At 39.9% G+C, this 243,793-nt stretch overlaps 2 protein-coding genes and 1 pseudogene across 4 annotated transcripts; 1 reads left to right on the top strand and 2 right to left on the bottom strand.

The window, feature by feature from the left end:
• Nucleotides 1-31,675: 31,675 nt before the first annotated feature.
• Nucleotides 31,676-47,797, top strand: THBS1 (thrombospondin 1). 3 transcript variants are annotated; one of them, XM_057721623.1, is made up of 22 exons: nt 31,676-31,828; nt 32,414-32,509; nt 32,772-33,331; nt 34,230-34,305; nt 34,604-34,806; nt 34,912-35,034; nt 35,751-35,844; nt 37,298-37,471; nt 37,777-37,953; nt 38,262-38,435; nt 38,658-38,785; nt 38,892-39,044; nt 39,490-39,708; nt 40,240-40,347; nt 40,891-41,050; nt 41,199-41,317; nt 42,976-43,210; nt 43,399-43,626; nt 43,782-44,053; nt 44,463-44,560; nt 44,669-44,808; nt 45,683-47,797. In XM_057721623.1, exons 2-22 carry the CDS (start codon nt 32,443-32,445, stop codon nt 45,688-45,690), a joined length of 3,516 nt encoding a protein of 1,171 aa, XP_057577606.1. In that variant the 5' UTR covers nt 31,676-31,828; nt 32,414-32,442; the 3' UTR covers nt 45,691-47,797. The 3 variants fall into 3 exon arrangements, with proteins under 3 accessions (XP_057577606.1, XP_057577607.1, XP_057577605.1); XM_057721624.1 differs by having other exon boundaries at nt 34,607-34,806; XM_057721622.1 differs by lacking the exons at nt 44,669-44,808; nt 45,683-47,797 and having other exon boundaries at nt 31,700-31,828; nt 44,463-44,564.
• Nucleotides 47,798-47,888: 91 nt separating this feature from the next.
• FSIP1 (fibrous sheath interacting protein 1) lies at nt 47,889-235,352 on the bottom strand. The gene is made up of 12 exons (XM_057721625.1): nt 235,216-235,352; nt 226,804-226,935; nt 219,549-219,732; nt 215,044-215,198; nt 213,605-213,698; nt 198,868-198,966; nt 197,256-197,380; nt 195,295-195,405; nt 188,629-188,787; nt 178,658-178,798; nt 67,497-68,004; nt 47,889-48,126 (listed from the first exon to the last, which is right to left on the bottom strand). Exons 2-12 carry the CDS (start codon nt 226,927-226,929, stop codon nt 48,068-48,070), a joined length of 1,761 nt encoding a protein of 586 aa, XP_057577608.1. The 5' UTR covers nt 226,930-226,935; nt 235,216-235,352; the 3' UTR covers nt 47,889-48,067.
• Nucleotides 135,862-137,147, bottom strand: LOC130845044 (60S ribosomal protein L4-like; annotated as a pseudogene).
• Nucleotides 235,353-243,793: the final 8,441 nt, after the last annotated feature.

The following is a 243,793-nucleotide window of genomic DNA, read 5'->3' on the forward strand; positions in this document are numbered from 1 at the left end:
TCAACGATGGGGCCTTCCCAGCTCCCTCACTCCTGTTTGGAAATGGACACTAGAAATTTTTCCTGCTCGTGACTGAGGCTGCAGTCGTTTCCAATTACCCTGTTGTAGATCGCATGGTTACATCCCTTTTATAGGGGAAGGAAAATAATAGCTAATGCATTCCAACTCCAGTGGGGCTTCAGTCCCTCCGAGAGCTGCTGACATACATTCCAGCCTGAGATGGGTTCCCCCAGAGGGTGACTGAGGACAGAGTGGGACCAGAGACAGGGAGCAAACTGAAGAGGCATCCCATGGGGTTAGGAGCCTCCTTATAGGTGGGGAGCAGGCTGTCTGATATACCACGAGAAGGGCACTCTGAGGCCAGGCTCTGGGCAGCTGAAGAACAGGGTAAGCCAGGGGGGCAAAACCTAGGAGCTGTACAAAAGCAGCAGGACTAAACAGGTGGTGAGTGAAACCTTCAGCAGGATGAAAACCCACCTGGAGGCTCATTAAAATGAAGATTCCTGGGCTCAATCCCAGAGATTCTGATTCTGCAGGCCTAGGGTGGGGACCAGGCAGGAACATGCATTTGTCCGTTTTCCCAGCTGGTTCTAATGGAGATGGTCACTGGATCACCATTTGAGAAAAACAGATGAAGAGTAAGTGTGGTCAGACTGGAAACATTGGCCAAAGGAAATTGTGCAGAGAATATGTACTTACTCAAAGTCCTGAAGACAAATCTAAAGTCAGAGGCTGGAGAGATGGACAGGAATGCACTCCTAGCTTGAGGGTTACATCTGGGGGCCCAAAGGAAACATAGGTCCAGAGGCCCAAGGCCATCGTTGAGGTGAACAAGCCTCAGAGGAGCTTCTGGAAACCAGTGGTATAGCAAATGGCACATGGCAGGTGAACCCTACAGGCACAGCATTCAAGGCACATCCAAGAAAATCAGGTGGGTCCCAAGCAAGTGGCCTGGCTCCTCCACATCCAGAATTACTGGGCAGTTCTCTAGAAGCATGGGTCCTGTGAGGGATTTTACCTTCCCTCGGCAGGAATGTGCACAGGTAAGCGTAGGTTTTTGCGAGGAAGCCATAGTTCAGCTGCTCTGTATCTATTATCTGTATCTGTTATTTGAGCATGGATGATGCGAGGTTCTGGGAGAGATTCCAAAGGAGATGGCATAGCTCCATTGTCACCGTTAGGGAGACACACCTACACATAAAGCACTTTAGAAAAACCCAGCTATTTAAGTAGACCCCTATATTGGATGAGACTGAAGTTATTGATCGCAATCTAGAGTACAAAGGGGGTCCAATGAGGCCAGGAAGAAGCTCGCAGAGCAGGCAACGGGTCAAGGCTAAGCAATTTAAAGTCATGATCCTGCCTGCTGGGCCCCTTCTTCCAGAGGCCTGACCCTGTTCTATACAGTGCAGATTATATGAAATTCGACCTTGAAGCATCAGTTGTCACCTACGTGCACCTTTTGGGACCCACATTTGGTTTCTTGTCCCCTTCCCAGCTTCTGACAGTCCATCTTCTCTGTGAGGTATTGCCATACCCTCGAACCTGCATTAGATACCGCTCCAGTTTTGACTTTTGCTATCCTTTCTCCTCACTCTCCACACAATGATTTGCAGATTCCCTCTAGTCACCCTGCTGTTTGCCACCCCGGTTATCAACACGCACCCTGATCCAACCAAGCCCAAGATTTTGAGTTGGCAGAGGCAGAAACTCTACAGGGTTTTTCCAGATCCAGAGGAGAAATCACACACTTGCAAAAGGAGAGAGCAAGTGGGCTGGTATGGAGAGGTAAGTGAGAGAGGGCAGGCAAGAAGCAGTAGTCAGAGAGGAGAGGCCACGTTTTGAGATCAGTGATCTCAGTCTTCTCTTTCAATCAGAATGTCTCCTAATCTCAACTACTCTGTTGGGAAGGGAGAGATGGATTGTTTCTGGAGGCACATAAAGGCAATCTTTGGCTTGAAGCACTAGCCAAGCATAGTCTTCTCCATCTTGCTGGAACCACACGGAAAGATGCAGTCAGAAGCACAACTGAAATATAAAAGGAATTCTGATGAAATTAATCATTAGTGGAAGAACTTCAGTTCCCTGGCCTGACCTGGACCAGAGCTGGACTGTGGGAGGCTTGTTCTTGCTGAGCTTCACCTGCAGCCCCAACGTCTTTGGGCATTTAGAACCAATGGGTTCTAAACCCATCAATCGGTAGTCATGGCCATGGTCCAGTCCTTGCAGGTTTAGGGATTGGTAGCCCAGACCTATACCTTGATCAGAGAGGATGCAGTAGCTAGGCAAATGAGGATAGTAGTTAGGAAATAAAATAGATAGAATTATCTATTTTACCCACTCTATAAAACTGTAGAAATGACATTCTTTATTTCCCCCAAGTACATCTCATTGATAAAGACTTGCAGAGAGTGTTGGTTTGGGCTCCCCCACCTTTTCCTTCACATTTCAGAATGAATCAGCCACAGCAGGGCCCCTCCTCACTGGATATCAGCAAAGCCTTCAGGAGAAAGCCCATAGGTCTATGGCTCTGCATCCTTTACACGAGGATTACAGGTCCCTGGAGACATTTTTCACCAGGGCTTGCCCAGGATTTGGGCCAATCCCACTGCATTCCAGCTAAGGCTTAGCTGAAAACCTTATGGGAATAGAAAACTGTCTAAGCAGGAGAGAACCAACATCCTCACTCTAAAATGGTATTCCCTTTCCTGGTCAAATAGTCTCTGATATGTCTTTTGTGAATAGGGCAACATGTTACTTCTCCCAGAAAAATACTGATTCAAAGTGTGCCAGGGTGAAAAGAGTTGCAGGGTAAAGCTGGTCTTCTGATTCTTTCATTTTGTGTCTGTAAACACAAAATTTGAGGAAACCAAATACTAACTTTTCTCAAAGAGAAAAATGTCTGCCATTTTGGCAAACCAGGTGTGATATGATCTCAGAGAGAGGAGAAAGTTGCCTTGTCTTGGGTTAAAGGCCATAGGGTCAAGTATAAAGAAAAAAGAAATAAATACGCTGCATTGTTGAACTGAATGGCCACCCAAATATCCCAAAGAATGAACTTTAACTTTCTCATCAGAAAGGCAACCACAAGCAGTTTGGCAGCTCATTGAAAACGCTCCTTCATGAATGTGTGACCTTTACAGCATTTCATCTTCACACAGAATTAACACAGGGCCTGAAAGATGTGTGTCTTTTCCTGTTTTGTTTTAATGGCAGACCCAGAACACAGGGTACAGTTTTGCTTCTGTCTTGAGAGCTGTCCTCGCCTTGCCCTCCACAGCCTACAGCCAGCTCAGTATTTTTGGCCAGACAGAAACATTCTCCAATCCCAAGAATGCCCAGGAACCAACAGATCTAGGTGTTTCCTAAGCTTATTTCCTGTATTCAGATTCTGGAGTGCAATCCCAGTTTGGCCTTGCTACAGAGACTGGAAGGTAGAAAAGGTGAGAAATTCTCTAAAATGTTTCCAAGTTTTCTATTTACTGGATAGACAACAAACCAATAACTGTTTGGAGGAACTAGCCTGCTGGCAGCAATTTTCCAAGAATTTCCAAATAGCTGTGCATGCCCTAAGGGAAGGAGGTACCAGGAATGGAGTAAGAATGGAGGAAAGTTTAAAAAAAATGATTTATTGGTGCCCTTGGCAATTTAAGGTTGGAATGGATGGCACAGCTAAAATGTAGCTTGCTGCTGCAGAAGGGAAATTAGCCAAGGGTGGTACCACTGGAGTTACAAAGGATGCTAATTTCACAGAATAAAAAAACTTTGCTTTCCTAGAGATACACAATTGACCTGATACACAATTCCTGTTAAAGACTAATGCTCCTTCCTTACTTGAAGACAATACAGGGGCCTCTGCCTGGCAAGGTGACATGGTGTCCCTCAGGATCTAGCCCCGTCTCTCTACTTCTGGCCACCAGAAAGTCATGTTGTAACTGAAGCTAGCCAGGAAAGTGCTAGGTCTACAAGGAGAGGAAAGAGACCGTACCCCAAAGGGACCATGGGTCCCAGACAACATGCAATAGTGGGAGTGGAATATAAATTTGAATAAGGGAGAGATCATTGCTACGAAAGCACTCTCTCTGTTGAGCACCCAGGCAGATGGTATTAACATTCTGCTAGGATGGCCCTTGGAAACCAGGAAAAAGCAATGGCTCACAGGAAGTAAAATTAAAAAGCCAGACCACCAGGATATGGAAGAAGAAATCAAAGGCTCAAAGGGGTGGGTATGAGGAGGCGCGGACAAGGCAAGCTGGAATGTACCAGCAGATTATGTTCTGCAGGAGGCCAGGAGCACCTGCCTCCACCAGGGGTAAGGGATGTGCTGGCAGAGCAGCAGCAGCAAGGAGAAGCTCCGTGGCGACTGTCCTCTGTAGACTGGGCCACAGCAGATGCTGTCACTCCCCGAGAGCTGGGCTCCCCGAGAGCAATGGAAATGAAAGGAAATAATAAACACAACAGAGGCCCAGTGGCAGCACTTAAGTGTCAGGAACGAGATGAATGCAATAATTGTATTGAGCAGCAAAACCTGAGTGGCAGCCAGGGCCGCCTGAGATGGAATGGTTGATAGAACATAGCATCCCTAAGAGCAAGAAAGATGGGCTGTCAACAAGAGTATTTCTCAATCTGAATAGCCCAACCAAGACTGGATGATCAGGAGGCTAAGGGCAACCATCCAACAAAAAGTTGTGATCCCTTGCCCAGTTTCCATAACTAACCCGGTTCTCAGATCTTCCACCTTCTGACTGAAGGAGAGGCCAAATCCCCAGAAGGAACAACCCTGCAACGCCTCAGCAGGTGTGTAAGGCAGTGATGGCCTTAGTCTTCTCCAAAAGGTTCATGGCCATGTACCCAAGTAACCATCCACTGAGGAAAATGGAACATCGCAGCACTCTGAAGACTAATGGATACAGGGTCATTCACCATTGTTGCACCACCTATGGCTGCACAGAGGTCCCTGATGTCCAGCTGATGGAGGAGGAAAAAAGTCAAGCTTTCTTCACAGCTGTGTCAGCTTGATGTATGGATAAAAACCAGAAACAGACTTTAGTGTTCTCAGTCCCACTCAAGAGTGACCCTGAGAGAGAACAATGAGGGGTTATCCTCCCAATGAACTCGTCACTCTCTTTGTGAAATACATATAGACTTATGGTCAGTGGTCAATAACTTGGCTGGTTGTTTAGTGGCCTAAAAGATGAGGGACAGGGAGGTCTGGGAGAGAGGAATATGGAACTGGACATGAAGTGTGACGATCTCTGGGTCCATTGTTAATGTCCACCAAAGACCACTCACCATGGAAGAGGCACTTTACAGTCAAGTAGACAGAACGACTTGGCCAGTTGACATCTGACAGCATCTCTCATTCACCAACCCAGTGCTGGTCAAACAGGCATTTGAAAAAAGTGGTCATATGGGAATATGTGTATAAATATAGATGATTGAACTTGGTGTATCTCAAAAAATATAATTAATTAATTAATTAATTTAAAAAGAAAGAAAGAAAGAAAAAAGTGGTCATGGTGGCAGGGATGGAGGCGATGCAGGAATCCTTTTCACAAAAAGGCTGATCTATCTACTGCTGCTGCCAAATTTCCAGACTACCAGGAACAGAGATTACTGTCAAGTCCCTGGTACAGAACCATTCTTCAAAGAGGCCAACCAGCTACTTTGAGGTACACTAATTACTTTAAACCCCTTTCTCTGTGGAAGGGCCAGCTATCCATCTTCAATGAAATCTACACATACTCAGGGCATGGGTTTGCCTTTCTTGCCCATAGAGCCTCGTCTAGCATCACGCATGTGTAGTTCACCAACACAGAATCCCACAAAGCAATTCATCTTCCCAAAGGACTCACTTAAAACAAAGGAGAAATGGTAGTAAGTACAGGACCATGGGATCCACTGTCTTGTCACATATTATACCATGTGGAAGCTCTTGACTTTACAGGGTGAAGGAATAGCCTTTTGAAGGTGCTGCTGAAGCACCGTGTTAGAGATGATACTTAAGGATGGGGTGTCATCCTGCAGGATGCAGTGAACACCCTAATCAATGTGAACTGTATGGTACTGTGTCCTCTCTAGATAGAACACATGGTGGGGGACAGAAGTAGGGGTAATTCCACTTACCATCCCACCCCATTACCTACCCAGGTAATTTATTTCTTTCATCCCCACAACTCTGGGATCTACAGAGCTAGAGATTCTGGTTCTAAGAACAGAAATACTTCCACCAGGGGCACAGCAAGAATCCATTAAGCTACAGTGGCTACCCACGCACTTCAGGGCTCTTGTGCCAAGAGTTCAACAGGCAAAGAAAGGCATCACCATCCTTGCAACTGACTCTGGTCATCAGAAGAAGGTTGGGCTGTTGTTACACCCTGGGGACAGAGAGGACTAGGTTTGGCACCAAGAAAGACCTCTGGGGCACCGTTTGCTAACCCCTCTAACCAATTATAATGGTAAATGGGTAAGAGCAATAGTCATGTTGAGAAGAGCAGGATGACCAGGGGCTCAGACCCTTCAAGGATAAGGATCTGGGTCACCCAACGGGTAAGCCCCCTGAACCAGCAGAACTGCTAGCCAAGGGGGAGGCCAATCTACAGTGGGCCGTCGAGGAAGGATCTGATGAATGTCAGGTGTCCCTGAGAACAGCTGTATCAAGGAGAGCTATAGTTTGACCCATTAAACTTCCTCTTGTACATTTCCCGAGAAAAAAGAGGCTGACCAGAATTCTAAAGGATCTGTTCCCAGATAGGATGAATTGTTTATAAGAAACAAATGTTTCTTGTCCAGGCGGTGCAAGGGGTGACTTCAGTGGGTGCTGTGCTATACCACTAGATTCTCCCCTTCCATTCGGAGGACTCATCCCCCAGCTGCCAGGACTGTTAGCAGCCCACAGCTAGCGGTTGAGTCCTTCTCCAGGAATTGCCCTTGGCTAAAGGGAGAGGCCCCACCTGAGGACATGCCTACTCCCAAAAGCAACTTGCAAACAATGAGTGGTCAACATAAAGGCACAAAGGCTCAGCCCTTTGTCGCAGTTTGGGACAATTCTAAAGAGACCTCCAAATTCTAGAGCTCTCCAGGATCAATTGAGGTCTTTATCGTAGTACATTATAGTTCAGCTTCTTCCTCTGCCCAGTCCTTTCCCTCGCCCTCCCACAGATGTTGAGGGCGCTCCCTAGTAAACCTCTACACACAAATTTCTATGTCCTTGAGGCAAGATCTGAAACACAATATACATTAAAACCCTAAAAAACATTCATATACTTTGACCCAGTAGTCTCAAGTATAGGATAGTCTAAGGAAATAATGAGATATGAAATCAGAGTTTTGAGTCTGCTGTTGTGACATTATAATTTTAAAAACTATAAAGAACCTAAATGTTCAATAAGAGGGCAATACGTAAAATAATGATATCAAACTCTTGCAGCCATTACAATTCATATTTTTGAAAAATATATTGTGACGTAGGAAAGTGTTCACAAATATAAGCTAAAAACAGCAGAATACAGAACTAGAAAAATATACATGGTTCGCAAACATATTACTTAAAGAACTATTAAGTGTAAAAGAAATTAGATAACCAAATGGTAAATCCAAGGAAAATCCAAGAAAACAGTCAAATTTTGTTTGAGTAAAATTCTATCTCACAGCCGTACTGACTTTTAGATAAAACAATGATAGAGAGTTTCCCAGCACTGGATATTTCAAGAATAGTGTCAATGACCACTTGGCAAGCTTGATATAGAGTGGAATTTAGTATTAGTTGAAATTTTTAAGGTACTGTGTGGCCCTCTGGAATTCCATTCCACAGTGGGTAAGAGTCTTAGAGTTGTGTGGTTTGGGTCTGCTTTCCTTTGCTTTGCTTTGGTTGGTTTTCCTGAGTTAACAACTTAACTCTCGAAGACCTCTGATTTCTTTGGCTGACTTTGACAATTCAGTGAGAAGGAATTTGCTTAACCATTCCCACCTCAAAACCCAACAATCCTCAGACCTTTATCATAAGCATTAGATGCAAAGAATCCCAATAAAAGAAACTCACGTAAGATGATACCACCAAGAATCGCCAGGCAACGAGAAGGAGTAGCCCAGCCCTACTACTGAGGACGGGGGAGTGCTGTTTTAAAAGTAAGGTGTTACGTGTGGGTAAACTAACCGTGATGCTAAGTTATGTTTCATGCTTAAATAATCCTCTGTGCATTTTCTTTCACTTTGAGCAGAGCTCAACCGCCCCAAAGCAGGTCAGAGAACCTGACCCCCTCCACCACCAGGTCCCTGACATTGTCTAGGTCTAAATAAAGATGAAACATTCTCATTTTCCCAGGTTTTGGCTGCTACCCCCAAATAGTTTAAACACCTAGAGTGGATAATTTGAAGGTTTTAAAGAGTGAAATTTAAGGCCAACACATGGTTCCCCACCACTACTTAAACAAACTCCAAGGAGAGATGAGCCCTGTCTTTGTCTTCTTTGTGCCCGGCCTTCAGTGAGGAGGGTCAGTCCCTGCCCTGCCCCTTCCAACCAAGGATGCCCTAGCCTGGCCATGAATAAGGAGTTCCTCAAAGCAGATGGGGCCCGTGTCTTTGTATTCTCAGTAACTCACTGAGGGACGCTGACCACCTCTCCTTCCCTCTTCACCTCAGTTTTCTCCATAAGGTGATTAAAATGCAGATTATACCAAGGGAAATTGGTTGGAGAACTAAAAGAGACAAAGGCCACCCTCCAGTGACCTCATCGTAAAACAAGAAAACTAGCAGTGGAAAAGAAGGGTAGTATAATGGATGTAGTTCCTCTCCATTCTGTCTATAGAACTGGAGAAATCTCTTTGATGTACAACCACTGATTTAAGAAAAGCCCACGTGGAACTAGAACACTTGTGTTTATTCAACAAATATGTTAAAAGCACTTGCTCTGTGTCAGGCATTATACTAGATGCTGGAGATCCATATACCTAGACCTCACCCACATGGAAATCCTATTCCAGCAGCTCAGAGATTTATTAAAATATTGTTTCACAACACCTGGTAGACCAAACAACACTGTCAGACACAGCAGTGCTATGAACTCATCCATCCCTTAGATGTTCCCAGGAGTGCTGAGAAAGGGAAGGACCAGCCAGAAAAATCCCAAGAGAAGGATTACCTGGAACAACTCAAGAATCTTCAGAGCTGCACCTGCTTCCCTCTCCCCTCTGCCAAGCAGGAAGACAAGATGGGATTGGAGAGAGCAGATGTCAAGAACTCCAAAGAAGCACTGTTATCTTGGCTTGAGTAACAGCCCTGGGTGCTACCATGGCCCTTGGCAGAACTGCAAAGCCCATGAAGTTGGTCTTGCAACCGTCCCAGCTTCTGCCTCGTTATCAATCTCTCAGACACTATGTGCACTTAAGCTGCTTTAAATCTGCCCCCAATCCTCCAATAAGCCTAGACATGCCATTAGACTACTGGCTGACTAAAACTGCAAATGAGGTTTAACCTCACCAGGGATGCCTCCACAGCCCCTGGCCAATCCTCCACCGAGACAGGCAGAAGTGATATAATGGAAAAAGTATGGGTTTGAAGCCAGAGAGACTTGGTTTCTCCACCCTAGTTCCACCACTTACTATTTTGTGACTGCAGGCAAGTTACTTAACCTCTTTCAAGTCTCAATGTTCTTGGTCATAAAACGTAGATAGTAATGTCTGTTCAAGTTTCTGCCAATGGGAAAGATTTGGGAAAAAGATTAAAATACAAACAAACTCTTCATTTCTTATCTTATCCTCCTCATCTTGTAAAGGGAACCTATAAAGCTCAGCAAAAATAAAATAGGCATTGGCAGAAACCCCGTCCTGAGTAGGGACCCCGCCCGTAGTTTGCTATTGTTGGTTGCCTTGGCCGGGAAGTGGGAGAGGGGTCCTGGTGCAAAGTGCAGTGACCCAGGGGAGCACCTTAGCAGAAGCCAGGACCCCAGGCAAAATATCTGAAAGAAGCCATTAGTATTTTAATCCCCCTAAAGGAAAGTGCATTCTTAGTGGCTTCAGAAAGCTCTGGGTTCTAAATAATGTGTCCTGGAAATAATGACAAGAAGGAAGATTGGACTCGGCTCTATTTATGGAGGTGACATCATCAGGATTCACAGCCTCTTTCCTGGCAGTAAGGCAGGGCTGGCTTCCACCACTGCTTCCTGCATAAAGTCAAGGCCCTGACCCACCTCCAGCCTGGACTCACCCACTGCTCCTCATCAGGAGGCCCTGCTCAGTTCAGTCTCAGCCAGTGCTTCCCTGCACCACCCGCAAGCTTCTGCTCTCCTGCCTCCATGCTATTCATCCTGTTCTTCTCTCCACCTAGAAAGCCCTCCTTTCATGTCTGCCCTTCACCTTCCCCACATACCCAAGGTTCAGCTCAAATGGACCCTCCTCTAGTCAGGGAGAGGTAATAGAAGCCAGAGCCCAGGATCTGTGCCTGAGGACCAGGGCCTGGTCTGGACACTGCCGACCTGGGACTCACTCCAGAATGTGGCTCTCAACCAGGGCACCCTTAAAATCAATTCAGGAGTTTTTATAAACAGGTTCCCAACTTGGAATACCTTGTGGGGAGTAGGTAGGTGGGCCTTCGTATTTTCAAAAGTCTTCACCCTGGAGTCTAACGTGCAGCCCTGGCTAAAAACCACTGCTCTCAGATAAGGACTTTCCTAAATAAAAGAAATTGGATACCGTGGTATTACCTCAAAGACTCTACAAATAGAGCTGATGGAAAATAACACAAAAAGCAATGGTTGGACAACCTGAACATCTACGAATCAAAGGGGCCAAGTAATAAGCAGTTTGGGATGTTCAAAGACCTGGGTAAGAAACCAGTGAAAAGTTTCATTATTCCTCAGAATTTATTGGTGCGCAGAGGGGTGGCAGGAGTGGAAACTGAAATGTCTGGACATTTGTCCTGAAATTAAGCAGCACCTGAAGGTCTGCAATTAACAAAGTAAGGACACAATTTGGAGGTTCCTTAAAAAACTACAAATAGAACTACCATATGATCCAGTAATCCCACTACTGGGCATATACCCAAAGAAAACCATAATCCCAAAAGAAACTTGTACCATAATGTTTATTGCAGCACTCTTTACAATAGCCAGGACATGGAAGCAACCTAAATGCCCATCAACAAATGAATGGATAAAGAAGATGTGGCATATATATACAATGGAATATTACTCAGCTATAAAAAGGGATGAGATGGAGCTATATGTAATGAGGTGGATAGAACTACAGTCTGTCATACAGAGTGAAGTAAGTCAGAAAGAGAAAGACAAATATTGTATGCTAACTCACATATACGGAATCTAAAAATGGTACTGATGAACTCAGTGACAAGAACAAGGAAGCAGATACAGAGAATGGACTGGAGAACTCGAGGTTTGGGAGGGGGCGGGGGGTGAAGGGGAAGCTGAGACGAAGCGAGAGAGTAGCACAGACATATATATACTACCAACTGTAAAATAGACAGCCAGTGGGAAGTTGTTGTATAACAAAGGGAGTCCAACTCGAGGATGGAAGATGCCTTAGAGGACTGGGGCAGGGAGGGTGGGGGGGACTCTAGGGTGGGGGGAGTCAAGGGAGGGAGGGAATACGGGGATATGTGTATAAAAACAGTTGATTGAACTTGGTGTACCCCCCAAAAAATAATAAATAAATAAATAAAATTAAAAAACAAAAAACAAAAACAAAGTAAGGACAGTGATACTTTAAAATATGACTTGTAGATATATCTAGGACAGTGGAATTCTCAAGAAATAACCAAAAAGGCTTGCTTAAGGACAAAGAATGCAAAACAACATGATATCTTGGTTTTTGTTTTGGAACGAGTAACCATACAATAGGAAAAAAGAAACACAGCAGATGTTGCATTTTTGGACTCGAGCTGCAGTATTTCGTACAGCGACTCATGAAATTTTAATTGCTAACATGGTTCAGTTGGCAGGGAGAGCAAGTCACATGGATTGAATATGAACAAAAGATTATGAAGAAAAGGTGAGGCTCTCTGACAAGTCTCCAGCAAGAGGTGCTTAGCAGGATGCCCTGGGGTCAGTGCTTGCTCAATTTATATTTCCTTGTGCATTCTAATCAGCAATGTGGGAGAGAGAATGAGAGACCCCTGAAAGTGATCTGAAGAGGACTTGCAAAGGGGGATGCTGACTAATCTAAAGAGAAGTCCAGATTGAGACGGATGAGCTCACAAGGTTTAACCTGTGGATGAAATAACCGAAGGCTGAGATTACTTATAAAAAGGCAAACTAGGACTTCCTAGGTGGCGCAGTGGTAAAGAATCTGCCTGCCAATGCAGGGGACACGAGTTTGAGCCCTACCCTGGGAAGATTCCACATGCCACGGAGCAACTAAGCCTGTGAGCCTAAAAAAGAAACAACAACAACAAAAAAAAAGGTAAACTAGCTCATTGGAGGGATGCTAATCGGAGCCCCTTATACTGCAGAAACAAAAGGACCCAGGCCACGAAAATGCCTCAACTAACAGGGATAAGAGTGGAGAGCACCCTTGTGAGGAGGTCAGGCTATACTGGACCCAGCAAGCCTGCCCCTCCTGCCCCATCCTACTCAGCTTTCCCACCAGTATCAGCCAGAATGTGGACAGAGGCAAAGTCTGTCAGTATATTGATGACCAGTGTATTGATGGTTTCTTTCTAGGAAAATAAAATGTTAAATGAAATGTCTATTAGCCAAATAACCTGCTTCAAGATCTTTTCCCCAACCACTGCCATTCTTTGATCAGCATGTGCAAACAGCCAAAATTTATAAAGCCTCCACACTTCTACAGCAGCCTGATCTAAAAAGAAAAAGAAAAAAAAAAAAAAAAAGAGGTTGGGTTGCTGGTCAAGGGGAGAGGGGGATTATCATTGGCCCCTATACTGAATGCCTGCTATGGGTCCAGCATTGCATTAGTCACACAATTCCTATCAGTCCACTTAACTACAATGGCAGAATTGTGAAGCAGCCGTTATGCACAGGGCCTAGAGAAGTTAAGCAACCTGCTTGAGTGTATACGTCTAGTGAGTGCAATCATCTAGATTTGAATCTGTGTCCCTCGGGCTCCATACTCTATGCAAGGTGTTCCCCTCCACCACACAGGTACCTACTGTTCTAAGAGGGCCCCTCCCCCATTTTCTTCCTGGCCTCAGTTCTATCTCTCTGTCTTTGCTTCTGAAGCCGTGAGAGCATCATTGGCTGGTGCTAGCACACAGATCCTTTCATGTGGCCCAGCCAATGAGCAAGCCTCTCCCTTATATACAGATACTGATAGTTTCCACCAATCACAGTGCCCCTCTGGCTCACTACTCAGCCAGGGAGGGCAAAGATCCCCTTCTCCTGGGAGTCTCCCTACTCCTTGGAAATGCTTCCTGCAGAATTCTCTGGTTCTGGCTTTTAATGAGTCAGCCTCAGGCCCAGAGGGTCCAGAATCAGGCAGAAGGAATCGAAAAGGTAAAATACAATAGTCAGGCATTTAAAAGGACATAGAGGGAAATGCAGGATCCCTTGAGAAGGGCAGATAACAGAGCAGTTAAGAGTGCAGATACGGGAGCTGCAGTGTCTGGGTGTAAGTCCTGGCTCCAGCACCTTCTATGTGAATTTGAACAACTCTCTCTGCCTCTGTTTCCTCATCAGTAGAATGGGTTGCAGTGAGCATTCAGAGTGAAGTGCTCAGAAATGCTTGATGGATGCTAGAAAAAACAAAATGGAACACAGATAAAGAGTCCAAGAAGCCTCAAAAGGCAGCCTCAACATCCCTAGATGGAGAGGTTTCATATACACACTTCCCTTGTTTACTTCTCCAGGGACTATTCCTCATTTCTCCTAGACTAATATACCTCTGAAGTTGTCCCTACAATTCTTTATCCCAAGGAAGGTGGAGACTAACAAACAAGCGCGGTGTGTGCTGGAGTCAGTTGGCTGCCAGCAGTGGGCCTTTGGGGGCAAAAGGGAAGGAAGGGGCTTTGGGTGAGGATGAGGAAGAGATACTCATGAAATGAGATTCCAAAAGGACCAATCAATATTTCCAGGAATAACAGATGCTTCTTTCTGACTTTAGATAAGTCTTTTTTGTTTTGGACCTCCTGGACAAACTGAGAAGCTATTTAAAAATTAAATCTGAATACAGGGTGCCTGAACCTAAGCAAAAAACACAGATGAGCAAGTGCAAACTGGCCTGCTGGTCCCTCTTCCCATCACAGCTCACCATCTATCAAACACCCTCTGCCGTGACAGCTGTCACTGTTGCCAAAATACAAACTGGTTGTGACCCAACCCTTCTTCTGCCACAAAGGAGAGAGGATTGGATGAGGGTCCTGTTACTCAGTGGGGTGGGGTCCACATACAAGGGTTTCCTAGCACAAAGCCTCCAACAGGAGAAGAGGAAAAGGCAGGGAACCTTTCAATGATAATATAAACTGTTGTACTGCAATTGCTGGCCCCAAAGGCCGCTTTGGATGCCATCCACAGATTTCTTGAGATTTTCCAATATCTAGAACATAGGAGGTTCTCAAAACATATCTGCGAAATGAAAAAAAAAAAGGAACGAGGGACTTCCTAGGTGGCGCAGTGAGTAAGAATCTGCCTACCAATGCAGGGGACACGGTTCGATCCCTGCCCCAGGAAAATACCACATGCCGCGGAGCAACTAAGCCCATGCACCACAATTATTGAGCCTGCACTCTAGAGCCTGTGAGCACAACGACTGAGCCCATATGCTGCAACTAGTGAAGCCCATGCACCTAGAGCACGTGCTCCGCAACAAGAGAGGCCACTGCAATGAGAAGCCCACGCACCACAATGAAGAGTAACCCCTGCTCACGGCAACTAGAGAAAGCCCATGTGCAGCAACGAAGACCCAACACAGCCAATAAAATAAATAAATAAATAAATAAATAAATAAATAAATAAATAAATTTATATTAAAAAAAAAAAAGAACGAATGCATTTCAGGTGGTGGCTGGGTCACCGTAACCTCCTCCTGGAGAAGACGGACAAAACATTTTGCTAAACAAGGCACAGAATGATTAGAAGCATCCCGTGTGGTAAAAAAGGGAAATAGACTTGGAATAGAGCCTTGAGACCAGATTTCCCAAGGCTGGAAAAACATAGACCCTAGAGCTCCACTCCCCAGAAACTGGGATTCTGGGGCCAGACCCAGGGGTTTGCCATTTTAACAAGTTCCATAGGTGATTTCAGTGCAGGTGGTCTGTGGTTCACACTTTAAGGAACAACTCCTCTAGGTCCCACTCAGCTAGTAGCCTTACCCTGAGCTTCAGAGATGATCAGAGTGCTGGCTACCTTTTCCCTCAGGGGAACCCCTCAGCCTCTCCAAAATTAATGGATGCCACAGCCTCCAAGACCTAAACGCAGACAGAAACGTCCTGGAGGGGATGGCAGGTGGGCCCGCTCACCAGCAAACAAGCCCTAGGTCAGCCCGAAGAGGAGTTTCTGGTTTGGCTGAGCAGTAAGAAAAGAAGAATAACATTATCTGAACCACAGCCCCGCCCCACTAAAATTCTTGTCACATGAAGTAAGAGCCTTCTGTGTAAAAGCCTGTGTCCCTTGGAGAGAAAATTCCTGGAAGACGTAGAGGTGTTTATGGCTTAGTTTCAGAAAGAAGACAGGGTCAATCTCCCTACCATAAAATATAGGTAAATTGAGAGCTGAGTATCCGGTAAAACATCATAAAATTTTAATTTTATGTCGTTGCCGCCGGCTTAACTCTAATGGTGGGTTTTTAGGAAGAACAAAGCAATAGGGGCATTCCTCAGAGTACGCTGACACACAGAGAGAGAAGGGGCTTTGGAATGGAGGGATGTTCCATCCGAAAGCCAACTGACCTTGGGAGGGGTATGTCCTTGAAGGCTCAAGCCTGAGACACAAAACTCAGAGTTCAGGAAGCAGCCCCTCCCTGGATCAGGAATTCAGTGTCTCAACAGGTGTGGGCAAGCGACAGAAACCAAACAGGACTAAGGGGAAACTGGCAAGCTTAGCTCCCACCCTTTCTCCACTGCAGTGAAATGCAATCTGCTGGCTGTGTCCAGGCAAAGGGACAAGAAAGATAATGCCTGGTCCTCACATGGAAACTGTGGGAATGCAGTCTGTCAGCATCAGGCTCTCCTCTCTGCAGCAACCTGATGCCCTACCTTCCTCCGCACCCAGAGTCTTTCCTATTCTGTTCTGCCAGATTTGTTGAGTGCCTAGTGGATACTCTCGAAAGTGCAGGAAATGATCCAGTCTGCCTAGCGTGTGTACACCTGTCCCTCCAGGGCAGTGTCCAGTCTCATGCTGGAGACAAGAAGACACCCTTAAAGTCCCCTATGGAATTTTAAAGAACAATAAATGATCAGAAATTTAAATTACAAGATCTAGAAGTACTAGCTACTTACAAATGGGTTGTATCCCAAAAGTTTCTTTTTAAATTCATTGTTTAGAGGCCCAAACATATTTGTCCAAAGGACAGGGTTATGAACCATCTTCAGGGACACAGTCTGAACTAATGAATTCATAATGCAGCTAAAGCCATGCTCTGCAATAAAAACAAGGGAAACACTTCTGTTCCATTATTATAATTAACTTAAAATAATTTTAAATAAACATTTTAAAAACTAAAAATTATTCAAACAAAAATATTTTAAAAAGTTATCTTTCATGATGACAGCCCCAGGAAATAAAGTTTAATTCGAATTTGATGAAAAGGAGGAGGTCGTTATAGAAAGTATGAGGAAATCTGGACTCAGGGGACTTTAGATTCTTATCTCACATTCTTTTAAAAAAATGACATTTTCTCTTTATAAAAATGGTACATGTTCGGCACAGAAATTATGAAAAATACATTAAAAATTAACAGCAAAAAATATGTAGATTATGCATGGCCAAAAGGATGTAACTATTGTTAACATTTTAGTGTATTTCTGCCCAGGTTTTTTACTTCAAACATACATGCCTGTATTTTTAATTGGAAAACAGAAACATTTTGGTCATCTGCTTTTTCACTTTTTTACTATAAAATTGTCCATTTTACCACAATACCATCAACACTGTATATTAGCTTTCTTCTTAATCCTTACCAAATTGATAAAAATTATCTCATCTTAATTTTTATTTATTTGATCATTAGTGAGATTGGTCTTTGCTTTCCTTTGATTAGACAGACACTTGTATTATTTTATATGTAAATTATCTTTTGTATCTTGTGTCTACTTTTCTGATGGAGTACCCATAGTTTTCTTTGAGTTGAAAAGATTATGAATATATATTAATATCTCCCTGGTCATATATATATTACAAATATTTTCATGGTTTTTCATTTAATTTTGACTTAATTCATGTTGTTTAACACACAGAAATTTTGGTTTGTATATAGTCAAATCTAATGATGTTTTCCTCTTAAGTTTCTTCCTGTTTTTAAGTACTCAAACTCTTCTCCACATGATCCAATATCCATGTTTGTTTTCTCCAAATTGGTATATTATTGAATTTTTATGTTTTGAAAAGATGATGCATTGACATGATTGTAAGACCAAATCTGTAGAGTTAGATGTATACAGAGAAATCTTGCTTCTACCCCTACCTTCCTCACCGAATCACCCCCACTCCCTGTAGATAACCAGTTTTATTTGTGTCTTAATTGTCCTTTCTAGTACTTCTTTTTGCAAGCTTTAAAACAATTATTTATTGATCTTTCTGGAATTTGTACAGGGTATTGCACTTTGAAAAGGACTGGTTTTTTCCAGTAAATTTTCTAATTGGCTATGGTTGATATCAAAGAAAAAAATGTTGATTTCTGAACATTTACTTTGAATACATCCACCTTGTTGAATTTCTAATAATTTTTTCCGTTGATTGTCTTGGGTTTTTAGATTGACAATCACATCGTCTTTTCTATTTACACTGATAATTTCCTCCTCTACTTCCAAAGAGTGTATTCTTATTCTAGTTCTTATTTTATTACATCTAAATAAACCATTTTTCTTTGTGACTGATTTATAATTCCACTACTTAAGCTTTTTAATCATAAGAATCTTTTCCAGCTCTTAAAGAGAAGGACCAATGCAACCTCTGGAGTAGCGGTTATCATTTACATTGGTTAGGATGGGCTAAGTTATGTGGCTTTAGTAAACAACCATAAAATCTGGAAAGCTTGGAACAATGAAGGCTTATTTCTCACTTAGGCTGCAAGTTTATCGTGGGTCATGGGAGGCTCAGTTCCATGTCATCCAGACTCAAGAGCCCATTCCACTAGTGGTTACACAATCAGATATTGTTTGTTGTTGTTGCTCAGGCTAGGGGAAGGAAAGGTGGAAAATTATGCACTGGGTCTCACAGCCTCTGTCTGGAAGGGACACACGTCATTTCCAATCACATTTTACTGGCCACATCAAGTCACGCAGCCATGCCTTCCTTCAAAAGGACAAAGAAATTCTATCCTACATTTGCCTAAAAGGAAAACAACCTGGAAGTACGGATGGACAGCACTGACGAACGACGGTGTCAGTCCGAAGCACGCACATCCACACACACCCCCACAAGCATACACGAATCGATTTGCACTGCTGATGATAGCTTTTTAAACACCTCTAGGGTCTTCGGAAGAGACAGAAGTGAGTCAAGTTAATTGCACTAACTAGATGATTTTCAAATAGACTCCCTAATCCAATAATCCTCACCTTCCAATAAGATTAGAATCCATGCAAAGGTCAAAATTTTTTAATTTATCAATTATTAGGACTTTTACTTACTTCTTCCCTTCCCCTTTGAGAGTCTAAATTAATTAAATGTTACTATGACTTGCCGGTGGTTGATTTCCAGATTTAGATTCACAATCATATACACTATAGCCAGTATATTAATTATAAATGCAAGTAATCCCTAAAAGGCCATAGTTTACTTTCAAATCTTACTCATTTCAGAAAATTTGGGTAATCCAAGCTAGGACTACCATTGAAAAGTTACCACCAACTGGGAGGCTTAAGCAACAGAAATTTATTTCTCCCAGTTCTGGAGGCTGGAAGTCCAAGGTCAAGGTGTCAGTAGAGTTGGTTTCTCCCAAGGCCTCTCTCCTAGGCACGCAGATGGCTGCCTTCTCACCACATCCTCCTCAAATGGTCTCTCCTCTGTGCTTGCACACCCCTCATCTCTCGCTGTGTGTCCAAATATCCTCTTCTTATAAGGAACCCAGTCAAAGTGGATTAGGGCCCACCCTAATGGCCTCATTTTAACTTAATTATCTCTTTAAGGCCCTATCTCCAAATACAGCCACATTCTGGGGTTCTAGGGTTACACTTCAACATATAAATTTGGGGGGAACACAATTCAGTCCTTAATAATATCCTAATGCTATCTTATATTTAATATTTATCTTGCTAATTCATATCATTATTTTCATATTAAAACCCATCTGATTTTTACTATGCTTATTAATAAAGTTTTTAATAAAGTTTCACCTGCTTCTTTGTATCACTAACTTCATAGTCAGGTGCAAGGGCACCCAACTGACAGCCTGGTAGCAAGGGAGGCTGCTGAAGTGAGTTTCTGTCTTTTATACTGAGAGTGGGGACTCATATAATTGGGCTCTTTTTTGGCAGTATTTGTATTCTCCGTATCTCAGCACGCATGGTGTGATATGTGTATGCCGGCTTCAACTCTGGGGGCAGTCAATCACCCCAATAGAGAATCTACACACAAGCTATCTGGCAACATTCAGGAGGCTAAAACAAATGCTCCAGCTATCCAAAAGCTAAGCAGTGTCCTTACCAGAGCAACCTTGGGTAGGGTTTGGCCATATTTCATTATTTCAAATGGTTCTCTGCTTCCCAGGGATTCTGTGAGTTACCTTACAGATCATTCTTGTAATAAATTCCTTTCTGCTTAAACTAGCCAGAAACTGTTTCTTTGCAGTCAAGTCATCTGACTGATACTGTTACCAAACCTTGGATATCCAGAAATCTTATATAGGATAGTGTATATAGCATAGTATTTTTAGAAATCATATATAGTATAGCTATCTCCTCTCACACAGCTAAATCACAGGTTGATCAGCTGATCTGTCTACACTTGGGCATATGAGACCTAAAGCAGGAAGGGGAAGAGTTTGAGAATGATATCACGTCAGAGCTAGAAAGGACTGTAGCAATTATCTAATGCAGATGAAGAAACAGAGCCCTAGAGAGAAAAGATTGCTCAAGGTCACACCTGTTTTCTTCTCTACCACCAAAAGGATGTTTTAAAGTAACTCTTGTAACTCTTGTAACTATAATTCTCAGCCTAAGGGTTCTTTTTATTTAAATCTAATCTCTAAACCTATCCATGTGAGCCTAGAAGATGAATACAGTAGATGTTCCTAGTTGTTAGGGCTATAACTTAGGCGAGAACAATTTTCTAATTCTGTTTAGACTCATAACCCAAGGTGATGGAGAGAGACATGGAGAAAAGGAAACACAGCTGGGTTTTTACTAGAGACATACCAGAGTCAAGGTGTGTTACCTGTACAACCCTTCACTTTGGCAAGGACCCCCAGCCTCAGTAGTGATTCATTACAGGGTCATGGGCATGTCTTGCTCTGTTCTGTCTCTGTACCAGACAACAACTCAGAGAGGCTTTAGGTCAGCATCTGATTAGGTGGCCGTGGAAACTTCCCTGGCTGGGGGGCCTAAAGGGGAACAGGATCCTGGTGCCTGAACCTGGACTGTGTGTCTTCCTTAACCAGGCCAGGCTAGCCAGAGGGAGCCCTGCTATTTCTTATGGATACCATCTGGGGCCGTTCACCCCTCTGCATTTGCCATTCAGCCATAACTGTGGTTGGAGGGGGTTTTTTTTGTTTGTTTGTTTCTTTGTTTTTTCTCTTTGAGTTTTGTGTGTGTGTTTTAAACCTAAACTGTTCAAAGAAAATACATTTTTCTTGGACCGCAACATAGCATGTTTTCTGAATTAGATGCATTTTCACAAAGAATTAGTCTTTAAACTCCTGTGAGCTTAAAAATAGACTGAAAACTATTTCCTAAGTCTCCTCTTTTTGGAATTCAAAGTGTTTCTGTGAGTGTGTGTTATTTTTGTGGGGGTAGGGGGATTAAAGGAAGGTTAGCATAATTTAAAAAAAAAAGCCCCCCACCCCCCACCCCGCAAAAAAGAAAAGAATTTAACTATTTCCCACATTATCCCATGCTCTGAGACTTACTCCTGGTTTTTTTGGTTTTTTTTTTTTTTAAGGTATTTTAAATGAATACGTTTATTTAACTGAAGGTATTTTAAAAACGAAAGAAAATAGAGCTTATTATCTAGTTTCTGTCTGGGAAAGGTCTTTCTAGGCAACTTGAAAATTCCTATAGCATTTCTTTTTTAATTTAGAGAAAAATTCACCCTTTTTTGGTGTACACATTACTAAATGAACCATGAGTCAAAGAGGAAAGTTCAAGGAAAATGAGAAAATATTTTGAATTGATGTTTGTAATTTGTGTCTTCTCATATTTTTCCTAATCAGTCTTTGCAGAGTTTTACTAATTTTCTGAGACTTACTCCTGTTGATAACAAAGTTTACCCTAGATACACACTCTTTCATTCTCAAAAGTTGACTGCGTACCTATCAAGTTCAAGACTGTGCTGAGAGGAATATACAGGAAGGAGCCTGGAGCATTTAAGAGCAGGATATTGATACACATACAAACTGAACTTACCAGGATTTGAGCTTCTGAGATTTTGGACTCATTAAAGCTCAGGAAATGTGGCATCTATGTTGCTGACAAAACTGCCAACAGACCAGATACCAGGCAGAACAATCCACAGTAAATTTCATCAGCCAAGAAACCTCCATTCATCATGCCCATGTGAGGAGAAAGTTAATTACTGGCTTGGTTAATCACTTTCCTGTCTCTGCAGTAGTATCAACACAGAAGGCAAGAGAAGCCCAGAAGGAGGTGAAAGAACTGTTCTTTCAAAATACACTGGGAAGAATCAAAAACACAGATGTTCCTTTCTGGGGCCTTTGGTCAGAGCTCCTGCCCGGATTCTAAAGGGGCTTAGTGGAAGCAAAAATGGTGGCTGTGAATGTCAACACGTTAGTTAGTCCTTCTTCTATATCCAAAGGTCCAAGCCTTCCTGAACAGTCTTCTAAGACCCCGCTCAGCTACCACGTCTTCAAGAAAACCTTCTGGGACAGCTCCACCCCCAATCCCAAGCACACGATGGGGCGGGGGTGGGGTGCTTCTCACCCCCACACACCCACGCTTACCCCTCGCAGGCCATCCCTCAGTGTCACGGGCCTGTGGGTCCTCCTCCCTCACGGGCCTGGTGGCTACAGAGCAGGTATTTGGCACACGGTAGGCATTTAATAAGTGATACATAATACGTAGATGATGAAATTTTCAGAGTGTGCATTTAAGGGAAAACATAAAAAGAAAATACTCGTGAATGTTTAAATAATAAAGATTACACTAAGGGCAGTTTACCTTTATAAACAGAAAAAAATCTGGCACCTAGTAGGAGATAAACAATGACATATTCCACAGGGTGTAAGTAACCCATCCCATCTTCCAAATTGCTAAAAGGGAGGTAATTAGCTTAAAGGCAACTCTAACCACTAAAGATGCAGGGTCTATTTATCGCTAATAGTGGGGAGCATTTCAGAACAGGATGCTGACACACAGACACACTGAGGGCACCGTGATTCGAACTACTGAAATCTTGGCACAGTGAAAGCTTTCACTGTGAGAGCTCAGTCTTCAAACTTGGCAAGATTATTGCACGTAGAGAATATGTGAGATTACAATCAAATAAAGTTACATCGCAACATGAATTGGTTACGTAATTATTATTCTGCCCTACAGTAATTAGACATTGGTGGTAAGTGATTCATGTAGATTATTATAAGAATTAGCAGAGCTAAATTACACTTTCCTTTCCCCCTCTGGCATAATTTATTCTCTGCTACATGGAGAAGCATCGGTGTCTACAGCAGTCCTGATATCATGCACTGATCACTGCCTACCACACCTACACATGGGCGCAGTCACCAAAACACAGATACTGGTGCACCTGGCCTTGAGCATCTTTCACACACCAGCTGGGTATTGTCTGGGGTGGTGCTCCCACGTTTTCTCCCCGTCCAGTCTCCCTCTTGGTGCTCCTCCACAGAGAGGACTCAGCTTAGGTGGGCCTGAAAAGTATACAGTTTAGAGGGTCTTATTTAATTAAAATAATAAAAAATTACATATTCCAAATTAGGTAAAAATGAATGCTTATTTAAAACAAGAAAAGTCGCAACAAACTAGAAAATACTTAGAGTAACAAATGCCACAAACATCACAAAGTCAAAAAAAAAAATTGTATCACACACTTCTGTAACATTTTCCCACAGACTACCTCTGGCTCCATACATTTCAAATTCTGTTTCTCCTCCGTGACACACATGCATCCAGCGTCAGATGCCACAGGGCACGTATGTCATGATACAACCTCTAACCCTACACCCCACCATCGACACTGGGCAGGGGGTGGGGGGCAATAGGAATACCCAGAAGCCATCCCAAGGCAAGGATGGCTAGTCATTTCTTCACTGTATGTAAAAGGGACGGCAAACCATATGAATAGATCTTTCTACTACATCCCCTTAGTCAGATCCAAAAAAATGCCTGTAGTCACTCTAACGTTCCATTATAAGGGAGAGTGTGAATGAAGCAATTTATAACAGAAAAGTCAGTGGATTTAACCAGCTGCAGTTAAAATATCTTATTTTCATAAATGCTACCATGCATATGACCACATGAAGACATCCCTAGGGCCCCTCTAGGGCCTTGGAAGGAGCCCAGGCACATGAGGAGCCATGAAACTTAAGCTCCATCAACTTGTTGGTAAAAAAAACCTCTGCCCTCCTTCCACACCCGCCCCCCATGGAATCCAACCCCCAACCTACCAGGTTCAACAAGGCCACGAGGCTCAAGACACAGACCACCACACCTCCGGGAAGGATGGACAGACTGACAAGGGAATCAGGGAGGGTGACGTCACACAGGTGCCCTCTGCCTTCAAGTCTTGGGACAACAGGGGGCAGAGGGAGTGGTTAGAGTTCTGAGATAAGTCAAGATTTTGAATCCAAGCAAGTAGACTCCAGGTCACTGAATAATGATGAGCTAAGTGCTTGCCATGCGTTTCTGCAGTTCATCCTCACTAAAGCCAGGGGGAGGGGAGGAGGAGGGGGAGGAGGAAGTGGAGGAAAAGGAGGAGGAAGGAGATGAAGGAGAAGGAGGAGGGGAAAAGAAGGAGATAAAAGAGGAAAATGGAAGGGGAAGAAAATAGAGAAAGAAGAAAGGAGGTGGCGGGGAGAGAGAGAAAGAAAAGGTTTCCTCCCTATACACCTCTTCCCTGGGAAGCAGCAGTGTTTATCTTTGGTGTCATAATAAAATTAAAAGCTTTTTTTCAGACTATACTCTCATCCTCTTAAATTAGAAAGAGTGACAATTCCCTTGACTCAGTTGTGCAAAATGCAAGTGGTCATGACCTCACTATTAAAAAAGGGATAAGGGGAAAAAAACCACCTCCCAAGAGTTGGGTATCACTTAAATGCCCAGTAACTCAGCCATTCGGCTGCTGGCCACATTTCCCAGGAGGATGTGAGTCTTTCATCCAGACTGAAATTAGATGCCAATCTCCATGGCATATTCAATCTTCAAAATTCTTTGCACGATAGTTGGGGTTTTCTTTGTGTGTGTCTGTCTTACCCTTTTAACTGACACTCAGAATTTTCTTCCAGGGGGGAAAAAAACATAACAGAAAACTTGGAAATATCACTTAATCTGGACTGCACATGGGAAGACTGTTCAGAAAATCTGAAGAATTATAATTTATAAGTGGGTGGTGTGGAGCAGCAAGTCGAACCTCAGAAAAGTTAAATTCTCTAGGAGGAATGTGTTTCATCAGCACTAGAAGCCAACTCCCTCATAGAAGTCCTGGAAACTCCACTCTTTCCCAGCCTTGCAGACTCACAGACTTCCTTAGTGACAGGACCTCTGGAGGTCACTCGAGTCCAGATTAACTACCAAATCCATACTATTGGTGAAGACATCCAGAAAACATTTCACAACTTATCTCAGGAACATTTCAATGTGTTATCATCCTCACTTTTAGGAAATCCTTCATTATTTCCAAAGATATTGGTATTGCTCCACATTCTTTGTGAAAATAATGAGATCAACACCTCTACAACTTCAATACCAAAAAAAAAGTACAGCATTAAGGTGCATTCTACTCTTCTGCAAGCTAACTTGTCTGTACTTTTTTCCATTTTTAACCATCTCTCTGCTCCTATACATAACCTAGGTGCTCCCTGGGCCTTTCACTTGTAGGCAGAACAACTAAACATCTCATCCTACAAAAGATTTGGTTGCTACTGGGCCTAAAGACTATTTCACAATTCCTAGAAACCCCGGGAGGCCAGATTGCCTCAAATTCCATAAAACTTGCTTAGGAATCTAAGTGATTCTCCATTGTGTCCTAGGCTGGGTAAATTTGAAGTATCACGTTTCTAAAGCAATTGACAATCTCGACCTCAAACCAAAGTGTAGCACCCTCCCAGAGGCAGCAGTAAGCATTTCAGTAAACCCAAAAGAGGGGTCCAGGAGGGTTGGGCCTCTGTTTGAGGGGGAGAGGAGGGAGTGTGTAGTGCAGGTGGGCCTTTGGTTAACAAGCTATGTTCCTGCCGGGATCAACTCGGCGACTCGAGGTGAGTGACGGGTGCCGCAAGCTTGAAGAAGACACAGACACAGACTGAAGAGAAAGATGGGACCGGGGGACTCAAGACCTCTAGGATCAAGAGCCTTGATGATTGATCCCACGTTGCTTTTATTGAGTTCTCGGCATAGCCTAAGGGTCTAACACTCCCAGGATAATCCCATAAACAATCAAAGGCCTCACATGACTGGGGGCAATGATCTTTGTTTGCCCCCTGGGTCCTGATTTGAGCTGGGCGTGGAGAGCAAAGCAGCCCTGGGGGCAGGAGACCTCTCTCAAAAGGATTAAGGGTCTGTGCCCCACCCGTGTTGGCCCCTCTGCGACTGTGCCTGTCTTAGGTTGTTCCTCCTCTGAGGAATCTTACCCGTCTTTGGCTAACCAGCCATCCCTCAGGACCAAACAGGGTGATATTAGTCTCCACGCCCCGCACCCTCAGCTCCTCCACTGCTCAAGCAGGACATTCTGAATCCCATCGCTCGGCCCACATACTTCAACATTTTCAATGTTTCAAAAAGGTTCCAGAATGTCTTCCCACATGTTCCATCCCTTCCGTTCTGTCTGTCCTTCCTCCCTCTTCCCTAGCCCTCCTGATCCTCCCACCTCTCTCGGTCTCCCTCTCTTGGGCACATACCTCGTTGTTAACTGGCAAACTGGAAAGCATTTCTGCTGATTTTGATACTGAGACATTTTTGAAACCATAGAAATGAATCTTGAAGAGCAGAGCCATACAAAGGGCAGGGCTTTAGGCTGGAGGTATGGGCACCTGCGTGGTTTTCTGGACTCCCCCACCAACACGCTCAAAGTCACTGCACCTCTTTGAACCAGCCTCTTCGCCTGTTAACTGAGTGTTTGGATCAGATGGCTCTTTCTGGCTTGAAAAGTCCCATGGTTTTATTTTTGGAGGAATTTCAAGCCCTGGTGGAAAGCGAAGAAACTGGCAGGCAGGAGGCATGATTTGGACTCATTACCTCAAGTCCCAGAGATGATTATGCTTTCCCCTCCCCTTATTTGTAAAGTGCCTCTGGATGGATGGCCTCCTTGTGGGGTGACAAACATCGAAAAGAAAAAGTTTCCACAATGAAACCCAGACCAGCCCATACTTACTGATACCCCAGAGGGCACTGAGATGATAAAGCATACAAGTTGAATAAAGTCTGAGGAGCTAATGATCACATGGTGATTACAGTTGATAGCACCATACTGTATAACTGATGTCTGCTAGGAGAGTAGAACTTAAATGTTCTCACACACACACACACACAGGTAGGTATGCGAGGTGAGGCATGTGTTAATTAGCTCAATGAGGGGAATCCTTTCTCTCTCTATATATATATCATATCATCATGTAGTCTACAATTCTGTCAATTATGCCTCAACGAAGCTGGAAAAAAAAGTTGAGTAGAGAGAAGAGTGTGAAAGGGGAGTCAGAGAGGCTGCTCTCAAACACAGGGCTTTCCATCACCCACCCTGGGTAGCCCTGCACCCCTCACCCAGAGCATTAACAGACCTTTAACCAAAGACAGCACTGAGGTTTTTTCGTTATTACACATTAAGAGGCTGTTCTCCTTGTCCTCACTTTCCTTTCTTGTTGATCTTCCCCGCTTCCATCTCCAGAGTCAGGTCGAAATCTCACCATTTCCTTTGTCCATCTTCTTGCCCTATATCTTCAACTTCCCAGCAGATCAATTTCCCAACTCCTTCATTCCAGATAAGCTTATTCTGGATACTCTTTCCTTGGTGAACCCACTGGACAGTTCCTCACAGTTCCCCAAAGAAGGGATGCAAAGACACAGTAACATCAGAAGTAACACTCTTTCTCTCCAGTCAGCCATGAGTCATGTTTAGGACTAGACTGGCCTGTCGGCAAAGGGACAAGAAGAGAGAGAACAACGCAACTTTTCTGGAAAGCATTTTAATAATATATGTGAAGAGTCTTTAAAACATTTTTATCCTGTGACCTGTTCTTATTTCTTACACTAAAAAATTCAGAAGAGGTTCAAGCAAAGTGTGTGTGAAAAGACAGTCCAAGCAGAGGGAATTTAAAAACTAAGTGAGTTAAGATGTTTGTGGCTCTAAGTAATGAAAAACAACAAACTGGCTTAACTAACAAGCACATATCCAGAGAAATCTGCAGGTACATGGCCTTTAAGGTTGGCAGATTTAGCAGCTCAAAAATGTGCTCTGACTTACAGTTTCTGTCCATCTCTCTGCTCTTCCCTCTCCAGCGCTGGTCTCAAGTTATGTCTGGCTGTCTTCTTAATAACAGCCCCCAACAGCACCCAACAGCATTCTAGTTCACATCCAAGTGAAGACGGAGAAAACCTGATTTCAGATGGCTCTTTCTTCAAAGTAAAAACCTTTCCCAGAAGCCTTCAGCAAAACACTCATTGGCCAGAATTGGGTCTCATGCTAATTCCCAAATCAGTCACTGGCTGGGAAGAGGAGATGGTGGCGGGAAACGTAAGTACCCTTAAAACAATAGTCCTACCCCTTTCCCACTGAGATTGATTCTCCAAGGGTATTGCTTCAGTTCTGTGTGGGAAAGGTACAATGTTCAGGGGTCGATCACCCTGGGAGCTCAGGCACGACTGCAGAAGATGCTGGAGGGTCAGGGAGCTGGTGAGCATGCAGTCCTTCTGGGCCATAGACTGACTTGAGTATAAAGGGGTTTGGAAATTCAAATATTAGAGCTCTTCCCAGGCCCAAGCTTTAGATCCTTACATTCTAGTCCTTACCCATAAGAAAATAAAACTGATTTTGAAAAACTAAATAATAAAGAATGGAGAGTGATGAGTAATGTGGCAGAACGCATATTTCTAAATTTCACAGAAAGAAGAAACGAGGCAACTTAAAGCCACTGGAAAACATCTCGTGAAGAAGGGAGCATGAGTTGGTGTTTGACTGAAAGATAAGAAATCTGTTGGTAACTTTCCTCTGGCTCTGACCACTGAGGCAGCTGAACTAACACAACTTTGAACCACGATCTAGGAAAAATGTTCAGAGGGGATGAATTTCTGACATCCTCACTTTAGAGACGCTATGATTTTGGTCTGTTCTAGACTACAACAACACTAGGAAATTACTAAGAAAAATGCTGAACATTTCCAGCATTTTTTAAAAATTCCTATACAAAATACACCCCACCTTGCTTCTCTTTGCTAGATAAACAAATTTTTTTTCTGAATTCTTACTCTCCTTAATCACATGCAATTTTTAAACTAGCTATTACCTGACAGTCCTTTCCTCCTATTTAATGGCAATGTTTTTAGGTCAATCCCACATCCAATTAGGGGGAAATTGGAAAAAGGAAACCCTATAGCAAAATGCCATATAACTTGTAATTTTATTTTAAATACATAATCCTCAAGGATGGCAATTTAGCAAAGAAAGAACCAGACCCTCTCCCTGGAAGGCCCACCCCTTGGATCCATGTCAGGTTACTGGCCTGAAATCCCAACACTTGCAGGTCAAGGATACACACACACAAGAGGGACAATATCCCCCACGTTAAAGGTACAGGTTTTCTTTCCCCTTTTCCCATCCTGCTTCTCTCCTAAAGCTTCTCAGAAGTATTTAGGTTTCTGGAAAATATTTTCAGCACACATTCACCAGCAGGAGTGGGTGAGTTCCTATCAGCGACCCAGACACACCTTCCACTGTGATCCTTCCTTTCCACCAGAAAAACTGGAGTACCACAGCTTGGGCAAGGCCTTTGTGTTTGAGATAAGTAACTCCTATACCTCTGTCAGCTTTCTCTGACTTGAAAGCTCTTCCCTACCACCATACAGGTCGCCTTCCAATCTGCAAGGCATATAAAAGGTTATAGATTTCTTCTCCTTGTTTTGTTGAAAGAAGCCAAGTTCCAAGAAAACTCCAGAGGGATTCCTACCGTTCCTCAGTCCCGGAAGTGGCTAGCCTGAAGGGGCATTCCATTGAGCTTCTGCTCTGTCCTTGCAGCTAAGCCTAGGGGAGATGATGTTTTTATAAAAGGAGAGAAGTATCCTGCTTTTGCGGGCCTCTTGTGGCCCTCAAGCCCTCCGCTCATCTGTATAAAATTACCAAGTGGGCCAGAGGAGCAGAGAGCCATCAGCTAGCCATTCTCTGAAAACTGTTTCTAAGTACCTGGTATTATTAGCAGCTAGTGAAAAAAAAAAATTCACCTCACAAGGAGCAAACAGGATGTTAGGGAAGGAGAAGGGGAGGGACATACGGCTGCTGACTCTGGAATCTTCAGATCTGTTTGGATGAATCATTACCTATGACTTGCACGACAGGAATCTGATTTGACTAATCATCCAATAGAGACTTTCATTTCTCTCTCTCCCAGCAGGCGAAGTCTGTCAGGTTTAGTTATTACTTAAGCAACTAACAAGCAACTGTCTTAGGAACACAGTTGTCATCTTCTAGAGGTGCTTGCTGTGTATTGAGTAAGGAGAGAACACTCACTCCGTCACCCACATGCCCCCTGTCACACAACACTCCCACACAAGAAAAGTGAAGTCGCTGCTGGATGAATGTTTACACGCGTGGCGTTTCCAGCAGTCAGGAGTCGGGCCAGGTGTGAGTGCTAAGGAGGGAAGTGAACCCCAGGGCTTTCCCTGGCCTCTGGCTGAGATCCTTATTTGGTGAAGCTACTACCTGCGCCCTGGATGCCAGGGCCAGCCTGACTGTGCGGGACACAGCAGGGGAAGTGTGGCTGCTGACGTCCCAGCCCGGAGAGATGAATGGAATTCCAGGCAGCTGGAGTCATGCTGGCTTGGGACGGTGGCTTGGACACCAGACTTCCAATGACAGCAGCATTGAGCGGCAGCACTCACGGCAGCTGGTGCACCCACAGAAATGTAACCCACACCTCGGTTTCGGGAGCCGAAAAATGAAAAGAACGTTTGGGGAGGGGAAAGAAAAAGGGAAATAAAACGATGGGCAGAGGGTAATTTATTACTCTATGGGTCTGTTCTGTAAATAGTTCGAGACCCTGCAGCCAGATGGTGCTGCAAATCCTCCAACCAGGAGTCACGTTAAGAAGCACGAGCGGGCACAAAAACTGTTTTTCAAGACACAAGCTCAATTTTGGCTTGAGGGAAGGGGATAAGAGTGCAAGTTTCCTTAACATTCCTGACTAGAAAGCTGTCCGCTCGCGTCCTCTCGATCAGAATTCGCACATCGCCCCCAAGCGGCCAGCCGTGGAAGCGCCGCAGCAATCGGGAGATGGGACGTGCGCGGGGACTCGGGGGCCGGCAGCTGCAGAAAGGATGCCCCGACGCGCCTTGGGAAGCCGACCCCCGTACCCACCCTGCTGGCCGGCGCGACACCGCACCCACGTCCCTTGGGAGGCAGGCGTGGGGCGAGGGCAGGAGCCCAAAGAGGGCCCCATTGTCCCCACCCCATCTGGATGGATGGACGAGGGTCAACAGGTACCCAAGAGGGCACTCTTTCAATGACAGGATGCACGAGGGTCAACAAATACCCAGGAGGGCACTCTTTCAATGACTGATTCCCTCTTGGTCCCATCTACCCCGTCGGGCTCATTTATTTCCGTACAAACGGGCTGGGTCCCCAAGCGTCCCACCCTTCAGCCGTGGCGCGGGCATTCAAGGGGACGGTTTGCCTGCAAGCCCCCCTAAGGGTCTTGGGTTGGTGATGAGATGCGCACACAGCGCACGGAGCCGCGCGGTGCCACAAAGTGCTGAGCCCAGGAGCGCCAAGGCTGCGTGGGCGGGCACCTATTTTTCTGAGAAGTTCCAGTGCTCCTCGGCCCGCCCCCCGCCGCCCCCCTTCACCTTCTAGCTGGAGAGTTGTGCGCCAGGCGGCGGGGGGCGGAGAGAGGAACCCAGACGGGCCCCCCTCCCGCTTCCTGCCCGGCGGCCTCCCATTGGCCAGAGGAAACCCCAGGAATGCGAGCGCCCCTTTAAAAGCGCGGGACTCCTCCGCCTCGCCAGCCACTGCACTCGGGCCGGCTGCCGAGCGCCCACCCCGGCGAGCTCTCTCCGCGCAGCCTGCGATCCCTCGGCCTCCGGGCGCACCGCCCTCCCCGCGCCTCTCCAGCGCTCGGTCTCGTCGCCGGCCCCGGCCGCTGCACCCGTGTCCACGCAGGTAAGGAGTCCCCGGGCGGCCGCCGAGGTCCACTGCTGCCCTGGCCATCCACCTGGAGCTCCCAGGTTTCAGCGCCTCAGGGACCCCCAATCTCATACTTTTTGCCTTCCCCATCCTGTCCCTCCCAGCCGCTGGGGGACTCTTCTCGTGCAAGGGCTCTAAAGCCATTCTCTCTAGCCTTAGGGTTCACACACCAACTCGCCAGGACACCCCAACTTTCTTCTGTTCTCCACGTCTTTCCTAAACCTTTCTATCGGTCCTCTAGAAGAGAAGTCTGACTCCCCTGTGCCCTTCCAGGGCCCCCAGACTACACCTCCTGAGGCTGCTGTTTACCCTCAGCTTCTCAAGGAAAAGCCCCCCGACTGTTGGTCTTGCCCCCACCACCACCTGAAAGCCACAGTCTCCTCCCCTCAACTCTCATTTTCTTCCTGATGCCCTCTCCGAAGGAAATACTGCTGCCCCCCATCCCCGCAAACGTGGGGCCAGAGGGGCATCCCTGGGACCCCAGCCCCAAGCCCAGGGAGGTCCTGCCCGCCTGCCCTGCTTGGCTGCCTCTGACCGTGGGCTCTGTGCTTCCTGCTGCAGGCTCCCTGCTGGGCACGAACAGTTCCACCATGGGGCTGGCCTGGGCACTCAGTGTCCTGTTCCTGCTGCGTGTGTGCGCCTCCAACCGCATTCCAGGTGAGTCTGTATAATACCTTTCGAGGGGGGAGGGAAGAGGAGGAGGTTCGGTTACTCCAGGTGTGCCTCCCTCCCAACTGCTTCTCCCCGGAGCCCTGACCCAACGTCAGGATGCAGGTTCCCTCTGACCCTGGTGTTTGTTCAGCTCTTTCAGTGGCTGCCAGGAGCTTTCACCCTGTTCTTCTGCCCCACACCCCCGAACTGAGCCCCCACCCCAGGCCCAGCCCAGAGAGCTCACCGTGTGTCCTGCTCTTATTAACAGAGTCTGGGGGAGACAACGGCGTGTTCGACATCTTTGAACTCACGGGGGCTGCCCGCAAGGGCTCTGGGCGCCGACTGGTGAAGGGTCCTGACCCTTCCAGCCCAGCTTTCCGCATCGAGGATGCCAACCTGATCCCCCCTGTGCCTGATGACAAGTTCCAAGACCTAGTGGATGCTGTGCGGGCAGAGAAAGGATTCCTCCTCCTGGCCTCCCTGAGGCAAATGAAGAAGACCCGAGGCACGCTGCTGGCCGTGGAGCGGAAAGACCACTCTGGCCAGGTCTTCAGCGTGGTCTCCAATGGCAAGGCGGGCACCCTGGACCTGAGCCTGACTGTGCAGGGGAAGCAGCATGTGGTGTCGGTAGAAGAAGCACTCCTGGCGACCGGCCAGTGGAAGAGCATCACCCTGTTTGTGCAGGAGGACAGGGCCCAGCTGTACATCGACTGTGAGAAGATGGAAAATGCTGAGCTGGACGTTCCCATCCAAAGCATCTTCACCAGGGACTTGGCCAGCATTGCCAGACTTCGCATCGCCAAAGGAGGTGTCAATGACAATTTCCAGGTGAGGCCTCTTTGATTCCTGGTCCATGGGGTTGACTGCTAGGCAGCTGATCTGCCAGGAGGGCGATAACAGGAGAGGCAGGGGTTCTAGTCCAGGAATACTGCCTGTGCACTAAAGCAGTAGTTCTCACACTTCTGGGAGCATCAGAATCACCTAGAGGGCCTGTTAAAATGTGTGCTGCTGCCCACCGCCCCCAGAGTTTCACATTCAGCAGGTCTGGGATGGGGCCTGATCCCTGGCATTTCTAACCAGTTCCAAGGTGAGGCTGGTGCTGGTATTCTGGGGTCCAGCATTTGAAAACCACTAAAGGAAACAAAAACACTTTTCCTATAACATCCTGTTCGAAACCTTACTCTTTATGCTCAAGAAAATAACTTATTTCAAATGCATTCCACCAATTACAATATTGCTTAAAGTGGATACTTTTATGAACAGAATAAATATGACTTTGTTATTTGACTCCTCCTGGGGATATAACCGGTCTCAAAGAAAAGGTTAAAATAGTGCCTGTTTGCTGCTGCAGCTTCTTCCTTGCTTGAATGTCTAGATCTTTGTATCTGTGGCTTTGAAACGCCCACATTTAACTCTTTGACACTGGAGAGTGTCATTATATCCTCCGGTCTCAGTATCAGATTCCACTTCCTGTGTCCCCAGGTAGGCTGATAACTGAATTCTTTGTAAATCACTGAAGACTTGGCACAAGATACAATTAAGATTTTTGAAGTTGTTTGGCAGTTCATGTTGGTGTGTTACAAGACACGGTGATGTTAAAAGGGAGTTCTTTGAAACTTTCAGAACATCTGTTGTGTGCTTTTCCTAGCATAAACAGTCTCCCCACCCACTGACCCCCTGCCCTCCACCAACCCTCTGCAAATAACGTGTGTCCCTCTGCCCACAGGGGGTGCTGCAGAACGTGAGGTTTGTCTTTGGAACCACACCAGAGGACATCCTCAGGAATAAAGGCTGCTCCAGCTGTAAGTATCCTTATATTTTTAGGTCATATGGGGAAACTGGGGGCAATTCCACCCAAAACAAGCTGAAAAACTTATGCAGTGGTCGTTGTGCGTAAATCCCCCCCCCCCCCCCTCCCCGCCCCGGGTAACATAATTAAGAGATATACAAAGGTGACATTCCACAGACACACATCCCCTCCTGCATCTCTCACCCAAAATGAAATGTCTTTTACAGTTAGGACTCCTAGGGCCTGGCTGGTGAGAGCATCTACTCAAAGATCTTCTGTAACCTTCCTCCTTGTGCTCCTTTGTTCCCTAGCAGCTACCAGTGTCCTTCTCACCCTTGACAACAACGTGGTGAACGGTTCCAGCCCTGCTATCCGCACCGACTACATCGGCCACAAGACAAAGGATCTGCAAGCCATCTGCGGCATCTCGTGTGACGAGCTGTCCAACATGGTCCTGGAGCTCAGGGGCCTGCGCACCATCGTGACCACGCTGCAGGACAGCATCCGCAAAGTGGTCAGTGGCCCCTGCCCCCAGCTTGTTAGCATAAGCCCGCAAACACGCATCACGCATGATGCCAAGGATGAGGCTGGACGCTAATGACCTTTCTCCCCCTTTTAGACTGAAGAGAACAAAGAGCTGGTCAACGAGCTGAGGAGGCCCCCACTCTGCTACCACAATGGAGTCCAGTACAGGAATAACGAGGAGTGGACAGTGGACAGCTGCACTGAGTGTCGCTGCCAGGTGAGGGGCTTGAGAGCCTGCAACACGAATCAGGGGTGCATCTGAAGCCACAGTCTGGGGAAAGGGCCAGATGGCCACACAGGCTCTTTTTATGTTCCATGGCCTGACACCCAAGTGGTGTCTTTTTTTTAAGATGTAGCTATGACATCTATAAAATCTTTAAATGCTCAGAGTTTTTCAAAGTCTTAATTATACCCCAGGCTAAGTATCTAAAAGAACATATCTACTTAAACATCTCAGTAACTTACCTGCTTTAGTTCAAGGGGTAAGTGGTGAGTGTTGGGTACGTAAGACCTAGTTGGACCTTTTTTCCCCTCAACCCTGATTCATATTCAGCTATGACCTGGAGACTTTTTTAAAGTCCTGGCTGAGTTTCATGAGTTTGATTTTAGATGCAGAGTAACAGATCTGACCCATGACGTTCAGTGCTTCCCGTTGGATAAACTCTTCATGCTGTCCTATGTGTGAAGAAGTGACTAAGTGGCAATTAAGAAAGAACTCTCCAAGGGATGGAGTGACAAGTGACTAGCACTAGAACTGTCTCTGCAGTACTGGTGGCTGCCAATACGACAGAGGCAGATCTATTATTAAAATCATTCCACTAGAGCATTTACAGCCCTGGCCACGTTTCAGCTTGTAATTGAAATGTTTCAATATGTAAACTTCTGCTTGCAATATGCCTAGTAACCCATTTCTCCCTCACTCTTGCCCTGCAGAACTCAGTTACCATCTGCAAAAAAGTCTCCTGCCCCATCATGCCCTGCTCCAATGCCACAGTTCCTGATGGAGAATGCTGCCCGCGGTGTTGGCGTAAGTTCCTAGAACTGCATAACCATGCTTCAGCAACTGGTTCAGTTGTACATAATGCTGGAACCCCACCCCCATCTCCATCAGATGTTTTCATTCAGTTTCTTGCTGCAGCATCTGGTTAACTGATAGCTTGTCTGCTGCATAGAGCCAACAACGCCATTATGACTACACTTAATTACCCCCCTGGATCACGGTACAGACAATAGTCTTGGTATAGCTTATTGAGTGATTCTATGCTTTGAGGAAAGGAGAGATGAATTGGTAGCAGCAATAGCTCTAGGTTGACTCCTTTTAGAATTTGACCTTATGGTCTAAAGTTAAGAAAAATCTGCTCACTAGAAAATATAGATGGGCTTTGATGTGAGCATTGGACTTAACTGGACCTGAAAGTTCTACCTATTTTACCTACAGACATAAGAGACCTAAGAGAAAACCTTAGTTTGAGATTCAGGGCCATAAAAGAAACAGGACACTGCATTGTTGCATGGCACCCAGTCCCTGGGTTTTGTTGCCAGTATGAATTAATCACTTTGCTGAGACAGTGTAGTAGGTGCAAGTCATAAAAATGAGTCATCACAACTAAGATAAATAACACAGGAAAGTAGCACTCACCATTCACACCCACACCTCCCAAGCACCCCTACCCCAACACACACTGATCACCGCTCAGAATAACCAGTCCCCTCCGGAGATGTTAGTGATATTGGCACTGGCACAATCATTTGTATATCACTTTCTGTTCAGCATTTGCTTCAGGTGTGAGTTAAAGGGAACAAAGCTAGCTGGGGCCTAGCGGGGCTCTGAACTTGAATCAGGGATTGCTAGGAAAACTTCCAACTGATGGCAAGAGGAAACAGGTCCTCTGTCTCATGTCGGATACAGCCAGACGTGATTGTCGTCATGGTGCCTGGGCAGATGGTAAACAAACGCACTTTCCTCTTGTGAAAATATGTGCAGAAAAGGCCCCAAATGTCTGGGTGAGAGAAGCAATGCAGTGACTAACCTCATGACCGAGCCAGAGCCACAGCCAACAGCAGCTCTGCTGCCTCCAAGTTCATCTGCCAAACACATGGTCTCTGGCTCCCCTGAAAGTCAGAATGGACTCCTAAAAGTTGCTTAAAACTCAAGTATTTTTGGAAGCCTGGGACTGGAAATGCCTACCAAGATATCTGAAGTCGGAAAGGGGAAACTCATTTGAAATGCAGACAGGAGGAGGGAGGCAGCAGTGAATAGGAACACACACTGGGAAAAGGCTCAGCTGTGCCAACCCAGGCAAAGCACGCAGCTACCTGGAGGCTGTGCACAGAATGACCTGGGATAAACCCCTTGGCCACTGGCCTAGCAAATATATTGCTTTTCACCCTCTGGCAAGGGAAGAAAGTCCTAAGCAAAGCAGTCTAAAGAATACCTTGTTTTAACGACTGCACACCAAATGCACCCGTTTCCTCTACAGCCAGCGACTCTGCGGACGATGGCTGGTCCCCGTGGTCTGAGTGGACCTCTTGCTCTGTAACCTGTGGCAATGGAATCCAGCAGCGCGGCCGCTCCTGTGACAGCCTCAACAACAGATGCGAGGGCTCCTCCGTGCAGACGCGGACCTGCCACATTCAGGAGTGTGACAAGAGATGTAAGCATCTTGGCCACTTGGGGATGTGGAGAACTGACCTGTCCTTGTCGTCACCAACAGCAACTCCATAGTATAGCAGTTAAGAGCACAGGTTCTAGGCTCTGGACCTAATCCCAGTTCTCCTCTTTATCTGTGTACCCTTGAGCACAGCTTACCCTTTCTGAGGCTCTTTCCTCATCTGCAGATTGGGGGTAAGAATAGTTCTTGATAGGCTAGTTTGAAGATTTTTAGATAATGCATTTAAAGCTGCAGCACAGAGCTTGGCTCATGGGAAGCACCGTGTAACTGTCAGCTCTGTACTTCAGTTAAACAGGATGGCGGCTGGAGCCACTGGTCCCCGTGGTCCTCTTGTTCTGTAACATGTGGAGACGGTGTGATCACAAGGATCCGGCTCTGCAACTCCCCCAGCCCCCAGATGAATGGGAAGCCATGTGAGGGTGAAGCTCGGGAGACCAAGGCCTGCCAGAAAGACGCCTGCCCCAGTAAGTGCGCACGTCCCCCTGCGGCAGCTCTGCGCAGCTGGCTGCCTGGGATCTGCAGCCTCCAGCTCGGTGGGTCACGGAGGGGGAAAGGTTTCTTCCTAGAGAAACAAACAGAAGCACAATCCTGCCCAGCGCAGCAGCTCCTTTTAATGAAAAACAGAATCATTTCAGGCTCACGCTCTTCCCAAGCATTCTTTCCATGGGTCAGGGTAGCGGGGGTTTCTTGAACAAACTCAGGGGAGTCTCCTGTGAAGGTAAGGTGTTTGAAAATTGCCCTTAACTTTGGCCTGTGGTTCGTTTTCTTACAGTCAATGGAGGCTGGGGACCCTGGTCACCATGGGATATCTGTTCCGTCACCTGTGGAGGAGGGGTGCAGAAACGTAGCCGGCTCTGCAACAACCCTGCACCCCAGTTTGGAGGCAAGGACTGCATTGGTGATCTGACAGAAAACCAGATCTGCAATAAGCAGGACTGTCCCATTGGTAAGCCACACAGCCCAGGATAAAACCACTGAATGCCACAGTCAGCATTCACAGGGGTTCAGCTTTGAATGGTCCTGAGTGGTTTGATTACTCTAAAATGCCAGACAGACAACATAATCCCAACAAGTTATCAGTTATATAGACCTTACAATATTTTACACCCTGGTTTAAGTGACCAGAATGGCACTGAGACCCACCCTTTGCCTGTCTCTCTTGTCTCAGATGGATGCCTGTCCAATCCCTGCTTTGCTGGTGTCAACTGTACCAGCTACCCTGATGGCAGCTGGAAGTGTGGTGCTTGTCCCCCAGGCTACAGCGGAAATGGCATCGTGTGCAAAGATGTTGATGAGGTGAGGAGCTGGGAGTTACCAGACCTAGGAAAGCAGCTCACCTGTCCTAGTCATTTCCTGTGTTAGTGTTCTATAAACACAAAGCAAACTGTTGTTTCTTCCATAGTGCAAAGAAGTCCCTGATGCCTGCTTCAACCACAACGGAGAGCACAGGTGTGAGAACACAGACCCCGGCTACAACTGCCTTCCCTGCCCGCCACGCTTTACTGGCTCACAGCCCTTCGGCCAGGGCGTGGAACACGCCACTGCCAACAAACAGGTAGATCAGAGGGGGCTAGTAGACAGGAGGGAAGGAGGGGTGTCCTTGACCGAAACAGCCACGACAGGGGGGAATGTCATCTCATACCCTTCACAAAACACAGGGGAGAGAGTGCATGTACAAACTAGCCTTTAGAAACAGAACTAGAAAATCCACAGTACATTCAGCAAGGAAAACAGGTCCATCAGATTTGACACTGCTACTCTGGAATAAGTTGTGAGCGGACGGACTTGTAAGTGGCTAGGTGCTGAGCAATTTTAAGGAAAACACAGATAAAGCCATGTTAGCCTGTAATTTGGACATCCCCAGGGGAGAATGGGGAGGACCCACATTCTTCCCATGGAGCTCTGTCTGCTCGGAGACGACAGAGATCTGGGTTCTTGGTTCTGCATTGTCTAGGGAGTCTTGAAGGCTCTGCCTTAACTTCAGGATATTATCCCTTCAGGTGTGCAAACCCCGCAACCCCTGCACGGACGGCACACACGACTGCAACAAGAATGCCAAGTGCAACTACCTGGGCCACTACAGCGACCCCATGTACCGCTGCGAGTGCAAGCCCGGCTATGCCGGCAACGGCATCATCTGTGGGGAGGACACGGACCTGGATGGCTGGCCCAATGAGGACCTGGTGTGCGTGGCCAATGCGACCTACCACTGCAAAAAGGTAGCCCCCTGTCCTCACCACCTCCGGGAAGCCCTTATCAAGGGAGCAGGCTGAGGAATTTCAAATGCTTACAGTTTGAAAATGAGACGGCAAGAGTAAATCATCCAAAAGCAGAGCAGCCCTAATTCTTATTAATATGAAATCACTTGGTGCCAAGAACATGAATGGGGCAGGCCCTTTGGGTAATTGTGTTTCACAGTTGATTATGCGGTCCAAAAAAGGGTTCCCTTCTCTACCAAATACCTGCAGAGCATGACTGTGCTCCCAGCATGTACAAAGTCTAGAGCATTCATACAGATCATGTATTATTTATACATATATACAGGCATATATACATGAGTGTGTGTGTGTGTGTGTGTGTGTGTGTGTATCCCCCAAGAAAACTTTTTTTTTGTCTTCCCGTTAAAAATACACGCTGTCACGGAGCAGCGTTCAGTTCTGTCTGTACCTGCAGTGTTGGGTGCACTCTGTCATGTGTGAGCTGAGCAAAAGGCACCCAGGCTGCAGCTGTAATGTGTCCTCTCTTTCCAGGATAATTGCCCCAACCTTCCCAACTCAGGGCAGGAAGACTATGACAAGGACGGGATCGGCGACGCCTGCGACGATGATGACGACAATGACAAAGTCCCAGATGACAGGGTAAAAACGCTCTCTGACCCCTCTCGGCTTTGGCATTCAGCAACAGCCCATAACTCCTTAGGATTCGGTGAAATTGCTGATATCTGGGATCATCAGAAATTATTCATTCTGTTTCAGTAGTTTGAGGACAAGGATGTTGCCAAGAGAATTTTTAAATGAGGGTTTTGTTTTTCATCGTAACCTTCCCTTCCCCCCACTGGAGCAAAAGTTACAAAGTGTGAACAAATGACACTTTGCTCCCCAGATTGGTTTCAGATGTCCTCTCTGAGTCATATTAAGATTTTCTTTGAAGGCACTGAGAGCAGAGATGTTGAGTTTCTCTTTACATCTCGCTGACTTGTAACCAACAGGAATTCATTTTTCATTCATTATGTCCCTGCTTTTAACTTTTGCAGTGTTCATTTTACAGAGGACTCAATTAGTATAATCACTAAGTAGAAAATAACTGTTGTAGATTCTCACAGTTTTATACATATTATGCGTGTGGTTTGAAGCTGGTTTCATGGACCACGTTGTAAAATGCTCCACTTCTTCTCTTTGCAGGACAACTGTCCGTTCCATTACAACCCAGCCCAGTATGACTATGACAGAGATGATGTGGGAGACCGCTGTGACAACTGCCCCTACAACCACAACCCAGACCAGGCGGACACAGACAACAATGGGGAAGGAGACGCCTGCGCGGCTGACATTGACGGGGATGGTAAGGCGCTCCCTGACTCCAGTGGGGCCCGCAGGCCGTGACTGCACTCAGCTCTCAACCTTGAGCAGCCCTGGCTGCTAGCGTGCGACCTGGTTGAAATACCCGAGGCTGGCGATTCCAGCTCTTACCTGTCCTCTCTTCTCTGCAGGCATCCTCAATGAACGGGACAACTGCCAGTATGTCTACAATGTGGACCAGAGAGACACCGACATGGATGGGGTTGGCGATCAGTGTGACAACTGCCCCCTGGAACACAATCCAGACCAGGTAGGTGCATTCCTTTCATAATCTTTCAGTCAAGTGTTAGAACATCCCTTTCTAGGCCTTGAAAAATAGAGGAGGTAAATAGAGTTCAAACACTTTCATTACCATGGCCCTCGGTGGTCTCTTACCCAACTGCTATATTTTCACGTGAAGAGTTTGCCTGACGTGAGCTCCTTGCAGAGTCCCATAGGTTGTTCGCATGACAGTCTTGTAATTTCAATCTTGTCTTCTACAAGAAGGTCCACGAGACGTGCTCAGTGGAATCTACCATTGTTAAGATAAATTATACAAAGCAGAAATCTGTGACGGACAACTCTACAGGAATATTAATCAGATTCAAAACTAAGACATGGAAGAAAATATCCCTAAGCAAAATATATAGCGTGTTCATGGCTAATGATATCATCTGGCTGCAAGAAATTCAAACTAAAAATACTTCCCCCAAACTGGACAAATCTCCGTTTCATTGTCATTCTTTAGGTGTTTGGCATTGCAAACAGATCATTCTGTACCTGTGCTAGGGAGTGCTGCAAAGAGACATCAGCCGGAACAAGTTCCTTTTCTTGTTTCTTTTCTCGTGTAACTGCTCATCATTATCTTCTGGCTGTGAAAGTGAAGGCATTTTTGTAAGGCCTTGTTCTGGACACTTAGAAACCAACTTTTTAAAAACGGGACTATTTTTAAAAGACGCAAGAAATGAGAAGTCCTGCTGATTTCTGGAGAAATCCAGGAACCCTCCTAGTATTTGCTCTTAGGAGTTCCTATAAAACAAAAAGCAACAGGATGAATGGCTTTGGGGGCATGATGGGAAAGTATGAATGATCTGGGATAGCTTTTCTGATCAAATGGCATTGACGATCATCTATTTTGAGTTTGGATCTTACTATAAATTAAACCTCAATGCCATTTAACCTCCCTGGATGAGTTTTTGGTTCTTCAGATAATAATAAAGCTTATCACAATTAATGAATCATATAAAAATGTTAATGGCAAAGTGCATAAATACTGGCAAGAAAAATTTCAACTTGTGTATAAATAAGCATCCCATATGTAGTGAATAATGTAAAAAAAAAAAAAAAAAAACACTCTAAGAAATACAGTTTTGAAAAAATTTAGAATTTTAAGAACTTTACCTGAGCCAGCAGTAGACAGTCCTTATGGACTAGGTGTATAAAACTGAATACCTAAAAAAAGAAGAAAAGAACTGATCCCAGCATATGGGCTACCCAGTATGTATAAAAAGCAGTGCCATGTTGCCATGATTTAATGACCTAGAGTAGAAGTTGATGTGTCAACAATTTCCTAATTGAAAATTTAAATGGAAAATAACAAATTGTACCCAGAGAATTTCATTTATCATTAAGATATAAGCAGTTAACATGGCATTCCATCCTTAGTGATTAGATAATGCTTTCTATTTAATTTTATTTAGAAAGTTTTCTATTTTTTAAAAAAACTCAAATATCCCTGTTAAAATTGTCATATGAAAACAAGGGTCATGAAGAAAAACACTTAAAATCTGTTAATATGACTAGTTCTTGGCAGTAGCACATAGAGGTCAAACCTTACTGGTAGAATCAAACACTGGAGAATCTTCCATAACTTCTCTTTAGCGTCAATGATTCATACTCCAATTCACCCTCCATTTCTGTCTCTTTCAGCTTGACTCGGACTCAGACCGCATTGGAGATACCTGTGACAGCAATCAGGACATTGATGAAGACGGCCACCAGAACAACCTGGACAACTGTCCCTACGTGCCCAATGCCAACCAGGCAGACCATGACAAGGATGGCAAGGGTGACGCCTGCGACCATGACGATGACAACGACGGCATTCCTGATGACAGGGACAACTGCAGGCTCGTGCCCAATCCTGACCAGAAGGATTCTGATGGTGAGTCAGTGGAGCCACTTGTAAAGAGAGTCACTGAAACCATGGCTGTCTGGATTGAGGAAATAAAAACAAAGCTGAATGCATCTGAGGATGAAGAGACTAAATGTCAGCTTTGAAAAGGCAGCGAATTTCTGGCACCAATAATGGTATTTCAGACTTTCACTGAACTCTTGCCTCTTTGGCCTTAGGTGACGGTCGAGGTGATGCTTGCAAAGATGATTTTGACCAGGACAATGTGCCAGACATTGATGACATCTGTCCCGAAAACGTTGATATCAGTGAGACCGATTTCCGCCGCTTCCAGATGATTCCTCTAGATCCCAAAGGAACATCCCAAAATGACCCTAACTGGGTTGTACGCCATCAGGGTAAAGAACTCGTCCAGACTGTCAACTGTGATCCTGGACTTGCTGTAGGTGAGTAGTGAGCTCTTCTAAAGGCCAATGCGTACAGGGGAACGAAGCAAATATAAAAGCAGACAGTTGCGTGTGTCACCATGGGTGCTAAAAATGCTGAGGAATGTAACAGAGAAGGCTATAGGTTTTAACCTGGGTCTGGCCTTCTCTTCCAGGTTATGATGAGTTTAACGCTGTGGACTTCAGCGGCACCTTCTTCATCAACACCGAAAGAGATGATGACTACGCTGGGTTTGTCTTTGGCTACCAGTCCAGCAGCCGCTTCTACGTTGTGATGTGGAAGCAAGTCACCCAGTCCTACTGGGACACCAACCCCACGAGGGCTCAGGGATACTCCGGCCTTTCTGTGAAGGTTGTGAACTCCACCACGGGGCCTGGCGAGCACCTGCGGAATGCCCTGTGGCACACTGGAAACACCCCCGGCCAGGTGAGAGCAATGCCCTGCAGAAAGGGGAGGGGTGCTGGACCAGCAAGAGGGATGCTGTGTTTTGGCCAAGCCTCCTACAGGGAATCTTAGATATCAAGTTCCCCGCACCACCAACTGCAGCATTAAGTTCTGCTTTGCAAAAACATCCTAGGGTCTGAGAGGGGAGCTTGCTTCACATCCAAAGGCAGTTTTAGCCTCTTCAAACAAACAAACAAAAATTTCCTTTCTGTCTGCTTTATATGTACATTCAAGGCTACACATCCAATGAAAAGAACCTTGGGAAAAAAATCCTACCTTGCAGCCCTCTAATTTAGGTCAACTCCATACCTTTCAAGCACCATTTCTCATGGAGTGAACTATAAATCTCATAATGAGGCTGTTTCAACCTTTTCTTTTTCTTTTCCTCCAGGTGCGCACACTGTGGCATGACCCTCGTCACATAGGCTGGAAAGATTTCACCGCCTACAGATGGCGTCTGAGCCACAGGCCAAAGACGGGTTTCATTAGGTAAGATTGCCCTGATTAAATTTCACTTAAGTCACACTGATGGGTGAGGAGCAGAGGACCAAAAAAAAAAGCAAGGGTGTCACTAACGCAGTTTCCTTTTACCTGCAGAGTGGTGATGTATGAAGGGAAGAAAATCATGGCTGACTCGGGACCCATCTATGACAAAAGCTATGCTGGCGGTCGGCTAGGGTTGTTCGTCTTCTCTCAAGAAATGGTGTTTTTCTCCGACCTGAAATACGAGTGCAGAGGTAGGAGCAAAATGATGGAGAATATACAGTTGACGTCCCTAGTTCACACCAATACCAGGAATGCCAGTCATGGGAGAGGCTGATTTAAAGGCTCTTTTAGAGATAGGGTTATTTACATTTTCTGTTTAAGACAAATGATAAAAAATGACATAATGCCTATGAACTGTGGCTTATGAAGTCCTGAGTCCATATGAACCATGTTAATTTAGCAATCTCTATCTTTTTCATACACAGTGCAAAGTAAACTGCAGACAAGCTCCTGTACAGTTCAGACCCCAGCAATAGTACTTAAAATTTTTTTAATTTTACATTTCCATGTCTTGCACACCATTTAGTTTTATTCATGCCATTATGGCCCAAGGTGTCTCTCAGAACCTTTCCCTCTTGGAAAGGAAGGGAAAGGAGTATTGCCTTCGTGTTGGCATGTTAAGTTACTTTTCACTACTAACCTTTGCTTTCTTTTTTCTCCATTCTTTTTCACTCAGTGGTTACTTAAGCTCTCACTGAGTCTAGCACAGAGTCTCCTACAAAATAGGTGCTCAGTAAACATTTACTGGGCCAAGGCTTGGTGCAAAAAGATCAAGATGATGATGTAATCTGTGAGTCTGAATTTTTAAAATAAGACTCCCTAGACTTTTAACACTGAAAGCCTTAGAAAGCACGGCATAAGTTCTGGAAGGTCATGCAGTGTCAACCTCCTAGCAACCATGTTCAAACATATTAACGTGTAATTTTATAAGCTGACAATCTTAGAATATGCTTTTGACATTATAAAAGTAGAGCTGTGCCTAGGTTGTTAATGTATTAAAGGATATTAAGATGACAGTGCCTTGATGAATTTGTTTATGTATTTATGTGTTTATTTATTGAACAGATTCCTAATCATCAAACTGTTGATCAAAAGACTGATCATAACCATTGCTGGTATTGCACCTTCTGGAACCATGGGCTTAAGAAAATCCCCAGGATCACTCCTCCCTGCCTGCCTTTGCTCTCTGCTTGCATCCGTGTGGACTCCTAGAACATGTGACTTGCCTCAAGAAAATGCAGTTTTCCAAATCAGACTCAGCATTCAGCCTCTGAATGAGAAGAATCTTCCAAGGATATAAACAATGACTTTGGTTGGCTTTTGAAAAAGCAGAAGCATCCACTTGCTTCAGTTGGAAGTGCCTGTCCCACTCTGCTTTTGTCAGAGTGCGATTGTGGGGCCGGCTCTGAGCAGTGGACTCCAAAGCGCTTTCAGGCGTGTGAGAGAAGGGAGGACTCACTAGAACTGACAAACAAAACCAGCCCTGACCTACTCCCTCGGGAATGGGGTGGGGGGGTGGGTGGGGGCCAAAGCCCTAAGGGGAGGGCGCGTACCCAAGAGACGACTGTATGAAGAAACATGGAGGAACTGTTACATTTTCGGTACTAAATCATTTTCAGGGGATTGAAAGACTATCGCTGGATTTCATGATGCTGACCCGTGTTAGCTGATTAACCCACATAAATAGGCACTTAAATAGAAGCAGGGAAGGAAGGAAAAGACTGGCTTCTGGACTTCCTCCCGGATTTCCACCCCTTACACATCACCTGTAGCGACCAGAACAGGGAGTCAGAATTAAAACAGCACAAGGCAGTGCTGGCTGCCACTGCTTGGTTATACTGAAATTGTCAGTTGTATCCAGATGTAGCTTGTGCAGATGTAGCAGGAAAATAAGAAAACCTACCATCTCAGTGAGCACTGGGCTGCCTCCCAAGGGAAAGGTACCTGTGCTTGTATTTTTATGGTTAGAAAGGCACAAAATTATCAACTAAGACATTCCTTTTCTCTCTTTTTTTCCTGAATATCATGGAGTTTTCCAATTTTCTCTTTTGGACTGTAGTTTGGTGGTGTTTTGTTTTTTTTTTTAACAAACATTTTACAATGTAAAATATTTATTTTTTACTTATTCTGGAGGATCTGTCTGAAAGACTATTCATGGAACAGGAAGAAGCGTAGGACTATCCATATCATCCTTGCTACAAGTCTTCATGACTGTAAGATTGTAAATACAGATTATTTATTAACTCTGTTCTACCTGGAATCTAGGTTTCATATGGAAAGTGTCTGAGAGCAGGTAGTTGAGATGGGTCACCAAAACTTTCACAGGAATGGCACAAGGAAATCAGCACAGCAAGCTGCTCTTCATTTTGTGCTTAGACTGAATGATTTGGGATTCTTCTTTTTTCCTTTTTTTTTCAAGTAGAATTATTTGGTTGTCCATTTGCAAGTGTTTTTAGTTTGCAAAGAAAGTCAGGAGGCTTTAATACTGTTTTACTCCATCCCTTGTGCCTATTTCCAGGGAGATGAAAAGCATCTACATTTATTATTTTTGCCTTTTTCCAAAAGAAAAAAATAACAAAGGTGAAACTTGTATACAAATATTACCTCATTTGTTGTGTGACTGAGTAAAGAATTTTTGGATCAAGCAGAAAGAGTTTAAGTGTCTAACAAACTTAAAGCTACTGTAGTACCTAAAAAAAAGTCAATGTTGTACATAGTATAAAAATTTTTCACAGAAAAGTATTCCCAATAAGGAAATAGCATTGAAATGTTAAATACATTTTCTGAAAGTTGTTTTTTTCTATCATCTTGTATACCATTGCTTTATTTTTATAAATTATTTTCTCATTGCCATTGGAATAGATATCTCAGATTGTGTAGATATGCTATTTAAATAATTTATCAGGAAATACTGCCTGTAGAGTTAGTATTTCTATTTTTATAAAATGTTTGCACACTGAATTGAAGAACTGTTCGTTTTTCTTTCTGTTTTTGTTGATTTGTTTTTTGCTTGTTACCCTCCCTCCTCCCCATTTTTACTATTTGCCAATACTTTTCTAGGAATGTGCTTTTTTTGTACACATTTTTATCCATTTTACATTCTAAAGCAGTGTAAGTTGTATATTACTGTTTCTTATGTACAAGGAACAACAATAAATCATATGGAAATTTATATTTATACTTACTGTATCCATGTTTATTTGTTTTCTGGCTTTGCCTTATGAGGTATGGGTAAATTCCATCCTTAAACCAATAGAGTATATACAAAAAGCAATCACCGTAAGTAACAGTAACATTCATAGTTCCTATATGATTTAGGAAGTCAGTTGCTTAGATGACATATTTGTTGGATTTGTGGAATAAAAGAACAAAACAACAAATGAGTCATATTAAAAACACAGCAATGAGATATGACCCCCCCCCAAATGTGGGACCCAAAAGGATACAAATTCATATTTTACTAACGTCACTGTCATTTATTGAATCCTTTTCAATGTCCAGTTCTGTTTCTAAAAACAATGAAAAAGGAAGACAGGAGTGAAGCACATACAATTCACAGCTACATCTTCTGACCCATAAATAAGGGCACTGGGTAAGCAACATGATTGCATGTTGCGGAGAAGCTTTAGAAACGTTAATGGAGTAAGAATTGTCTTTGAAAAGTTGGGTCAAACTCTATAGGTAACACCTTTTGGAGAGTGATTGTACCTTTGGTCAAAAACAGATGACTAAAGAGACAGATCAAATTTGGAAGAAATCCTAAAAAAAATATACATATAAATTATCAAATTATTTTGTGAAGAGAAGGCCAACGCCTTATAATAAGCAGGACTTGAGTTTCACGTGGGCTAACCATGAATGTAGATACTGGCCAATTTTAGTTTTAATATGAACAAGTAGAATAAAAAAAATTATGAGTAGGTTAAAGGTCTGGCTTTGAGGTCCATTAAAACAAAAGGGACTGGCTGAGTGAGATAGAATCTTTTTCCTTTGTTGATCTTTCTCTCTCATTCTAGAAACATCTATCTAGGGTATCATAGTCATATATAAGTATAAACGGCCAAATCATTTTATGGTATCTAGGTGAAGAATCAGGAACTAGAAGGTGTTAGTAACAGTTATAAAATTTCAAAAACTGATCTGAAAGAATTCTTTGAAACATACCATTCATTCTCAGAGCAGCTCAACGTGTGAAGCTTTGGGAGGGAATTCTAATTCACTTTTAACTAACAGAACAAATGTAATTGAAAATATCTGAGAACAGGAGCTTTTTTTCCAGGCACGCTCCATATTCATTCCAAGACTGACCTTCGAATCAGGCTGTACTAAAATACAGGAGTTAAAATTGTGCCATCAGGGTGATAGTTTTTTCCTTCTATAGGAGTTTACTGTCATGCGCTTCAGAGAACTGGATTGAATGGCAATAAACTTTAGGTCCTCTGGGAATTTACAATAAAGGTGGTGCCAGTAGTTTTCCTGGGGAGTCATAAGTAGAAAAATCTCAAATTTTAAGGTCCTAAATTCATTCTTGAAATGAATTAGCTCTTGCTCTTTTACGCTATTTATTCTCTATGTTGTTCTGGGGCAAACACTCAGGTCTAGAAGGAACTTTAAAATAAAAACACTTATTATTTTTTAATAACATTTCTTTCCCTATCAGGGCAACCTTTCTTTTTTTTATCCGGAGCTTTCATGTTGAATATATTATACAAATTCAGCTTGCCAGTTCTTTTGTTTGTTTATTTATTTATTGGCTGTGTTGGGTCTTCATTGCTGCCCACAGGCTTTCTCTAGTTGTGGCGACTGGGGGCTACTCTCCATTGTGGTGCACGGGCTCCTCACTGTGGTGGCTTCTCTTGTTGCAGAGCACGGGCTCTAGGTGCGTGGGCTTCCGTAATTGCAGCACATGGGCTCAATAGTTGTGGCTCACGGGCTCCAGAGTGCAGGCTCAATAGTTGTGGCACACAGGCTTAGCTGCTCTGTGACATGTGGTATCTTCCTGGGGCAGGGATTGAACCCATGTCCCCTGCATTGGCAGGAGGATTCTTAACCACTGCACCACCTAGGAAGTCCCCAGCTTGCCACTTCTTATTAGAGGTAACTTCAGTTGACTTGCTATGGAATGGTGTCACCTCTTTCAATGGTAAAATTCATTACTTAAGATCATTCTGTTTTCCTTCCCTTCTTTTAAACTCTTGTAACATAAAGGTTCACTATGCCCCAAATACCATTTGCAGAAACACTTTATAAAGCCATGAGCTTTCTCTCCACCATCTCTCTCCCTCTCCCCTTCTCTCCATCTTTCCCTCTCTCCCTCCCTCTCCCTCTCTCACACACACGTACACATACATGTCAAATACCAGAAGCACATGGGTTTAGACAGCCCAACTCCTCTGAAAGGCTTTTGGCAAAAATGGCTCCCCTCCATCACCACTGCAAATCTCTATCCATATCACCTCTCTCCTCTGACTGTTCTAACCCAAACCCTACAACACACACATCATTCCTACGGGAGTCCAAAATCATGACTTTTAACCTCTGCTGGCACCCCACAGAAAAACTCTTTGCCTAGAGACAACTACCCTGTAGCACATTAACATCAGCAAGAACCATGGCTATTTTAATACAAATAAAAAGAAGGCTAGAAAAGGAAATTAACTATCGATTCTTCTGAAAACAATAGCTATAGAAGTCTTCACTTTAAAACGTCAAGGAAATTTGATGTAAGCATCACTAATATTATCCAATATCAGTAGATGAGAACACTAAAACAAAAAATAATAATGCTACATATGTTATTACAAATTTCATTAAATGTAGCACAATAGTCAGCTCATCTTTTTTGAATGAGAAATAAATTGGCTGAGAAACAAAAAAAAAAAAAGAAGAAGGAAACTGGACTTCTAGATGTAATGCCAATTCATCCTATGGAGAATTGACATAAAATGTTCTCATGAATCCAGGTTACTGACTTGTAACTAACAAACCCCCTTTCTTAAAATAGTACCAGGGTTGTTGTTTTTTTTTTAAGTAGCTGATCTTTATTTGCTGCATTCTAAAAGGCAAACTCTGAAAGAAGATAACAAACTAAACGTAATATATGAAATAATTCAAACGTCTGCTTATGAAAAGTATCATTACTAATAAGATAGTAAGGATAGCCTAACAGCGCTTTGTTTAGAAAATTCATTTCTCTTCACGGCAAGTTGTACTTACTTAGCAGGCATTAGAGAGGAGGAAAGAAGGGAAATCAGGAGCAAAACTACAATTCCCGGTGGTCAAATCTGTCTAAATCACGATAAAGCAGTAACGTATAAAATCAAATACGAAATAATCATAGCGCTTCAACTAATTTTACCATAGCACACATACATAAAATGTTGGTTTCTATAATGTATCCCTGATGTTGCAAATTTAGCAATAAAAAACAATTTTCCCAGGAATTTCAGTGAAGAAAAACCATTGAACAATTATGCTCCAAGTCTCAAAAATATCAAGGAAATGTGATACAGAAAGAGAGAATGCTCTATAATGCATTCATTGAATTCAGAGAATTTGGGGAAAAAATGTGATTTAACTTAATTTACCAACTTTCTTAAAAGTACACCCCAGCAAGTCTTTGCTTAAGATTCTTTACATTCTTCTGCCATATCTTCAGTTTCCTGTTCATCTGCACATTAAAAAGAATAACCAAATTTGTCAGAAATCTGTGCATAATTAAGAAAAAGTATCAGCCAATAAAACATTAAATCATTTTACACATAAGACAGCAATCACATTCTCATTTAACATTTATTGGACAGTCACCACAAGCTGCATACAAAATTTACAAGAAAAAGTGAAAGATAAGGTGCTTGCTTTCACTGAGCTTATAGCTGAGGGAGAGCTTTTTTGGGTTTTGAGCTAAAATTGTTATGAATTTGGAGACAAGCATCAAAATTAATTTTTTATTTTTAATTAAAAAAAATTTTTTTTCATTTATTTATTTTTGCTTTGTACTAAGTTTCCAGGAAGCAGGGTGAAACCAAAAGTAAATGTAAATGTTACAGTTAGGGTAGATAAGAACTGATCATCTTTTATTTCTTTAATGTGAGAAACAAATTGTGACACTAACAGAAATGGAATGAAAATATTCTTCTAAGTGAGAAGGTTATCAGAAAAGGCAGAATTGACAACAGCACCAAATAAAAGAAGAAAATAAAAGAGAACCAGGAGAAACTGGAACTCTCCCACACTGCTGGTGGGAATGTAAATGGTGCGCCTGCTTGGGGAAAGTCTGGCAATTCCTCAAAAGGTTACCACAGACCCAGCAACTCTACTCTGCGGTACATGCCCAAGAGAAATGAGAATACACATCCACCCAAAACCCTGCAAACCAAGATTCATAGCAGAATTACATATAACAGCCAAAAAGTAGGAACAATGCAAATGTTCATCAACTGATGAATAAAGAAAATGTGGTAAATCCACACAAAAGAATATTATTCAACAATAAAAAAGTACTGATACATGCTACAACACAGATGAATCTTGAAAACATTATACTAAGAAGCCAGACGCAAAAGGCCACATGTAGTATGATTTCATTTATATGAAGTGTCAGACTAGGCAACCTCCTAGGGCTGGGAGTTTGGGGGAAAGTGGGGAGTGACTGCGAGGGGGTACAGTGTTTTTCTCTGGGGTAAGGACACTGACATAAAATTGATAGTGGTGACGGATGCACAATCCTGTGAATATAGGAAAACCCACTGAACTGTATGGTATTGTTGAATCACAGTGGCCCCAAAAAGGTTATGTCCACATCCTAACCCCTGTACCTATGAAACTTATCTTACTTGGGAAAAGGGACTTTGAGATGTAATTAATTAAGGATCTTGAGATAAGAGCATCCTGGATTATCCAGGTGGGCCCTGTATTTATTAACAAATGTCCTTATGCGAGAAAAGCAGAGGGAGATTTGAGACACACGCAGAGAGAGAAAAAAGGCCATATGAAGACAGGGTCAGAGACTGCAGTGATGCGCCACAAAGCAACAAAGCCAAAGAATGTCAACATCCTGAGAAAGTGGAAGAAACAAGGACGCATCCTTCCCTAGAGGTTCCAAGCAGAATGTGGCCTTGCTGACACTTGATTTCAGACTTCAGGCCTCCACAACTATGAGATGATAAACTTCTGTTGTGATCATTTGTTGTGGCAACCATAGGAAACTTTATCACAGGTATTTAAAATAGATGTCAATACAATAAAGCTGTTATTTTAAAAGTCAACCTTGGGACTTCCCTTGTGGCGCAGTGGTTAAGAATCCACCTGCCAATGCAGGGGACACGGGTTCAATCCATGATCCGGGAAGATCTCACTGGAGCAACTAAGCCCATGTGCCACAACTACTGAGCCTGTGTGCTGCAACTACTGAAGCCTGCACGCCTAGAGCCTGTGCTCACAACAAGAGAAGCCACCACAATAAGCCTGTGCACTGCAGCAAAGAGTAGCCCCCTCTTACCATAACTGGAGAAAAACCTGCGCACAGCAACAAAGACTCAACGCAGCCAAAAAAAAAATCAACCTAATAATTAAGGGTAAATGATTTGGAGTTTCAGAGAGTAAAGTGAGAAATGTAGTGATAGTGTCAACGCATGGAGAGGAAACATTAAACAGGATGTGGAGGAAGGTGGGATGGGTGAGAAGTGCACCTCAGTATCCCACACATGAGGTGAGGAATAAGACCACAGCCCCATGCCGTCATAAGTGCTAGTCCTTCTGTCTAGAGTGTTTTCCCTCTTGCCCACCCAGTAAATGACCACTCATCCTTGGAGGCTCAATTCAAATGCTACCTCCCCATCTCTCCAGTGTTCATCATTCCCTCCAGTGTTGCCAAATACTTTGTCCAGAAGCTCTTATATTCTACTTGTCCCACTATGCTGCTTAAGTGCCTGCCTTCATCAACAGCCTATGAAATAATTCAGAGCAGTGATCACATCCTACTCACCTGATAACCTAGGAACAGCTTAATGAATGAATACAATGGAGCCGTGGAGCAGTGGTTTTAATCACAGCTACATAACAGAATCACCCAGACCCCATCCTCAGAAACGGACTTTAAAAAATACAGATGCCCAGAGCCAACCCCCTAGAAATCCATTTAATTCTGGAATGTAACTAAGGCATTAATTTGTTTTTAAATCTCACCAGGTGAATCTAATGTGCAGTCAGAGGTAAGAAGCACTAAGGGATGGACTCAGTATAGCTTAACATGCCAGGTGGGGCTGAGGCAGATGCCAAGGAGAGAAGTCTGAAAATCAAAAGTACACAAGCACAGATGACCCCACACTGGCTGTGTGTCTCCAAATAAAATATTTAGCATGAAAGAATAGAGAACTTAAGCTAGGACATGCTTACTCTCAGTGGCTAAGAGGAAGGTTACCCACAAGAAAGACAACAGGGATGGCTGGGGAGATAGGAAGACAATCTAGAGAAGGTAGTTACCTTCATTAAAATGAAATTCAAGAAGATAAAGCAGGGGCTGAGTAGATGGGAAAGAAGATACTTTCTGACATTATTTTCACCACCACCACCACGTATGCTAGTATTTTTTATAATCCTAAAATAGAGAGACTAGTAAACCTAATTCAGATCTTCTCGCACTTTACTGTGCATACAAATCACCTGCGGGGGGCATCCTGTTAACATGCAGACTCTGATACAGTAGGTCTGGGACTCTGCAGCTCCAACAAGCTCCCAGGTGATGCCAATACTGCTGGTCCATGGATATAGTCCACAGTCATGATCTTCAGTAATCTTTTCATTTTACTCAATTTGAATGAAACAATGGAATCAAAAGTTCCCAATATCTGATAAAGTGATAAGTTCATTACAATTAAATAACAAAACTCTCCAACATGACATTGTTCATTTTATACTACTAAACAAAATAGTAGAGAAAGTGGTATTTTATAGTAGAGAAGATAATCAGATGCAAATATTCATATGAAAAGTCCACCCCAAGAAGAAGCGAATTAAAGAAAATTAGTTGAAAGTAACCTGAAAAGATAAATTCTTCAAATATAAATTTACTATATACTAAGCTCTTATATAAAACAGGAATTAGCACTGGGAATTTCTAATATGGCAGCTCTGATATTTTGATCAAAGAAACTTTGGAGGATTGACTAAGTTACTAAGAGCACCTGAGAAGCAATCAGTAGCCTTGGAAAAGTAATTTAACAAATAATAACTAGGAGGCCTGAAGGCACACACTGCTTGAAAGAGAACTCCATCAAAGCAATGATAAGTTAAACATTTCCATAAGAGCAGGACAAAATATTTTTTAGTGGGAAAAAAAAAATCAGCTAGTAGTAGTATTATTTTCAGAATCTCATTGTTCCACTGCAAACCTGTATGACTACAGTACAACAGTGAAAACTTTCTCAAATCAATAGTTCCCTTCAAACTGTTCAGGTGGTATAAGTAATGATATACCGTAACACACACCTCCTTCAAACCACTGCAGCATCTGCCCAAAAGTCAGTCTACCTGCAACCATGCTTCATCGAGCAAGTTATAATCAGATCCTTTGATGGACAGAATTTCAACATGAAATACATTTGGATTGTAAAGTTGTCAATGTTTAGAACTTGTTCTATCTGAGGACACAATTAGCTTTCTTATATCTAAACCGAATGCCATATTTCTCAAATATGCATAGCAAAATCTTGTGGTTTGTATTAACTTGACAGACTGAACACTCTATAAACACTCTGATTTCAGTAAGTCTGGCTAGTGCCTTGGACATAGGTATAAAACAGACAAGCAAATAATTTCCCAGAATCTCTATATTCACCCTGGTTAGGAATATGCTATGGTGGTTTACAACAGTGCTTCTCAAACATCACTGTAAGTATCACGCATCTCATTAAAGAGGAAAATTCTGATTCAGGAGATTTGAGGTGGGACCTTAGGCCCTGTATTTCTAACGAGCTCCCCGTGATTGGACAACATTCTAAGCAGCAAAGCTTTATAACACAGGATGGAAATCATATGGTCCCAAAGGACCAAGCACATGAAGTAGAGAGGGCAAGATGGGGGCCATGTTTTCCAGGACAGTACATGCTCCTTCTAAAGGGAACATCTGCTATTCAGCTCTCCTCCCCAGTGGAAGACTTTCTGATTTGTTAAGAAAAGTCAGAAATCCAGGCTTTTATGAGAAATCTCCTGTTGAAATGTTAAATACTACATAGGCCAACCAAGTCCAGTCACTGAGCTAATCATTCTATGTGGATTTTCTCATTTGATCCTTATCACAAACCTAGAGGGTAAGTGCTAAAGCCATCTTACCTTACAGATAAGGGCACCCAGATGGCAAGGAGAGAGCGATTAAGTACTTGCATAAGATCATCTGCTAAAAGCCAAGCAAGAATTCAAACCCAGGTCTGTCTCACCCACAGCCCACGCTCCTAACACTAGGCCAGGTCATGCTGGTGGGTGGGTGAACAAGACATCTCTGCCCATCTAGGTTCTAGCCTCGAATCCTGCTGCTTAACTGGATTTTGTTAACTTTGTCCTTTGGGCAATTAATTTGCTCCTTGGTTTTATGTTCTCAGTTTCGATTTAGAGTGGCTAACCATCTCAGTTTGCCAGGGACTGAGGGTTTTAGAAGACAAGGGACATTCAGTATAAAACCAGGACGCTCCTGAGCAAACCAAGACAGTTGATCACCCTAATTTTCATTTAGGGATGTTATTTTAAAGACAAACTTATCTGACTTATTGTTGCATCTGTTATAGAAATTTTTAAGAATATTATTCACTAAATGGGTCCTACGGGAAATTCTACTTTGTTTTCCTTGAAGAATTAGGAAATACATTCCTATCCCCCATCTTTACTATGTGACTGACTTTGTGTCCCTTTTTGACTTACTCTATTTTTGTTATTTGTTAATCATATTTTCCTCTTTGTTATATGAACTTCTCTTGATAAGCAGCTCAAATGCTTGTTGGGAAAAAAAGAATACTGTAAATGCATAGATGCCTTTTTGATTATCTCGAAAGCAATTCAGCATAAGATACTAAGATACTAGACTAACCACAGTCCTGAAGCACCAGGGTACTTGGCAGTGTCTCCCAGGTTGATGGGACCAAAGACCACTTACTCTCCTCACATTTCCATGTGGAGGAACTTACACTGGGAACACATTCAGCTTCACTCCCCCCACCCCCTCTCTTTCCATGGGAAGAACAGTTCTCTGATTGGTGAGTTCAGGGGAAGAAATATTATGCTCAGCTCACTTCTCCCTCCTAGGGGGTCAGCATCCCCTGCCCAGGGTGTTCCTTTGCTCCTCTGTACTACGGCTCCACGTGGACACGTCTCCATGGGTGAGGCCTGAGTATTTTCACCTCTGCCAGTGACTGGGTGTGTAAGTTTATTTTGAGGGTGTAGCGTTAGGAAGACCATTTGGCTGCCTACCCAGGTAACAACAGTCCCCTACATTTCATCAACAATAAAGTCAACCTCCCTGATCTCCTTTTGTCAGAATCCATCCATCTCTCAATTGGTTTGATAGGGTGGGGCAGAGAAGGTTACTATTTACTGATCTCCTGAAACCCCAACAGTGAGTACAGCACTGAATTTACTGGACCTTGTATCCAGAAAGTCAAATAACAGTAGTTAGCACTGAGCTTAAAGCACAAATATGAAAAAAAGTACTTCAGCGGGAGGGATCAAGGTGACAGAGTAAAAGGACATGAAGCTCACCTTCTCCCACAAACACATCAAAAACACATCTACATGTGAAACATTTCTCTCTGAAAACTGGCAGAAGGACTCCTACACAACCAAGGATGTAAGAAGGATACACACAGAATCAGGTAGGAAAGGAAGAAAAGCAATCAGGTTGGGATCTGTGCCCCTGGAAGAGGACTTGGAGGAAAAGGGCGGTTACATGGGCGGACACCTGCCCTGGGGAGTGAGCAGTTCAAGCCACAAATTGGGCACCCCAGTCTGGGGTCCTACACAGGGGAGACAAGCCCCCTTGGCTGGCTGGAGGACCACTGGGACAAACAGAAGGGCTGTGGGAAGCCTGGACTCTGCCCCTGAGGAGTGTATGTGCACCGGCGAGCCCCTAGGCAGGGTGGAGAGACATCTGCTCAGAGCAGCCAGATTTCCCACCACTGCCTCGCCATGTGCCCCAGCCCAGTCTCCAGCCCTGCTCACTCCACACCACAGCATGGCACGGGATCTGAGGCACCCATGACCAAAAAACACTCGAACGTGGGACACAGAGGCAACGCAGCCCCAAGGTGGAGCCTGGGTGTGGCGGTGGTGGCCATTGCTGGCATTTACTCAAGTGGCACCTCAGAAGCCACTCAGATCTCGACAGCAGTCGCTCCACCACAGCACACCTCCTGATACACATCAAAAGGCCACATGACTCCTGCTAGCTTTGCAGAGTGGTAGGGGCTGGGAGCAATGATCAACTGTGAAGGACAAAGGGGACTTGCACCTGAGGCTGCATCTGAGCAAAGATGTGGGTGGCTCCACAAGCATCACATCAGACCTCTGTCTGTGCATTGGCCCCACTTACTTCAGCACTCCCCTCCTCCGGGGCAAGGGTTCCAGTACAGGGAGAGGGAAAAACACACACTTAAAGGGAGCAGAGCCAGCTCAGGCCAGATCCCCAGGGCTTCTGCTCCAGCAACTTGAGATCAGACCCCACCCCTAACAGGTCAGTGAGAGCCACTGAGCAGAGAGGAAATCCTACTTCACATCCAGCACCAGTTCTAGCCCCTATATCTACAGCCCTACCCCTACCAAGGGGATAGCTGCCAGAAAGCCCTAAGGAAAAATATGACTTGGGTGACCTCAAATCCAGCTCTCCCATCCAAGGCAATGATACATGCAGGCTGTATAGGGATGCTCCCACATAATAACACCTCTTTAAGACCACAATCAGTAACTGTTGTACCTAAATTCACAGAATCAGAGAAAGTCAAGCAAAATGAAAAAGCAGAGGAACTACTCTCAATTGGAAGACAAGACAAAAACCCTGAGAAAATAAATAATAAAATAGAAATAAACAATTTACCAGATAAAGAATTCAAGACATTGGTAATAATAATGTTAACTGAATTAGGGGAAAGGATTGAGATAAACAGTGAACATTTTAGCAAGGAACTAGAAAATATTAAAAAGACCCAATCAGAAATGAATGATTCAATAGCTGAAATAAAAAGCACACTAGAAGGAATGAACAGCAGATTGATTAAGTGATACAGAAGAATGGATAAGTGATCTGGAAGATAAAATAATGGAAATCAACCAATCAAAACAGCAGAAAGAAAAATTAATTTTAAAAAATAAAAGGAATTTAAGAGATCCCTGAGATAACATTAAGTATACCTACATTCACATTATAGGAGTCCCAAAAGGAGAAGAGAGAGAGAAGGGGATTGAAAATGGATTTAAGGAACTTACGGCCAAAAACTTCCCAAAACTGAAGGAGGAAACAGATATCCAAGTAGAGGAAGCTCAGAGAGTCCCAAACAAGATGAACCCAAACAGACTCACATCAAGACATATCATAATTAAAATGACAGAAGTTAAAGAAAGAATTCTAAAGGCAGCAAGAGAAAAACAAAGAGCTATATACAAGGGAATTCCCATAAGGCCATCAGCTGATTTCTCTGCAGAAGCTTTGCAGGCCAGAAGGGAGTGGCATGATATATTCAAAGTGCTGAAAGGGAAAAACCTGCAACCTAGGATACTCTACTCAGCAAGATTACCATTTAGAATAGGAGAGATAAAGAACTTCTCAGATAAGCAAAAACTAAAAGAACTCAGCAATAACCTACCCTAAAAAATGTTCAAGGGTCTCCTGTAAGTGGAAAAGAAGAAAGAATCTATAGGAAAGGGAAAATCCCACTAGGAAAGGCAAATATACAGCAAGGATTGAGGATCAACCACTTCAAAAAACTATATATATTAAAAGAAAAAATATTGTAAAAGCAACAATAACTACAATAAACAGACAAGGGATGCATGAAGATATAAAATATGACATCAAAGACACAAAATGTGACAGAGGGAGTGAAAAATGTAGATCTTTTAGAATGTGTTTGAACTTAAATGACAACCAGTTTCAAACAAGTAGATATAATTATTCATCAACATATATGAACCCCCATGGTAACCACAAATCAAAAACTTACAATAGATACACAAAAACTAAAAAGAGAATTCTAAAGGCAGCAAGAAAAAAAAAAAAAAAAGAGCTGTATACAAAGGCCATCAGCTGATTTCTCTGCAGAAGCATTGCAGGACAGAAGGGAGTGGTATAATACATGTGGCACATATGATACAATAGACCAGTTGGATTTAATAGGTGTCTACAGGACAGTACATCCCAAAACAGCAGAATACACATTCTTTTCAAGTGCACATGAAACATTCTCCAGGATAGGTCACATGCTAGGCCACAGAGCAAGTCTCAACAAATTTAAGATCATAGAAATTATATCAAGCATTTTCCCAACCACAACAGTATGAAACTAGAAATTGATTACAAAAAGGAAAATGGGAAAAGAACAAACACATGACTACTAAACACCATGCTATTAAAAAAATCAATGAGGCAATAAAGAAATCAAAGAGGAAATCAGAAAATACCTCAAGACAAATGAACATGGAAACACAACATTCCAAAATCTATGAGATGCAGCAAAAGTAGTTCCAAGAGGGAATTTCATAGAGATACAGGCCTTCATCAAAAAACAAGAAAAATCTCAAATAAACAACATAACCTACCACCTAAAAGAATTAGAAAAAAGAGAACAAACAAGCCCAAAGTCAGCAGAAGGAAGGATACAATAAAGATCAAAGAGAAAATAAATAGACACAACAGAAAATATCAATGAAAACAGGAGCTGTGTTTTTTTAATAATATTTATTTACTTATTTTTAAATTATTGGCTGTGTTGGGTCTTTGTTGCTGCATGTGGGCTTTCTGTAGTTGCGGAGAGTGGGTGCTTCTCTTGTTGAGAAGTGTGGGGTCTAGGCTCACAGGCTTCAGTAGTTGTGGAGCATGGGCTCAGTAGTTGTTGCTTGCAGGCTCTAGAGTGCAGGCTCAGTAGTTGTGGTGCATGGGCTTAGCTGCTCGGCAGCATGTGGGATCTTCCTGGACCAGGGCTCAAACCCATGTTCCCTGCATTGCCAGGCAGATTCTTAACCACCATGCCACCAGGGAAGCCAAAGAGCTGTTTTTTTAGTAAAGGTAAACAAAATTGATAAACCTTTATCCACACTCACTAAAAAAAGAAGAGAGGACCCAAATAAAATAAGAAATGAAAAAGAGGAAAAGCACCTGATACCACAGAGAAACAAAAAATCAGAAGAGAATACAATGAACAATTATATGCCAACAAATTGGACTATCTAAAAGAAATGGACAAATTTCTAGAAACATACAGCCTGCAAAGACTGACTCACAAAGAAACACACAATTTGAACAGATGTATCACTAGTAGTGAAATTGAATGTGTAATTTAAAAAAAAGTCCCAGTAAACAAAAGTCCAGGACCAAACAGCTTCATGGGTAGATTCTACCAAACATATAAAGAAGAACTAATACTTGTTCTTATCAAACTATTCCAAAAAAATTGAAGAGGATAAAACACTTTCAAATTCATTCTACAAGGTCCCCATTACCCTGATACCAAAACCAGACAAAGACACTACAAAAAAAGAAAATTATAGGCCAATATCTTTGATAAACATAGATGTAAAATATCTTCAGTGAAATATTATCAAACCAAATCCAACAATGTACAAAAAAGATTAAACACCATGATCAAGTAGGATTTATCCCAGGGATTCAAGGATGGTTCAATATCTGCAAATCACCACACTAGTGGTGAAACACCACACTAACAAAAGATAAAATTACATGATTATATTGAGACACAGAAAAAGCATGTGACAAAAATTCATCATTCACTCATGGAAAAACTCATCCAAATGGCTCTAGAGGGAACATATCTCAACATAATAAAGGCCATTTATAACAAACCCACAGCTAACATCATACTCAACAGAGAAAAGTTGAAAGCCTTTCCTCTAAATTCAAGAACAAGGCAAGGATGCCCACTCTTGACACCTCTATTTAACCCAGTACTGGAAGTACTAGCCACAGCAAACAGACAATAAAAAGAAATAAAAGGCACCCAAATTGAAAGGGAAGAAATAAAAACTGTCACTATTTGCAGATAACATGATACTTTAATATAGAAAACCCTAAAGTCTCTAACCCAAAACCATTAGAACCAATAAATGAATTCAGCAAGGTAGCAGGATACAAGATTAATAAACAGAAATCTGTTGCTTTTCCATACACTAATAATGCACTATCAGAAAAAGGAAGTTTTCCCTTTTTAAAGCAACCTCTTTTAAAATCACGTCAAAAAGAATAAAATACCTAGAAATAAACTTAACCAAGGAGGCTGAAGACGTATACTCTGAAAACAATAAAACATTGATAAGTGATATTGAAGATGATACAAAGAAATGGAAAAATATCCTGTGCTCTTGGATTAGAAGAATTAATATTGTTAAAAGGTCCATACTACCCAGAGCAATCTACAGATTTGATGTAATCCATATCAGAATACCCATGACATTTCATAGAACCAGAACAAATAATCCTAAAATTCACATGGTACCACAAAAGACCCCAAATTGCCAAAGAAATCTTGAGAAAAAAGAACAAAGCAGGAGGCACCACCCGCCCAGACTTCAACCTATACTACAAAACTACAGTAATCAAAACAGCATGGTACTGGCCCCAAAACAGGCACATAGATCAAAGGAACAGAACAGGGAGCCCAGAAATAAAACCACGTGCTTATGTTCAATTAATCTACGACCTAGGAAGCAAGAATATACAATGGAGAAAAGACAGTCCCTTCAATAAGTGGTGCTGGAGAAACTGGGCAGTTACACAAACATGAAAAATGAGATTACAACATTTCCTCACACCATATACAAAATTAAACTCAAAATAGATTAAAGACCTAAATTTGAGACCCGAAACCATAAAACTCCTAGAAGACAGCATAGGCATAACATTCTTTGACATAAATTGTAGCAAAAAAATTTTTGGACCTGTCTCCTAAGGCAAAAGAAACAAAAGCAAAAATAAACAAATGGGAGCTAATTAAACCTAAAAGCTTTTGCACAACAAAGGAAACCATCAACAGAACAAAAAGACAACCTACAGAATGGGAGAAAATATTTGCAAATGATACGACTGACAAAAGGTTAATATCCAAAATACATAAACAGTTCATACAACTCAATATCAAAAAACAATCCAATCAAAAAATGAGTGGAAGATCTGAATAGACATTTTTCCAAACCTCTTTGCAGATGTCTTACAGGCACATGAAAAGATGTTCAACATCACTAATTAGCAGAGAAATGCAAATTAAAACAAAATGGGATATCACCTTACACCTGTCAGAGTGGCTATCATCAAAAAGTCTACAAATAACAAATGTTGGAGAGGATGTGGAGAAAAGGAAACCCTTATACTCTGTTGGTGCTAATGTAAATTGGTGCAGTCACCATTGAAAATAGTATGGCGGTTCCTCAAAAAAGTAAAAATAGGGACTTCCCGGGTGGTCCAGAGATAAAGAATCTGCCTTCCAATGCAGGGGATGTGGGTTTGATCCCTGGTCAGGGAACTAAGATACCACATGCCGAGGGGTAACTAAGCCTGTGCACCACAACTACTGAACTCGCGTGCCTGAACTAGAGAGCCTGCATGCTGCAAACTACAGAGCCCATGCACTCTGGAACCTACACGCCACAACTACAGAGCCCACATGCTCTGGAGCCTGTGTGCCGCAACTAAAGAAGAGAAAACCCACATGCCACAACTACAGAGAAGCCTGCATACCAAATGAAGAGCTCTCGTGCCTCAACAAAGATCTCACATGCCACAACTAAGACCCATTGTAGCCAAAAACAAATAATAAAATATAAATAAATAAATAAAAATAAATAAATAATAAATAAAATAAATACCTTTCTTTAAAAAAACTAAAAATAGAACTACCAAATGACCCAGCAATTCCACTCCTGGGTCTATACCTAGAAAAAATGAAAACACTAATTCAAAGATACATGTACCCCAATGTTCATAACAGCACTATTTACAATAGCCAAAATATGGAAGCCACCCAAGTGTCTATCAACAGACAAATGGATAAGAAGTGGTATAAATATACATGCAATGGAATATTACTCAACCATAAAAAAGAATGAAATTCTGCCATTTGCAGCAGTGTGGATGGACCTAGAGACTATTATGCTTAGTGAAATAAGTCAGACAAAGAAAGACAAATAGTGGGTGATATCACTTATATGTGGAATCTAAAAAATAATACAAATGAATGTATACAGCAAAACAGAAAGTGACTCACAGATACAGAAAACAAACTAGTGGTTACCAGAGGGGAAAGGGAAACAGGGAGGGGCAAGTTAGAGCTATGGGATTAATAAATACAAACTGTAATGTATAAAATAGATAAGCTACAAGGATATATTGTGTAGCACAGGGAATTACAGCTATTATTTTGTAATAACTAGTAATGAAGTATGATCTGTAAAAATTCTCAATCACTATGCTGTACACCTGAAACCAATATAATGCTGTAAATCAACTATACTTTCCAAAAAAATGAGGTACCTCACACTAGATACTTTTAAAACAAATCCTTATTTTCAATACTGCAAATGAAACTGGTCCCCAATGTTATTAGGTTTGGTTCCTTTTGAAGTTTTACCTGACTCTGCCTTTTAGAAGCAGAATTTTGATATTCGTAACAGACCTCACTCAGTTCATCAAGGAAAAGAAAACAACATATCAATAATATTTGCTATTTAAAGATAAAATGATAAATGGTTCTTCTTATTTTCTTCCTGTCTGCTTACAGAAATCTCATCTGAATCATATTCACACATATCTGTTTCCTGAGAAAGAGAGGGAATACAATGTAACAGCTGAACACACTGTAATTTCTCATTACAATTACATCTTTAAAGGGCTTTTTGCTAAGAAAACTGGTTTAGCATTTGGTTCTGGTATTCACTTCTGCATAAAGTACATAATGTCCAATTTAGTATTTTAGAATAAACTTATTAGCAAGTTATTTTAATAACTGTAAATGCTGAGGTTAGCAAAAGAAAAACTCTAGCTTCAGATAGGCTGATGTGCACTCAATAATGTAGGACCTATTTCTTAAGGTTAATTATGTAATAAACAGAAAGTAAAATATGGTTCATATATTCACATCTATGCCATCTTAACCCTCCATACTCACAGGGTCATTTTAATCAAACATTAGAATTATCTAGTGCCTTCAGAGGCATGTTTTCTGAAATTATAGGTAAGCCACCATAGTGTCCTTCCATTAAGTCACATTAAGTTCTAGTTCATTCCATCTTCCCATGTTCTACTCAGTGACAAATATACATCAGTGACTACCATTCACACTGAAGTAAAGTCATATCTTAGCAAAATGCTGTTCTAAACCCCTCCACACTGATTCCATGGGAATAAGACCCCATATACAATAAATCATTACACCCAACTGAGTAAGTTTGATTACAGAAGACAAAGAGGAAATACAGCTACTTTGTTTCTAATAAAAACCTTTGTCCAAAAAGAAAGAAAATACACTGCAATTTTAAAGTAGAACAAAGTTCTCACAGTGTATTTATTAAATGAAGATCTTGGTAGGAGAAGACAGACCACACCCATTTACTTGAATTGCATGTTGTAAGTGAACTCTGCTGCTAGGTAAAAACCATATAGCTTGTGGAATTTCACTAAAAGAAAAAAAAAGTTTCAAATCTTTATACAGAATGTGAGGCTTGCATTATTCCTAAGCGATATCACCTGCTTTCATTTGTAATGCAAAGAATAAATGCGAACCATATTTTCAGTGCATTATTCTAAAACTGGATAATTTAAATTCTTTCATTTATTAAACAGACACTTGATTTAAGGCAGCACTTTCAACACCATAGATGTAACAATGAATCAGAAGATAGGTCCCCTGTCCTCAAAAAGGTTACATAATTCTAAGGAAGAGAAGGTGTGGGTGTGTGCATAGCGATGTCAGGACAGTGTCTGTAAACGATGTGCTAGGGGACCAATATCCTGGGACATTCAGAAGTGAAGTAAAACTTTTAAAAGAGAGGACCAGGGAAGGTTACATTCAGGGAGGATGGGGTTAGAATTCAGCTACTGTTGGAGGGATGCCTGCACGGGCCTGAGAAGAAAGGGGCCTGAGCAACATGGGGAAGCAATGAGAATCCTGGGCCCAGGTTAGCTATAACCTGAACAGCATGCAGGGCACTAGATATTGATTTCGAAGAAAACTGCCAGTCAGATTGTGGAGGCCTTGAACAGCAAGTGAAGGAATTCAGATTTCATTCAATAGGCACAGGAGAGCCATAGAAGCTTTTTGAGCTGGGTGTACATTTCTCAAAGTTGTACTCTGGGGGAATTAGTTTAGGTGGTTGCCAATGGCAGGAGGAGAGGAGAGACCAGAAGCAGGGAGGCCTGATCAGGTTACTGCATTGGTCCAGCTGAGGTGGTAGGAAGAGCAAGGGAGGGATGGACATAGGAGACATGGCAGGAGCCAAAAAAAAACAAGATTTGAAGATTGGAAGTGGGAAGCAAAGGAGAGGGAAGATTCAATAATGACACAGATTTTAAGCCTGGAAACAGAAGTCAAGAGGAAACTCTGAGTTGACAGGAAAGGATGAGGAAATCAGTTTGAGGCCATATCCAGACGGCAGTTAGAATACAGAGGTGAGGAGTTAGCTCAGAATTAACAGATTATAGATTTAACAGGTAATAGATATAGATTTAATGGACAATATATTTTAGAGTAATCTACACGAGAGGAAAAGCTATTTAAACAGACTCATCAGGGCTTCCCTGGTGGCACAGTCGTAAAGAATCCACCTGCCAATGCAGGGGACACGGGTTCGAGCCCTGGTCTGGAAAATCCCACATGCTGTGGAGCAACTAAGCCTGTACACCACAACTACTGAGCCTGCACTCGAGAACCCTTGAGCCACAACTACTGAGCCCGCATGCTGCAACTACGAAGTCTGCACACCTAGAGCCCATGCTCTGCATCAAGAGAAGGCACCAAACTGAGAAGCCCACACACCGCAACGAAGAGTAGCCCCCACTTGTCACAACTAGAGAAAGCCTGAACACAGCAGTGAAGACCCAACGCAGCCAAATAAAATAAAATAAAATAAAAATAAAATAGACTCAACAAATACAACACAGACTATGCTAGACTTCTAACCTAAATAAATAATTGAATATTTATTTATATCAAAAAACTGCCCACAGTATTTGAATTCTGTACCATTGTACCACTGCAAGATGCAACACTGGGTCAAAGTTAAAAAAAAAAAAAAAAAACCTGACAACATACAAGCAGCTGGGATGGGAAGTCTGCATATAGAAACAAATTTTTGTCACTGTAGTTTGGAAGTTAAAATACTAAGCAAATCTGCTCAAATTATTTGTATTTATTCAAACCAACCTCTCTCTTCCTCCGAAATCAACACTGCTTTCTGGATAACCAAATTAGTTACCACTGAGAATAACGCACTTCACAAGAGTGCTAATCTCAGCCTTGATCGCATATGAACATTAATAAATATGCTCTTATGTTAACATGCTCTGAATTGACCCCATCTGTGACTTTCAAGCATCCCTCCTTATCCTACTCTACTTTATACTACCTTTATATTAATGTGTTCAGTAAGAATTATTTTCAGTGTATTCTCCAAGCCTCACCTGGTTTGGGTTTCTCTGGAGGGCTGAGTTTCAGATGTTGGTCTTCAGATGAAAGCCTCACATTGATGCCATATAGTGGATCATCCAAGAAAGAGGGCCTTTTCAGTCTCCCAATGCCAAGAGTCTTTGACATAAAATAGTCTTTTGCGTCACTAATAACCTTGTCCTCAGAAAACTGGAGGCATTTCAAATTCTCTGCTTCAACGAGAGCTTGTGACATATAATGCCCAGTCAAGGCTTTGGTGAGATAGTAGCCTCTAGATGTTTCACTTTCAGCATTCTCAGGCGTATTTATGTCTTCCACCTCAGTGCTTTTGACCTTTGATTTTGACCTATCTAGTGACTCAGAGAGAGTAGATCTGGAAAGCTGCGCCAACTCAGGTGCCATATCCTCAATGTCTTTCTTTTCCCTTTCTGAAGGCAGTCTAATCACGGATTTTTGTTTAAGTGTGCATTCATCCAGGAGACACCTTAACTGTTCCTCAGAAAGAAGTGATGTTGAGTCTAACTGGTGAAACAAATGAAAAGTTTTCATAGTCAATTGATTAAGTAAACACATTTAATTTTGCTAAGCTTCCAGTAGCACAATATAAATACAAGTACCAGGAAATCTTTTACTCAAAACACCCAAATAACAAAACCATTTATTTTAAAGTATCCAAATTGCAGGGGAAATGTACAACATGCCTAGAGAATAAGTTTGAAATCAATCACACACACTAAAATCCAGGGGAAAGTCCCACAACACTGATGGAAATGAACTGCTACACGAAATTTACCACTGACACGCTCTCTACACATACAAGTACCTTGAGCTGAAATGAAGATATTAGAAAAGCACCTTCGATTTTATCAGTCTTGGGGTATCAAGCAGGGTAGTAAGTAACCACCTCTTTGATGAATAGCCAGGAATCCTACCATTATCTCCAGTAGCCGTTTCTTTGGTCCCACTACTCCTTGGTATGAACCCTATCACCACCCAATTCTTACATCAGGCAAATAGGAAAGATTCACCTGCCCCTAGGGATTCACCACTCCTATGTCTGTTTACAACTTTCAGCAGACAATACTACCGAAGACGGAAAAGGAAGAGTGAAGGGGTGGTGCATCCTGAGATGTGTAGTTGCTTCAATGGTACAGGTCTAGACAGAGGCCAGGGACATTCCAATAGCAGTGCATTCTGGGAGGAGGATTTGATTACACGCATTTAATCTCTGCTTGTAAATGTTATCAGGGCTGATTGTTTCAATCAAGATCTTCAGGATTTAAAAACATTTCTTCTCTTCCAATGATGCTCTCAGGAAATAAAATAAATCAAACAAAAGTATAGAACTATGTTTTACAAGAATTCAACTGAAGAGCATGCCACCTGAATTGCAAAAATAGGAATGTGATTGAAATATACTGAAAGACACTGAAAAAAATTTCTCCTTCTTTAAAGAATGAGCACTGTCCCTGATTTACATAGTGGATTATCTAGGACAACACTAATCCTCCTTTACAGGGGAATGAATTATCTGAAAGCAAGGAATACCCATAAGAAAATCTAATCATGAACTGTAATGCCCTTAATTTCTACTTCAGTAAAGTAAAACAATGGTGTTGGCCCAGTTTGTAGTACACAGTAAGAATGAACCAAATAGTTTGCATTTATAATGTATTGGGATGTAGAGCTGTTATCGGAACTAGCATAGTTAATTCCCCCATTACTGTGCAGTGCTTCTAATGCAGCTAGCAAAAAGTAGTTTGTTAAATTTTGTATCATGCTTTTTAAAAATATCATGTGTTTTAAAATTACATTTACTTCCATAAACTAAAAACCTGTTTTCATAGTGGCAAGTGCCATTATGAATTTGAGAGTAACAAGAAACTGTCTGGGAATATATTCTTAATAATCACCTGGGATTCAAAATTCAGGTAATTCACCCTGAGGTTAATATGTATGTCAAAAAAAATAGGAGTTAAATTACATATTAACAAATCCTACTTTTAATCACTAGACGTTTCAGGCATCCAGATGCAGTTTATTATTAGGAGCATTCCCTTCACTCTACTATGCAAGCCTAGTCATCTAGAAAATGAAGGCAGTCCTTACAATGGTACTAGATAACTAAAATATACTTTCAAAATCTGTGTATATAAAATTGTGTATATAAAATTCCTTATAATGAATAAACAATTCCCTAGGATTTAGAAAGTGTCTACTGAGTGTCATCCTCAGCAAATATCCAAACCAGGGGCTTAACGTGAAATTTCCACTCCCTAGAAAAAAAAAATCAGTCCACACTGCAGCAAGAGAGTGACGGATTATGGAAGGGGGGGGTGTGGAATAAAAGAGAGGGGAGGTGGAAGATAAGTAGATTATCTGATATGTTTTATCACATCCCCAAGTAATATTGATAGAGTAGTTCTGAGGATGTATTTAGCTAGATACACAGAAAATTAAGTAAAAGGAAAAATAAAGCAATTATGAACTCTGGGAAAAACAAAAAGCTATATGAAAAGAAAGGAAAGGTAGTTTTTCAGATAGGCAACAGAAAATTAAGCAAAAGAAAATAAGATAATTATTAACTCTAGGACAAACAAAAAAGTTGTACAAGAAAGGATACTATAGCATACCACTTGCTTTCACTGTAAATAATGTTTTCACAGTCATCATAATATAAATAGTGATGACTGGGGTAACCAAAAATTGTGATTTAGCTATTTTGGAGAAGTGGTAGGAGAGAGAAGGAATGTTTGGAGTAACAAAGTTAAATCCTTGGCTACCATTATAGAAAGTCAATATATAATTGATATAACAATACAGTACCATCATATTATTGATATGAAACATTAGGTCATTGTAAATTGATATAAAACTGATCAATTAGGAAGGCAAGCTATTAAGAAATAATATAGAGTTAAAGCAGGAGAAAACTTCTAAAGGAATTAAAAGGGGTTGACTCTAGAGAGCAAAACTAGGAAATGGGGAAGAAAAGGGCAAGGAACTACCATTTTTGTTTAAAACATTTTAACACAACTATTTATTTTATTACTATAAGAAAAATTAAAATTAACTTAAAATAAAATGTAAAAATAAAAGTGATTTAAATACATTCAAGTTTTAAATAAAATTAATTTTAAATATTAAATTTAAATATTAAAATGAAATTCCCAACTGGCTATATCTTTGGGCATCAGAAGCAGATCCAGGTTTCATGGAACCTGAAGTTTATATAATATTGGAGCAGGGGGAGGGTACTTCTTTAAGGAAAAGAATACAAAATTACAAATAGAAAATAGGTACAAAAGTGAGCTTTTCTTCCTTGGAATCTGAAAAAGATCACAACAAATTAATGGAGCCTTGGAAAATCAGGTCCATCTCTTACATCATCTCTTTAGGTCATTTACCAGAAATGCTTATACAGAAACGTCTTCTGCTTGCAACCTAGCTTCCTCTCCCCACTCAAGGTGCATACAAGAGAGGGGCCCTGAAGTTTAAGCTTCACTGGTTTCATAGCAAATCTGCTTCTGGGTGCTCCAAGAGAAAGATACACACTTGAGTCTGCGTGTACACAGAGATAAGCTCAACTACAATCACCCTGATCCTCTGGGAGAAGCAGCCGGACGGGAAAGAAAACATAGAAGACTAGAACCTGGGCTTCAGTTCAAGCTTTGCCACCTTGTGCATGTCACCTAAGGGACGCATTTCCTGCAGCTGTGAAATAGGAAATTGAAGAAGATCTCTACATTAACGTGCAGCTCTAGAATTGCTTTTTATGAATAACTACTCTAAAAATAAATATAAGAATAAGCTGTTCTATCACCCCTCAGAATGTCACCTGGGTAGAATTTATGAAAACAAAACAATAACAAAAAGGGAACTTTTATTTCTTTAATTTCTTCACAATACCATCTTGAATTCAAAAAATAACTAAAAATTCTCTGGTCTCAAAACATTATAAGTAAAACTGAACCAAGTATATTAAGCCCTCAAATTAAATTAATTTCATTACACTGTTTCTGGGTCGTAATACATCACAATCTTTAACACAAGCCATCTTTCTCATCTTTTGATTCTCTGCAGAGCCTTGCCCACAGTACAAGCTCAGTAAATCAGTATTGTGGGAGTCAAATGAATTAAGGTTGCTGAGTGCTTTGAAATGGCTAAGTACTACATCGATATAAGTTATTTACAGATGCGGAACTGGACTAAAAGGGGCTTATCACACACGTCCCTAATGACCCTTGATAGTTCAGAGGCCATAACTCACACCCTTCATCCAGATTGCTTTGAAACTCTGAGCTAATAAGCTCCGTAGCTGAACGACTCACTGTGCAAGCACAGTCAAGCAACCATCTGTTCAAGTCTTCACCTCAAAGTATTCATCTTTCATGCCAGCTCTAAGTTTCCAGTATTTCATAAACAAGTTATTCTTCATGCTATTCCTGTCCTTCATGAAATTCATCACAGTGCATCTCAGTCTTCATTTTTCCAGACCAGAGCCCAATCTATTTTCTCTCCTTCCATGAAAGCCCCTCTTTTGCCATCCTCATTTTAGTAGCCTTTTTATGGATCTTCTTTCTTGTTTTAGCTAAAACACACATACTCTGTAGTCAAAGAGTCAACGTATTGCATTTTCTCATCAGGAAAAAACTACAGAACACTTGTGGTATTAGTTCTCATGCGTGTTGCTGGTCTTGTGGGCACCCCAGGTAATGTACTGCAGAATAATAACTAGCATTCACTAAGCACCTACTTTGGGCCACATATTGCCCTATGCATCTCACATGTATCAATTCCTTTAATCTTCATAACAAACCTATGCAGGAGATACTGTTGTTACTCCCACTTTATAGATGAAGAAACAAGGCAAAGAGAAATTAAGTCTTCGTCACACAACTACTAGGTGGTGCGACTTGAATCCAGGTAGTCTGGGTCCAGAGCCTACGTGCCTAACTACTCAGCTACATAGCCTCTCATTGTAAATGAGTCCCCTCTATCATTCTCTAAGTATCCTTTTCCCAACTCACATTCATTTTTCTGTCCATTCTCTCCAATACTAAAAACTCTTCCTGTACCTTACTTCACTTAACTTTGGATTTTATTACCCCAACTACCTTAGTATCTTACACAGATTTCCACAGTGTCCTCACCTTCAGCTCATTTCAGAAATTTAAAAAAAAAAAAAAAAAGACAACCCCAGCTCCATTCCCAGGGTGTCCACTGTTTACACTTCTCCACCTAGATAAATACCAGTTTGGTGTAGGAGCTAAATCTGATGGGGAATGCAACTTGTAATTGCTGGAGAGGGATCACAGGCTGTGGTGGATTACCTCACCCTCATCCCTGCCTCCCCTCCTATGCTATGTATCTGGAGTTTCCCCAGCCATAAAAATCTCCACTCATTTGACACTGGATTTGTTGACAAGGCAATCAAGATTATGTCTCTGCAGATAACCAGAAAGTCAAGCATTATAAACTAGCAGAGGCAATTTTGTCCTTTGATGTAAGCTTAGGTCTGATGTTGGGTTCCCCCCCCCCACAAATGCTAAGTTCCTAAAGACCCACCCTATAAAGCAATACAATTATCACAAATGAGAAAAGGGTGGAAAGCCGGAATGTCCTAAATGATTAACAGCAAGAGTATGGATGTAAACAGATTTCAATGACATCAAGTTCTACTTTAAAATAAGCAACTAGAAAACATTCCACCCTTTGCTTAATTACCAATATATAAGTTTACAACTCTCTGTTGCAGCCACTGCGGGCAACACCTAAGTAGTAGTTTAGTCAAGGTTTTTTAGCTATAAGAAACAGAAATCCTTATCTCAAAAAAACAAACCAAAAAAACCTAAACAACAACAACAAAACAGAAAACAGGGTAGGCTATGATGAACTCCTTCAGCTTTTGCTTGTCTAGAAAACTCTTCATCTCAGGCAGTAGAGGTGAATGTTGATGTAGGATCTAAGAAGTCACCTCATGGACATGAATAAGCAGGAAATGAAATATCAACAGGCCTGTTGGGGTCTGGAACTGACAAGCCCCAGGAACCAAAGTCACGTGCTTCCTCATTCTCTTACTGAGCCCCTGTGGTCTCTTAGCTCACTGCCTGTCCGATGCATGCTCCTCTCTGCAAACCAGCTTTCTCTGCTTATTAATGGTCTCTGCTCTCACAATCTCAGCTTGCCCAGGTAGCATGAATTAACTCTGGTCTACACTCAGGGTGACATTAAGAGTCTGGCACCCACCAATGACTGACAATGGCCTTTATGTCTATTAGCTCAAATTTTCAAGCAAGATAACCTAGTTGGTAACTGACCAGATGACGGACTGAAATGTCAGTTTCAAGTGTGCACCACTTATCCAGTCACCTGTGGTGAGGGTCGCATGGTATGAACTTGGCCACTCAAGTCCATGCTTTTGAGTAAGGGGGATTCCCCAAAAAAGAGGGCACGAGCAGAGCAGGGACCCCAAAATAAACTGACCACACTGCTAAACTACAATTACTATTAAGCAAATAACCAACAGAAGGGACCTGACACTGAAGTTTTGTAGCCAACTAAAGGATTAAGAATCAAGGTGTTGCCAAACTTCACCAATTTCATTCAATCTGAGTGCTCATTGAATAGATAATTGAGATATAAAAGTAGAATTACTTGTCAGAAAGTACCTGTGGATAGATGGTAAGACCTCTAGTTGGACTACAGAACGGCACTTTCAAGTCAATATGCTCCCAATTGGCTCATATAGGCTCAACAGAGTCATATCATTTGTTGTGGTTCTTAAGAGTAAACAAGTCTGAAAATGAGAAGGGTAAGTGATTAGTATTCCTTTTAATGTCTGCATCAACACAGATGCAGTGCCAGGGATTCACAGAAGGAATGGGCTTATTCATCCCCTCCCCCGTCGCTCCTTCCCTCCCTATCCCACTCTTCCCCGTTCCTCTCTTACTCTGAGGCTACCCCAATTGCACAGAGGCAAATCTGGCAGGTACAGGAGGCCACAAAGGTCCTGGTGGCCAGGCAAGATCTGGCATGGTTTTACCTAGAATAGTCAGAGGTTGTCCGGCCAGAGGAGGATCTGAACTCTAGTCAAAAGGAAAGCAAAGGTCATTGCCAGAGAAACTATGTAAAACGTTAGGAATGAGGGCTGAGGCAAGGTTGTAAACAGGAAAATGAGTCACCCCCAGGTCAGAAGCTGGAGGATCTGTGGATAGAATAATACAGAGTGTGAAACAGGTCAAGATGAGAGGCTCTGAAGTGAGTTCACAAATGTGCTAATGGTATTGGAAGTCTGCTTTTATGCGGGGCCTGCCATGTCAAAGTAACCATGTAGCATAGGACACCCCCCCTTGCCCAGGTCACCTATCTTCCCCAAATGACTGAACGAGGCAGGGCCTGTAAGGGTTTGCCTGATGTGTTTGCTGCATGAAAGCCTGCTGTGCTCGTGAGCACTCAGTGATGGTTCTTCCCAGCCTAGGGGCCAGAACTGGTCTCCATGACATCAGGCTTTCTGTTTCTAAGAGGATGACAAGGGTGGGAAGCCAGCAGGATCCCAGTGTACAAAGGAAGGGTGGGCATGGATGGGAGGAGCTGGAAGCAGGGTATGGAATTCTCCTTTCCTCTCACTGGAGAAGGAGCCAGGAACTCAGCTTTAGTTGGTGACACAGTCAGAAGGGTACAGATGAGCTCAGAGGAGAGAGCGAGATCGACTTGATGACTTTGGTTTCTAAAAGAATGATGGGGGAAAGCGAGCTCTCATTTTTCTATTCTGGGGGGAAGTTATCATTTGAGGGTTGCCAGCAGTTGCTGTTTTCTAGCAGTAGAGATAGCAGATCCACTTCAATCAGATTCCCCTTGTTCTGAGCAAGTCACTGGAATGGCCCTTCTGTAACACATCTGTCACTTCCTTTCCAGAAACAAGGCTTAGGTTCCAGTTCTGTAGCTGGAAGGAGCCTGGCACCCCCTGACCCACATTCTACCAGCAAAACAAAGCTTAACCAGGAGATTGTTGGAAATGAGGTGAGCAAGTTTGTACATAGAGTATTTTTTTTTTTTTTTTTTGGTCACAGGGGGCTGGACCACCCACCCACTCCCTCACTCCCAGGGGAAATATTTCCTGTATGTTACTTTTAGAACAACTGAGTCTCACTGCTATGCAAAATTGCTGGTTTACTGGATAGTAACAGTCATGAAAATCATCTGCATGGTCTTCTCTACTCTCAGTTTAAAGTTTATTTTCACTATGTAGAGATAAGCTGGGTCAGAGGAGGTCACGATGGGGTCAGAAGTCAGGATGGCCATTAGCTATTTAAATGCTTAAACGTGGGCCAGAGTCCAGATCAAGCTTCATCCTTTCGTTGGAGGTCAGCTGGGAGATGAGTCAGGTTAGAGCAATTTGGTATCATCAAAATAGATAACGAGCAAGGACCTACTGTATAGCACAGGGAACTCTGCTCAGTTGTCTGTAATAACCTAAACGGGAAAAGAATTTGAAAAAGAATAGATACATGTATATGTATAACTGAATCACTTCGCTGTACGCCTGAAACTAACACAACACTGTTAATCAACTCTACTCCAATATTAAAACACACACACACACACACACACACACACCTCTGTATGCCCACAGGGCTGCCTCTCTAGAACTTTAAATACTTCTCTTGACATCATCTAAACTTCCCATTAAGGAGAAGGTGACCTTAGAACTCTGCCTCCAGGATCTTGAACGTATACTTTCTGGGATAGCCTGGAAGCAGTGGTGCTGTGGTTACTACAGGACCATCCCCAACAAGGACTCATTTAAAGTCAGGTCAGAGGAGTATATCCAACAGGTATTAAGGAGGATAACTGATTACCACTCATACCTAGTCTAGGAGGCACAGAGAAGGCCATCTATACGTGCTGAAACAAAGTGGAGATGCAGCATGGCCTAAAAGGTAGTACCCTGGCCACATACAGCCTGTCAATGGATTGAGCAAAGCCTCCAGGCTCTGACCAAGAGGACTTTTGCTTTGCAGAACGATGGGCCCTCGATTTGTAATCAATGCCGCATTCATCAAGAGCTCTGAGGACAGCTCTTCTGCCTTTCACTGTGAAGTATCTCACTATGGTAGCATTATCTAGACAGCCTCAATCACAGAGAACCCTCAGTTGGACCCCACCTGTCACCCCACAGGACGCTATGGGGCCTTCCCAGAACCGGACTCCCCACCCCCATGTCCTCTGCCTGCCTTTTGTCTGTAGAAAAACTTTAGTCAAAGAATAAGCTTAATCAGAGAAATGAAAAAGTGCAGAAGCAAAGGAAAACAGTCAAACAGGACGAAATAATGATAGTTGAGCCATTAAACAAAGTCAAGGACCTTTATTTCCTCCTCAGGTGCTTTAGATAATATTCTCAGCCACGTCCTTTGAGCTGTTTTGCAGGTACTGACGCCCCCACCAGGTGAAAGAGGTAAACTGTGTGCCGCCACAAGTGCACAGATCCCAGACTGACTGGAACCAGAAGGCTGACGATGTTGACTTCCTATTACCTCACCTCCAACCAATCAGAAGCATGACCACGAGCGGATCACACACCCCAAAACCCCCTCCTTCACTCTGTCTTCAAGAAATCTTTCCCTGAAAGCTGTTGGGGAGTTCAGGTCTTTTAAGCACTAGCTGCACTGGGCTCCTTGCTTGGTGCCCTGCAATAAACACTGCCCATTTTCCTTCACCACACCCCAGTATCAACAGATTCGCTTCACTGGGCATGGGCAAGCAGAGCCAAGTTTGGTTTGGTCATACATCCACACAAACAAGACCTCTCAGAGAGATGCCCAACCCTGGGAACTGGAAAGGGAGACTGAATATTTCCTTGAATGGACAAGAAGTTTCCTAGCAGCACACACAAGCCCAGGGGCCAAGCTGCACCGGCATTAAAATGCTCCACTGTGACCGTATCTGGTTTACCCATCATCCAGAACGGCGCACCTGCCTACGGCTGGGCTGCGCGGATCTAACAAGGCTTGTGCTGCCCCCACAGCTGTGGATCCAGGTGTAGCTACTGATGCCACTGCCACGCCCTTCTGTCACCCTCAGACACATCATGCCCCTCTTGCCTCTCATCCAGGACTTCCCTATTTCTGCTGAGTTTTGACTTGCTAATGAGGTGTGAGATGCAAAGCTGGCCACTTCTAGGCGTGTGCAAATTTGTCAGCCCTTGGAGTAGACTTTGATCAAGAGAGGAGAGGAACCAGTGAATAAAATCCTTCCCCTTCCTCCCCCTGGAAGGACTGCCCTGAAATGTAGTCCCCTATATGGGTTCTCTCTGAAGGTGTCCCCCAGGATGAAACAATCAGCTATACTTACTGGCAAGCAGTGGCCAGCTTTACTTCTCTCTCATATTTATTCTCTCTCCTTTGTTTCACTCCCCGCCCCCATCCCCACCCCACCCCCCATTTCTGCTATTCTGGTGTTGCTTTAGCCAATGAAGTGGCCACTTGTAAGTTTCAGGCTCTGCTCTTCCAGACTGAGCCAGTCACAATAAGCAACAGCCTTCAAGTCTGGGCAGGGCTCTGGAAGTGGCAGCTTGAGCTGCACAGGGTGAGCCTGGGAGCCCTGGGCCAGCAGCTCCACCCCAGCCTCTATAAACTGGTCAAAGGCTCGCAGGTGGAGCTGGCTGGGTACAGACACTGCAGAGCTATGCCCAGCACTGTCCAGGCTGTAGGAGGCAAAGTAATGCTTTAGGATCCTTGGGGCTCATGGCTCAATAGCTGGTTCCTTTTACTGCCACTGCTAGACAGGAGCAGCAGAGCACCCCCCAAGGGATTGGCTCTAAGGAGAAAAGCTCTTGAAGTCCTGGGAGGACATTTCCCCAGGGCAGCCAGAGGCAGCAGAGCTGGAGGGAGACTATGAATTGCAGCCAAGGGGAGACAGCCCTGGTCATAGCTAAGATTTGAGTGTCAAGATAAACAGAAAAAAAAAAAAAAAATGACAAACACGAGGTGTAAAAGTGGCCATGGTATGGTGTTCCATACTAAGTCACACCCACTGCAAAGACAGAGGAGGTCTGCCTTCATTCTGGGCAGGCAGAGTTCAAGATCAGGCCCGAGCTCTGAAGAGAGTTAAGCAGGAACAGACCCTACCATGTCAGCAGCCACTAATGGATCAAAACGAAGGGCTGGGCGAGCTGTGCAAATACGTGACATTCCTCCACATCTTACAAGCATCTCCAGCATCCTTCCTCCATGCTGTTTTCCCACAGCCACTGATATTCCACTTGGTAAAGTGCCCCAAGTTAAGTGTTCCTTAGGCTGCACGCTATCTTTTTGAGAAAAACAAAAACAACAAAAAAAAGAAACTCCCAGGTGGAGAGGAAACGCCCTTAACAACAGCAAAGAGTAGGAGATGGAGGCTGCTCTCTCACTCCCAGCTGTTTCATTCCATATTGGGCAGAGTACTTGATCTCTCAAAACCTCAAATGTCTAAACTGTAAAAGTGAAACACTAACAACCTGCTGACTCCAACAACTGGTTGTGAGGAGTACTAACAACTAATAATATGCAATGAGCACGAGATACACATGTGAGGCTGCTGGCACTGCGCCTGACGCACAGTAGCTAGGACTTCAATCCACGCCAGGACCCTGGGAGGAACACGAAGCTTGATTTGAGAAGCAGCAGTGGCTAGATGACCCACTTAGGAAGTTATCGACTGCAGTTTGTACATTCCAAGTTCCTGTGGCCCCTACCCTTGAGGGTCTCTCTGAGGTACCAGGAATAGAGCTTTGCAGATCATCTCACAACTAACAATTTGCAATGAGTGAACTGTCCTGTATGCTCTAATGGATTCATATGGAGCTACAGGAACCATCAGATGCCAGGAGAGGACACACACGAGGAAAAGGCTGGAACGTGAATCTCCGTCATCCCTGCAGGAAGTTTACACTTCAGGGCGGATGCTATCAAGTCTTCAGTACCAGAAAGTACCGCAGTAACCGAAAAGGACCAGAAAGCGGCTGGTTTCAAGACACTTTTATCATTGCTGAAAATAATCAATGTCAGGACTCAAGATGAATTTTGTGAAGCAGAGGAACGTAGGTGAAACGGCTTTATTTCATGCACAGGACACTTTTACCTTTCACCAGTGTCCCTCCTTGCTCTGTTCCCTTCCCTAAGGCATCTGAAGACCCCATGCTGCCTCCGTAGCCCTCTCCCCTTGAGCACACACTCTTCAAAAAGTATACTCAATTCCGAACATTTTTAAACGCCCCACTGCCCTCACATCAGAACTTACCTGTCCTGAGGTGTGTTTCCTCATTACTCTCCCTCAGACAAAGCCATCTAGGTCCATGTATAATCCTCCCAAGGAACAGCTCCAATGTTACAGAAGCCTTTTCAAATCAGAATGACTTAGTCCAAAGAGGTGATTCTAAGAATGGGAATCCAGGTCCCACAGCTGGATGATAGAAGATATCTGAGAGACACCATTTTTAGCAGCCTCAAAGAAGCCACACAGTGAGACCTAGTCTAGCTCCACAAATGATGGGTCCTGTCAAATCTCATCAGATCTGATTTTCCCCTTTGGTGTAAATCTAGCGCCAGAGAATTAACTCCACATTTAAATTGTTAATCAAGGAGCACTTTTTCTGGTCACAGACAGATGACCTGTAGCTTTTCCCAGGGTTGAACAAGTGCTCCTGAAGCTTTACCCTGTCTAGACATGTATCTGAAACATCTAATTACCCCTGTACATTCTGTATGGCACACAAAGCCCGACGTCATTACATAAACACGAAGCTCCCTATTAATATCGCTGCTCAGTGAACTGTCCTTTTACATTTGCCAGTCTGAAAGCGAAATCATGCTACCACTGAGAATAAGAATAATATGCTGTGAACAATAACTGCCAAGTTTTGCTATGACCCAAATTGTGGGAGTTAAATTCTCGAGAAATTAAACAAAAAATCCACGTAGTGAATTGGATCCAAATTCATAAGGATCTAAATTGCTTGACGTATATTCTCTCTGAATTCAATTTTCCCTTCCACATAGAGCAAGAGGCTATATGAAGGGGATAACTCTCTCCACCTTCCTGGTAGACGGGTCCTACATTACGCAGGTGACCAAACCAGCCCTGGTCATTAGTTAGTTGCACTGGGGTAGGTGTGTGGAGTTGGGGTATGGATAGGGTTTATATAAAGCCAAGGACTACCCACCATGTACCAAGAATGCTGACATACGTTATTCCATTCCATTCTCCCAACTACCCAATGAGGGGAACTGGGAAATCATTCTCCACATTGAACAGATAAGGAAATTAAGGCTCAGAGAAATTAAGTATCTTGGCCCAAGCCCAGAAATAATAAAAAATGAAGCCGGAATATAAATCCAGAGGTTTTCATACTCTTATTATCGTCACACAGATGCTCAGAAGAGTTGGTTAAGCTCCATTTTCCAGGGGAGGCACTCTGGCAGCAGCATGGTACCATGACATGCCTCCTCCACACTCTATTTTACATCTGAACAGCCTAATAGAGCCCCTTCCGCTTCATAAACCTGAAGCAGAAGTATGAACAAGAGGCCCCTTTCAGTGGCTGACAGCTGCCCCCTGCATCCCCTAAACCTGGACTGCCAGGTTATATTAGCATACCACCCCCTTCGTCTGCCTTCCCTGATAAATGCTAAGTTTCTCAAGACTGGGACCAGCTCCTCCTCTTCTCTGTGCCCCCATGTCTGTGGCATAAGATAGACACAAGGCAAAGTTTTGCTGGCTATATGAAAATATTTTGGGTGCTCCTCCACCTTCTACAGTGGCACCCACTCCATAAACTAAACTCAGTGGTCTTAATCTGTCCCCCCAGGATACAGCTCAGCCCTTCCTCTCCCCGGGGTCCTGTTCCCTCTGGACTCTGCTCTTCCCATATGGCTTTGGGAGGTAATGGTTTAATGGATCAATGAAGCTTCACTTATTATTTGGGAAGACCAGATAACAATGCTTTAACCCTTAAAGAATTCCCAAACAGTTCAGATGCCAGTAACGGTAGACAGAGAGACAAATTGGTTGAAGGAAGAGGATATGTCTGGTACTCTCTATACCACCCTCCACAGGCAATAAGTCACCATACCTGTGGATGCCCCCTCATCCCCACCAACTTCATACCCATTGACCGAGGAAAAATGCTTCAGATTCACAAAAATTCCCGAGTGCAATAAAAAGCCTATATTCTGGACCTATCACTGTGACATTCACTACGTGTTTGACATAGAGGTTTCATTTGGTCTGCCATGAAAACAGAATGAATAATAATCACAGTCTTTCATTGTGGTTAGGTTTAATTATGGAAATCTACTCATATACTTATATAGAAAGCCTCACAAGCACAGCAGAAAACCATTTCTTTTCATAAATATTTATAGGGAAAGAGCCTTCTGAAAGTGTTCTTTATTAGTAAATAAATACTTCAAATAAATAAGGCAAAATAGGGTCCCCACCTCTCATAGGATATATTTTCTAATCATGTCATGTTAATATTCTCTCTTGATTTTCCAGTGATAGGCTAGGACGAGCTCCAGCCTCTGCTCCAGGTTGGGGTGCTGAGTCACTTATTTAGAATGGAATATGCAGGGTATCAGGATGGACAAGTACAATTCATATTCAATGTGGTGGTGTTGGAAATATCACCATATTGAATATGTTAAAATATCTTGGCTGAAGAAACAGAAAAGAAAAAAAACAGCAGTAGAAGCTTTAAATCTTTGTACTTTCTGAGTTTATGATATAGAAAATACTGTCTCTGGAAGTCAGACAAAATAATGAACAGCCTTTATCTGCTTTTAATCAAATTTCAAATTAATGTTTTAACTCTTTAATGTGTAAAAACACAACTTCCCCTAAAGCAGTTAATGATAATTAATTTAAAGATGACAAGCTGAAATATAAAATGCATTTGGAAAAAATGGAAACACAGGGAAGTAGATTCAGATAAGTGCGTCCATTTGTTGGATGTAAATTCCCTTACTGTAATTATCATTTTTTAATGTCTAAAATCTTCCCCACATAGATTATCTTTGTAAAATGCCAAAACAACTTAATGAACCTAGTTTTTTAATTATTAAAATGCATTTTTGACTGCATTTACTAGTTAATTAAGCCATTGACTTTTTCATGACTAACTTGTTAAAATTAATTTTGTACTTATAAATTACGAGTCTATCAATCCATAGTATTAATATAATTATCATGTCATAACGTACCATTTTAAATTAAAAATATATAACTGTGAAGCCAGTGGAAATGAAAACCTTTAGATGTAGTTAATTACTTTAATAAATACATGAAATTGAAGACTCATTAGGGATTTTAATACTGTTTCAAAACTGAAACCACCGCACATCATCAATCTAATTTATTTCAAATACGTTTCATATTTAAGAGCTAGATATTAAAAGATTAGATGCTTGTTAGCATCGTCTGCATGTAAGCTGACACGCTACTGTTGGTTGCCACACATATTGAAAAAACTGTAACAGCAGAATAGACCACTGACATCCCTAAAGGATCTAACCTGAGACTCTCATGACCCCCAAATTTATAAACACAGAAATATATGTATGGGTTCCTGACTTTCCTTTCAGTTCACCTACAACCTCCATCACCCCATCTACCAGAGTCTATACCACATGCCCTGCTGCCCCTCATCACTGGATGAACTCTCCATGCTTCTCTCTTTGGCCAACCCCTCCACTTGTACATGAGAGAATAAACCCTTCTTGCCTACTCAAGGTCATTACTTTGTCAATTCTCCCCACTCTCTTCTGCATCACCATGTTCCCTTCTCTCTCCTGAATTATTCCTATGAGTACACAAAAAGTTTGTTCTTCTTCCATCTTAAGAAAACACCCACCTTTGACCCCATACCTCTCTCCACCCACCACTCCGTTTCTCTCATTTTCTTTACAATAAAAGTTCTTTAAATGGTTTTACTGTCATCAAATCCCTCTCCTTCTAACGTCTCTTAAGCCCACTCCAAATAGGATTTAGTCCACTACTCCATCCAAGTTGCTCTTGTCCATGATACCAATGTCCTCCACATTTCTAAAGTAGTGGTCAATTCTCAGTCCCCATCTTACCAGACCTCTCAGCAGTGTACAAGAGCTGATGACTCTTCACTTGGCTCTCTCCTGATTGTCCATCTTCTTCACTGGATGCTCTACCTCACGGGCTCCTTGGCCAGTTTTTCCTCATTTCCTCATCCTCTTTACCTTGGGGAATGCCCCAGGGCTCGGTCCTTGGATCAATTCTCTTTTCTACTAATCTCACCTTAGTGATCTTGTGCATCGATACAGGGCTAACCCCCAAATATGTACCTCTTGCTTGGACCACTCCTCTAACTTTAAATTCATTTGTCCCACTTCCTATTTTAACACCTACACTTAGATATGCAATATGCACTTGAAATTTAACACATCAAAAAGCCAAATTCTTGATCTGACCCTTATGACCCTTAACCTTGCACCTCCCGCAGTCTTCATGTCAGTTAATAGCAACTCCAGCTTTCCAGCTGCTCAAGTGAGAAACCTTGGAGTCATCCCTGGTTCCATCCTTTCTCTTACACCATGTCTACAATATACCTGGAAATCTTTTGGGTTCTACCACATATCCAGAATCTAACTTATTCTCATTTCCTCCATGCTGTCACCCTAATCTTTATTGGCTGCATTGGGTCTTCGTTGCTGCAGACAGGCTTTCTCTAGTTGCAGCAAGCAAGGGCTACTCTTCATTGTGGTGCACAGGCTCCTCATTGCAGTGGGTTCTCTTGTTGCGGAGCACGGGCTCTAGGTGTGAGGGCTTCAATAGTTGTGGCACGTGGGCTCAGCAGTTGTGGTGCACAGGCTTAGTTGCTCCACAGCGTGTGGGATCTTCCTGGAGCAGGGATCGAACCCGTGTCCCCTGCATTGGCAGGTGGATTCTTAACCACTGTGCCACCTAGGAAGTCCCGCTATCACCCTAATCTATCATCATTTCCACCAGAATGCTGCATGTCCTCCAGACATGCAGACATGCTCCCTCTGCTTCCCTTGGCTGCCCTATTGTGTATTCTCAACCCCGAGAATCCTATCAAAAATGTAAGTTAAACCATTGGGTGCTTCTCTACTTAGAGTCCTCCAATGGTCCCCAGCTTCCTCAGAGTAAAAGTCAAACTCCTAGGAGTTTGGTTCCCCTATCACCATTGGGTTTTTCTCTCCGACTCCGCTCCTCATTCCCTGCCTCCAGCCACACTCACTACCTTGCTATTCCTTGGCCATGAGAAGCATGCTCCTGTCATAGGGATGTTGCCCTTCCTGCCCATCTTCCTGAAGTGGACCACCTTCCAGATATCTTCACAACTTGTTCCCTCATGTCTTTCAAGAATTTGTTCAAATGTCACCTTCTCATGGAATCCTTCCGTGACCACCCTACGTAACAGTACAACAGCTTCCTCCTGTACTTGAAGTCCTGGTGTCCTTTCCCTGCCTTACTTTTCTCCATACACAGCACTTCCCCATTTTACATTCTCTATAATTTACTTATTTTGTGTTGCCTGCCTCCTTCCACTGAAATGTAAGCTCAGTGCGGACACAGATGTTGACTGATCATTTCATGACTCTATTCCCAGAGCCTAGAAAAGTATTTTGACATAGTAGGAGCTTAACAAAATTTGGTTAATGAATGAAATACTTTTTTTGGAGAGCTTTGTGTTGCACCTATAAGTACTCATACAATGATTTAAGCATCCTTTTAAATTCTCTGGTAAAATTTGATCTCCTACTTGATGAGCCATATTTGCACTATTTGGAATCTTTGCTCAAATAGTTTGATAAATCACTTTTTCTTCTGTTGTCATAGTAGTATCACAAACCAATATGTTTCTTTTGGACAGTCTAGCGCTTTTAAATTTTTTTAATTTAAATACCTTCAAGAAGAATGTGTATATTCTCTAATCTGCCAGGACAATCCTCTCTACTGTCCCGCCTGCAACCATCTCACAAATTTATGTAACCTTCCTGCTCTCTGAAGGAATTTCGCTTAGCAGCACCTCCACAGAGCATATTACAGAGTTCATAAACTAGCTCCATTTCCAAATGCAACTTTCTACTTTATCCAACAATTCCATTTTTTGGCCAAGAACCATAACTTTCTCAAACAACTTTTGCTTTTATTTGTTTCCCTCACCATACCAGCATATGATCCTTTCAGGACTACTTCTCACAACAAAATAAAGTATCTATAACATGGTGAGAATTACTGTGTCAGTGGTAACGGACAGAGAAAGGGGCTTCACTACTGCGTGGATACCAGCAGACTACCTAGATTGTCTCCCTTCTGCTAGTACACACGTATCTTACACCAAGACATCAGTGGTATCTGCTATATCCTACTCTCCAGATCCTACTAGCATGTCACAATATATTGGACTAGCATGATGTCCTGTGCCATGGTCAACAAACTTGTGGACAAAATGGTGACACAGTGCCAGAAAGGAGATATCACCCACCCTGAGGCAAGGCAGTGACATTATTCTGCTGCTCCTACCAGATAAAAGAAAATTGTTTCTACAGTATTCTCTGCTTATTTCCCTAGAGAAAAAAGAATTTTCCAGGTAAACAAGTGCACAGCAAATATCAAGACATGTGTTTGGTTGTTCCAATAAAGAGACTCTAATAAATACACTCAGGTCTCTTTTGTAGACCCCTATCTAGCAAGTTCTTGACCTTGCTTCCATTTAAAGGATGTTGGGCTGGGACTTCCCTGGTGGTGCAGTGGTTAAGAATCTGACTGCCAATGCCGGGAACATGGGTTCGAGCCCTCATCCGGGAAGATTCCCACATGCTGCAGAGCAACTAAGCCCTTGCACCACAACTACAGAGCCTGAGCACTAGAGCCCATGAGGCACAACTACTGAGCCCACATGCTGCAACTACTGAAACCCATGTGCCTAGAGCCCATGCTCTGCAACAAGAGAAGCCACTGCAATGAGAAGCCCGAGCACCGCAATGATGAGCAGCCCCTGCAAGCAGCAACTAGAGGAAGCCCACATGCAGCAACAACCAACGCAGCCAAAAATTAATTAATTAATTAATTTTTAAAAAAAGGACATTGGGCTTATGAACTGATCTCTATCTGGGAATTAGGTGAGAGGCTATGGCTTCCTACTGAAATGAGTAAAACCAAGCCTCTAGTTGCCCAAGATGCAGAGCTTTTTGATTGTAAAAACCAATGTAGCATAGCTAAGTGCCTATCTATTCCAGTCACAGGGACCCCATCATCAATAGCCATTCCCAAAGATCGACTGTCATTCCAATCGAAATGCCCCTCCTGCTGCCTACTGTGATAGCCATGTTGCCCACCTTGCCTTCTAATGGTAAAGTGCTGCTCCCTACACTCCATTATCCCAGGATCCTAATATTCCCAGTAACACCAGGGAGCCCCATTTCAGCTTGAGCATCTTCCATCAGCACCACCAGCCTACAGAGGATAACCACCCAAAGATGTGAGTGGGCCACTCTCACTGTATCTCTTAAGCTTTCACTGAAGAGTCTCATCAGGACACCCTCAAGGGGTTCAATATCTGGATATATATATCCACTGACGGTCTTATCTCCCTAAGTGTTTGGATTCCTTGCTCCTACAGTCTATAAAGGAATTTCCATCATCTCAGTAGGGCTCAAGTCCAAGTTTTGGTCAACCAGTCAAGGAAAGAATTAGAAACAATGCTACCTATTGTTCAGGCTAGTACATTGAATCCAGAACCTCTGATTAACTGCTCCCACAGAAATAAATTCAACCTATCAAAACTGTATTTTTCTTTCTTGGACATGGAACTTTTAAAATTCATTCTTCTGCATATTTTAATTGGCAAAATCTTACAATTTTCCAGTGCCATAAACCATCTCCTCCTAGCTGTGACTTTGTCATTGGCATTTTGAGGTATGCTGGGATCCAAGTTTAGCTGTAGATCTGGGAATGGGATATAGGCACATAGAGAGAACTGACTTTGTAATATACAACTCCTTCCGATGACAGAAAAATCAATCAAAAGAAGAATAGCCTCATCAAACAGGGACATGAGTGGTACTTCAGCTGGGAAGGGTGGCTTGACAACTTTAAGGATTCAAGCTACCCCAAGTTCACTAAATCCTGCCATATCCCATGTTCTAATTCTCAGAGGCCCACGCTTTCTCTCTCAAAGCCCCAACTTTAATATAAGGGACCTGGCTGTGAATTCAACTGACTATCTAATTCGGCAACCCACATGATTGCATTTGGCTTTTGATCTTTTTCACCCTGAATTACAAAAGATAAGAGATTCTTTTAGTGCAGTCATAGCAAGTCCCTAGTTTTTAATCCAAGCTTAGAGAAAAAAAAAATATGGAATTTGAGATCAAATTCTCTTTCTTTAAGTTATCCAGCACTGTTAGAAGCAGGTACCACACCACCCCAGTCCTTCAAATCCTCTTCCTGCCGTATTATTTTATGGAAGCTCCTGCTTGGTTCCCAAAAACCTTTTTCCTTCAATGAGCACTTAATTCCAGAAGTCCACAGATGCTTTATCTGCTGACTTGCCCCTGAATGTTATGGTATGCCAGGGTCTCATTCCTTACACGGCTGGACTTTTTACCACCTTCAGCTCCAACTAAGCTGAACAACCAATCCCAGGACCTCCCCCCACCCCCCACCCTCTCTGTGGTTCCATTTTTTGCAACCATTCCTAGTGTCAAATTTCATACTACTCGGGGTCCAGAAATAGCAGAACTGAGACTGGCTGCTTTAAGCAGAAAGGGAATTGATTGAAACAATGTTAGATATTCTTACCTAATCACTGAGCAGGCTAGAGAAGGGTTTTGGAAAACCATCAGGAACAATAAGAGGCTAACAACCACCACCAAAATCACACCGCAGAGCTCACGGCTGCTGCTTCCACTGCACCACTTCGCTAGCTAGCTACTGACCAGCATCACATCGCCAGTGCTGCGCTCTGCCTTAGTGAGCTGACATTTATATCACCAATGCTGACATGCAGCGGGTTCTCCACTCTCCCTGCCCCATCCATTAGTTCAGAGCGCGAACGTCTGATAGGCTAGGTCTTACGTATGTACTGTGGCAAAGGCCACTGCAAAACTGAATAGTGGGACTTCCCAGATGCTATGGTGAGGGGTCAGATCTGAATCCTAAGATTCACAAAGTGGGGACTTTCCCAAACAAGTGAAGAGGAATCATATGCTAAGCAGCCAGGAAAAGAAAAATAAGGGAAAAGAGGAAAGGGAAGGGACGGGAAGGGGAGGGGAGGGGAGGAGAATCCCACGTAGTATCTCCTTTATATCACTGGGAAGGATCATTACAACAAAAGAAGATAGATTTTTGTGTGAGCCAAAGTTGGGAATCTTCAATGCTAAGGGGTAAACAGCGTACAAAAGTTTCATTTATTTGTGGGTGTTTGGCATCTGTGGAGGAGAGGAATATCTTATAATAAAGAAAAAGCAAGTTGGTAAAGAGTAAAAGTTCTCTTGAGTTTAACCATGTAAATTAGAGAATCTGGAAATAATACTCTTGATCCTTCATCCTTCTTTCAGTTCTCACTTAAGCCCAATTCATGAAAAGGTATTTAAAATATCTGCTAATATTTTGTCAAGAATGTTTTAAAATTCCACAAGGACCTACGGGAGAACATTTGCTACCAATTTGAATGGATGCAAGCATCAAAGAAGAGAAAAATTTTTATAACAACTTGATTCCATACTTCCCTTTAAGTGTGTTTAAAGCACACTATGGTAGAGCATCTCAAAGCCATCTGCCCTCCAACAATAACAAACTAAGAGGAGAAACAAGAAAACACAGCAGAGCAACAATGGAGAACCAGAAAACTAACTGGAGGGAGAGAGGAGCAAATATGTGACTTGGCAAAGGAATTAGTGGTACTTGGCAATTTTAGATATTTTGCCATTGGTAAAGAGCAGGGCATGTTTTTCTCCATATTAGGAAAACAGAAGATATAGAAGCTACAGAAATACACAGTGATCTCTCATCTTAAGCAGGGATGTATCCCTTCCTCTTGCTGTAAATCACCTGAGCATTATTTAAGCACTTCATCTGCTTGTTAGCATGTGAGTGGTTACACAGATTTCACTGTGTGTTTTGATTACAGACATGTAGAAGACAAAATACTTCATAAAAATGTGATTAGATGGACCACAGGAGGAGTGAAAGAGAGAAAAGGGGTAAAAGGAGACAGCAAGAAGGAGACAAAGAGGGAAGTGACTATTGTATTTTACTATTTCCTCTGTGTGTTTATGTATCTGTGTGTATGTATATGTGTGTGGTTTTGACTAGCAAATTTGCTCCATTTTAATAGAAACCTTAACTTTCACAATTCTGGGGTTTTTTAAATTATTATTTCTAAGTATAAAGGCTAGTGCCAGCTATTCACAACAGTCAAGACATGGAAAAGAAGCTAAGTGGAACTGGACAGATCAATGGGTAACACACACACCACAACCACCACCAACAATGGAATATTATTCAGCCTGAGAAAGAAAGAAATCCTGCCACTTGCGACAACATGGATGGACCTTAGCATTATGCTAAGTGAAATAAGTCAGACAGAAAAAGATAAATACTCTATGATCTCACTCACATGTGAAATCTAAGAGCTAAACTCAGAAACAGTAGTAGAATGGTGGCTGCCAAGGGTTGGGGGGGGGGGGAGAAATGGGGAGGCGTTGGTCAGAGTACAAACTTCCAGTTATAAGATGAATAAGTTCTGGGGATCTAATGTACAGCATGGTGACTATATTTAACACCACCATATCATATACCTAAAACTTGCTAAGAGAGAGGATCTTAAATTTCTCACCACAAAGAAAGGTAACCAAGTGAGGTGATGGAGATGTTAACCAACCTTATCATGGTAATCATTGTGCAATATAGACCTATATCAAATCATCACATTGTACATCCTAAACTCACGTATATATCAATTATATTTCATAAAAGCTAGGGAATAAAGTTAATGCCAGGTCAAGACCCAATGCTACATGTTGAGGAAAATATAAAGGTGTACCTTCAGATTTTAAAGGTAGTCTCCGAAGTCAGAGGAATATTGTGAAATCACAAGTAAAACTGGAGAAGGGAAAAAAAGGAAAGAAAAAAAGAGCAGATAGCTTCAAAATATAGGGTTAAAAATTTACCAAATTCTCTTAGTTCCCAACCGACACCTAAGACCAAAGTTCACCACTTGCCTTTCTTCTGAAGTTAAAGCCATAGCAGTCATGGCCAAAGCTAGAAGACCTGCGGGAGATCCAGAGGAAGTTAAGAGGAATGACTCTGAGCCCTGGAGGTGATGACGCAGAGAAAGTGTTTTTTCTTATTTCTCTGGCAACACTTTTTTAAGTGTTTTTAAACACAGCTCTCCTAGGTCTCCTTACGAGCCCCTGACAGCGTGTGAAAAGAAAGCTAGGAAACCACAAACTTGGTCTGTAATTAAACAATCTCAGTTAAAGGCAATAAAAGCAGTAACAACAAAAATGAATTAGAAGTTGGTATACAAAACTCCACAATTATGTTCTTGAAAAGGTTGCAGTCAGCAAATGGATAAACTCTATTTTACACTGGAACTTTGTGACACAAGTGAATATGCGAGGGTTTCTCATGAGCCCTATGATTGTCAGACTTTTTTTTTTTTTCCTCCAAGTAATCCTTTGCCTCTCTACCCTAAAGAGTAGAGCAATATGTGGAGAGTGCCCTTCCTGTTTGAAATCACAAATGCAAACACTGTAAAATGTTGAATATTCAATTGAATCCTCTGTATACCCAAGAGTGTGATATAGGAAAGTACAGGGATTATTATTTCATATAACTTCTCACTAATCCATGAAGGGAAAAAAATAATAAAAGTCCACAAATAAGTAAAGAGCAATTCAATTTAGTTATAAAACAGTAGTTTCAAATTCCTCTCGAAATTGAAACAAGAAATAGTATTTTATTTCTACTGGACTATAAGTACCATTTGGCAAGGGTCAATTTTATCTTCTCATTGTTATAATCCCAGCACCTAATTGGGTACCCAACATAGAGAAGATGCTCAAAACATATATGCTGATTAAATAAATGAATATTTAATATATAGAATAATAATTCAATGAATATCTGTGTTAATTTCATGTATATACTAAAATATATTTAGGCCCCAAATAATGTCAACTAAGAAATAAGCAGAGGAGGAAAAGGTGAGAAGAGGAAAAGGTGAGAAAAGGAAAGAATGAAAAACAAAAACAGATGGAGAGAGAGAAAAACATCACTTGCCTTTGGAAGATCCTATTGGAAGTTAATCCATTGATCATGGCACCTTGAAAACTCTCATCCTTCAACTAATAAAGGCTCTTCTTCAAATGGAATAGGTACAGGAGCCTCCAAAGAGATAATACTGTTCTGGGCATAATTAATGATCCCCTCCCCTGCACCATCACACCCAGTAACATAAAATGAAGTCTCATCTGGCTGTGTAATTATTTTCAGGAACTGCTGTAATGTCATAGAATCTGAGAACCTCAGAACTGGGAGGAAAAAGATGAACCATCTAATTCAACCTCATTAATTCACAGATGAGGAATTTCCCAGAGGCTTTGAGTACCTTGGCCCAGTGCCCTGGCAGCAGCATGAAAACTTGAACCTCTGTACTTGAGTCCTGAAGTCTTACACAGTCAAGATATTTGTTAGCTTGCATTCACCAGAGTTTTAACCATTCATCAGGAATTCACAGGACTTTTCAAACTACTTCTTGGTTTGAACTGCCTCAACTTCCACTGTAACAGCAATGTGACACAGTCATTCTCTACAAAACTCATGGGTTGACCAAGTTCCTCTGTGGCATCAGGACACATACAGGATGGGTGGAAACAGCTCTATAGCAAATATTTAGATTTCTCGGCTCTCATTTCCCACTCATGATTTTTCCCCCTCCCTTGCGTTTATCCTACAGTTAGGTAAAATGTAATAGGTAAATGTATTAAACTGTCTCAATGATGATACCAGGGCCTCTAAATCCAACTGGTAGTAACAGGACCTAAATGCTTCAAAAAAGGATAGGTGATTAATACCCACACTGGATGCTCAGGGAAAGTCTCAAAAAGTGGTCCAAATGAAAGCTACATGTGAAGAAATAAAGTTGGGAGAGCCTATGTATAAAACACAATTCTCCAAAATTCCTCTTCCCATCTGGGTCTGACAGAGAACTACTTGAATGTCATCCACCAGGATACTGCAAAGAACACTAAACTGTACATCACTTTATTCAAGCTTCTTAACCCCAAAAGGCTCATGGACAGAAATGATTCATTACTACATATAAAGATCTACTAGGTGCTTGAAAGTCTCTGGGGACAACGATGCCTCAAATAGCCACAGAAGGATATGAGTAAGGAAGATATACAAGTTACATATACAAACTGTTTCTATTTCTAATTCAAACTGAAAATAATTTTTTTAATTCCCATTATTCTCCAGAGAGAGGAAAGCAGGAGTTTCTCTCTATAGTACACATCTCTGCAGTCTAAGATGTGGTATCAGCTCATTACCCACCATGGGGGCACAAAAACAAAGTTCAGGTCCTCATTTTAGAATCAGCATGGGTGGCTGGTAACTGTCAATTGCACCAATGGGTAAATAAATGCACACAACTTCCCTGGATGCCTGTCATTTTCCTCTCATCACATCATATACAGTAATCAGTTTTATAAGAAGGCAAAAAAATCCTCAAAACTGTTTATTGACTATCATTAACAGGGTTTATAGTATTTGAAATCAAATAAGCACTATGACTAATACCATAAAATATGACATATAAAACTTATATAAAACCAATGTGGTATTCTATTTGACTTTCATTGGAAAGTCAAATGAAATGTTTCCCTGATGAAATGTTATTTCAGAGATACAGAACTATGAGTCATGGTCCCCCAGTCTCTATTTGCCACTTTACCATTTACATGATTTAAAGCCAAAATCTGCTCTCCTTCATGTGTTATGGCAAAAAATTACATAGGATTAAAACACAAGCCCCACCACCCGTGCTCTAGGGCATTTGCAACAGCCATCAAATGAAAACTAGGAAAAAAATCCAGAACCCTGAATAGATCACCCAGCTGCTGGTGTAAATTTATAGCAGTCTGCAAGCCTTAATAATGTTCACAAAATTACTGAGCAGTCCTTGATTACAGGGTGCTATAAAAATGCAAATTGTGGTCATAAGAATAGGATGTGGGTTGAGACCCTTGAAATCAACCTTCATTTTTTTGACCTCTCATTTGATATTTTGCTATAAAGCCTCCAATTTTAATGTTATACTTGTCAGAGTTAGCGAAACTGAAATGAGTCATAGACAGTATTTGACTCCATTATTATAGCTATTATTATAATATCATCCATTATTATATCATCATTATATAATATTATAAGTATTCATGGTGCAGAAGCAGAATGCTGTAGGACAAAATACCTTAGCAGCTGATCCTTTATTATAATGAATCAAGCACTAGGCTTTCTTGCTAATTTTAATAAGACAGAAAAATCTTAATGTAAGCTCCCCTCCCCCACTCCCATTTTTTATTTATTTTATTTTTAACCTGCTTGGGGTCCAAGAAACCATTTCCTAGCCTGGAGTGACAGGCATTTACTAATGACCTTTCCAGCAGGGTTCATGCACATGAGTGGCTTTCTCCAGCTCCCTCACAGACTCAGAGACTTGGGGTGGCTCTTAACAGCCCATTTCTACCTGAGGGTCTTTGTATTTAACTGAATTCTTTAGTGACAGTGATCTATAGAAGAAAGAATGCTGCTTGGGGTAGGAATGCACACACGTGTTTTCGGCTATTTTATACTCAGGCCTGCTGTGACTCAGCTGGCAAGTTCAAAGTTATAAAGTCATTTTTCATTTCTTGGGGGAAATCATCTCAATAAAAGTAAAACAAGAAAGTTCAAAACCTTGTCTTTGAAGGGAGACACGGGATAAACTTTCAAAATGATTTCTGTTTGTCTGAGTAATGGTATGGATCACGAAATGACAACCATGAAGGTCCATTAAGTGAATCAAAAATAAAAAATTAAATAAAATTAAAAATAATATGTAAATTAGTTCCTTTAGTAAAGTGCATAAATTGGCTGTTATTATCATTGTACTTGTCAGCCTTCATGGACCACATCTCTAACGTAACTCTGTACTATAGTTTTTCCCAGGAGTTTTAGTGAGAAAATAAAATTCCTCTAATGGAGAGTTTCTTTAGACAACTGATTTAGTCCTTGACAGTAGTTCATTTTTAGGTCATAATATTGAACCAACAAATTCATATTCAGACTTTGCCTTTGGAGAAAACCCTGTGGCAATATAATTAGTCCTTTGCACCTGAGGTCAGAAATACAGCAGAAAAGTGGCAGCATTTTAGGTAGAGGAAAATTCGATTATAAAGTAGGAAAGAGGAATAAAAAAGAAAGGTCCAATACATGAAGAGACTGCTGTTTTATCAGGACAGTGATTATAGGTATGAGAAACTATTTAAAAGACAATAACAGGGAAATCAAAATTTTTTGTTTTCTTTGTATGGATTTCAAAACTGAAGTCATTAGAGAAGGATAAAACTGAGTTTTAAGTATTGAGAGTAATTCTGGAAAATATTTGCCCACACAAATCTTAACTGGGCCTATTTCAGACACTGTTCCTATGTGGAGCTGCCCAACTACGTTAATTTGGGCCTTATCAAATCCTGAGGTACCTGAAAGGAAAGGTCTGAGAAACATCACTAGAAAAAAAAAATGTGGAAAAAGATGAGCAGATGAATAACATAGCCTGTTTTCTGATCAGAAACAAGCCTGTCCACCACCCTTGAGAAAGCATGTAATGCTTGTAGGTCTCAAGTTTGCCTGAATTTATTCTGGGACTTCTGGATGTACCTGGAAAAATCTAGATGATGTGCCTCAACTTTTGTAAGAAACAGTGCTTGTTACCTACAACAAGCGGGAACATCAAGTATGGTCCTTATTTCTGGATGTGCCTGCAACTTAGTGCATACTTTACAAAAGTGCTTTCGCAATTTACTCTTCAACATAAATATTCTTCCACAAGCAAGTTATTTAAATTGGATCTAAGCTTCAAAACTCAATGTCATATTTATCATACTTCCAGTTTAGCTTTGGTATGACTGGAAAATTCTGCACAGCTAAGGAAGTGTGCCAACCATAAATTAAAATAAGGTCTGAAGGGGTGGCATGTAACTACATGGTTTACAAGCCTACAAAGGATCTAACGTCATGAAGCGTATGAGTAACAAACCTTGATGACAGTCATTTTCCTCAGCTGAAACTCTCTATTAACTAAAATAATCTGTCAGAAGTCCTATCGCATCTTTAGATGTCTCACAAGGCTTTTAATACTTTAAGAACTCAATTTCTGAAATTTCCCCCATAACACTTGACCTCTCCAAATGCAACTCCTCCTGGAATCTCACGCTCATCACGACTGACTGTGTGTGAGTATCCAAACACTTCCCCTCCCTCCAGGAAAGTGCATTAACCTCCAGCCACCTGGCTGTGCCATGTCCCTATCAGTTAGGCTTGAGCATTTAAAACAGCTGTTCCAGAAGTGATTAATGACTGGAAACGTGCAACCCTTTTGTGTCCCAGAGGACAGGTCACCCCAGACCCTCTGTCATTGCCACCAGTCAAGATGTCCTGCTGAACCTGCACACCACATGTCCCCTTTCTAACCAGTGCTCATTTATCAGCCAAATCTGCCAGAATGATTCTTTTCAGGTGTGCATCTGAGACACAAACACGAGAGACCTCTGTTTAATTGCCCATGACTTGCTTTATAGCCTCCAAGAACTCAAGAGAACTTCTGCAAAGTAGTTTCAAATTCAGAAGCTGAGAAGAGTATTTCCACTAGAGCCGAAAAGCAGCATCTGGAAGTATGATGTTCAAAACCTCTCCGGAAGGCACTGTGAACAAGTACTGAAAAACTAAACTTAGCAGAGAGGATGTTTTAAGTATATAACAGAAGTACAACTATTTTACAGTTAGTTTCTATTTGTTCAGGAAACTGCTTTCTCAAGGTCTGCTCTCAAAAGCTAAGAAAATTATGTAATTTAAGCTTTCAAATTGCTCATGTAAAATGGTATAATTCCATTTCTCATCGAGGCACTGGTGAGATGCATAATCATCAGGTAGTTATATTAAAAAAGGTTTTGGAACAAAGGGGCTGGGAAGAGGTATGAGAACAAAAGCCCTGTGGACATATAATTTGGGGTTTATTCCACACTGAAAATGTGGCTTTGTCTACTGGTAAGTGGGGCTCAGATGTCAGTCCCACCCCTTCCTGCCCTGGGCACACCACACCTTTGCTCTTTCCACACCTTCCCACACCACCCTATGATTCCCCTGGGATGTTACATTCTGCTTTGGGCATTCTCTAATAGACTCGGGCCATAGGACAATAATTTATAGGTAAAATTTCAGAACAGTCATTCCCAAAATTCTCACTCAAAGGCTGAAAACACACATATATCAAGAATGGGGGGGGGGGGGGACATATTTCTTTAAAGACTTCTTTTATCAATTTTTAATTTCCCCAAAAAATGTATGTTTAAATGTTCCAACAATATCTGCTACATAGGACATACAGATATTGCACTGGTATAATGATTTAAAAAAAAAAACAACCTGAATGATATATAAAGTCTCGAATCTAAAAGTGAATTTATTAATATTAGGTTTTACCCTTGAGTTAATCAAAAGATGTAGTCACTAGTTTCAAATGCACACAAGAATCGGTATAAAATTGTTACCAAAAACAGAAGGAAAGAAAGAAACTTTGCTTTGTACTGGCAGTTTAAAATTTCCTAAACAATTTTCATTACCTTAATATAAAATATTTACCATATGTTCACAGATTTCCTGGCATTGTACTACTACTCACTACAATATAGTTTCATAATTCAGGTTTGATATAGATCAGTGGTTCTACAAATTAAATCATGATCTTTGAGGGTGAGACCTATGCATCAGAATGTTTAAAAAGCTCTCCAGGTGATTCTTATCTTCAGTGGTTGAGAACCACTGATGCAGAGCAACGATCTCCAAGACCTGACTCTTAGGAAAAAGCAGATGCAGCGATTAAGCACCCAGGAGAAATAAGCACACAAAAAGAACATGCTAATTATGTAAATAAAATACTAATTTTGTGCACAAAAGTAAAAGTAGATTGGAAAGCATGGATGTGTGATGTGGTAGGTGGTTTAGGGTCTATGGTAGGGGGCGGGGGGCAACTTCTTAAGAAAAGTACACTATAAATCAAATTATAAAGGTTGATAGAGTCACTGAATATGGAATAAAGGGTCAGGCACTTCAAGACCACCCCTTAAAACAATCTGAGCATTCAAGCCAACAAGTAATAAAGGCTGTGATGTGACTTATCTTTCTATCGTTGTTTAAAAAAGGAATGCTATTTAAGACTGGGATTTTGTGCGTGTGTGTGTGGAAAGTTTTTTTTATTTTGGTTGATCCTCATAACTGTTCTGGAAAATATTTCACTCCCAAGAGAACTGAACTCTCTGTCTAGCCGAAGAGTAAATGAAAGAGAACTAAGCAGGGCAAACAGAAAATAACCAATAACTCAATTCCAAAGTCAAGACAAACACGCAAGCATTTGACTGAACACTATTTTAGTTTTCTTTCTTTAAGAAAGGGAATTATGTTGAGAGTCCTAGGAGTTTTCATAAGATGCACAGAGAGAAATTACATGATTATTCACATAAACATTCTTGCAATATGAGGACACCATTAACACTTGGAAAGTCAGTGTCACCCACTTCAGGAACTCTGGCTGGTAACATTTCGTGATAGAATGATTTATTCTGAATTTCACACCCTGCAAGCATAATAAAGGATAAATACATCTTAGTAATAGAGAGGTATATATATATTATACATATATATACCTCAAGTTTCCTATCTCCAGGGACATTTTTCCTACCTATTATGATAATACTTCACTAGCCCTGTGTTCTTCAAGATATCAAAAATGGTTGTGACAGAAGAGTCTAGCTTACTTCTTATATTTAAAAAGGTCTCCTGTTTTTGCTTTTACTTAGGCATGTATAAAAACCAGTATGTGACCTACTTTTTACCCACAGAGCTTAGATCACTTTCTAAGGCTCCTTGCTCTTCATTATAGTTTTGGTCTTTCCCATTCCAACCTGGCTCCAAACCACCCTCGGGGTATTCTTGCCAAACACTATTCTACTGTGTCATCCTCTGCCCAGGAACCAACAAGTGTCCCCTTTTGGATGAAGTCCTGAATATTCAGCTTGACCCTCCAGAATCAGATGATGCTGCCTCTTTAACTTTGTGTCCACCTCTCCTCAATTTTTCATTCCAATCGAGCCAGTATTTGAACTGCCTTCCACGGAAATTGTATTTTCACTCATGTATTCACTCAGGTAGCATTTATTGAGCACCAGCTGAGTGCCAGGGCTGGTGCTCACTCCTGGCCTCACACTTGGGCTCACCCTTGTTCCTCTCCGTATATTCACACTCACCCATTCGTTAAAGCCTGGCTCAGATGCCCGGTCCTCCGCAAAGCTCTCCACTCTGCTCACCGGCCACTTGGCTCCCTTATCCTCAGGATCCCTAAATCAGCACTTCTCAACCTGGGTTTAAACAACACTTTCAAAAATTCCATTCCTCAAATAAAATAGGAAACTGTTTTAAACAAAGTTAAGTATGTTTCTCTTCTATAGGAAGAGCCTTTAAAAAGTTAACATCAGTTATGAATTTCTAAGAGGGGTATAAAGGAGTCAGCGTTTCACACTTACTTGGGCATGGAGGACAATTTTTACTGATATCCCAGGGAAATCTTGCTTGGGAAATGTTGTTTATTGGTATTTAAAATTGGTACCACATGATTTACCACCTAATTATGCTGGATCTCTGGTATTATCCTATTATTCCTCTGTCCTTTCTATGCATCTTAATCCTTTTCACATATCCAAATATTAAGTCCTTCCACCCTTATGACTAAAAGCAAACAATTAAAGCAGAAAGTACTGTTTGTCTCAACCCTTGGTAAAAGTTTTCTAAGAAGCATTAATTTACATCCCTGCCTTAGAAAGCAGAATAATGAACGAAGTTTTGATGACAGAGGCAGGATGAAATAATAAGAAGACAATAGCACCACTCTTAAAAGGGACCTCATGCAGACCACCTTCCTGGGCCTCAGTGTCCTCATCTAAATGGAACCTCCTAGTTCTGATGGTTTATCTTCCAGCATCTCAGTATTATCATCACCTAAATGAGTATTCACTGTATGGCCCTATAAAGGTAAGGACAAAACAATCAGAAAGTAGACTGAAGTCATCATTCCCAGAACATTCTTGAAGTCTTTGTGCTTTGTGCTCTGCTTTATTATTCTAATATTAACTAATTTTCTTATTATTTGCCTCCTTTGAATAAAAAAACAGTCCTCTTAACTTGGGTTTCCTGTGATTTGGATTTGAGTTAACCAAGGTTTCACTAGATGGAGAATGGGATGCCTCTCAGCTATAATAGTAATAGCAACATTCCTAGTACTCCTTAGTTCACAATACGCATCTCTGGTCATTGGTCAGATGTAGTCCCAGAGGGTATAGGCTGTGGTAAGGAAAACTGGTTTAAGGGGGAGGGTGGGCCTGAACCTGTGAAAAACAGCTGAAGTAAGTCTCCATGTCTAGTGATAGCTCTAGTTCTAGTGATTTAGCAACTAAACAAACAAACAACTAAACAAACAATTTCAGAATTTAGGGATTTCTAAGTTAACAATACTAAATTTCTTATGCTTCAAGAGTCCATCTGAAAAAAAAAAATCTTATCATAAATCCAAGATTCTAGAAATGGCAACTGTTAATCTCTATTCCATTCTTCTAATGATTTTTGCAACATTGATATGGTTTTCTCACAATATTTAATGCAAAATGATAAGCAACTCAAATTTTCATAGTTTTCTTTTAACCGTCTATTAAAAAAGTGGTAAATATGACATTTAGTTAAAGCTATAATGAATGGAAAAATGCATTATTTCTTTTAAGAAGCTTTAAAGTGTGTGACTTTGGGCAAGTTAACTTCTCTGTGCCTGAGCTTCATTTCATTTCCCCCTCTCCTTAAAGTGGGGATTATAATAATACCTACTTCATAGGGTCATCATGAGTATTCAAGAGAATAATATATTAAAACACTTGACGTCATTGTTGCTGTTGTTATTTTTGTTTTTATTATGGTTATTATTCGTTATTATTCTAAAACAAACAAACAAAAACACAAAAAAACCCAACAACAAAAAAACGACAGAAAGGATTCTAGTAAGCTTCTTGAGGAGATTACATCACTTTGATTTGAAAGCTAAAATCTGTTTGCCCTGCTCTAAAACAACCTATAAAAAATGCTAGATCCAAGTTGGAAAAACCCAGAAAATCTTTCATTTGATTTCCTTTGCCTTTAATAGCTCCCTCCTCCTAACCACTAAGCATCTGTCTCCCCCAATTCATGTCATCCAAGAAGCTTAACACAATTAAATAGGGGAAAGAATAAAATGAAATTGGATGAAACTAGATTCAAACAGTCAGCTCAATTCTTGACACACAGACTGGAGGATGAATTAAGGGGTGAAAAGAAGAGATGTTTTTCCTCCCCAGGCAGGAGGCACAACTTGTACCCCTATAAATGTCAATAACCAGCTGTGTCATTGTGAGTAGGTGGAGAAATCACCAGATTAGATGACCTCCATGGTTCCCTTCCAACTCAGAGTCAGCCTCAAGAGCCACACTGTTGCTTTCTGGAAAGTCAAGTCTGAAGAGGAGGAGAAGTCTAAATATTATCATTTAAAAAAGAAGCCCATGGCTATTCAAGAATGAAGCCTAACTCAGTTTTGTACAATCTCAACTTTTTTACTTAGATAAATTCTTCCAATGCAGATTAAGATAACATGAAGTGATGTTTGGGTTAAAAGTTAATTCTAAATATTTGTGACATTCAGAGTTAGTACATTGTTAGTCATGTATTTTGAACTTGCATCTGTGTTTAATAGAAGCAAATTCTACTTACATAGAACTAAGAGATGTTGAAATAAAAATGTGTTGTGGATTTTAGACATGCAGATTAACAATCAAAAGATTTCATCTACCTAAACCTTTCCTTCCACTTTTTTTTTATTAATCTCTGATCCTACTTATCTAAGAAGGCTTCCTTTCTGCTGGATTGAATTTTAATAACTTCAGAAACCAAAGGAAAAGTAAACTTACCTATGATATTGTTCAAACACTTTTTTCTAAGTCTTCAGCACATTTTATTTGTTATAACATTTAATAATTATTAACTAATGGAAGCTCTTTAAGCAGACACTACCTTCCTTTGGATTGGGTCAAACACAACTAACTTATTAATAACAAGAATATATTAATCATTAACTATATGTTGTGCTAGTTGTTTTGGGGGGGAACAAGGCTACTTAGAATCCCCACCCACAATGATTTTCAATAATTAATGTAACCTGGATGATGTAGACAAGAAATGCAATGGAGCTCAAAATATTCCATTCTAAAGGAAAAGAAGCATCCTAGAGGTTACTAAGGACATTACAGAATTGAAAGTACAGTTTCTGGCCTCCAGAAGCTCACCTAGTAGAGGGTTATAAATGTCAGATTCTAGATACAAAGACTTGTACTTTTTCAACAGTATATTTTTTATTTCTCCATGTGTAAATGTAGCAATTTCCATTTTCCTAGTTGTTCTACTCTCATTCCAAATTGAATCTGGATATATAGATTAGCAAGATCTCATGTGTAAAACACTTCAAGTTTCTTGAAAGACAGTGTAGAAGTCCAAGTATATCCTTGGGAATGTCAAGAATGAATGTGCCTAATGACCAGTAAATAATTTAAGGTTTGTGTTTCCCACTGCTTTTTCCTCTCAATCATATTCATAAAAGGTTAAGTCTTGCTAATTACAAGGGTTTCTATCACTAGAAGAGACTGTATAAACCACTAAATTAATCAGTGCAATAGATAACAAGATCATCTGCTCTATGTTAGCTGCTTAAGCCAAACTTCCTACCATGCCTAAGAATGAAGGAGAAACCGTCCTCTTGTGTGTCCATGGACCCAGGAAATGTTCTCGAAGTCACATAAACTGAATGAAAAACATGTTTCTTAAGGCTAAATCTGACGACTGGTCTTGTCATTCATTAGACTGTAAAATTATGACCTCTCACGTATTTATTGCCACCAAGATAGAAAATTTCAAAAGAACAGTAAATGAGAATACCGGATACCTGAAATACTACAACTGAAGAGAAACTTTAAATAGATCATCTACAGAGAAAAACCATTAGAGCCCTTTGAGAGAAAATAAATCCAATTCAGTCTGTCCAGTCAGAGAAAGACAGCCCCTTCGGAAGTTTTAAAAGAGGAGGCAAGAGCAAATGTTCTCTCAGACACAGCAAGTGTATTCACTTTTCACCAGTCTCAAGGCCTGCAGGCTCACTAGGGCTAGTTCACAAGGACACATCAATCAGGAAGATCTGTGACCAATGGCTCTCATGACTAATGGACTAAACAGGGAACAAAATTCCACTACCCCCAAGTATGGTAAATGATGAATGACAAGGAAAAAACTTGCCTATTCTGATCATGTAAATTCCTTTCCTTTAAAGGGAGGTTGTTTGCCCAAAGGCTTAAAGGTGAATCATGAAACTGCTTATATTCTGGAAAAAGACACACTAGCTGATAAAAAGATGGTTTCTCCAGTAATACGTGGAAAACATCAAAACCTTAATAATCACGTGCTATTGCTTAAGCTGGCATTCTCCCTGTCTCATCAGTTTCATCCGTCAAAGTACATCAGGGATAAGAGTTTATAAAACAAATACAGAAAAATTCCAAGGAAATTCCAAGGGATACTGTCTATAAAGAGATTTAAGACATATCATGAACTATGTTACATGAGAACTTGTCCTTCTGCAAAAGAAATTTAAACATACAGGAAATCTTTTTTTTAAGGGTTTTCATGGATACAGACCATCCACCCCTCAACAGTTGCCTTTTAGGCTCAAAAATATTGAAGTAGAGACCTATTATATCAAAAGAGCATTTCTATCCTAGAAATTTTTTCAGAGAAACAAGCCTCAAAATAGACATCTTCCGTTTGGTTGTAATCAATTCTTCTGCTGATTCTACATTCCAACAAGACTGACAATCTATTTATTCATTCATTCATTTAACAAACATTTATTGAACGCCTACCACAAAGCCCATGTTGTAACCCTGCTCTAAAAATCATGGCTCTGAAACTCAAAACCTGTGCAATCTTGAATAAATTTCTTGAACTCTCAAGTTTCAGTGTCTTTTGTCTCTAAAATGCCAGTTGCTGGTATGCAACTACTTTTTTATTTATTTTTTTAAAAGGTGTTTCTTTTATCTGTTTATTTTTTGGCCATGCTGCAAGGTATGGGGGATGTGGGATCTTAGTTACCCGACCAGGGATCAAGGCCGTGGCCCCTGTAATGGAAGCATGGAGTCTTAACCACTGTACCACCAGGGAAGTCCCTGAAACTACTTTTTAAAAGCCAAGCTAGAGGAACACCATCCTCCTTGCTCAGATGCCCCCCTGGGAGAGGAGGTACATGGGCCAACCTACAGGAAGGCTATGATATATTTTAATTTGTGATAGGACTCACAATCTCAGGCAGGTTGCTTTGGATCCTTCCACTGGTCCAAGAACAGGACCACTCATTGAGACACTAGAAGCAACCATTTCCATTGCATATGGATATATGTAGGTCTAGATAGCAGCTGAGATGAAGAGACCTCTGAAGGCATCAATCACAGCCAGTGTTCAGGTGAACCCTCACTTTGTTTCTGGAAGTTGGTCAAGAAGGTGGTAAGATGCAGAAATTGAGTATAATATAACAGAATTGCCCCCACATCTCAGGAACTTCTGAAAACAGTAGCTGGTTATGGGAGTGAATGGAAGGCAGGGTTATGTCACTCCTGGCCTGTTGCTACCCGCACACTCCCAAATGGAAAAGTCTTGTGCTAGGACTCCTGTGCCTTTAAAGACAGAATTGCCTTGATTGGCTTGGAAAAAACAGCTGGTCCAAAACTTTCCCAGTAAGTCTTAAAGTATGTCAGGTCATTTCAAATCTTTGTTTGTGCTGCTATAATGATAGGTCACCTGGAGAGTCTTTACTCATTTTTCAAGATTAATTTCCTATGTGAAGCCTGCCTTGCCTACAACATTTTATAGCATGTAATTTTTAAATGGCACTTGTTAGACTGTAAGCTTCTTAAGAAAGGTCCTATATGTCTTATTTGTTGTAATGGCTTCAAAGCCTAGTCCATTCCTGACGCACTGGAGATGCTCAATTTTCTGGAATGCTTAAGCTGTTCTGATGAAGAATCCCCAGTGTGAAATTAGGGAATGTGGAGCAAGCAGTGCTTGAGCTGTGTTTAGAGGCAACCCCCAATATTTCACCTGTAGGAGAAACAGGCTGTGAGCCAACAAGGCTCAATGTCACTTTTTATCTGGGCTACTCAGGATTTCTAGGGAAGCAGCATCCAGGACTTCCACTATTAAACAGTTCAGATAGCTAGATCTCCTCTTTAGCGTCCTAATACTCAACATCATGATAGGATGACAGGGAGAGAAAAGGGGGGCGGAAGCAGAACACATTTGGGATGGATATTTTCCATTTGCCCTTAGAGACCCACTCTGTATCCGTCTCTACCTGCTGTGTGCCCTGGGAGGCTGATGTGTATGGCTTTCCTTGCCCTGTAGCTTCCTGTTGGATTGAACTAATAGGAGGCATCAGCAGGAGATTAAAGGGAAGGAAGAGAGTGAGGTCAAGGTGTTTACTCCCTATATCGCCACTGTGAGATCACCATGGGTTGGCTGCATCCCTCAGCAAAGGCCACAGCTCTTGTCAGGAAGCCCCTACCCCCTGGTTTCTGGTAACTTCTCCCTTCCCTTATTCTTTCTAGCAAAGGTGGAAACAGGAAGGTAACACTTGTGATCCCAGGGTGTTGCACCATCCTTTGTTGGTTTCACTTTCTTCTGCTCACATCTTTGTAAACAGTCTCTTTATTAAACTCTCCTCAGTTATCTTCTTTGAGAGTTCATCTATTTCTCGCAGAGACTCCAGCTTACAAACACTCAAAACTGAAATGCCTGAAATGTAAAGTTTGCAAGTGATTCAGCCTTCTTCAACAAGCACACATGACAAAAGATTATCTGTAGTCTTATGATTTCTCTGCTTCCAATTCTTCATCATTTTCAAGTGTTTTGGGTTGTATATGTGTGGCCCATATTTGGTCACACACAAACACATGCAAAAAACTAAAACACTTTAAAGTGCAGAAAACCTTACTATTCATCTTAGAATGAAGACTTATCTCCCCCAACAAATACATCTTCTCACTATCATTTTGCTTAAAATTAAATTATTTAAAATATCTAAATACACAGATCAAATAGTGATGGGATAGAAACAAAGTATGTTAGACATGAGTGGATAATAGGTTCAAATTTTATAATGTATCACAGATAATCTATAGGCAACTGATACTAACCAAAAAATATGTACAAGCACCTCTTCTTAGTTGCTGTATATTCCTCCTAAAACAAATGTAGTGCATACTAGGAAAGTGAATTTAACATCATTTTCCTGGGGACGCATACATTAGAAAAATATACAATCTAAACAGGTCACAGAGAAAATCTGTAAGATATAAAAAATGATCAAAAGATGTGTTCAGCCAACTCCTAACTTTTAAAAAATGTTTAATTTATATGAAGTCCAAACTCTGTAAATTTGCAGCAAGAATGCTAAAATTAGAGAACAATGCAATTTGATTCAATTGAAGTAATTTGGTAGCATTTGAGAACACTTATAAATGTCTATCATCCCTAATATTTAAAAGGTAGTTGCCATGGAAATAAGTGAAGAGACTCAAGAGCACAATTTATAACTTCTCTACTAAAACTTCAAGAATTTAGATCATTAATACTAATGAAATAGATCTGATAGATCTGAACTTGGAAACCCAAAGTTAAACTGTAGTACTTAGGACATAGGTGGCTCTCCGGGAGCTGACAACACACCCTTACCCAGGTCAGAGTTCACATGTCACAATTAAATTTGGAAGACTTACTTGTCAGACGTCACAGCCACTAGGTCAAGAGTTACCATACATGATTTGGCACAACCTTGAGCAGCAGTCTGTTAATACCTTGCTAAAACTGTCACTTTCACAGCTGGAGTTGATACCAATACTGGAAATTTTGAACAAAGCTAAAATACCCACAGGATCTCAGAAACCTAAGCTTCCTACTGAAGGGAAGCGAATGGAAAGGGCTGGTACCTCCATGGTTGCTCCCACTGACATCTGAGCCTTTCAGTTAATGCTCCAATTAGCTACACCCCAATGGGAAGGGGGCTTGAGGGTAGTAATGTCAGAAACAAGGTAGAAAAGTAGGAGAACAAAAAATCAGCTATGTAAATTTGAAACATAAGTCATAATTCTACTTATTGCATAATAGTATTTTTTTTCAAATGGCTATGATCTCATGGAAAGACTTCATACCACACTGTCCAAACAACTACACCCCAGTCCTCCCCCACCCCCACTGCTGCCCTCCACCTACTGTGGCCGTGTACCCCATGCTCAGATCAATGCTTCAAGAAAAGAGTCTTGATCACAGTTTGTACTCAAGTATTTGTTAAATGAATATGATACTCTCTTCTACCACTCATTTAACAACTGGGTATTTAAGGGTTACTATGCATAGAGCAGTACTGCGCTAGATACTACTGAAATAACCATGGCTATCTTTTAAGGCCTCACCCAGACTAAAGGGAGACAAAGACACACACAAACATGCCAATGCAAGCCAGACTATGGAAAGTGCTACAAGACAAACACAAACTACGTCCTTAAAAACAACAAGGGACACTCAACAATAATAAAATACCAATCCAAATAAAAAATGGGTGAAAAAGTTGAATAGACATTTCTCCAAAGAAGGTATATAAATGGATATTAATCACATGAAAAGATGCTCAACATCAGTAATCATTGGGGAAACGCAAATCAAAACCACAATGAGACAGCAATTCACACACCCATTATGATGGTTATAGGAAGGAAGGAAGGAAGATAGAGAGAAAGAGGGGAGAGGGGAGGGAGGGGGAGAGGGGAGGGGGGAGGGGAGGGGAGGAAGAAAATAACAAGTGTTGGTGAGGATGCAGAGAAACTGCAACCCTTGTGTATTGGTGGTGGGAATGTAAAATCATGCAACCACTGCAGAAAACAGCAGTTCCTCAAAAAATTAAACATATGACCTAGCAATTCCACTTCTGGGTATATACCCAAAAGAACTGAAAATAGGGACTTGAAGAGACATTTATATACCCATGTTAATAGCAGTATTTTTTACAATAGCTGAAAGGTGGAAGCAACCCAAGTGTCTACCAAAGGAAGAATGGATAAACAAAATGTGGTATATGTATATATACACACACAATGGGATATATATATTCTTTTTAACAGACAATAAACAGCATATATTTAGAGTGTACAATCTGGTATCCCAATCTCCCAATTCATCCCGCCCCCCCAACCCTCCCCGCTTTCCCCACTTGGTGTCCATGTGTTTGTTCTCTACACCTGTGTCTCTATTTCTGCCTTGCATTTCCTCTTTCATAGTTGTTAGCATTTGCCTTATGTAGTGAGGTGCTCCTATATTGGGTGCATATCTATTTATAACTGTTATCTCCCCTTCTTGGATGGATCCCTTGATCTTTATGTAATGTCCTTTCTTGTCTCTTGTAACATTTTTTATTTTAAAGTCTATTTTATCTGATGTGACTATTGCTACTCCAGCTTTCTTTTGATTTTCATTTGCATGGAATATCTTTTTCCATCCCCTCACTTTCCGTCTGTGTGTGTCCCTAGGTCTGAAGTGGGTCTCTTGTACGCAGCATATATATGGGTCTTGTTTTTGTATCCATTCAGCCAGTCTGTGTCTTTTGGTTGGAGCATTTAGTCCATTTATATTCAAGGTAATTATTGATAGGTATGTTCCTATTACCATTTTCTTAATTGTTTTGTTTTTGTTTTTGTAGGTCCTTTTCTTCTCTTATGTTTCCCGCTTAGAGAAGTTCCTTTAGCATTTGTTGTAGGGCTGGTTTGGTGGTGCTGAATTCTCTTAGCTGTTGCTTGTCTGTAAAGCTTTTGATGTCTCTGTCGAATCTGCATGAGATCCTTGCTGGGTAGAGTATTCTTGCTTGTAGGTTCTTCCCTGTCATCACTTGAAATGTATCATGCCACTCCCTTCTGGCTTGCAGAGTTTCTGCTGAGAAATCAGCTGTTACCCTGATGGAAGTTCCCTTGTATGTTATTTGTCGTTTTCCCCTTGTTGCTTTTAATAACATTTCTCTGTCTTTAATTTTTGTCAGTTTGACTACTATATGTCTTGGCGTGTTTCTCCTTGGGTTTATCCTGCCTGGGACTCTCTGCGCTTCCTGGACGGGGATAGCTGTTTCCTTTCCCATGTTAGGGAAGTTTTCAACTAGAATCTCTTCCGATATTTTCTCGGGTCCTTTCTCTCTCTCTTCTCCTTCTGGGACCCCTATAATGCGAATGTTGGCACGTTTAACACTGTCCCAGAGGTTTCTTAGTCTGTCTTCAGTTCTTTTCATTCTTTTTTCCTTATTCTTTTCCACATTAGTGATTTTCACCATTCTGTCTTTCAGGTCACTTATTCGCCCTTCTGCCTCAGTTAATCTGCTCTTGGTTGCTTCTAGTGTATTTTTCATTTCAGTTATTGTGTTGCATATCTCTGTTTGTTTGCTCTTTAATTCTTCTAGGTCTTTGGTAAACTTTTCTTGCAACTTTCCGATCTTTGCATCCAGTCTTTTTTCAAAGTTCTGGATCATCTTCACCAACATTATTCTGAATTTTTTTTCTGGAAGGGTGCCTATCTCCTCTTCATTTAGTTGTTTTTCTGGGTTTTTATCCTGTCCCTTCATCTGATACAAAGTCCTCTGCTTTTTCATTTTCTCTGTCTTTCTGTGGCTGTGGTTTTCAGTTCCACAAGACAAAATACTGCTGATACTGCTGTCTACGGGATTATTTAGCCTTAAAAAGAAAGGAAATTCTGACACATGATACAACACAGATGACCTTGAGCATATTATGGGAAGCAAAATAAACCAGACACAGAAGAACAAACAAGAACAAACACTGTAAGCTTCCACTTACATGGGGTGCCTAGAATAGTCAGGTTTATAGATAGAAAGTAGAATGGTAGTTGCCAGGGTCTGGGAGGAGGGAGAATTTGGGGGTTATTGTTTAATGAGTACTCAGTGTCAGTTTGGGAAGATGAAAAAGTCTTGGAGATGGATGGTGATGATGGCTGCATGATAACGTGAATGTGCTTAATACCACTGAACTGTGCTCCTAAAGTGTTTAAAATATAAGATTTTGAAAGGGTACCTCATGGTGATTTGATACACATACACACTGTGAAAGGATTCCCACAATCTAGTTAATTAATATATCCATCACCTCACATATCTTACAATTTTATTTGTCGATTATACCTCGTCAAAGCTGAAAAAATGGTTAAAATGATAAATTTTGTTACATATATTTTACCACCATTAAAAAAAAAAAAAAACAATAGGGGAGAGAGGTTGCTCCTGCCTGTGGTCTTACAGGAAGGCTTGACATAGAAGAAGGATCTTGACCTGGCTGTAAAGACTGGGGAGCATGGGACAAACAGAAGTAGGAAATGGAGGATGGAGAGGGTGCCACCAAAGGCACTGAGTAATTAAGCTGAGGGTGTTTGGGGTGAATTCAGTAGAGAACTCCATGTCTAGTATAGAGATGTATACTCTATAGATCAGATAAGGCTGAAAGTGCAGTTGTGCATATTTCAAGGCGCTTTGAATGCCAGGCAAGAACATCTGTGCACAGAGGGAGGGAGGACATGAATGGGTTTGAAGCCTAAAAAGATGCCTTTGTTAGACCAGAGTGGAGCAGCTTGTGCGTGGAGGCTGGGGAGCCAGTGAGAAGTCTGTTATAACAGCTCAGATGGGAATGTAAGGAAGGAAAAGGCTTCAGCAGCACAATGTTTTATCGCGGTGCTCCTCACACCTGAGCATATTACACAGGCTGCTTGTAAACGATTTTTCAAATTAAATTATCCTTATCGTAATGTTACCGAAATGTGTACAACACAGGAGTAGATATAACGCTCTTATACCTATAGCTCCTATGAAACTAAAAACCAAAACAAAGTTACCAACCTAGACAGTCTTGTTCCAAAGCTTGTCCTTTCATGCTACTGCACACATCTCAACAACGTCCAACATCCTTCCTGGGAAATGAACAACTGTCTGAGGGTGTGGGGCCTGAAGCAGGGGACCTGGGTTCAAATCCTGCCTCCGCCATTTACTAGCTAGAGACTTGGGCAAATTCGTAATCAACGTGAACTTCAATTTCTTCATCTACAAAGTAAGCAAACTAACCTACCTCGCATGGTTTCTGTGAGAATCAAAAGAGATATGCGGAAAGCACACTGTTATCCATAAAGTATTTTCTAAGAAGTTCTCACTGTCACAACCCTGTGGATTTGTATTGATAGGCAAAAGACAAACGAAATTTGCTGAAATAAGTGACATTTTTGGAAGCATTCTGAACCATTATAAGAGAATCATCAAAGCTTACTTTTTTCTGGGAAAGAGGTAATCCCTTATTTTTAACTCCTCACACTCAAGACTGCGTATTCCTCCATCTCATGCCCTCATTTACAGAAGCGAAAAGGCAGACAGGTTGAGGGCCCACTTGCATTGGTGACAAAGGCCAACTGAGTCCAGGCCTCTTGGATTCCAGCTTCATTCCCCAATTATAAGTCAGAAGTCTCATCACTAATGTTGAGAAAAAGCAAAAGTAGCACCTCATGTGGAAAGCATCACTGGGAACCATTCCACAACTCCCCCTTCCACACATTCCCCAATGGGCAAAAATGGGTCTCAGAGAAGACTCAACAATTCCCGGGGAAGATGGAGGGGCACCACACCTTGGGACTCCTGCTAGTGCTCTGGGTCAGAGCTAATTCTTCACCCCAACACATCAGGCAGAAGAGGGGCAGTACCCTAACTAGGCCTGAATGTCAACCCGTGTCTCTCCCAATCTGATCCAACAGGCAGCATGTTCCCAAGTTCCTATAATATAATTCTCTTTTCCAGAACTATTTCTCAGACAGAGTTATATCTATAACTCCCTAAACACTGGCTTTCTCCCCCACTCTCTTCTAAAGAGAATTCCTTTAACAGCAGAGTTATTAGCACCAATGAAATTGTGTACTTTCCAGAATCCTATAAACTATTAGATTGCATGATTTATTTTTCAAAATACTGATCTTTTGTAAGTTTTGCACTTAAAAATCAACTTTGAAAAATTGTTTTTAAAAAAGGCTAAACAAAAATATTGCTGCTTTTTTTTTTTTTCTTTTAATGAAACAGTCTCTAAGAGAAGTGACCAGAGCCAAATCTGCTTTCTGAGATTTGGGCTTTGCACTTCGCTGGCTGCCCTCCCACAGACCTCACACAGATGCAGGACCAAATGTATCTGGCACTCCCTGTAAAAAGCCATCAGCACTGATACTTCAAATACTGGTCGTGTGCCACGAGCGCCTAAAATCATGCATTACAGCTCTCACATCCCGGATCGCAGTACTTTCAGCCAGGATGGCCAAGTTTTAAACAGCAACAATTAGAATCGGTTATGCTGTCCCTGTTCACCAGTGACTCCACTCTCTTCTTCAACAAGAGCTGTAGCTATTGTAGTAATCCCTCAATTGTCAGACCTGCTCAGTAGAGGATCATGTAACAAACTCTAGCAACTGGGTGAACCTCAGTAACTGACAAGGTTGCTAAATACAAGAACGGGTTCTCTGCAGTCCAGCATGATGAAGAGCACAAGGGGCACCTGCTGAACGGAAAATGTGGTTTCTGTGACTGCTGAAACCACAGCAGTGGGAGATGGGAGGGGCTTCACACAAAATGCATTTTCCTGACATTCTCAGCACGAGGAAAAAAGTAGAATAAGTGGCAAAGCTTTCAAATACAAATAGCAAATATCAGAAAAATCAGTATCCTTTAGAAAAGATGAATTTCATGTATGAACATAATTCTATCAACCTCTACTAGCATTCAGTATATATTTAAAGAAATCTTGTACTAAGATTAAGTAAAAGAATTTACACTTCGTTAGAAATAACTGAAGAACAAAACCATTATCCTAGGTTCCCCTGTGATGAAAAGTAATAAAAGCGAACTGCAGTAATGAAATCATCAAGAAGTAAGATATCTGGATTTGCAAATCCACACTCAGTCCAGATGTTCACAAAACGTTTACTGTACGCAAAACCTCATCTTAAGTGGAGAGAAGGGAAGCAGTAACTTGAATCCGGATCAGCGAAAAGAATCAGTCAAGAAGCCATTTATGTAGATCAATTTCATACTAAAGATTTCACGTCTTCTACATGGAGAAAAGTTCAAACAAAAAAGCAGGGACAAAGTTGCACAACTTATAAAAGTGGCATCATAACTGATCCACATCACCACTATGTTCAATCGATATTATGACAAAAAAGTATTGGCAAACAAAAAATATGTTTCTTTCTATTTATTAACCTTAAACACAAAAGCTCTATCCTAACTTGTCTGTTCTTGGAGGAAAATTGGCACCCCTTTAATTCAGTAGTGAACTTCCTGTGTTTTGGGAGGCTTAAACTATGTTTATAAAAATAGCAAATAAGCTTTTACTCTGTTATTCCTCCTTCTTGAAAATAAAAAGTGCAGTACCAAATTCCATTCATTCCTTCCTTTACTCATAAAACAAACATTTTGGGGGCATCCACAATGTGCCAGCACTATATTAATCCTTGGGGAATTAAAAATGAAGATAACCAAACTCTCTACCCTCTGACCATAAAATTAATATTAATACAAAATCATAGCTGGCAGACGTTCACTGAAGTGATTTCATCCAAGAACAGAAGAAAGTGCCAAAAATCACTAATTGTAAGTAAAAAGAAAGTTATCATAAAAAGAGATGACTGTAAAAATTCATAGGAAAGACATTAGCAACAAAAATTCTGAAAATGCCTAATTAAAGTTTTGGCCATTCATTCAAGAACAGTGTTTTTCGTAGAACCAGTGATGGTCAGGACAAAAATGCTGGGATGTTGATTAATTTGCAGTTTGGCAAAAGAGTATTGACTATGTACTTTGACATAAAACTAAGCATGTGGATACATTTCCACTGTTTAAATATTTATGTTATATTCTTTTACTCCATCCTTTTAAAAAATGAGAAATCTATTACCATTAGTTATCAGGTTACCATTTTATGCAATGAAATATCAACGCAAATTAACCAATATTCTACACGGAAACTTGATTCTTCTTTCAGCCTCAACAAACATGATAATCTATTCCTTTAATCAACATAACTTATACAGCCAAACAAGTCTCCCTAAATTACCTATAATTACAGAATTATTAGTTGCATTAATGTATGATTTTTAAGTTAGATATAGCAATACTTAGTTTATCCCAAATAATCTAATTCCAAAATCTTGCTTGTATTTGACTGCTTTCTATTCAAAAGCTGTATTAAAAGTCAGTGGGTTCCTCGAAAAGCTAAACATAGAGTTGCCCTATGACCTAGAAATTCCAACTCTAGGAATAGATATACACCCCAAGAGAACTGAAAATAAATCCAAAAAAAAATCTGTATCCCGATGTTCATGAAAGCATTACTCAGCCAAAAAGTGGAAACAATCCAAATGTCCATCACCTGATGAATAAACAAAATATTCCATACTTTGAAATGTTATTTGGCCATAAATAGAAATGAACAGATACATGCTATAAAATGGATAAACTGTGAAAACTATGCAAACTGAAAGAAGTCAAACACTAAAGACCACATGTAATGTGATCCCATTTATATAAAATATCCAGACTATGCAAATCCACAGACAGAGAAAGATTAGTGGTTTGGGATGCAGGGTGCTGGTAAAAGTGACTGGTGACAATTAATATGTATGGGGTAAGAGAAATCTTCTGGTATTTGACAGCAGTGAAGGATACACAACTTAGTGAATATGTAAAAACTACTGAACTGTACACTTTAAAAGAGTGAACTTTATGGTATGTGAATTACAACTCAAAAAAGCTGTTAATTAAAAACAAGCCAATGGCCTTTCAAATGCTTTCTGAAATTTGTCTTACTTTGCCCTTGCTTATTTACTACTGGTTTATTTCCTCATATATAATAAATAAAAATCCATTACGTGAATAAATGTGAACGCTTTGTCAGTGTATGCAACACCATAATATTCTGATTCTGGAATTTTTTTTCTCTTTTTTCTTTTTTTTTCCCGGTGGGATCTTCCTGGAGCAGGGATCAAACCCATGTCCCCTGCATTGGCAGCGGGATTCTTAACCACTGCACCACCTAGGAAGCCCTGATTCTGGAATTTTTTACTGCAAGTTTATGTCCAACATTGGAAGGCTATAATGTAAAAAATTCAGTGTCATTAGGTCCTCTTATAATAGCAAGAATTTAATCATAATTCTTAAATGTTTTCTAAATAGACCATATCTGAGGCCACAAATTATTTCAACCCATGAAATAACACAAGTCTATTTGTGACCTCCTCCTTCCATCCCTCCCCACCATTCCCACAGAACCTGTACCCAACTACGAGGAAAAGAAAAATGGCCAACTCCCAACCAACTGCAAGGGCAAGAATGACCAGCCTGGCCCAGGATCAAGAGAGGAAAAAGAGAAGGAGGGGCCCACATCTGCCTTGACAGCATAGTAGCGAGTAAAAACCAGCAACACTTTTATCCTCAGCTTCGGCCAATCAACTTAGCAGCCCCACCTTCCTTAGGGGAAACTGGAGAGAGTGAAAAGAGGGGCAGAATGCCCTTGGGTTCTCTCCCTCTTGCTAAGCACGGAATACAAGAAGGACAATCTGCTTACTGACAGAAGGAAGTGCTCATAAATGCCAGCAATTTTTATATTTTCTTCACCCCAGACACTGTGCAACTTTCAAGAAAGAGCTGAACTCATTGAAAAAGTTTAATCAGAAAAAAAAAAAGAGAGAGTGAGAGAAGGGATCATTGGGTATTTATGATATTAAAATAGTTTTGATGGAATATAAGTCAGTGGATTGATTCCTTGATTTTAAATCCTACAGTTACAATTATTCTAGCAGAAAGTAACTTTGGCATATTTTAGCAAAGTTAATACACTAATCTAAATGAAAAATGGCTAATAAAAGTCTTTAAAACATACAGTACAAAGTAACAACTTACTGGTTTAAAACAAAAAGTTATTTATTTAGAGTAAAATTTTATTTATTTGGAATAAGAAAGCTGAAAATTAATCTTATATAAATGTTTAAATCTGCATCTCAGTGAATACTCCTGTTTGAAATAGACATCTTAATCCAAAAGCAATAATTGAGAAAATGAAGACTTCTCTTGTGAAAAACATACAAGATCGTTGGTATGCAAACTAGGGAATTCAAAATACCAAGGAGCTAAACATTCCCCTTGGAATTTCTCCTCCTATTTATTTTCAGTTAGGCTATATCTAAGTGATGAGCTTCTGCTACTAATTTTGACTCTTCTGAGCCTGGTTTAGCGAATGTAAAAATTTCCCACTTAAATCAATCACAGGTTCTTTGCACAATCTTAGTACTTGGATATTTTTCATAGCAGGACCTAATTACGTGATTACTCTGAGAAAAATCTGAATAATATGAACATGAAAAGACAATTCCAAGTGGATTTTGCTAACTCACCGTAAGGTTCAAGATGGTATATTTTTTTCTAAGTACTGTTGGTGAAAATTCATTTGGACCAAGTTGCTGAAAATGTGACAATCTAGACTCAGAGCACTATGGCTTTGGCAACAGATGTCAGAACAAATTAACTTATTACTTTATTCCTTCCCTGAAGTCACACACCAGAGAAAATTTGACTCTGTAAGGGATATAGCTTCCTAACCATAAATATTAATTTTTAGGTGATATCTAGGAGAGTTCTTCCCAGCTGGAAATCACTCTTTTTTCCCACTAAGATTGCCTGGTTTTAACGTTCCTTCAGGATGTTAAAATATTATTTAATCAGCCATTCAGAAGCCTGCTCTCCTTCATTCCATTAACACCTGCTAATACAGTGTAAGCACTGCCAAGGTTGTATTCTTAGACAGGCCAGGATGTCTTTGAAAAATTATTAGATCGTCCCCGAAGGCTACTGTAACCCAAATGAATGAGACTAACCCAAATGAATGAGTCATAGAACTAACTGGAAGAAGGGTGGTATCCAGTTTTCAGAAATACAGTTAACCATAACATTAAAAGACTATTTATTTCATGTTCAACTGCTTACTCTCTTTCTGGCTGGAGTAGGGGGTGCGGAAAAGGGTTGTGAGGAGGGGTGAAGGTCATTATTCAAATGTACTCAAGCTAAAAATTTAGGCAAGTTGCATTTTTTTTAATTTTAATAAAGGTATACTGGTTAGCAGGAATCTAGATGTGCCATACCTAGAATAAATTTAATCAGGTCTCAAAAATATCAGCTATAAATACTAAATTCAATCAACTCTATTTCAATTTTTTAAAAATTTAGAAAAGTTGAAACCCCAGGACCTAAAAGGTCCCTTAGAAGATGAATTATCATGAGGGTTCCAGTAGCTACCTAAAAAGGAAAAGGAAGATTTGGCAGGTAAAATGTTCCGAAATAACAGACGTTCTAGAAATTAAAGATATGTAGTCTGACACCCTGTGACTCTTTTCCCAGTTAATTTGCATAATATTACTCAAAGAAGAATAATGAAGCGGATACATTAATAGGCAGTGAGGTATGCGCCAGCCTTCCATACTGAACAGTACAGGGAAATTAAATCAACTTCCTCAGTTAGATGGGGATGACAATCTTAATATCCAGCACCTGACTTAACTTTCTTAACCTTACTAACTGTAAGGTTAAGACAAATCCATTATGCTGTAGGAAAAATATAATACAATTAATGCTTTGTATTAATTGACTGTCTTTAAAAGCCTATTAATTGAGAATAAAATGCAAGTGCTATTAAATAGCACTTTGAGAAGCAAAACAATTCCCTGTTAATTGCAAATCTGGTTAATGGCATAAAAGAAGAGACCATAAATCAAAACACAGCCAAAGGATTACTGTCTCATGTGTTCTGTACATTTTCTCACTGGCAAAAACCTTATCCAGCAAAAATACAAAATGACATATTTAAAACATAATCTTAGATAACATCCTTGCTAAACTCAAGCTCTCTTGTTAAAACTTGCTTTGATAAAATTAATTCTACTCAAAACTTGAAAGATTCACGATGTGTAAAGATCCCTTACAGGTCTACACCATGGTTCTAAAATCCCCTAAATGCCACATAACAGTGACTAAATTTAATACAACTCTTTACCACTTGAAAATGAGTAGATCACACTACTACACCCACTTGTGCAGAGTTTTTCAACAAAATCTATAGATCCACTAACACAAATTTCTAAATATACCAACAATAACTGATATCAAACAGAAGAAACTTACTCCCCAGGGTAGAAACAAATACATACAGTTGACTTTGTATGCAAATAATTTCTATATCTATCTGTTTATCTATTTGTGTTCAAATCTAGGATTAATATATCCAACTTAATACTCAGTCCAAATTAAATTCTGATGTAAAGTAAGAGGAAGGTAATGAAAATTCACTCAGGTCTCCATGGTAGCAGTAGTTATACTCAAATCAAAACAATAGGAACTGTACTTGGAACACTCATAATACATCCTTATAATATAAGATCAGGAATGAAAATGGACTAAACCATTTTCATTGAAGGTAACTTGAGCAGAAGTAACAATGTGCAATGTATTGAGAGAAATACGGTATAAAACAAAAGGGGTTGCAGAATTAATTTCCACAATAAAACACTGACCAAGGGGAGATTAAAAGGAAATAGACATAAGTCTTAAAGGGATAACTAGGTTTTAAGAATGTTTCTTAAGGCTTTATTCAGTGATCCTATGCTCTATTTAAACTCTACTTCACTAGCAAGAAAAGAATTTTATGGAGATAGATATTGTGCAATGGAATGTAACAAAGCATTGTTCAAAGGTATTGTCTATTAACTTCTGTCACTGATTTTGGATCCATTCCTAATGGTAACTAAAAGCTTTTTGAATTGAAAACATTAAAGGGTTGTTAAAAGAAACAAATACAGAGAGCAGTGCAGCCATGAAATAATCTGCCAGGGTTGGGGCGGGGGAGAGGTCTTCACATTTAAACACTGCTGGCAGAAAGCAGGGGGTTTTGCGTTACTAAAATTATGTTATTCTTCAAAGACTAAAAAAAAGTTCAGCAATAACAGTTTCACCTAATACAATTTACTCCATTTAGAAAAGCAAGAAATTGAAAAAGGCTAAGGCATATTTAAATATCAATTTGCAAAAGTCTTTATGTTCAAAAAGAATTAGAATTAAGAAATCTGTTCTAATTTTGGTTAAATGAGCACATTTTAAAGGATTTTTAAAATAAACATATGGGTTCCACAGATCTATATAAAATTGGTCAAGAATTCATCTAGTCATCAAATTTATTGCAGTCAATCAAAACCTCAGCCCTAGATGAACTCAAACATCAACCTGTAGCCAAGGAGCTGAATATTAGTAGACTATTAATAGAGAAAAATCAAACCAAGCAGATGTATTTTGTTTTATTTGTACTGCTTTTTTTTTTTTTTTTTTTTTGGCACACGGGCTTAGTTGCTCCACGGCATGTGGGATCTTCCTGGAGCTGGGATCGAAACTGTGTCCCCTGCATTGGCAGGCGGATTCTTAACCACTGCGCCACCAGGGAAGCCCTGTATTTTGTTTTAGATTTGTGATTGCTCACCTCAGTGCTGCCCAGAAATCCTGCTATATTTCTCTTAAGTGTGCACGCCCATCTCAGACAACTGTTTCATACTTGCTCCTCTTTCCTTCAACTACTTCAACACCTGGACCCCAACCTCACCTGATGACCTTACTCAACTCTGTTGGGAAAACTAATGCCTTTAGCAAAGAGCTCTTGAAAATCCCACCATCAAGTTACAAACCTCTGCCTAAATTCCTGTTTTCCTTTTCTCCTTCCTATTACCAAAGAGAGGTGCCCCTCCTCCAACCAAGGCTAAGCCCCCTACAAATGACCTTGACCTTCCACAAAGCCATTGTGGGGGAGACCCATTCAAGGGGAGAAAGTGCAGAAATAACTTCCCTCCTCTCTACCTTTGAAAATACAAGCCATTTGTCAAAAGTAGCTATTTCTTCCTGCTTGAATATAAGCTCCTAAGAGCAGAGATGTCTTGTTCACAGTGGTTCTCTAACATGTACAAGAGTGCTCATCTATAGTAGGTGTCCAATAAAAATTCCTTGAATATTTGTTGAAAATCACATCCTCTTCTACCACCATTCTCGATCAATTAGTATGACCCCAACTACAACCAGGGAAAATTAATTGCTCTCATAACATTTGTATCCCTCCTACAACACAAGAGGGAATTTTTAAAAATATTTCTCCCTTCTTTTGATTCTCATTCCACACTATAAAACAAGGTACTTAAGAGGAAAGACCGTGCCTGATTATTTACCACTTACTGGATTCTAAATCAATGCCTGAATTAATCTAAAGTTTCCTTAACTGAACTGGGGGAAAAGTCCAAAATTGCTTTATGAATTAATATCCAAATTTCACCTCATATTTTTTCACAAAAAATATGTAAGATAAAATACCTATTTAATGAATAACCAAAATTTTTTTTATTTGCAAAAGTCATTTAGACATAAAGTTGACAAGAAGAGTACCACTCAATTTGATGAAGAGATAGTCTAAGTCTGCAATGACAAAACTAAAAACTGAAAATTTAAAAAAAAAAAAAAACAAAAACCTGAAAATGTTTTCCCCCTAAAGTCAGACTAACTCCATGGCAAAGTCAATTAACTACACTTTATCTCACTGACACCAAAAAGCTTTCATTTTCCACCAATCCACATCCTTACATTTCAAGATTTTTGTGCTTATGGAGGTAGTTGATAATTTTATTTTGCCTATTAACAAAAGCAGAGTAAAGTTTTAATTAATTAATTGTACTAAATAAAACACAGGGTGGGAAGCTACTAACAAGAACAAACCAGATTTTTTCTGGGCCATACCACACAGAGCTAAACAAAAGCCACTTTTCAAAAACTCCCTTAAAGCACAATAGCTATTTTTCTGTGTGGATTCCTACAAGATAATGATTATGCAAGAAAAACACCTAATTTCCTTTTTTCTTGAATTCTTGTGTGTCCCAAGAGAGGTTACATTCACCATGTGGAAACTGACACTCTTAGAAGAATTTCATGTACTTATTAACTTCAGTAAACTTAAAAATTAAATAATATATCAGAAGTTTGAAGCTTCTGGTTAATCATGAAGGGAATAAACAGTGAAACAAGAAACTCCATGTTTATCAACTCTATCAACTCATGTTTCCTCAAAGTGAAAATGGCAGACTGCACTGACAAATAAAATAAGATAAAGCCATGTCTCTGTGACTAAAAAATTCAGCCAGCCCTGCTCCTGGTACAATTAACATTGTATGGTAGAATGACATGGCCAAGACTTAGAGAGACTAACATTACCTATAAATCTGTAAGCTTCCAATTTATATGTAGTTTTAACAGTAATTTTAAAAAGATAGGAAAAAGTTCCAAAGTTATTCTCATTATGATTTCAGTATTGTTATTTGCATGAATGATTCCAAACTATTTTTTAGTCCATTAGTTCTGGCATTCATATATAGGAACCACTGGAATGTCAAAGATGCAACAATCAAAGTACCAGTTGTTTTAATTTACTCAAAGTGAAAACAAATATCCATATGGAAAGTTTTATAAAGTAAATGGTTTCAAAATAAAACATAAAGACAAAATGGCCAGTTAAATCATACTATCAAAGTTAATGAAACACAAATTTTCAAATTTTTCCAACTAAACATAATCTCTCTCATTTTCAGTTGAAGATGCAGAATTGAACCTCAGTCAATCATGTGTGATTTTTAGGATGCCTTTAGAATTGCAGTCTGAGACCACAACTAACAAAAAGCAAGCTCTTGGCTGCTTCACAGCAGGATGCAAATTCTTTTTCCTCAGCAGAATTCCAGACATTCCATGTGTTTCCTATGAAAATAGAAAACGTCCATCTTAAAGTAGGCCAGCCTGAACTCAGACCAGCATAAAATGGCCAAGAAATACATTTATTATGAGAAGGTTTTACATTCACTCTTGTAAGCAAACTACAGATTTCTACTCTTCACTTCTATCCTACTCTTCCTGCAGCTCTTCCTTACAAGACAGTGGCTGCTATAAAGAGATGAGCTTTGGGTCCAAGGAAAAACATTAGGTTAGGAGGGCTTTTAGGAGAAAAAGTGGATGAAGTGCTTGATCTTCCCTCCTGCTAAAAAATGAGTCCTTAAAAAAAACAAACAAAAAAACTAGTTTAATAATAATATTTAAAGATTATCACTTCTCATAATTCAATGACTTGATTAGGGAAAATAATTTTTTAATAAATCAAAAGTACCATATTTTTTAACTTGACACGACAGCATACACTAAAATATGAAGAGTAGCGGGTTTAAGCAAAGATCAGAATTTTTTTTAATGGTAGACATCACAGTAAAGTTTGGTTCCTAGTCTTTGTGGTAGCAGATGTACAGCTTAATAGGAGTGGGATTTACACTGGCACATGTCCTTCCTTAGATGGCCCCAGAAGTGAAGTGTGAAGTGCTGGCTGTCAGGAGGAGATTGTGTGAGCCTTCTAAGTCCTTCATTCAAAACGATTCAACAAGTCCCTACTCTGTACCAGGACTGTGCTTTACAAATGTGAGTCCAAACAGACCTAGCTGTTGCCCTCACGGAGCTGCAGTCTGACGAGGGAAATAAACAAGCACACACACAAAAAAACTTGTGACCGAGCAGGACCCTAACGGGCCTTCCCAGGACAGACCCTTCCCCAATATCCTCTGCTTTAGCCCCTCTCTGAAGTACCTAGATAATAGTACCTGATGCACATTTCCTGAGTGGTTTTACAGATGCTAAAACTACCACCAAATGGAAGAAATTAACTACTTTATGATCATGAGCACACAGCCCCCAGACCTACGGACACCGAAAGACGAATAATGTTCACCCCTGGGACATCACCCTGTTACCTCACCATCAAACAGTCAGAGAACTGTGCATAAGCTGATCACACACTCCGTGACCCACCCCCTTCCCTCACCTGGCCTTCAAAAATGCTTTGCTGAAACCCTTGCAGGAGTTCGAGCTTTTGCACTTTCCTTCACCACAACCCGCTGTCTGTAGATTGGCTTGACTGTGCATGTGCAAGGGTGAGCAAACCCAAGTTTGGTTCAGTAACAAGCACGTAACTACTTGCTATGATCAGTTCTAACACAGAGCATTAGAGAACAGGAAGAGGGTGACCCAACCTAGACTAGGTATTAGCAAAGCTTTCCCAAAGGAAGTAATGTGTACATCAAGTAGAAGTGAACCAGGCAGAGAAGGAAAGGGAAAGATTAGAAACCAAGATTAGGAACCACTAAGGGCAAAGGCCTGAGCCAAGAGGGCCAAGGCCCGCTGGAGGAGCTAGTGAGGCAGAAGAGTGGGAGAGGGAGGGGCACAGGTTGTAGATTTGGGTTTGGAAATGTAAATAGTGAGAGATGAAGTTGGCAGTTCCAAGCGACAGTCAATGCCAAGTGTTGGGCTGGCCAAAAAGTTCATTCCAGTTTTTCCGTAACATCTTCTGGAAAAATCTGAACGAACTTTTTTGGCCAACCCAATATTTTGGCCTTTATGAAAGTAACAGGAAGTAGGAAATACCAGGATCAGAATTTCTGTAGAGTGAAGGATAGGTTGGAGGTGGGCCTACAGTAGATAGGTGGAAAATAGTTGCCAAGCTATTTCAGTAAAGCGAGGATAATCATGGGAGACTAAACTGAGCGGGTGGCAGTGGGAAAGGGACAAGTGGGCAGTCTTTAATGATCTCAGATCTGTTACTTTCATTAGTCTCCTAATGAACCGTATCATTAAAATTTAGAAAGGCCTGGTCCCCAGTATGCATCCCCATGAATATCTATTGATACAGTCAATCTTTTTCATCCCATGCTTCTTCCTCTCCTTTTTTAAAAAAGTGCTCTCTCATATCTGTCTAAAATGGCCCCACATTGCAGAAGCAACTCCTCTAGAAAAAAAGAAACATCTGTTAATTCATTTCCTAATACATCAATACTAAAGGCATGAGAGAGATACCAAAAAAATTAGGGAGAAAAAGTTCTCTCTGACTTCAAGTTCAAATCTTCATTTCTTTAACAACATTTTACAGTTTGGCTTGTTTTGGGGATTTAAGAAAATTAGCGTGTACACTATGTGCTCCCTGCCATGAACACTAATACTATGTACTTTCATCTATACTATTTAGTCGATCCATCAACTTCATTCCTTTTATTAACCAATCAGAACCCCAAAGGTAAGAGTGACCAGGGACTTGCCTGTCACAGAGCCAGAGAGAGCACGAATAGGGAGGCCAAGTCAGCTGGAATCTAAGCCCCGGCCCTTTCTTGGTCACCATGCCAGCTCTTGAGCAGCTACAATTTCTTCCCCTCGCTTTTTCCTCACATACACTGACCACTCATTTAAAAATAATATGTTCACTGCAGCATGAGGTCAGTTTGCCGAAGGCTAAGAGAGCAGGACATACAAGTTACTCTTTCTAGCTTTGCTCAGAACTATCCACAAGATGTAAAGCAAACTGCCTTGCCTCTGTTTTCCACTGGTCAGAGGAAGATAATGATATTAGCGTACAACAGGTTAAGTATGACTGCTAATAATCATTATGAGAGCCCCACACGGTAGAGCTCAGTCGCTCCTCAAGAAGGACTTTCCACTCAGCTGTGGGGAGCGTGGTCAGCAGACAGCCTCCAGCAGGCAGCTCTCTGGGCGGCCTCAGCTGCGGAGAGCCTCTTGCCTGAGGTCACACATTTTCCTGGATGGCCCGCGTTCAGTGACTGAGCGAGAGGGATAGGAAGGCCAGCCGCTTCAGCCGACACAGGACACCGCTGACTGGCAACCCTCAGTTGGTGGAGGTTCGCCAGGTCTGCGGGCAGTTCAGTTTCTTCCTCTGCCCAAGTATGCTTCCTCTCCCTCCCTTTTGCAGGTGAGGCTGCTAATAAACATCTTGCACCCCAAGCTCCACCTCCACATCTCTGCTAGAGAATCCAAATGGTTTGGATTCTCTCTACTGACCCTGGAGATATTAACTAGGTCAATGTAAAACTTAACTACATATTTGAAATGCCAAGAGCAGGCCCACTGAGTAACTTGACTTGAAATTGTTCTATTAATTAACAGAAGGATATTTTTTATTTCATATTTTAAGTAAATCAAGAATTAGCTGATACTTTAAAAAAAAAATCTCAAGTTAATTTAATCACAGGCTAAGTTTGAACATTTGACTTTTTATTCCAAATAACTCTGAAAGAAAGTGATGAAGTTAAAAATAAAAGGGTAAAACTAAAGTAGCACGTCTAATGGAATGACAGCGTACTGCAGCGACACTGCCATAGCACCACTATACGGCAGAGATCTACTCTGTTAAAAATAGGTGATATTCCTTCTGTACCCAATGCAGAAGGGAACTTTTGGGCTCTCTGCATATCTAAACTAAATATTTAGGGGTTTCAGTGAACATTTCCCTTCATATCATATATCATATCAAAACAAAAATATATACTTCAAATAAAGCATTAAAACATTCTCTTTATAATAGATTATTTCAGGTTATCATTCAAAGGACTTGCTCCACTCTTAGCACAAACTTTCAACTACATCTTGGAAAGTAAATTCTGAAATATAAAAGGAGAATTAACAACATCAATAGGGTTATTTTTATATGTGCACACACAACTGCACGATGTAAAAGAGAACAAAAACAAACACAATAACCAAGACGTGTGAGACCCTTCAGTCTAGTTTTCAATGTGTCACACAAAGCTGATTCTATAACTGCTCGACATCGATAAATCAACAATCAGCAGTTTTGCAAGCAAAGCACATTATATAAAACCAAAAGGGAGAGAGAAGACCCACTCATGAGTTACTGCCAAGGCTTAATTAACTAGAGCCACTTAATTTTAGTTCTTCTTTTAGAGAGGAATCACTCTCATTCTAGGAAAGTCTTTTTTCCAACCCTCTCAGAAACCAGAAATTTATATATCTCCCTGCTTACTTATAGCCAATGTCACAAATTTACTTTTATCTAAATCCAAAGGTAATATTTAAAGACTGGAATTTTAAATCATTCAGGTAAGGATAATTGTTAAAACATTACATAGATAGCAGTGATACGAAAGGAAATGTTCACTCTAAACCCCTAAATATATGACCACTGAATTAGACATGCAAAGAGGCCCAAAGGTCCCTACATTAACTGTCCAATATTTCCTGAGCACCTACTATGTACCAACCAATGTTTGGGTGGGTAAATCTATTCCAATAGTGATTACCTCGTTTGGTGAACAGAAATAGGAATTCAGGACACAAACTTGGCCCCAAAACACATGAAAATGGCAGAAAATGTACTTCCATATATTAGGAGTAAATTAAAGAACTATATATTGGATCTAAAGTAGCAATTATTACTCTCTTAACTATGTACAAAAGAACACTGAATAAAGGTCGGTTGATCAATTGGTTGAACTGGAATGCTGAACCCAACATTCTTTCATAGGGAGAAACAGCTGCGATCTGTTTCTATTAAATGGAAATCCTAATAGGATTGCCACGTTATACTGCATGTTATTCAATATTACCAGTAACTCAAATACATTATAAATGCTGAATACTGAGGAATGCCATAGAAATTCTTGGGAGTCGCAAACTTCTAAATGTATTGAAAACACGTTTGCAACATTTTTACAAACAGAATCTGAGAGTTATGATATTAATTTTCATTTTAGAATTCAGTCATATTCTTTAGTGAGTTCAAAACCAAGCCAAATATACACTACGTGAGCAAAAGGGAGGCTGCAAAAATAACACTTTGACAAACTGACAGAAAAATGTCACCTCCTGCAGAGAAATAGAGGTGTTGAAACAAATCAGGTTGATTCTAGTTTTTATTAATGTTTAATTATTTACAGGACAAACTTCATTTGCAATGAAAATACTTGCTCATCAAGTTGAAAGATGAATGATGATTGCTTTTTGAGCATTTTAATATTAACTGGATCAAGGCAGGGAACTAGCAAAGGGGTAAAAAATAAAATTTAACAATTCTTCCTAAAACTTGTGTCATTTTTTTGGTGTGCCGGAGAAGGAAAGGCTTTTAAATGGAAATTTTTATTCTTTTCTGCTTTGGTTAATTATGATTAATTAAATACTTGGTAAAAGTAGAAGAGTAAACTAATGTTTTAAGTTGAATTTCTTTTTCAAAAAACTCAGCTGTTTGTATGGAATGAAGGAATCAGGGATTCATTCTGTAAAGACTATGTTAATGTTTAATTTGCTTGTGTTTTAAAGAAGCTGAAGGCTCCTGCAGGCTGTTTTCCTTCTATGCCTCTACCCTAATCCTGGGCACAACCACCAAATTTTAGTGCCACCCCCATAAAAGCCAAGGGAGTAAGTTTATTTTTCCCAAGGTTCAACAGAGATCTCTTGTGCTTAGCATGAGGGCAGCGGATTCCTGCATTAATGCATACTTTTATTAAGCTCTCACTTTATTTTAGCATGCTACAGATATTTTCCAAAGGCTTTTATAAACCCTCTAGTTTTCTGACTTAAAAATCCAAAATATAGCCAAGAAAGTCACACATTTAAATATTCTTACCCAAAGCGAATAATGCAAAATCTCTCAAACCTACCAATCCTGGCATTAAATTATTTTAGATTGAATTTTTAGTAGCAAATGGCCAACTAGCCTCCAGAGTTTCCAAAGTCTCTCCTGCCTCAGGAGGGGGCTGGCTTTCCCAAACGGCACAGAGAATCCAACTATCACCCACTCAGCAGGTCCCACTGAGTTCTGGGCTCCACATACTTTCAAGTCAGTATCCAGAAAATGGGATATAAAGATTCTCTAGGAAATAGCACCTGCATAGGCAGTGGTTATGAGTGTGGGTTTTAGAGTCAAGAAGACCAGGGGTGCCTCCTGGTTTTGAAAATTACTATGACACTGGGCTAGTTACTGAACCTCTCTAAACCCCAACTTCTTCATGTTAAGATGGTGAAAGATCTGCTTTGGGGAATCGGGCGAGAATCTACTGAGATGCTAAGGGTAAGGCATTCAGCAGAGTGGCTGCTGCAGAGATGCTCGGTACAGGAGCAATCACTGTTGTTTTTTTTTAAATAAATTTATTTTATTTTATTTATTTTATTGGCTGTGTTGGGTCTTTTTTGCTGTGTGTGGGCTTTCTTTTTAGTTGCGGTGAGCGGGGGCTACTCTTCATTGTGGTGTGCGGGCTCCTCATTGCCGTGGCTTCTCTTGTTGCAGAGCACAGGCTCTAGGCGCATGGGCTTCAGTAGTTGCAGCACATGGGCTCAATAGCTGTGGCTCACGGGCTCTAAAGCGCAGGCTCAATAGTTGTGGCACACGGGCTTAGTTGCTCTGCGGCATGTGGGATCTTCCTAGAGCAGGGATCGGATCCGTGTCCCCTGCATTGGCAGGTGGATTCTCAACCACTGCGCCATCTAGGAAGCCCGCAATCACTGTTAATATTGCTCCCAGCACTGAGGTCAGCCCTAACACCTCCATTTATCATCGGTGCTTAGAAAGGGCCTGGCTGTAAGCCACATGATCGCCTGTCTCTCCCCTCTCTCCAGAACTAGTTCAGACAGAACAGAAAAAAAAAAAATCACTAGTTGAAAAATAAAGATAAGGATATTTTGGCACTGTGGTTCTTTTCAGAACTTGGGGAATAAAACAACTGACACTTTTAGCACACTTAAGGGAAAAACCTGACCAGTAGCTTGAAACTGCATCCAGTATACTTGGAGGTAGAAAAATTAATTATATATGATGGTGATATGACAATCATAATAATAATAATAATAATAATAATAATAATAGATGCAGTTCAACACTTACAAAGACCCTGGTGAAGGTGTCACACAATTTTTTCAGATACTTGATGCTCAGAGTGGTTATTAAATTTTCTAAAGAACACACAGCTGAAAAGAGAAGAGCCAAGGTTCAAATTCAAGTCTGTTTTATTCCAAATGCTCATAATTGCCATGATACATTCCAAGTACCCTCCCCATAAGCTATACAAACCTCACACAACAGCACTACATGATGAGATGAGATGGATGGGATAGGGGTAGGATGGAAATTTATAGCATATTTAATACAGAAGTGTATAGCCTAAGTAACCGAAAGAAAAGAGTGAGGCCCTCTATACACTACAGAACATTGTGCACAAAGTGGCAACCTAAAATGAGAGCCACTTAATCATCTGGCAGTTTGGGGATTAAACAATGGAGAGCATAGGATAATCATAGAATTTATCATTCTTAGGATGTATAGACCCTAAAGTACATATGAGTCCATGACATTAAGTCTCACAACCAAAAACTGCTCAAAAGGTCTCAAAGAAGAACTTAACCAATAATAATGAAGAATACGGGCATTTTTAAAAGACTCTTCTTACTACCCCAGGAATAAATGCAACACGGTTCTCATAAAGAAATGTAAATGTATTGTTTTAACCACAGAACTGGATTAATTATAATTCTTAGTTCATAACATATACACTTATCTCTCCTTAATGGTCCATTCATGATTTGCTTTGTATTTAATCATTTGTGTTTTTATGCATATATTTATATGTTTTAGATAATGTACTATACTCTCATGAGCTCACCACTTGACAGGAGAACTAGAATATTAACAATTTACATCTATCAAGTGATTTTCCCCATCCCACCTGGGTTAGCTGCTATGCTAAGTCATGTACTTATCACTGACTTGCTTTTTTAATATGTAGTTTATCATATGTATATCTTAAAAGTATATTGTTTAGTTTTAATTATTTTTAATTTTTAACACATTAGACATTTAAAAGAGGAAAAACGGTATATCCACAGATTCAGAAAAGCCCTTGATAAAATATGATGTAAATTCTTGTTAAAAATTCTAAGTAAATTAGAAATAGCGAAGGTAATATCCATATCCCGATTTAACTTTTTAAACCCTATAATACCCATCACACTTAATGGAAAACACGAAAAGCATGGCCTTTAAAATCAAGGACAAGAAAAGAATGCCTATTACCATCACTTCTTTTCAGTACTGTCATGGGATTCCTAAACAGTACAAGAAAAAAAGGCAAAAAGAATGGAAAACATGAGATTAAAATGTCAACTATGACTGTATACGTAGAAATCCCAAAACAATCTACAAATAACATTATTTTCTCAAAAAGAGAGTTTAGCAAGATGGCTGGATATAAGATCAACATACAAAAACTAATCACATTTCTATACACCAACAATGAACTGCTAAAATACATAATTTAAAAGACATGATTTATAATTAGTATTAAAAATATCAAGTAACTAGGAATAAATATATTTTTAAATAGATGCCAGATTCAAACATGGGAATGTTTTAAACTTTATTGGGAGCTATTAAAGAATACCTAAATAGACTGAGAAATATACCAGGTTCATAATTAGGGAGACCTAATATCATAAAGATGACATTCTCTCCAAATTGACCTAAAAATTCAATACAATGCTAATTAAAATCCTAAGAAGGTTCTTCATGGACCTTTAGAAGCTGATTTAAAAATTCTCATGGAAGAACAAAAAGCCAAGAACAGCCAAGACACTTCTAAAACAGAAGAACAAGGACGGGAGTTGTGCCCTATCCAATATTAGGACTTCTTCTTAAGAACCAATTAAGAAAACATGACTCCGGGCAGGGATACACATATTGACCTACGGAATAGAAGAGAGCTCAGAAAAAAAGTCTCACACACATATATGACTTTAGTATATGACAGAGATGGTGAATTATGTGATAAAAATGAAAACTGAATCTTTGTTTCACATCATACAAAAACAAATTCCAGATGGATCAGGACAAAAAATATCAGAAGCAAAAATTTTTTAATTTTAGTGGAAAATATTTTTTAGTTCTTTCTGACCTTGAAAGGAAAGGTTTTCTTTAAAAGACAGAGAAGTGTTCATTATAAAACATTAATAAATTTGACTGTTAAAATCAAGGATGTCTCACAATTAAAAGTCACCTTGGGAAAGTGAAAAAACAAGTTACAAACTGAGAGAGGATATCTCCTATCTATAAAATCAGCAAAGGTGGGAGGGAGGCTTAAGAGGGAGGGGATATGGGGATATATGTATAAATACAGCTGATTCACTTTGCTGTACAGCAAAAACTAACACAACATTGTAAAGCAATTATACTCCAATAAAGACGTATAAAATTTTTTTTAAATAAAAAATTAAAATCACCAAAGGATTAGTATCAAGAATATACTAAAAACTCCTATAATAATAACAAAAGTCCAATTAATCCAATTTTTAAAACTAGGCAAAAGACATGGACAAGCATTTTTCAAAAGAAGGAATACATATGGCAATAAGTATCTGAATAAATATTTAACCTTAATAGTCATCAGAAAAATGCAAAAGAAGACCATTTTAAACTCACATACTGAGCAGCAAAAATTTTAAAGTCTGATAATACCAAGTGTTTAGAGAGAATACGGATGAACAAGATTTCTTAAGTATTGCTGGTAGGAATGTAAACTGGTACAACTACTTTGGAAGGCATGACTGAATTATCTTGTAAAGCTGGACATTCAGATACCCTATGACTCAGGAATTCTACTCCAAAGTAGTTAAAACCAGAGGAACTCTTACACATCTATAGCAGATGACACAGACAAGAATGTCCACAACAAGGGCTTTCATAGTAAAAAAAAAAAAAAAAGTCTGGAAATAACCCAAATGTCTATTTACAAGAATACAAGAATATGTGTAAAAAAATGTATGTACAGGGACTTCCTAGGTGGCGCAGTGGTTAAGAATCTGCCTGCCAATGCAGGGGACACGGGTTTGAGCCCTGATCCTGGAAGATCCCACATGCTGCAGAGCAACTAAGCCCGTGCGCCACAACTATTGAGCCTGTGCTCTAGAGCCCGTGAGCCACAACTGTCGAGCCTGTGCTCCAAAACGAGAAGCCACTGCAATGAGGAGCCCACGCACCACAATGAAGAGTAGCCCCCGCTCACTGCAACTAGAGAAAGCCCGTGTGCAGCAACGAAGACCCAATAAATAAACAAATAAATAAGCTATGTATATAGTTATATTTATAGAGTTATATATAACAATAGTCAAACAGATTGTTATAATTAAAAAAAAATGTAGGTATGTACATTCCCACTGTGGAATGTTACACAGCCCTCAAAAAGAATGCATTACTGATGCATGCAAAAATATACATAGATCTTGGCAACATAATATTGCCTGAAAAATTTAAGTCCCAAAAGATTAACAATACCAAGATACCTTTTACCGAAGATAAACTCAAATATAAAATTTAAGGATATATTAAACCAGGAATCCAAACAATAATCAAATTGAAACCCCTACCTCTCTAAAAACTTGTCCTAAAAGTACAAATCTTCAGAATTTCCATGGTGTGATATGAAATCTATATCATTTATTTTATTTGCTAAATAAATGTATGTACTTCATCAAGATCAAATGAAATACAAATGTATAAAACTAACAGTGTACATGCAGATGTTATACCATCCTTCATTCTTTATCAAAAATAGTTTGCTCATTTAAGGATGTAGGTCATACACTCAATCATAAAGATAGTCTTGGAGAATTCCAGTGGCCCAGAAAAACATTAGGTATATTATTGTGAAAAGGCATGTTTTGGAAAACAGCTCAGTCACGTAATTTATCTTTCCACACTTGGTATAGTGTCCATCTATAGCCATTTTTGAGTGAACGGAGAAGGCCATACATTTGCTCAAAGATCAGTTTTGAGCCCAGTAAGGAAATCTCTTTAGCTCCTAAATTAGAAGCCAAAGAAGCCTGGCAGCCTTCACATGTGGGAAACGTATCGAGCAGTGAATAGGACAATTATTCCCAAGGATTGTGTGTTCTGGACATGGGAATGCAGCTCAGTGCCCCATGAAAACCTTATTTGGACTCTCAACTTTCAGACAACACTAAAGCCATGGGGGTTTTCCCCTCCTTAATGTCACTAGTCTATTCTGATAACAAATAATTGCCTTTGATTGCCAGATATTTAGTATACTAGTTATATGACTACAACCAATCAACCTACTGCCCTGAAAACTGGAAAATCTGCCATTTTTGTCCTGAATTATTAAGGCAGTGCTTCATAAGTACTGGAGAATCTGCAAATTAAATATAATAGCTTTACCATGAGTTTTCACTACTAGAGGTATCTAGGTTCCACTCCTACATGCCTTGTCCATGTTTATAAAAAATACATATAAAATAATGGTCTTTCTCCTTTGAAAAGGAGAACAAAACGATAGTAAGATAGTTTGAGTTGTTTATTAACCATTCCAAGTGTTAGAGTTCTACTCTGTAGTGTCAGTGGCAGAAAGCACCAAAATACTGGTGAACAAGGTAGAAAAAACCTGATAAAGCTACGGAAATGAGAACACAGTACAAATGTAGACAAATGCCTTGTTAAAGAAATGAGGATACTGAAGTGAATTCGGTTTTCTAAATCACTAATGTCAAAAATTATTAGGTATGTGATTCATGATATGCACCAAACACAAATATTTTATTTCCTATAAAGTATTCCATGATGCCCCAATTCAAAAGAACACACATACGCATTCCAAAACTACTTGCATACATTGACAATATGTGACACGTAAATTAATACAACCCCTCTGGAGAGCACGGACTTGAGCTTAATCATACACGTGTCTGTGCCCCACTTAGACTACGAGTTGATAGCAGAGACTGTCTTATTCACTGTTGTATTCTGACAGCACAATACATTATTGGTGCTTAGAAAAGACTTTTTATTGAATGAATGAATTTGGCATTATGTATCAAGAGCCTTTAAAATTTTTTCATACCCCTTTAAGCCAGTAACTCTATTCCTAGGAATTTATCCTAAGGAAATCATCAGAGCTACAAAGACAAATATACAGGGATGTTTGTTGTAGTATTTTTTCTAATAGCACAAAACCTAAATGTTCAACAACAAGGGAATTGGTAAAATGCAGCATATCACACAATATACTGTGGTACTAGGCAGTTATTTAAAAGCATACTCACAAAGTGTAATTATTGACAAGGGGAATTTTTACAATATAACATTACTTATATTTATATGTATTATATATTACATATATTATATATTTATATATAATACTTATATATATGTATATAAACACACATATACACACATGCTTAGATTCTAATTTATCATGTAGGTATGGATGAGTAATTTGTATACATAGAAAAAGAACTTGTAGAAAGAAAATACACTGAAATGTTAAAAGCAGTTAACACAAAAAAAAGAAAAAAAAAGTTAACAAATTTTACTAACAAAACAGCAATATATTTAAAAGCTTACAAAAATAACTAAAATGTTCTTTATAAATGAAATATAAATGTATTTATTTAATAATAAACATTCTTTGTGTGTGTGTGTTCTATCTGTAAGCTATCCAACAACCTCACAAAAAAACACTTGGTATTTAGTCTTATAAGTCAGAAACGAGACATTCATAAGGAAGAGGAAAATATGTAAATACACTTTAAACACCAGAAGAGCAACTCCACCAAAATGAGCACATGCTTTAAAAATAGTCGTGTAAATAAAGTATCTCATCGGAAAGGTAAACACTAGTGAATATTTTGTTTAAAATATAGAAGCATTCATATGTAACGATAACAGTGAAACACACATTACAAAAATACTCTAAAATCTTTTAAAATAATAAACACAGTTATTTCCAAATTTTGCTTTCTAAAAATAAAATTCTGCTACCAATTATTATCAAGGGTGTGGGATTTTCTTTCTTTAATGCCGTTTTATGTTATCACTAAGCGAATTCAATGATGGTAACAGAATTCTGGATTCATCCAATGGAAACACTGCATGCCTACAGGAAGGCAACATGAAATCACAGAGCCCAAGTCTGCCTCCCTGTATAATCTGTCCACACCAAGCCCCAGAAGCTGCTAAAATTAAACAGCAGAAACCAGATCCACTGATTGACCAATCAAAAGGCTGTTAGGTTTTTCCATTTCAATTCTTGGGGTATTGTTTCATTGTTGTCTTTCTTTTTTTTTCAATCCAGGAAAAGTCCTCACCATAAAGATCTCAAAACAGAATTCAAAAGCAAGGGTGGATCTTGTCTGGGTGTTGGGCTATTCATAAACACAGGTTCATTCTTCAGCCAAGTTTACTAAGCTGTTTAATGTCTCTGAATCAGTTTTTCTCCTTGTTAATTAAAATAAGCTAAATCAAGTTTCATGAAATTTTAGGAAGTTTTATACTCAGATAACTGACATTAGGTTTAGGTTTTTAGGAAGGATGGAAAATAGTTCAGTATAATTACTGCAGTAACCCAGAAGTCCAAAGTAGGCTGAAAGCTAAGCAATCAAAAACCCTGAATATCTTTTTTTTTTTTTTTTAACCCTGAATATCTTAAATCCAGCTTTAGAAACCAAACAGATCTGGATAAATGTTGCAAGTCCTTGTACATTTTTCTGAACTGTTGCCCTGGCAAAGTGACATGGGGAAAAGAATGCGTGCCCCAAATAACACCCAAATTTTGGTCACAGTCTCAGCTACTATTCAGCTAAGATAATCACGAAGTCTCATTTAAAAATAAGAGTTCTGCTCTACCTGAAGTGACACATGGAAGATACAGGGGCCTCCACATCTGCAGGTTCCACATCCATGGATTCAACCCAGATGGAACCCGTGCATATGGAGGGCTGACTGTACTACGCCATTTTTTTTTTCTCACTGCCTCTTTGATCAAGTCTTTATTCAAAATTAGCTGTCCAAAATGACCTGACCCTTCTTCACCGAATAAACAAATTTAAGTTCATGCAGCAGCCTTCTTTTCCTCTGTGGTGGGGTTCTTTTCTGTGGACTTCTTTTCAACTGCTGGTTTCTTGGTCACTGCAGCCTTTTTTCCCATCAACAGCTTCTTTGGCTTCTTCAGCTTCTTAATGCAAACAGCCTTCTTTCCTTTCTTTACCACCACAGGCTTCTTGCCTGCAATCCCTTTCTCACCTGATTCGGCTTCTAGTGCTGCGGCTGCCCTATCCAGCTGGATTTTGTGGTTCCTGGCCTGGCAGAGAATGGTGTTCTGGCACATGGTCTTTGCCTATGGGTTTAGCTTCAACGTGATTCTCAGGTTTTTCAGTGGATTCCTCCTCAGGACTCTGCAATGAATCTTCTTGCGTGGTGCTCGGAGGGCTCTTTGGATCTCTGGGCTTTTCAAAATTCTGCTAAGGTCTGTATTGAGCATCTTGTGTATGTGGAGGTTGTAGTTATTCTTGAGGGAGGAGGCCAGGTGCCAACCAGCTCATCTAAGTTGCGGAACGCACTTTCAGTCCAAATGCAGAAACGTCCCACGTGCCCACCAGAAGCAAGTTTCAAAATGTTCAGTTTGCTTGTATTAAGCAGAGTCATTCCAGGGATGTTTCTGAAGGCCTTGATGATACCATTGTCCTCATTACAGATGATGCAGGGTCCCCTGAGCGGGATACGGCGACGGCTTCTCATCTTGCCTTTGCCAGCTCTCGTTCGCTGAGAGGCGTAGACCTTGTTGATGTCATTCCAGGCCTCAAGTCTCTTTGGAAGCAAAACAGCCTCCTTGGTCTTCTTGTAGCCTTCAACGTTATCTTCAACCACCAAAGGAAGTTCAGGAACTTCCTCTACACGATGACCTTTAGACACAACCAGCGCTGGCAAAGTGGAGGCAGCCAGCGCAGAGCAGATGGCATATCTCTTCTGTGTTGTATTCACTCTGCGGTGCCAATGTCGCCAGGTCTTGGTTGGCGCAAACATGCGGCCCCCGTGACACATATTTCCAAAAGCACCCTGGCCAGAACAGTGAGTGCTGCCACCTCGAACCCTAGGAATTCGAGCCACAGCTCTGCCAGTACCCCAAGACTCAGCACTGGTTTGATAACCTGCTAATTCACTGACAGCATATGGCTGTCTGTTGTTTTTGCGCAAGTTGGCATGAGCAATATCTGGTCGAATGGGAGCCTTGAACACAGCAGGCAAAGTGACATTTTTGCCAGATGACTCCCCCTTTTCAGAGTACACTGATATTAGTGGATGAGCACATGCCATGGCAGGGAGAGAAGAAGGCCACGCTCCTCTCCTACCATGCCATTTTAAATAAGGGACTTGAGCATCCACAGATTTTGGTATCCATGAGGGCGTCCTGGAACCAATCCCCCATGGATACTGAGGGATGACTGTGTATGAGCATCAAGGTACAAAGAACTTGGGTCCTTAGTAACTGTGGAACCACAGTCAGCCCTGGACCTTCTATCTAGACATAAATATGGGAGAAAAATTAACTTCTATCTTATTTGCAAGTAATTATTTAGAATTCCTCTATTAAACAGCAATCAATAATTAGTCAAAATATCAATAATACAGCGGCTAACATTTATTTAGCCTTTACTATGTACCAGACACTGTGCTAAGTGCTTTACATACAATCTTTCATTTGTTCATAACGACAACACTTTAAAACAAGTATTAATATCCCCAGAAAACCAGGCTTTATGGAGGAGAGGTAACTTGCCTGGAGTCATTCAGCTACCAGGGCTTGAACACAGGCCTATCTAATGCCGCTGCCATGGCCAGACTGTGAACCACCACCTCTACACCTTAAATTCCATTTGCCTGGTATGGAGAGCAACCATGACCCCTCCTACAAAGCATTCTTAGAATACTGAGTTGCATAACCTTCATATTTGACTAGCACATCTTCAAGACTGTGAAGATGAAGAAAAAGAAGAAGGAGGAGGAGGAGTTAGAGGAAGGGGAAGAGGAAGGGGAGGAGGAAGGGGAAGAGGAAGGGGAGGAGGGGGGGAGGACGAAAAGGGCAGCATAGAAATGAGAAAGTTATATAGCCAAGATTCACAGAGAAAAAAAGTTCCTACTGCCACTCCAATATAATACAATTTAAAGTCATGCCATAAAGCTATACACCAAACAGTTAACAGTTTTGGGTTTTGGTTTTTGAGTTTTTTGTTTTTCTTTTGGAATCAGGAGATTACAGAAGATCTTTGTTTGCTACATTGTATATTTCTATAATGCTTGAAGTTTTTATAACCAGTTGGCATTATTTTTATTATCTGAAAAGGCAGTAAAGATTTCTTAAAATATGTCCCAGGAATTTTCCTTTTGGAATTTTATCATTTTAAGAATATGTAATTCTCCAGGTTACCAAAAAAAAAAAAAAAAAAGCAAAGTGCTAGGAAAATATACTGATATGGATATGTTGATCAAGGAAAAAGAAATCAGATTTATAAAAATCTATTTCCAACTATATTATTTCAATATGGATATACAGCAACTTATGACACTAACTACAGCATAATAAGGGAAGAGAGTTAAGGGAAAAAATTTAGGCAAAAGAAAAATAACGGTGAAAGAAATAAGATGAAATTGATAGTGTGCCAAATGCATAGGCTAAAGTCCTGCAGCCTTGTTAGAAATGTGCTGCAAAATCTTTTTCTGAGCTTCCTAGCAGACAGGGCAAAAGAAGCTCAGCGTGTCAATCAGATGACAGAAATGAACTTGTGAGAAGGAAACACAACTGATTTGGTGACCAGAACCTACTGAGATGCTTTCTTTGGTGAGACCATGGAGAAAGGTACTTTTTCACATAACAAATTATGTCTCTAAACACAGATGGGATTTTTGAAACTTTGGGGCCCAGTTTCAAGTACAAAAGTTTAATAATTTTAAGGCCAAAATTTAAATAACTTGAAGCTGAAAGACATGCATATTATATAGAAGCTGAAATAAAATGGTCTCAATATGGTTGCTGAATCAGTTTCCAACCACCTTCTCCTTTATATAAATAATATATTGTCATTTACTTTCCATAATTTATTTTCCTCACAGATACAAATATCTTAAATATTAGCGACCCATTTTTAAAATATGCAGCACTAAAATCATTATGGCCTGACATTTTTATATGCTTATAAAACATATTTTGTTCCAACTGTTTTTATTAGAAGAAGTGTGGCCTGCTGAAAACCAAAACCTACATATTTTACTTTAAAAAAAAAGGCAGCTGGAAATATAAAACCCCACACATTTGCTTTTAACACTGCTTGGGAACTAAAACCTATAATGTGAATGTGACATCTATTAATGGTTTGCTCAAAGAAACTGAGACTATGTTTTAACAGAAAGCAGCACTCCGAGCTCATGCCACAACCCACGGCATCCTCACTGCTTCCCAGGAAGGGGCTGAGCAGGGAGGCCATGCACTCAGAGGATCCCTGGATGAGGGCGTGCTTTCACAGGGATCTCTGCATTGCTGTACTGTCTCCAGACTCAAGAATACAGAAACAAATTCTTTGGAATTTAGCCCCCAGGGAAGCAAGCAAATTATGTTAACCACATGCAAACATTTATATTACTCTCTGGTTTGTTTCCATGACCTTCCAAAATAAACTGCAATTTAAAATCAGATCTTAGAGGACTACATATGACAAGACATCCATATTGTTTTCTTGCCTTATGAAAGGACAAAATTTGCAAAAACAATTACCTAATATCATTTAAATTTTAATACTCTAATCACAGATGTGTTTATATTAAAATAAATGTTTGTTTCTTAAAATACAATTTATCCCCAAACTCTTCTGCTATAAATTAAATATGCCAAGCATAGATGCAGGAAGTAGATGCCTAGAAGCGGCCAACAGATCAAAGTTCCTGGTCCAGTGCAGGCAAGAAAAGAGAACAAAACCAAATACATGTACATAGAAGGGGGTAGAGGCAAAGTATATAAGCAGCAGGGGCATGGTTGCTCACTGGGTGGGTTCTCAGGGAGCAGGTCAACAGAAGTTAATGGAGTGGTTAACGGCCCAAAGAGCCAACTGATATCCAGTATAAATATCAGCCCAAACACAAGTCTACATGTTCGCTGCTAGGTGATCCCTTATTGGACATCTCCAGCTGGAAATTCAAAACTTGACATGAACCTATCATGGGAATGCAAGACTAGTTCAATATGCAAAAATCAACCCATGTAATCTACCAGAGTAGCAGTCTACTGGAAAGATAACAATAATAATAATCACATCAACTGATGCAGAAAAAAGCATTTGACAAAATTTAACATCCATTCTTTTTTTTTTTTTAACATCCACTCTTGACTTTAAAACTCTCTCAGCAAAGTAGGAATAGAAGGGAACTTCTTCAACCAGATAAAACCTGCAGCTAAAATCATACCTAATGGTAAAAGATCAAATGTTTTCATCCCAAAATTAAAAACAAAGCAGAAATGTCCACTCTCACCACCCCTATTCAAAACTGTACTGGAAGTTCTTGCCAGCGTAAGAAAAAAAAGGTAAGGAAATGAAATAAAAGGTATACCAGATTGAAAATTAAAAAATAAAACTATTCCTATTCACAGACAAGATGACTGGCTATGGAGAAAGCCCCATGGTATAAGGAAGGAAAAAAAAAACCCTCCTGGAACTAAGAAGTGATTTTTAGCAAGTTCACTAGATAAAAGTCAACACACAAAAATTAAACATGTTTATATATATATATATATATACACACACACATACTAGCATGGTACAACTAGAACCCCCAAAACATACCATTTACAAACAGTTTCAGAAACTAAATATTTAAGTATAAATCTAAAAATTTACATATAGGATCTATATACTGAAACTACAAAATATTGCCAAAAGAAACCAAAGAAGATTTAAACAAACAGAAAGATGTACCATGTTGATAGATTGGAAGATTCAACATAATAAAGATGTCTGTTCTCACCAAACTTATCTATAGATTTGTGCAAACTCAATCAAAATCCCAGCATGATTTTCTATACATGTAGACAAGCTGACTCTAAAACCTGTATGAAAAGACAAAAGAACTAGGATAGTCAAAACAATTCTGATAAAAGAAAAATAAAGTTAGGGAAATCACATGACCTGATTTGAAGACCTACCGTAAAGCTACAGTAATTAAGACAATGCAGTACTGGCATAGGGATAGACACACTAGATCAACAGAACAGAATAAAAGAGTCCAGGAATAGATCCACACATATATGGCCAGGTTACTTTAGAAAAGGGTGTATAAACAATTCAATGGAAAAAAAAATAGTCCTCAGCAAATGAAACAAATGGACATCCATATGCAAAACCAAAGGAACCTTGACCTAAACCTTATACCTTTTATAAAAAATGGATCATATATCTAGTGATAAAATGTAAAACTATAAAACCTTTAAAAGAAAACATAAAAGAAAATCTTCATGACCCAGGGTTTGGCAAAGATTTCTACACATGACACCAAAAGAAGAAAATGATAAATTAAACTGCCTCAAAATTAAAATTTTCTGCTCTGCAAAAGACACTGTTGGTGGGGGGGGCGTCAAGGAAGGGAGGGAAGATGGGGATATGTGTATAAAAACGGATGATTGAACCTGGTGTACCCCCCAAAAAAATAAATAAATTAATTAATTAATTAAAAAAAAAAAAAAGACAGTTAAGAGAATGAAAAGACAAGCCAACAGAGTAAAAGATTTTGCAGAAAAGATAAACCAATCCTTTATCTGATAAAAGACTTGGAAACAGAATATTTAAAGAACTCTCAAACCTCAACAGTAAGAAAATAAACAGCCCAACTTAAAAAATGGGCAAAAGACAGACACCTTACCAAAGGGGATGTATACATGGCAGATAGGATCATGGAAATACATTCAACTTCATTAGCCACAGGAAAACGCAAATTAAAACAATGATATACCACTACACACCTACCAGAATGGCTACAATTTTAAAATCTAACAACGCCAAGTGCTGACAAGACTATGGAACAATTCAAACAATCATATATGGCTGGAGGGAAATGCAAAATGTACAGCCACTGTGGAAAACAGTTTTTGCAGTTTTTTTCACTTTTGAGCATTTATCTCTAAGAAATGAGAATGTTCACACAAAAACCTGGATACGAAGTTTATAATAGTTCTATTCATAATCATCAAAAACTGGAAATAACCCAAATATCCTTCAACGGATAAATGGACAAACTATGGTACATCAAAACAATGGAAAACTATTCATTGTATTCCATAAAATGGAATATACCAATAAAAGGGAGAGAACTATAGATACACGCAACTTGAATGAATTTCAAAGGCATTATGCTGAAGGAAAGAAATCAGACACAAGAGTACAAGCCGCATTGTTCCATTTACGGATGTGGGAAGAATGTGACTGCAAAGGAATAGCATGGAGAGTTTGGGGAAGCATGGAACTGTTCTGCATTCTTACATGTGTTAAAATTCATAGGACCTTACACAAAAAAAGTCCATTTTTTCTGTATGTTAATGTAAAATTCAAAAAATTTTAAGTATCTTTGGGTTAACTTAATATTAAAGAATTATTATTAATTTTGTTAGGTGGATAATGGCATGGTGGTTATATTTCTAAAAAAACTCTTACCAACTAGAGACTCATATTGAGTATTTATGGGTGAAATGACATGATGTTTTGGATTTGCTTAAAAATAACTCCTACAGGCATAGGGTCAGGAAGGGGGTCACAGATTTGATAAATGTTGAAGTTGAGGATGGGTAATGGGTACCCGGGTTTTCATTAGACTCTTCTGACTACCTTGTTGTATACATTTGAAATGTTTCACAATCAATGGCTTTTTAACATAAAAATTTTAAAGAGTTGAACATGAGGATCCAGAGAGGACATTGAGGCACATGAGGAACATTATTTAAAAGGCTGGAGAACAATAACTACAGCAGTGATTCTTGTCTGCCTCCCTCCCCATTGGATCGCCAGTGCCAAGCATAATACCTGGCACATAGGACACAGTCCATAAATCATTGCTAAATGAATGAAAAAACGAATGGTGAGTAAACAAGAGGAGAGCTTACTTTTTGTCCTTAGCCCTATAGAAGGACACAATGTCAAGAATCATAATTCTGCATAATTGAAATCTGAATAGGGAAAACTGGCTTAAGATCTTTTCTTTCTTCCTTCCTTCCTCCCTCCCTTTCTTTCTTTCTTTTCTTCCTTCCTTCCTTCCTTTCTTTCGAAATGTTCAAAACTCAGTTTTATTCCTTATTCCTTCCTTTCCAAAATACCCTAGCCCATACTGGTTTGTCTTTTGTGAACCATTCTAGTAAGTGATCCTAACAATTTCCTACTTGATAAAATACAGCGATGAAGTGTTCTCTTGTGTATGATGCCTACACTTTGGCTTCCTCATCAGATAATGAGATGAGAACACCTGATGTGAACTGAGTCCCCACATACCCAGGCACTGTCCTAAGCACTTTCCATTCAACCCCACAAGGTCGGTTCTTATTATCTCCACTCACAGAGGAAGAAACTGAGGCAGAGAGAGGTCAAGAAACTTCTCAAAAGTCACACAACTAGTAAGGGGCAGAGCAGGGACTCAAACACAGACAATTTGGCTCCACACTTGTTTCAACACTGCCTCTTGCAAGGACCTTGAGAACACAGACTGCATCATACATACTCTTCTATTCTTGTATTCAGCAACGAGCCCCTAGCACAGTGTTGGGCATGCGGTAGACACTTTACAATCTAAGCGACTGGTGTTCTATCTGGGCTGTCTTTGCAAATTCAGAGAAGCATATTTAGGGGAAGTTTTTAGCTGAAGTCTACTTTGTTCTGGGACTTCCCTGGTGGTGCAGTGGTTAAGAATTCGCTTGCCAACACAGGGAACACGGGTTTGAGCCCTGGTCCGGGACGACCCCACATGCCGCAGAGCAACTAAGCCTGTGTGCCACAACTAGTGAGCCTGCGTTCTAGAGCCCAAGAGCCACAACTACTGAGCCTGTGTGCCACAACTATTGAGCCCATATGCCACAACTACTGAAGCCCGCACAGCTAGAGCCCATGCTCCACAACAAGAGAAGCCACCGCAATGAGAGGGCCATGCTACGCAATGAAGAGTTGCCCCTTCTCGCTACTAGAGAAAACCTGCACACAGCAACGAAGACCCAATACAGCCAATAAATAAATAAATAAATAAATAAATAAATAAATATTTTTTAAAAATAATAAAGTCTACGTCGTTCTGAAGAGCTCTCCTGTTGTTTCTTTAATGTTTTATTTAATTCCACTATGAGAATTTCCTTGACAAAAAAAACAAAAAACTATTCATGTGTAATAAAGATAAAATGTTAGTACCTAATCAGATGTTAAGATTCTTTGTGCAAATACTGCCCAAAAGGGATACCAAAACAATCCTAATAAAGTTAAAATCAACCTGAGGAAATTTATTTTATAACCCAGTGAAAGTCCTTTACTACAAACATTCCCCACCAACCCCCAACTCCCTCCCCGCACCATACACACAAACAGAGGAAACGTCAAAGGTTACTTGTCACTGAGAAGACAAAATATACCTCTGGGAATTTTGATCATTTTTAAGATCTCTATCACTAACGGTTTGGAAAAACTTCAATATTTGACACAATTCTGGATTACATGTGGTTTAAAGGTAAAGAAAAGAAATCGGTATAGTCAGCTGTCCATGGCTATCTTTCTAATGAGATGTGTGTTTGCTGAACATAGCTAATGTGAAAAAAAATTCTAAAAGATGAGTTTTCCCACTGATCTTTTTCTTCTATGGCATTCTTCTAAAGAGAGAATAATCCTAAAAGAACAAGAAAGACTGTGAATGAAATTTCACTGCACCTGGCCATCATCCGGACTTCGGTTCAGTCTCACAAAACACTCCAGACACTCTACATGTCTTCTGTATATTCACATGTGACATCATCTCCATGAAATGGTAGACAATCACGAAGCTATGACTTTCAAGCATAACGCAAATCTTGCTGACATAGTTAGCTAACATTAGCAAAAAGGAAAGCAAAAACCATTCAGCCAATAAAACTTACTTTCAATAATGAATTTGGAGCAGGATAATTTTAGTGACCATAAAACAAAGGCAAAAACATTATCCTATCAAGGACAACAATATGCTAATTGACTTGCCACTTATATCTTAAAGGGATTCTCCAGGAAACCCCAACTCTACCAGGCAACCCACCACTGACACTCAATCACTACTGGCAAGAAAGAGAATACAGACCACCGCTAGGTGGCATCTCCACACCGTTTCTTTCATCTCAAAACATTTCCTCCTTTACTATGGCTTTCCCCAAATACCAGCAGTGCAAAATACAAAAACAGGGGCCTCACTTCATCAAAAAAAGCAGACAAAAACGAATTTAGAAAACACGTTTTTAACAAAAAATGCTTCCTGTAACTTTCTACATATATGCATAGGTTTATAGTCTTTCTCACCAGACTGTAATTATGACTTAGTATTCATAATTCATAATTAGGTATCCCTCTCTCTTTGGTAATATATCATTCCAATAGCACAATATAGCATTGGAATGAGTTTCTTTTTTTTTTTTGTAATAAATATCTTCTAAACACACATAATGGGAGTCCTTTCTGCCCCTCCCTATATAAGGTGGTTAATATAAAAGGCTGTGTCTAACTGAAAAAAATAAATAAGGAGTGGCCTCTAATACTTCTTGACTCCCAGTTGATGACGGTAAATGTCAAATAATCCTGCAGACAGGGTAGAGTGTATATAATTTCTTCATTCATTTTAAATAAACAGTGTTGAAGTTTTTTAAGAGTTTTTAAAACAAGTCAGGATCATGACCTTGCAGCATTCATAAACAATCAGCACATCTCCCAAGGCTCGGGTGGCATCATTAGAATGAAAGAGAAAGTCTGAGTAATGGGCATTTTGTTTATTTGAAATGTTTAAATATGTTTTGTCCTTGGCAGAGGCAGAGGACAAGCAGTTCTGCCTATTTATTTGTATTTATTTGTAAAATACCACCACTGTTTCAGATGGCTACCAACAGGCTGGATCCCAAGCAAAATTAAAAGTATGTGTGGTTTCTCCTTGGCAGCCTACGTCTCCCCTTTGCCTCCCAAACCTGTTTCTTTCCCTGCTTTACAGCCCCTTGCTAATAACACCTCCTGTTTTTGACACTCGATGCCCTCTCTCCTTTCTAAACCAACCAAAGCAAGGGCCTAGAATCAGCCATTTCCTTCCAAACGCCAGTCACTTGGCAGAGCTGGTCCCTCCCTCCCACACGGTCCCCTGACATTTTATCTCCCTCTATTTTAGTCCTTAATACCTCACACTGTAACTGTCTATAAGAGACTCTCCTCCACCAGGAGTAAAGGTCTATCAAGAAAGAAGACCAGGTCCTAATCTGTATTCCCAAACCTACTATGCTGTTTATAAATAAGTCCTCGAGAAATGCCTGTTTAATGAATGTATCCTCTTGCCCTTCCCATTTACATTTTAAGCCTCTTCTCCAATTGTGGAAAGAAAGTCTTTACCTCCATTTAATGCAGGAGTTATTTTAGTGTTCAAAAACAAGCTTTTATGTACATGTAGATGACTATTTTGTTAGGGGAAAAAAAGGCTCAAAGCTTTCATTAGATTCTTAAAGAGGTCTCTAACCACAAAAATTTGGAACCAAACCATGCTAAACAACTTCAGGTATAAGGAATCAGAAAGAAAAAAAAAAGGTGTATTATTGTGCAAAGGGGCCTTCCAAGCATCCCCAGGACTATTTCAGTAGGCAGCTATCTACGCTGCTTACAGACAATGTCTTCTGAGTACAAAGTAGACAGACTAGTCCCTGCTAAGAAAACCAGGCCAGTTTGTTCTAAGGTTGTTGCAACAATATGTATTCACAAAATAAATGCTTTAAAGAAACCACAACTACAGGTGGAAGATAATGATTAGAATACATAAACAGCAGACCCTCTTATCAGAAAGATAAAGCCAAATAGGTCAAATTAACACATTTATATTAATAATAAAGATTAGCTACCTGAATGTCCAAATAAATGGTGTAAATCACCAAAGCCCTCCAAGAGAAAATGTTGGAAGTAAATGGAGAATCATTTGAGTGCATTACTATCTTATTTCCTTTGTTTATTACTGTACCATTCTTCCTCTCAAATGATTTTCTCAAATAACTTATTTTTCATTTTGAAAACGTACTCTCCACTATCCCTGTAACGAACATCTAAACCATCAGTCAAAACGAGCATTATATTAGGCTCTCAGGGTTGGATTCAAATAGTTTGGAGTAGAGGTCTTCTGATGAATTAGAAAATCCTGCCTTGGCCCAATCTAAGAGATCCTTGGAGGAAGTTACAGTGTGCAAAAGGCACAATTTCATGTTAGCTGAGACATGAGTGGATCCATGAAAAAGGCTTTTTTCTAACCAGAACATGGCACAAGCCTGCCCTGTGATTCTGCCATGCCATAATCCAAGCCCTCCGGGAGCTGACCACTGCATGGAGACGGAAAGACATGCTCACAGCAGGGGAGGAAAGACCACAAGCAAGAGAAGAGTTATCCAAAGCCCACGGCCACTTACTCCAGGCCAACTCTGGACGGAGCACAGCCCCTGAATCTACCTGCCTCCTGATGAGAAAGATGGATGAAACAGAGAGAAAGAAGGAGAAGGGACCAGGCCAGGCCTCTTCCCATGTCAAAGAAGTCACTCCCACACAACTCCAGCCAGTTGAAGAAAGAAAGAGAAAACAGCATACATTCACACGTGAAAGCGTCAGCCCTAGAAAACATGGCCTAGTCAGGGTTCCAAAGTAAAACAGCACTCCTCTTCTTTGGCAATGGAGTATCTTGCCCTAGGTTGCAAAATGGAGCAGGCAAGAGGCCTTGAATTCGGCCCTGAGGACAAATCTATCTAGCATGATTTCAGAGGTCCTTGGGGAGGTTCCATTCCTACCAAAGACTTAGTCTCCATATTTATTCTTCATTTCACAAAATTAATAGAATCTACCATTGCTGGGCATGGACCAGGTAGCAGGTAAATTGATTCTGAAATGAATGAGTAAGACATAGTCCCTGTCCACAGCCTCACCAGAAAAGCAGACATGTGGAGGGAAAATCTTCACAAAGGATGTAACATTTGAATAAGACTTTAAGGATGAGAAAGTGAAAAGCAGGGGGAAGAATAAAAATGTGCTAAGACTCGGTAGCATGAAAAAGCTTTGTATATTTGGAAAGTGGCTAGCAGTTCATAGCAGTGGGTACACTGGGCAGACAGGGAGCTACTGCAAGAGACGGGCTGGAAGAGAAGCTCTGACCAGGGAGTGAAGGTCCATACACACCAGCCAAAGAATCTGGATTTTATCCTAAAGGTTACAGGGCCACTATAAGATGCTAAGCAGGGGACCTCCCTGGTGATCCAGTGGTTAAGACTCCACACTCCCAATGCAGGGGCCCAGGTTCGATCCCTGGTCAGGGAACTAAATCCCGCATGCCACAACTAAGAGCCCACATACTACAACTAGCAGCCGGTGCAGTCAAATAAATAAATAAATATTAAAAAAAAAAAAAAAAGATGTTAAGCAGAAGTGTAACATACCATATTTGTACTCTAGAAAGATCATTCTTACAGCAGTGTGGAAACGGCATGGTGAGACGGGCCGTGAATGTGGTGAAGCAGAGAAGAAGGATTTGAAAGACACAAAGGAGGAAGAATCTCCTACTATGGCTCCCTTCACATCTGTGGGGTAAAGAATATAATCCCATCTCTTATTTTTCCAATTCATTGTTTCTGATATCCCATCAGCCTACAGTGTTAGCAGAAACTTCACTATCTTCCTCTAGAAGCTACTCCTCAACCCCTAACCCCAAATTGTTCAGAACGTTTGCGGCCTGTCCTGCTTCCAAACGTCAGGCTGAAAGAAACTGGAAGTCTAATCAGTCCAAGATAGGTCCACATTTCTAGCTGCCATGGTTCCTGGTAAAGCCACAAATTTGCCATTTTTGTTCCCTGCTGCCATGAACCCTGATGCAGATCCCTACACAGAGTATAGCAGTGCCTCACACAGGGGACCACAGGGCATTGCTGTTTTACTCACATACTCTGTCCAAGGACCAGTGCTGGACCAGGGACCCAAGCTCAGCCATCAGAACCTCCCCTATGAGCCTCCAAAAGCCCTAATGTTAAACCTGGGTCACCAGTTTAACCTCCTCCTTCCTCCATGGTGAGTTTCCTTTTAGACCCCCAGGAATTCTTTCCTTCCAAGGGACCTCAGCTGGGGCAACATCAATTCATCAGAGAAGTTTTGGTAAAAGTGAGCCAAAAGAGAAAAGGGTTAGAGTCTGATTCCCTTCCCTCCCGGACATTCTCTGGTCTCTGTGCCAGCAATCTGCAGTGCACATGAATGGACACGAACAGTGGGGACATTGTCTGGCCACCAATTTCCTGTCATTCTTCTCCCAGAATAGTGGTTACTTATTTGCCTTACATTTGCATAATTATTAGGGTCCAGCCAAGTGTTTAGGAAAGGGTGACTTTCTATGGAAAGAGCACCTAAAGAGCAACGTGCCTGAACAATTCACTCAAGTTAAAAAAGAAAAGAGAGAACAGAAGGTGTGAAGTGTCTAGCCTCGGTGAGTAGGTAGACGGTCTTCAACTGCCCTTGCCCTGAGTCTCTACACAGGATACCTTTGGACAAACTGGAAACGGTGCCTCTCCAGGTAGAAGCAATCTCACTGAAGTGCTTGGCCAGTGACTAGAGCTTTTCATGTAAAGAGAAAGTCTCTCCCTTATCCTGGTGACCATTTTGTAATGTATAGAAATACTGAAACACTATATTGTGCACCAGGAACTAACACAGTGTTGTAGATCAATTATACTTCAAAAACAAACAAACTCATAGAAAAAGAGATTAGAACTGTAGTTGGAGGGTGGGGGGGAGGAGGGACTGGATGAAGGCAGTCAAAAGGTACAAACTTCCAGTTATAAGATAAAGAAGTACTAGGGATGTAACAACATAACAAATATAATTAACACTGCTGTATGTTATATAGGAAGGTTTTTAAGTGAGTAAATCCTGAGTTCTCATCACAAGAAAAAAATACTTTTTATTTTGTGTCTATATGAAATGATGGATGTTCACTAAACTAACTGTGGTAAGCATTTCACGATGTAGGTAAGACAAATCATTATGCTGCACACCTTAAACTTATACAGTGCTGCAGGTCAACTATATCTCTAAAACTGGAAGAGAAAGAGAGGGGGAGGGGGAGAGAGAGAGAGAACGCTTCCCCTTCCTCCAGGTGAACTCAGCAGCGTGCCAGTGAGCAGGACTTATCAAAAGAAGCCCAGTGGATTTCAGCCCCTTCTTGTCCCTTAGCCAGGGACCTCTGGGCAGTGCCCAGTGACCAAGCAGCTCTGCCTGAGGTTGCCACGGCTGAATACTCTTCTTCAAGAAGTTAAGTTCCAGGATGAGTCTCTGACCTTGACAAGTCAAGGTCGTTTCCAGCCAGTCTCATCTATTAAAGAGGAGCAATCCCAATGAGGTAAGATAAGATAGCAGAAAGGATTAATGGGTGTACAGTTGTTTCACGGGGGGAGGGGACACTGGACAGGATGTTGATATACCTCTCAACGGACGTGGTTCTTACCCAGCCCTATTAAGAACAGAGAAAGTATGCAGTTCTCTTAACCACGCTGAATAGCTGGTTCTCAAGGCGATAGTCATCAGACTGTCTTCTTAATAATTTCCTAAAGATGCTTAAAACCCTGTGAAACATATTTTTTAAAGCGTTATTGTTTTAAAAAACCAGAAGAGCCAAAGAGTAAAAAGTATGGTTTCTTACTTTATGGGGTGAGTAAAATGTAAAATTTTGCAGAATGCTCACAACTGGTTCTCTTTAAGTGCTACAAATTGTGATGATTTTCTACCAAGCCTAAAAAAAAATACAAATAAAGAATGCCGATAGGAAGGATCACTTCATTGGGAACTTTGTAAGTATGTAAGCCTAACAGTGGGAGGAACCTCCAGTCAATACGCAGCATAAGGTGGGAGGAAAAAACTCCCCAAAGCAAGATGAATCTTCCGTTCTATGCAACCAACTAACTGTGTGGCCTGTAGCAGTCACCTCATATGAATCCCTAAATCACCCATGTTGAGGGTTTTTTAAACACCAAACAAGAGAGTTTACAGGGGAAATGCTTTGCAACTATAAACCATTATTCATCTTCTTATAATTATGTTCCTACAAATTGTGGTTCCTTGTTCACATCCCAAATCTACCTAAGCATCAAACACCGTTTTACAAGTTTTAAAAGGACATGATAAAGTTTTGAATTACACTCTGGCTAGAAGAAAATACCGAGCTCTTTAGGGAAAAAAAAAAAATAGCGCATCATCCACATCTTCAACTCCAAGTCCTAAAGGGTTTAATCCCATCATATAACACAGCAAAGCCTGTTATCCCATAAAAGGAAAGTCCTAAACCCTCAATTTAAGGACTAGTTACAACTGATTAAAGTAAGGATACTTATAATTTAGTGTGTAAGAATGTATGCTGAAATATAATTAGTGCCTCTAAATTAAAGCAGGAATGGATTAGGCTAATTCATAGAATGCTGTTGGAAGAGACGACGACGCTGGGTTAAAAAAGAGAGAGAAAGAAAGAATGATCCTTGTGTTTGCACAGCAGCTAAGCAGCTTAATGTTCCTCTAATCAATCTGAATGGAAAGAAAGGGGAGGTGGAGCCCTCTCTATCGCATGGGCCCCCATTCTGCCTGCTTGGCATTGCAGCCCTTGCGACGTGTATAAGCAGAAGGGGCTGGGCTTTGTGCCCTCCGCTCATTTCCCAGCTTAATTTATATGGTAATTAGAGCTCTGCTGCCAGAAGGGAGAGCATCTGCCAAAAGTAAAGTCCTCACAATAACAAAACTGACATCTGCTGTGATACTGCCAAAGTGCTGAATAAGAAATTTCTTTTATCTCCTTTTGAAGCCATAAAGTACTATTCGTGTTATTACTAGCTGGGAATTTTTAACAGTCGTGCACTGACAGCAATTATTTAACACATGCACAATACAATAGAGTTTCACACCACTTAATAAACCTTTGAGCTCTGGGACTTCCAACGCTCTCACTGGCTGGATTTTATGGTCTAGTAGCTCCTGAACAGTCAAGTATATGAGCCACAGAAACAGTATGAAAATTATTTGAAACAACCTCTCTTTGTGCCCTTGCAGATCTAGGAAATGAATGAGATAAGCTCCATGATCATGGGCTAATTAAAAGATTTGTCTGCCCACTTGACTCTCCACACCTAATTGCTGCAATAAATCTCTGCGAAGGAATCAAGCTAAGTATGTGGCTGTTGACCCATCCCTATATCTAATTTTTCTCAAAACATCTGCCAGAGTAAGGCAAATTTTAACAACCTATTTAAGGTAGGGCTGTACTACTACCTTTCTTGGGAAAAAGAATTCATTCAAATATTTGAATACCAATTCCACTAAGCCTTTAATAGTATGGCACGTAAAAAGAAGAAGAAAATTAAAAGTCCTGCCTCCCGATGCCATCTAATTAGGGAGCTATGATTAAATAATAATGACGGAGGCTATATATGCTTAAAGAACTCTCCTGGAAGTCAGGAGATATGGGTTACCAGTAAGTCACCTAAGCCCCATGTCTCAGTGTCCTCACCTGTAACAACAGAGGTAGTGATGACTATGCCGACATCCAAGGCTGTCATGAAGGTCAAGTCAAACAGCAGGGACAAGTATTATTTGTCCCTTGGAAAGTAATACTTTCCAAACTACGATGCACTATAAAAAACAAAGACAATAACGATGCTCTGCAAATGACACTGAGTGGTCTTTTTGTTTTTCACTCCCATTCAAAGATCTTAATATGCAGGCATCTTGACCACTGAGGCCTTGTGATTTCACTCCATTTACTACGAGTTATCATCAGGACTTCCCTAACCCAGTGTCAAGAATATAGAAGTAAGGATATCAAAGTTTTAAGCATTATGAAATTTGTCTAAATGGAATATATGGTTAAAAATGGATGGCTAAAACCCAGCAAGCACTATAAAACAAAGCCAACTTTTAAAAGATCCAAATTATATACACAAAATTCTCAAAAACTATATAAGTTTATGTCTGTATACATTATGTACAAAGTCTGAATTACACCATGACCCAGTTTTCAAAGGTATTTTTAGTCAACTAATCAAATAATTAAAACTATATGTACTATGAGTTAGGTACCCTAAAAAAATCATAATGAATTACACAATCTGTCTTTCTGATCCCATTTCTTCTCCCATAAATTTGTAGCAGAGATACACTGTCAGTGAGGCTTACAACTTCCCATCATACAGACTCATAGAACCATAGGGTTTTAGAGCTCTCTGTCTTGCTTTCACATACGTGGTCCCTATATCATGTTTGCGTATCTCAGCATTTTACCCATTTTCTTATTGCCTGTAACAGTGATGCCAAGCCCACTATTTTGATAATGTTCTAGCTGCCTACCTGGGGTTAGTCCTTGACCCCTACATCAGGATCCATTCCTGGTCACCGCCCTTCGTGTTCTCTGCCAGCCTGCCCTCCACGGCTGCCAGTCCTCATCTATATGCTTGTATTGTTGTGGCATCCAACTGTTCTTCCTCCACTTGTCCCATTCCCCTCCTTCTCTCTGTAAAGTTTTCTTTCCTATTTGCCAAAATATCAAATACCACCTTCTACACTTTATCCTGCAAAATCTTTAAATTATTGTTTATATTCTCCCACTAGTTACGTATTGATTGGCCTTGTGTCCCCTATTTAATTTTAAATTCTTAGAGACACGAATTTAATATATTAACATATTACTAGCTTTCATAGTCAAATTTAATATGACCATGTTACTTTCATACCCAAAAGTATAAAAGTGGCTAAAAACAGCAATTAGGGGGTAGACTTTCCAAACTATGAAAAGCCCTATTTTTTTAAATAAATATTTCAAAACTTTTGGTTCCCCAGCTTTACTGAGATATAACTGACATATAACATTGTATATGTTTAAGGTATACAAAGGTTTTGATTGATATATGTTGCAAAATGGTTCCAACCATAGCATTAGCTACCACCTAGTTACCATTTCTTTTTTGCATGGAACCATTCAACATTCAAGTATATGATAAAGTACCAGTTAACGTGTATGTCAAATCATAATACACTGTTTAAAGAGTTTACTGCTGTATATTTCTTGAGTAACCAGCTCAGAAAATATTCTGAAAGATATTAGACCACTGATGTTGATTATGTGTGTTATCATATAATGTAGAGACAATAAAATTTAAAAGCGCTTGCTAATTCTGTTTTAACATTAAATTAAAACATTAAAAGTATACTCCCTCAAGAAAAGAAATTATATTCTTCTATGTTTTTACTTGCCACTGCTTATCTAAAACTGAGATCCAAAGAAATGTAGCTAAAAAGGAGATTAGCAGCAAACTTCAAAGCCAATAACAGACACTTTAGCAGGAACATAATTAGATGATGATTTCCTTGACACAACTTAACTCAAAACATACTCTAGAAAAGATGCAGGGCTTAGACATGAAAGGATAAAAATACTTTTGATGTATTATTTCAAGAAACACAAAGCAAGTTTCAACAAACCACATATAATTCTCACAAATGACTCCACATGGTAATAAGCTAGAAAAACAGCACCTTGCAAAATTTTTTTAATACTGGAAAACAGTGAGGATAATTTAACATTTGGAAATAGGTCTATAACATGTAACAAAGACTATGTGTTCTAAAAAATAAATATATAAAGATAGCTATATATTAAAAAGAAAAACAATTTAAATTTTTAAAAATAAACAAATACATAAACAGAAAATTCACCAAAGAAGAAATACAAACTGCCAATAAACATTTGAAAACATGTCCACATTCACTAGCAACCAAAAAATGCAAACTAAAGCAATGATACCATTTTAAACTATCAGATTGGCAACAAATTTTTTTAATGATAATGTTACCGAAACACAAGTCCATGTACCTGACACACAGTGAGGCCAAACAATACTAAAACGTTGGAGTTTTCAGCGGAGACAGGTTTATTTCAGGGCCACACAAGGAGATGGGTGGCTCATGCCTTAAAAACCCCAAACTTGCTGAAAGCTTTCAGCAAAGCCCTCCTATAGGAAAGGTGAGGGAGGGGCGTGGTTAGTGGTTGCAAACCTCTTGGCGTCAGATCCTTTGTTCTTGAGGTCAGATCACAGACCACAACGTTCCTGTAAACCTCCACCAAAACAAATGCTACTCTCTGTTCTGACAAAAAAGGGCAAGGTCCTAAGGCACAACTTTCACTCCCCAAGGTCAAGGCCTGGCTAAGAGAAGGGGGTCCCTGTGGGGAGCAGAGGGTGGTTACCCTGCCCAGGAGAGTTTATCCAGCACCCATTCTGGGTCCTCTCACCAGTGCCCAGGCCGGGCTGAAGAGGCAGATCTCAGTTGGTGGCTCTTTCAGGGCCAGGTCCCCAGACCCTGCCCAGCCGTCATCACTGAGGGAACCAGGTGCCCAGGACCCAGGTAGCCCTCAGGCTCCTCAGGCCACCCAAACCGTGGGGTCCAGGTCCCCCAGACTGTGTCCCATGCAGACTGTCACTGCCATGAGGTCACAGAGGCAGGGATGGCAGAGAGCTTCACGGCCACCTCAGGGCCTGGGCCTGGCAAGTGGGCAGTTTTGACGAGGGCTCTGGAGCCCTGCAGGACATACCCCCAGCCTGTTTCCTGGGCCCCCTAGCTCACCCTCCAGCCCAAGGCCAGGTAAGCTGGAGGGCCCCAGGGAGAAGGCCCCAGGATCTGCCTCTTACCACTTGACAACCACCACTCCACCGACTGTTGGCTCAAATGCCGCTCTAAGGGTCGCTCATTGACAGTTATCACTTGGGGGAGGGGCCCATTGTGGCACCAACCAATGGCTGAGTGACCATCAATGGTCGGCCTGGTCACAGTGGTGCAGGGTAATGGCTGGCAGCAAAGGCCGGCTAAGGGCTGCACATGGCTGCACTCTATTACAGTAACACTACTGGCACAGATCTAGCACTCTGGAATACTGTTGCTGCATGTATAAATTAAACATCATCTTTGGAGGGTAACTTGGCAACATAGAGCCAAACTCTTTTTACATATACTCTGACTCAGCAATTCTACTTAGGAATTTATTGTAAGAAAAAATTCAACAAATGCATAGACAAGGATGCTCACTCCATCATGGTTTATAGCAACAAAAATACTGACCATAACTAGAAATGAACAATTACATGACTGGCTCAATAGACACACTGATATAGTCATCATAGCAGCACATGATTTAAAATGATGAGGTGGGTATATGCTTTATTAACATAGGAATGTGCCCATAAAGAACGTTAAAGGAAAGAGCAGGCTATGAAATATCTGCAGAATATGATCCCAGTTTTGTAAAAAGACAAACCCAGAAGGAAAAGGAGACGAGAAGAGGGGAGGGTGTGTGTGTGGTGGTGGAGAGGAGCTTCTGCAACAGGAAAAATGTCTGGCAAGGTAATGGCCACGCGTTAACTTATTATCGGTCACCCTTCCAACAGGTGACATTAATGGGTGATTTTTCTTTTCTTCTTTATTTTCTTCTGGGTTGCCTGAATTCTCTAAAAAGTCATTTTTGCTAACCAAGTTTACATAATTACTCTATAATTAGAGAAACCTTTCAACAAAGTCTCCTCCTTTATATTTAGAAGCAGTCATCTCTCACGGACATAGGGAACAGCCTTATGGTGCCAAGGGGGAGGGGGCTAGAGGAGGGGTGGATTAGCAGATGCAAACTGTTATATACAGAACGGATAAACAACAGGTCCTACTGTAAAGCACAGGGAACTCTATTCAATATCCTGTGATAAACCATAATGGAAAAGAATATTTAAAAAAAAAGAATGTATGTATGTGTATAACTGAATCACTTCGCTGTACAGCAGACACTAATACATTATAAATCAACTATATGTCAATTAAAATTTTTAAAAATTAAAATAAAATAGAAGCAGTCATCTGTTATTTCTCACTGGGCACAAGAGGATTCTTTGTCTTCACAAAGCGAGTCTCTAGGCATACCAAAACAAAACAAACTAAAAAACTAAAAAACTTCTTGTACGTCTGCAGAAACCTTTTTAAACGTTCTCTAGTACCTCCAGCGGGCAGTGGCACTTTGGTGGAGGTGGCACCTGCTGAGACAGCAGACTCTTTGCTACTGGTAAACAGAGTATCTGATGTTGGTTGACCAAAAAGAAAGTAAAGAGTTAAACACCCTTCAGAATATTTGATTCATTACTGAACTGAGATAAATAGCAGTTACATTAGCAAGTATTATGCCCAAATAAAGATTGCTGAGATACTCTAACTTCAGCAATCAAATATAAACTGAGTTGATGTGAAGCACAACGGCTATAATGATAAAGTAACAAAGCCTTTTCTGTGTTCCCCAAATTTGCCTTCTCTCACCCCTCCCAATTTAAGGAAGGAAAGGGCTATAATAGCAGAATGGTAAAAACAAGTTAAATAAATTCCCAACATTTTAGCTACACATCGTGAATAATTCCAAAAAGGCACAAATACTTTCCTACTTCTTAATATACCCAAGAGGTGAAATTGAGAGTATTCTTTCTGTTTCCAAGATTACACATGTGGTTTCAATAAATTTTTTAATTTTCATATCTTGGACATCTTTTTTTTTTTTTTTTTAGATCATACCTAACAACCCAGGTGAGACTCACTTTAAAAAGATGATTAGAGAGTATCAAGCAGTATCAGCAGTATTTCGTCTTGTGGAACTGAAAACCACAGCCACAGAAAGACAGAGAAAATAAAAAAGCAGAGGACTTTGTACCAGATGAAGGGACAGGATAAAAACCCAGAAAAACAACTAAATGAAGTGGAGATAGGCACCCTTCCAGAAAAAAAATTCAGAATAATGATGGTGAAGATGATCCAGAACTTTGAAAAAAGACTGGATGCAAAGATCGAAAAGTTTACCAAAGACCTAGAAGAATTAAAGAACAAACAAACAGAGATATGCAACACAATAACTGAAATGAAAAATACACTAGAAGCAACCAACAGCAGATTAACTGAGGCAGAAGGGCGAATAAGTGACCTGGAAGACAGAATGGTGAAAATCACTGATGCGGAAAAGAATAAGGTAAAAAAAATGAAAAGAACTGAAGACAGCCTAAGAAACCTCTGGGACAATGTTAAACGTGCCAACATTTGCATTATAGGGATCCCAGAAGGAGAAGAGAGAGAGAAAGGACCCAAGAAAATACTGGAAGAGATTCTAGTTGAAAACTTCCCTAACATGGGAAAGGAAACAGCTACCCCAGTCCAGGAAGCGCAGAGAGTCCCAGGCAGGATAAACCCAAGGAGAAACACGCCAAGACATATAGTAGTCAAACTGACAAAAATTAAAGACAGAGAAATGTTATTAAAAGCAACAAGGGGAAAACGACAAATAACATACAAGGGAACTTCCATCAGGGTAACAGCTGATTTCTCAGCAGAAACTCTGCAAGCCAGAAGGGAGTGGCATGATATATTTCAAGTGATGACAGGGAAGAACCTACAAGCAAGAATACTCTACCCAGCAAGGATCTCATTCAGATTCGACCGAGAAATCAAAAGCTTTACAGACAAGCAACGGCTAAGAGAACTCAGCACCACCAAACCAGCCCTACAACAAATGCTAAAGGAATTTCTCTAAGTGGGAAACATAAGAGAAGAAAAGGACCTACAAAAACAACAGCAAAACAATTAAGAAAATGGTAATAGGAACATAAATATCGACAATTACCTTGAATGTAAATGGACTAAATGCACCAACCAGAAGACACAGACTGGCTGAATGGATACAAAAACAAGACCCATATATATGCTGTGTACAAGAGACCCACTTCAGACCTAGGGACACATACAGACTGAAAGTGAGGGGATGGAAAAAGATATTCCATGCAAATGGAAATCAAAAGAAAGCTGGAGTAGCAATACTCATATCAGATAAAATAGACTTTAAAATAAAAAATGTTACAAGAGACAAGAAAGGACATTACATAAAGATCAAGGGATCCATCCAAGAAGAGGAGATAACAATTATAAATAGATATGCACTCAATATAGGAGCACCTCAATACATAAGGCAAATGCTAACAACTAGGAAAGAGGAAATGCAAGGCAGAAATAGAGACACAGGTGTAGAGAACAAACACATGGACACCAAGTGGGGAAAGCGGGGAGGGTTGGGGGAAGGGATGAATTGGGAGATTGGGACACCAAATTGTACACTCTAAATACACGCTGTTTATTGTCTGTTAACTCTATCTCAATAAAAGTTCTTAAAAAAAAAAAAAGTTGATTAGACACTTTCCATAGGGCTTTTTCCTCACCATTGTTAGATTCTCCTAGAAATGAACTTACGCGTATTTCTTCTACAAACCTAGACAATTAGAACTTTGGTGAAAATTTTTACTTTTTTTTTTTTTACAATAAACCAATATATCTGTACAGCATGTAGATTACTTTCTTCTTCTCTAAAACTGCCCTGTCCAATACAGTACTCACTAGCCACATGTGGATGCTGAGCACCTAAAATGTGACTAGTCCAGGCCAAGATGTGATATATAATATATATATTAGCTCACTGATAATTTTATATTGATTCTACATTAAAACAATAATATTGGGGATATAATGGGTTAAATATAATTTCATCTGTTTGTTTTTACCTTTTTAAAGTGACTACTATGAAACTTAAAGCTATCGATACACACGTGGTTTGCACTGTATTTCTTTGGACGGTGCTGATCTAGAATAGTGGTCCGTCATGCAGGACTCTTACTACCATTTCTGGTCACTCTGCGAATACTCTCTGGGCCATCACCGGTGGCGTTTTGCAGGAGGCTTGCTCCCTCCACCACATCCTGCGAGACGCCTGTCACTAATCCCTCTCCTACCCCCCCAAATGACTTCTGTGTCTCCTGGCAGTTCCTGTGCTACTTTGAACACTCTATGCTCCTTGGGATCAGAGTTATTCCTCTTGATGTTTGTCCTCTGTGCCATCTGTATACACTTTAACAACAGGGAGAGGTTATAATCTGCTTCCACTGGGGAAAGGTGTAACTTTCAGTTTGGGGCCAAAACTCACTTCCCACAAGGCTGACACATACTACAGGACCATAGAAATTCCCCTGCAAGACTCATTAATTCCCTTAATCCACTGATGCACAAGCACGAAATGTTAAACATTTTATATGTGGCTAGAATAAGGCTACTATATCAGTCAGTATTACTTTCATTAAAAAAAAAAAAAGCCCACAAGACCTGCCTGACACAGCCAAGGTTGGGTAGTTTTTCTAACTTAAGAGTTAGGTCAGAGGTGAGCAGACAAGGGGTGATGCAGTGGCTTCATGATGGCATCATTGCCCCATCCTCCTTTATCTTTCTGTTCTGCCCTCATGGTCTCAAGATACCTCCTGAAGGTTCAAGAAGTATTTCTATGCTCCATCCAAGAAGAAGAGAAAGGATGAAGGGCAAAGGGCATACGTCAGGTGAGTCTTTCTCTTTTTATCAGGACATGCTTACTTCTATCCCATTGGCCAGAACTGGTACACAGGACCACCCCTAGATATAAGGGAATATAAGGGAATATATAAGGGAGACTGTGAATATTTTTAACTAGGCATATGGCTGCCCCAGAGTTTTATCAGTAAGGAAGAAGGGTAAATGGACTTGGGGTAGGCAATTAGTAATATCTACCAAAAACATGTTATAATCATATTATAATAAATTTGATTGCAACTCTTCTAGAGAGATAGAAAAACTACCTAGAGAGATGGAGATTACAGAAAAATCCAATGCAACCTACAAACTTAATGTATGGTACAAAATTGGGAGAATAAAAGCCTTGAGAATAAAACATCTATTATGTGAATCATTTCATTTTACTGAACTTCTACTTGTTGGAACAGTCCTTATAGTAACTTTCAGCATTATCTCTGTTGATAGTATAAGTTTAATTAACACACCAATAAAAACTTTTCTATAAGTTCAGTTAAGGTCATATCAAACAGCTGCTCATACAACTTTATCAGCTTGCCATAGCCTGCCACTTAATAAGGCCCTATTCTACTTTTACAATTTTATTTTCCTCCATTCCCTTCCAGTCAAACTGGATACAAGCAGACCCTTGATCATAGAAAGGGTTCTGTCCCAAGTCATTTGCAAAATTCCAAACTCCTGTCACCAATCTGATCGAATAACAAATTCAGCATTCCACTTCTCCATTTATCTGAAGCAACTGTCATTGTTACTAAGCACCAGGGTCTTTGCCCTCTGCAAATTTCAATTACCACCACTAGAAGAGCTTTTTTAATAATAATAATAATAATAATAGAAACACAGCTTTGAATACCCACAAGTGTTAAGGGCCACCTGATGCCGAGCTGAGATCAGGAGAGCTGTGTTAGCGGTGGATGCTGGGCCAGCAGCTGGGGGGCACACTCCCTGAGTGACCCCCTCCCGAACAAGAGCACTGCAGAAAGTCTGGTTCACATTCTTGCTTCAGCAAAGTTCAAGTTTCCAAAATGTCATGCATCTTTCTGTCATTAGCATGAAGTCAGAACTTTGTATTAATCCATAAATGCCACTGATCCTGCCTACTATTCTCTAAAATGGCCCAAGCTTTCCCATATCTAACCCTTTTCTACAAAGTATCTTCTTTCTATAACACCCACCCCCATTTACACAAAGGAAAGCCCTATTCATTTCCCAAGATTCAACTCAGATTTCACATTTTCCACAGAGCCTTTCCAGATCCTTCTGCTATAATCCTTCTCTATTTTGAACAAGTTACAGCACTTTCTTTTCACTTCTCTCAAGTCTCCTTTTTTTTCTGCTTTATATTATCATACTTGTTTACTAGTCCTATCCTTTCCCACTAGATTGAAAGCTTGAATCTATACTCCACCTTTAAAAGAGAGTTTTATTCAGAAATCTGTTTACATGTAATTAAATTGGGATATGTTTTTTCTATTTAACAGAACAATTAAAATTAATCTTGCAACATCATTGATCAGCATGGTTTTTAAAATCTGGTCATGAATTATAAGCCTCAAAATAATAATTAGCCCACTGCTTTCCATCTGGAGGTCCAGATAAAACTATTACACATATCTGAAGGGATGTATGTCTCTGGCTTTTTGAGCAGGGAAGAAAGACTGCCTGCAAGTGTCTACACAAGGCACTCACTGTTCCACTATACGGTACAGCCTATCGGCCCCTACATAAACTCAGCAGAAGAATCCTGTGATACAAAGTTTTTTGAGTCTCTGCAGAGGATGAACAGATTTCCTGAAACAAAAATTGGGACACAGGATTTTTGTGCCATTTCCAGGTGAGTTTCCATTTATAATGCAGCTTTAAATGGCAAGAAGTCTTAGAATAAGTGGGACATTTCAATGGTTGGTGATCAAAGCAATTGAAACCAGAGCTGTCTTCGAAAATTGAAGCTGCATGATTCTAGCATCTACATCTGCTTTTGATTCCAATATAAGCTTAATTTCTTTCCAGAATCATCTCAAAGACAAAATAATGGTTTGCTGTTAATTGGTAATGCACACCTGGGAAACTGTGGATAAAGAGCCTTGGCTTCTACTAGATTGAACTATACAAAATTTCGAATACTCTATCATTATTTTGACCTATGAAAAAAGCAACTACATATGGTTTCACACTAATTTTTTTTAACTTTAGTATTTCATGCTGTTTTTAAATTATATTCTAGAAAATGTTGATTTGTAACAGAAAATAAATAATCCTTAAAGCAGTGGAAAATGTATCAGATTAAGAGAATGAAAATATAAGCCAGAGACCAGGAGAAAATATTTGCAAAACATATATCTGACGATGGAATTGTATCCAATATATATGAAGAACTTTTAAAAAACCAGCAGGAAAACAATCAAATTTTTTAATAGGCAAAAGATCTGAACAGACACCTCACTAAAGAAAATACACATGTCAAAGAAGCATATGAGAAGATGCTTAACATCATAAGTCATTAAGCAACTACAAATTAAAACAATGAGATACCACGACATACCTATTAGAGAGGCTAAAATCCCAAACACTGTCAATATCAAACACTGACAAGGGTGTGGAGCAGCAAGAACTCTCATTCCTCAGTGGTGGAAATGCAATGATGTAGCCACTTTGGAAGACAGTTTGACAATTTCTTACAAAGTTAAACATAGGTTACCATAAGATTCAACAATTGCACTCTTGGTATTTACCTAAATAAGCTGAAATTTTATGTCCACACAAAAACCTGCATCCAAATATCTGTAGTATGTATAACTGCCAAAACTTGGAAGCAACCAAGATGTGCTTTGGCAGATGAATGTGGTAGATCCATAGAAAGGAATATTTTTTCATTGATAAAAAGAAATGAGCTATTAAGCCACGAAAAGACATGAATAAATTTTAAATACATATGGCTAAGTGAAAGAAGTCAATCTGAAAATTCTACACATTGTATTATTCCAACTATATGACATTCTGAAAACTATATGACAGTAAATATATGACATTATGGAAAACTAGGAAGACAGTAAAGAGATCAGTGGTTGCCAAAGATTCATAGGAAAAGAAAGAGGGATGAATAGATGGTGCACAGGGGATTTTTAGGGCAATGAAATTATTATTCTGTATGATACTGTAATGGTGGGTACATGTAACATTTGTTAAAACCCACAGACTGTACAACTATGGACTTTAGTTAATAATAATGTATCAATATTGTCTTGTCAATTGTAAGAAACGTACCATACTAATGCAAAATATTACTAACCAGGGAAATTTCAGGGCCCCTAGTAGTGGTGAAAAGATACATGGGAACTCTATGCTTTTGTTCACTTTTTTATGTAAACCTAAAACTGCTCAGAAAATAACCTATTATTTTTTGGGCTTCCCTGGTGGCACAGCAGTTAAGAATCCGCCTGCTAATGCAGGGGACACGGGTTCGAGCCCTGGTCTAGGAAAATCCCACATGCTGCAGAGCAACTAAGCCCGTTTGCCACAACTACTGAGCCCATGCACTGCAACTACTGAAGCCTGCACGCCTAGAGCCCATGCTCTGCAACAAGAGAAGCCGCTGCAATGAGAAGCCTGTGCACCACAATGAAGAGTAGCCCCTACTCTCCACAACTACAGAAAGCCCACGCGCAGCAATGAAGACTCAATACAGCCAATAAATAAAAATAAACAAATAAATAAATTTATTTTAAAAATCTATTATTTTTTAAAGTCTATCTACCACATGATTTCAAGTACATGACATTCTGGAAAAGGGAAAACCACAGAGGAAAGATCATTGGTTGCAAGGGGTTCAAAGGGATAGAAGGAGGAATGAATCAGGAGAACACAGGATTTTTAGGAAGTGAAATTACTCTGCATGATACTGTAATGGTAGAAACATGACATTATGCATTTATTAAAATCTATAGACTGGGGACCTCCCTGGAGGTCCAGTAGTTAAGACCTCGCCTTCCAGTGCAGGGGGTGCGGATGCAATCCCTAGTCAGGGAGCTAAGATCCCACATGCTTCGGGGCCAAAAAACAGAAACAGAAAACAGAAACAAGGGACTTACCTGGTGGCGCAGTGGTTACGAATCCACCTGCCAATGCAAGGGACACAGGTTCGATCCCTGATCTGAGAAGATCCCACATGCTGCAGAGCAACTAAGCCGGTGCAACACAACTGCTGAATCCATGCACAGCAACTACTGAAGCCCGTGTGCTCTAGGGCCCACGTGCCACAACTACAGAGCCTGAGGGCTGCAACTACTGAAGCCTGCGTAGCTAGAGCCCATGCTCCACAACACGAGAAGCCACTGCACTGAGAAGCCTGCATACTGCAACAAAGAGTAGCCCCCACTCGCCACAACCAGAGAAAAAGCCCCTGCAGCAGTGAAGACCCAATGCAGCCCATAAATAAATAAATAAATAAATAAATAAATAAACAAACAGAAAGAAACAATATTGTAACAAATTCAATACAAACTTTAAAAATAGTCCACATCAAAAAATCTTTTTAAAAAAATGAGTAGACTGTACAACACAAAGCACCCTAATGTAAAATATGGACATTAAGAATGCATTATTATTGGTTCATCAATTGTAGCACATGTACCACACGAAAGCAAGATGCTAATAAGAGGGGAAACTGTGAGTGGGTACATGGGTATACTTTCTGCACAATTTTTCTGTAAACCTAAAACTGTCCTGAAAAATGAAGTCTATTTTTTAAATGTTTTAATATATCAGGGAGTTCATTTCTTTATTAAATCTGGTGTGTGTTACAATTAAAACTGTTCAGTGTAAAAAGTTTGAGCATAAAGAGCTAACAGTATAAAATCTAAAGCTAAGAGAGGCAGTAAGAAAGGCAGATAAGCAATCGGAAAAAATCCATTTTACTGAGAAAAAAAATAACAGTGGTGCCCTTTTACAAATGTAGGTAGTGTGTGATTATAATATACATTTTCATTTCTTCTGCCCTAGAGTTCAGAGGCTGATGTGCTAGTCTAGAAAAGCTACATAACAGCTTTTCTCTGGCTGATTTGGAAGTACCGGTGGTGCTCTCACTAGAGGGATGATGCGAAGCTTTAGAAAAGTTACAGAAAAGTGTGGGGGAAAGTAAGTGTAAGTGCCAGGATCCTGTGCAGAGATCAAGGAAGGTCTAATTCCAAAAACTTCCACGTTCGTTATATTTTCATTGCTATGAGTTCTCATTGGTTCCATTTCAAGTCTTCCTTTGCCATACTCTCAAAAGCCCCTTGATTTCCTTAAATATATTAAAGACTTATGTTGCACTCTGAAATAGACTATCCCAAACTGCAGTCTGTGTGGAGATGATTCTGCAGTGTGTTTTTTCTATTAACTCTTGCTGATGGTGGCTTATTTCCTCCTGGTTTTTTTGAGGGGAGAAGGGGATCTTTATTGTGAATTCATGGTCCTTAAACTTTGCTTGTGGGAATTCTATAAGGGTTTAAATTGTGGTGCTCTAGACAAGATTTCCCTTTCCTTCTATCGCATCAGGAGTACTGCCAACCTAAGACCACTTTCAATTAAACATTCAACTTGGGGTTTCTCAGGCACTACAAGTAGTATAAACTCAAATCCAAAACCTACCTTCATGCAAACTTGTAGTTAGAAATTCTCATGGGAGACTTTTCTTCCCATGTCACCCACAGCTGAGGCAGAGATAGATAGGTGGGTAGATAGACACATACTTACATATATGCATACACACACACACACACACACACACACACACACACACACACACGAGAGCGCAAGGTCTCTGCCACTCCCTCTCTAGAGCAGGTTTTTCCTCATCCACTGAGGTTTCAATCACATGGTTGCCAACTCCTCAGTCTCAGGTGCTATCTCCTGAGCCCCCTTTACATGGCCTGTTAAACCCCAGGCTTCGGGCCACTGGAGATCATCAGCTCTCCAGGGACAAAAGCTGGCTCCAGTGGCTACTTGCCCCTCCTGACTCATACTGCCCGCCCTTTCATCTCTGTCCTCCAAGAGATTCCTTTGTGTTCCTACCAGCTCAGCCATGCTTTAAAAATTACTTTTCAAAAAACACATTTTATCCAACATATTTAGGTTTTCCTTACTAAGAGGAGTTTCTCTAAACTCTTTCGGCTCCATAGCTAGAAGCAGGACCCACCTACTTAGAGACCTGGCAGAGGGGCTGGCTGCAAGGCCACTGTTTTCTCCTATTTCTAAGTATGAAACTTTATATAATTCATAATTCAAGGTAGTACTTTCTATTGTGTTTTAGTTTTTTCAACTTCCTTCCATGGCCATGTTCCACATGGCCCAACTGGTCCCACTCTGGCCCCAGTTCCACACGAGGAATGTGGTTCTGGCCCCCAACCTCATATGAGTCACTCTGGCCTCACCAGCAGAGGTCAAGAATGGACCTGCACTCAATGCTCCTCCAAGAGTGGCTTGCTAGCAATGCCGGGCCTCAAACTGGTTGTTGTTGGTGTTATTTTAATAAATTTTATTTATTTATCTATTTATTTATGTGTTTATATGTGTTTATTTACTTATTTATTGGCTGTGTTGGGTCTTCATTGCTGCATGCATGCTTTCTCTAGTTGCGTCGAGCAGGGACTACTCTTCCTTGCAGTGCGTGGGCTTCTTTTTGCGGTGGCTTTTCTTGTTGTGGAGCACGGGCTTCTAGGCACACAGGCTCAGTAGTTTTAGCTCACGGGCTCTAGAGCACAGCCTCAGTAGTTGTGGCGCACAGGCTTAGCTGCTCCACAGCATGTGGGATCTTCCCGGACCCGGGCTCGAATCCACGTCCGCTGCATTGGCAGGCGGATTCTTAACCACTGCACCACAAGGGAAGTCCCTCTCAAACTGATTGTTACTGGTCTGCTATGAGATAGAGAGCTTTGCCAGAATTGAAATCAGCCATGTCATTAAGCAAGCTTTTCTTGATGAAGTAAAGAGTGTACAGGATTTATGTTTTGATCACATTTCCTTACCCTACTGGTAATGAACAATTCTCTGGCCATCTATGCTGAGATCACTGCTTTAAATAATCCCTGCTTTGGCCAGAGGGAGCCTGATATGGTACCCAGAAGTAGATCTAGGATCTGAAGGTCTAGCAAAAAAACTGGCTATAGCTGGTTGAAGAGATAATAAAAGGATTAAAGGCTATACATGAATATTAATAACTTTCCCAATGTTTCCACTGGGAAAGAATCACTGAAGAATTTAACATACTAAAAGAATGATACCAAAAATGACCTTAGGTGTTGAAAAAGAAATTAAACAGTATTCCTACCCCATGTTAACATCCAAATAATAGGCTTAATTTCAACCTCTAAAACTGTCATAATTTTTATCTATGCATCCTAATTTTATGTTGATAAATGCTATAATCGTTAAATGTTGTTTGTGTATGTGCATTATAATTTTTATAACATTTCTTTTACTTTATATAATTATATTAATTTTATTCTTCAATCTGCTACTATTTGCTCATTTCCTGAAGCATGTCCAGGCACTTGTTCCAGGTAATCACACCCATGGCACATGGCCTCAACTAATGAACTCTGAAAATCAATTCAGAAAGCAAAATGTGAGTTATGCTAAAATCTAAGTAGCTCTATTATCTATTTTTAGAGCCCCTGCTCAAGAGCAAAAGCTTTAAGGAAAAACAGGAAGTATTACGAAACAAAGTTGCCATCAAAGTTTTCATTTTGAAGAAGACTTTCAAGATATGGCACATTATCACTCAGAAGCAGCACAATGCCACATCCCACAACAGTATCAGGTCTGCATTATCACAATACGTGTGAAGAATCAACATCCAGAAGGAAATATCCTTAATGCTCATAAAAACATTTTTATTGTGTGAGCAGAATACAAGGTATATTTACATCTCTTCTTGTTCCAAAGTGGATTTAAAAGTGAAATCTACTAATATATTTTATAAATGAATTAAAAATGATAGTTGAAACAAAATAAGTCAATGCAAAAACATCTAATTATCCTTAACATTGTATTTCCAAAGCACTATAGCTGTGTTTTCAATTTATCCTACCCTATATTCAAATGTCATATGTAACCCATAACTTTTTAAAGGTTACTGGCTCATTTATTCATTCCACAATAATTCCTGAACACCAGCCATGTACCTGTGACTGCTACATGCTGCTTTTCAACCATTAAATGATACTATTCAGTTGCAAGAAGTTTTGTCAAATTTCTGCATCAAATTGTATATATACATATACAGATATATGTAAAATTTTTATGTTATACTTCCTTGTTACAAAATGTGTTTCTTTGCCTATGATTAAGAGAACAATTTTTTTAAGGTCTGTTTACCTATCAATGTGTAAATCCCACTCTCAGAACTTCACAACCAAATATTTTGCATCTTTATTGCACACACCTGCCATCACCTACAGAAGAAAAACAAGAGTTGTATACTCTATAAAAAATGCCAATTCTAGGTATCAATGTTATTTTATCCATCTTCCTAAAAGCTGTTACAAATGAAAAAATAAAAGATTAAATAACTCCTACAGTTCTGAACAATGACACCAAAGAAAGAGTATAATTACTTTTCCAACTCAGGCCTTAGTTAATGTATGAATACTAAAGCACACTAGTTAGTCTTCCAGTTTAACCACAAGCATGTCAGATTTGTTTGGAGTTCTGTTGAATTTGGAAAATATGTATAAACAGTTAGTAACAGCTTCACAGTTTTAGAATAAAGCCCACATTTGTGAGTAGCCCCAAATCTTAGCTGAAAATTGGCTGAACTATACCGATGTGACCTAGAGAGGGTGGATTTAATGAAACGTCCACAGGTTTAAGTGTAAGAAGAACTGGAGATTGGCCCAAGTCTATCAATAACTAATTGTGAGTCCTTGAAAAATCATTTAGCTGTTCAAGACTTTGGTTTCTGATCCATGGAACTGGCCCACATGACCTCAAAGGCCCTCTCAGCTGTTACATTCTATAATTCTGATTCTATGGCATGTTTAACAATTGAAGGTAGACCCTCCACTCATTCACTGAGCAGAAGAAACCCTCCAAGTCTTCTGATTGGGGTCCATGTATTCTTATCCTAGGTTAAATGGCAAGAGCATGTCTAAATAAGAATCAGAACACAAGGATTTATCATCCTTTGTGAGCCACATTCTTATCCACAATGCTCAGCAACAAGGCTTCGAGTGCTAAACATTTTGATGCAATCATGACAATGCAGTTCACCAAACAAGGCCAGGCTCAGTGGTTTCTAGGAAACCAAAAAGGGAAAGAATGTAGAAAGAAATAGTAGAGACTTCAAATGATGAAAAAAGTAAATTAAGTTCAAACTGAGAATCAAAGAGACACAATAAAGGCCTAAAAAGTATGGTCGGTGCATTTAAAATGAATGGAACCATGGAAAGCATTTCCTAACAAAACTAACAAAACATCTTTGAGAATATTTTATCATTAAAGGAGTCAATGAGATAGATCCTATTGATGATTCTTTCTTGGAAAATGCAAAAACTAAAATTGAATTCTTTTGATTTGTGAAAGCTAGAATTATTATGCAACTTCATTAATGGCATTTTTACCTAATCCTAAAAGTTAAAAATGCTCCTTATTTAAAAAAAAAATCCCCTTAGTTTTATTATCACAATTGAATACTCAATATCTCAGAAAAATTAGACCAAACATGAATTATTATTTCTTTAATGTTTAATATAATGATGAACCAAAAAGTTCATCATTATATTAAAGGATTAAAATGTATATAAATAAAACAAGGAAATAATAGAATTGCCTCAATTATGACTCCCCTTTTTTTAGGAATAAAGGAATTTTAATAGAAAGTAGAAAAATAAAGCTAAGCTATTAATATATTCTGTTTCCTTTCAGATTGTTGTCAGTATATATACATATACACATTACAGAGTTATTGTTGATACTTAGAATCTATCTAGAATTTTTATTTTTGTTTTGTATCGCTCATTTCCAATTAAAAGTGCTTTACTGACAAAATCCATACACTTGTCATTTTTATTATCTCATCACAGTATTAAATGGGTTAAAATTGTCTAAATGCTTTGACATTCTGAGAGCATTTGTTTCTTGTTTGGTTTGGTTTTGCTTGGATGTTATTTCTTTGGAAATATTCCTAAAATATTCTTTAGAATTATGCAGGTCACAAATATAAAAAGTGTAATTGCTGTTGCTATAACAATTGACCAATTGCTTTCCAGAGGGAAAAATAACCAATTTAGACAACTGACCAATTGCTTTCCAGAGGGAAAAATAACCAATTTAGAAAGCTACCAATAATCAAATATTACTGTCCCCACCTTCACATCTCTCCTGCTAACATACAATTATATCACATTTATCATTATTTTCGCTGGTCTGAAAATGTATATGGTGCCTAAAGATTGCTTGAATATGAATTTTAATCACTGGTGAAGCTAAACATTATTCCCTGCGATGACCACTCTATTTTTCTAAATGAATAAGCACCACCTATTGAGAGACAATAAGTAGCAACTTTTTGTATGCAATAATGCATTCTGTATTTTTAAACATTATTTCTGTTTACAAATGCAATGCATGTATATTACAGAAAGCTAGAAGACAAAGAAAAGTATGAGAAATAACATAAAAATCATCCACAATCCCAACACACTCTTCCCTTTAAACAGTGTATGTTATAAAAAGTCAGTCTCCTTTTTCACCTCCCCATCCATCCTATCCCCACTAAAAGTAACCACTCTTAAGCATCTGGTACCTATTGTTGCAGGACTTTTCTATGACTTTTTTTGTTTATAAAAATGGAATAATATGAATCATTGTCTTATGCAACAGGCTCTTTTTTTTTAATATGATATCACAGACATCTTTCCAAGATACATAGATCTACCTCATTCTTTTGATGGCAGTATGGGATGCTATTATGATATATGTAAGTTATGAAACCCAGTCAAAGAAAGCTCAAAGGGGCTATCTGAGGTATACATATCACATTTGTTCTTCTTTTAATTTTAGTTATGGTCCCATAGGCACCACCAATTCCCTTGCCTCCTTGATCTTCCACTGCAATTACCCAACTCTTGTCATCCCTGCCTCAACTCACAGCCCATTTTCTCCATTTTTGGTGGACTGCTGAGAGCTGTCAGAGAAGACTCCAAGACTTACAGGTTGGCAACATTTTATAGCAGGCACTTCCAGCCTCAGCTGGGTGGTCTTCGTTGTTCACCACTGCTTCTTTCTCACCCTCACAAGGTCTATTCCCATCCTTTCTTTCACCTTACTTCAAGGCCCTACCCCCGCTCTACTTCTCATTCTGATCATATGGCTTGATCTCTGATTTACAGAGTAAACAGGGAACATTCGGACAAGACCTCTCTCACCTTCTCTTCATCTCTGAACCTGCCCTTGTAGGCCATATTTCACTTCTTTCATCCTGAGTCAGGAAAAGGGCATCTTGATTCTTCTCCAAGGCTTATCCCTCTGTCTTCAATTTCATCCTGTATACTATACCTTCCGCTTCTTTATCATAGAAACAAGCCTACATGAATGCCATATTAATAATGTTAATAACATAATGTTAATAACAACAACATTAACAATTTAAGTGCAATTTACGTAGCAATTGAAATGTGTCAGACCCTGTTCGAAACACTTTACGTAAGTTAGTTAATTTAATCTTCATATCAGCCTATGAGGTAGGTATTAATTACAACTATTGAGGTGACCTGCCCAAGGTCACACAGATAGTAAGTACAGAGTTGAGATTCAAACCCAAGCAGTCTGGCTCTTAACCACTATGTCTCATGTACAGAAGCTTACATAACAGGACTATAACCCAGGGAGGTAATATAAAGCAGAGTGGGGTTAGAAGACTGAGTGGGAAGAGAAGCCTAGCGAGCACCAAAACAAGGGAACGTGACTCTTGGAGCTGGATGGGAAAATCAGGGATTAGAGGTACCAGAGGTACTGACTGGCAAATGATGGAGAGGGTATTTGTAGGGTTTGTTGCCTACTCTACGAATATGGCTATTTCCATTTTCTCCTAATTCTATCATCTCAAATTATCTCCACATGAGTAGTTAGCCTGACAGATCATGGTTAAAGCCAATACTCCCAAACCCCATGGGAACCAACTAGGTGCGCGGTGAATGGCTCAGCACAAATCCTCCCCCCACATGTGCAAAAGAGCTCAAAGCACAGCACCTCCACGTGCTCACCATACACAAGCTGCCCACTTGTGCTGGAGAAACTGACCTACACCAACAAGCCACTTTTTTAATTTTATTTTTTATTTTTTTATATAAATTTATTTATTTATTTATTGGCTGTGTTTGGTCTTCATTGCTACACACGGGCTTTCTCTAGTTGTGGCAAGAGGGGGCTACTCTTCATTGCAGTGTGCAGGCTTCTCAGTGTGGTGGCTTCTCTTGCTGTGAAGCACAGGCTCTAGGTGTGCGGGCTTCAGTAGTTGCTGCACATGGGCTCAACAGTTGTGGCTCATGGGCTCTAGAGCGCAGCCTCAGTAGTTGTGGTGCATGGGCTTAGTTGCTCCACGGCATGTGGGATCTTCCTGGAGCAGGGCTCGAACCCGTGTCCCCTGCACTGGCAGGCAGATTGTTAACCACTGTGCCATCAGAGAAGTCCCCAGCCACTTTCTGTAAACTGGAGTATTGTTGATTTACACTGTGTTAGTTTCAGGTGTACAAGAAAATGACTGAAATATTCTTTTTCAGTTTCTTTTCCCTTATAGGTTATTACAAGATATTGAATATAGTTCCCTGTGCTCTACAATAGGTCCTTGTTGTTTATTTTATATATAGAAGTATGTATATGTTAATCCCAAACTCCTAATTTATACCTCCCTACCCCTCCCTTTCCCCATAGTCTGTTTTCTCTGTCTATGAGAGATAAGTTCTCGTCTGTTTTGTAGAAAAGTTCCTTTGTATCATTTTTTTAGATTCCACATATAAGTTATATATGATATTTGTCTTTGTCTGACTTACTTCACTTAGTATGATAATCTCTAGGTCCATCCATATTGCTGCAAATGGCATTATTTCATTCTCTTTATTGGCTGAGTAATATTCCACTTTGTGTATGTGTGTGTGTGTGTGTGTGTGTGTGTGTATGTGTGTGTGTGAATGTACTGCATCTTCTTTACCCATTCATCTGCTAATGGGTACTTAGGTTGCTTCCATGTCCTTGCTATTGTAAACAGTGCTGCTACAAACATGTATCTTTTTTTTCATCTTTTCTGGATACGCACCCAGGAGTGGCACTTAATACTTAAACCCACCCTACAGCTACCCAGCAAGTGTCACTCCAGCCTAATTTGAAAACCTTGCCCCGAAAGATCACTCCCACTGAGATCATTCTAACTTTCTTCCTTAGTATTTAGCAGAAATCTGTTGCTTTATGATTTCCCAATCACTATGCTTTCTTCCTTACGCTCTAAATAATGACATTAATACTTCAAATGTTAGTCCTTCAAATGTCTTTGGGAAGTTTTCATGAGTGATTTTTCTAGCAAATCAACCACCCCCTCCCTCCTTCCTCACAACACACACACACACACACACACACACACACAGACGCATGTCTTTCTTCACCAGGCTAAATAAATACACTCAGCTTCCTCAACAATCCTTCCTATGAGCTGATAGTAATGTCTTCTTTATCCTTGTCACGCTACTCTCCAAGTGTGACCAACCGTGCTTACCTCTTCCTTGATGTGTAGCTCAGCAGCTACGCTATATTGCCGACTCATTCTGAGTGAATCCTAAAGATCTGCTTCACACACGCTGCTTCTAGCAGCCCTTACTCATTCTTCCTCTGCTTATGCAGCTGGTGCCCAGGACCCTGCATGCCCACTGCATTTGATGTTACATTTTGAGCCTCATTCTCATTTCATTGTGCCTACTTTCCTTAGCTCCTGAGAGCTAGAGCCATTGATACCAGCACCACCACCACTTCCAGATGACATCAAATCCCACTTCCTCCACCCACCAAGACCAATGCACATGTGCACCTGCAAACTCAGGCTACCGTCAGGAACACAGGATTAAGTCACTTTCTCGGCCTTTACTGACAAACCAATCCTGGGATCCAGACGGCCCCAGGAATGCCCCACAGGGCTTCTTCATCGCCCCTTAGCTCACTCTTTCCTCCTTCTATCCCTAAGAGGAGCTGCAGATTTGATCCTTTAAACACCAATTCAATGGCCACAGATTACTTCTTTCACATAAATCACTGCTCTTGAAACAATGTTCCATTGCAATAGGGAGAATAAGACAAACTGCAAAATTAGTCATTTCCAGAAACTATATCATTCAGAAAATATATTCTCTGGTTTGTAGGTAGCAGGCTCACTACATATAGATAGACAGATAGATATAGATAGATAGATATAGATATAGATATAGATATAGATATAGATATAGATATAGATATAGATATAGATATAGATATAGATATATAGATATAGATATATGTATATAAAAGACAATGTCACATTCTCCTGAAAAGTGTTACTAAATTTCCAAAAGTAACTCTCAATAGAAGATTTAAATCAATTAATACTAAATATTTAGGAAGCATACAAACTGAGCTTTAGATACTGTAAGTGACAACATCTCTTGCCAAAAATAAGTATGTCAAGAATCACAAGTGAAAGGACAGAGGTCATCTAGCCCCAATCCCTTGATTTTAAAGTTATGGAACTAAGTGTCTAAGAGACTAAGTGACTTACTCAAGCTAACAGAGCAGGGTGCTGACAACACTGAAACAAACACTGGGGTCTCCAGATTCCCAGTCCACAAAGTACCTAGAAATCTATGCAGTACAAGGGGTTTACAGAGTTTGAAGCAGACACAGGATCTTCCCTCAAAAGTGCACAGACAGTACACAGTCTGCTCCACAGGACACTGTGAAATGCTAAGCAATTAAAACATAAAGACAGTACAGAGCAATACTCATGGGCCTTTATCTACCAGATACCAGTTTCTATAAGTGCTGACGTTGGTTTTTTTATAATAATTAATACTAGCTTCCAAAATTTTGACTTAATGACTTATTGTTTTTTATAGTAATTAATAAGTTAGCTTACAAAATTTTGACTCACTGGACCCCAATTTGGGTGCTACTGAAATAGAGGTTACCTAAAAAAATGTCTTTAGGTCATCATTCAAATATAAAACAGCCGGGGAGGAGTCAAGGAAGGGAGGGAATATGGGGATATGTGCATAAAAACAGATGATTGAACTTGGTGTACCCCCCAAAAAATAATAATAATAAAAAAATGGGAAAAAAATATATAAAACAGCCAAATGATTCACTGTTCACTTGACTGACTCACTACTTATATTTATTACTCAACAGTTAAAGTCACCACTTTACTTGATTCCAGCACTGCTGAACAAATTCAATAACACATCCCCCACTGCTGTGCTATCACTTACTGCCTATAACCAGACGCCATGCCGATTACCATTATACTAGACTTTTGGCTTCGTACTACCACCAAATACCTATTCAAATATCTGTCAGGGAGTTCTGGAAAATATATCAGTCTTCAGACCGGCAGCTTCAGAGAAGTTGCTCAGTGCTTCTACTTTTTTCTATCACAAATAATGCTGTTGACTTTAAAGGCAGAACTAGACAACCTGGAGAATAACTCTCAGCTAACCCTAAGAACTATTTGTTTGGGTTGGGTAGGGGGAAAGCTTGTACTTACTAAGAAGTACCACATTTTTTTTTAGAAGCCCTGTCCAAAATTGTGAGAAGCTGCATCAATTTGGCCAGCAGAGTAGAGATTCTTTCCCAGGGTACATACCATACTTTATCTACCTTTTCACCATGGCAACTTTGTAGTTTTATCAGGTAAGAATTACAAGGGCTGATGATACAATACTTAATATCCTGACCCAACCACAAGCACTAGGATTAAAACTTAAAAATAATATAAATAAATAAATAAATATAAAATAAAAATGTTGGCTTATACAAAACTGTGAAATTATCACTTATATAAGGGATTCCAAACATGTGCCCATGAATATTATTGGTTATAACAAATTTACCACACTTTAATTAACAAAAAACAATATTAATCAGAAAAGCAAATAAGTACCAGAAGGGCAGCATAGCAATGGTTGCTAAAAGCTAAGCATTTAGCCTCTATCTCTTCCACTCACCAGCTGTATAACCCTGAGGAAGTTACTCAACCTCTCTGTGCCTCCACCTTCTCATCCAGAAAACAAAGATAGTAGTGTTTACCTCACAGAGCGGTTGTGAAGGTTAAATAAGTCAGTAAACTGTAAACTATTTGGAACAGTGCCTGGCACATAGTAGGTACACAATAATTATTCTTCTCTACTTTTTTTTTGCTCGTCTCTACTTATATATGATTCTTTTCCACTTAGATAACAACCAGCTATTGATATTTACCATATCTCTTTAAGTCTAGCCAACGATCATACGACACTGGAATAAAATGTAAGATTTTCTAAAGAACCCAGGTTTTAAGTAAAAAATTAAATAATTTATAGAGACGTGGTAGAAAAGGATGGATACATGTCCAAGACATATGACACATGATCAGAAATCAGCAGAACTGAAGCATGGAGGATGACAGGCTTTGCCTACCTTGGATTGATAGGTTTGGGATGAGAAGTGCCAACAGTCTGCAAAACCAGTCAAACCACAAGCATCTTATTTACCACGTCAAGTGTGCAATGCCCCGCCACCACGACCACAACTATCGGCCAAGTGCAAAGAGCCCCTTTGCACTTCCTAACCATTCCTACTTCTTTTGCTTTTTCCCCATATCAACAAAATCAAGGAGAAAAAAAAATTCCTGAGAGAATAAGAATAGAGGTCTCCCTGAAATATAATTCCATTCAATCTGACATGAAAACGTGAGCAACAATGAATGATAAGGAGAAGCACAATGCATCTACTCCCTCCAGATCTGCTGCCCGACTCCCATCAGGTAGACCTAGATACCCTTTAGGTCCGAGTCCGTGCTGCTGTCCATGGCTGGCAAATGGCAAGAGCAGTCCAGCTGGGTGTGACCCTGAGGGATGAGGGACCTCAGTCAGGAACGGTGGACACCCATGGAGAGCTCTGAGGAGATCAGAATTTAATCAGAATCACTTACCTGATGCTGACTCTCATGAAACAGCATGTAAAACGGAATAATGAGGGAAGAGAGCGACCAGGTTATAAGTGGCTAGACAGAGGTGACAGTGCCGAGAGAAGGGTGATACAAGCAGCGGCAAGAAAGAAAGGACTTTCAAAGAGACATAAGGAACAGTGATAAGACATGGCCACAAAGTAGAAGCACTGGTTACAACTTCATGAGGCCTGAAGATCACTCAAGAGAAGAGGATTTAGTCGGAGACAGAAAGTAGGGACTGCCGGCAATTATGATAAGACCAGCCCTGGGAGAGAGAATGTGGCAGAATCACAAGTTCAGCCTTATGTTTAATTTTAGGTAAAAGCCACAATTAAACATGTAGGTAAAATCTAGAAACATCCTATGGGTAGCTGGGAAATCATAATATTACAGAGCATTTCTAATAGGTTCAGAATATCAACCAGCTCACAATTTAGTTGATTTAAGAGTTTTCTCTCATCAGCAATAACACGCCTTTAAATGGCAAGCAATTAAAACATGAAATAGGCTGAAGGTAGATTTAGAATGTACTAATATTAATGAGTCATAACATATTAGGAATTGTGAACCAAAAGTGGGAGCACTTAAGCTTTAAGTTCAACATATAAAGATGACTTTATAGAGAATAACTACCAAATTTTTCCACACAAAATAAGAACATATGTCTCTCAGACACAGAATATTAGGCATATGGGTCATTATTCTGACTTCAGAGCCTATTTCACAGGTTTATTATGTCATATGCATTAATTATAATACTACTTTAAGTTCTGTGAATTATACTTTTAGCCTTTATTCAAATCCTTACTGACAAATACCCATGTTAGTTTTCTTGCCTGATGTAACACATAAAAACAGTCACAAATCAGTCAAAGAAAATTGGAACATTTTTAATACAATCACTGGTTACTTTAAATAGAAAAAAGATTTACCACATTTTCCTTCATCTTTCTTAGCTTTTCATCTATCTTTCTCAACCGATTCTGCTGATCCCGTTGCTCTTTGGTATTCCGAAGCACCTTTTCTCCTGGAGTTATTTCCGCATTTCTATCATCACCATTAAGGTCAAGTTCCTAATTAAAAAAAAAAAAAAAAAAAATTCACGCACAGGCTGAAACTGTACCATCACACATTGTTCCAGAGCAACTGAGCCCTGAATGTTGGCTTTGCTTCTCAAACAATATTTCTTCCTTTCAATGTTTGTAATTCTCTTCCTACTTGAGTGGGGAAAGGTCCAACTATACACAAACAAGTAAGGAAATAAACTCAATCACCTGGAAAGCAGGAAGTTTGAAAAGAGCAGCGGCCGGGAAGCAGGGACCTGAGCTCTGGTCCCTGCTCTGTACTTAACAGCTTGGAATCTTGGGCAAATCAGTTTTTCTGGACTTCAAGTTCAACATACGTAAATAATAAGAAAAAAAACCGTGCCCATCTTTGTTATGATAGGCAGCTATGTAACAGTGAAAAGAGAATTGGGCTTGGCAAAGTCAGGAGTTTGAATCCTGGTTCTACCTGGTTCCTGACTGAGATGGCCTTAGAGGAATCAATGAACCTCTCTGAGCTTCAGTTTCATCATCTGCAAAATGATAATAATCATATATAGCCCAGAAGTCATCACAGTACATCGCAGGCACGCAACAGATCTTACTAGTACCGAACAAATATGAGCTTAATATGTCCTTTGAAAAGAATAAGTATTATATAATGAAAGCATCTCATTATTATCAGCAATATTTGAACTGACAGAACCATATTCTCCCAAAGTTGGTATTATTTCTAGGCGATTTAAATGGGTATTTCTTGACAGCAAGCTGGCCCTTTACCTATAACTAAACTTCCTACATTTCCTCCACAGATTTCCTATTCTGTGTTGCCACGGGGTAACTGGCATAAATGACATTTTTAAAGTTGCTTAAGCCAGAATCCCCCTGCATTCTCATTCCTGACATAGAGTTGATCAAGAATACTTACATTTCATTCTTAATACCTCTCTCATCTCTATTCCTCACTGTCTCATCATTCACTTCAACTAGTAGTTTTCAAACTCCAGTGTGCTTCAGTCTCACCTATAGAGTCTGTGAAAATATTTAAAGGCCCAGCCTCACCCCAGAGACTCTGACTCAATCGCTAAGGACTGACCACATGAAGCACAACTGCTCGAAAATTTAAGAATTATCAACCTAAAGTGCAAAGTTCTTACCCCTTCCCGGCCCTTCAGGCTCAGCTCCCATTGCTTGGGTCTCAGAACCAAAGCCTCGGCAATGTTCCCCACTACTAGTTCTCCACCCTCTGTGCCTCTTCTTTCCAACTCCTCATGGAGACTCTTCCTCTTTCTGAGCTCAGCACAAACATATTTGCACTATAAAATATTCCCTGACACATCCAGGAAGGGCAATTATCCTGCAGTCATGCTGTATATTCTCTCCTTGCACTTCCCACAGTGTCACGGCCCAGACAGGAACCGTGACTGGTGCCACCCTGCGTACCAACACAAACTACAATCCTGAAGCTGGATAAGCACTGGCCAGCAGACTGTAATTTTGGTTCTCAGAACTCTTATCGCACCAATGTTTCAATGAAATCCATATTGTATACAATTCTAATGAGAAGACTATTAAAAGAGTATCTCAGTTTCAAGACATGACCCTTTTACATCTTATTTTCCCCAAAAGGGGACTTACTTCCAGTAGCTCTCAACCTCTAGAAGCACCCAGAGGGTGAATTACGATCAGCAATATCTGTAAGAAGGAAACCTAATGTTAGGGAGGAGTTTGGAAGAGATGGCATCAAGGTCTCCTTGCAGCTCTGAGCATCCAGCATTTCATGGCCCGCTTCGAAGGAGGAAACACACTGACTGTCTCAGTCTGTTTGAGCTGCTATTACAGAGTACCACAGACTGGGTGGCTTAAAAACAACACACATGTATTTCTGACAGATCTGGAGGCTTGGAAGTCCAAGATCAAGGCTCTGGCAGATTTTGTATCTAGTGAAGGCCTGCTTCCTCCTGGCAGATTTTGTATCTAGTGAAGGCCTGCTTCCTCGTTCCTAAATGGCCATCTTCTGGCTGTGCCCTCACATGATAAAAAGGACAAGGAAGCTCTTTGAGTCTCTTTTACAAGGGCACTTATGCTATTTATGAAGGCTCCACCCCCATGACCAAATCCCAAAGGCCTCCCCTCCAACACAATCACACTGGGGATTAGATTTCAACCTATGAATTTGGTAAGCACACATTCAGTCTATGGAATACAGTGACCCGAAAAACACTCAAATTGGATTTCACTTTTAAATAGAAATCTTTTTTTAAAGGACATTATTTTAAATAATCTACAACTATGATTTTTTTAAATCATTGGAGAGGAAAAACAAACAAAAAACAGAAAGAAAAAATTTGTAAACCAGACTTCATCAATATTTTTAAATTTTACTTATCAAAGCCACCACTAAGAAAATAGACAAGCCACAGACTGAGAAAAAAATATAACACACAAATATGATACAGGACTTGTATCCAGTATATACAAGGAACTCACACAGTTCACTAATAAACAAAATCAGTAATATTTAAATATCCAGTTCTAAAATGACTTGAACAGATACTTCACAAAAGAAGATAACAAATGACAAATAAGCACATGAAAAAGTACTCAACATCATTAAGTCATCAGGGAAATGCAAATTAAGATCCCAATGAGGTATCACTAGCCACTAGAATGACAGAGATGAAAAAGTTTGTTGAAACTAAACGTTGGAGAGGTGTGGAACAAGCAAACTCTCACATGTTGTTGGTGTCAGTATGTAATGGCACAGTCACTTTGGAAAACTGTTTGACAGTTTCTTAAATAATTAAATGCCTCTCAATTTAATGACTCAGCAATTCCCCTCCTGTGAATTTATCCAAGAGAAATGAAAATACACAACTCAAACTTTGTACGTGAATGTTCAGAGCAGCTTCCTGCACAGAGCCAAGTGTCCACCGAGGCGGGAAGGATGAACTGCGAAGAACACCTGACGCAAGCTGGGACAATCACTTTCTCCTTGACCTCTGTCTTATGGCTAGGCTTCGTCGATGTAGGGGAGGAGTCTTAGGAGACTGGGGTGTTCCCTTCCCCTCCCTGCTTTGGCATTATGGTTTGGGCAGCAATGTATCCCTGAGGTGTCCATTAAGGGGATTTTTCTTAGATTCAACTGACTATTCATGCTCAAAGGCAAACACAGGCCACACTTGGAGCCAGTCTACTCAGAAGGATATGAGACAGGAAACACAGTAGAGCAGTGTCGGTTATCCCTCTTCAATGGGAGTTTTTGCTGCAGTCCATGTCATAACTGTACAGGTACAAGAGGCAAGGAAGCCACCCTGGCTTAAAAGCTTCATAACCCACAGAAGCATCATCATTAGAAATGACTCCACAGGCACGTTATCCAGGTTCCCAGCAAGGGACGTTCCCACCACAAGAATCACTGCATTTAGAGAAGCCCGAAGTATGGCTTCCCCATCAGGTCTCTATAACTCTCCCAAATCCAGAGGTCATTTTTAGCATAAGCAAAGTTGCCTCCTATCACTGTTGACATTCCAACTTTCATCAGATTGCCAGGGAAACAGGAAATTAACTACAGCTCGAATTGTCATGCTGAAGAGGGAGGAGTTGGTTAATCCTTTGCTCATGTGCAATATGATTACAGTTTTGGGTGGCAGATTCTTCTGCCACAGCTCTAGCTCTCCCTAAGCTCCAATATACTTTTTTCTCTCCCTACCAACTGTTACTAGTCCTCAGTGTCCCAAGATCCCTTACTGGCTCCTTTAAAACTATAAATAGTTCCTTCCTTTCATTATCTTCAAAATCCAAGTTGGGTGTTTTTCTGTTCCTTGCCCAGAACTCTAACTGGTATACTGTGTATATATGTGTACATGTGCGTGCACCTGTAGAGAAACAGACTAGAAGGAAATTTAACTTGATGGCAAAAATCTTGATGGTTTTATCTTATTTTTCTTAGATGGTTTTGTATTTCCTGAATTTTCTACAGTAAACATGTAATGATTTCACAAGCATAAAGAGTCATTTTTTATTTTTAAGAAAACAAAAAATTATTCTACCAAGGCTATTTTCATTCTGCTTTGACAGTGTGACTCTCTGTACCCAAAAGATACTGGCCTAAAGGTTAGATTTCAGCCCCAGCTCTCCTCGTATAAGCAGCTGAGTACTTCTGAGCAAGTCACTTTTTCTTTCTGGGTCTCAATTTCTTCTAAGAAAGTTTCTTCCAACTCTGAAAGCTCATGAGTCTGCAATTCTCCACAATTAAATCCAAGGATATATAATATCTTTCCTCAGTCTTGGTCTCTGATAGCATAACCATATAGTGCAAATATTTGAAGGACAACACGTGATGAAAGCAGAGGCCAAGAAGGAGAAAGAAAAGGTAATCACTGGTTCTGGCAAAGACTGCTCATTGCTATATTCAAGAAGCTCCATGGTGCCAGGAGAGGTTCTATTGTCACATCAAAGTGCCAATCAGTACCATCTGTTTTCCTGATCATCAGAAGAATCGTGATTTCCTCTGGTAGAAAGTTTTGAGCAGATTCTCTCACCATCCATATTGTTTCTATATTTCTGAGTCATACAGAAATGTTTTTATTCAGTTAAAGTAAAATTCAGTTCAGTAAAAGCTCTCCATGATATGTACAGAATATCTAAGCAGCCACAAGAAGAGAACAGACCCTGAGGTCAAGAGGTATTTGTTGATTTGACTAATTGATTGCCAAGAGACTCTAAGTTCATCCTTAGGAAAATATCTGCGGTGTTGACTGAGCCAACAGGGGTCTTTGAAGCTAAGTAAACCCACTTCTAAAAGCTAATTACAGAGAAAATTACTCATGCCTTCATAAGTTATCTGATAAGAAAATAAGGCATGAGTTAAGGGCCATAAAAATACAAACCTGCCTAAATAAAGCCAGCTTGCCCTGTGTTTTCAAGCTCATGGTACACTTTTCCACAGGCTACTGCTATTTCCTGTCATCAGATGGATCATTTGTCTGGCAGTACTAAAAGCAAAGAAAAAAAATCTTTCAGCCAGATTGTTTCTATCATTTTGAAATATTTCCATGAAATGAAAGAAATCTTGACCACACAGGAGACTTAACATAGAAAAACCAAGAAATATAAACATAAACTTCAAAGTAATCTGTAAAACATAGGCAGCAAGAAGAATTCCCCAGGTGTCACTGGGAATGTTTGCCAGGGCAGCGTCAGAGGCAAGGACGTTTGAAGGAACTTCCTGTTCATTCCTCAATCCAGAATCCATGCATACTTCTATATTTTTTTTTAAAATGAGCAGATGGTCAGTAAGATTTCTGTGCTTGTGACTAGAATACACACAAAATTCCTCAGTTCCTGCCTTTGACCAGCATATTAAGTAATCTGAGGTCAAGGGAACAGCATGGCCATTATTGGAACTCTGCAAATCCCTGGACTCAATAATAAAACATCCTTCACGGTTACATGTCAAGCCATGTTTTATATTTCCTCAAGTTTAGCTAACGTTGAAATAAGAAGAGACCAAAAAACAAACAAACAAACAAACAAAAAACAGTTACCTGTTGGGCAGTATTCTCTTGGCAAGAAAAGAGACAGATACAACTACAGTTTTCCTCAATCAAATGTTTGTTCATTTTTGTTGGTCTTACCAAACCCTATGCAACTGAATCAATATTTTAAGAACAAGAAATCGAGTTAAGGAGGACCTTTATAGTAAATTAAACTAGTTGACTTAAGAACAAAGAAATACCTCATGTCAATGAGAGCCATTTCTGAAGACTCTCTCCTAACCAGGAAAACAGAATCTAATGATGAACTGGAATTCTAGACTTAGTAAGACTGATTGCATGAGAGATGAATAAATTACACTTCTTTATATGAGCCAAACTGAATAGAATTTATTATTGGATCCAGTTGCCAAGGATTTAAGAAACTGAGTGCTTACATAACTCCTATATTTTGGATATTTCTGGAGAAAGCTAGAATCTAACACAGCTGCAAATAAGAAATACAGTAACTAAATTATAGAACATCACTCAATTTTATGGTGGGATTTACAATACGTGGAAAGAACTAACTGATTTGTTGGAGGGTTAGGGGATGGATACAGAAAGGTATGCACAGTTAAACCGCAGATCCTAAGGAAAAAATTGCTTCAATTAGTTCTCTTTTGCTAAGATGAAATGAAAATAAAAAGCAGATGTAAAACTGCAACCACATGATATTACTCACATTACAGCAACAGCACTAATACACCATTCTTTCTTCTGAATGTGACCACATGCTTTGCTTTACACTAAAGAAATCAGATATGTAAAAGCCAAACGCTGCTTTTAAAACATCTCCATGAAGTTAAGAGTGAGGGCACCTACATGAGTACATTGTAATCAGCAAACTCATAAGGAAAAGATTTCTTATCTGCCCCTTTCACAAAACCAATACTTCCTTACTCTGAGTCACCTCTCTGGAGTCCCTCAAATTATTCTGACTCAGTTATGTGTATCACCCCAGGCTTATGTGCCTACCAGCTTAGCATCTTAGAGTTGTCATAGTCCAGCAAGTCAGAAAGCCTGCATGTTTCAACTTGTTTGCAAAAGTATTTTCTTCACCAAAATTTTACAACTTCCACAGGAATTTTTAAAACATCACTCCTTCATCATATAACCTTCCCTTTCTCTGTGCTCCCTCAGCATATGTTTTCTGTACATGTCATAAGATCAGTTCCCATTTGGTGGTACTTCTTGTTTCATTATATGGTCGGTAGTCACTGCACAACTGTGTCTATGTTTACATCCTATCCTCCAGTATCCTATGAGCTGCTTTAAGGTTGGAGGTGAAGCCACATACTAACTGGATACTCAACATCCACCACCACATCACCTATCATGAAATAAGCAGGCATTCAGAGATGTTCTGACGGCCTGTGCAGGGGCTGCACAAGTTACATAAATGCGTGAAGTAGACCCATGTATTGTAGGCAATACAATATGGCATGATGGATGGTGTAGCAAACTGGAGAACTCGTGCTCCATAGAAAGCAGCAGTTGCTACTCAGTCCTGTACTTTGCCAAGCAAGGTTTCAAGACTAATGTTGCCAGATTTTCAATTTTTTCAAAAGAAACTAGAAATTTGGATTTTGATATGAGTTCACTCAATTTTACAATGTTTGCTTAAAAAAAACCTGTAAACCCTATGTGGACTAAAGGAACCCACCTGTGAACCCAATGTGCCCTGCAGACCACCAGTTTTCAACCCCATGCTGTGTGATGGCAGCCTTCTCCAGGGCCTCTGACCCCCTCCGCCTTACTCACTGGTTTCTCTTCCTCCTCCTATCCCTCACTTGTAGAAATGAAGTTTCTTGATATTCCTTCTGGATGTGCTTTCTCTCTGTCCTCTGAACCGGCACAGCACTTTCCTCATAGCCTTCTATTGTTCTTACCTATGATGTCTTGTACCACAGTTATCTATATATATTCTGTGCCTCTCTTAAGGAAATAAGTTCCCTAAGTCACTTATTATAATAACATCTTTGGTTGAGTTTTGGGTCAGATACTGTGCTAATAAGTACTTTACACATATTAACTCATCTACGCTTTAAAAGAACCCTAAGGAATAATATTATCATCACCATTTTATAGATGAGGAAACTGGGGTTTAGAGTGCTTCTAATTAATGCCCAAGTCCTCAGAGCCAGTAAGTGGAAAAGCCAGAACCTGAAGCAAGGCTTTCTGACTCCACAGTTCTATATGTACCTGACTTGTCTTTAAATGCCCTGCAATTCCTTGCATTCAGTGAGCGCTTGATTAATATTTGTTGAATTGATTGTTGAAAAACAGAAATTTATATTCCACTTAAAAGATATTCTTTCTTAGGGAGCATGGAGAAAAGTTACTGGTGAGTTAATGGTTTGCAGAAAGGTTAAAAATAAAAATAACATGACTATGCATTATGAATATTTGTGGTTCAGCAATAGATTGGAGGCCATTCGTCAACTGAATAGATATGCAGGATTTATCCAAGATACTTTTCAGTGTATTATCCAAAAAGAATTCCAATCCAAAAATAATATCTGTAAAATAATTTGCCATGTTTTCATTTCTGGCTTGAAAATTCAATGTGAAATGCTGGTTTTAGTTAGAAATGAGGAAATGCCAACAGGAAATTGAATGAAAGCTCAAAATATACTCTTTTTTGCATATAAGCAGCATTAATTTTTTTTCAACAACTATGATATTACATTTCTGTTTCTGCATGCAATGAGAGTCCAAAAATGCAGTTTTCTCTTTTCTCTAAATATATTGTTTCACACAAAAATATATAGTATCAGTATGTAACAAGTAATGTACTGGTTTTCCCTTTCATTATTTTTTAAATATTTTATTTAGATCATAAATATGAACTCTGAAAATGTGATTTAGATGACAATGACAGAATCTGACCATAGTCATGGTTTACCTGAAGTCCTAATGGCTAAACAAATCTCTAAGTTCTCAGTCTCTCTTTCAAGAATAACATTTGATGGTTATGAAAAAGACATTTTCTATCTTTAAGACCATTATCCAGCTTTGAGATCTCAGCAACCTTTGAAATCTAACAACAACAACAACGACAACAACAAAAATAAGCTGTAACACAAAAAGAACAAAGAATATCCCTGAACAACTTTATTTCCCCATCCTGGCTTCCTCTTTTTGGGAAATGGCACCCAATAACATAAATACACTAGCAGCATAACTGCTGATGTGTTAAAGTTCTGGGGTATATTTGGGTGGGGACAGAGATTCCATTTCTGTCTTCCAAGAACACTGATCTCAACCCAGAGGACAGTGGTTCCCACCACCACCATACTGCTGTGTAAGAGGCTCAGAGGAAGCTGTGCTTGGCCCTTAGGAACGTAATTTAAGGAAGCTGAGATGGATCCGTAAGGTTCCATCACGACCAAAGTTTCTTTGGAATATCTTAACACGTCTTCTTTCCTCGGAAATAGTTTCAACTGACCCAAAGCCAGATCCCTAATCTTCAAATGACAGGTTGGAGAAAAGATTCACTATAAAGCAGAATTATTACCTATAGACTACTGATATTATTTAAATCTTTTTTAAAACCAGGAAAATCACATGCACCTAATATTGTACAGAAAATGATTCGGTGATATGTTTATAAAACTGGTAGGGGGTTAGTAGAATAACAAAGACCAGCCATTTTCTCTTCAGGCAAAAACTCCACCCAACCCCAAACCGGATCCCACAAAGTAATGAAATAAAGTACTGAAATAAAGGCGGGAGAAAGGAATGCTACTTTTCCAAAGCTGCTGTTACTCTTCTGTTTTTCTTCACTCTCTACGAGCATTGTAAAAGAATATTTGATAAAACTATCGAGAGGAAACGTATTCATTTCAAAAGCCTCACAGGAGACAAGGTATCAACATAATGAATGTCACTGCCTGTGGGTGAACTGAAAGAGCTAGAAGAGTGTGCCAGAGTAAGGGACAGGTGGCCACCACTGCTAACACCCAGAACCAAGGGAACGAAGAGAAGGAAAGCTCTCAAAGCACTATGGAGTGTTGTACCTATTCTCTTCCCTCTCCTCTCTCGATCATGATCAAGAATTAGCTTATATCACAAAGATATAACAATATTACAATAAATATTTCACCCCATATCAGCAAATTACCAACTGCATGAATAGCAAGTGGAAATTGGCAAGGGAAAATATACGCTGTTGTGGAAATCACTATCACTGCAGTTGCAGTCACAGAAAAGGCAATTGGGAAGAAACCTCTTTAGTTGACAAGCAGATTGTCATATTATGTGAATTAGCTTCAGCACACATAAACCTGAACAGTCTATGGGCTCTTGAGTTAAATATACCTCATCATTCTGACGTTCAGGTCTTAGAGAAGAGCTGGAAACTGCTGGGGAGGCGGCAGAGAGTTCTTGGAGTTTTGTATCAATTTCAGCAAGTTGCTGATGCTGTGTGACTGCAAGTGTGTATCCTTCTCCCGGGACCAGCCAGCCAGACGGATCTCCCTAAAAGGAAACAAGGGTAACCAGGTCATTTTTATGCTATATTTTTTCCCAAAATATACCTTTCAGACTGCTACATCAATGCTCCTCACAAAAACAAAAAACAAAACCCAAAAAACAGAATTAACTTGGGATAGGACAAGAAAACAAAAGATTAAATAGTGTAAAGTTGCATTATCTGGCAACTCTGCGTAAAATATCTTCTTACATTTTGTGGGGGTTTTCCCCATGGAATAAATTTCTTAGCCTCACAGTCTGGATCTCATAACATTCTCATTTCTCCACTCTGAAAAAGTGGTTTGTGACATGTTGAGTAAGGAAGAAACCATATTTATTCTATAGTGGACATATTATTTTCAAAATTTGTCCCTGAAAAGTAACATAGAATCTATAAACTCAATTGTTTGGGTTTCATGATCATAACTGGTCATCTAGGGACTTTCCTGGTGGTCCAGCGGCTAAGACTCTGCGCTCCCAATGCAGGGAGCCCAGGTTCGATCCCTGGTCAGGGAACTAGAGCCCACGTGTCACAACTAAAAGATCCTGCATGCCGCAACTAAGACCGGAGGCGGCCAAATAAATAAATAAACAAATAAATAAATATTTGGGGAAAAAACTGGTCATCTAACTCCTTACTGAACTGACATTAATTTCTTAATGGGTTAAAAGCCACTCACAACATTCATTCAAAAATCTTGTACTGAGTACCTACTACGGGGAGGCATTATACTGGGCACTGGTGATTCAGTATGAGTCTCACACGTTCCTGCCCTCAGGAATTCGCAGTCTCTTGACAGCAAAGACTTTAACAAGATGTGAAAAGTGCTGGTAAACCCCGGGCTCCACAGGGACCAGGGGGAGTCAACTAACCTCTGTGAATAAGAAGGGGCAAGGAGAAAAACTGTTTGGAGAATGTTTCCTAAAGGAAATAATCAGTCTTAGTAACATCTTAGAGAAACAACACAATCGGCTTTGTACTTTAAAACTGGAGCTGGCTGGGGCTTCCTAGGTGGCTCAGTGGTTAAGAATCTGCCTGCCAATGCAGGGGACACGGATCGGGACACGGGTTTGATCCCTGCTCTAGGAAGACCCCACATGCCGCAGAGCAACTAAGCCTCTGTGCCTAAAAATAATAATAAAATTTAAAAAAAATAAATGCAAAACTGGAGCTGGTGAGGGCAAGACTAGAGGCAGAAAATCCAGTTAAGAAGCAAAAGCCATAATCTAGAAGAAAAGTGATGAGTGCCTGAATTTGGGATGTTTCCTGGGAATGCAGAACATAGGACCAATTCCAGAGATACTTAGGAAGCAGAATTTACAGAATCTGGAGATAATTTGGTGGAAGAATGAAGGGAGGAGTAAAGATCAGAATAATAAAAACCAAATTCCTGACTTTATAAACTAGGGGGATGCTGGTCCTATGGACCAAACCAGGGAATAGCAGAGAGGCGATGGGTTTGAGGAGGAAAATGATGATGTTGAATTCTGTTTGGGGCCTTCTTCTGTTCACAGACAGCCCTAGGATGTCCACAGATTATGTTAAGCAGTTAAATGTGTTTCTTTAAAGTTCAAGACAGAGATCTGGATTGGAAATAAGTATTTTGGACTCACCCATAATTTTACAGTGGTTCAAACCCTTAGACCATGGGAATGGGCGAGGTCACAAAGGGAAGCAGGCACCGCAAGGACAGAGGAATCACGAGCAACACTAAGAATAAAGGGGCAGATGGAGGGCAAGGAAGCCTAAGAGTGTCACACACTGGGGTTTCATGACTCTAATACCAGGGATCAATCCTTAGGTGGTAACCAGAAAAAGTACATGCAAAACCTTACGCAGAAAGACTTACACTTGGCTCTTCCTGGCCCCACCATCCGATCTCCCTCCCTGCTTCACTGAAACCAAATACTGCATGAGTCTCTCTAGGGACAGGTCCCCCACCAGACACTCCTTCTCCCTACCCACTGGTAGGGAGAAGCAATGACCTAGATTCAGCCACTCACAAGGGAACACCCTGGACTTTGACTCTTGAGGGAGACAGAGATGCAAAGACGTCGGGAAAGTGGGGAAGTGATTAATGGTGATGGCAGGAGCAGTGAGGAGCCAGTGCTGGTGGCAGTGAAGGGGGCAGCAGTGATCATTAGCGGGGGTGTCTGGTGGCCGCGGTGCAGCTCCGAACCAGCCTGTTTCTCAGGAGTCTCTAGGGCCATCCTTCTGGCTACCTTGATATCTGCCTGGTTTACAGACCTGGTCGTCCAAACTTCCCACAGTGTCTGTGAGCTACCCAAGTCTTCCAATAAATTTGTTTTCTGTTTTTTTAACCGAAATCTGCCTCTGTTTCTTGCAACCCAGAACACTGACTAAAATGTTTTTGCCATGTTACTTATAATAAGGAATAACTGCAGAAAGCCCAGATGTCTGAAAATAAGGAGAAAGTGAGATTATAGTATATCCACATAAGGATATGATATAGTAATAAACATTTTAAATATACTTGCAAGTTGGCATATGAAAGTTACACATAATTATTTAAAAAATTACCTAACTACTCACAAATAAGAAACTGATTAATTTTTCCTAAATAAAAGTGATATAAATACTGTATGACCTAAAAGCGAAATAATCAAAAAAACAAAAAACAACCTATGGAATCAATGACTAAATACTGGTTAATAAATTTAAATGTTTCATGCTTTATGCTGTTACAAAAGGAGATTATGTGTAACATGTAGTAGATGGTATGTGTGTTTCTGTTTAGACTTGCAATGTGCAGGAGCCTTGCCTCCCTCAGACAGAACCCAGAAAATGCTCTTCACCACCCTGCTTTACAGCGAGGGTTCACACCAGTAATGAGGGTCCACAATCACACTCACCCATTCAGTATCTATTTAGACGTGAGTAATTTAACATCTGATGCAAAACCCATTTTGCTGGAAGGGTGGCAGTAGAGGCTTCCGGCTTTGGAGAGAGCCATTAGTAGTTGCGAGTGTGAGTTCCCTACATAGGAGGAACTCTTTAAAAAATTCTACTTATCCTAAAGAACTTCAAGGGACTATTACATCCGTACAATCAACCATGCCACAATAAAGAACAACCAGTGGGCATGAGTTCTATAGAATTCAAACATAATTATCATGTTAGGCATCCTCTTTACGCTGGATTTGTCAGAGATGAAGGGGAGGAGCACTCCATGAAGAAATGGGTACACAGACACTTGAAAGAATACAGCAAATTTGAAGCATGCCAAGAAGTTTGGTACAGTTTGAGAAAACAGTAGATTGGTCCCTTCCTCTAAGTGTTCCTAAATGCTTCCTGCCACATTCACATCTTCCTCCTTTGAATCGCTATTCCAACATAGAACCTCTGTATAAACTGCTGCATAAAACAGGGAGATCAACTTGATGATGGGCGATGACTTAGGGGGATGGGATAGGAAGGGTGGGAGAGAGTCTTGGGAGGGAAGGGATATGGGGATATATGTATACATACAGATGATTCACTTTGTTGTACAGCAAAAACTGGCACAACAGTGTAAAGCAATTCTATTCCAATAAAGAGCTTTAAAAAAAATGTCTATCTCCCATATCAGATAATAAGAAAGGACACTTTCTTCTCAGAGGACTTGCAGAAAGAACTCTCAGCAAATATTAGTTTATAAAACAATAATAACTGTAAAAATAGCAACAACAATCTCAAAAGAGGGCTGCATAGCTAAGTAGCAGAATAAAGATGTATGAAACCCAACTCGGAAAACCGGAGAATGAACTTATGTGAGCAAAATGACAAAAAAAATAAAGATTATGAAAAAATATTTTAAGACCTGGAGGAGAGATCCAGGAGATCCTATACCCATCTATGGGCTGGTACATTGACTGACCTGGTCCCCTTTTCCAATCTCCTCCTTCCTTGCCTTCCTCTGCTACAAAAAAGAGGAGGTAAAATACCTGAATTCCCAGTCTCACTTGCACAGCTGTACAAAACAAATGACCATGTGACAGCTTGGCCAGTGAGATGCAGGTGGAAGTCATAGGGACACCACATCTTCCCAAATTGAAAGGCAAAGCTTCAGAGGAGTCTCTTTTCTCCTTCCCCTTCCCCCTTTCTTTCTGCCTAGAAAATTAACACATTACATACAGATACAGCAGCAATCTCACACACCTGAAAACAAAACCACACTACAAATGTGGGTCAAGAATATCAAAAGACACTAGCTACTCACACCTGGATTTCTTGTTACTAATAAATAAACTTCTTCAAGTCACTGTTTATAAAGTTTTCTGTTACTTGCAGTCAATCCCATTCCCAACTGATATCCCACTTCATAGGAAGCCCAAAGGAAAGAAAAAGAGATAATATAATAGAAGGGAAGAAATAAGAGAAGATAATTTTCTGAACAGAAGAAAGACTTGCACCTTCACATAAAAAGGGCCTCCCTACCAGGTACCACACAGGAACAAAAATATTTTTAAAGACACTCATAAATATGTTCTGATAAAATTTGTAAACTCAAAAATAAAGAGGAAATCCTTCCAGAAGGAAAGGATTTTGCATCTAGAATTTAGTTACCACCATTTGAAGCTACCATTTGCTATCATTCAAATGAGGGAAAAATAAATTTTTGAATATGCAAACACTCAAAAATTATCTACACACAATCATTATTTAGGGGAAATTTTTTTAATTCCAGAAGAATAACTCAAGAAAAATGATTTGTACAAATAAACAATTAGTTAAGCTTAATGATGTGCTTTAAAAATTTGGCTACTATTGAGAAAGATTCCTAAAATATAAGAGGCATGCTGTTTTTAAAAGTAAAAACTTATAACATCCTGGAACTAAAATTCCAGGTGACTTCAATGTATTCTGGAGGAGAGGAAGTGGGAGAAGAGGGAAATAAAAATATACCAAAGATCTTCTCTTAAGATATAAGATTTTAGAGGCTAATTAATTATTGAAGAACCTCCAGAAAGGAATGCAGCCCACTGCCAACACTTTTGACCCTAGTCCAGACCATTTTAGATTTCTCTCCAGAACTAGGGGGAAACTGAGGTGAGGAGAAATAACTTTCCAAGGTGACAGAACTGGCAAGTGATGGATCCTGTGTTCTAGCCCAGGTGACAGCAGACTGCCAAAGCCAGCACACTCAAGCACGCTCCTATACCACCTCCAGTGTCTGGAGACTCCATTTCCACAGAACACAGTGTCAGCTTTGAACACATAACCTAGAGGAATATATACCAGGACAACACCGGCTGCTCCTGGAGCGGGAATTATGGAGAACTGTTTTGTTTTTTTTTTTAATCTGAGTTTCTAGCTTCTCTTCACAAATTGGAGGATCCAGGCATCCCTGGGCAGGGATCTCCACACAGCAACAGCCATGGACCGCCACGCTCTCCCCCACGGGCCACAGACACTGCTGCACATGCACTGCTTTTTACCCAGAGCAAAAACTACCCTCCGAACCTACATGTCTCAGGCTGGGTTCCCTAGATCTGGAAACTGAGGCAGAGATTCTTGTTTAAGTGATTTAGTAGGGGGATGCTTTCAGGATTAGGGGTGCGAGGGGAGCAGGCTAGGACAAGGGAACAAAGCCAGGCAAGGATGTAGTCTCAGCTGAAGACTGGATGACCCCTGGGGAAGCTCTCGAGGACAAACTGCAGCACACAGCTAACCCCATCTCAACATAAGGGAACCTGGGGGGAGGGAGGGGCTGCTGTCCTGGGCTGGTCAGCTCCCATTTAGCCCAGGCAGTTCTCCAGGGAAGGAGGCAGCTGTACACCCTTGGTACAGGGCAGGGGGTGCATGCACAGATGTACCAGGTCAAAGGGGTCTGGGCAGGGTGCCAGCAGCCTTCACCACATCACCTCTGTTAAACATAGGGGAATAAAAACTAGACGACAGGGATAAGAGCTTCAAGGAACACAGGAGAATGTATTTCTTTGTGGAAGTAAGAGTATGGCTATAAGTTTCGTACACAAACAAGTGCAAATGCTGAGCCACTGCACCCCTTATGTGACCTGTCTGGGCCCTGTAAATACCCACATTCGCACCCTGGATCCATGCTGGTCCCCTCCTTAGACTCCTCCGGGAACTGGGCACCTAGCATGCCCTGGGCAGGGGCAGGACAGTGCTCCTAAGGATTACTGAAGACTACAGTGAAATCCTGGGGAACCAGTTCAGGGATAATAAGAAATGTCCAAACTAAAGGATCCAGAGAAAACACAATCCTACATCATCAATGACCAAGCCCAACACATCACAGGTAGAGGTCATTATTTTGAGAGCCAATGTGTAGTCACTCTTATAATGACATAAGAGAATCAATGATGAATCGACAAGAAAACTGGAAAATTTCGATAAAAATAAAGTTGTAAAACAGGATTTTTTAAAGTCAGAAATAGTGCCCCATAATTTGAAAAATTACTAAAAACTTCTGCTAATGGGTCAATAACATGATTAAAGAAATAAAAATTAAGAAGTGTAGCGCTTGTGGAATATCAGAGTTTACTCACTTCAGAACTGGACAGCCCCGAATCACTGTCATCCAAGTCCTTCAGAAGTTCAACCAGCCTTTTCTTCTCTCTGTCAATCATAACCACTGGTTTTCCTGAATTCTTGGCCAACTGCAGAATGTATTAATGGAAAAGATTAAATATTTAAAGCAATTCATAGTTCAGGAAAAATAAAAATGGGATCTGAGGCTTCTACAGTACAGACACACTAAGCTAAAAAAATAAAATTTGTGACATTAGGCATTTTCATTTGCTAGGTAATTTTATGCCAAATTTTTGTAGAGGTCCATTCTCCAAGCAAAGATATCCAACTATTTCAACAAACATTTTATTTAAAAAATAAAACATGGGCAGTTTGCAAAACTCTCTTAATGTAATATGTATCAATGCAAAAATACATTTCCTGAGACATTTGGAAGGAATCTTAGCACTTCTTAAGTGGCATATATTCACTAAATGAAACTGCTTTTAAATTTCAAGAATATATCAAGAGTTTAAATAAGGGCTTCCTAGGTAGCACAGTGGTTAAGAATCCGCCTGCCAATGCAGGGGACATGGGTTCGATCCCTGCTCCAGGAAGATCCCACATGCCGTGGAGCAACTAAGCCCGTGCACCACAACTACTGAACCTGTGCTCTAGAGCCCGTGAGCCACAACTATTGAGCCCATGTGCTGCAACTAATGAAGCCCACGCGCCTAGAGCCCGTGCTCCACAACAAGAGAAGCCATGGCAATGAGGAAGCCGTGCACCACAATGAAGAGTAGCGCCCACTCACCACAGCTAAAGAAAGCCCGTGCGCAGCAAAAAAGACCCAACACAACCAATAAAATAAATAAATTAATTAAAAAAAAAGTTTAAATAAGATTCAGTTACTATTGTTCAAAGGGAAAAAGGGAAATCTATGGTGGAGCTGCTATCTGTGTCAGCAAGAACTTGGATATGGGGAAAACCCTACTGCTCTTGGAAAGTTAAACACTAAATCAACATACAATGAGCCAGAGCAAAGAGACAGAGCAAGTTGAGAAGGTTTCCTTCAGATCATACAAACATGGAGCACAGAAAAATCAAGAGTCCCAGAGGCCAGTCCTGGCAGCAGCAGGCTGACCCATGAATCCAGTCTGCCTGGAAAAGACGTGCTAATTGTGGAAAAAGCATCAGGCTTGAATTATGAAGAATTACTTAACTCTTTCCTCTTCATACTTCACACTCACCAATGCAGCTTACTAGTGACTTAATTGCCTGAGTGGTTTGCCATGAGCCTTCTGTCCACCATACTTTACATTTCTTGCTACAAATTAATTAATTTGCATTCTGGTCTAATACTAGAATCCCTTTGCCCTTGGTTAGTCTAAGTCTGCGTTGAATACAAACCAAGTGAGACTGCAGGGCCTGTAAGACCAAGGGTGAGCGCCTAAATCAGGCAGCTAAACAAAGCAAGAGACAAGTGATGGGCTGCCAGGAAGCTCAGCTGGAGTAGCGGGGCAGGGGGCGGAGCAGTGGGCAGACAGCCAGTTGGCCTCTCCAACTCTGCCAGGAGCATTTTCCATTCAAATTTCTAAATGCACCAGCTATAAAATCAGTCTCATTACTCTTAAAAACAAACAAACAATTTTACTAATATGCAATTTAAAATCTGGGAAATATCATCCAAAACTATTATCTAAATAAATGTTTTTCAAATTGCAGAAACCAGATTCATTTCTGGGTAATGAAACCAATATATGAAGTTGCAGCTAGCAATTTATAAAGGAGTAGGGCAGGATAGAATAGGATAGGATGGCGCAGAAAATAGTGAGTACTGGTTCATAAAACTTTTCTATCAGTTACATATACTGTTTCAATTACACACACGCAAGTGTCAAGGTCAAGAGAAAGTATTTAAAGACAATGAACACAACTCTTTCCATTTCTGCAGCTCATTCAGCCCCACATTCTGGCTTCTAAGTTTCTAAGTACATACCTCGATGTTTCGCTTAATGAAATTCTGGCTGTGTTCACCCCTGAGCTCAATGTTTTCTGTATTTGAGAAAGGTTTCTTTTCTGTTTTGATCACTGACTCATTTCTTTCCACATCACATGTAAAATCTAATATTAAAAAAGTTCAAAATTTTTTTCAGAATTATAATTGTCCATTATGCTAAAATTTTACCTTAAGCATTATTAAAATACATAAGAAATAAAAAGCACATAAAAGTACTTCTAAATTCCAGATCCAGAAACTTAATACATATAGAGATTTATTCTTTTTTTCTTTTTTTTTCTTGGCTGCACCACATGGCTTGCAGGATCTTGGTTCCCCAACCAGGGATCAAACCCACGTCCCCTGTAGTGGAAGTGCAAAGTCTTAACCACTGGACCACCAGGGAACTCCCCAGAGGTTTATTCTTAAAAAGATAAACATGCTACCATAATTCGCAATGGAGTTCTCATAAAACTTCTTTTGTGATTCATCATCATGTATCAAACTTCCTGCTGTTAATCCTTTGGAGTCATGGGAAACACGAAAAGAACTTCAAGTGATGTATGTAAAGGAGAAATATCTGATGTCATGGGAATTTTAAAATATATTTTATTTTAGTCTTTGTGTAAAATAAAACTTTCCCTAAAGACTAGACTCATTACCCGCTACTCTATTAATTTCAAACAAAAATAAATTTGAGTAAAAAAAAAAGTTTTACTCAAATTTAAATTATACATTTCTAGACAAATAAATCTATGCTTTATAATTGGGGTTTTATTCTTTAATCAATAATATGATTTTTTTTAATGAATTACCAATAGTTAAAGCATGAGTTACTTTTTTGGTGAGTCAACTTCTTAGATATAAAATATATAACTTTTTCCCATAATCCAAATTGTATGCAGCCTTTCAAGTTGAAATATGAAGTTTATTCATTCATCTGAAGTTTCATATTCTTTTAAACAGTACATTAAAATAAATCAAATTAAATGCATCTTTGTCTACATTTATAATAGTTTCTTTTAAAAATATACTTTTAATACATTGTGGGAGAAAACCTTAGATTGTCTGGTAGGAATTATCTCCCTAGAAATGTCCTCTTCCCCTCACCATCCTGGTAGTGATCCAGGAGAGAAGCTGCCATGTTCCCATAGTGACCCCGACCCTTGCTGGGCTGGATGAGTTGGTTGGACCAAGGGTGGGTACCGAACCCAAGATAGATCAGTTGGCCTCTTCTCTAGAATTTTGGAATTGAATCACCCTCTCAGTGACTAGCCACAGGATATGCTCTTGGGAATCAAAGAAGCTGTCTACCAGCAGGATTCTTTCCATAAATTTTCTTTTTCGCTTAAGCTAAGTTTCCATTACTTGCAGCCAGACTTTCTTTAACTCTTTGTTATACAAAATTTCAAACATCCAAAAGTAGAAAGACTAGTATAATGAACCCTCAACAACTAACTTCAATAATGATTAACTCATGACCAATCATGTTTCATCTAGAACCTCACCTATTTCTACTCACTACTGAATTAAATCACATCAAATCATTTCGTCTGTGAATATTTCTATATAGGGCTAGTATCTTCTTGTGACAATATGTAAAATCATGTACCTTTATCGACATTCTGCATACGGTTTTCATAGTCTTCTGGAGGGACTTGAGTGTGAAACACTGAGAAAAATGTATCCTCATGCTCGTAATGAGAAGGATCTATTGATTTAAGAATCACTTGATCAATACATACAAAATAAATAAGGAATTGTTTGTGAACAGTTGTTTAAAAAAAGATAAGATCTAATGTTCTCTGCAATATTCCTCAATTCCTTCCGCATACATTTCTTAAGACAATGTCACTTTCAGGTAGAAATGATAATCATCTTTGCACACATGAGCCACTAAAACAAACAGAGAAATTAAGAGAGCAGAAGTTCCCTAGAACTTCTGAGCAAAGAGGATGTACAAGGGTGCACTAAAATATCACATTAATTATCTGGAGATAATGTACCCAAATTCTAATATCCTTAATATGCAGAATGTGCACACTAAATAACTTTTTTGTGTTTTTATTTTTTATTTTATATCCCCAAGGTGAAGATTTCAGATATATGGTCAGTCATTAAAATAACAGAATGTGTTTGAGAGAGAAAATTGGGGAGACACTTGGCAGTTAGCTTTCTTTTTTTGCTTTATTCTCTTGAGATAATACCCATAAAGAATACCCATAAAGGAAATTGCTTTTAACTTTTTTTTAAATATAATTTGTTTTATATTCTATTAGCTAATTTAGACACTGTATATTTACAAGAAACTGCTAACATAAGTAAATATCACTTTGCCTTAACATGAGAGAATCTGCCAGGTTATAGCACAGAAATGTTTCTGCTTAAGAAAACATGACAAGTCTTGAAGATATTACAGGATTCACCACCTACCTCTGAAACAAACCTGATTCAAGCACCTACTCAAAGACAATACAGGCAACAAACATTCACCCTGACACACAAACACCACCAAATTCAAAACATACAACTTCTGATAGTAAAAACAAATTCATTAACCCAATTCCCTAATTTGGAATTCATAATAATGTAGCATCACCAGGACTGACATTACAACCATAATCCTTGTGCAATCTTTGATGAGTTAACCTAGAAAATTAGTGATATAAGGCTTGCAGGGAGAGGGGTGTGCCGCACAAAGGGCAAAAAGGTTTCAAGTTCTTTCCAAACTTTAATTATTTTGCAACTACTATTATTCAGGGTCTTAAATATTCATTAAAGTAGGCTCAGCAAGTCAGCAATCTGGTAACATTCTATTATTGGTTTAAGTTGCATCATATATCCAAAGTGGTAATGTATTTATTTTTGATCACGTAATTCCTCTTTAATAGCAGTTTCACTCAATTTTATACTAAAGTACCTATAAAGACACAAAAATATGAAAACTTGCAATACTAAAAATTATTATAGCAAAGTGATACTGAAGCTTTTAAACCCAGGGGCTTTTCCTAGGCTGAAATCATTCATGTGACCCTGTGGCTCCTCACCCACAGCCACAGGGGAGTCACTGCCTCCGACAGAAGACGGGTACAGCCTGCACAAAGGCCTCACAGCTCAGTCTTGAGTTTAAAACACAACAGTTGTGCCAATCAAAAAATGGGCAGAAGACCTAAATAGGCATTTCTCCAAAGAAGACATACGGATGGCCAAGAGGCACATGAAAAGCTGCTCAACATCACTAATTATTAGAGAAATGCAAATCAAAACGACAATGAAGTATCACCTCACACCAGTCAGAATGGGCATCATCAGAAAATCTACAAACAGTAAATGCTGCAGAGGGTGTGGAGAAAAGGGAACGCTCTTGCACTGTTGGTGGGAATGTAAACTGATACAGCCACTATGGAGAACAGTATGGAGGTTCCTTGCAAAACTAAAAATAGAGTTGCCATATGACCCAGCAATCCCACTGCTGGGCATATACCCAGAGAACACCGTAATTCAGAAAGACACATGCACTCCAATGTTCACTGCAGCGCTATTTACAATAGCCAGGACATGGAAGCAACCTAAATGTCCAGCAACAGACGAAGGGATAAAAAAGATGTGGTACATATATACAATGGAATATTACTCAGCTGTAAAAAGCAATGAAACTGGGACATTTCTAGAGACATGGATGGACTTGGAAACTGTCATACAGAGTGAAGTGAGTCAGAAAGAGAAAAACAAATACCGTATATTAACACATATATGCGGACTATAGAAAAATGGTACAAATCAACCAGTTTGCAAGGCGGAAATAGAGACACAGATGTAGAGGACAAACATATGGACACCAAGTGGGGAGGGTTGGGGGGGAATGAATTGGAAGGTTGGGATACCAAATTGTACGCTCTAAATATATGCAGTTCACTGTATGTTAACTGTATCTCAATAAAAGTTCTAAAAAAAAAAAAAAAGACAACAGTTGTGAAAGGCAGACATTCAACTGCAGGAGCTCCTTGAGAGAAAAAAAGTATTTTCTAAACGCCAAAGGTCCTCCATTAAAAAGTTCTTCCTTATAGTTAAAAAAAACTAATTAATGTAGAATAAATGATGGAATTAGGAAATAATCATTTGCTAACCATCGTAGTAATAATCGGTTCAGGTAGGAATCGTCAATGGATGATAAAACGCACGGGTGAAAGCTTGAAGAATAATAGGATAACAGCCTCAGAGGATCCTCCCACAAGGTAACTTATTCAGTACAAAAAGAAAAATAGTAACTTTACAGTGGAGAAACCTGGCAGACACCACCTTAACCAAATGATCACAGTTAACATCACCAGTGACAGAACAATCAACATCTCGAATTTCCTGATATGATTCACTGAGAACACAGTACCACTTTTGTGGGATTTCTGCCAAAAATGCATAACCTGAACCTAAAATGAGGAAACACAAACAAACCCAAACTGGGCAACAATCTACAAAATAATAGACCTATAATCTTCAAAAATGCTAATGTCATAAAATACAAAGAATGACTAAAGAGACATGATAATTAAGTGCAATGCATGATCTTGAATTTTCTTTGACTAGAAAGGATTTTAGTGGGACAACTGGCAAAGCATGAAGAAAGCCTGTTGATTGGATAACAGTATTGTATCAATACTAATTTCCTGATTTGTGTGTGTGTGTGTGTGTGTGTGTGTGTGTGTGTGTGTCCTCTTGTGGAGAGGAAGACAGAGGATGTGGTAAAATGTTAACACTTGGAGAATCTAAGTAAAGGGTATTTGGGGATTCTTCATACTTTTCTTGAGACTTTAAGTCTGAAATTATATCAAAATTAAAAGTTAATAGGAGGGACTTCCCTAGTGGCACGGTGGTTAAGAATCCGCCTGCCAGTGCAGGGGACATGAGCTTAAGCCCTCGTCGGGGAAGATCCCACATGCCACGAGGCAGCTAAGCCCATGTGCCACAACTACTGAGCCCGTGGGCCACAGCTACTGAAGCCTGCGCGCCTAGAGCCCACAACAAGAGAAGCCACCACAATTAGAAGCCTGCCCACCACAATGAAGAGTAGCCCCTGCTCACCACAACTAGAGAAAGCCTACATGCAGCAATGAAGACCCAATGCAGCCATTAATTAATTAATTAATTTTTAAATAGTTAATAGGAAAAATTTTCAAATTTCCACACCACAAACATTTATCGGGGTGGGTGGGGGGAATCTCCCCTCAGAGATCAAGGGCCAGAGCTTGAAAGACTGAGCACAATTTTTTTATTAACTTTTTTTAATTGAATTAAAGATTCTTTCAATTCTATAGTGCTTTACAATTTTCAAAAGTTTTGAGCACAATTTTTAACAAGAGTCTTGAAAGAGGAAGACTGCAGGATTGATTTAAGTTGCTTCCTGCCACCTAGGGAAGAAAGCCCATCCCAGACAATAGGAAGGACCTAGAAGAACATCAGAGGGGATGACTCTGTAATAGACACACACGTGAGGCTACTCTTGGCACTCATCCCGCTGGAGGTGAAATCCTGGAGTTGGACAGAGATCACCAAAGAGAATGGGAAAGCCATAGAACTGTGGACTCGGCCTCACTGGACACTTGGAACTCTAGGAGGAAACTCCACACACAGTGCTCCACACCTACCCCTGACAGCTCCAAAGCAGCAGTGGTCGTGTGGCATGTTTAGAGGGAGACAGGGCCTGAAATATTCATTCACCCTCTCTTTCTCCCTCTCTCTCTCTCTCCCCACCCCCAACACACATATACACACACACATACACACACCCACAGACACACACAACACACAACTCCATGGCTGGTCTCTGGCATGGAAGAGAACCAGACGTTCTCGCTTGCCCCTATGAACTAGAGACAGACCTCTTCCCACTGCACATCGTGACACCAACCAAAAATGCAAATGTCCTCTCCATCCAAATGTCCTCTACAATTAGGAATCACCCTATTAGACTATAGAGAAAATTTCAATAAACTCAAAAGATCAAAACAATGCCCACAGCATTACAGATTTGTACAATGGCTTTTAAAACAGAGGGCTTATAAAAAAACTCTGGAGAACAAGGGAAAAGTGCCATTTTCTAATTAACTATAAGGTCAAGGAGGAAATAAGAGTACAATAACAACCTGTAGAGAATAATCATGATATCACACACCAAAGAATGTAGTACAGGGCGAAATCTATATTCAGTAACAAATTCATAGCAATGACGCTTTTATCACGTTGTTATGGACTGAACTGTAGCCCCCCAAAATTCATACGCTGAAGCCCAAACCCCCAGTGTGGCTATACGGTAAGGAGGTAATTAAAGTTAAATGAGGTTATCAGGTGGGGTACTAATCCGACAGAACTGGTGTGCTTACGAGAAGAGGAAGAGGCACCAGAGATACCTTCACTCCCCTCCTCCTCTTCCCATGTGCACAGAGAAAAGGTCATGTGAGGATACCGTGAGAAGGTGGCCGTCTGTAAGCCAGGAAGAGAGACCTCACCAAAAAATGAATTTTCCAGTACCCTGATCTTAGACTTCCAGCCTCCAAAACTGTAAGAAAATAAATCTCTGCTGTTTAAGCCACCCAGTGTGTGGTATTTTTTATGGCAGCCCTGGCAGACGCATATTTTAAGAGAAAATAAAATGAGCTTAACTAGTTTAACTGAAGAAGCTAGAGAAAACAATCACAAAACAAGTTCAAGAAAAGAAATAAATTTCTAGAATTAGCAAAGAAATTCAAAACTGATTCATGAAGGTATAAAAAGAAAACTCCTCAAGTATAATTTTAAAAAGAGAAAACACTCACTGTAATCAAGGTAGCATGGTACTGGTAAAAGAACAGCCACATAGATCATTTGCAACAGAATAGAGGGTTCAGAAATAGGCCTACAAAAATACAGTCAACTAATCTTTAACAAAAGAGCAAAACAACTGAATAAAGAGAGAATGATCTCTTAAACAAATGGTACTGAAACAACTGGATGTCCATATGGAAGAAGAAGAAGGAGAAGAAGGAGAAGAAGGAGGAGGAGGAGGAGGAGAAGAAGAAGAAGAAGAACATAGATACAGACCTTATACTTTTCACAAAAATTAAATCAAACTGGATTATAAACCTAAATGTAAAATACAAAACTATAAAACTTCTCAAGGCAGAAATAGAGACAAAGATGTAGAGAACAAACATATGGACACCAAGTGGGGAAAGCAGGGAGGGTTGGGGGGAATGAATTGGGAGATTGGGATTGCCATATATATATTACTAATAAGAAAAATTACCAAATTGTACACTCTAAACATATGCAATTTATTGTAGGTTAACTGTATCTCAATAAAAGTTCTTAAAAAAAAAACTATAAAACTTCTAAAAGAAAACATAGGATAGGGACTTCCTAGGTGGCACAGTGAAAAAGAATCCACCTGCCAATGCAGGGGACATGGGTTCGAGCCCTGCCCTGGGAAGATTCCACATGCCGCAGAGCAACTAAGCCCATACGCCGCAACTATTGAGCTTGTGCTCTAGAGCCCATGAGCCACAACTACTGAGCCCATGTGCCGCAACTATTGAAGCCCACGTGCCTAGGGCCTGTGCTCCACAACAAGAGAAGCCACTACAATAAGGAGTCTGTGCACCACAACGAAGAGTAGCCCCCACTCTCAGCAACCAGAGAAAGCCCGTGTGCATCAACGAAGACCCAACGCAGCCAATAAATAAATAAATAAAAAGAAAACATAGGATAAAAAATCTATATGAGCTTCAATTTAGTGATGAATTTTTACATACAATACCACAAGCATGATCCATGAAAGAAAAAATTGGTAAGTTAAACTTATTAAAATTTAAAACTTCTGCTCTGCAAAAGATACTGTTAAGAGAAGGAAATGACAAGCCACAGGCTGGGAGAAAATATCTGCAAAACACATGTCTGATAAAGGAGTTGTATGCAAAATATACAAAGAACTCTTAAAAGTCAACAATAAGAAAACAACCAATTCAATTTTTTTTAATGGGCAAAAGATCTAAATAGACAACTCACTAAAGAAAATATACATATGGCAAATAAGCACCTGAAAAAATACTCAAAATCCTTTGTCATTAGGGAAATGTAAATGCAAATTAAAACAACAATGAGATATCAATATATACCTATTAGAATGGCTAAAATCCAAAAACTTGACAATACCAATTGCCGACAAGGATGCAGAAAAACAGGAACTTCCATTTTCGCTGGTGGGAATATGAAAGGATACAGCCAATTTGGAAGGCAGGCAGTTTCTTACAAAGTTAAATGTTTATCATACGATTGAGAAATCCTGCTCCTACACAATTACCCCCCAAAAATGGAAATTTCACGTCCACACCAAAATCTGCGCATAAGTGTTTAAAGCAGCTTCATTCATAATCATCAAAAACTGGAAGCAATCAGGGTATCTGTCAATAGATGAAGGGAAAAATAAATAGTGGTACATCCATAGAATGAAATGTTATTTAGTGACAAAAAGAAATCAGCCATCAAGTCACAAAAAGACATGGATGAATCTTAACTGTATATTGCTAAGTTAAAGAACCCAATCTGAAAATGGTTACATACGGAGTGATTCCAACTATATAACATTTGGAAAAGGCAAAACTAGAGAGACAGTAAAAAGGTCAGTGGTGGCTAGGGGTTTGGGGAAAGAAGGGAGGGTTGAATGGGGATTCACACAGGGGACCTTTAAAGATGGTAAAACTATTTTGTATGATACCATAATCGTGGTTACACGACACTACACATTTTTGGAAACCTATAACTTTATAGCACAGAGAGTGAACTTATGCAAATTTTCAAAAGATTAAGATGTCATAGAATCCCAGGATAAAATACACAATCTGATAAACAATCTGTGTTATCAATGTATGAAATAATTTCACTGAAGGGAGTGGAGGAGAAAATGCTCATTTTAAGTAAGTTTGGAAATGAGTAGAGTCTGAAAGACTAAAGGCAACAGAAATTGCATGTGAGCTTTGTACTCCAGTTGATTAGGCTATATCTTATGGGGTACAGGTCAACGATTCTAATGTCACTACACATGTATGGCTGAATTGAACAATTAAGTAAATGGATGGCCAATGGTGAGAGCCAGGTTTTTCACTGCTGGAGTGGAGGTTACAGATAAGCAAGAGGAAAAGGCTAGAATGATCCATGTGGTAATAGTCAGAGACATCAGTATGAACCTATGTTTAGCCTAATACAGATACAAATGGTTACACATAGAAATATTTATAGGTAAGTGTGTAACAGGTTAGCATACACACAAATACTTCCTTTCTCAGAGGGCCTAGAGTCAACAACTCCCCAGTAACAGCAAGCACAGCTGGCATCCAGATCTGGTGTCTAACGTCATTCTCCCATGAGAGGAACCAGCTGACTGGAGAAATAGCTGAGTCTAGGACTCAGGGAAGAAACATGGAAGACGAGTCTGAAGCCAGAAAGTAAGGAAGTGCTCACAACAACAACAAGACAAAATTCACAATGCAGGAAATATGACAAAGGGAGACAAGAGTCAACTGAACTAGCTCCTAATGGCCAAAGCTGGAAAAATTTGAGCAATAGAATAATTCAAAGTATAAAACAAATATCCACAAGTCTATAGTGAAGTAAATAAATAGACTACATGAATCTCCCATGCAGAATAATTCACAATGGGACTGCCCTGGTGGTCCAGTGGTTAAGAATCCACTTCCAATGCAGGGGACATGGGTTCGATCCCTGGTTGGGGAACTAAGATCCCATGTGCCATGGGGCAACTAAGCTGGTGCGCCACAACTACTGAGCCCGCCCACCACAACAAAGAGCCCATGCACCACAATGAAGACCCAGCACAGCCAAAATAAGATAAATAAAATTTTAAAAATAAAATAAAAAATAATTCACAATAATTTATGTAAATGCTCTGCCATCAAGGAAGTGATGCCTAACTCCCCACTCCTTAAGTATGAGCTGCGCGTACTTGCAAAGAAGACAGTATGGCAAAGGGGAAATATTGAGAGAATTTACAGTGCAGAAACCTGACAAATACTTCCTCAGCCAGGTGATCAAAGTGAGCATCAACAGTAATAAGTTACATTGATAGTATGATGTGATGTAATGAAGATGGCACTTTAACTCTGCGGTCCTCCCGAGAACATACAACAGAAATCTAATCAGGTGAAAACCATGACATGAGTCACAACTGCTGGGAATTCTACAAAATACCTGACCAGTACTCCTCAAAACTGCCAAGGTCATCAAAGACGAGGAGAGTCTGAGAAAGTGCATAGCCAACAGTAGCTTACGGAGACACGAGGACTAAATGTAATGTGGTATACTGGATGGCTTCTTGGAACAGGAAAAGGAGGTTAGGTACAAACTAAAAGCCTGAATAAAGTATGGACTTTAGTTAATAACAATGTATCAATATTGGTTCATTAACTGTAACAAATGTACCATACTAATCTTAACTGGTTACAGGTATATGGAAAATCTCTGTACTTTCCTTACACTTTTTCTGTAAATCTAAAACTGTGCTAAAATTAAAAATTAACTTTAAAAAAATTCCAGACTAAAAAGAGAAACAATTAAAATTAGAAATAAGAAATGGGACACATAAACAATAAGGAGAATCGTCATTTTTAAACAGTATATGAAGTTTTATTAGTAAAATGTTAAATCTCAGTGAAATGGATACTTTAAAATCTCAGTGACATGGACATATTGCCAAAATTGACTGCTGAAGACTACTAAACTGAAATACAATAGTAAATATGAAAGAAGCTGAGAAAAGAGTCAGAGAATCGTCTCCAAGAAATTATTTGAACCAGATGTTTTTTCCAGTGAAATCTTTCAAATTTTTAGGGAACAGATAATCCTCATGTTATATAAACTGTTTCAAAGCATAGAAATAAATGGACAGCTAGCCCCACGCATTTTATGAAGTTAACATAGCCTGACAAAGCATACACACAACCACTACCAGCACCACCTCTACCTGCTACACCACGACATACATGCACGCACACGCACACACACCCCACAGCAAATCTCACTTATGAATACAGATGAAAATGCCAACCTCTTCCAGAAGCACCCTCACAGATACACCCAGAAATAATGTCAGACATCTGGACCTCCTGTGATCAGGTCATATCGGCACATACAATTAGCCACCACAAAGACTGGAAGGATGATGAAACCATTAACCAAGGTAGCAAAAATATACAAAAGAAGGAATAGGTTTCAACCATGGCAAGTAAGGAGGTGGAGAGGAGAACCAGCAGGAAATAATGGATCCAGTAAAAAAAAAAAAGTTACTCTTCTGTGAGTGGTCAACTGTGTCAGATGCTACACAGATACCAAATAAGATAAAAACTGGGAGTATGTCACTAGGTTTAGAATTTAGGAGGACCACTGATGAAGTAGTTTCCATAGTGTGACAGGAGAAAATACAGCTGGGAAGTAAATGGAAGTTGACCAAGTAGCACCAGTAGGTGTGGACTATTCTCTCAAGAAGTCTGACCTTTAAGGAGAGGAGAGAAAATGAGTGGTACCTGTTTGGGAGTAGGGTGAAGAACCGCGGGAGGAGGTTTTATTTGTATGTTTGGTTGGTTTGATGGCTCTCTGATTCTGTTTTAGGGCCAGAACATTTAAGCCTGGTTAACTGAAGGGAAGGACCCAGAGGAGACGAGAGAAATGAAGCTCCAGGTGATAGACAGAAAAATTGATGGATCAAGAACCAGGGACAGAGTGAAAGGGATGGGACATTATTGACTTTGGCCTTGGATAAGAAGAGCACCTGCCCTCCATCTAAGGTAAAAGGGAAGGCGGTGGAAAAGCACAGTCAGATTGCAGTTTGCAGACAGAAAGCAAGAATGCGGAAGGGATTCCCACACGGTTGGTCCATTTTCTCTGAACCCTAAGACTGCCACGGTGAAGGACTTGAAGAAGAGGACAGGAGGTTAAACACACAGTGACAATTTGGAAGAGCCACTGTGGAGAATGTAAGAGAAATTGCTAAGCAATTTCTTAGCTAAGAAATTGCTAAGAATCCATCATAGGTTAAAAACCAAAAATCTTTAGCTGTACCAGTCAGCACAGTTACGTGATTTTTCTCCCCCAGTCCTCTGCAAATCAGATCAGAAAAAGACTACCAAATTTTCTTGGAATATTTAATCTTAACATCCAAGAGCAGAAGCAACATTTTCCTGAATTTCACAGAAAAGCACATTGAAAGAGGTATTTGCAAATTTTGAGAAACCTGATAGATCACAGAGCCGCTGTTTTCTGCTTACACACACTTACACGCACTTACACACTTGGAGCTGGAAACAAGGAGAAAACATGACAAAGACAAAAAAGAATAGCCTCTATCCAAACACCGATAACAAACAATTCTGTAACTAGATATATTTGTCTCAGAGAGTAGTGAATTCTACCTCTATCCATCAGATAAATGCTTAAAACTAAGGGAAAACTCCTGCTATGGTAAATGATTTTCACATTTCTCTAGAAAAACTTTAAAGTGATCCCTTAAAAATGTGGTGAGACAGACTTAAAATATTTCTGAGATCTCTAGCAAGTGCAATACTGTTCACTTCAGAACCTCAGTACTAGGTGGATGGACCTAGAGACTGTCATACAGAGTGAAGTAAGCCAGAAAGAGAAAAACAAATACCATATGATAACTCATATATATGGAATCTAAAAAAATTGGTACTGATGAACCCAGTGACAGGGCAAGAATAAAGATGCAGCTGCAGAGAACAGACTTGGGTGGCGGGGAGGAAGGGGAAGCTGGGACAAAGTGAGAGAGTAGCATTGACATATATACACTACCAAATGTAAAACAGCTAGTGGGAAGCTGCTGCATAACACAGGGAGATCAACTCAATGACTTAGAGGACTGGGATAGGGTGGGTGGGAGGCAGTCGCGGGATGGAGGGGATATGGAGATATATATATATAAATACAGCTGATTCACTTCGTTGTACAGCAGAAACTGGCACAACAGTGTAAAGCAATTATATTCCAATAAAGAGCTTTAAAAAAAAAAAACCTCAGTACTTGAGGTTATTATCCCTGGTTTATAAAGTCAAAATGTGGTTTAAAAAATCAATTTAATGTGGTTTTTATCTTTCTCTTACAGTCAATGGCTTATTTGTGTTTAGTACCTATAAATAAAATTAAATTCACAAGTATTTTTTCTTTTTTGCTTTCGTTTATTTGTGATGTTATGAGTCTAGGATGCATTTCATGTTTGGGGGACCGGAAAACAGGTTGGAAATTGCCATTCTGCCACTAGTCCAAAGTCCCTTGACTTACTCTTAAGTAAGAAGTTAAGGAAATAACTGGGAGAAATAAAGAAGAACAGTCATCCTAAGGTTTCTCCCTTCATTTAAAGGGAAAAAATAAGAAGAATGGTAAAAGTAGGTTTGGGTATTTGTAGATGTGTGTTTAAAGTTCACGTCCAAATAAGCCTGGCTCTAAATTCTTCAAGAGATGCTTTTAAAGTACTATTTTAACTAGATGCCGCCACCTACTGGACAATTTACAAGGGTTTTGCACTTTCCTGGTAACAAAGAAAAAAAATGATCATGGGAAAAGTGGGCAAAAGATTTCTGCTTTCATAATAAGCCTTAGAGGAAACACTTTACTTTAAAATTTATGGCTATACATAGGCTTGATCAAAGTAATTTTTTAATTTTAAAAATTTTTACATTTTTAATTAAGAGGAGTAGTTGAATTTCAATGAATAACCTGGGAAAGAAACTAATTCAGAACGGAACAGACATAAGCAATGTCACACCATTTCATGATATGTGTCTATAATGTAATAGTAGAAATATGAGACTGTCAAAAGTCAGTGCTAGGTAGTCAAATTGGACTCTTGCATTTCTATTCATTTCTTTCATACATTTCTTTCATACATGCTAATAACACATTTCCTAAACTAAAGATTCCAAAAGTTACCTCTTTTGGAATAAGGTAATAATGATGTTATTTCAAATGTTTAAAAAAAATTGTATAATTAGGCTAATAATGTAGTCTACAGTAAATGCTATCTCTTTTGGGTTTTAAGATGTTTAAAAATCAGATATGTGTGACTGCTGAATACATGTCTATGATGTAAAGAGCCAGCAAGAAGCTTCATGAAGGAATTCGCCTTCTATAAAAGACCAAAAAAAAAATCTAATTAAATCTGAAGAACCAGGAATACAATAATGTTGTCTCTTCATTCTGGTGAACTGGTCAAGTGTGAGCTCATCAAGACAGACGGCGGCAAGAATGAAGGGCACCAGACTTTGATTTACCCAAAAGTGTCTTTGATTCCCATTTCCTTTTCCATTGACCCTACTTTCACATCTTATGTGCTCTGGGCACAATAAACACTGGCAATACATAATAATTGACTAAATTCAAAATCTAAAAATTGAAACTCTGACATAATATTTAAAGCAAGAAGTCTCTCTGGCCATGGCTTCCAAGCCTCTGGTAACTCCAGCTTTCAGCTCATGAAGTCTAACAAGTGTCCACGTTAGCACGTTAGTACTAATCCAGCATGACTGTAAATGTCTACAAGGCCTACAGCAGTCATGTGACTCCAGAGATACAACTGTGAGCTCCATAGATTTAACCAAATAAACCTGCCATGGGCTTTACAAATTAAATGTATTTAATAGTTCAGATTTGTTTGTGAAAAAAGGCCAAGTGAAAACAAAAGTCTTGCCCTCTAAGGCCAAAAGTTCACTCAGCAGTGAACTCTGTGACCAAAAAGGCTAATGTCAAACCCCATGGATGTCTCTTACAGAGTGGCCTTTCTTACAGTCCTTGCTCCAGAGTCAAGCACAGCAAGTGTGGCCTCTTAGAAATGCCTCAGTGGAGAAATCAGCATTTAGCTCTCGCATTCTAAAATACAGATGCTGAACAGCAAAGGAAACCATCAACAAAATGAAAAGACAACCTACAGACTGGGAGAACATATATGCAAACAATGTGACCAACAAGGGTTTAATTTCCAAAATAAGCAAACAGCTAATACAACTCAATAACCAAAAAGCAAACAACCCAATCAAAAAATGGGCAGAAGACCTAAACAGACATTTCTCAAAGAAGACATACAGATGGCCAGTAGGCACATGAAAAGATGCTCCACATAGCTAATTATCAGAGAAATGCAAATCAAAACTACAAGGAGGTATCACCTTACACCATTCAGAATGGGCATCCTCAAAAAATCTACAAATAATAAATGCTGGAGAGGGTGTGGAGAAAAGGAAACCCTCCTACACTGTGGGTGGGGATGTAAATTGGTGCAGCCACCATGAAGAAGAGTATGGAGTTTCCTTAAAAAACTAAAAATAGAGCTACTATATGATCTAGCAATCCCACTCCTGGGACCCCCTACTTAGAGCCAGTCTAATCCCCAAGCAATACTCCATGACCATCTAGATGATGTAGTTAAAGGATTTCAAAAGTGTCCTGCCAAAAAACACCAACTCTTCCCAATCACTAAAACATTCATTACTAAGTAAGTTAAAATAAATTATATGATTCCATAGTACTTCTGTAGAAGAAGAAAAAGAAAGAAAAGAAGGAAGAAGGAAAAGAAGGAGGAGGAGGAGGTGAATCACAAATATACAGTTGACCCTAGAACAGCGTACGTTTGAATTGCACACGTTCACTTATACACGGATTTTTTTCAACAAATGCATATTACAGTACTACGTAATCCTTGGTTGGTTGAATCCACGGATGCAGAACTGCAGATACAGAGCACCAACTATAAAGTCATACTTGGATTTTCAACAGCACGGGGGCCAGTGCCTCTAAACCACCAAGTTGTTCAAGGGTCAACTGTTACACACAAGGGGGGTAAATAGAAACATATGTACAGAAGTAACTGGCTGGTCTCATAGAGCAGGGCTATGAGAGAGGAGGAAAAGGACAACTCAGTATTTTTATGAAAGGCTGCAGAGGCCGGAGTGAGACACCTCATGGGACAATCCCAGGCAGTTAGGGGACTGTCTGCATAAACTGGGTGTGTAGAGGCTTCTAAGAGGCACAGGAAGTAAAGGCAAAGACATACTTTGTCTATTTCTTGATTTTTCACTGCCCTGTCCACCTCACCCCTGAGCAGATACAAACCCTAGAAGGCTCTGAAACATGCCTAAATTCAGGGTAGTTCCATATAGTCCTATCTAACATGATCATTTCCTCTAAAGAAGAATTGAACTCACAAAGAAAAAGAAAAGATAACTGAACTGGGAATTTTACTTTAATCCAAATATTCTATGACTCTGAGATAAAAATAAAGATGAATCAGTTTTACTCACCAACAGTTTCTTCTGATGCAGCAGTCAGAGTTAGAAACTTTTTTGTATTTTCCATCTCCTCATTACTTTGTAAAGCTTCACCATTTTTTGCAGACTAATAAAAGATAAAAGTTTAAACATGGGAAAAGAAGGCCACTATATTCGTTGATATTTTTTAAAATTCCAACATGGTTTCCAATTCTGTACATACAAACAAGAAAGTCAGGTCATTTTTATCCCTTTAATTAGGAAATCTGTTACTGTTTCCTGTTCCCTCATAATTCTGTCAATGAGTATTTCCAGATAGAGGTGGAATATGTCTATCATTATAATTACCTTGCTTAATTAAAGCTTCTTAAGTTTCTGTTTAATGTTTCCATAACTAATGAGTAACATAAAGATACATCACCAAATTACAGTTTCAGACATTTCAAAATTGATACTGTATTTTATTATTCCAGTTATAATTCATTTTTCCGAGCAAGGAAAAATTTGCTTTGAGAGTCAATAGAAATAAGTGATAGAATAACTTTTCCTGCTAAAATTTACACAAATCATTTCTCTAACTTAAAGCACTGCCTTTTATATGTTGCTTTTTTCCATCCCAGTGGTCTTCCTGGGAACCCTGTAAAAATGTACTCTTATTTACTTTATTATTAATTTATATCATTGCCTGGGAAATTTCCTAGGAAGTCAGTCAACTAATCAAGGAGGAATTTATCAAAAACAACCAATCTGTTATTATAATGTTCCTTACCTTAAAAGTGCTCTCCTTTGAGGGGCAAAGTTCAAATATGAGCCAATGGCTATGCACCAAGTCACCAGTGCCAACATCTGGCCAACTTCCACCCCTCCATACTACAGAGAATAAAAGGTCCAACAAGGCCAAGGAGAATTCACCAAGACAGAAGCAAATAAAGCAGGGTCACAGACTACCGGCATTTTACAGCTTCCTAAAGAGATCTTGACCAGCATGTAAAATAGTCAACTCCCCGCTTGTTTGTCACAAAAGTTTACTCAAATCATAATGGTAACCAGGAGGGTTAACTTTTTGTGTATTTGTGTACTCATCTCCAAACTGTAAGCCTGCAGAAGAAGAAGCAGACGTACATACTCGGTGAAAGTAGGCACCACTTCCCCTTCTATTCCAGAGATGCAGGAGCCCAGGCCTGACCCTGGTGAGAGAGGCCTACTGTGCTGCCGGTCCACTGTCCATGCGGAATGAACACACCCAGTGTAGTGCCCGGAAGCCAGACTCCTGCAAAGTCACCTTCTCCAGTTTCAGAAAACTATCTCACTCGCTACTCCTCTGCCACGTACACACATATACGCACCACTGCCCTACCTCCACAAAATAAATGAAGGCAGACCACAGTAACGCTACCAGCGTCCCCGCTTTTCTTACTCATCTTAGAGGAAGTTGTTTCTCATATGTCAGCATAAAGTTATACAATTCTTACCTTAAGTTCTTCCCACAGCTTTATTCTCATTTCTAGACCTTGTTTCTTAATTTCATTTTCTCTATGTTGTCTCTTCACCAATATCTTATCAAGCCTCTTCATCTTCTGAATAGCATCTTGAAGTTGAGAGTCTAATTCTTTTAATTCAGATTCATCTATATTATGTTGAAAGCAGGAATGAGCTTGAAGTTTCGTAAAATCACAAAGCTTTTTTTTGTTTGTTTTGTTTTTACTATTTGTTCTTTCATTCAACAAATGTTTATGGCTGACGGTAATAACTAACACTGGTGTCATGTATCTTGGTTTACAAGGTGCTTTCCCATATTTTTTTCATACAATTATCTAACAACCCTGCGAAACAGACATTTATCTCTATTTTACACTTGAGATAACTGGGTCCTTTCAAATAGCTAACACATTATAGCACTGAATTCATAAGTGGATATCGTATGATTTTTAAATCCCAAATTCTTTCTCCTTCATTCTGCTATGCTTTCTATACTCATAACAAATAAAGAATAAGACAAAGACCCCATCCACAAGCTGCTTCAGACTAACTGAAAGAGAACTCATGTACACAAATAGCTACAGTAAAATATAGCATGTCACAGAGACAAAGAGTGATTCCAAACTATTAGAAACAAATTCAGAAAAGTACACCGTGTATCTAAACACCTTTAATCTATGCCCCCCCATTTGTTCTATTTTCCTCAAGTACCTAAAAATGTTCTTGAATTGTGGATAATTGATAGTAATTCATTTGAAATAGGAATGCTTCAGAACTTCTGTCATTCGAGTTTTAACTTATGATTATGATTAATATTAATAATTATCATTATCATTGTGATTAATGATAATGCTATGAGGGTGAGTGAAAAATTATCCACACTCCAGTTACATTAAAACTTCTGTTGGCCCCACGGTCTTATCAAGGCTACTTCCACTCAAGGCTACTGTCTCCCCAGTCACTGCTGTGCAGATGTAAATGTGTTACGTCAGTTCATCTGTAACCGTGGGCGAGCAAAAATGGATGCCCCACTCGTGATTTGCATGAAAGAGGAGCAGCATGCAGTGATTCGTTTTTGTGGTCTGAGGGTGTGCACGTCTGCACACTTCTGCCCACACTGTTCATACTCTGCAAAAACTTCGTTTTAAGGTGTTAAAGCATCCTCCCTATGTCCTGTCCTCAGATGAAAGTCCTGATCCTGCTCCACTGGACTTTCACCTGTTTGGTCCCCTGAAAGCAGCCCTACAAAGACTAAGATTCACTTCTGATGATGAAGTGAAGACAGCGGTGCATTCATGGCTCATAGCTCAGCCTAGAACATTTTTTTAATGAGGGAATACAACAGCTTGTTGAAAGATGGACAAAGCGTATTGAAAAGCAAGGAGACTGTGTTGAAAAATGATGTATTTGTCTTTTCTAAAAGTTAATTAAAATAAATTCTACAGCCAGTGTGCGGATAATTTTTGACTCAGCCTGGTAACAACAGCAGCTAACATTTATAGAGTTACCTGATAGGCACAGTGGTAAGTGCTTTATTTACATTCATTATCTCATGTAATCCTCACCATAAACCAGCGAGATGGCATAATTATTATCCCTATTTTACAAATTAGTAAACTGAGGCTAACTTATAACTGAGTTACATACATGTCCAAGATATATCTTATAACTAATAAATGAAAGAGTCAGTTTCCACCCAGATCTGTCTGACTCCAGAGCCAAAACTCTTTACCACCAGGAGATGCTTCCTCTGTAAAGTCTGATGAAAGGTGATAATCTGGCAATGAGGATAAATGCTCAAGTTCTAAAGTCTCAGCCACCCCAGCTTAGATCACTTAGAAATGGCATATTTTGCAAAGAAAAGCCAAGTTTTGCAACTTTTGAAAATACAGAGTCCAGTGATATTTCCCTATAATGTATATCACTTCCTCTTAAAGGAAAAGGATATCTGTTTAGAGGGAGTAAACTCATCCAAAAAGAACACTAATCTTACTAATAAGGAGGCTCTACAAATCGTATTGCTCATGTACATCGGACGCAACAGCCTCTAGTTCTAATTCCCAACCGTCAGCCCTAGCATTCTCAGGGGTCAGGCACAGGGCTGGTCTACACAGCAGGCATTTTGAAGTAACTCTTGCAGCATTGAAACAGTATAAACAAATACAATGTAAATGGGGCCACTAGCTAATCTCAACTTTAATACCTTGTTTCCTAATAACTGTAATCCTGAGTCACCTGACCTGAGAGCCGATCTCATCCCAAACATACTCTAAATCAGCAGTTCTCAAAGTTTATGAGCTCAGCTTCCCTTTACAGTTTATAAATTATGGAGAACCCAAAGTACCTTTTGTTTATGTGAGTTATGTCTATTGATAATTACCATATTAGAAATCAAAACTGAAAAATATTATACATATATATTTATTCATTTTAAAATAAACAGGGTATTACTAATTACATGTTAATGTAAATGTAACACAAGACAAATAATATTTTCAAAAAAAATTACTGAGAATGGCAATATTTTAAATTTTTAGTATCTGGATTAACAGAAGACAGCTGGATTCTCATATCTGCTTCAAAGTCGATCTATTGTAATTTGTTGCTTCAGTTAAAGTATATGAAGAGGGACTTCCCTGGTGGCCAGGTGGTTAAGAATCCGCCTGCCAATGCAGGGGACACGGGCTCGAGCCCTGGTCTGGGAAGATTCCACATGCCGCAGAGCAACTCAGCCCATGTGCCACAACTACTGGGCCTGCATGCTGCAACTACTGAAGCCCGCGCACCTAGAGCCCATGCTCTGCAACAAGAGAAGCCACTGCAATGAGAAGCCCACACACCACAATGAAGAGTAGCCCCCACTTGCCACAACTAGAGAAAGACCGTGTGCAGTAATGAAGACTGAATGCAGCCAATAAATAAATTAATTTAAAAAATATATATATATGAAGAAAATTTCGCCTCACCCAGTAGTTGGAAAGGGGAGGAGAAATTTAATACCCTCTTCGGATAACTGTGGATATTCCTCTTTGATACTAATATCAAAACTAGACAAGAGATAGTTCCTTACAGGTTAGTTTGTAATGTGAAATCTGTAACCCTATCAGTGAGCTTTTTGTATTTGTTCCATAAATCCAAGGATCTATCTTTCATGTTGAATGGATCTTTCACCCTGCATTGGTTATTTGGAAAATAGTGGTTCACTGAATTATGCAGACCTTCAAAATACTAACACATTTCAATATACAATATCAAAAAATTACATTTGTTAATACTGCCACCAATTTTTATCTTTTCTGATAAAATACTTAGACTTTTCTAAGTATTGGGTAGACTTTTCTAAGTATTGGGAAGTTGTGAAGCTCATGCTGACATACACAAATTTTCCAAGATTCTAATTTTTCACTTGAAAGCTCAGATTTTAACATTGACAAAAAACACTGTCAGTTGTTTCCCTTGAAATAACAGGCCCATTTCGTTTTTTTTTTTAATGTTTGCCAAATACCTAAGTCTGAATGATAATAGTTTGCATTTCACTCATTCTTTCAAGTAAAAATGGTGTCCCATTAAAAAAGTGGCTAGTTCAGCTCTCAAATTATCACACAAGTACTTTTCCTCAACGTGACCTTCACATTTTGGCATACAGCAGAACTGCTGTATATATACCTCCCATTTTACCACACAGGATATTAAAAAGATGTGTACTCAAAGGTCAAGATTAAATAGAATTTAAAATTTTTACTGCTCTGTCAAGAGCATTCTTGAGTGACACTGGCTATTTCTTTTTTCTGCCCATGCCGGGTCTTGAAGAGCATGATGACTATTGACACAATTTGGTGCCATTCATGCCCTAACTCATGCTACAGCACCACCAATTTCACCCACCACTGCTTTCGTACCATCAGTGAAACCGTCCATTCAAGGGGCAAGAAGGCAAACAGCATTATTTCTGCATTATAATGAATTATATTACTGATATATCAGTATTACGATGAAAGTAGTTTTTACTTTGCAGAGTTCCTGAAAGGGTCTCGGAGTCCAGGGCTCTGCAGTCCATGTTTTGAGAACTACTGTTCTAATTCACTCTGACCAGTATTAATTTAATAACCATGAAAAAAAGGAGTCTCTTAAAATCCAAAAGTTATTAAGCTCAAGTGGGACTATCCCTTAAAAGGCATTTATAAATTACAGGATACAGTATATTGTACAATTTTCAAAAAGATCAATAAATCATGTCATAAAATGCAGAAATACTTCCTACTTGATTAATGTAAAATGACTACAATAACAATTTTATTAAATGATATATTTTATTATTTTTCTAAGTTATTTAAGAACTCAAGATTCTTATAAATAAAAACTGGTGATTTGCTTGCTCACAAAAAAAGTCTCTTTTTTTTATTATTTCTACTTAGCTGATAAAAAACATACTTACCTCTAGTATTTTAACCATAGCATTTGTAATTATCATTAGCCAATTACCAAGTGATTATCCTACCTGAACATTCAGGGATTATCTGATGCTGACTCAAGTTCGAACCTTCATCTGACCCCTCTTCAGCCAATTTTATTTTCTCAGAGTAGTTGTCCCCTTTATCATCATTACTGTTTATACATTCCTCTGTATTATTGCTCTCTGAGTGGCCCTCTTTACCAGAGTTCAAATTGATTGCAGTATCAACCTAAAAATTATTTCCAAAGGAACAGTTTTCAAAAATAATGTATTTTTTAAAAATTTTAAATTTCTAGACTATTTTAACTCTAATGTAAGTATGTGAGGACATACACACATACAGTAGCATTAAACTATTCTAGAAACATAACACTTAATGAAACGTAATTTAAACACACAATTAAATTTAATAACATTTGCACCAAAGTAACATGTACCACTCTCCAGCAATTTCTAGCAATAACAGAGAAGGGTCAGGAATCAGTGCCGAAGAGAACCGCTCTCTGCCAGGCTCTTGGAGTGAGGCATGATGGTCCCTGCTCCCTGAGCTTACTCTCAGATGGAGAGTCAAAGGTCGTGGGCTGGACTGTCCAATACGATAGCCACTCACCACATGGTGGCTACTGAATAGCTGCAAAGTGAATAGTCTGAATTGCAATGTGCTTCTAATGGACTTCTTCAAATCAGAACCACGTGCTTTGATGAATAATTTATCTGTATGCTCTTCACAGTTTTTCATATTGGTTTTTTTTTTCCATTTTAGCAAAGTTCACTTGCTAAAAACTGGTAAAGATACCAGTTTGGCGCAGCTGTGTCTTCCTGAGAGAGAACAAGAAAAGACATCTGTGGCTGCACCAGGCAAAAACAGAGATCACAGGGCTTGAGGGCTGCACTTGGCAGTAAGCAGTAAGAGTCACACTGGAAGTGAAAACAGCCCACAGGAGAGGCAAAACCTCTGGGAGAGTTGGTGAGCTTCTGCTGAGAGGAGCACCTTTCCCGTCCAACTGTCTACTCCAGTCCTTCAGGGCTCAGCCCTTGGAGGCTTTTATGCTCATGGTCCACACTCTACCACTGTAATCTGTACCCCCTGTGAATCTCAAGGACAGAAGGTAGGTGGTGCTGAGAATTAAACTGTCAGGGATACAGGACTACATGAGCATCTCTGTTCACATGAACTAGGACATAAGCCCCAGCAGAACTGAGCTGAGTCAGTGGTATAAAAATCATAGTCGACATCTACTGAGGAATTACTGTTGGCCAGGTCCTGTGCTAAGTACTTTAGACACACTGCCTCGTTCACGCCCCTTAATGACCCTCTGGTGTAGTCATTACTACCCCAATTTAACAGAGAAGAAAACAGATCCAGTATGGAATGAAACTAGTGGAGACTCAATTTATAATAAGCAAAACAGTGCTTACTTTATGTGATCTTGGATGTGTTAAAGAGGGTTCCCTGTTCCAAAATATTCTTTCTGTCAAAGGCAGGGTAAAGCCTAAGATTTCATAATATCCAGTAAATCCTTAAGGCTATATAGTTCTGTGAAAATGCTGAAATTGTGGGAGAGGTCACACGAGCCCTACCGGTAATTTATATCTTGGCATAAATGAATCTAGCTGACCTTTCCCTGAGAATGAGTTTTTATACAGGGGAAACATAACTAGATGTTAGCAACATACTGGGATACCACACTTCAGGATACACAAAGATCTTTCACATACACCATCCCATGTGATCCTAGCTCTTAGAATGAGTGAGAAGCGATGAGGTAAAAAAGATGAAACCAGAGAACAAAAGGCAAATATTGCCCATTTCACAATTGACCGGTAGTCCCCCACTCCACTAGCACCAACCATCTCCTCCATCCCATTGTCCACTGGCCTCTCTATTTCCAACCCTCCTGATCTTCTACCCTGTGGCCTAAGTGTATGATTTTTCTTTCTTTCTTCTTTTCTCAAAGCCACATTCAGTATCCATTTTTCACTGCTCCACGTGCCCCACTTCATATCTCCATGTTAGTCCCAGGAAAGGTAAATAGCCTATAAAAACAATTAGATCCCTACCTGAAAGCGGAGATTTTTACACCAATTACCAACTATTGGCTCTTTCAAGAAAAATATCCAGAAGCAACAATAAACCAAAATTCTTAGAATGAGAAATATATCATTACTACAGAAATTTCATTAAAACTCTAGCATTTTAAACTCATTTTCTGCTATACAGAAATTTTTGGTAAGAAATTAATAAAAGACAAATAAGCAATAAAACGAATCAAAATACCAGAATTTATTTATTATTTAGACAATGTATAAGGTTTTATAGACATTGAATCATTTGCAGTCAGCAGTCAACCTGCAGCATATCTGTGGCTTTCTTCCGCAACCTAAGGTGAACCTTACTGATTTTCCATGAACTCAACTAAGACAAATCACAACTTTTAGGAAGTCTTGCTATTGATATAAGTATCAAAGTCCCTGTTGTTTAATAAATATGCTAGTTTGAGCTATAGCTTAGTGGGTTCAAATAAAATCAGACTTGAAGTAATTGCTGCCTTATTTTTAAAGAAGCCTTGAATGAGGTAATATTAATCTATGTATTAATACAAGTGTGTCAATACTGTGAAGTTGCTTCTTTAAAAAGAATCATCACCCTGGAACATAGAAGCAGAAACACTAATTCTTTGCTACTCTAAAATGTGTCCATTTTTGTATATTATCCTACCAATATAAAATGGTAAAACTGTCACCCTAAATTTGTTGAACACATATTATGTGAATACCTACTATATGCCTGACTTTACACTGAATCCTGTGAATAATAATATAGGAAGGACTGACCAATTAGGTTAAAGAATTGAGGCCAGTTAGCTAAGATGTACTGAATCCTTACTAGGTGCTAGTCACTTGTAAAAACTGTAGATATTGCACCTCATTTCATCCTCAAAATATGCCTATGAGGTGGGTAGTATTATCATGCCTTTGAACAGATGAGGAAACTGGCACAGAGAGTTGAAGTAGTTTGCCCCAAATCACATAAAATGTGGTCAGCAGAGCCTATTTTGAACCCATGACTCCACAGTTTAGGCTATATTATAATCACTAAGCTTCAGACTAAAGCATCTAAAATTGTTTTCAGATTCCAGTTTGGGATATATGGAAAACTGAATAAACTGAAACCTTCCATCTACTTAGAAATGCATAGAAAAGTTCATAAGAACACTGAACAGAAATTAAAAGGAAACTGAAAGCTGAAATAGGAACCTTGTAAATCCTTAAGCAGCTGCCCTGGTGGGGGTGGGGTAGGAGCCACAAGGACAGGCAAATGAGGATGTGCTGGCCTCAGAAACCTATGGGCTTGGGCTTTACCACCCACGTAGAGCTAAGAAACTAGGCCTTGGGACCATGCAAGACAAGATGGAGTGGAAACTTCCCTCTCCTGCTCCATGAAGCTGGATCCCTCAAAAAGGTGCCTCCTCTGTGAGAAGGTAGACTAGAAGAATAAATACGTCTATCTAAAAGCACAGGATACCAACAAAAAAACGTGTCTGGGTTCCAAGTGGGAAATAGTCTTCCCTAAGAATGTACAACCGCAGGATCCTGCTTCATGTGGGTTTGGATTCCAATTTATATTATTCATATACTCTGGAATGCTTAAAGATGAAAAATTAGCACAAAAAAAAAAAAAAAGATTCATGCCAGTAAATATCTCTGAGGCATTTGGTAGAAGCAAACTTGCTCAAATCAGGCTCCATAAAATTCCCCAAATTAAAACTTACATTCCAAAAGTTCAAAAGCCAGGAACACATGACCAACAATAAGCAAGAATCAAAACAAAAGAACTTAAGATATTAAAAAGCTGACAAAGATAATCATATAAATATTTTAATGGGTATAAAAAAGGACTCCCAAAACACAAGATCAAGATACTATAAAGAACAGAAGGATTTGAAAATAAACTAAAAAGAACTTCAGGAAATTAAATATACATCATTAAGCTTAAAAATTCAATGGATGGATTAAAGAGCAGATTTGACATAGCATGAGAAAGAATTCCAGGGACTTCCCTGGTGATCCAGTGGTAAAGAATCCGCCTTCCAATACAGGGGTCATAGGTTTGATACCTGGTCAGGGAAGTAAGATCCCACATGCCACAGGGCAACTAAGCCCATGCGCCACAACTACTGAGCTTGCGCGCCTCAACTAGAGAGTTCCCATGAGCTCTGGAGTCCACAGGCCACAACAAAGAGCCCACGCACCACAAGGAAAGATCTCGCATACCTCGGCGAAGATCCTGCATGCCGCAACTAACACCTGATGCAGCCAAAAAATAAATAAATAAAGGAAGAATTTCAAAATTAGAAAATATATGTTAAAAATTCCCCAGCATGAAGCATAGAGAAGTAAATGAATAAAAAATATTTTTTTAAAAAAAGAGGCATGAAGGATAGAAGAGAAAGTTTCAACAGACATTTAATTGGACTTCCAGGATGACAAAATAGAAAAAAATGCAGGCAATATTTGAAACATGTGAAAACATAATGGTTAAGAAATTAAAAAAAAAAAAAAGAAACATGCAAATCCTTACATGGAAGAAGTACTAGTCTCCAGAAAGGTAAGTCCATACCTAGGTGAGTAATAATAGATACCAAGGACAAAGGAAAAAAAAAAAATAAAGCAACCAGAGAAAAATATCTAAACTAGACAAACCACACTAGAATGAACATTGGGTTTACAAAAGCCTTGTCACTGGCAACAAGAGAGGCCATAAGTATCTAAATGTAAAACATAAAACTATAAAACTTTCAGAAGAAAAAGTAGGAAAAAATCTTTGGGAATCTGGGTTAGACAAAGGGTTCTTACATACAACAACAACAAAAAATTCTCAAAAGAAAAAAAGTTGATAAATTGCACTTAAAATTTTAAATGCTCTTTAAAAGACATGGTTAAAAGAATGAAAAGTCAAGCTACAGACTGGGAGAAAATAGTTGCAAATCATATATCTGACAAAAGACGCTATCTAGAATATATAAAGAACTCTCAAAGGTCAACAATAAGTAAACAAACACAATTTTAAAAGTTAGTAAAAAATTTTGAACATACACTTTCCAAAAAAGATATGTGGATTGCAAATAAGCACATAAAAAACAGTTAACATTATTAGTCACCAGGGAAATTCAAGTTAAAACCATGAGATACTACTGTATCCCTACTAGAATGGCTCAAAAAAAAAAAAAAAACTGACAATAACAACTGCTGGTGAGGATGCAGAGCAGCTGGAACTCTCATACATTTCTGGTGGGAAGAGAAAACAGTTTGACAGTTTCTTATAGTTAAACATCCACTTACCATACAACCCAGCAATCCCACTCTTAGGTATTTACCCAAGAGAAATAAAAACCTATTTCCCACCCCCTCCAAAATCAGTATGCAAATATTTACAGCAGCTTTATTCATAATCACCAAAATCCACAAACAGCCCACATGCTGCTGACTGGGGACTGAATAAGCAAACTGTGGTCTACCCACACAGTGGGACGCTATGAGCAATAAAAAGGCCTGAACTGCCGATATAAGCAACAGCATAGATGTGTCTCAAATGCATTGTGCCAACAGACAAAAGCCAGACCCAAAAGCTACACATTTTTTAAATTCCATTCATATGGAATGGAATTGAACCTTCTGGAGAAGGAAAAGCTGTAGGGACAGAAAACAGATCAGGAGTTTCCAGGGATTAAGAGTAGGAGAGATTGCTTATAAAGGGGTAGCATGAGGGAATTTTTAAGTGGTAATGATGGAACTGTTCTATATCTTGATTGTGACAGTATCACTCTACGCATTTGCCAAACTCAGAACTATATACCAAAAAAAGAATGAATTTTACAGTATGTAAAATTTTTAAATTAGAGGCAAAGAAGTCAATGAGATACAGCGTTAATAGATGGGAAGATTTAATATCATAAGGTTAGAAATTCTCTCCAAAGTAATCTATAAACTCAAAGCAACTGTAATCAAAGCCCCAACAGTATTTTTCACAGGACTTGAAAAACTGTTCTAAAATACAAAAAGAACAAAAAGCCAAGAACAGCTAAGACGGTCCTAGAAACGAATACAATGGTGAGACCCATCCCACCAGATATCAAGAATTGTTACAATGCTACAATAATTAACACGTAGTATCGTAAGGATGCAGGATTAGATGAAACAAAACAGAGAGCTAAGCGAGAAACTGTATTTTACAAAGCTGCTTGCAGGTTGGGTTCCGGATGAGTTTTAGTTTCACACAGTCAGGTGCATCTGCACAAAATGTATACCACAGAAATGAGGTAGAAGCCATCCTGTCAAGCTCCTGATACGAAACTGACAAGAAATATCACAGGCAGTCATCTCTGCGTGTCCAGTCACCGGTTTTGTGGCTCTGCGGGACGTGTAGCAATGCCAGAAGCAGCAACGGCAGCAGCGGCAGCAGCGTTCAGGTACCCGGATTGCGGGCATGGCGGTGTGACCTGGGAACCAAAAATCCCAGGGAAGTCCCCACCCGTGGTTTCTTTTCCAGCTGGCCTGCCACTGATTTCTGAGGAACTAAATTTCTTGTATTCAATCCCTTTCTGCTGGAAATGCCCAAAATGCTTTCTATTTCCAGCATGAAACCATGATGGACAAAAACTCTAAGAGTTTCATAAGGCAGAGTCTAGTCCCGTAAGTCAAAAGAATAAGTGAGAAAGGATTCATACACTTGCAAAAAGTTTTTTCACCATAACTTTCAAAATTTTTGTTTCCTACAACTTTAAAAACATAAGTTACCCCACACAACAGAGGGAAAACCAGATTCTTTAAAAAACATAAAGTTTAGATATTTTAAGAAAGGAAAAAGAGACAACTAAAGAAAAGAAAGGGAGTCATGGTCAGGTAATATACCTACTAAACATATACCATGTGGTTTTTATCCAAACTCTATTTTTTAAATTACTGAATCTTCTTCATAGTAAGAGTCAATGGTGGCATAGTAGATGTTGGAATGCAAAGCTTTCTTATGAAATAAAAAAAGTTAATAAATAAGCATTAACAAAGTCCACTTGTGAAAAAAATGAGCCATACTCACCGCCCCCTCCAAAAAAGAGAAGATGAAGAAGGAAAGATTATTTTCATATTAAATGATCTAAAGTAAAATCCAAGAAATCTGTGAGTGCTCCAGAACACACCGTTTAAAGAAGAACCTTAGAATAGGATGTTAACAACAGCCTTGGTTTATCAATTGCTAGAGATCAGAAGAAGTAGCTTATACCATTTCTAAACAGCAAAGTACCTTGAAGGATGCTGGTTCCGGTGAGAGCACCTCCAAAGAAGCATTTGAACCTCTGCTCCCATGACGTGTTCTTGAATTTGAGGCTGGTTTTGAAATTCCATCTAAGTTGCCCTTTATAATATCCATTGATATCTTGAAACAAAATTTTAAGCAAGTTATGACTTGTACGTTTAAGTGCTTCATCAGTGTTAATATGCAGTTAACTCAGAGCCTTTGTTATAAGAATTATGTCACTACCCTAATTTCATCAACAGATGTCTATGTCCATGCATCATTACATCTTATGTTACTGTAGGTGGAAAAACACGCTGCCCACGGTGTTAGATTCTGAAAGCGGCTAAAAAAGAATGCAGAAGTGAATGCCATCTCAATGGCTTTCTGTGCCTCCACAAGAAAGATTTACTGTGTGCTTGGCCTGAAAAGACACGGAGTACCACACCCCTCAGCCAAGATTCATGCTTCATCATAAAAATTTGCCAAGGCCTCTGCTTTCTTCTGGTTTTACCTTCATTATTCCAGCTCAGCCTTCAGCCGGGGCTCCCTCTCAGCTATGATTTCTCTTCTCCTCCTTGGTACCACATTTTCATGGAGTACCTATCTCCAGGTGACCACTCTTCTATCAACCCTCCCCTTCTAAAACCCATGATTCTATTTCTGCCCTGAAACAAAAGAGAACTGAACCTACTCTCTTCACGCAAGGACAGACTTTCATTATCTGGATACATGTTGCCAATCTCTTTAACTATTTTTCGCGTGACACCATCCACAGGTCTCACATCAGTCTGGCTGCTCTATTGCCAGGACTGTTTCCTGAAGCAGGAAATATTAGCCAGGGTGGTTTAAACTAGTGAGAAAACTTGGCCTTTGCCGGCAGCTTGATCCTCCCAAACTGTGCCCTTTATCAGGACCATTCCAGCTATGTTCAGTAACGCTGGGGTATCATGCATGTCGAATAAAGTGGAAGAAAGACAGAGATTTTCAGAGTTTGCCTTCTCAATGCTTAGCTTTACATGTGAATGGGTATCTTCCAACAAATCCTTTCCTAAATTCCTATCAATTATGAATTAAACCATTTCTCTCTTAACAGAATGAAGAAAGGCAAATGCTTCTGGCCCAGCAAGTGTAACAAAGTCCTTTTCTTACCCTACAAAATGACTCATCTTTCTTTCTCTTTTTGAACAGCTGAGGCAGAGTGCAAGGAAGTTTTGGACATAGGAGGAAGCCCAAACATGAACGACCCCATACTCCTCCAAGGCCCACAGAGGGATAATATGATTTACCCTCCAACCATTCAGTATGCCAAAGCTGAGGCTTAAAGGACCAGTAGGTCAACTCTTTCCATCTCAGCAAATGAAAAAGGCATTGATTTCAACATTATTCAAGGGTTTTGGCTCACTCAGGAAGGCACTGACATTATTATTGTGGGATGACGGATCACCCTGGCCCGTCACGTCACAATCAAAAAGCATAAGTCACTGAAAGGCCAAATGTCTTGTAATGCTCTAAGCAGCCTGTCAAGGGAGACTTATTGCAGCTCACAGAGGGAGCAATGAGATGGAAGCCTGTGCAGAGCTGGTATAATACATGTCCGTAAAGGGAGAGGCACAGGGAACCACTAATGGCATGGATCAGCTAAAAGGCTCCAGAAGTCTTTCAACTTGTTTTAGAAACAGGTCTGTTCTATTATGTTTGCTCCTGAAAATAATAAATAAAATACAGTTTCCAGGATGGATAGGGATATAACTAACAATCTTATGAATTTGGCCATGTAAAAAAATGTATGGATAAAGGGCACTGAATTAGGAACTTATACATGTATTTGAGTTTTTGAGAAATCTCAATAGCCACAGAGAAATTCCACAAGAAAAATAAAGCACTGTATAAGAAAGCAAACAATCAAATGACAATTCCTTATAATTATACAGGCACTGAATATTGATTTAACCATATACTGTGCCTTAATTATATTGAGTGTACGTGAGGAGGAATATGTAGAAGGTAAGGTAGTATAAAAAATCTATTCTGTCATAGTAGGAAATCCAAAAATTGATAAAGCCAAACAATAGTTAAATAAGCATAATATTTACAAATTCAAGATATTTGATCCTGAAGGGTGTGACTAGAGATTGCTTTTTTTTTCATTGTAAATGTTATAGTATCATTTGACATATTCTACTATATTACTTTAATAAACATTTAAAAATTAATAAATAAATGTAAAATATGAAATCTCCAAGGGACTGGAAGGAAACATAGAGCTAAGTTACATAATAATGAGATTAATGACTTACTAAGCAGGACATCAAGAGCATAAGTCAAAAAGGACGAGACTAATAGATTTGATTACATAACATTTAAAGCTCTGGAGTATCAAACCAAAAAAAAAGAACTCTTAAAAGGCACATGAGAAATTGGAGAAAATACATGCAATATAGATAATATACAAACAGTTAATACATTTACACATTTAAGGAGTCCTTATCAATGGACAAGGAAAAGAAACATTCCAATAGAAAACTAGCTAAGGGCGTAGACAAGAAAGGAAGGAAGACAAGAAAGGAAGGAAAGGAGGGAGGGAGGAAGGAGGGAGGGAAATATTTAAAAAAACTAGTCCAATTTCTCTAATTAAAGAAATATACAGAGAGGGACCTGAAAGATGATCACAAGTCAAAGCAGTCACAGCAGAGGACTCTGGGGTGGTAGGTTCATGGATGTTCTTGTGTCTTTTTTCACCTTCTGCTTATCTCTATTTTCTGCTTTTCTATTATCTAAATTCATAATTAAAGAATTTATTTATTGTAGAAAATTTTTTGGAATATATTAAAATATATTTGAAACAATAAAAATCACCCAATATTCACGACCCTGAGCTAAACACTGCTGGCACATTTCTTTTCCATTTTTATTTTTTATGTCTTTTCAACAAAATTGAATTCATATATCTCTCGCTTAACATTACATGATGAGCATTTTCTTATTACATTAAGATATTTCTAAAATATAGTATTATTTTCTTCTTGATATTCCATTAAATAGATGAGTATATGACCAGATTCTAAATTGTAACAAATCACTACTAAGATGTACCAACTTTTCATAACATTTCAAGCAAGATTAAACTTTTTCATATAGGCTTGTGAGAAATGCAACCACCATGAATGATTGAGAACCAAAATGGGGACACATGGCTGCTGTAATGTGATGTTTGGGGTGAATGAAAGAATCAAAAGAAAAAGAATCGTCCTCTGTTTAGTAATAATGAATTGCCAGCATTTTTAAAAAGTAGAATTACATTTATTTTCATGATTTTAATGTCTAAAAACTACTTATGGCAGTTTGTTTTTTTTTGTTTGTTTTTTACTTTCTGTATTTATTATGTAAGAAATACTTGCCCATATTTTTCACAGAACTGGAACAAGAAATTTTACGATTTGTATGCAAACACAAAAGGCCGCAAATAGCCAAAGCAATCTTGAGAAGGAAAGACAGAGTTGGTGGAATCAGGCTTCCTGACTTCAAACTATACTACAAGGCTACAGTGATCAAGACAGTATGGTACTGGCACAAAGACAGAAATATAGATCAATGGAACAGAATAGAGAGCCCAGAGGTAAACCCATGCACATATGGGCACCTTATCTTTGACAAAGGAGGCACGAATATACAATGGAAAAAAGCCTTTTCAATGAGCGGTGCTGGGAAAATTGGACAGCTACATGTAAAAGAATGAAATTAGAACATTTACTAACACCATACACAAAAACAAACTCAAAATGGATTAAAGACCTAAATGTAAGGCCAGACACTATAAAACTCCTAGAGGAAAACACAGGCAGAACACTCTATGATATAAATCAAAGCAAGATCCTTTTTGACCCACCTCCCAGAATAACAAAAATAAAATAAAAAATAAACAAGTGGGACCTAATGAAACTTAAAAGCTTTTGCATTGCAAAAGAAACCATAATCAAGACAAAAAGATAGCCCTCAGAATGGGAGAAAATATTTGCCAATGAAGCAATGGACAAAGGATTAATCTCCAATATATACAAGCAGCCTCATGCAGCTTAATACCAAAAAAGCAAATAACCCAATCCAAAAATGGGCAGAAGACATGCAGATGGCTAACAAACACATGAAAAGATACTCAGCATCACTAATCATAAGAGAAATGCAAGTCAAAGCCACATTGAGGTATCGCCTCACACTGATCACAGTGGCCATCATCAAAAAATCTACAAACAAGAAATGCTGGAGAGGGTGTGGAGAAAAGGGAACCCGCCAGCAAGCTGGTGGGAATGTAAACTGGTACAGCCACTGTGGAAAACAGTATGGGGGTTCCTCAAAAAACTAAAAACGTAACTACCATATGACCCAGCAATCCCACTACTGGGCATATACTCTGAGAAAGCCATAATCCAAAAAGAAACATGTTAGCACAATGTTCACTGCAGCACTATTTACAATAGCCAGGACATGGAAGCAACCTAAACGCCCATCAATAGATGAATGGATAAAGAAGACGTGGCACATATATACAATGGAACATTACTCAGCCATAAAAAAAGAACAAAATTGAGTTAGTTGTAGTGAGGTGGATGGACCTAGAGTCTGTCATACAGAGCAAAGTAAGCCAGAAAGAGAAAAGCAAATACCGTATGCTAACTCATATATGTGGAATCTAAAAAAATGGTACTGATGAACCTAGTGACAATGCACGAATAAAGATGCAGATGTAGAGAACGGACTTGAAGACAAGGGGCAGGGTAGGGGGGAGACAAAGGGGAAGGCGGGATGAAGTGAGTGAGTAGCATTGAAATATACACACTACCAGATGTAAAGTAGATAGCTAGTGGGAAGCTGCTGCATAACACAAGGAGATCAACTCTATGATTGGTGATGACCTAGAGGAGTGGGATAGGGAGGGTGGAGGGAGGCTCAAGAGGGAGAGGATATGGGGATATATGTATAAATACAGCTGACTCACTTTGTTGTACAGCAAAAACTGGCACAACAGTGTAAAGCAATTATACTCCAATAAAGAGCTTTAAAAAAAAAAGAATTGTTACTGAATGCTTTAAAAGAAAAAATAAAAAAATAAAATTAAAAAAAGTGAAATTTAAAAAAAAATTGATCACAAGCCTAAAAGAAAAACTACAAAATTTCTACAAAATAGGGCTTCCCTGGTGGCTAAGTGGTTAAGAATCTGCCTGCCAACGCAGGGGACATAGGTTCGAGCCCTGTTCCGGGAAGATCCCATATGCCATGGAGCAAATAAGCCCATGCGCCATAACTACTGCACTCTAGAGCCCATGAGCAACAACTATTGAGCCCATGGGCTGCAACTACTGAAGCCCATGTGCCTAGAGCCTGTGCTCTGCAACAAGAGAAGCCACCGCAATGAGAAACCTGTGCACCACAACAAAGAAGAGCCCCCCCGCTCTCTGCAACTACAGAAAGCCCACGCGCAGCAACGAAGACCCAATGCAGCCAACAAAAATAAATAAAACAAATAAATAAATTTTTTTAAAAATTGCTACATAATATGTGTGATTGTGGGCTAGGCAAAGGTGTCTCAGATACAATGTCAAAAGTATGATTCATAAAAGAAAATACTGATAAATTGGAATGCATCAAAATTTAAAACTTCCACTCTTCAAAAGACACTGTTGAGAAAGAAAACAAAAGCCAAAGATTGGGAGAAAATATTTGCAAAACATATAGCTAACAAAGGACTTATATCCAGAATATATAAAGAAGTATCAAGACTCAGTAATAAGAATGATTTGAGCAGACTCATCACCAAAGTTGTGTGGATGGCAAACTAACATGAGAAGATGTTCAACATCATTAGTCACTGGAGAAATTCAAATTAAAACCACAATGAAATACTGCTACACATTCAAATGGTGAAAATTATTATTTTTTAAACTAACAATACCAAGTGCTGCAAAGTTGGAGCACTTTCATATATTGCCAATGAGAAAGCAAAATGGGCCAGCTGTGTTGCAAAACTGCTTGGCACTTTCTTATAATGTTAAACATACACTTACCACAATATCTCACTTCTGGATATTTACCCAAGAAATGAATATTTATATTCACACAAAAACCTGTGCATATAGCAGCTACATTAATAATTGCCAAAAACTGGGAACAATCCAAATGCCCCTCAACTACACAATGGATAAGCAACTGTGGTACATCTACACAACGCAGTGTTACTCAGCAACACAAGGGAACAAACAATTGATACAAAACATCAGCAAATCTCAACTGCATAATCAAAGATGAAAGAAGTTAAATTCAAAGGCTCTATAGTATTTGTTTCTAATTATATGACCTTTAGAATAGACAAAACTACAGGCACAGGACATTGATGACTGTTACCAGGGCTGGGGGTAGGGAAGGGTTAACTACAAAAAAATAGGTTCTAGGGAATTTCAGGGGGAATGATGTTAACTTCTGTATCTTGATTGTGATGGTAATTACATAACTGTATGCGTTTGTCAAAGCTCATAGAACTGCAGTATTAAAAGGATAAATTTTACTGTATGTAAAGAATACCTCAATTTTAAGTTCATCTCTTTGTGCAAATCTTTGCCTAGTTATGTTTATATGCCCAGAAGATAAATTAGAATTGCTGAATGAAAAAAACAGAGTTGCCATATGATCCAGCAATCCCACTCCTGGGCATATACCCAGACAAAACTATAATTCAAAAAGATACATGCACTCCTGTGTTCATAGCAGCACTATTTACAATAGCCAAGACAGGGAAACAACCTAAATGTCCATCAACAGATGAAAAGATAAAGAAGATGTGGTACATACATACAATGGAATATTACTCAGCCAGAAAAAGGAACGAAATTGGGTCATTTGTAGAGACATGGATGGACCTAGAGACTGTCATACAGAGTGAAGTAAATCAGAAGGAGAAAAACAAATATCATATATTAACACATATATATGGAATCTGAAAAAATTGGTATAGACAACCTTATTTACAAAGCAGAAATAGAGACATGGATGTAGAGAACAAATGTATGGAAACCAAGGGGAGAAAAGGCAGGGGGTGTGATGAATTGAGAGATTGGCATTGACATATATACACTATTGACACTATGTATAAAACAGATAACTAATGAGAACCCACTGTATAGCACAGGGAATTCTACTCAATGCTCTGTAGTGACCTAAATGGGAAAGAAATCAAAAAAAGAGAGGACATATATATACCCATAGCTGATTCACTTTGCTATACAGTATAAACTAACATAATATTGTAAAGCAACTATATGCCAATTAAAAAAAAAAGATGTTACGTATATACAATGGAATATTACTTGGCCATTAAAAATGAAATACTGCCATTTGCAGCAACATGGATGGACCTAGAAATTATCATACTAAGCGAAGTAAGTTAGAAAGAGAAAGACAAATACCATGTGATATCACATATGTGGAATCTAAAATACGACACCAATGGACATACCTACAAAACAGAAACAGACTCACAGACATAAAGAACAGACTTGTGGCTGCCAAAGGGGAACGGAGGAATAGGGGAAGGAAGGAATGGGAGTTTGGGATTAGCAGAGGCCAACTATTATACACAAGATGGATAAACAACATCCTACTGTATAGCACAGGGAACTATATTCAGTACCCTGTGACAAACCATAATGAAAAAGAATATATATGTATAACTGAGTCACTTTGCTGTACAGAAGAAATGAACACAACATTGTAAATCAACTATACTTAAATTAAAAAAAAAAAAAGAATTGCTGAGTCAAAGAACACTTGCCTTTCAAATTTTGGTAGTCTGACAATTGTCCTCCGAAAAGGTTGTACCAAATTACTTTACTATCAACAGGGTATGCTGAGATGTAAGTGCCTGTTTCCCCACCTGGGCCAACCTGGTTATGTGAAAGCTTTTCATCTTTGTCAGTCTAAGTGTCAAAAGGCATCTGTGAGTGTGATGTATATTTCTTTAATTATGAGAGAAGTTGACTCTAGTCAAACATTTACTGTCCACCTTTTCTTTTTCTGTGAAATGTCTATTTGCATCCTTTGTCTCTTACGGTCTATTTTAAATGGTGATTAACCTGTAATACAAGTTCTAGATCTTAGGGGCTAGAAGGACAGTGAGAGTCCTCGGTACTGGGTCTTACGTTCACCGCCGTGTCCAGGAAATCCTGGCGACACACAGCCTTCGCGGAGACAGAAGCCTCCCCGGGGTCAGACAGGCGGCTCCCTCCCAGACGCGGCCAGCCCCCGCTGTGCCCGCCCTCTCATTGCCCCGCCCCCTCTCCAGGCCCTGCATCCTGACACGACTCCGGCCCGCCCTCTCCTTGGCGTGTCGCGCGGCGGTAGAGTCGGCTCCTAATCTGTGCGGTCCCTCACCTTCCGGGCGGAAACTAGGAGCTAGTGTCCAGTCGTCGAGCACTGACACTCTCAGCGTCACCCACTGTCCCCCAAAGGGGAGAGGTCTTTCCCGCCACCGCAGCTTCTCTAGAGGTGGAAGAAGCGGCGGGTCCTAAACCCTCCTGCCTCCCGGAACGCCGTTCCCTTGGCAACCAGAGGCACGACGCTACCAGTCTCGCGATAGGACAAAAGGGCTGTACCATCTAGAAACGAGACGTGGGGGCCCGGGAGCGGCCGAGGACATAGCCGTGTCGGAACCCCGAAACCTCGGGGGTTCCTGCTGTCTCCTCCGTCTCCCCGGCGGACGGTGGAGGGCGTGGAATGATTTGTTCGTATTTAGCTTGGACTTGGAACGAGGAGTCTGGATGCTTGTATGCCTCTGTCCCTCACTATAAATATGATGCCCTGCAGGTCTGCTAATCCTCTCTGAACTCAGTTTCCTCCTCCTTAAAATGGGGTGATAACAATTGCTTCCTCACAACACTGTCGTGCAGCTCAAAACGTAATGTTATGTGAATTTCTTAGTAAATGTTGGATGCCATGTAAATAAAAAATAGTAGTTTTGCCCAGATTGGGCTACAGTCCAAAAAGGGTAATCATTGCTGTTTGCACTTTCTTTCTTCTGTGGTTTCTGCAATTCTCAGCGCGGGAAGGCGATTTCCCTGGGTCCCTGAATTGATTGTCTTCATCCTCTATACCATCAAATGTCTGCTAACAGTTTGAACCGCACTTTACAGTTTACCAGGCATTTTCACGTACATGGACCCTTTAGCCTCATTGTTTTAGGTGGTAAGATGTGTATTCTTTAAGTGTTTTTCAGCAGAGCAAATAGACAAAGGTTAAGTGAGTTGTTCAAAGAACCACAGTTAGAATCTAGGTCAGTGGTGGGTGTAAAAACCTGGCTGTAAATGCCATCCATATACTGCTAAATCCTGCATTTCTGTCTCCTGCTCTGAACTCCACACTCTGTTATCTGACTATGTGACATCTCCACTTAAACATCTCCACTTCGATGTAAGAAGCACCTCGAACACAAGATGTCAAAAAACAAACTCTCCACAGTGTCCCCTCCTCCCCACCTTCTTATCCATCTCAGTAAATGGTAACTGCATACTGCCAGTCTCAAGCAAAAAACCTTGAAGTCAGCCTCAATTCCTCTTCCTCTCACACTTTGCAATGAGTTTACTATAAATCCTATCAGCTCTACATTCAAAATACATCCAGAATCCAACCACTTCTCCCCACCTTCAGTGCTTCTGTTAAGGTCCACACTGACATCATCTCCTGCCTAGATTTTTGCAATAATCTCCTAACTGTTGCCATTCTTGGCCCTACTGCTTTCAAACTGCAACCTGAATGATGCTTTCAAAACCTAAGTCAAAATCTAAGTCCTCTGCTCAGGACTCTCCATGGGTCCGCATTTCATGGGGAATCCTTGCAATGCCCACAGGGCCTCAATAACAAGGCCCTCCATTTTCTCCCGGACCTCCAGTCCTACCCCCCTCTCCCTGGCAAACTTTGCTGCAGCCTCACTGTCCTCCTTGTTAGCATTTCTACACAAGAATTTCTTCCCAGAATTTCTCAGAAAATGTATGTTTTTCCAAAAAAAAAAAAAAAAAAATCAGTTGAGAAATCAGGAAAATTGGAGAAAGTATTCTAATTCTCCTGCGAGAGTTAAACCTTAGCAATCAACATAGAGATGTAACTGAAGAAATCCGCTGACATCAAGATAAGTCGAAAGCAAGAGCAGGAAATGCTGATACTCTGAGTCAGAAGTTGAGATCAACATTCCAGGAACCAGGACAGGAGCACCTGGGAGAGAGGCAATCACAATCTTATTGGTCAGTCTTGCTTGGATCTGGTGCCCATGTGATAAGTATGTGTTCCTGGCCCCATCTGCTGCTAACAGTGAGTCATTCTTGCAAGTAAAATAAATATTAATAAGTTGATACTTATTGTATACTTTACACAAATTCTATGAGTGATCTTCCAAGGAACAACAAGGTTTTATTCAAAGTAAGTCCTTAAATTGGCAATTTCCAACACATGATTCTGTGATGCACTGTTAGCCCTGCTTGAAGATTTGTATGTTACATTATTCAAATGGTACCCAGTAATGTTCTCTGTGTTCTCTAATATCTGAATATTTGCTGTGGGCTACATCTCTTATAAATACTTCTAAATTTAATCTTATTTTCTAAACAAATGCTTCAGATAGCATGATAATGGATAATATGAAGAAGGTTGGAAGTACTTTAAGAATAACAAGATTTGGGGAACTTCTGGCAGTTCTGATTTCTTGTTTCTGCATGCCAAAGATTAGCATCATTTGGGAATTTGGAAACACTCCTCCTTGTTCTTCTTCCATTATGAATAATCACACACACACACACACACACACACATATACACACACACTGCCCGGAACACAGTTCCCCAGCATTCCATATGGCTTGTTTCCTTTCTTCCCTCTGGTGTCTGCTTCCTCAGGTGGGTCTTTCCTGACTACCCTATATTAAATAATAACTCCCATCTCTGCACTCCCTACCCTGTTCCCTTGACTCTCCTTTATTTATTTTTTTTCAACTCTGAAGAACTTTAATTTCAAATCTTGCCAAAACTATACACAAAAATATTGTTACAGATACTATACAATTATGGATTGGTATGAAGTTTTTAATACAAGATTTCTTACACACCATACATGGATTCTCTTAGTGAATTTGTTCACCACCGCTCTGATTGCTAACAAAAAGAGTGCACATTTATTGAGTGCTTACTATATGCCAGGCATTAGTCTAAGTTCACTAGATGTGTTACCTCACTTAATTCTCACACAATCCTATTTGGGAGACACCATTATCTCCTTTTTAAAGATGAGGAAGGACATCCCTGGTGGTCCAGTGGGTAAGACTCGGCGCTCCCAATGCAGGGGGTCTGGGTTCCATCCCTGGTCAGGGAACTAGATCCCACAGGCCACAGCTAAAGATCCTACATGCTGCAAGGAGGATGCCCCAGCAAAGATCCTGCTTGCTGCAACTAAGACATGGTGCAGCCAAATAAATAATTAAGACATAATAATAATACAGATGAGGAAGTCCAAGTTTAGAGAGGTTAAGTGATTTTCCCAAGGTCACTTAATGTACAAGGAAGGTGAAACCCCAACCAGGCAGTCCCACCTCAGAGCCTTCACCATTAGTCACTGAACTATAATAACGATTGAGATACTTTGATGCTACCAACATAAAAATAAATATTTTTCCAGGCAGAATTCTGATACTTTTGCATCTATCCTAATGTTGGGCAAAACCTTTTGTGTGTTCTTTGATAAAAGCTGCTTTCAGAGTGCTGAGAGCTCCGTGTGGTACAAACAAAACCTTCAAAAAACTGGGAGTATAATTCTCCTTTATTTTTTTTATAAGGAGGAGAGATGCCACTGTTTGGATTCTGATACTAAATAACTGGGTGACCTTGGGTAAATCCATAAACTTTTGTGGGCCATAATTTCCTCATTTGAAAAATGAAGTTTGACTAGTTTTGCACTTCTTAAACTCTACTGCATTAGAATCACCTGGGGAGATTTCAAAAAATACTGATCCCAGACCTGTATCTAAGATCAAATGGACCTGAAACTCTTCTCAAACTTTAATGTGCAGATAAATCACCAGAGGATCTTGTTTAAAATGCTGATTCTGTGTCAGGTGGGACTCAAGACTCTAACAGGCTCCCAGGTGATACCAATGCTTCTGGTCCATGGACCACTCCTTGAGTAGCTAGAGGCAAGATAATCTCCAAATACCCTCACAATTCTAATATTCCATGAGTAAAGGCCATTCTTTCCATTTTTATTTTTGGCAAAAAGTGGTGCTCATTAAGAAAACAACACATTTCAGATTTGGGGGGGACATGAGGGGAAAAAACAACTAAGAAAAATCAGGGCTGTGACCGGTGCCCATGATTAACTGGTGTTTACCTTTTATTTATTTTTTTGAAACTGTTGCTTATACAACATAAGATAAATATAAAGCAAGTGAAAAGAAAGTTCAGGTTCAATAGAAACTTATTGTCTCTTTACGGTTTGTAACCTTTCCAAACTAAGTCTCCATTGATTACATTTTGCATGAAAATCACCTCATCTTGAATTATTTTCTGTCATTCTCATTTTGTTATTTACCTTCCGCTGCTTCCGTTTTGCAAACCGCTGAGAGGCTGTATGTATCATCAGGGCAAACTTTAAAAAATTGTATTTGCTGTGTGTTAGTACACAATAAATTGTGCCTTCGTTTTTAGTTCCTTAAATACTTCTACATCAGCTATTGCTCATAGCTCAATTACATCCTCAAAGCAGTTCACATTCAGATGTCACAGAGCACCATATTTTCCTCTGCTGTGTTTTCTGAACTGCTGTGTTCAACTCCCCCCCCAAACATTCTAGAAAGTATTATGCCTTTCAAAATAATTCATAAAGATTTCATCCAGAGTCAAGATATTAAGCTAAAATTTCCCTGGTCTCATTCCAGGTTGGTGACATATGGCAGCATTGGCTTCAAGTTTGTTTTTGTTTTCAATCTCTCTCTGCTTTTGCCATTCTCCTTCTCAGTGGAGTCAGATTTGAATGAATGAAAGCCCACATTGTATTCCATCTGGGCTCCAACTACCATTTCAGCCTTGTTGCCCCAATTTCCCTTTTCTCACCACAAGCTTCAGCTAAATGTAACACATACTAGGAGAGGAACCTCACTGAGCCTCATATCATAGATTCTACAAACTAGATTAAGTAACCATTTCTTTTGAAGGGCAGTTAAAAGTGTGTGCTATGGGACAGTTCCCACCTCGTGTGAGTCTGTGGCTTAGAGTTATTAAAAAAATAACATTTACTGAGTGTTTAGGACATGCCTTAGGTGCATCATTCCACGTCACTTCATAACATCCTACGAAGCGGCACTATTATTACCCAGATTTATAGTTGAGAAGCAGAGCACAGAGGGGTTAAGTGATTTTTCTGAGTTCATTTGGAACCTAAATGCTACTGGGATTCCCACCTCGTCCCGCAGCCTGGTTGTTCTCTCTGCCTCCTCCCTGGACTGGGTTCAAGAGAAGAGGTTATTTGTACCCACTAGATGGCGCTGATTGTCTTCTGTTAAAGAAACTGCAACCCTGCTTTCGGAAGCTCCCTTTGCTTGCATTTTAGGTATGATCCAAGAAACCACCTAACTGAAATATTCTGTTTGTTGGAACTGTGCTTGGGTACATCTTTAAACACCCATCCAAATAGGAAAAGTGAAAATTAGATCCAAAAAAAACAGAGTGAATTTTTTAAAATCTTAGTAAATATTATAAATATCTAATATCAAATAACCGTGGGTAACTTTGAGAGACTAAAGTTCTCACACATTTGTATTCCTATAAAATCTGCAGACTTTTTTTTTTTTAAGTCCATGTTTTATTCCATATACCCCTTTTACCCAAACTCCCATGCCTCCCAGTCCTGCTTGGCCAAGTGCCACCCATGTAATCAAGCGACATGACCAGGGAAGTAAATCAAGCCTTAAAGAACAAAAGGCAAGTTCTGAAACAGGTGATCCTACCTTTATTCACAGGAAAATGCACTTTAAGTTTAGTATGTGTTTAGTTCTTTCTTAGTACATTTTTTAGTACTTAAAAGCTATGAACTAAATCTGCTAAAAATGGGCTCTCAGAATTTGTTGTTTGTAAGCATCATTTCGGGTGTTATTTAAAATGTTGATTTCAGTCCCTGTTCCTGATTTGGTAGGTCTGGGCTCCAGCCCAGGAATCTGCATCTTAACAAACATTCTGATGATTTTGGTGCAGTATGACCATGAGCATGCTTTGAAAAACACTGACTGCAAGTTTGCATTTTAAAGGATAAATAGCAATGAGGTTGATGCTCTGAGAGGCACTATGGAGACCCCTGCGGCTGTGCAACCCAGGTGCTCTGAACAGAGACATCCTTTGTAAACAGTAAGCTAGAAAACTGAAAAATGTTCTCCCTTCCCACTTCCTTGATTCTGAACCCTTTCCTTCCTCTGCCTGTCCTTTATGGAGTGCTATAAAGTGCCAGTTGAGGTGGCGGGTAGGGGGAGGCTTGCTATGTTACAATATCTGGTAGCCCAAACATATAATGATACCCTTTGAATTAAGTGAAAAAGTTAGCCCAGGCATTACCCCAGGCATTAGCCCAGGCATTGTCACGTGACCATGTTTAACTTGTCCATGTGATAATGTGTCAGTGTAGGGGGCAAAAACTATGCCAGGATATTGTGGAGATGCATAAAAATCAATACACGTGCGCGCGCGCACACACACACACACACACACACACACACACACACACAGAGAACAGCTATACATTTATGGCCCAGAAAGTTAATAGAGGCTTGTGGCTTTTTTTTAAGGTACTAAAATAAATCAAAGAGAATAAAGGTACCTTCTAAAATCCAGAATAATTTTTTTTGGGGGGTAGGGGGTCATCTCAGTTCTGCCCTCAAGAAATCAGCTCTGCTAAGTTTGTCATTCTCACCAGAAAGGGAGAAATCTGTTTCTCTTCTTTTCTCAGAGAATTCCCTCACAGTAACAGACCATTCTACTCTCTCCTTATACTGCTGGCTCCACAGTTTGGTCGCCTGCGGCAATTCTGTACCTGTAAAGAATTAAAGAGTTGCCAGAAGTTTCCTGAGGCTAGCTGCAGCCTCTGTTGCTGGATGCCAGTTGAGATTACACAGTTCTGCTTCTGGCATTTGGTCCCTGCCAGGAAAATGGATGAGACACTGCTTGTGGATAATGGCTGAAGAGAAGCTTAGTAATTTCGCTGCAACAATTAATCCTGGGCAGAAACTCACGGTTTCAGAACACTGTCCCCGCACTTAGTGTCAAGCTTCACGCTCCTCTGATTCTAAACCATAACTTCTGAGTTGAACTAGGTCTCTGATCCCATCGGGTATTTGTTTGTTCATTTTTTGTTTTAAATTGGGTCTCCTGATCTATGTACTAAAATGCATTTTCAGAATAAAAATTATATAAATCTTTATTATTATGGAAAACTTTCCATTTCTTTTAACATGAAGTTGAAAGAAATTCACCTAGTGTGCTTGAAATGTATTCAGATCAAACTTTTAGGGTCGTAAGTAACAATGTAGAAAAATTATTTTCCTCAGAGTTAACATCTCCGAGATAAAGAATAGGTAAACAACCACAGGGGGTGTTCATTAGTCAGCTGTCAGGCTGCCATCCTGGCATTCTTAGCATCTCACTTACTCCTTACACATATTCTTTCTTAGTTCAAATACAAAACAATGTTTCTATCTGAACATACAATATGTTTATTAGACTAGGAGCTAGTCACCATTTTGATGACTATTGGCTTTCTTGTTTAAATCTTTTTCTTATTTGATCATTTAATTCCTTATTTAATCGAAATTGGTTTATTTTCTCTTCATTTTATCATCACAGATAAACTTGAATTAATATACTAATCTGGTTCAAAATTTTTTATGTAACTCATACATTGACACACAAAACCATTTTAAATTACATATCCCTGGTTTCTCAGCCAGAATCTGCCAAGAGCTGACCTGGGCTTGGTCTTGTAGCTTCTCTCAATCTGTTTCTTCATCTAGTAAAATAAAGGGTAGGATAAAGATTTCTAAGCTTACTTTCAGCTCTGAGACTCTGAATATCTGACTTAAGCAGACTTGGCTCTCTTTGGAAACCACCTGCTCATGTGTTTCAGCCTGAACTGCAACAATATTCATACCAGCATAAAAAAAAAGTGCTCAACAAGCAGGGCAGCAAGAATTGCCTATTTAGAAACATCTAGGCAGTGGTAACAGCCATTGTTATTGTTCCCTGCAATCTACAAACAAAGAATTAAACCAAACCCACAATCTGCGTGCCCTATTTTTACAGCACAATACAATAGAATGAATTGGTTTAGGTTTTATGAGATTTGGGTTTACATCTCCCTCTACTGTTAATTCTAGAAGGACAAGCCTCTTCACTTTTCCAGACTTCAATTTACCAGCCCATCTATTAAATAACAGGAAGGCAACTCCTGAAAACTTTTCCTTACTTTGTAGGAATAGAGAAATTAAAATGTTCTTGACATACTGTATTGAATGTTTCACTGCAACTGTTAATGAGTACTTTTACTTCAAATAAAAGCAGCCTTCTAAAAACTACACCCCAATTAAAATAACAGCCCTCTAATCTATGCTGAAGAATGAAAAAAGGTGAATTATTGGGTTCAATTCACACCTGTCATCCATTAAATGCTCATTTATCTTGTATGTTTCGCTACAGATGACTTGGTAGTTTTGTGAAAACTGCCAACTATTTTTTGTTATGAATCTAGAGATCATTACCTTGGCCCAAATTTATGGGAATTTTGTATTCAAGTGGCACACTTGCATCCATGCATTCATTTGTCTACCTTTTGTTGATCACTTACGCTGAGTCAAATCCTGTGGCCAGCTATTTCTAAGCAAGTGAGCTTTTCAGCCTTTCTCTAATCATGCCTAGTTGCTCAGAGATCCTGACAG

Source organism: Hippopotamus amphibius, chromosome 2 (assembly GCF_030028045.1).
Source record: "Hippopotamus amphibius kiboko isolate mHipAmp2 chromosome 2, mHipAmp2.hap2, whole genome shotgun sequence".
In the NCBI taxonomy this organism is placed as follows: domain Eukaryota; kingdom Metazoa; phylum Chordata; class Mammalia; order Artiodactyla; family Hippopotamidae; genus Hippopotamus; species Hippopotamus amphibius.

Coding starts and splice junctions, on each gene's coding strand:
- THBS1 (XM_057721623.1), top strand. CDS start 32,443: ATGGGGCTGGCCTGGGCACTCAGTGTCCTGTTCCTGCTGCGTGTGTGC. Junction 41,051..41,198: donor GGCTGACATTGACGGGGATG/GTAAGGCGCTCC, acceptor TCTTCTCTGCAG/GCATCCTCAATGAACGGGAC. Junction 41,318..42,975: donor TGGAACACAATCCAGACCAG/GTAGGTGCATTC, acceptor TGTCTCTTTCAG/CTTGACTCGGACTCAGACCG.
- FSIP1 (XM_057721625.1), bottom strand. CDS start 226,929: ATGGATATTATAAAGGGCAACTTAGATGGAATTTCAAAACCAGCCTCA. Junction 213,699..215,043: donor AGCTGTGGGAAGAACTTAAG/GTAAGAATTGTA, acceptor ATCTTTTATTAG/TCTGCAAAAAATGGTGAAGC. Junction 48,127..67,496: donor TCCAGAGAAACCCAAACCAG/GTGAGGCTTGGA, acceptor CATTGTTTTTAG/AAACAGAACTGGACATTGAA.